We start from the raw sequence: 288,358 nt of genomic DNA on the forward strand, positions 1-288,358 counted from the left end.
TCAGTTACATTTCTCTTACTCTCACTGTAATTTATTCTATGATGCACATCGTTTCTCTCTATTTGGCCAAAAACAAATATCACAGCATTGAAATAATCAAATCCTGCTGCATTTCCACATTTGACTGCATAATTCAAATTTAATTCAGTCTGTTAGTCATTATTCTGTCACACCTTCTCGTTCTCAGTTATAAGTTTCATGGCATTACCTGATAGGCTATTTTGTTCCTGTTTAGAGGCCACAGGCTGTGGTTATTTGCATGCCTGCCGATTTCGAGCCGGTGCATAGATACCATATGGCTTCCATAGAAACTCCCTCAAAGGCGAAACAAACATGGACTAATTTTCATTTTCTTGGCTTGTTGTGCACCATTAATCAGCCCGAATGATTTTAAGCTGTGCGATTAAGGTTCTTTCAAACCATCTAAAAAACACAACATTTAGTAAGCCTCATAGCTGATGACAAGTGCAAACTGTGAATGTGAAGATGGTAAATCAGCTGAAGTGGGATCGGGAAGCTGTGAATAGCAGGTGATGGGTGCAGCGGCAGGTGTTTAGTTGCAATGCACATGTTCCCCCTAAAAGAAGCCCCTTACCTCACGTGCAAGCTGAGCAGTTTTATTTTCATTTTTTATTATTACAATTTTCCTTTTTTTGAGTCATTATAAAGAGTGTTCACATTGCTCAGAAGGATTTTATATAGGGAAAGGGATAGTTCACCCAAAAATGCTTTCATAATGTATTCACTATGTTGTTCCAAACCTGTATACATGTGTTTCTTCTGTTGAACACAAAATACTTAAAAAATGAAATAAAATTAAAAGTTGAACATTTAGAACATTAAAAGGTAACACTTTACTTGACTGACATGACTCCTTCATAACCATGACATGACATATGTCTTGAATATGCATGTTTATGGCAACTGATATTAAGTGTCTTTCGTTCAATAATGATATTTTGAATGCAAATATGGCATTGTTTAAGATATCTTTGTTATGACATCTTGACATAAACCATAAAATCATAACCTGTCAGTGTCTTTGTCACGACAGCTTGACAAAATTAAGTTAAACTGTCATGTGGTTGGCTTTGACATTAGCTGTTACGAGGCCATTATAACTGTGTCATGAATATTTTTCGTGACCTCAACTACAGTTGTACTAATTGAATTTGTCATTAAAAGTCATAATAACTTCATGACAGCCAATGTCAAAACCAACCACCTGACAGTTTAATGTAATGTTAACCCATAAAGCTAGGTGGTTTCTTAAGTTTGATAATTAATCTGCTCTGTCATGTTTATGACAGGTTGTGTTGCAGTTTAATGTCAAGCTGTCATGACAAAGACACTGATAGGTTATGATGTATTGGTTTATGTCAAGTTATCATAGCAAAGACATCTCAAACAATGTCATATTTGCATTAAAAATGTCATAACTGAGCGAATGACACTTAATGACAGTTGTCACAAACATGCATAAAACTTCCTTCATATTCAAGACATATGTCATGTCATGATCAAGGTGTCATGTTTGTCTTAAGCACACCCCTTCAAGTAAAGTGTTACCCATTAAAACATATGTTTTCATAACTCATTGATCATATATTTTACAGCAGCCATTGACTTCCATAGCATTTTTTCCTAAGTCAATGGCTGCCATCAACTCTTTGATTACCAACATATCTTCTTTTGTGTTCAACACAAGAAAGAAACTCATTCAGCTTTGGAATAACTAAAGTGTGAGTAAGAGAGTAAGATTTTTTGGGTGCACTAGGTTGCACAATAAACAGTATTTTTTTTTTTTTTTTTTGTGCAGGTTCATCTTGTACACTGTATTTAAGATATTTAAGATATTCCAACCCGATCTCACGGGAATTCGTACGAATTTTACGAGGTGGCTAATTCGTAACAATTCATACGACCTCAGTCGTACAAATTAGTACGATTTTTGCTAAATCGTACATATTTTACGAATTGGCCAATTCGTATGAATTCGTACGAATGACCTACCCCTGACCCCGCCCCTAAACATAACCGTCACGTGGGTTTAGACAAATCGTATGAATTCGCACGAGCGAGGTCGTACGAATTAGTACGAATTAGCCACTTTTTAATCACTCGTACGAATTCGTACGAATTGGTCGTGAGATAGGGTAGGATATTCGATTGTTCCTGGATTGTTGTCACTCCCAAAGGACCTGAAAGGCCTGCTGAGTGAACAGAAACCTCTTGCTCATTCAAGAAAGGGATTACAGGTGTAGTGGAAGAACTGGTTGAGTTTCAGTGTCACCAAATTTCCAGTTTTTCTTCAACACCATGATGCCTCCCATAAGGCGAAGCCTTTTCAACCACCTCCATGCACTTCCCCATGTTTCTGGGAGTAACAGCAAGCTGTTATGAGGAAGTGACAAGATTAAAATCCCCTGAAATGTGTGCGCGAGAACTCCTGCGGCAGGTAATGTGACTGCACGTCCCATGTGCCTTTACGGTAATATGTCCTAGAGGAGACCAGGGGCCTCATGCATAAAACTTTGCGTAGATTTCATCCTTAAAGTGTGCGTACGCACATAAGGCAGAATTTGCGTACGCACAAAAGTTTTCAGATTTATAAAACCGTACGCCAGAACCTGCGCAGAATTCACTTTATAAATCCCAGTCAGCGGGAGATTATGCGCACGTGCGTCTCCTCCCCGAAATAACCATATATGGAGATTACAACGCCTAGTTTTACTATGCATATCCTCATCTGCATATCATTTGCATATGATTATTCATCCACGTGATACCAAGTTTAACGGTACAAGACGTTAGGAAAATATGAAATGCGGATGTGCCGTCACATTATTACAAACATTTTTTTTTGTAGCCTATATCCTTGCCTTGTTTTTGAATGAATAAATCAAATAGTGTTAAATACATTTCAGAGAAAGTTTTTCTCAATCTTTTCCACTGGCCAAATAGTATTTTTAATTGATTTATATTTTAATGGATAATGGAAGAGATTTTAATGGAAGAGATAGACATGGTTGTGCATTATTTGCACGAAACAGTTTTCTCAGACAATCTCTAGTTAAAACATTAAAACACAGCATGCCAGAAGAAAAGTGTTCAAAAGCAATGTATCCACAACAAATAGGTCTATTTCTATTTATTGAATATATATATATATATATATATATATATATATATATATATATATATATATATATATATATATATATATATATATATATATATTGTAACTTCTCAGTAATGATTTCATGTAGTTTAAGAGTTTAACTCCATTAATGAGAATGGCATATTTAATCTAAATGTTTATATCAGAAGTAAAACATAGTACCATTCTTTTATTTATTTAAACTATTATTGTGAATATGGACTGTATTTATGATTTGGACTCATAATGAAGATTTACGGTTTTACTCCATCTGCCGTTAGATTATAGGCTATATGTGCGTCAGTTTCACCAAACGGCCCAACGCGCGTGCTGGCGCGGTCATTTAAGAAGGGATGGATGTTTGCTTCAAGTGATGATAGGTTTGTGAAATTATATTTGTATTATCTTTCTGTAGATGTATAATTTTCTTTAGATTCTCTGTCTAATAGTAAGCAAAAAGACATTTGACTCCAGCTCACCATCGGTGTCGCCAAAACCCATAATCTTCTAAAAGAGTGCGTACGCACGGTCAAGAGCATCCTTACGGTGCGCACTTATTTACGCCAAGTTTATTTTTTATAAATCCCGATGTGCACGTGGAAAAATGCGTACGCATATTTCTATGCCCATTTTGTGCGTACGCAACGTTTATACATGAGGCCCCTGCTGTTTTCTCACTAAACATTCCCCTCACTGTATTGTATCTTGTATCTTATCATTGTATCACTGTATCTTATCATTTGTTGAGCATGGACAAAATGAAACCCAATTCAACCAAGAATACTGCAAAAAGTCATATTGTCGTCTAATTTCAGTTAAAGTAACTAATAGTCTTTAAAACAAGATAGATTTACAGTACTTGAAAAGGAATAGGCATAAAAGATAAATGCATGTTTTTATAACAATATATATATATAAAGTGAAATATATATGTATTTTATGTATATATGTATTTTTCAAACACAATAAAGTGGCCCACTTTACCTGCATTCACCTTAGGTTTTGTTTTATGAGGATTCTCCATAGACTTATTAATGTACTGTGTTAATGTATTGTATTAATGCACAATGTGAACATTCTGTCCTCTAAACCTTACATTCTGTCTTTTTACATGTGTGTATGCACTAACAAAAGACAAAAAACAATGGAGCTGCTAAAAAATTTCAGTTACTTGGAGTAAAAACGATTCTATCAGTCAGAATGCAAAATAAAAATAACATGGATAAACTGTTTTAAACTGTCAGAGTTGATGCACTTGAGCTTTGGCCAAGTCACTATAGCACAGTCACTGAGTACAAAGACAGCTATTCCACCACTGCTGCTTTTACTGGCAGATGAACTCACAGACTTAAAAGAATGAGCTTGCCACCAAACCTCACAATAAATATACATATATATATACTATATAGGCTACACATAAGAATTGATGTATGCTTCAGCTTTCCAGATTTGAGAAGCAACCTATACTGTTACAAAAGTGAAAAATCTAAAGGCAGTTTCAAAGCGTTAGCCCCAAAATCTTCATGCATGAAGCAGCTGTCTCCTGTTCTCAGTGTTGTTAAAGGACAATGCTGCTGCCAGTGCTTTGGAAAACAAAGTCAAGGCTGAATGATTACTGTCTGACGTTGTGTTTATTTTGTAATCAAGTTCCAGGAAATACTCAGCAATAGGAAAGTCTGCTCTTGCTTTATGTAGGCTACATATGTAAAGCTGTAAGGCTTTTCTGCATGCTCATTGCCACATTCCTACAAAATTCAGTTTTTTGTACATTTTATATATGTCGATGAATACTTAAAGGACAACTCCGGCGCAAAATGAACCTTTGGTCTAATTACACATTGCTACCTAGTCAACCGTTATCTGAGATTTGTTTTCATGATTGCCGAATGTAAATAGTTTTATCTCTAAAAACAGTTTAGCCTATAACACTAGTATAATGCTAGTATATAGGGCATAGAGTAATGACAAATAAAAATCGCTTGTTATTACCACCGACAAGGCTCAAAATAGCCCCATACCAACACGACAGCATAACAAGGGTCCCTACATTCAAACCGAAGCATTGAGAACTTTGTCAGTGTCCATACAGTTTAATAAGAAGATATTTTATACACACAGTCAACTTCGCGAATACAGGAAGAAGCCATCTTTGAAAAATAGTCTCTACCAGTCGATCTACGAGCGCCGATCCAAGTGCGCTGAACTGTGCAGAATCTCATATGGTCCGTTGTTTCCAGAAGAAACACAAACACAAACCGTTTATTTGTCTTCAATATGTCGCGCTCACCTTATCACCTTATTCACATCTCACCAGCGCACTTGGATCGGCGTTCGTAGATCTACTGGTAGAGACTATTTTTATTGAATTTTGAAATAAATCTCATGCACATCTCTCAAGAAGACAAGAAAGCAGTTAGAACTGTATTTTTATTTTCATCCACAGTAGGCTAAAGTACTTTGTCCAATTTAAAAACTGTGTGTGTCCTCTATTTGCAGTTCATGTTTGGTATTAATAATTTTTAGCCCAGTTTTTAAAAGCCTGATAAAGGTTACTGTGGGTTTCTATTAAAATGCTAATCAATTGCGCAGGGGCAATTTATAATAAGCAGAGTTTGAATTAAACATAACAACCTAACTTGGCCAATCCTTAAATGTCCATAAGCCTTTTTTACGCCGTTATGATCTTGTCACACACATGAATAATCCCAGTCCATAGCCAATTAAGTTTGAACAAGACATCAAGCCAGTCTGTACTGTAAATCCGGAAGACACGCCCACAGCGAACTTGTGCAACAGCGACTCAACGCGATTGGCCGAGGCGCGCTGTCACTCATGGATCTCTGCCATCCCTTCCGTTCCGCCAACGAGACTTTACACAGATGTGTTTCAGGCGTGATCAGTTGAGGCGGTGGGACTCCTCTGCTCGCTCAGTGGGATCAACTTATTTCAGAGGATATACCGTGCCCTTTTCGAACACCTTGAGTTCAATGTAACAGGTATCGTAACCAGTGTAGGTCAAGGCTATTCGGGGAGTTACTTTGTGGCAGAATTTAGGCTATTTAGTCGTGTTTTTAAACGCTGAAGAAAATGCCTGTAGCTTCTCTCCTGCCTTTCACGGCCACTCCGAATAGGAAGTCCGCCAGCCCGACCTCCTTCAGGCTCACGGAGAAATTCATCTTGCTTTTAGTGTTCAGCGCCTTCATCACCCTGTGTTTCGGAGCTATCTTCTTCTTGCCGGATTCCTCTAAGCTTCTCAGCGGAGTTTTCTTCCGCTCGTCCTCGGTGGAGGCAGAGACGCGCACAGGTACGGTCAGTGACACGAGCACCGGGACGGGCAAGGATGAGAAGATCCTGGCCAAGATTCGAAAAGACCACGAAAAGGCGCTGATCGAGGCTAAGGACACCCTACAGAAACGGCCGGACGAGATCAAGCAAGACATCATGCGCGACAAGGAGATAGTTGCGCAGGTGAATGGAGCGGACGGTGACAGTTTGCCGTTCGTTCAGTACGTGCGGCCGCCCGGTGCAACAGGGCACGAACCCGCGGATCCTGAGGTTAAAGAGAAAAGAGCCAAGATAAAAGAGGTATTTTATGTTTTATTATTATTATTATATACTCCTGCCCTGTGCTTTCCTCAGACTCTCGAAGGAAATCATGTTGTGAAACTAAAATAACTTTCCCAGTGTAGAGAAACCAAGTGGTAACTTATTAATAAAATGTTATAGCCGGCTGGAGACTGTTTGACAACGCGTCAGTTTCAGTAGACATTTCCCAAAGAGCATTGATCAAAATACAGTGTTGCAGTATGGTAGATATGGTGACGTGCGTGAAGCCAGTATGGCCTGACTTCTGACAGGTCTATTTAATAGACACGTGAGTTCTGTCACTCACAGGATCGAGAGCGAGCGCGTGCTCCTTCGTTATGTCGGTCACTCGCCGAACTGTAGTTTGTTGAAAACTGACAGCCAGTATTTTCATTTTAGTCCTTTGTTTTGCTCCGTATTTCAGTTCGCCGTAACTGTCAACATTACTTGTTTCCAACTGTTTTCAAATATTTGTCAGTATAGGCTAATCTGTTATAGCCTATGTATTTCTGTCAGCACTTCCAGTAGGCTATGTCAGATAGCCTACAGATACTGAAGCTTTTAGTGAGTGGTCCTGTATCTCAGTAGCCAATGTATTTCCTGATTCGTTTAAAATATCTCTGTCAGTATTTTTGCCATGTGTTCCCCTTTTTTTCTATCCAGTTAAGCAAGTTTGCGGTCTGTATTGCATTTCTTTTTGTTTTTGTATTCCAGTCAGTAGCCTAGTCTGTTTTTTTTTAATATTTAATTCGGTAACTTACTGGTTCAGTCAAGCGTGCCTGTTAGCAGTGTTTTCTGATTTTTAGTGAGATTTGCCTCTATTTCAGTCAGTATTCAAGCCAGTATTTCCTGCTTTTTTCACAATGGTCTGTATTCACTTCAGCATTCACCATTCGTCAGTTTTTCAGTCACTGAAAATTCCCTATTTCACTCATGTTTTGTCTGGTATATTACCGTGTTTTTATCCAGTCAGTCATTATTTAAATATTTTACTTTCAGCATTTCCTGTTAATTTTTATTTATTTATTCATATGTGTTTTAGTGTTTCACATTGATTCTATTTCCTGAATTTCAGACTGGTCATAATTGAGCAATTGAGCTACATGTTTTTACATGATGAGGGCATTTTTTTTGTTTGTTTGTTTAAATTATCAAGTGAAAGTGCAATGTGAGTCATCACTCATCAGTATCACATTGCTTAGCCTATATGTTGCCAATAGAGTGCAACAGTTCAGTTCCGGAAGTAAAAACGGCATTCATTTTCTCTTTAATGAAATGGATTATGAGGTTGTTAATCCATGGTATTTGCTTTTACTGAAGCTGTCAGCCCACATTATTTCATCTTATTTTTTAAATAATTATGTTTAAACAGTAGAATTCCTGATGAAAAACTACATTACCCATGAGGCTGTACAGAAAATTACACCAATTAGAGAGTTAAAAAAAAACAACTTGCTCCCAAATACCTCCACCCACTCCCATGAAGCACTGCGTAATCAAGTTGACCTCCCTATAGGGGAACAGTATGCTCCCATATGCCCTCAAAATACTGAAATGTTTGTATAGTTTGCCATTAACTTAAAATATATTGATTTTATGCACACCTTGTGATACACCTCATAGCTGATTGGCTTGGTTCATGGCTTACAACACCTTAACAAAGACTATTTTTAAAATCCCTATGGAAAAAATTAATAATAATAATGAAAAAAAAAAAAACAGCCCTGCTTGAAAAGGAGGCGGACACTGTTACAATCAATAGTGACAATAGTAAGATAAAACCTATATTGTGCCGAGCTACTTATGACTATAAATTTACAGTTGGCACAGAAACGTATGCAGTTATACACTATTCAAGAGAGGGGGTTGAATCTTCAATGTTCAATCACTATCACTGTCCCTTTAAGTTATGATGCTGAATTACTAGTAATAATTTGAAATATTTATAATATAGCCTACAACCAATACAGTGGTTGATATTTTATTTTAGATGCAGATTGCCATCTCAAGCATGTTTTCCCTACATCATCATTTTTCGCTTATTAAACTTCTGTTAGAAGCAAAGTTGATTTGATTTTTTTTTAAACTCTGTTAAATTAGCAAATTTTGCTTGCCTTTGAAAAATACACATTGTTGTTGATCATATCCTAAAGTAATGCTGGTGTTTTTATAATTAGTTTAAAAAAAATGTTTTATTTGTGCTTGGTGGGATAGAAAACTCAATCAAGTTGAGTTGAGCTCTGCTCAACATCTTGGTTAAGGATGAACTTTTTTAAGAAGAAACAAGTCTGCCAATTCTTGTTTCTTTCCGGATGAATGCTTTTAGAGTATGTCAGGCCAGAGTCTAATATTCCCTCAGTTTGAGTCGAATGTAGACTTTGCATTGGCTTAATTAAATTAAATTTGCTATTGATTGAGACCCAGTTTTTTCCCATTTGAATCAGGCAAGTCCAAAGTAAAGATGCAGATGAAAACTGACAGCATGGTTAAAATCGCCTTTCAGTTTTATTGACCTTGTCTCCTTGGTTTTTTTTCGTCCTGGAATTCCACCTAGTTTATCCAGTTTGCATAGGAAAATGGTGCCTGTGTCCCTACTGTGTCCTCGACATTTAGATTGTTTCGCTTTGTAATGCCATCCTACATTTTGAGATTTTGTTCTACTTGTTTGCATACTAGATGACACTTTTCCTCTCCTAATACTGTCAGAAACTATAAAAATTACAGACTTCTACATGCTTTGTAAGTGGGAAAACATGCAAAACGCCCCACTGTACATCAACAGCTATAGGTTCAGGTTTAGAGATTGCTGCAAAGGGTTTGAGTTGATGTAAAACATTAAACCATCATGTGATCTGTAAAGTTAAGTGCATTCAAGCGTGTGACAAAGGCAGACAGTGCAAACCTGTTGATAAGACGGTGGCTCCTCAGAGTCAGGATATGTTTTAATGGCAGGATTAAACTGTTATGCACATTAATGCATGCGGAAGCCTCCGCGTTCCTCTCCAAGTGCATTGGTGTTCCTGGGGATCTCTCCTGCTTAATGCAGCGGCTCAGCATGAAAACAGTGATAATTCACCCCTGAATAGCTGGATTTCATCCATTGATCGCTGACATGAGGGAAACAAATAGTCACAGCTGGACCCTGTGGGGTCTCACTTGTCAGACTCGACTCTGGGCACTCTGTCTCGCCTCCGCCAGACACTCTGACCTTTGAGGAGCAGAATTGCCTTAGAAAATCGATTGATCTCAACAAGGTTATGTTATGGTGTAAAAAATGGTTGCGTGAGTTTTTTATTTATTTATTTTCCCTACTTTTATAAGCTAAAAACTCGGAATATGGATAGGGCACAATGAGATTTGCGTCTTTAAGTGCGTTTTAAGTTTTTTCATATGTAAAAAATGTCATTGATTGTTAGTTAATGAATGAAAATTTATTGGGTAGGCCTATATTACTGGTATAAAATTAGGCCAGAAACGGAAGTTGTGGTAGTCATTTCTTCCCTATTATAACGTACTGTATATCGGAGTGAAACCGCTTCTGGTCTGGAATGAGAAAACAGTACGGTGAGAGCCTGACCGATAAAGGATTTTGAAGGCCGATACCGATACAAATATTTGTTAGTTTTAAAATCCGATATTCCGATATATCGGACGATATTTTATTTATTTATTTGAAACTGGACATGATAGTCACAAATTTTGTCATGCTTATTTGAGTTAAGAGAACTGATGGGGGTGTTCTTTTAATTGTTATTCAAGCAATGTGTATCGTGACCAACTCAACGAGTGCTGCCAACAGGAACGGTGTAGAGGAACGGTGCCCTCTGGTGGACAAACTATACAACTCTAACTCTCATGACATGGTTCAAGCGTGTTTCGTCCGTTTTTATTTTAGTTTTGAAATTTTCATTTATCGGCCATTATAACTGCCGATACCGATAGTTTGGAAAATGCCTAATATAGGTCTGCCGATATATCGGTCTGGCTCTATTAAGAACCCTAATGCAGAAGCAAGGCTAGGCCATGCTAATTAAAAAGTTTTGACCAAACCGTACCTTAAGTTCCCCACCACATATTTGTTCATGGCACTTTAGCTATAGTTCAAAACAAACTGACTATGTGCGTTAAGAACTTCACAAAGGTGTCTTTGTATATGGCTTCTCACCTCCACCTGAAATGCTCTCCCGTGTGTGTTTGTCCGCCGCAGGAATTGCTCGCAGGCAACATCACACACCCATCTGGGCTCTCAGGTCCTCATTCATTATAGATGACAGTGCTCTCCGCATGCTCAAACCTCATTTCTCTCACCATCAATTATGCACAATTCAAGCTAATAAGAGAAATTAATTCTTATCGAGTTGTTCAGTGCAGGGGGGGGGCAACAGAAAAACTTAACTTTAAAAGGTATATGGTGGAATGGTGAGCCAAGTGTGATGGTTTCAACCTAGTTTTGAAAGAATGAAAAGCACAGGGATGGTGCAGAATGCAGATACGTGTAGTGCATAAAGTTAACTCTTTTCACTGTCTTTTGCTTGAGAAGTTGTGACTGCAGTGAGATGTTGGATAAAAGGCAAACTGTGACAGGAATTGTCTTATATCAGATTATGCAATATACATCTTCGGCAGAGCCTTCCACAACACTATGAACGCATTCATTTTCATTGACAATTTCTTTTGCCATATGCAACAGCGACCGTTGGCAACAGGATGTGGGTGTGTACATGCATTTAATCAGTTTAAACATTGCATGCAACATTAACCACTCCAAAACGGCTGATTTTGCCCTGTGACGTAAATCAAAATTGGTAAAAAATCTCACAGTGTGCACTTGACTTTAGGTATATCAGGATATCCGGTACATTTAAAGGCTCTGTATGTAATTGTTATTTTTGAACCTCTTATGCACCATGAGCAAGTAGAACATGCAAACACTTTCTCATTGCAGAACCTCTTTTGTATCTCTGATGTTTTCTCCTTTTGGTCATGGCTTTTATATCCTAGGTTTGTTTGTTTTCCCTCTATCATACAGTGGCTTTTTCCCCTGAAAGCTGAAGTGCTTGGATACTAAATAATTCAGATGGCTTTCTTTCATTTTACTACTTGTGAATAAGGCATGGTCTTACTCTTTGAGATAGAATCTGCTGGTGGAGAGGAGAGCGAGAGCTTTTGGTCTCGTACAGCGTACCTGCAACCTTTTACAACTATGGCTGTGATCAGCGTAGGCTGTCTGGAGACCCAAGACAGACCTCGGATTATTTGGGTCAATCTCCCTCGCTGTAGCCAGAAGCAGCCCGACTGACCTTAGGTGCTGAGAAATGTAATGAATGCCCCCAAGCAATAGCACATCTGCTGCAGGCAAAGTTTGTCCCCAGTCAGTCTCATCTTTTTTTTTACTCTAATTTTTGGTCTTGAAGTGGCTAGAATGTTCTCCAATGGCTAGAATGCTACATTCATTTACTTAAGGGTGATTTTTTTTTAAAGTGATTCTATGGATATAGTAAGGGGAGAAATGGGGAAGAAAGCAAAATTCAACCTAAATAAAAGCAGCTTTATCTCCAGTGGCTTTAAATGGCGTAACTGATGTTTTTCTTTTGTTGTATGAATCTTTTCTACACTAAAGCACAGATTAGATTTAGCAGATATAAATGCATGTGTGGAATGGATAACACAAGGGAGTTTTGGTTTGTGTTTTCAGAGAGCATTGGGACACTTGTTTTGCAGTAGTGATTGCTTGGTTTTTCCAGTAATTGAATACTCCAAAATCAGAGTCCAGCGCTGATTAGAAGAGCAATAAACATCTGCCCAGCACCAGAAGTGTGCATTGATCAGGAGATGCATGAGATGATGCAACTATGAATCAATAAGATCAATAATAATTGAACATGTTAGATAAACATGTTTATTTTTTAGATTAGTTGGGTCTTGACATTTGGTCTTTGTGTGAAGAATCTCTGTCAGTGATGGCACTTTAGTGCTTGCACATTATTGTTTGAAGGGAATCATTGGGCAAAATTTGGAAGATATGATTTATTGAACAGATGAATTAATAGTGGTTGGATAATAGATTTGTTTTATGGTTGATGCTGATATCTTAAAGAGAAGCTGATTAATGTATAGCTTGCTCTATCACACTCATTTAAATACACTCTCAGAAACAAAAAGGTAAAAATCTGTCACTGGGGCTGTAGCTTTTCAAAAGGTAAACTTTTGTCCATTTTAGGTGCTAATATGTACATTTTAGGACAGGTGCTAAATTCTAATATGTACATTTAGGTTCTAATATGTACATTTAGGTGCCAATAGACGAATCCGACGAGCGTTCTGCGTAGGCTGCCATCTTGTGGCGACGCCATTACTGAGCTGTTACACAGGCATATAGACATGTGCACCGGTATGTAAACAAACCTTGGTGACAACGCGAACTCACCCTCGATGACAGCTACAGCCAGGCAGAATGACTTTTTGGTTTGATCTGTGACTGCAGTGGCCTCCAGTCACAGATGAAGGTACAAACGATCTTACAGATTAACGTTATTTATGAAAATAGCTTGGCAAGCTAGCTAGGCTAACGTTTGCTAACGAGGAAACTATAAAAAGATCTGTCCATTTGGCAACAATAAATAAATAAATGAATGAAATCAAATAAACAAATTCATGTTTTTCATTTGTGTCCATTATTTATCTCATTTTCACATTGCAACAGGCAAGGGTAAGGTAACGTTACAGCTAGAAAGTATACATAATATCGACCAATTAGTGTTTTTAAACCATAGAAAGAGGTCAATATAACAGTGGGAGAACAATTATGTCACATAACGTTACATTTAGCTCAGGAAAGCCATTTAATGACCATAGCATGTTAATTTAATAGAAAAAATAGCAAGAGAGGAGATTTTGCTGATCACTATATCACATATTTATTATATTTTTTTTTACTTATGTCATTAAATAATTGTTATTATACGCGAATGTCCACGTCTTGTACTCGCCCAGGAAATCTGTAAACCGTACGGCACCAGACAGGGGCATACGACCCCGGGTATTCACAGTGTTTTCTCTTCAAAATTGAAATTTTACTGCCACCATTGAAACAATTTATAACGGAAACTGTTTACCCACTCGACATTATACAAGGGGTAACGTTGTAACGTTAGTGACAGTCGTAAATCGCGGGCTGTTTATTCCAGTGGACGCAAGTTGCAACTAAAACAATAGGAGGCAATGGCGCAACGCTACCCAGCAACAGCTCAGTAATGGCACCCCGCTTACTTCCGGTAGTTTCGCCGGATTCGTCTATATATACATTTAGGTGCTAATATGGACATTTATTTGCTAATATACATTTTAGGTGCTAATATGTACATTTTAGGTGCCAATATGTACATTGTAGGTGCTAATATGTACATTCAGGACAGGTGCCAATATGTACATTGTAGGTTCTATTATGTACATTTTAGGTGCCAATATGTAGGTTCTAATATGTACATTTTAGGTGTCAACATGTACATTTAGGTGCTAACATGGACATTTATTTGCTAATATGTACATTTTTAGGTGCTAATATGGACATTTAGGTGCTAATTTAGGTACCAATATGCACCCTTTAGATACAAAAGTGTACCTTTTGAAAAGGTACAGCCCCAGTGACCCAGGACCTTTGTTCCTGAGAGTAAAAGTGTGCATAACAAATGATGAAATGGAATATTTATTTTCTGTAATATTTACTTAATTGAATTGAAAAAAAAGATTTGATTTTGATTAGAAAATAAATCTGTAAAATAAACACTTAACACTTTAATTAAAACATTAATTAAATAAATATATAAAAATGCTGAATATATGAATAAAAATGAAGTAAACACTGTAACAAACAGGGCATTTGGTGATCTGGTAAGTTTTTCAGTTGGATTTATGTATCTTTTCAAATACAGATGTGGCAACATTAGTTACAAATAAAGAACACGGTGAAAGAAAAAAGAAAAGAAAAAAGGTGCGACCAAATCAAATACTGGTGCGACCTACTGAGAAAGTTGGTAGCACCAGTTCAACCAGTGGAAAAGTTAGAATATCAGCCTTGGTGATATATAGGCTGAACACCACTATTAATTATTGTCAGATGTTAGTTGCAGTCCTGCTGTACATCAAGTTCTTCTCTTCTGGTCATCTTCTGGTCATTCATCAGTGCAGCAGTTTCTCCATTATGTAGCTGGTCTTTTGAATGCATGCCAAGATGTTCTTGTTTTCTAGGGATGACGGGTCAATGCAAGACAATAGCCTTTTGGTGCACCGTACGACCCAACCTTCACTTCCCGTCAATGATTTATGTTTTCATCTTTAAAATTAAAGCGTCTTTGAAGCGTGTCAGCACTAATCCCATTTCCCGTCTTTGCTTCTTACAAATTTGAATGTGTTTTATGAGTACACAACCCACTCTCATCGAACCATAAAAATCAAACGGAGCAATAAAGTGCAAGTCTATTAAGAGTGTTATTTGAAGAAAATGACACCGCTTTGGTAAAAGTTCACTCTCTGATTTTACTACAGTGTTCCGAGACATTAATTTGATTTAAATATTTGGTCTCGGTTGTTTTATTGCGCTCGCTCAGCCCGTTAAACAAATAATGGATGTCACTGCCTCATATTCTGTATTGAAAAGGAGGGGAAAAATCGATTGTCCGTTCACAGAGTCTTCATTAATTTGCCGCATGTCTGCTGAAGAGGGTCAAATGTTGTTGCTTTGTTTTCAATCACTAATAAAAAGGTCATGTCAATAATGCGTGTCATGGTGGTTTTGTATTGCTGTTGTCCAAGAATACAAGGAGTGTCTCGTATCCATTACAGTGACTGTTGACACCGACGCTCTTATAGGAGACGGTTCTGTTTCATACAGGTGTGTGTTAGGGTAAAACCATTGGGCAAGTAGAATAAAAAATCCATCTGGCATATAAGCGTACACTTAGGGCACAGCCTGTCATGTATCTTGCCGGCTGCTGCTGTGAAAGCCTGTGGATTTTATGAAACTCTCTGTCTGTCTGCCCTTTTTTTTCCATCCCTGAAGCCAAAAGGATAAAGCAGAAAGATTGATTTTTCTTTCTTCCCCCTTTCACTGAATCGGAGAGCGTTTTCTTTTTGTGGGTCAGAGATTCTTAAGGTTGACTGCTACAGATCTACCTCCATTTTATGACAACACATCAGGTTGAACAGTGGTGTAAATTTCAGAGCAGAAATCGTAGCTTAGAGCCTCTGGCTTATTTTTTTAAAATTGCAAGCACATTTTTAATTATAGGTGGTAACAGCTTCTCTCATTGCATAGAGAATTGTGATCAAAACATAATATGCCTTTATGAATGTGGCTTAATGGTGCAGGGTAGGGCATGATCTCCGTTACATGCACAATACTAATACAGTCTCATATTTATTAAAGTAACGGTTTGTCTAAAAATGTACTCGCCCTTATGAAGTCGATTGACTGTCTTGCTTCAATGGGCACGAATGGTGAATATTTGATGAATATCCACTTTATTCAGAAAAGTGCATCATAAAAGTAGTCCATATGACATTTTGCTCTGTTTTTCCAAGTCTTTTTAAGCCATAGGATAGCTTTATCTGAGGAACAGACTGAAATTTAAGTTGTGAAATCTAGAAGTTGCAATGTCTGATTCATGAACAGGTATTTTTTTTGAGTAGGATATAACCTGTTGATCCAGTAGGATTCATCTGATCTGTTTTAGAAGTTTCCTTTTCCATTCACTGTGATTGCATGAAATTTTGCTTTTGCTGCTTTTGTGTTCCACATAAAAAAGTACAGAGTAAAACATAAATAACACCATTTTTTTTTATTTGACTGAACCAGTCTTTAAGTAAATATTGCTTGAAGTAATTATTCAAGACAAGTACACAGTCAGTAATAAAATGTGCAGTAAAAAACAACTTCTAATGAATAACAGTATAAAAAAGATGCAAATGAAGTAAACGGTGAACTTAGTATTCAAGTGAACATTGAGAGAATGAAAATATTGCAATTTAATCAAATGTTCAATAAAACTATTTAATTTAGCACTGCATCTTCACTGCATGATTATTAGTTCCAATACTGTCTCTTGCCTTTTCAGGACACTGCTGCACTGCCATTGACATCTTACATCCATTTATGGAGCTACATTAGAAATTTGACTGTTGAACGTTTTGTGGCCAGGCTGGTGAAAATGTTGGCAGTGTAAGAAAAATCTGTCCATCAGAGTAATATCCTTACTGTCAAGTTACGATTAACTGAACCTTTTTATTTATTTAGGCCCATATGTTATATTTGAGTGTAGAGGGCTTAATAAACCTACTACATTAATGCTGCCAAGAACAATAAAAGATCTTTTTTCATGTTTCTAATGCACATATTTAATAATAAAAAAAAAATACTTGACCGTGTTTGTCAACAACCATGATGGTTGACTTTCACACTGTGTAGATTTAGGAAATACCAGCCCGTTCTCATCCCAAGGCGTCATATACTGACGCTTTTGCCAATGAGTATACATCCAACGCACATGGCACCCTTTAGTGTCAATATGAGACGCAGATATATATATATATATATGGGCCAGAAGGCGCCTCCTAGTGGTCTAACCCTAACCTTACCCCAGACCTAAACCTACCCGTAACTGAAGCGTGTTAAAGCAGCTCTATGTGGGTTTTTTTTATCTTAACTGAATAGCTTCAGAGTTATTGCTAGGGCTGGGTAAAAATATCGATTCATCAATGCATTGCAATTTTTTGCTTCTCAATTCAATATCGATTCATCAAATCCTATGAATCGATTCAGCCATCCAGGCCAGTGGCGGCGCTGTGGGCTACACTCTAGTGAGAGCGCTCAGCATTGTACAAGTCGCGCTTTAGCCCTTAGCAAAACAGCACGATGACGGACAGCAGCTGCACTCCGTTCAAGCCTGATTCAAGACATTAAAAGCCGACGTTTGGGCTCATTTTGGATTCCACTGTAAGCCGGGAACTATGGAAGCTTGTTTCCGCCACAGAATGGAAAATAAAAAAGGTAATTGCGACTTTTTATCTCACAATTCTGACTTTTTTTTTTTTCTCACAATTGGGAGTTTACCTCTCGCAATTCTGACTTTATTTCTCAGAATTGCAAGATATAAAGTCAGAATTGCGAGATATAAAGTCACAATTGCGTGATATAAAGTCGCAATTGGGTGTTATAAAGTCAGAAATGCATGATATAAAGTCATAAATGCATGATATAAAGTCAGAATTGCGTGAAATAAAGTCAGAAATGCATGATATAAAGTCTATGAGATATAAACTTCTGAGAGGGAAAAAGGTTAGTATTTTCCCCCCCTTAGAATTGGCCTGATAAATCGCAATTGCTGTTAACTGTGATCAGCTATTAAGTGTTATTGTTTACAAAATTATAATTAGAATATAATATTGCACTTTTTTGAGTATGCACATTTTGTGCTTCTGTTTACATTTCTTTTATAACTTGAATGTATAGGAAGAAAAAAATATACTTTCTACTACTTAGTTACTTGCACTTTAGAGGTGTTGTTAAAGCACTGTACAGTGCTTGTCACAGTTGTGTTTGAATTCAACACATACAATATTGTACATTTTTATTCTGCTGAATAAACCATGACAGGAAGCAAACATGCTGGGATCAATTTGTTCTTAAACATTGGTAAAACTGCGCACATTACTTAATAACTTGTGTATTTACTTATTATTATTGAATCGATATCGAAGCTAATAAGTCAATATTGAATCGAATCGAAATCGAATCGAATCGAAGCCTCAAGAATTGAAATCGAATCGAATTGTGAAATACCTAACAATACCCAGCCCTAGTTATTGCAATGGTTATATGATTATTTTTGGGTTGAATGTTGTGCGTCTCGCCCCCCCTGTTGCCTGTGAACGGACAAAACACACTTGCGACTTTAAGCCGGCCGCAGCATCAGGAAGTGTTGCATGATATCAGGTCTTGCGATGTAACGAATTGCTTTACAGCAAGAAAGATCTGATAAAATAAACATCAAACAGAAATAACCCGGCGCTGTATGTATGTGGTGTTCAAGGCGCATACAACAGACTGCCAACAGTTCAACAGCGTGCAGCTCTTAAAGGGGCCACACCTTATTTCCACTCGTTACAGCTTCCATCAAAATTGAACAGGTACCGGTATACAGGGGGAGGGGATCAGGCCTTGAGTGCAGAGACATCTCTGCGTGAGTGCTATTTACGACAGTACAAGTACTCCACAGCGACTCTAGAGTCCCTTTCACACAGAGATTCTGGAAAATACACAGATAATGTGACCCGGCATTTGTCCCCGGGGTCGTTTGATTTTTGGTTCATTCACACTCCCAGTTATTTGCTGGGATCTGTGAGTGCGTTCACACACAACCCGTAAAGATCCCGGAAAGACACATGACATCAGGATGAGACATCAAAAACATGTACACGCGCATACCGTTCCGCAAAACTGGTGAATGATCTCAGCTTCAGGGCGGATAGTGAGGAGCTCCTGTTCTCTGCTTCGCTCCAGTTTAGTGTTGTCACGATACCAAAATTATTGTTTCGATACCGATACCAAGTCAAGTATTGCGATTTCGCTACTTTTTCGCTACTTTTCCTGAAAAGGAAAGTATTTCTTACGAGGCGTTTCATATGCACTTTCTTTGCATAGGTCTGTGCTCTTTAATGCTGTAATAACCTAATATAAATAAATCACTGACATGCGCATGCTCTGATTATAATCATATAGCTGTTAGATCATTTTGCTGATGTTTTGTATCCTTTATTTTAGCAGGTTGCAAAATATTTATGCTATCTATGAAAGTTGGGGGGAAAGTTGTACACCTAATACAAAGATAACTGTCAGACCGGCCATCGCGGCCTCAAAACACCACCGGCCCACCGGGAAAAGATCCGACTCTCCTGATTGCCACTGCACTAATGACAGGCGGCCACTGTATCACGTGTGCTCGCGCATGCAGAAGTCTCGCGGTAGTGTTTGTCTCATGACAGCTGCAGCTTCTTTGCTGCGTGCGTGAGGAGAAACACAGACGTTCATAGGGAGAGACTGGAAGCGTGCGTGGCACACACCAACATGAAATATGTCTCTTACAAACCTGGGTCGCGGTCATTCATAAAAGTATCGATACTAATAAATTTAGGTATCGTGAGGTTTTTAATTTCCGAGTATCGCGATACTTTTGAACTATCGGTGCACCGTGCAACACTACTCCAGTTTGCAGACATTTCTGTTCGTCCCTTCTTTGTTGATGACGAACACAAACTTTCTTCTAAGAGCAACAGAGTCGCGCGATGGCACGAGCGTCATCACTATGACACACCCCTTACGGTATTGGCTTTTGTTCACACAGCGCGCGTTCCGGGACTGATTCCGGCAATGTTACTAGGTCCTTAAGCCGGGATCAGTCCTGGTATCAATCACGGGTCGCGTTTGCGTTCACACAGAAGGCGTTCTGGCAATTTCCCGGGATCAACGCGCTGTGTGAAAGGGGCTTAGGGGTCACAGTTTGACAAAAATGGAAATCTTGCAAAGTGCTGCTTTAATTTTACACTAAAGGGTGCCATGTGCGTTGGATGTATACGCATTGGCAAAAGCATCAGTATGGCGCCTTGGGATGAGAATGCGTTGGAAATGCATAATCATGTTTTGCTTGTTTCCCTCAAAGTTGTGTTGAATTTTCTCCTTAGCGTAAAGGTTAAGAGGCCCACCTATCACTATTTTCCAAGTTCAGCTAGTTTCTGGTGTAAATAAAATGGCGGGTGCTGGTGTTTCGCTTGCGTTTGGCCAATCAGCATTCACTTACGACACTGGTAGTTCCAGTGCTGGTTTAGACTCTACTATTAATAAGCTATTGTTTAGATCCTCCAAAACGAGTTCCTAAAACTAAAATCGTTCCTAGTTTCTACTTCCGCCAATAGTTCTAGGAACAATGAAAAGGTTCCTCTGGTGCGAAAGGCTCTAAGCTTTTTTTTCACCCCTTTTTCCATTCGCCACACTTAGAGGGCATCTGACATCCCTAGACGCCACACTTCTTTTCAGACAAATTTGTCCATTCATCCCACAATTTGAGAAACTGTTTTATTGGAACCGTTTGAATAGGTTGGTACCGGAGGAGGACGCACATCGCGGCACGCCGCTGGCCGGCCGCCACGGTTCCACTCTCATTCGGAGAGCCAGGCAAATGGCTGTAACTTAACTCTGCCTCCCTGTTTTCAGCTGTGGGCCTGGGTTGTCTCTGGAGAGTGGATTTTGGCAGTGGATCAATTGCTCCGTCTGCTTGAGAGGGAGATAGAGGGCATGTGTGGTAGCGTGAGCCAGGCTAGCCATAGCTCCTGTGCCAGGGAAGCACGTCCACCCACTTGAGCCGCACCGGTTCTTTGGCATGCCTTCTGCAGGTGCTTCTTATGCGTCGGGGCGTGGGCTGTCATGGTTTCACCACTGAATTTGTTTTATTGTTGCTCACTCATGGTGTCTATTTGAGGTGTTTTGCTTATGCACACAAATGCATACAGCGGGTCATTAACCTGTGGAGCTTTACTTGGCAGTCAGTGATTGGCTTTCATTATGCTGATAATATCACATGGCAGTTTGTTTTTTTTTTCATATGCCACATAATGTTCACCCATAATTTCTCAATTTAACAGTTAAATATCCTGAGATCCAGCATGGACTGATCCATTAGCTGGGAAGCAATCCCTCCAACTCATCTTCTATTCTAGTGAAGAGTTTCTAGTGAGCCAATAGTTTCTATATGGTATGTTAAAAACACTATAGCTTACTGTCATCTAAGTTACTTATCTCATGCAAAAACAAAGTCATGTAATGTTACATTTTCTGGAAAACAAGTCAAATGTCAAAGTTAGTCAGCTAGAAAAGAAAATTATTTTAGTGAAGAATACTTTACTAAATATGAACAATATTACATGTTCGTTTTACTTTTACTTTACATGGTGTTTTCATTATTTATTTTATTACAGCCACCATTTAAATGTTTAAATTTCATTTTACAACAATTATAAATGTTGACATAAACTGTTTAAATGTTTGCACACAACTGTATTATGGTCTTCTTCGGATCAGATGATGGATATTTTTACTTGCATGTCTTGGATGCATGTTATGCGGCATGGCCTAAACTACTTCTGAGGTTTTGTTGTCAGACAGATGCATTATACATTACAGACCTATTCACTTCTGCTGTAGAATCTCCTAATATGACTTTGATATTGTTGGGACCTCAATAACTCTTCATGCCCCGAGCGTTTCTAGAGGTCTTGGCTTAAATTAAGTGAGACTGCTGTGTTGTTGGTAGGGAATGATATTCCCTTAGATGCTCTGCTTGCAGACTTAGAAGACAGACAATATTAATCTAAGAAATATCTGCAGATCCGTTGTTCTGGAGAGATAATATTCAACTGTTAACTAAAGGTTTCTTGGCTGTATTTGAACTCTTAGGCCTGGTTTCACAGACAGGCCTTAGTTCAATTAGGATATTTAAGTAGCTTTTATAAAGTCCCTTAAGAAACCATGTCACGGCAAGTTGCTTTTTGTTAAAACCATTCAAAATGCTTTTTGTTCTTTTTTCAAGTTGAAATCCAAGCAAATTAAAGTGCCTGCCTGAGGACAAACGCGTTTTGCAAATTGTTTTACTTCTGGAGCATAATGTCTAATATGTGGACTTCAGTCTTATCGTCCCAGCGGCTTCACCCTGTAGGCCAGTCAGAGAAGGCATTTCTTCGTCTGTTTCAGTACAGACTGACTGTTATTTCAGAAACAGCCGTTATGCGAGTGACATAATTTTCACCCCGACACCCGTAGCCTGCAATGTTAGAATAATTGCATTCTCACATGTTTGAGATTTGCTGTTGAAGTGGCATTACTATTGCTGTTTTCTGTACTATTCCTGGTGCCGTAAGGCGAAGTGAAATTACAGGCGTGACACAATCTAAACGGTTTCAGCTAATTACAGCATTGTGCCTGTGCTTCATTTTGGAGGATTCAACCTTTGTTCATTTTCTGGAATTTTCCAGAATGGAAAATATATTTATTTTGATTAATCATTTATATTACGTAATTTACATTTTTATTTTATTTAAAGTTTGTTTATAAAACTGAACCTGTTATTCAACATTTGCCTAATTTCCATTTGATCCTTTCACCAAGCTTCAGCTATAAAGGTCATCTGAGTTAGAGATAAAAAAGCAATTAAATCCTAACTAATTACTTACTAATTAATTTATCATTAACATATTTATGAAGAGGGATTTTCCTTCAGTGAAAATATTTTGGCGTCCACCAAAATAAATCGTTTTATCGCCAACATGTTTTTGCAGAGTCAAGCTTTGTAGCCAAAGACATATCTGTTGAGCATGTGAACGCATTGGCCAATCAGGTGTGTTTAAAGGATTAGTTCACTTTAAAAGAAACATTCTGTTATCATTTACTCAGCCTCAAGTTGTTTTAAGCCTGTATGACTTTCTTTATTCTGCTCAAAAGAAGATTTTGAAGAAAGTCGGTAAGCAAACACTACGCCATTAATTTTTTTTTAAAAATTTTTTTACTACTACTATGGGAGTCAATGAGTTCCATCAAATGTCTGGTTAATGACTTTCTTCAAAATATCTTCCTTTGTGTTCAGAAGAAGAAAGATGAAGAAATGATGACAGAATTTTGAACTCATTCATCAAAATGAACGAATCTTTTTCCGAGTCAATTTGTTCGTTTCGTTCGTTGAATGAACCAAATGACTCCGAAAAAGATTCGTTCATTTTGATGAATGAGTTCGAACAGGAGAGTCACGAACGTTCATCGCAGTACAGAGCAAGGCGACCATTTGAGCTTATAAAACTTAAACTTTGTTGTTGTTTTTTTTTTTTAAATGAGCAATTGTTTAGCTTGATAAGACCCGTATTCATCATCTGGAATCGTTTAAAGCCTTTTGAACAGTTTGCAGTTTGCACTGAAACTGTCTTTTGGACCTTGAACCGTTTGGTTACCAGTAAAATGCATTATATGGAGAAAAATGCTGGAATGTTTTCATCAAAAACCGTAATTTCTTTTCGACTGAAGAAAGAATGACAAACATCTTGGATGACATGGTGGTGAGTAAATTATCAGCAAAAGTTTTTTTCAAAAGTGAACTACTCCTTTAAATCGGGCTTAAAATCATGTAGTGTGAACTAGGCTTAACTACACATTGGATTGACAAGTAAATGCGCTATTGAATCCGATTGACGTGATTAACCATAGCAATGGAAGTAACGAAACGACTAAATCTGATATTGTAAGTCTTGGAGTGTAAATGCTAGATAATTGAGCTGCCACTGATCTGTAATGTGTGTGTTTGTGATGCCGTCTTTCACTTCAGATGCATGATTAAATGAATGCGTTGTGCGGACTAATCGATAATCTAAAACGATTAAATTAAAGACTATTACTTCAGCCTCCATAAACCCGAGCAGTCCGCACAAGCAATCTGACAAGGTGTCAGTCACTCCGTCGCTTGTTTTGTGACCTATCAAAGTCACTGAGATAATTAGCGTTGAGTATTCAATGATTATTCTGTGCACACACTCTCACTGCAGCCTGAGGTTGTAATTCTAATGACTTCTCTTTTGTATTGAATGTTTGACATGCAATTTATGAGACTGTGGAGTTGGCTGCTTATGAGCACTGTTTCCCTTCTCTTCCTTTAGGCTGTGTGCAAACATGCTAAGCTAACGTGTGGCTTCCTGTTGCAAACTGTCACGCACATAAAGGGGGGTTTGTGTGTGTCATCCCATTTGTTTGTGTAACTGAACCTTCAGTCAACATTTACCTAATTTTCATATAATCCTTTCACACAACTGTAGCCGTAAATGTCATCTGAGGAAGAGATTAAGTGATACATCCTTTGCCAATTCAATTATCATTAATATTAAGTAGAGGCTTATTTTCTTCTTTTTATTGAGGCTGTGGCTGGATCGTTTTATTTTACTATTATGTATACTATTTTAGCATTTATTTATAATTTGGTTAAATTTTTCTTTAAAGATTTAGTTATTGTAAAACATTTTCATGTCTTTACAGATAAATCTTAATTTAGTTTTCATTTATTTTTTCCATTTGTATTTTTAGTAATTCAAGTTAGCTACCAATGCAACATTTCTCAAGTTTTTCATCTAATATTTATATTTTATCTTATTTCAGCCATTTAAATTACTGAAAACATGCAAGATTAGGATGACTGTCCCTAATTATAGTACAGTAAAAATAGTATGCCAAAGGTGCCAAAAATGGTGATGTTTACTCTGGATTATTGAAATGTTTTGAGTTGTTATTACCCACAATCCCCCTGTAGCATACACGAGGCGTTCGTGCTGGTTTACTTTTGAGTTCATTTTTGTTAAAGGATGATGAAAGCAAAGCCAAATGTGCCACAGCAGTTTCTAAATATTTAAATGTAAGCTTGAATTTAGCTAGATGCTAACATTTACATGCAAACAGTTTAGCAGGCCTGCAGCTTTTCCCTGGAAGCCTGTCAAATCTTTTGCGAAAATGATTCAAAACAACAACTAGGCCTAAATATCATACGATTATCAGTCACCCAAGGATTTCGCACAGGCAGGAGACAGTTTACTAATGTTTAAATGCAACGCTGCATGTATTAAATGCATTTAAGACTAAAGACGCTTATCCTGGCCTTCCTGCTGTGTGAACTCTCTCCTGCTGACTAGGTAGTTATAAACTGTCTTATCAAATTTGCCTTGTCATCTACTTATGAGGGCTCCCTACTGAATACTAAATCTACGCAGCACTGCACAATCCCTCACCTTGTCTGCTTTTTTGGAAAATGGCATCAGTAAAAATGTCTGTTTCACTCTGATAATGTCCTCACTGTGAAGGTGGCTTGTTCTTAGATGCATGTAGAGATCCCTCCAGAGACGTCAGTCCGCCCGCCATCTTGGAAAAGTCAGCATGTCGTCACTCACATTAAGAATCAATGATGTTGTATCTGGTACGGACATGTTGGTTTGTGCTTTATATTAACTCAATAGTTTTTACTCTATGGTAAATGTTTAATGTTGTGTTAGCTGACGCCTCCGTCTTGTATAGACCATTTCAAAAGATGTAAACAACACTGGTCCAGAAGCACTTCCTGTTTCAGTTTGTAACGGTTTTCTTTATTTCACATGTAAAGAAAACATCTTATAGATGTTTGTTTAACTTTTTGATTCAGTTTTAAATGTTCTGTTGGTTGTATTTTATCCCAGCTTTTATGTAGTGTTAAAAAACTGAAACAGGAAGTGCTTCTGGGCCAGTGTTGTTTACATCTTGTGAAATGGTCTATAGAGAGCCTAAGTCCCGCCCCCCCCCCCCCCCCGCTTCCGGCTCATGGGACCTTCGGAAAAAATATGAATGGTAGTCAATGGCGAGAGACAACTTATATTTTTATTGTGCCCTGAATTGTGCCCTGAATTACACATATGATGTTTGTCAATTTAAAAGATAATTCTGAAAGTCAAAAACGTCACAGTTTGTCATAAAACAGAAGAGTAACATTTAGTTTTATGTGAAAATCGCTCTATGAACTACATCTCCCGGGAAGCGAAACAACGAGTGAGATCCGCTGCTCGTGTGTGTGCAGTCTGGTACAAAACACTCAGGTATGACGGCGTAACGTTACGATTATGACGTAAGACTGTAGAAACAATGACAGACATTAGCCTCAGTAAAGTTAGCTTCATTCATTGAGAGAAAATGTGCACCTTTGGGGTTTGTAGTCTTTGTAATGTCGTATTTTAACAGTCTTATACCTCAACGGTTTTACATCAAACTGCGACCTTCTTTACTTTAAAATGTATCTTTTAAAATGACAAACATCATATGTGTAATTCAAGGCACAATTCAAACGAGATCAAAATATTTGTTGTCTCTCGCCATTGACTACCATACAATATTTTTCCGAAATAAGGTCCCATGGTGGTTGACCGGAAGGGCAGGGACTTAGGTTCTCTATTGTGTTAGTTTAGCAAAAACATCTTCTGAAGGTTATAGCAGGTATAGATATTCGTACTTGCACATTGTTTTTTTTACTTCAGTGTCACGTGATCCATCAGAAATCATTCTAATATGTTGATTTGTTGCAACATCTCTTAGTATTATCAATGTTGTGGTGGTTAATATTTTTGTAGAAGCCTTGAAACATTTTTTTTTTACATCATTTGATACATCAAGGTAAAAAGATTTTTGTAACAATGTAAAAGTCTTTACGGTCACTTAGGGATGGGACGATAACCGGTTTCACGATAAACCGTGATAAAATGTACTGACGGTTAGTATTATCGTTTAAAATTTTATTATCATTAAAACCGTGTTTGATTATCGTGATTTTAATAACTAACTGAATCCTGTCGGCCAGTCTGACGCAGGCGCGCAGCACGCAATATTTTTTTAAATTACTATTCGAGAAGGAATGGTGGAAGGCAGTGACCGTGCTCATGAGATTTTTCAGCCTTTTATGAGGACCAAATCTGAGGTGTGGTCATTTTGGGTTTTACAAAAAACTATTAAAAATAACTTTTGGAAATAACAATCACAGTCCTAGACAGTGAGTGAGCTTACACATTAAGATAATATCGGATTTTCTCCAGTCATTGTTAAAAAACAAGCTAACAATCCTTGCTAACTAGCGTTAGTGAAGCGGCCAGACGGATCTTTCTGCCTCCACCTAAGCTCCGCCCACAAAAAAACGTCACTATGTTTACCAACTGTAAAAGGGTCTATAGAATCTTGCTTAAAAACTGCATAGAGAGGCTTGTTTTATTTGTTGTTTGTTGATTTTCAATTATAAAACTTGTTGAAATGTTTTCAGTTCTTTTTGAGCACTTTCATAAATTTTTAACAAAACCGTGATAATATTGATAATCACGATTATTTTGGACACTATAATCGTGATATGAAATTTTCATACCGTCCCATCCCTACGGTCACTTGAGGTTGATTTAATTTCCTTAAAAAAAGAATCTTGCTGACCTAGGTTTGCACAATTTGGACAAATGATATTCACAAATATTTTGATATTGTAATGTATACAAAATATAATGTATACAAAATGATAATCATGACTATTGCGATACTGCTAATGTACAACCATGTGCATAAAAATAAAATAGGTCCTCTTATTCACCAAAATTCAGTGCATCTCCTTTAAGAATAAATAAAAATAAAGAAAACGATAAATAAAATGTAGCAAAACTTCAACAGGGCACTATTTTACGTTGACATTGTGTAAATATATTTTAGTAAGCAAAATATAAACTTGCATTGCACCTGCATAATGGATGTGAATAAAACGCGCTAAATATACAATCAATAAATTATGTGACGGAATGACGCATTTTAAATATCGCTCGATCACGCTAATTTGATCGTGGGAAGCCAAAATCGTGATTAAAATTCGATTAATCGTGCAGCCCTATGCTGACCCCAAACTTTTGAATGGTACTGTCTCATTCTTATATTTCAATCAATACATATGTTCTTGTGTAACTGGGCCCCGCCCCGCTCCTAGCAGGATTCGAACCGGCGTGGGAGGCAGCTGCGCTAGCAAGGATGCTAAAAACCGTAGTCTCAAGCATCAGTCTCTAGCATGCCCCTTGAGGCCAGGGACCCCTAAACCTCCCTCCCATCCGGGTCACGGCACCAAATGTAACTGATGCTACTCGGCCCGCTCCAAGCGGTATTCGAACCCGAGTCTCCGGTGGGTGCGTTACGTTAAAGATTGCAGCCATTAGCGTCAGTTGCTAGTGCACCTCCTGAGGCCAGGGGAGTGAGATTTACACACACAGCTCTTACTAGCTTGTAGTGTTGTCACGGTACCAAAATTTCAGTATTCGGTACCAATACCAGTAAAAATTCACGGTTCTCGGTACCAATTTCGGTACCAAAGCTTAGTTTAAATTTACATATATTTAAGTGTTTATCACGGTTACAAGTATGGGAACTGTACATTTGCATTATAAACACTTTAGAAAAAGATTAGATAAAATGACCTAAAATAAACAATAGTATGCACTAACACATTTTTAAAGTTGTTTGTAAAGTTTTAATCCGTTAACATTTATTTAATGCACAATGAATGAAGTGAACAAACATGAACAATCAAGTGTTTCTATTAAATAACATTTACAAACATTAATTAATGTTGTAAAAATATATTGTTCACTCAATGTGTTGATGTGAATTAAGTAGCTAATGTTGATGAATGGTAGCTATCTTATTGTAGCATTACCAAACTATACAGGAGATAAAACATGTTTTATTTGACTTGACTTTTTTTTTTTAATTAATCTAAAACTGCATTCATATTTAATTTTAAAAAGGCTTTTTAAACCTGCTGAGTTATAAAGGCAAGAATACGCCTAGAACTGGCACTGACATTAAATGACATAAATAGGGATGCGTCGATACTAATACCAGTAGTACCCCGAAAGCACTTTAGAGGCCGTTCACATATCGCGCGTGGTTTTTTATTATATTTTTGCGCGTGCTTATTCTTTCCAAAGCGCTTGCTCTCACGCGGCGTCTGTCGTTGCTATGCAACGAGTTTTTATTGAGCGCGCTTGCCTCGCGCCTATATTTGAAATTGCGAATTTGCATGTAATCGGCCTCTTATGGCAACGTGACATTAGCCTAATCCAAAATATTTCCATATGTGGCTGTTTCGTCCTTTCGTGTCTACAAGTGGATTCAGAAAGAGAGAGCTATATCAGCGTTATGAAGAGGACGCAACTGTGCACCTTTCAGACAGCGCATCTAGAACTGGATTAACCTGGTACTCGGTACCTAGAAAAGCTGGTACCGTAACATTTTTTTTTTTTTGTACCGACTTGGTACCGAAGTACCGAGTTTTTTGACAACACTACTAGCTTGCTTTCGTTACATATGCATGAACATTTATAGCTGCTTTTATGTTTTATGAAGGGACTCCCTCAAAGCTAGATCAAAATGTTTTGAAGTCTGTGGCATTAATACATTTTCAAACTCCATTTATCTTCACAATCTAATTTCAGATAAAAAAATGAAAAATAAATGTTCCTGTTTCCAGTACACTGCAGGCAGGGTTTTATGTTGGTCAGTCTCACAGCAGTACGCCTGGACCTCCCAGGCCCTAAGGTCAAGTAAAGTCTCATTTTTACAGGAAGTACCTTCTCACTTCAGCAGGCGCACACCTTTCTGTTTCAGATCTGGCTTGACTGTTTACCTCACTCACACAATCATGTTTCATATTCTTTTCTTCTATTCTCATTTACCAAGGTCCTGTTTTTTTGTTTGTTTTTTTGAAAAACCCCATTGTTCTTCCCTCCTCGGCGACAGCTGCCAAGGCCACACGGGGTGTTGGCTGGGGAATGAGTAATATGCTTTCTTGTGAAGGATAGAGGTACTAGGTGTTCTTATGTGACATCAATATCTTTTCCATAAAGAGTGCATACAGATATTTCTGGCCTCTGAATGTTCCACCAGGCGATGAATGGAGACGCATCATGACGTTCATTGATTCTTGTCATCGAGCTGCCTCATCCATGTATGAGTTTCAAATACAGCACCACCAAGACAGTAAACAATGAGTTGTAAATGAGAGTAAAGCCACATGCCTGCTGGGAACAGATTGCGTGTGTTGAGAGAAGGGATGAAGATCTTACCAAGCGATAAGCTGCTGAAGAATCTGCGACTGTGAGAATGTACGACCGGGAAGAAGAGGAGACAGACTCCAGTTTGTAATCCTAATTCTCTCAGTAGTAGACATGCAATCCCTCTGATTCTCTCTTGTGACTCTGGTGGCATGTAATTAAGTTACCAAACCCTTTTCTGGGGTTTGAAAGCAGAGGATAACGCCTTAGCCCGTATCATTGACTTGGATTTGCCTGGATTCAGCTTGCAAACGCTTGAATGAATCAATTGTAGTAATTTGATATGGCTGGTTATTTCACTTGCAAGTCAAATGAGTTGCATTGAAATGTTACTTCTAAAGTATTGATGGTAAAAGCATAGGATCATTTTAAGATGAAACTGAGTTGATGATTTTGTGTTCAGCTTAGCTTGAATAGATTTCTCAAAGCCAGGCTTGATGCCCAGGTGGGTCTGATTAGATTTTTATGCTAAACGGGTTTACCTAATGCGCTCGGCAGTTTTGATTGTGCGGACGTTTGAGGAAGACAGATGCCTTGTTGTCAGATTCTGTAATGAGAGGACATCCATCTTAATGACATCCACATGGTACTTTCACAAACTCTGAGAAGAGTTTGGCTTTTTAGTAGGGCTGTCAGTCGATTAAAATTTTTTTAAATGAAATAATCACATTCTATTAATTGAATTAAAATGAATAGCATCTATCTGAATTTCATCCCATTTAAAGATAGGAGATAAATCATTGTCAAAAATATTTCAAAGTCCTTTTTGAAAATCTTGAAATATTTGTTATATAAATTTTCAGCTAAACCTTTTCAACTAGCATCCGACTGGATTTGATGTATTCAAATCTATTATGAGCTTGAGATTATATTATATTTAGGGCTTTCAGTTAAACGCTTTATTAACCCTGTTAATGTAGGTGTTTATCGTGTGATTAACGGTCTTTTTGTCCTAGCAAACTTTGTAGGTTTTTTTGTTCACATACATTTTGCAACAGTACGCGCATGTGTTATGAAACCATTAATTTCAATGGCTTGCGCCGCGCGTGGATGTTTTGTTACTCCGTTGACCAAAGCACAAGCGGATCTAGCTAGACCAGAAACTAAACAACAGGCACGCCGCTGCACACACTTGTTTGGGATTGCGAGCCGGCCAAATAGTTGGTTAACGTGACGTGGATGACGAGCGTGATACGCCGAAATGGATGCCAATAAGATTCTGAATGGAAAGTTTACTTTTAAAAAGTTGCCAAATTGTTCCATTGACAAGACCAAAGTGATCACAAGTGTGTTTCTGTATCTTTTCTTTGAAAACAAAACCAAAGGTTAGAAAAAGAACAACAAATGTGAAGCGAGCTATTCTATCCATTTTGATGCCTTTTCATTCATAGCAACATGATTACGCGCCAGTTGCAGCTTGATGATGCAAGGGTACCGCGGTTCGGATACAAAAATATAATGTGAACAGTCCATCGGGGGCAGGCGGGAGGGGGGAGCAATCGAACTTGGGTTCGCAACAGGCAATCGAACCAAGTGTGAAAGCCCCCTTAGTGTAAAATTGAACACTCTATGCAAATGTTCAATTAAAAACATTTGCACAAAGCAAGCTGATCCACTTTTCCATGTTGATAAGAGCATTAAAAAAAAAAATAAAAAAAATAATGGGACACAAATAAATTAAGAGACATTTTGAATAGATAAAAATGTGGGATTAATCGCGAGTTAACTGACATTAATGCGTTTAATGATCACAATTAAATATTTTAATCGTTTGACAGCACTAATTATATTGTATTATATTATATGTATACACAGCGCCACATATATTCTCCCTCATAATACCCTACTATACTCAATATAATAAGCTTCAACAAAACGGTCTTTCATTACTTGCTCTAAAGAAACGTTTTAGAATTAGTAACGGAGGCTTGGGCTCAACTGTTAAACGGTCAACTTGAGATTTAATCCATGGCAGAAGGAAGTAGTTCTGCACAAAAGAGGGTTTTTAAAGACACTAGGTCATTGTTTCTTATTTTCACACACTTGTACGAACTTGTATTAACGCAATATAACACTCGTAGTCTTTGATATGGCTCTTATATCAGCATGGCTGTGATTGCCTACAGCCGAATCACATTGAGTGATATTGCATGACTACTCGTGTGATGCTGCTTAAATATTACAAGCAATATCACATATATTGTATAATATAATATTATACTATGTGTTAAATTGAAAAATAATTCTGCAGAATTTCATACTATTTACACATTGTTTAAATGTTTGTATGATATTAATCAAATATTTGAGATTTAAATATATAGTGTGTATGTCAACATGCCCCAGAGCTAGGGATGGGCAATGATTAATTGCATCCAAAATAAAAGTTTGTGTTTACATAATATATGTGTGTGTATAATTAATTTGTATATATAAATACCCACACATGCATGCATATATTTAAGAAAAATGTGTTATTAATATATCAAATATTTATATATAATATTAATTGTGAATAAATATATATAAAATATATACATGTACATATTTCTTAAGTATATACATGCATGTGTGGGTATTTATATATACAAATTACTTATACACACTACACACACATATATTATGTAAACACAAACTTTTATTTTGGATGCGATTAATCGTTGCCCATCTCTACCCAGAGCCTTGTGGCAGCTGTTCGATCTGTTTGGCAGTCCATGGGGTGTGTTATCAGCAAGGCTGTGTAAAAGGTCTCTCAGAACTGAGAGGGGACGAGCAAGCCATTATACTAAATATCTAAAATTATATGGAATTTAAAAATGCTCAGCAGAAATGTATTATTATTCATTTTAATTTTACATATTAAATTGGCAGCCCTAGTTTTTGATCCAACTTATTGTCTTCTGTTGGGTTCCCTGTCTCTGCCTTGAGTCTTATGTCAATGAACATAAACCAGACTCAATACCTGCCATTGATCCGACTGGATGCTTTTAAACAAACACACTGTGCATCCAGAGAAACGGGACCGATCCATGACTGTGAACTTGTTGTTTTGAAGTCTTAAACGACTTGTTCTAAAGCAGGGCAAAAAGCACAGTCAGCATACACTGGTCCCTCGTGGTGTGAGGGAGAAAAAAGAGGTATATTAAGGGGTGTTACGATGAGGGATGAAGGGTTTAGGAATGGGCAGGCGGGTACGGAAGGAGGGGCTGGATGTTTGCAGTGTTTGAGGGCAGCTGTTGCAATCGAAAGTAACTGAGTGGGAGAGCTTCAAATGAACATGTAGAGGATAAAAGGAAAGGAAGTAGTGACTGTATATGGAGAGTGGGAGATGTGTTAAACATTTTACCAAGCGCTGACATCGTAAACGTTTCTGTTTGAGTGTTGGTGCATCTGCTAGCGTACAGATTGCATGGTTCGGTCTCTCTCTTTTTCTTCACCCGTCCATACAAAAGCACATTTTGCTGCCATTTCCTTCTGCCAAGATCACACAGTCCATTGTCCCTTTCTTTCTCTCTCTCTCTTTCTGTTTGACCTAAAACCTTATTGTTTTTCAGATCCCTTGATGGATCCTCTTTACCCATCTTTAGCCTCCTATGCCAACCCCACTTCCTCTCCGTTTCCCTTAAAACACAGGAAGCCGGAGTCATTTCCGCACTGCAAGTGGAACACAATATCCAGTCTACAAGATCAAAACATCAAAACAGTTGTTCAACAACCATCAGTTTGATTAGAAAGGTTAATCTATAATGAGTTGATCTTTATAAAACATTTTGGGTTTTTCCTTTTCACACACACACACACACACACACACACACACACACGTAGTGCTGGGCAACGATTAATCGCGATTAATCGCATCCAAAATAAAAGTTTGTGTTTACATAATACATGTGTGTGTACTGCATATAATTATTTTGTATGTATATAAATATACACACATGCATGTATATATTTAAGAAAAAATTGTTATTTATTTATAAAATATTAATATTTATATATAATATAAATTATTTATAAATATACACATAATATATGCACATATTTCTTAAATATATACATCTGTGTATTTAACTTTACAAAATGATTATATGCAGTAAACACACATGTATTATGTAAACACAAACTTTTATTTTGGATGCGATTAATCACGATTAATCGTTGCCCCAGCACTACACACACACACACACACACACACACAAACCCGCCTAAACGTTTGTGGTTAGTATGTTTTATTTATTTAATTTTTTTATGCTGCTCCTGCTCACCAAGGCTTTATTTATTTTATCACAGTAGAAAGATCGATTGTGTAAAAGATTATTACAATTTCAATATTATTATTATTTTATATTTTAAAGTATTATTCATCCCCTTGCTGAATTTTCAATAGCCATTATGCCAGTTTTCAGTCTCACGAACCTTCAGAAATCATTTCTCAAGAAACTGTGCAAAATTGCTGTGCAATACAGAAAAAAAGAATACCATCATGATTTTTTTTATCAATATTTCTATTTTAATCACAATTTTCTTAGATGCATACTGTTTGTCTTTTGCATATTCTCAGAAAGACATGGTCCTCTAGGAACGAGAACATGCCCCCAGTGCGAGTCAACCTTGTGGCAGCTGTTTGATCCGTTCGCCAGTCCGTGGGGTGTATTATCAGCCAGGCTGTGTAAAAGGCCTCTCAGAACTGTGTGAGAGGAAGAGCAAGGCAGAATGTAGCTGAACTCGTTTCAAGCATCCTCACCAGGTTCATATGACACCTGTCCTCTCCGCTCATCTGACTTAAGCCACTCGGCATCGGTCCCCGCACAGCCAGACCTTTCGCGCTTCAGCCTCTGAAAGTTGTCTGAGGTTCCGTGACCCGAACCTTTGAGCGCCACACCGCAGTAATCACATGTGGGCCATAACCTTGTTGCCCGTTGACGTCACTGGCGCCCGCTGCCGTCTGAGAGATGGTAATCGGTCAGCCAGAGCGCTGCAGACAGATGGCGGGCACATCCATGATAGGATTACTCTGGACATATTAGTATTTGCAGGTATTAAAATCTTCTCGAAAAAGCAATTTCGATAAAGCAGAATCTGTGTTTGGCTGCTTGAGTTTCTCACACAGTAAACACCATAACAGTTCAAGACTTGACCAATAGCAATGACTGAGGGAGTTAAACACTCTGATTCAGTGAATTTTCCCCATGTTTGATTTTATATAGGAGATTTAACATCTAAAGTAATAAATGGCATAAAACAGAAAATAAGATTCTCTTTTTTTTTTGGAGAATCTGACAACATTTTGTATTTCCATGTACACTGTTCAGTGTCTCCAGACAAACTATAGTTATCGTATTTGTACGATAATTTTGACCTCTGCCTCAGCCAATCCTCGTGGAGAATGACTCTCTCTCTCTCACGATGTTAGTTGTTTCCAAGCTGAGGTCGATTGTTTAGCGAAAAAAGATCTAGATAAATAGCTGTATTCTCTACATTTGACAATCTGGCAACCCTGGCGTCGTTCATTTCTGAATATTGTTTGAGGGCTTTTTTTTTGAAAATAAAATGCTTATTTTTAACTTTTGTTTAAAAAAAATCCATATTTTTTTTAAGTTTGCATACAGCATCATGCAACTAGAAAGGACAACGCATGCTGTAGATGCAATTTTATGGTCACTTCAATTCAGACTCAAAGCTCTTAATATAACAAACCAAAATATTTATTTTTGCTTTTATTTATTTTTTTGATATTTATTTATTATTTTTACAGCAATTCTTCTGAACGGTGTTGCAGGAAGCACTGGGGAGAATAAATACGGCCAGTTGGGAGGCCTGCGGGACAGCTTTGTCTATCTGCTTATCTCCAGCCTGGAGTCCCCAGCTAAAGACTTTAGTTTTCACTTCGTTTATCTTTTCTTTTTCAGTCGGTGTCTTTGGTGTTGAGTGGCTATCTTTGAAAGCAAAGAGAGTTATATGATTAGGACACGCTTAAAAGTTAGGTCAGCAGTTGATAAACTGATCTGATTTCATTCGAAGACTGCTAAAGACTTTATCCAGGCAGAAAGTGAGTGTGTGTGTGTGTGTGTGTCAAGAGCTTTTTTCCCATCTCTCTGGTGCTGTCTGACGCTCTCCGGGGAGAACAGCAGGTCTGTTTCTCTTGCCCTGCTAACTGGCACCCCTGGGGAGTGCGAAGACTGTGGTCTAAAAACACTCTCTTGTGAGTTTTAGAATGAATGAGCTGGAAGTAGATTATTTAATGGACAAAAAAATTACTGGGGACATTTCATCCTTCTCCAATCACTGTTTCTCTGGGATCATCAGCTCCATCCTGTCACAGTGAATAATGAGTTCTGCTTTTCTTTGTTTCCTCAACACGGCATACATTATTAGTTGGAAGAGGGGGAAAAGCAGCTGCAGTATTTAATAAAGAAATAATTGCTTTAAGTAAACAAAAATACAATAAAATGTTTATTTGACCAAACGGAATGAAAAGAACTTTGAAATGACATCTTGTAATGTTTTGCTGTTGAAATATTGATCTTTACACAATTTTTGTTTTCTCTTTTCCTTAGTGTCTTGTGCAGTTTTAGAAATCTAACAAAAGTAAATTTACAAGATTCAGAGGTTCTTACAAATGTTTTGGAAGCTTCAAACACGTGGCACAAATGCACAGTTTGGCCGCGTGTCCACCGAAGCGTTTTTTTTCCACATGCCTGGCATATGTTTTTGATTGTTTTCAATGGGAGCGCCGCGGTTTTTAAACGCCATGAGCGCAACAAGGTGCTGAGCGTTTTTTTTTTTTTCACACTGAAGCACCGAAAAACTGGTGGCCGAGAGTTTTTACTGGTCGCTAAGAGTTGAAAAATGTTCAACATTGGATAAAACGCAGTGCTCATCACTGTCACTTTTTACTCACTCGTCCAATCAGAGTGGAGAAGGGGCGGGACTAAACCACACTGACCAACTGTCACAACCTTCTTTTTGTACAACATCAACCAGCAGAGCTAACCGAACAAAATGGATGGAAAATACATTTTTAGTATGAAACAAATTATCCGCGAAATCAGTTACGATTAAACTGTGCTGCGGATATTATGTATCATAGCAACGAACTTCAGCGTCTGCTGAAGACACACGGCCTTTATATTACACAATTAATGGTGTGGAACAGTTTAGGGCTGAAACGATTAGTCGACAATAAAATATTTCGACAAATATCGTTGTTGTCGAATAGTCGTTTGATCTTGAACTGATATCATGGCAGTTACTTTTACTTATTCACTCTGTAAATTAACAGGTGTAATGAGAACGTCTCTGTCAGCTCAATTGTCATGTAAAAAAAAGATGGTAATTTTATATTTGAAGAGTTCAGATGCAAAAGCCTCTAAATGCCATTTGAAATTTTCTTCTTTAATGATGATTTTTATCAAACTTGTATATTTAAGTTCAGTAATTTCACTTAAATAACAATTAATAGGTAATTATCATTGCCATTTAAGGTGAATTTACTGAACTTAAATATACAAGTTTGATAAAAATCATCATTAAAGAAGAAAATTTCAAATGGCATTTAGAGGCTTTTGCATCTGAACTCTTCATTTATAGCAGTGGGCCTATTAAACAATGCTTAGAGAGCATTTTTGTTGGACCGAAATCTAAATACTTAAAGAGAATGACCTGTTTATTTGGCTCAAAGTTCATTAAAACAGCTATTAAATAAGCTGAACTGATTTTTTTTAATACTATAGTAAGAACTAAATGAAAAAGCTGAATAATCGTTCCAAACTTACTGACTAGCCGGCAAAATAATCGACAATTAGTAGATTAATCACTCTAATAATCGTTAGATTAATCGATTACCAAAATAATCGTTTGTTGCAACCCTAGAACAGTTAAAGGGTTAGTTTGGTATTTTACACTTAAAGCCCTGTTTTAAGATCATTTCTGATGAAATAGAACGGTTAAGATTGAAATAACACTGAAACCTAAAATTCTCGGGGCAGCAGCATTTGTCCAAATTTCAATCTTAACCGTCCTATTTCATCAGAAACGATCTTAAAACCGAACTAACCCTTTAACATCTTTATTTTGCATTGACAAATGTGAATATAAATAAATGTTGCATAATAGTGATTAAAAATGCAAAGTCCAAGTGGTTTGATCCGTTCACAGTCCACATCTCCATAAATATAAAAACTGCCATATTAAATGCCAAAGTAGTCAATCATAGATTGAAAACCTGTAGCTTTGTCAGCATCGACTGGGTAAGCTAGAGTGCTGGAGTGTGTAAAACGCTGGTATTAGGAAGATATCATGTATAATAATGAGCCAGGAGCTTCTCATAGATAGGATGTGGTCATGTTGCTCATGAATAATTATAAGACACTGCTGTAGTGCATGGAAAAACCCTGTGATGTTCAATTGAGGTTGGCTTCAAAATAATTCAAAAGTTAAAAGATTAAAAAATATAATCCATTTTTTACCACAATAATGTGTTTCATGACTCGAATGGGAAATGGCATTTTACTTGTGTTGTGTCTCGTTCAGTGACGTTGTATTGTTTCGAGCATGTGCAGATATATTCTGATTTGTTTATGTGGTCTAAGATAGTGATTTGTTGTAAAACTGGTATGTGTATGTTTTCAACTACAAGTGTGTTAAGCGGATTCAACTACAAGTACACCATTTTTAGTTTGACTAAAACTTGTTTTTGTTTAGTGTAATGAGTTCTATATTGCCATTTATGATATTGATATAGCTTTGAGATTTCCCTCCATTAATTAAGTGCTCCTGCACTGCTCACTTGTGCTGAAGTGGATTCATTAAGTATTTCATCTTTCGATTTAATCAAATGAATTAATGATGATATTGATCCTTGATTAGCCCAATGCCTAATTCATTTAACTGGCATATTCATTTAACTTTCCTGAACCGTGATTCAGTTGTTTGCAAAAATGATTTCCGTGATGTTTTACCTTTTGCAATAAGTAAATTAACCAAAAGCTAACCTCTTCATCCATCACTCTCCCCTCAGATGATGCAGTTCGCTTGGGACAATTACAAGCGCTACGCCTGGGGCTCCAACGAGCTGCGTCCCGTCTCCAAGCAAGGCCACTCCAGCAATTTGTTTGGTGAGTGTCTCTCTGACTCTGACCATCAAACTATGATTCGTTCATGTACAGCTTCACGTCTCCACAGTAAATTGGTAAGCAGTCAGAACTGTCAATCAAAGCTGCACAGGTGGTTAGGTGACCTCCATCAAAAAGGCTTTTGATTTTCTTTCTGGTCCGTCTCACTTCATGAGCTCCGTCTAAGTCCATTTCTGCTATCAAGACGACAAACAAAACCATTTCTGACTGCGTCGGGTGGGAATGGCATGGTCACACAACACAAATTTAGTTTCATGAAACCTTGATCCTCTACGTTTACGCATTGTGTTTTCCTTCCCTCTAAAGAAATTTTGTGCTGCTTTTGCCCATCACCGTCTTGACCTATTTCTATTTTGAAGCTGAAAAGCACAGGTTGTGAGTGGGCATACTAATTCTTGAATAATTCATGAAGGCCTGTCCATCTTTCTGAGGTTTGTAATCTACATCAATAACTCATAGCAACAACAACCCATTATATCACACTGTTGTACTACCTGCCAACGTATTGCAGTATGCGTTGTTTTGCTCCTCTCAAAAATGTTACCGCGCCTTCCAAAAGTATGGAATTGGAAACGTACTCAAGTTTGGAAACACTCTATAAAATATCAGCATTAATATATTTATTCCAATAAATACGTATTTATGTATCTTGCAATTATCATTCAAGACCAAATAATTGAACAAATAATAAAAACAGTGTATACTGCCGCAGTGGTGAGACATGCCCTCTGACTACTGGGTTAAATTTGGGCCAGATTTGTTGGTTGGCACACTTGTATTGCTTCACTGATTGATTTAACAATTAAGTTTAGCAAACCAATTAGGATAGCCTAGTTTATAAATCCTGCATAAATAACCTCCCTTTGAAACTTTGGGGATTTTAAATGTTTAGCAGGCCGTCATGCAATTTCTCCAATTTTTCAGGTTGAAAGCTTACCGTATCTTGTCAAAAGATGCACTAAAATTTCATCCCCTGGAAAATTATTGGCCAAAAATAACGTTGTTTTTGAATGAATCATGTTGTGATCAAAATGTAAACACAATTGCGAATTGAGTTTGTTGATTGGTTCCCAGTGCATACATCAGATTTCTTTTTTTCCACTATATGTTTTTGTTTATTAGATGTTAGATATTCATGTAGCAGTTACTTAGGAAAATATATAGCCTAATATAGACCATTTCACAAGATGTAAACAACACTGGTCCAGAAGCACTTCCTGTTTCAGTTTGTAACTGTTTTCTTTATTTCACATGTAAAGAAAACATCTTAAAGATGTTTGTTTAACTTTTTGATTCAGTTTTAAATGTTCTGTTGATTGTATTTTATCCCAGCTTTTATGTAGTGTTAAAAAACTGAAACAGGAAGTGCTTCTGGACCAGTGTTGTTTACATCTTGTGAAATGGTCTATATTTGATTCCGAACGGAGTCTAATTTAAAATCAATAATTTTCAGTTGCAGATACATTTTTTTGTGCATCACTATTAAACACAAATGTGGGGTTTGACTGCAAACTTTTGACCATACAAACAATTTCCAGCCACATATCCTCTCAATTAATTGCGTTCTCTGAATCTTGTTTCATGCACATCAGTGTTTTTCAGGATTGAGACTTGGAGTGTTATGAAACATTCATCAGACGTCCCGCTGCTGTGTTGTAAACTCCACACATAGTCGATTGGCACTCAGCTGGAGGGCAGGCCGGGGATTTACAACGCACATTTGATTAACCTCCATAATTTTGCTTTGGACTTGCCAGTTGAATATACAGTGTTAATTTATTTGGCTCACACACTATCAGAGTAACAATCTGGCAAGAAGCACGTCACACTCTTCACATCCCCTCGTGTCCTACAGCCTCAGTCGTGTGTGTGCGTTTTAAAAAACTCCCATGTCAGTCAAAGCCTGACATTATTATTACCTCCCAACCTTTTCTGTCGTGCCGTGCGTTTCCAGGCAGTTTTGAGTGCTTGTCAAATTCTCAAATTGTAAAGTTGGCCCCATGGGCCATACGGCCCATGAACACAGGAGACCACCGAACACATGCTCAACCATTGCTGCGTTTTGTCTGGCAGGGTTTTCCATTATAAATTTAGAGGTTGGGTTAATGGTACGTTGGCGCTGAATAAAAGATTATCTGGAATGTGCTGGTCGGGGTTTTTGTACCTGACCAGGCAGCTGGAAAGACTGTTTTGTGCTTTCCTAGTTGGCGTTTCTCAGTGAGATGTGAGCTGCTGATACCGGCCGATCGGATCACACACACCGACACAGAGTAAGACCTCACTGGGAATCATGGTCACTGGGGCGGTCACAAGAACAGACACTTTACAACCCACAGGGCTTTAGCTCGCAGAGAAAAACCAGGCTGAAGTCAAGCCATATGGAAGTGCTTAGTCAAAACATTATGCCTGCTTGTGTGTTCCGGATGTGAGGTTATTATCACATGTTTTTGTAAACATTGCATGCCGCATACACAAAGTCGAGGTATGGCTCTTTTTCTGATGCATTTGACGGTGCAGTATATGGCAATTTCTGATGAATTGCGTTTAACCAGCCATGAAAAAAATCATTAAGGCCTCAGAATGTGTGGATTAGAGTGAGTTTGAATAATTCACACACTCTGGGCTTGTTTAAGACCATTGAATCCACATAATAGTCTGGGATAGAAGCAAGGAGAATGCAGTAAAATAGAATGGGGTGTTAGTGATGAAATAACTGAATATAATTCAAATAATTGAGATTAATGACTGTATTAAAGTTTACACATTGTCCAAAAAGTTAATGAAAGAAAATAATTTTAGATTGAAGTTTATTGCATCGTTTACCGCCATCGCGTCACCCAACAAGTTTATTGCATGTCTTTTTTTTCCAAATTGTGCAGACCTAATTACTCCTAAGTGCCATTTTAACAATATTATTTTTAGGTATATTTGTTAAAATTGTTTGTTAAAAATGGTAGGGATAGACTATAGATCGGCCACATATCGGTATCGGCTGATTTTCATTTTTAATATTGTAATTTTATCTGCCCGATAAGAAAATATGGCTGATAATATTAAAGCCTATAAGCAATGAATTATATCCTTCAGCTGAGACACTTCCCTTCTTGCGTACTGTTCACCACGATGCTTTGCTTGATCATTGAGATCACTTCAAAAAGGAAAATACATGTACATAGAACTATAAACTGCATAAAATTGTTGTGTGTTGGGGTGGCTTTAAAATGTTAAAACTTTTGTTTTGTAATCAAGCTCTCAAAAATTATATTAAAAAAATTGGATTTATATTTATCGGCCAATATATCGGTTATTGGCTTTCAAATATAAAGAATTATCGGTTATTGGTCAATTTTTATATCGGTGCATCCCTAAAAAATGGGCTATGTTGGTAGAATAATTTAAATGGAAAATGGATTTAGAACATTATTTTCTTTCTAATGAAGAATTTTGTATTTATTTTGTACATTTCCCTGCATGATACAATCATATTTTGATGTACAGGAAAAATATCAGTAGCCGCGTTTCCACTGCCGGGCTAGGGCTGGGCCAGAGCTAACAGCGAGCCGAGCCGAGCTAGTGGCCTCGGGCCTCAAGCACCGGGCTTGCGTTTCCACAGCCGGGCCAGTAGCCCCACAGCGCTGCCCCAGACCCCACCCCTAACACGCATTTCTGGATCAAACGTCATAAAACCCAACCCATTTCAGCGGGTATTATTAATTAATTTATTTTTTAAATTAGGAAGATAGCATGTATATTACCTCACCTGCCGCAGTGGCTGTAATAGTGTCACGAGACCAGTACAGGCGATTCTCCATTTCAAGCAGCGATTTTTTTGCGCGATATAACAAGTAGCCTAGGGCTGCGGGCACGTTTTCAAGTTATTCATTAACCGTTAACCGGTGCATAGTGTGCGCGCCGCAACCTCAAAATACAGAGTTAATTTTTTAACACCTTTAATAACTGATTGGACCCCATTTGAAACGAAATTAATTTATAGAAATAAAACGCAGCAAGTACGGAGCAGTTAAAGCCGCATTTCCATCACCCTTCAAACTGAAATTACCAATTGAAAATAAGCAAAACGTCCATTTCACAAAATCTCCGTGTCTGCAAATAATAATAATAATAGTAATAATAATAACCATCATCATCATTATTGTAACATTTTATTAGGCTGCATATGTAGAAGACGCCTTTATCCAAAAAAGGAACAGAGCACAAATAAACACAATATTTTTGACGCATATCAGTGTGTGTGGAGCACGCACTGATGGCTGCGAGACGCCCATGTGAATTGCAGTTTCATTGCATTTCTTTCAGTGGAAACAACTTAAAATACTCTTTCATTTCTGGTCATACAGAAAATAATAATACATTATTCACAAATACATTTATTTGCGTAAACTCACAATAACAAGAAAACGTTGTGCTTTAACAATTAATCAAGGCGCGCTTCATGATCTCCGTGAACTGAAGCGCGAGACCTGAAACAGCCACCGCATTCGAATTTGTTCGTTTTAAATTGGACATTTAAAGCTTTAGTCAGATTAAAGCTTTAAATGTCCAATTTAAAACGAACAAATTCGAATCGAAAGCCAATATCTTCTGACTATGTAATTATGTAGCTAATTAATTTCTCTCTAAATGTGCATCCGGAGATAGAGATATGTTTTTAGCCGAAAATCGCCTAATATAATATCCACAAGTTTCCTACGCCCCATGAGGCCTTGCGTCAAAAGTGGGCGCGACTTCCGGTTGGAAGTAAACAAAGCGCGACTTGACATGCTTAACACTCGTTCATTCAACAGTTGACAGTCATTCAAGTTATAGCGATCCAAACTAGCTAACGATGTGGGAACACAACCTCAACGAAATTAAAAAGGGTGAAATAACACTACCTTTACCCTCCGCAGTCGTTGATTGGGAGTATTATAATAACATTATTAATTATCAATACTCATCAAGGCATGGTGACAGACAGATGTGCGAGCTGACAAACAATTCAAATAAAAAAATACACACTTAGTCATTGTGCTTTGGAGTTTATTCAAAATTATAAATGAATGTGCTGCTTGAATACATTACTGGCACATTTGGTATTCTGTCAACACAGGCTTTGATCCTGAGTTTAGGTGTAACATCAGTAGCGAACAGCCAATCACATGCTGATAGAGTTTATAAAATATAAAGAATTAAAAAAAAATGTACACAGGAAGATTCGTCGTCTTTTGGGAGGTGATGGAAACTAACGTTACAGTCGTTGGCAGGATCAGAGACGGGCTCTGGCATGATCACTCGTTTTCAGCTTATAATGTTCAAAACAATCACGTTTAAGCCACTGAATTAGTTTAGTCCGGTTATTCATACTACCGCGAACAGCACATGTTGTCCCTGAGCTCCGTAACGACATCTCTCATAAAGATTTGCGTCTTTAAATAGTAAAATAATTCTCCGAAAAACAGCTAGCCTCTTCGCTAACTAACACACAAAATACCATTGGAATGCTACTTCCGCCGCCTCACCGGAAGTTTCACCCACTTTATTTTTTACTGGAGCGCCCCTCGGAAACTTGTGGATAGCCTAATCCCCTTTCTGTAGGCTGTGGTTACGGCTCTTCTCGTTCAGCACTGCGGGGAAAATATCATTTCCAGGTTCTAATTTGGCCTCAGAAAACCAGTAAAATATATATTTTTTTCATATTAATTTGTCAAATATTTTAAATGTTTAAGGGGCAAAAAAATCAAACAAATATCTGAAAATTCGTCGATATGTAGCCTATATATTTTTGTGCAGCATTTGGCTTAGGCCTACAGTTCAAATTAAACTGTTATGCAATTTTAAACGGTTAATAGGTTAAACATGGACACCCCTATGTGCATCTTGCTTCAGATCATAACGTTCCATAACACCGATAAACTCCGCCTTTTACCTTGAGCACGCCTCTAGCCCGAGCTGGCCCCCTCTGGCCCAAGGTATTCGACGGGCCAGAAATCCTGGCCGTTGGCCCTGAGGAAGCCCCGATCAAGCCCCGGAAGTGACAGTGGAAACGCGACTGGCCCTGGCACGCACTAGCACGGCCCGGCCCTGGCCCGGCAGTGGAAACGCGGCTAGTGTTTAACACGTATAATAGATATTCTCTGATTTGATTGGCTGACCTCAAACAGTAGAGCTTTGTACTGGAAAAGCCAAGATCATGGGTTCGATCCCCAGGTAATGCTTGAACCTTAAATGCAATGCAAGTACAGGAAAAAGACCAATGTGTTAAATGCACAACAGTTGTTCAGCTGAACTCCGTTTGATTTTCAATAGAATCTACTGTTTGTATCAGACCAGAGTATGCGTATTCTTGGCTTTAAAATAGCACTTGTTTTGCTCATGCAATACTGCTTAGGAAGTTTGTTCCGAGAGAATGTTTGAAAGTTGACCTGCATAGAGATTTGACATAGCTGATTCCATCACACTAAATACTGGCTGTTCTGTTCCATGTGCCAATCATCTGAGCACAGGGCAGGAGCAGATTCTCCAGACTGGATCTCTCCGTGCGAAACCAGCAGGGACTGAGACAATGCCTTGGCTAATGAAGCCACTCAGGTACAGTATGAACTGTCTGCAGTTCCCGAATGTGCGTGCTTGTCACTCACGACCACTTCCTCTAATAAAACGCACAGGGAAAAGATTGAGATTCGGAAATAACAATTTCCCAACAGTGAATTAAACCGATCTGCGATGGTCTCTGACATGAACTTTGCAATAAAATAAAAAGCATTAAAAAACCATCACAATCTTAAAGATAAGTGGTCAGGAAGAGGAAGAACACGTCAGTCCGGCTCTAAGCCCTTGTGTGCTCATTTAACACAGTGGCTGCTGAACCATGATGTTCTGTCAGTATATAGCCACACTCATATTAATGACCCAACAACAGTTGTATGCTTAGCTGTGTGTTTGGGGCATAGACAGAAGAAGCGCTGGGTTTTTGTTCTGAATTTAAATGAGTAGTCTTTGTTAGGAATACAGTAGAACTTTTTCTTGACTTTACTTGTTCTTCTCTTGCTTCAGATTGCTTGTCAAGCATGCTTTTTGCTAAACTAGCTTTTGATTAGATTTAGCGGTATCATTTACAATTGTCTTATATATAAATTAGTGCTGTCGACGATTAATATATTAAATACGATTAAAATATTTAATCGCGATTAATCGCATTAATGCCATAGTTAACTCGAGATTAATCGCAATTAATCGAACATTTTTATCTATTCTAAATGTCACTATTTCTTTTTGTCGTATTATTTTTTTCTCTCATTTTAATGCGCTTATCAACATGGAAAAGTGGATCGGCTTGCTTTGTGCAAACGTTTTTTTATTGAAAACAACATTGCCATATACTGTGTTCAATTTCACACTAACATTCTCACTTGGAGCAAACAATCTCTCACATAATGTGACACTGTCCATCACTAAAAGGGTAAGAGATTGATATTGATATTGACGAGGGATCACTTTGGTCTTGACAATGGAATCATTTGGCAACTTTTTAAAAGTAAACTTTTCATTCAGAATCTTATTGGCATCCATTTCGGCGTATCGCGCTCGTCATCCACTCAAAACGTAACGTTAACCTACTATTTGGCCGGCTCGCAAGCTCAAACAAGTGTGTGTCGTCACTGTCGTGCCTGTTGTTTTTGTTTCCAGTCACCGCTTGCGCTTTGGTCGACGAAGCAACAAAACGTCCTCACGTGGCACAAGCCATTGAAATCAATGGGTTTCATAGCGCAGTGCCGCGCCACGCAGGTCGCGTCCTGTTGCAAAAGTATGTGAACAAACTACAGTGCAAAGTTTGCTAGGACAAAACAACCGTTAATCGTGCGATTAAAAAAAATTGACGCTGTTGAAATGGATTTGCGTTAACGCCGTCAATAACGCGTTTTACTGACAGCCCTAATATAAATATTAAAAAGTAACAATAAATATTAATATTTTAACTTTTTAAAATAACCAAAAACATTTGATAATTTTATTAGCTGTAAAATTGTGTGATGGTCATAATTTGTGTAAAAACTGTATTTATGAGTTATTTTCACATTCGTAATTTCTGTATATTTATCAAGATAACCATAGGTTTAAAAATGTTACATTTTCATGCTGGATTTTCAGGTAAGATTTTTTGCATATGTTAACGTGCTGCGCTCTTGTTTTTTGCAGTGGCCCCTAAAACCTCCGGACAGGTTTTTCCAGTTTAGCTTAAACTCTGTATTTTCCTTGCCCGCTCAGTTAATGTGTTCCCTCTTTTTAGAGTAAATAAACAGTGTCGCTATGAAAAAGACTATTTGATGTTTAAAATGTTAGTCAAGACTGCACCTGCCATATTGTGAGGAGCAATTTCTCCTATTCATTTTTCTCCTATTCATTTGTCTCAGATTTGAATGTGACCTTCAATAAACAAGAAAAAAAAGCTGCAATCTGTTAGTTTTCCTAGAAATCAACCTCTGAGACCTAAAATATCTCATAGTTGAAGAAACTCCCATCTGTTTTTAAGAGGATGATGATGATGTTTGCAGTGTTTTTCTGGCCGGCAAACACAAATTGGAGCATCTTTGGTACTAAACGGTTTGATGCAGCAGACAACTTTGCCGCTACGGTGTTTGCACTTCAGCCATGAATATCCTCCAGTCTGAATTTGATCACCATCATGGCATTGTTGAGATTGCCATTGGCTTGCTTCATCTGCGTTTCTGTTTGTCGCCTGAAGAAGCTCCTGGTCCAGTGTCACAGCAGGCTCTAGGAGTTCCTGCTGCTTGGAGATGTGCTCACAACCAGCTTCTTGCTGAGCAAGATGAGTCTTCTTGTTTCAACTGTAATCAGCAGTCTAATCTTATTTTTGAAGTGATGTATTTTGCTTTAGAAGCACTGACTAGAGATTGTGACGGTCCTCTGAGTTCACTGATAAAGTCTGTTTATATATTTTTCTCATTACAACAGTCACTAGAGGAGGGTAATGTTTTACTGTTTGTAGTCAGTAGTGACAGTGCCCTGATGGTGTATCTACAACCCAGCAGCAAAACTATTTATTATTATTTCAGTTTTTTTGTGAGCTTGCAGCCTTAATTGAATATTTTGACCACAGGACATAGAATAAATGATGTTGTTTTCACTGGTTGCATGCACAAACAAATGAACATCGAAATCAGTGATGTCTGATTTGTGAGTTAATTGCTGGTTCTTTTTTTAAATGATTTTTTTATCAAGTTTTTTTAATAATGCAAGTTTTTGGAATATACATGGAAGAAGCGAGTCAGATAATCTTTCGGATCAATTACGTAGTCAACTGACTCATTTTTTTTGTTTTTTTGTTTTTTTGGATGAAATATTTGAAGAATCAAAAGTATTATATGTGCTAAATGTTTAATAATTTTACATATTAACTTTCAATTTGTGTGACAGCAGGTAGGGTTTTGTCCTGAAACCAGTAGCACTTTTATTTTGTTATTTATTTACATTTCTCAATGCTAGTGTGCTCAATGCTAGTGTGATCGATTACGGAGTCAACTGACTCATTGGACTGCTTTTTTTTTATGAAATATGTGAAGAATCAAAACTATTATATGTGCTAAATGTTTAATAATTTTACATATTAACTTTCAAGTTGTATGACAGCAGGTAGGGTTTTGTCCTGAAATCAATGGCACTTTTATTTTGTCATTTATTTATAACAAAACCTGCTGTCATACAAATCAAAAGTATTATATGTGCTAAATGTTTAATAATTTTACATATGAACTTTCAACTTTCAATTTTATGTGCTAAATGTTCAATAATTTTACATATTAACTTTTCAAATGACAGCAGGTAGGGTTTTGTCCTGAAACCAGTAGCACTTTTATTTTGTTATTTATTTACATTTCTCAATGCTAGTTTTTAATATGTATTTAACCAATTTTTTTTAAGAAGTTTAATATTAATATAAATATGAGCAAATGAAGTAATCCGATGTAAATTGAAACCGCTTAAATCGACAAATTCTTGACTCGTGTTTATTCGATTTAAATTAGTTGTTACTATTTAAATTCTTATTCGGTGCTTTTAGAGTTTGACTGAGAAGTCGGTGTATTAATTAAATTAGCTTTTACACCGTGTCCTAACTACACGCGACGCCGCGACACGCGATGAAATGCATCTTTTCCATGTTGATCAGAGTTTTTGTCCTAACCAGACGCGACGGCAACACGCAAAGTTTCTAATTTAGAGACGGTTCCTATTTCTGCGACGTCACGGCTGACAGAATGAAGAAATTACACTGGTTATGAGTATATACATTATTTATTTTTAAAAATAGGTCACTGTGCCACAAGCGATAACGGATAATTTACCTCAGATTTTGAAAGCATATAATATAGCGTTCAAAATGAATTCTATGCAAACAGACAACTGTAGGCTACTTCATAACAAAATTAGTCAATGAGTAGGCTATATTTTGTTAATGTTTTGATTTTTAATAATGTTATTTCTTGATTTGATGATGTCCTTACCCATTTCCAATGCGAGTGCGGGCCAGCAGTGCGCTTTTTCACAGAGAGACTCCGCCCACACGCTGTTCTGATGTGTGGCGTCTCAAAGTCGCGTCTAGTGTGGACAGACACACTTGCTGCCGCTGGAATTTTATCGCGTCGCGTGTAGTTAGGACACGGTGTTAGGCTGTTTTATTATTTTCCGTTGTGTCAAATGTTCATTTCTTTTCAAAATGCCCTGCCAGATAATGATCTCTGAATTGCGGTCCAGTATCTGTCATCCCAGAATAAACAGGCAGGATTGTACCACCTTGCAGATGCTGCCAATGTCAATTCCCTGCCAAGTAGCTCTGGGGGTCAGCCTTCATTTCGATAATACCGTTTCCAGGACGTTCTCTTCTGGTAATGGCTTTCTTTCAGATCCCAAATGAGCGACCATCTGTTATACCGGCCTTGCTGAGATGAGCTCCAACACGTGATGCTACCGTCAAACATTAATGCTCGTATCTTGTTTGTTTATTCCCTGCTTTAAAATGGTGGTTGGTCTGATTGATTAAACCATTGCATGCACTGGGGTAGAAGATTGTTCAATAGTTGATTGTATTTTCGAAGTTGGATGGTTATCGTCTTCGATCCACAACCTTTTCAAGGGGTAGAGTGTTGATAAGATCAAGTCTTTGTATTGAAAGACAAGCAGGCTGGTATCCGATCACCTCTAACCTAAGGGTTACAACATGCTCTCATCAGGTTCAACAAGGATTCATGATGGTGGATGGCTTTATCAGGTCATTAAGTGCCTGTTGTGTAATTTACCAGTGTAATTGGAATTGATAAGGTTTGTGTATAGTGACTAAGAGTCTCTCTAAACCTGTGCCGTGGACTTCCCTGCGGATAAGATTGTATATTCCTGATTTGGGTCAGCATTCAGAGGGTGAAACCAGTCATGTAGGGGAAAAGCTATTGGGACGTGAATGTCTAACCGAGGGCTGTATTGGAAAGCTTGATAGTGAAGTGATTTATGACCTTCTCACACTTCCTCACTGGGATTTTCGTCCCCAAGGGCCGGTTTGCAGTGCACAAATATGCTGTCCTTTCACCTACAGTGCAGTTTCTTCCTTGAAGCAGATTTTGATTTGCGTCGTCTCTGCATAGAACCCCAATATTTGCTTACTCTTTGCATCTTATTTGAACTGTGTGCACAGAGTATTGTGTTTAAGGTATATGGAAATCGTTGGCTTAAGCTGAATGCGAGCTGTAAAAACTTGGCTACACTGGTTACATAGTGTAGTCATAGACATTGAAATACAATTTGCCACAGAAAGCTAGATGCTGTTGTAATTTTTCTTATTTACCAGGAAGAAATTGCACTGTGCATTGTAATACCGTGAACTGTATTTTCAAGATTTTTCATTGATTTTTTTTTCTCTGTATACAACATATAGATTTTTGTACTTTTACATTTGTGTATTAATATAAATGTGTCATTTGACACCAAAGGCAGGCCACTAGGAACTAATGAACGTCTACGACACCTACATGTCGACCATATTAATACACACATGCCTTCATTCTCAGACTTTTCACCTTTACTTGTGAATGTTTTTGTACTCCATCATGGTACGGTCTCATCCTTGTCTGTTTTCCTGACTTTTACAAAGTGTAGTCTACAGTAACCAGGGATTTTGATTTAGGGAGTAGGGTTGTAAGATCACAGAGTAGTCAAGAGTTGGGAAAAAGTCATGTTAGATCATAAAACTGGACATTTTATGACGGTGCAATTTAACAGCATGATGACTGTTCTGCTTAAAGAAGAGTGTTCCTGTAGGAAACAAGAGGGAGGGCACTTTGACCATTTTTATGTCGTTTTGTCTGGTATTTACCACCTCCCGTTTCCTCTTCCTGTTTCTTTTGACACCTCGTTGGGGTCCTCTTCTACTTGTGGTTGTGTAAACCCAATGGTTTCTCCTGACAGAATTTTGGAAGTGAGATTTGCCCATTTTTTTTTAAAGAAAAGTCAGAATTGCAAAAGTAAATACATCAGACATTATTATTTTTTTCCTGTTGGAAAAACTTCTCGCCGTCTAACTCGTGCAAAAACTTCATAGCGTACTCTCTTGGGAGATTATTCTTCATTTCATTGGCTCTAGCAACAGTAAATGTGGAAAAGATGTGTGAGTCCTCTGCAGGAGGCGTTTGAGATGTTGCATACATATATTGCACACAATAATTCTGTCATGTTGCGTCTTCAACTTCACTAGAAAGAGCCTGGGCTGTTAAATGAGGAACACAGCTGGTTGGCAGCTTTGAATTTGTTGAAGAGGGTTGCATGCAGTGCCAGACTAATAATTAAAGTACAAGAAACAGTGTCGCCCAAACTGCTGTGTTTGTAATCAGTACAAATGCAAAAACTACAACGAATGTCTTTTGTTGTTGTTGAGGAGTGTTCCAGTTACCATATGCTATTGTTTTCCTTCCCTTTTCGCACATACACTTGTGTTTGGTAACATCAGCACCCTAATTAGCTGCATTCTTCTTTCTTTTTATCATGTTGTCAGTGAATCTTGCCTTATGGTTGAGTGAAATGACCTAGAATAAGACCGATTTGTAGTTATGGATTATTATGGGAACAAAATGAAATCTGCTGCTTTAAATTAAAAACAGAAGTGTTGAAACCATGGCCAAGTGCACATGCTCTGAAACATCCAAGGTAAGTGGAGTCTGTGATGACTTTACCTGCCCTCTTCCTCACCAGGTGGGCAGGGGTGCACCAATAATCCTTTCAGCAGTCCGGACTGTCCGTTCTTTTATCTGATTTGCCGTTTAAGCCGATTAATCCATTTTTCATGCATTATCAGGTGTTTAAAGCATTTTCTACTGGTTGAGAGAGGAAAATTACTGCAGTAAATTGACTTAGGATGGTCTATTTTATTGTCATTAGTTAATATTGTAGAATAGAATATCGCCCAGTATAACCTAAAATTGTTATTTCTTAACGTTCTAATTACATTCTTATAACCAAGCAAGAACGTTAACGTCTAAAAAATAAACTGGACGATTTGAATGTTCCTAGAAAATTTTGAAATAAAGTTTTTATAATTTAATGGGAACGTTTTGAAAACGTTCTTATAACCTAAATTTGTTTGCTGGGAAAGATGAGAGATTTGCGATTGCACTGAACATAGTGATGCACGATATATCGGCCAACATATCGGTATATGCCGATATTTGTTCATTTTTATGTTATCGTTATCGGCCCGATCATAAAATTTGACTGATATTTTAAAGCTGAAAAATAATGAATTATTTCCTTCAATACTTGAGACAATTAAGATGCGCACTGTTCAACAAGATTGATCTTAATTGCTTGAAATATGATGAATCAAAAAGGAACATATAGTTAAGTGCAAAATGTGCTGTCATATCGGCTACATGAAATTATAATGAGAACATTATAATTGTGCGATTGGGAAATGGATTTTAATTGTGAGGCTTTTGTTTTTGCATTCAGGCTCTCAAAAATTATATTCCGATTCATCGGCCGATATATTGGTTATCGGCTTTCAAATATAAAGAATTATCGGTATCGGCCAAAATCTTCACATCGGTGCATCCCTAACTGAAAACGTTTTAATTGCAGGATTCTCTGAGTGAGCCCAGAGAAAATAGACCTTTTCTTACAAGAGCAGCGTGTATCTGAGAGCAGAGATTTGTGCTTGCTCATTATATTAATTTACTTTCGCGCTACAATAGTGCGCTCTTGCACTAAGAAGTGCAACATTGGGTCCGTCTGAAACCGTGCAGCGTAACATTCGTTCCGTACATTGTGTAATTAAATATTAAAAATGAACATCATAACAAAAATAAACACCGGTTTTCAGTATGAACTGGTATACCGCCCAGCACTAAATACAATGATGGTATTCTAAAATAATTATTGAATTAATAGTTTGAAATAAGCAATTAATCATTTATTTTACAAGAAATTAAGCTGATATTTGAGAAAGCATAAAAATTAAAAAGATAGAAATATTTTTATTATTACTGTGGTTGTTGTTGAAGCTGCTATGTTATAATTATTATTAATGATGATAATGAAAATATTGATAATGGTGGTAATAATAACAATACTAATATAGCATCACATTGTTTAAAATTTAACTACATTTTTTATTTTTATAACAACAGGGCTATTTTTATTATTATTTCATATCATATATTATTTAACAGCTACATTTTATTGCGCAAACATGTTGCGGGTATTGAAATCGTCAGTGTCCCAGTGTTTTTAGTGGATCCATATTAGTGTTATTGATAAACTGATTCACATCATTTGAAAGTAAGGAGCCCAAGTCCAAGTCTATGAAAGGCTAAATGTATTGTCTACACTATATTACAGCACCAGAGACTTATTGAGCGTTTCTTTTATCCAGGATGTTGTTTTCGTGTCATCTACTAAATAATCTGACATGGCCTGATCGGTTGATCTTAACCCCGTCTTCTCTTTGAGGGTGTAGACTTGACTCACAAGGTTTATATTTGTTGAGTTGTGGTTTGTTTGCTCTCTAGACAAGATTTCACCGTAGGCAGGGCATTAGTGACCACATCTCAGAGGCTCTGAGGTCTTTATCATAGAGCTATCGGTTTTATTTCAAGCTACAGCTAGGCTCTGATCCTAGAGGTAATCCCACAGGAATTCTTCTCAAATGGTTTGTTGTTTGTATTTATCCACAGGTAGTCTCAAAGGAGCCACCATTGTGGATGCACTGGACACGCTCTACATTATGGAGATGTATGACGAATTCGAGACTGCTACTGAGTGGGTGGACCGAAACCTAGACTTTAACATGGTAAGACCCAAGCCTTTTATACTTATTTCTGATGATCCAGTTGATTCTTACTTCCTTCCTATAAAAATTCCCCTGAATAATACAACGGAATAATGAGTTTTTGATACGGCTTTGAAAACCTTTCTGCGTGCTGAAAGGAATGTCTACTAGCATCACCGCTTGTTAATCTGCCAATAAGACTCTGACTCACGGCTCTGGTGTAATGTGTGAGGAGACGCTCCACATCCTCCAAGCTTCATAAACTATCTTCCACATCATAATTTCTGCTATTTTTCAGTCATTTTAATTCCAGACTCCGAGCCCCTGAACATTGACTGTTAACTCCATGATTTGCAGTTCAGTTTACATTTTTTTTGTTTTGTTGTTTTTTTACGGCTATGTCAGCATGATATGATGGTTTTACTGTTTGTATGGTGTGTTTCAGTCCATAACACAATGCAATAAATAGTTTATCAAGAGTGTCTGTTATTGAAGGATGGGGCAGGTAAAAACAAACCCTAAGCTAATGTGTGAGCAGACATGAAGAAGGCAAAGTTGTTTTTCATTTGACGTGCAATTTGTTGCAAAAAGGGGGTCAGAGAAGGTAAAATATCTTAAACTAAATTTTGAAGTTTTGTCGTCATGTTTGGCCTATATATATTCATACTTCTGTTCAAAAATATTCCGAACATGTTTTTTTTTTTTTTTGAAAGGTAGCATTAAATTGATCAAAAGAGGCAGTGAAGAGATTTTTTTTTTCTAAATATTTCCATTTTAAATAGGCGTAAATGTAAAAATATGTGTGTAATGAATAGGGATGGGTATCGTTAAGGTTTTATCGGTATTACTACTCTTACCGATACCGCTTATCGATCCGGTACTTTAACGGTATTCTTATCGGTTCTTTTTGGTGGTTTTTTTTTTTTTAAGAATTAAGAACATAATTAAACTTTATATTTTGAAATGTAAAATAGAAAAAGCAAAACAAAGAAAAATATATTTTTGTTATGCAGCAGTGTGCAGGCTTTTTTTGTTTATACAAAAAGGATGCATAAGAAAAAAAACAAGTACAAACACAAGAATACAATTAATCAAAGATACAAATTATACACAAAGTGCTTTAATTTCAGGAAGGTGTACTAACATCTTTTCAGGTAATTGTTTCTATCTGAAAAGAAACTCAAATATAAAATAGCACTGTATAGTTTATCATAGATAGAATAATGCTTATTAAATCTAAAGTTACTCATTCAAAAGCTGTGAGTGATTTTCTCTGGCTTTTGTTGTTTGATTTGCATTAATGTCTGAATCGTCAGCAGGTTTAGGCTATTAGACTGCTGCCCCTTTAAGACCGATTGCAGATCTAATGGGGACTGATGCACCATCATTTTCTCCCTATTATTTACGTCCATTTAAGACATAATTGTGTTTAAGTGAATAAACTGTGTTTAAGTTAATCTCAGAGCTGGTCATTTTGACATTTTTATGTATATTTGATAGTTAAGGACGCACGAGCCCAAGTATAGGCAGTCCCTTTCGGAGCGTGCACCGCCTTGTGAACAGCGTCTCTTGCGCAGGTTTTTGTGTTTTTAATAGCCATTTTTTGATCTTGCAACAGTAGAAGACAGCATTTTGCAACAATCGCTGATGTTGCTGATTCTGACGGTTACGTTTGGGTTTTAGGAAGAACTGACAGCGCTCCGCAGTGCTGTGAAGTAAAGGAAGTTAAGCCGGACAGATCGTCTTGTTTTTTTAACGGTTTAATCTCAAATATCTTCTTTTTATAATCTTTGGAAGCCAAAATACAAAATATATTAGAATAATATCCCAGATCTAAAGTGTAACCACGTTGAATGTTAGTTCTGTCCTCATTGTCACTCATCATTAAGCATTCACTGTCGTGTTGCGCGTGCTGTGGCTTTGCGTGAGAGATCGCTCTCTCTCTCTCTCTCTTCTGAACTGCGAATTGCAAATTTGCATCACAGACTATGGTTTAATTAAAATATAGCTTATATATAGAAATGGCTGGCGAAACATGTTCAAGATAACTTCTTTATAGGAATAATAAATAGTAGCCCAACTTACGTGTATTTACTTAATTTCTCCAGTACCGACAGCAGAACCGATAACGTCCGAGCTTATCGATACAGCGGTCTTTCAAAATTCAGTACCGGGGCCCGTTTAATACCGGGTTTCGGTACCCATCCCTATGAACAAAATCTATATGAAGAATAAACTATTTTCAACATTAAAAATAAAAAAAATATATTGACAACCAAATTTGTCAATACACTTTTTTTAAAGCATATTAGAAAGATTTTTGAAAGATCACGTGACTGCTGATAATTTAGCGTTGAATTATCACAAGAATTCTTTTTTTACATACTGTATATAAATATATTAATTAATAAAAAAACAGTTAAATTGCAATAAAATTTCAAAATAATACTGTTTTTACGATATTTTTCGTCAACTAAATGCCGCAAATTTTACTTTTAAAAATTGACATTTGTTAGTGTTAATACTTAAGATAAACAATTCTTCTGCCAAGTAGTGAATGGCATGGAGTTTACAATTTAAATGAAGAATTTACGTATAATTCAGATGATTAAGTGTGTTCACAGGTGTGAGCATATCTGCTATTTTCTCTTTTAAGTGTGATTCACCCATCTAGATATTAGAGCTGGAATTATCAGTCTTTTAATGAATGTCAATAATACCTCAGTAATATGAGAAATGCTGAACTATTTCATCTTCAGAGCTGCAGATCAGCACTGAAGGCATTAATCTGATTAATCATAAAGACAAATTGACAATGAATAAGTGAAGAGTAAAATGGAATCTGTACTTTATGCAGATCACTCCAGAAATTACTAAACAAAGCTGATCAACGAATTAAGACGCGCAGGATAAATTAGGCCAAAATGATGCTTTGTTTGATGTGGCTCTTTATTGAGGTGTTTCATTAGACATTCTGCAGGGGTTTACTTTTAGTTAAGCATCGGAATTTATTCCGTACATCCTACCGCCTCAATTTAAGGCAAGAGAGAAGACTGTATCTGGGTCCAATGCTTTAATGAAGAGTGTTAAACAACTTTTAATTGAAAGGCTTTTCTTTCTACCCTCAAGCAATTCCAACAATGAAAGAGACCACAAAAATCCCCTGTGAAACGGTTATTAATATTCAGCTTGTCTCTTGAATACTAAGCAACTCTTTTCTGATGCACGGAAGCCTTTTTTTTTTCTTTCAGTGGAATAATTGTAGCCATTGTAAGTTTAGTCATGCTGCTTTATTTGACCTCTGCTATCATCCGGTTTGAAGCTAAAATGTGTTTATCTAAGTGAAGGCTATCTGTTAATCGAGCTAACAATTACTTTATAATCTAGAGTATGGTTTCAGATCGGTGGTCCAATCTCTTTGGCAACTCATTGATTTATATTAGGAGACATGATTAATCTTGTTTATCCTTGCACATAATCTCAGCATTTTATTTGTCTAGCATTTGTATGTTTAATCGGGTCATTCCTGAATCCTCATTACCACATTCAGTTGTTTTACAAGTTGTGATCAGATTGCTTCACAGAGAAATCTGACCCTGGAACTGAACTGAGGAGGAGAGCCACTTCACTGTATCAACAGCCCTGATCTCTCATCTTTTATGCTGTGGGATACTTTTATTCCTGTAAAAGCCAGCATCATCGAAGGTCAGATTCACAGACTGCTGTGTTGCAATGACCACAAATCCCAACTGGACTCGAACCCAAGTGAGATAACCTTTCAGACTGAGACACTATACTGCTGGGGGATCAAAAGCATATAAATAGAAAATCCCTTCCCTTTTTATAAGGATTACCAATCAGAGACATAGCATTAGATTCAGCTCTCAAGCACAGTGTGGCTCATTGTGTCCATCCCTCTCTGTTCTCTCTAGGGCAGACTCATCTGAAGTATGCATTAGAGCAGGGGTTTCAAAGTCAAAGACAGTGGGCCTCCCTTGAAATACATGATTGCACTTTATGAACCATATATACTAGGGGTGTAATGGTACATGTATTCGTATTGAACCGTTTCGGTTCGAGGCTTCCGGTTCGGTACGCATACAAACCGAACGATTGCTTGGACCATTTTTCCTGCCGGCAAAATTCGTGCTGACGTGGCCAACACAACGTTGCGCAACATCAAATGGCAAGCGTAATGAAAGCAGAACGAAACTGCGCTACTCGTTATGTGCTTCACGGATCGTTTATCAGTTCGGACCAGCAACATCTGTGCAGCGCGAGCCGATCTCGATCAAGCAACACTGTTAACACACACCGCGCTAAGAGATCCGGTAAAGAAAACATTTGAATTCGCCACTGAGGTAATAACATCGCTGCGAGATCTAGTGAGAAGCAATCACATTTCTCCGTTATTAACCGTAGATCTCTATTAGATCAAACAGCGCTGTCATGGAAACCAGGAGAAACACTGTGCCGTGAATGAACTAGTAATACTTTCGATTCGTCCACAGACCAGCAACATTCACCATGGATTTAATATAGTAACACTAACTGTAACCAGTTTGTCTGGAATGGTGAAATGGTTTCAAGTACTTTACACATCTTTTTCCAGCACTTCAAAATTCAAATATTATAATAAATATATATTTAAATGTTATTTTTAACGTGATGACCAAAACATTATTTGTTCATCCTTCAAAGATGACCCCTATTTATAAACCTGAAAGTTTCAAGATCTAGGAAAACTCACACTTATTTAAAAATATTTTTTTCTTTAAACAAATAGGAAATTTCTCTGGCATTTCTTTCTTTTTGCTGTATCGAAAATGTACCGAACCGTGACTTTAAAACCGAGGTACGTACCGAACCGTGATTTTTGTGTACCGTTACACCCCTAATATATACACACACCGATTCTTTATAAATCTGTCAAAAATATTCAGGCAAAGATATCTGTCAAAGATATTCAGGAGTAGCTAATGATTTTTCTGGGGAGGCGCACACCCCACACTTTGAAAACCCTTGCATTAACACAAACTGTTTTGTTCGACATCTAGACTGCATCATAACTGTGCTTCTGTCTGTTGCAGATGGATTTTATTTTTTAAATACCCATATCATTTTCTCTAAGGGTTTTTCCACCCTTTCCTCATCAATATCAGCGATTCGGTTGGCTTTATATTTTTCTGAGCGAAGCAAAGTCTTAGGCAGCTCTTTAATAATTGCAGAGTCTGTGGAGGTTTTGCATCGCTGCTTTTGCCTCTTATAACTTCTACTGATTCCCTATTGACTTTGTTCATATTCATGTGAGCAGGGAGAAGTTTGCAGAAGTGAACTTCTGACATGTCCCACTTTTTAGTTCTACACATCAGTCTATGTCCCTTCTGCCATGCATTTCTCAGGCTTTGCCAATGGTTCAATAGTTACCATTGATTCACACAAAGTCCAGTCTATCCAGTTTTATCAAGATTTTTACAGTATTAACTCCCCCCACTCCCCTTTCTGTTTTTTCTTTTTCTTTTTTCTCCAATGTTGACATGTACAAGAAAGCCTTCGTCATGGTCTTTTTGTGCCAGTTCCTGACAGGTCCCTCTATGACCCACAAAAGGGTTGAGCCATCATCCGGAAACATCTGGAGCCCTGTTGCAACTGGAACAGTATAAGCATATGAGAGGAGGCTCTCCATAGGGGCTTTTGCACCAGAGGAACATTTTCATAGTTCTTATAACTATTGGCGGAAGTACCTGCTTTTTTGGCGTGTTTGCACCGCGGAAACTGGGAGCGAATTTAGTTACAGAATAATTTACTTTAGAGAAGGGTCTAACTTGGCACAATAAGTCAGTGTTGTAGTACTCGAGACTCGGACTCGTCTCTGACTCGGTCTCGAGACCATATTTTAATGGTCTTGGTCTTGTCATGGACTCGTGTCCATTTGGACTCGGAATTGACTCGTACTCGAACATTTTTTTTTTTTAGGATTCGGAATTATTCCCGAGTCCACTCGAGTTCAATTAAAACTATTTTTTCACGATTATGTATGTTAATAAAATATTTCTTTAAATTGATTGACACGCCCAGTGATTGGTGATTTTCTAGAGCGCAATTGCGCATGACAAATTGTAAAAAAAAATACTTTTAACACCACCTACTATGTGGCCTTTTTACCCTAAACTGATCATATTTTTTAAACTCTAAGTAAATTCAGTAAAAAAAAAAAAAAAAAAAAAAGGATTTCTCTAAGTAAATAAAAGTAAATTAGGTAATCAACCCTCACTGGTCTCGGTCTCGACTCGGACTCGACCGTCTCTGGTCTCGGACTCGACTCTCTATGGACTTGGTCTTGACTCGGACTCGACTCTCTCTGGTCTCGGTGTCGACTCGGACTCGAGTGAGGTGGTCTCGACTACAACACTGCAATAAGTACTTATAGAGATGTAAGTGTACATTGATTGGCAGAACGCACGCCGTATGAAACACTGACATCCACCATTCTTAAAAAGCCATGTAAAAAGCCGGTTTACTTCTACTTACTCCATGACCTAACTCCACAAACATGGAAAACCAGATAGATAGCATTTACATGCCATCTCAGCCTCTGATGTGTAGAATTGCAAGTTGTCATAGGAGATTTATCTCTTAGTCTTGTTTTTTGCTGTTTCAATCACACAACTTGTACGTCTACTTTCCGGGCACTATCATACACCCGGCACAATGCAGTGGCAGGCGCGACCCTAGAGTTTCTTGCTAGTTTCAGCCCAACGCATTTATCATTTTCGCGTCCTGCGCCACGTTGTTTAAATAGCAAATGCATAAATAGCAAATGCCCCCCCCCCCCCCTTATTAATTCATTAGTTTTTATAATTAAGTAGGCCTACTTTTTAAATAATTACAAATTTTCTACAAAATAATTAAAACAGTTGTTTGTTAGGAATTTTAAAATAATTTAACTTCAAAACATACAAGCAAGTAGCAAATAATAAAGAGGAGCAATAGGAACATATAACAAACAACAAACAAAAAGTGCTCTTATTAAAAAGAAACTCTTATTAACGAATTAGTAAGTAATACCTCACAGATGAAAGTGTTACTAGATATTTCTGTGGGAATTACTAATTATTTGGATCCGTATTATAAAGTGAAGATCATTGGAACTAACTAGTAATGACTCAAGTGTTACTACATGATAGTCATGATTTGTGCAAACATTTGAGATTTTTGGTGAACTTTAGTATACTTTTAGAAAATGTCTTTAGTAACACTTGAGTCATTACTAGTTAGTTCCCATGGTCTTCACTTTATAATATGGATCCAAATAATTAGTAATTCCCACAGAAGTATCTAGTAACACTGTTATCTGCGAGCTATTACTTACTAATTCGTTAATAAGAGTTTATTTTAGTTAATTGTAGTTACTAGATTGTTAATAAACTTTTTCAGTAGTTCTCTGGGAAGTATTAAAAATTACTTGCAGTTATTGATTACTTAATAGTGAACTACCACTTTCGTCTGTGCGCTATTACTTACTAGTTCGTTAATCAGAGTTTCTTGTTAGTTAATAATAGTTGCTAGATTGTTAATATTGTGTTACTCATTGGTTCTTGTGTAGTTATTCATTAACGAAGGAACCGTATTCTAAAGTGTTACCCTATTTTTTTCCCGATACTAATGACGCGTACGTTTGTTTTTGTCACAGCAACATAAACAAATTTTCCGCACACAAAGATGGATGTTTGGGTAATATTTTAATAAATTTAAATAAATATATTTTAATCACAAAAACAAACATTTGCATCCGGTTAAACATCATAATAAGCTGTTTTAAATTTAAAATGTTCAATGTCTTATTGCGCCGACGGGACCGAGCCTGACTCGAATGTCATTTCAAAATTTGTCTCTGAACCCGCCCCAGCCTGTCGGGTACTGTTGGGGTTGGTTCGGGTGTCCATTCTCCAGTTCCTATAGTGGAGTTCTTATAACTGTCTGGTGCAAAAGCCCCTCATAACGCCCATAACCACCCTTAGATATCAGCTATTTATCTGTCTCTGAACAGATATTTACCAATGTGATGCAAGATATGTCTCTGCTGCGCCACCTGTGAATCATTATGAAATTGTTTTGATAGCGTATGATAGCACTTTCCTATGCTTAGCAATAATGGGTCATTATTGTTTGGGTGCCCAGAGACACAAATAATTCACCTCATAAACCCTCAGACGAGACCACAGATGTCTTGCTGTGGTCAGACGGTTTAACATCAAATGACAAAGGCTAAATGAGAATTGCGGTTTGGTTTCATGCCACAGGTGCCAGATTGCACTGAAATAATCACAATCTGAAATATTAATGTAATATAATGCAAACTGTTCCAGCTAAAACTGCTGTTTGGTTGTTCAGTGTGTTTGGGATTTTTTTCTCCGCATTTTTCAAATGCTGTAAAACAGTTGTTCTCAAACTTTTGAGGCCTAGTAGTATAACCTTTTTTCAAGTTGGCACTCTGCACCAGCAAGAGAACATTACCTATAAACAATGTAAACATGGGCTATGCATGAGATTTAGATGCACAAAGATATATTGCAATTAGAATGAGAAATTAAAACAAAAAATGCTTTAAAGGTTAAGTAAAAGTGATTTTATATAAACTTTAATTAACTTAATATTATGCTGTTTTTAATATATGTGACCCGTGCTGGCAAATTGAGTCGGAATGCGCACAGGATAATTGCGTAAATTTTTGTCAAATTTGAGGTTTTCACAAAAAATTTGTTCAAGTCCTCATTTAGCGATCCCAGTTCTCCAAATAGCAATTAAACATCTAAAAGTATCTTTATTTGTATGTTTTCAGAGAGGAGTACCTTTCTTCTGTCCATGAAAAATGCTGTTTTCTCTTCTCGCTTCTTGACGACTGCCACTTTCCCTCAGCACAAGATTGGTATCGTTTTAAAGCGCGGCATTCCAACTTTAAGATTGGTATCGTTTTAAAGCGCGGCATTCCAACTTTTTGAATATTCATATCGAATTCTTGATGGCATGAATCTGAACCAATGAAATATGAACTTCATACCGATGTAAACAAAACAATCTTACTCGCACTGACTGAGACATCTGAAGCATGAACACAAAGACGCCTCAGACATCGCACAATCCATATATATTCACGCAAACATTATCTGTTATGTCTAAAGTGAACTTTGGTCAACTGTTGGGGACAAAAGATCTGATGTGTAACATTATATTAAATCCGTGCGGTACAATAGGTCAGAATATAGGCTGTCTGTTTCAGTGTTAAAGGAGTAGTTCACTTTTAAAAAAAACTTTTGCTGATAATTTACTCACCCCCATGTCATCCAAGATGTCCACGTCATTCTTTCTTCAGTTGAAAAGTTAATTAAGGTTTTTGATGAAAACATTCCAGGATTTTCTCCATATAATGGACTTCATTGGGAACCAAATGGTTCAAGGTCCAAAAGACAGTTTCAGTGCAGCTTCAAAAGGCTTTAAACGATTCCAGACGATGAATAAGGGTCTTATCTAGGACCCTTTGAGTCATGACTCGAAAAAAGATTTGTTCATTTTGATGAACGAGTTTGAACCGGAGAGTCACGAACGCTCATCACAGAATAGAGCAAGGCGAGCATTTGTGCTTATAAAACGTAAACTTTTTTTATCTATTTTTGAAATGACCGATGGTTTTGCTAGATAAGACACTTATTCATAGTCTGGTGTCGTTTAAACCCTTTGAAGCGGCACTGAAACTCTCATTTGGACCTTGAACTGTTTGGTTCCCATTGAAGTCCATTATATGGAGAAAATCCTGGAATGTTTTCATCAAAAACCTTAATTTCTTTTCGACTGAAGAAAGAATAACATGGACATCTTGGATGACATGGGGGTGAGTAAATTATCAACAAAATATTTTTATATATAATTTTTTTTTATATAAATATTTGGTTTTGACTTGGTGTGTGACAAATTTGGTGTTATTACCAGGGATTTTAAGGTATGATTTCAGGTGATTTTGCTTTGAAACCTTTTTTTCTCAAAATTGACAGGTGTAGGTCAGTCATCATTTTTTTTAAATGTGCTCATTTCTTCTACTCATTTTGCCATAAATAATATACTGTACAAGTGAAAACGGAAAATATATGCTTAAATACTGTAAATATCCAGGGTTGTGCTGTGTTCCACCTGTCTGAGAACTGAAATATTGTTAGAGATGTAATAGTAGGTTAAGTATTCTCTACTGCCGATAAATATGATGAAAGTATAACATCAAAGAGGTTTTCTATTGAAATATTAGATTTGATCTATTTCTTTAATTTGAAGATAGCATCTGGAGCATCCTCTCTTTACTGCTCTGTATCCTGTGATGTGTTTGTTCATGTAACGTGCATCAGGGTACCCCTTTACCCAGCAGTCACGGTTTCTCAGATCTGCAGAAAATATCTGCACTCAGATTTCACCCTCCTGTGGGAGCTTGTTTGTATCTTTACTCAATCCCAGCGGAGCTTTATCAGCTCTGTTGTGTTGTTTCATTTCTTTGTATTTGGTGTGTGAGGGTGAAGTGTGTTTGTAGTACACACACACACACACACACGTTTCTCCCCTTCCTATTTTCAAGTTGAGCCAGTCACATTGTTTTCATGAGCTTAAATATTCACCTCTTTTGTTTTTCTGTGCTTTATTTCCTCAGAACGCCGAAATATCTGTCTTTGAAGTGAACATCCGTTTTGTCGGAGGCCTGCTGTCCGCCTATTATCTCTCAGGCAAAGAGGTATGTAAACCTGGAGTGTACAGATGTTGTTTTTTTTCATGTTTTACCAGACTGAATGTGTGTTTTTGGCCAAAGGATTTGATAGCAAGCTGGCTATAATTGACACACTGCCTGTAGGAAGCTTGAAGCCTGTAGCTGGCATTTGTTCTCGACTCCTACGTGTTTAAAGACACAGATTTCCTAAATCTTTGTATGCAACTGTTGGAAATCAGTGACATTTATAGTTGGCAGGGCACAATAGACCACTCAGGAGAGCCACAGGGGCCTTAGGTCTGTCTTCTCCCGGTGGTCCGGCTGTTTGCCCGGTCGTTGAGCCAAGTCAAACAAACACACACACTCAGTCATCCCACTTAGAGCTCATTTGGAGATCCCAGTATATCCAGGAAGCTCTGTACCCACTCTGATAAATTGAAAGCCTTTTTGAAACCAAAAAGATGTTGGACTCTGAAGCGTGACCTGAAGTACACACACAAAGCCCATTTCCAAGCCTTCATTGAATCAGGATAATGCAGAACGTTGCTCATATTTCCGATCTCCTCTCCTGCAAATTAGATTTTCTTAGTAAAGTCTGGCAGAATGTGAAAGATCTGATTCAAATCAAAAGAGTGCCATTTTCGGCTGATACTCAGGGCTTTCTCAGTGCGTCCCACAGCAAATGTGCTCTCTGTGATAGTATAAGCTTTCATTTGTGCGGTGCAGAACAGAGCTTTGTCCGGAGGGGGGATGGATCATTGCGTGAGCTTCATCAGGCCTGTACTTGTGTGGTTTTGTTGATGTAAGGCAGACCCTTCAGCAGAACAGCCGTCTCTCGTCTACAATAGCTGTTGCTGAAGGAAGTTTTTTCTCTTCGTTTTTCTTCAGGGTGAATGACTTGACAGTTGTTTTTGTATTTAATGCTTCACTAATTTTTTAAAGAGCACAATACACTACCATTCAAAATTTAGAAATAAAGGAAATAGCAATGCTTTTATTTAGCAAGGATTCACTGAATTGATCAAAAGTTACTTTAAAAACATTAATAATGTTGCAAAAGATTTCAGTTTCAAATGCTTTTTTTTACTTTCTATTCATCAAAAGAACACTGGAAAAAATGCTAATTTCTGTAATTTTTGATTTTTTTTTCTCAGTATTTGTGTATAATAGTAAATTGTAGGGGGCTAGGGGCATAGCTATCGTTTCAAAAGTGAGGGGGGCAGAAATGTCAAGTGTAATGCCAGTTTTTTTTGTACCTTAGTCTAATTTACATATTTTATTTTTTCTAATTTCTTTTTTAATTGGTTAAATCAAATACAAACAATTTGTATTTTATATTTTTGGTGTATTCTTTGTGAAAATGGTATAATTGGTGTATGTACTACAAACACTTGTGCATTAAGTCTTTAATGCACAAGTCTTTTATAAGATTTTATACAATGTAAAATCGCAGAAAATAGTGATGTGAATTAATACTACATTATTCATAATAATATTCATCCTTTATTATAAAATACCCTGAGATAGCTTGAATAACACACATAAACCATATATTGTGATTGTCTTCACATTTCATTAAAATGTGTCTTAACCAGCTACAGCCAATAGAATGCCTTTGTCCAAATAAGGAAGTTCCTGGAACCACATGGTTCGTTTGGGACTTTCTGCGAGAGAGTGTCCTCCGGCTTCTAGTATCGCCTCATTTTGGATGAGAATAAAAGCATCAGGTCATGCATAGACTACCTTGTCTCTTTAAATTTAAATCTAGATTTATTCTCATTGGCCCATGAAAACCTCTAAGTGAACGCACTTGCCCCCTAAACAGTAAGGGGGACGGATTTACATCCCCTGTATATTGTACGTCCATGGTCAGTTATGTAAACATGCAGTAGTTCTTATTGTTCAATAATTAAGCAAATTTATTTCTGAAATGATTTCAAATTTAAGTCATTTTTATGTAATTAAATGAATTTAATTGTAATGAAGTTGTATTATTTACTGTTTTTTTTACTTTACCTAAGAGAAAATCATTTATAACAAATTAATAAGTATGGAATAATGCATTTCATCATAGTGCCGAAGTGATGACGTCACTTTGTAGGACAACTCGGAAGCTAGCGGCACATGGGTTCCCTCGATCGAAAAGCTATGCATTTTCCCCATAGACTTTTGGAAAATCGCAAAAAATAAAGAGTTGTGACCCTTACACGTTTTGTCCATCAAGATAATCTTTACAAGTTAATCCAAAATGTATACATTTTGAAGCCTATATAGAGTTTTTAAAAAACACAAGCAGACACAATAAAGTTTAAAAAAAACACAAGCTGGTTATAACGGTCATAGATTAAAACGTGAAGATATTTAGAGGGTTTGTTAACCATAGACCTTATTTCAGCAAAAACCCATTCAAAAAACCCATAGACTTTAGAGCGAGGGAACCAGGAGTGCTAAAATGCCAACTCACTTCCGCGTTTTGGCCTACAAAGTGACATGATAACTTTCGGGCCTCTATTGCTCTCAAATGTAAATCACATAAAACCCTATAGCACAGTCTCTACAGTTGAAACATTATACGGTTATACACCACCCAGCCCTACTGTGACCCTATTCATTTAATGAGGCATGACCTCTTGTCGTCCCGCGCTGAGATTCAGATGTCGGGTTACATAAGATGTGTGTGTCGAAATGTCTTTGTCAAACATTGTTTCAGATAACAGTGGATGTCTCCGCTATCTCTCTTGTTGTGAATAGTCGAACAGTGATATAAATCTTTGAACACTACGTTATTGTTCTCTCAGCAAGACGCAAGCTTGTTTCATCACTATTGACTAGGGAGGCACGGAATATGAAGCGGTTGAATACAAAGTGGCCAGACCTCAGTCCAGGATTGAAGCACAGCGCTGATGAAAGCCCTTCAGAGTCGTAATCTCAGACACTCAGGATAATGAGACGCCCTCCTGCCTACCTTCATAATAATGTGTGCCCTCAACTGAGAAATGTTGATTAGAGGAGAGAGCCTTCAGGTAGCCGCTCACATTGTTAAACCACAGCGAGAGATCTTAGTAAATGTGTCTGGCTTTAAATTCTTACTGGTCTTTGGAAAATGTAATCTTTTGGAGGCCAAACCCATTATAGGATTCTTCGAACACCGCATGGCTAAATCATCACTGGAGGAGGATGATTTCATCATCGCCGTTGCGAAGACGTTAGCTTTTCTTGGGAGGCATCAGATCGATATAGTGTCGGCGTTCTGCCAGGCAACATGGCCCGTTTCTCATCACCCTTTTGAATGGAGGCATGCATATAACATAAAGATTCTAAACGCGTTTGGGTGGTGGACGTGGTGCTAAAATTGAAAATCGGTGTGATTTCTTCTCAAGCTAGTGACGGCTCCAGCGCCTTGGCTTGCACTCAAATCGAGTCTCGGCTCTTTGATGAATCTTTCATCGTCTTGAGAGACAGCCTTCATGCAAATATCGCACATGCTCCCCAGAACGGGCGAAGCGAAGGGCCGCATTCATAGATGGCTTCACCAGCTAATGTTGTTTGCTGTGATTTAGTCCTGCTGTGGGTTTCCTCTCCTGAACGATGAGAGGATTAATCTCTGGCTGATTTATTCGTGCATTATTTACGCCCGGATGGTTTTCCGTCATTGACGTGAGCAGCCTGGGACAGAGCCACCTGTCAGAACACAGCACTTAACTCCTTAATGGATCACATATCGATTTTCGTCTTTTTTCCTTTTTTTTTTTTTTTGGTCTATAATTCATTTTACATAACCTCTGGCAAGTCCCTTCTGTGCTGTAGATTTTTCTATACCTTGACAGAGATCAATGGATGGACAAATACTTTTTTTCAGTCCAGCTATAGTGCAGCTCATGCATTTTGTATGAAAAAAAGAAACATGTATGTCCAGGCTGCTCTTTTCCATAGAGTGAAATACAGTGAAAAAAATTAACTAAAAAAAATGTATTAATATTGTCTAATTGAATACATACACTCACCTAAAGGATTATTATGAACACCTGTTAATTTTATCTAACCAACCAATCACATGGCAGTTGCTTCAAGGCATTTAGGGGTATTTGCATCTCCACTACAAATAGGAAAAAGAGGCTACAATTTGCAAGAGATCACCAAAATTGGACAGTTGAAGAGTGGAAAAATGTTGCCTGGTCTGATGAGTCTCGATTTCTGTTGAGACATTCAGATGGTAGAGTCAGAATTTGGCGTAAACAGAATGAGAACATGGATCCATCATGCCTTGTTACCACTGTGCAGGCTGGTGGTGGTGGTGTAATGGTGTGGGGGATGTTTTCTTGGCACACTTTAGGCCCCTTAGTGCCAATTGGGCATCGTTTAAATGCCACGCCCTACCTGAGTATTGTTTCTGACCATGTCCATCCCTTTATGGCCACCATGTACCCATCTTCTGATGGCTTCTTCCAGCAGGATAATGCACCATGTCACAAAGCTCGAATCATTTCAAATTGGTTTCTTGAACATGCCAATAAGTTCACTGTACTAAAATGGCCCCCACAGTCACCAGATCTCAACCCAATAGACCATCTTTGTGATGTTGTAGAACTGGAGCTTCTTGCCCTGGATGTGCATCCCACAAATCTCCATCAACTGCAAGATGCTATCCTATCAATATGGGCCAACATTTCTAAAGAATGCTTTCAGCACCTTGTTGAATCAATGCCACGTAGAATTAAGGCAGTTCTGGCATTCCTAATAATAATTTAGGTGAGTGTATATTACTCTATTGTGAATCTGCGGAAACGACAAAAAATTCTGTATTATGCAGGTCTGACAAGTAATTTGGCGGTCAATTTGTAAAGAAAAACTACGTTCCTGCGCACGTACATATTCAAACATGCATATCTATAGACTAAACACGTAATATACATGTACACTGTTTTCACAGATTCACATATTTGAAGTTTACACGTAGATAACATTTTTCTATTTTTTTCCAAAACTTGCACCTTGGAACCAGTTTCAAAGTTTGCGTTCTCAAGCCAGCAAACAACTTTGTCATGTAAACGAGGTTTTGTGTTTTCGGTTTGAACGGTACCATGTAAGCGGCCCCTGAGTTATTTATTTACTGATGATCTTTGCAATGGAAGTGAATCAATCAAAAACGTACTTTAGCTGGACAATAACTTTTATTCTAGGGCTGCTTTAAAGCCAAAACAATCTTTATTTTAATTTCCTATTTTCACTGTAAAGCTGATTTGAAACCATCTATATTGTGAAGGTGACTTGACTTGACTATAGGGGTGGTTAATCTTGTCTGATTTCCCGATTCGATTTGATTATGATTATTGAAGTCCCGATTCAATTACAGTTGATTTTCGATTATTAACGATTCTTGATTAGTGATTATTGATTTTCCATTTCACAACAGTAAACGAAAACACACTAGACCAACATATTGTATTAGACCAACATATTATATTAGACCGAAAATACACTAGACCTTCCAAATATTCCATCTGGAAGGATTTGGGGTGGGAAATCTCTGGTATTTCTATGTATTGTGTCTCGGAGACTCAAACATATTACAGCTCATTAGCAGTCCGTGGGCTGATGGCTTTTATTATTGCTGTTATTTTTCCTGAATGATTAAATGCATTTGACTTGTTTGTCTGCAGAGGAAATGAATCATCCTCACTAGGTCCACAGTCGTTTGTTTCTGTCAGGAGACATCTTTACTGTAAATACATGTGGCATTCTTCGGTAGTGCGTTAAATAATACTGAATCCGCCACATGCATCTTTAATGCCGGCATGCTGCGCTGAGTGACACGGCTATTGTGTACCGTTCACATAATGCAAACGCCATTCTCCCCGACAACAAAGAGCTTTCTATGAGTTGTTTAATGCGCCATTTTCAATTACACTAATTTGCCCATTTCTTGCTTTCAGATTGTTCTCGGCACAGTTTTTTTTTACCGTGATGGAAGTCATATGCCGATTAACACCATGCCTGTTGCCAGCTGTGCTGAGCCACGACAATTTGACTGCAACAAGCAGAGAAATGAAGCTTTAGAGAGCCTCACATAAAGCAACATTACTTAGGCGTAAATGCAAATTTTTCTCTTGCTCTGAGGTAAATGACTTGTTTTCGGCTCATTCCTGTGAATACCCCAGGCGCTTGGTGCACCTGTTATTAGCAAGAGATCTTCCCTCCATTGATAGAGCATGACAAGCAATTTTCTTCGTACAATATGGGGCCCTACAACACAGGGCCTCATGTTGGCTTACAAAACAAGTGAACTTCAGGACCAGTCAGTGTAAATTGCGAAAGTTATTCTGTGCATACTTAAGCCCAGAATAAACACAGGACCTCAGTGCAAAAAGTCTTTTTTTTTAAACTCTCAAGTTTTATGAAGTCTTGGCAGCCCTTGGCCTCAGCATATGCCTCTCACTTTAACCTCAGGAACGTAAGCACAGGTGGTAAGTGGTGATAAGTGCAGGATTAGATCTGTGATCGCGATCCATCTCTTGTTGGGCTTCTTTCACGGGGTACGTTAGATTTAAAAGTGCAAAAAGCTCAGGCTGTCAGTTATTTATCTCTAGGTTTCAGCACTTCCGTCTCAACCGTAGCTCCACTAGATCTCTCACCGTCCCGTCATGCACCTCTCTTCTGTTTTAGTACATCCAGGAAAATCCACTCGTCTCAAATGTTCTTTGTTCTTTCTTGAAGCCGTACACACACTCGGTTAGCACATAGGCCCCGTCCACACTACTGCGTTTTCGTTTAAAAACGGAGACCTTTTGCTACGTTTGCACCTCCCGTCCACACTAAAACGGGAAAAACGAAGACCTAAAACGGAGAAGTTTAGAAACGCTGCAGCTGCGTTTTGCGTTTTGAAACTCCGGAGGGCGTTTTAGTGTGGACGAGACAAAACGGAGGAGTTTACAAACGATGACGCAGAGGCTTACGCTCGGCTCTATGATTGGGTGTCATCAGTCATGACGTGTCCTTCCCTGATTCGCCAACCACTGTTTACACCGGCGCGCGCATGCCCAGTGTTGGTGAATGGTCACGTGATCTGCGTTTTCAGTCGTTTTAATGTGGACGGAGATCAATTCTAATACGCAGACAAAACGCTGGTGTGGACGGAGATCGTATTCGTTTTAATTCTCCGTTTTTAAACGAAAACGCAGTAGTGTGGACGGGGCCTTAGACTTGATTGACATGGTGAATAGAAGGTGTATTGTGTGGTTCACAAACCTGTTTTTCCAGTCATGTGTGTTTAGAGATGGCTCACCTTTTTGACCAGCATTATCTTTTTACTTTAAGTATTTTATTTTTATATATTGTAGTTTATCTTTTATTTGAATATCTGACAAGCATGTGTAGTAGTGCTTTTGCAAATGCAGTCCTCATTTCGCCATTTTCAAGAGGTGACATTACAGAAACTCTTCCAAATTAACATAGTTTATGAGTTTCAACAAATGTTGTAAAATGGCAACCGGAATGATTCGCCCATACATGTTCAACCCATGTTATTTAGCTATGCGTTGTGATGCGCGAGCTGGTGTACGGGGCTAAACCGGCCGTGTTGAAGTAGGCGTTGATCTTCTTCTGTGGGGGTGGTGTTTTATCCTTTTTGTCGTCATACTTCCCCACTTTGAAAAACGAGTCGTTCGCTGAGGCTGGTGTCAATAAAAGCTTTTATTGGACTAACAAGGACGTTTTCAGTTCTGAAACTTAGAGTTTTGAGTTAATCTTACTCAAAAAACATTATTTAAACTTTACCATGACAACAGGGTGAGTAAATGCTTAAGCATGCTGGGAAATACAAATCCAAGCCCAGTTTCAGTTACATTTAAGTTTGTCTAAATTAAAAGAAACAAGTTCATAAAACTCAAAACTATAAAACAATTCAGATGATTTAAAACGTGTCAGTTTTGTGATCTCAAAAGAAGTTCTAAGTACTCATAAAAGTTAATTTGACTAAACCAATTTGTTTAATTTAAGTTAAGAAAACGATTTCATCTAGACTTTAAACTGAGCCAGCCCTTTCTACGTAAGCAATAAGGTACGAGAGGCTGTGCTGTATCGTGAATAAGTAACGGCTGAAGGGCGTTGTTAGGCACGACGCGAAGCGGGGTTGCAGCCCCTTCAGCCGTTACTTATTCACGATACAGCACTTGCCTCGAGTACCTTATTGCTTTTAGAAAACGGTTGCCACACAAGAGTAAAATAAAAAACAATGTATTAGTGCAATTTTCTTACTAAAAAGCTAAAAGCCTTCACTAAAAGCCTTCTTTCCGCTAGAAAAAATAGTCCCTGAGCGTGGACAGCAACAACGTTCCAATGTGTAAAATGCTTGAAAGCTCAAATCGTGAATAAAGCACAGCTCTTGACCAATCAGAATCAAGGATTCGAACTAACCGTTTTATAAATTTTCATAATAGATCTTTATCATTCCTGTCCATCATCAGAGCTTCCTCTTGTGTGTCAGTCACTGCATCTCCATATCCCGTCACGTGTTTGTTTAATTTGTTTGTTGATTTGTGATTATGCAAGAAGAGTGTGAATTGTTATCCTTAGCAATTCACACTCTTCTGCCATAATCACAAATCACAGGCAGAGTGCCACTTGAGACTTGAGGTTTAATCAGGTAATGACCAGGTACGTGTGAGTTTTTCACCCACATAATGGCCTGTTTGTGTTGTTAATGTTGTGAGCTTGGTTGAGCAGTTAATCAGTGTTATAGGAGATGCTGATGTTCTTTAGCATACCCAGCCAATTAAATTAATTTTTTTGTACATTTGCACGGATGACTCACTGCTCCCCCTCTCTCATGGCCTTCTGGTTCCCATTGGACCAGCTTTTCCTACTATTAAAAGCAAGGCCAATTTATCTCTCGTCCCCAGAGTTACTTCCTTCAAATTCAGCTCGGTGTTTTCACATTTCAGAAATGTAAAACGGTGGTCATACTTAAAGAATATTACATTTCTTTCAACATACAGAGTGCTGGGAAAACCTCAGACCCATATTTATTTGACAAGAATGGTCTATTTTTATTTTATTTTTTATGAATTATGCTGTTCATAACAGGCCTGGTTGAGAGAGAAGGCAAGAGAAGAAAGAAAAGGCAGATGTCTCAGGAGGAAGCTGCACTCAGGCGTTGTGTTTCTATCCGTCTTTGGTACATTTGCAGGGCTATCGGCACTGAGGACGAGCTGCAGAACACGATGAAGAAAAGCCTTCACTGGCCTCCCTGGACTTTGTCAGATCGTAGTCTCATTGTGTTTCCATAGACGACAGTTGGGAATTCATAATTGGGTTTTCTGTCATTGTTAATTTGCAGTGAGATTTTTATTTTTTCAAAAATTTTACTACCTAGCCTAATATTGAAACAATTCACAACCATACAATTCAGGACTGATTAACCTGTTATTGTAATGTGTGCTAAATATAAGCTTGCCTCAGGGAAAGACTTCATATTACACAGTAATCACATGGAAACTTTATTGACTGATACTAGAGAAAGAAAAAAGCTGCAGCTCTCTAAATAACTTTGAGGAGCATCAGTGAGTATGTGCCTGAAAACCAAAAGTCCATTAACTTGACGAACGAGTTAGTTATGCTGAGGGGAAATGAATGCCCACTTCATTTGGATGCTCAAAATATTCCAAGCGTTTTATATGAAGTAACATTCCTTCGTTTACCCTTTCCACAATTGGCCTGTCCATCAAGCCACTTGACCTCTGAGTCTTCACGTTGATAAGGGTAAAATTTGCATTGCCAAATCTACTTTCACATCTGGCTCCTTCAGTTTTCGTACGAGAAATGGCCAGAGCTTAGACTAGTAAATATCTCATTCCTATTGAGTAAATATATTAAGTTCTAGTCATTTGGTCCTGTATTTCAAATTTTGTATTATCATGTTTTGCAGCATTGGGGTTTGTATTTTACAGTACATTTAAATCCCTGTTTTAAGATCATTTCTGATGAAATAGAATGGTTAAGATTGTTTTTTAGATATCCTTATAAAGGCTAGATGTCTCACGGCGGAGTCTTTATCGTATCACCGGCGGCCATCTTGCCTCAGGCAGGCTTTCTGGTGGGCTCTGTGGTATCTGATGTAAGAAATACTCTTATCTCGTTGAAATCTTGACGGATTTACAAACGGTTTGGTGGTTTCTTACAAACGCTATGAACGTGGCAGTAATTCTGGATGATTATTTATTTATACACTTATTATTCATAAGTATGCAGTATCATAACTACATCTCTGACGTTTATAACAAACCAGACCGTTTGAAAATCGGTAGAAAATTGAGCAAGTTATGGTGATTTAAAAAGTACATGCACCATTAAAACAATGTTACGAGTGAGCGAGCTGCCTGTGACAAGATGGCCGCCAGGTGCTGACGTCAACCTCCATTGGACAGCAGCGCGGACGAGATATCTAGCCTTTATATGGATATCTATGTTTGCACCCCCCCCACCCTCACAATGGTTGCATAGGTGCACAAAACAAAGACGTGAAACTCACCGAGTGGTCTGGGGGGTGTTCACACAAAAATCGCTGCAAAATATGCTTTCCAACAGGTTTTTTCATAGTTTTTGTCCAACTCCATTGACTTGTATTGTATGTTCTGTGATGTATGGTATTACTCCGCTGCCGGAAACGGAAATGGGGTTGTTTGTATTCTTTCTGTAGTCTCATGCTGTCGCAGTATCGTAGGCTACACTATACAAGTGGTTTGCTTGCAATTGGCAAAGGTGCATTATCGCCACCTACTGGGCTGGAGTGTCTATTATTTAAGCTCTCAATGGAAGAATGTACGGTTTTGAGGCGTTCGGAAAAAAAAAAAGGTCTACAGTTTTACAACGAATGGTAAAACACCTGTTGGAAAGCATCTTTTTTTGTGTGAGACCACCCCAGACCACTCTCGTTGTGATCTCAATAGAGAAAAGTAGTTTTACAAAGTAGTTTTACAAAAAGTAGTTTTACTTTAGTTTACAAAGACGACTTTTACATCTTTGTAAACTAAAGTTTTATGTGTTTTATGAAGGATTGTTCCTGTGCGCCTATGCTACCACAGAATCCGAAAAATCTCAGGACGGCAGCATCTGTCTAAAAAACAATCTTAACCATTCTATTTCACCAGAAACGATCTTAAAACAGGGCTTTAATTGTAAAATACAGAACTTGTCCTTTAAGGTCAGGCCCAAATGCTTAGACAGACCGTTGGAGGGATCAGACTCATTTCAGCCCTCACAGTTGAGCTGGACGGAGCTCAAACAAGCTTTACTAAGCTTCAATTTCACACCATATCACCAGCCACACAAACGCAATCAGGAATAAGTGGCCACTTGCTGGTTTTATTGAATTCTTTTCCATCGGTCGATGTTTTGGAGGTTCGTTTTTCTAGACATTTTGAACACTGCATAAATTCTGATTGCTTTTTAATATTCTCCGACTCTTCCAACCTGTTGCCATGCGAGATCGCTCGCAAATGCCCGGCTCCGCAGGTGGCCGTCTGGAGAGGTTGCAAGGTGAAGAGGTTTGCATTCAGAGTGTTTGGCCTGACTCTCCTCTCGCTCTGCAGGTGTCTGATTGGACATGAGCCGACGCTCATTGAAGCGGAGAAGTGAATCGTTCACAGTTGGCCAAAGCTCTAATTCGAACATGCCGAATTCGGACCTCCGGCTTTATTGTTTTTGTCTGCCTCTTATCGCATTTTATTCATGATTCACTGCTTAGATTTGCCCCCTCAGGCTTGGCACTGCTGTCAGGGTGTTTGTTTTGGCGAGAAAAAACGAGTTTCATCACAGCAACGCCGATCCTTCCCAGACATGTTCAACAAGGCAAGTCTTAACAGCCACCTGTGTCGGACCATTACTGTCATGCCTTGCAGTGTCAACTTTCCATCTCCAAGTAAACGACAAAACCTCTAATTTACGTCAAAAATACGACCTTAAAACACATTAAGGCACTAGACCGACACATCCAGCTCTACTTCCTGTCTCCATTCAGGCATTTTATGCTGCGTTAGCTCTGGTCATTTAGTCCTGAACTAACATAATTGGATTACCGAGCCCAGGCCATTTAAAAGCCACTTGCATAAGCTCCAGCGTTAATAGGCCGTAGTATTTTCAGATGCAGCATGCTATATTTAGGTTAAGCATGATTACTGTTGCAATCTGTTTGTTACAATCACTTGGAGCCAAACCTCAGTTTTGCTGTGAAATCTTGGGCATTACTTTTGTATTCCATCCTTTTGCCAAGAACGCAGCCCACCGTGTTTTTCTCACTCGACTTTTCGCACCACAGGATACACCACTGACAGGGCGAAAATTGGGTTATGTGAAAAGGGGTCACACATCGGTGGAAGTTTTGGAAGGATTATCACAGCTTGATCAGGTTTAAGAACCAGATCTTTATAGGTTTGACGTCTTTTATAGTTGAACGTCTGAACGCATTCACAGGCTACAGACTTCAGACATTGATTTTTGATCCCTTATGTAATTCTTCACTTTAATGTCAGCTTGTGTTTATTCCTCCCATAAGCTTTTGCATTATTTTCCTTGGCAAATGTTTTGTTAGAATAACCTAGCGAGGCTGTTTTGTTTGTTACAGTAGGCTGCTCTAGTTTTAAATGCATGTCACTTGAGCAAATAAATGGCACTTCATCCATTGAGCCAAAGCTAAGATTTCTTGTATTGACCAGTGTTTAGAAACTGTGTAAAAGAATGGTACATCTTTAAAAAAAAAAAAAAAAAAAAAAAAACTTTTATAAGTACATTGGATAGTTAGGATGTAGTTATACTGTACTAATCTACTGTGAGGTCAGTAAGATTTAAAAAAAAAAAAAAAATTATGGTTTTGTTTTCAAAACGGTCCCACTTTAAATTAAGTGGCTTCTTTAAGTACTATGTACTTGCATTGAAACGAATAATTTGATACAATGGACTTGTTGTGTACATACATGTTTTTACATTGTACTTACATTTTAAAAATACCAGCATCTAATTACAGCTGTAACTAATTTATGTAATTACATCTGTAATTACACAGCTGACCCATCCCTCGTACTTAAACCCAACCTTAAACCTACCCATACCACCACACCTGTCCCTAACCTTACCCGTATCACACCTCAATATCAACAAGTGTTTTACAATACAACATGAGCAAAATAAGTACATTGTACTTTTTTTCAATGTAAGTACATAGTACTTAAAGCCACTTAATATAAAGTGGGACCTAAAAATAAAGCCAACTTTTTGATTTGTCAGTTTGATGGTTTTTCTTTCATCTCTGAAGAAGTTTCATGCCAATTTTCAGAAGTCCTGCTCTATGGGACGAAACCTAACCATCCTCAGGAAAACCCCTTCACATTTTATTTTTATTGTTTGTCAGGCTCATGCAGAAATAAAAATGGATTATTCTCTAAAATAGTTAAATAAAAAAATTAGATTAACTTGTTCTAAAGTACATCCACTTGGACACACTGACACAACATAAGCTGGCGTGATATTTCATCGGCTGATGTTTGATGGAATCACTCTGCTCCAGTTCCCTCATTTCCTTTGGCTGTTGTGGGTTCGTTAAAGGTTAAAGTCTTCGCTGTAACACACTAGCGAGGGTTTCTGCTCGACAGCAGGTTTTATTTTGTCGCTCTCATTTAAAGCTGAATGCAATGGCAGCCTTTTTCTGTTCGTTGTCTGCCTCTCCAGAAAGGTCACCAACTTGCATCATCAGATTAACATGGCTCCCGTCTTCATTTTAAATGCAACAGTCTATTTTAAGACAATAAATCGGGGAGTATTGCAATTTGAGATATTGTGGGGGGTGGGGGGGAATAAGTTATTGTTCTTCTCCACAATATTTATTGATAGTCGACAGTTTTTCCATTTTCATCAGCCTGTTTTGAACACTGAAATTTTGTACAGACTATTCTGAATTACGGCAAAGCAAATCATATTTTGTGAGCATACAGTCTGACTTGCAGTATATTGCGCTAAATGGGCCATGTCCAACAGAAACATTGTGATTTCATTTTGAAAATAAAGGGAATAGTTAAACAGTGCAGATTTTACTCCTTTATTTTCAAAAGCTGAAGTCATTGTTGGATGATTCACAAACAGATTATTCTTTTGAGCCAAACCTTTTATGAATCAGTCACAAAGAGTTAAGAACTCCAGAGTCATCTGTTTGAATTGACCTTCTTTCACACATTTATCTTGTCCAGACAGAAGAAATAGAGAGAGGAAAATGAAAATGTGCTTTTCACAGAGTGTTTTGACAGGTGTGTGTAAAGCAACCCTTCCTTTCTTCCTCTCCCTGAGTGGCTCCCTCTATCTGATCTTGGTGGTTTCAGACCACTTTATTGTCTGGTAAGAATGATCCAAATGTGCCTTTAGTGGCATCCTTTGAGTAAAGGTCAGCACATGAAGGACTTGATGGTATCTTCCATTCTGTCGTGATTATGTGCTTTATCTCTTACAGGTAATACTTGATGCACGCAACCAAAAGTTTGCGGTCGCTTATGATTTTTATATATGAAGTATAGAATAAAGTCTTCTTATTCTCTCCAAGTCTGCATTTATTTGATTAAAATATAAATAAAAACAGTAATATTGTGAAATATGTAAAATAAATGTTTTCTATTTGAATATATTTTGAAATATCATTTGCATGTATGTGATGGCAAAGCTGAAATTTGACCAAGATTCATTTCATCCAGAAAATAAATATGCAAATGTTCAACAATGGTAATATTGCACTCAACTTACGCCAGGTTCACACATACTCAGTTTGCATGTTAACAGGTTGTGCCCATGTTAACAGGTTAGAGCATTCATATCCCACACGGAATTAAAGTGACAGCGCATTGTTTGTACAAAAATAAACATGGACTGACACGAAAATGTAATAATTTTACCATAAATGCTCGTATAAAAAAACTCTACCGTGTTTCACAGTCAACATAAAGGCCAATTTATACTTCTGCGTAGGGTGCGCGCAGTAGGTGCGGCGTAGCATACGCACAGACGCGTCCCATTGCACGTACCCTTCGGCGTCGCCTGACGCGCACCTCCTCAAAAATGTAACTACACGTCGCGACGATGCGGACCGCAAGATCGGTGATTGGTCGGCTTGGTAGCATCGCATTTCCTCCTACGCATTTCCGCACGTACCTTCTCACGCATTTCCACACGTACCATCTCCTCCGACGTCTTCTCTCATTTCTGCCTTTCAGTTTGAGTAATTTCACTAAAGTGAACTGTTTTTCCACCTCAATAAGCTCCAACTCCAACATGATCCACTCTCTTTCAATCGCTATTGCTTGTAGTACCCTAGCCGCGAGGAATCTAAACACAGTGGACCATTAAAACTCTCCGCCGCCAACTAGCGTTTCGGAGCAGTACTGCAGAGCAACAAGACCTGAACGCAGAAGTATAAATGCTCATACCGGCGTCGCCTACGTGCGTAGCCAACGGCGTACCCTCGACGCAGAAGTATAAATTGGCCTTAAGGCTTTTTGCTCAGGGTAAAGCAAGGAAAACTACACCTTACATCACATATACAGTAGATGACAAGGTGACATAATGAATGGTGATCCGTTTAGCGCTGCTCAATACCGTAGTACGTGTGTAGTGTAGATTTAGTGCATTTAAATGTGAACGTGTCTGTGAAAGATTGTTTAAATGCACTGTGAACATAGCAACTTTAGTATTTGAAATAAAAAGAATGAATAAATGTTTGTGGGATACAGCCACGGATCATTTGTGCACTGCAAACGTGTTATATGGGAAAACACTACTGCATACGCACTGGAACAGTATATGTGAACCTCACGTAAGTACTACCAATATTATTTTAGTATGGGCTTTGTGCCAAAGTACTGGAACTTGACAACCCTACTCTTGAGTTTGGCAGTAGCCTGTGAAATCACACCAGTGCTTCCTGTTCTTCCTTTGATATGGTGAGGAATGACTTTCAGGGTCATTATGGCTCCACGTTCTCACTAGTTCTGCTTTATCAGTGAGCACAGGTGTGTCCCTGTGGACTATTTCATCACAATGCTGAAAGCCTGTTCTCCATCTATCTTTCATTCCTGTCATCTCATGCCATCCATCTTGTCTTTTCAACCAGCCCCTCATTTTCATCTGAATGGCTACGGTATGACTACACTGGTTATCATTTCCAAGCATGCCCTTGACAACTAAATATTGGTGCCGACCATCACAGGGATGTTTTTAAGCTAATTTTAGCTTACTGGTATTGTTAAGCTTGTATTTTTTTTTGTTCCAAGTAGAAACTTCCCCATCCTCTTCTTTGATATGACATGTCACAATGTCAAGGTATGTCACCGACTCGGTGTGTCTGAACACAGAGACTTCAGTGTCCTAGTGAAAAGAGCTGCAACAGGATCCGCCGCTGATAAATTCTGCTTTCATTCTGCCTTGGTACCCATTCATCCTCTTTGTATTATAAGCACAATGGCCCCGTGTTACCGTATATCTGTCCTATTAAAAAGATGCCTGCTCAGCCTTAGAGGAATCAATTCTTCCTCAGCTGTCTGTCACACTGCTGTACACATCTGGCAGACAAACTCTGGCATTAATGCAGAATTAATTCATTACCGAGATAGGCACCAGTCCGCGGAAGCATGTGGGCGAATCTCTTGTGTTCTTTATCAGACTGAGTAAGGTTGGGAAAGGTGAGTTTTGAGCAGCGCTAAGTAAAGAAGCAGCACAAATCCAACTGCTTTCACACTGACAGTGTTTCTACTGCGTAAAAAGAACAGCAGACAAAGTCTCTTTGTAACTACTATAAGTTATAAAACTTGATCATCATAAAATCGACACTACCATTTAGAAGGTTTAATGTCGGTAAGATTGTTAGGGGAAAAGTTTAATAAATGTTAAACGTTTTATTCTGAAAAAATATACAGATTTCGTGACCTGGAAATAATGGTAAATTTATTGCATTTATATAGCACTTTCACCGACCCAATGGCCTCCAAAGCAGCTGGGGTTAAGGCGGGCGTACACGGTACGAATTCTGACGGTCGGAAGATCGTATGTCCAGGCACACTTTACGAGTGTGTTTATCCAAAAATCGTACGGAGGCAGTGATATACGACACGATTTCACGAAATCGCACGAAGTTCTGCGTTAAAAACTGTCAGAACTGCATATAAAACGTTGATACAAGCCGCGATTATTTTGCTATAGGCTCTTTTTCAGCACCGGGAAACGGGACGTCCGGTCACCCTTGTGTGTGTGAATGAGTTAAAAAAAAACGATTAGTTACGATAGGCTACACATTCAAAAATAAAATTTCAAGCTCTCTGAATGATTAATTAGCCGTTTAAACCACCTCATGTGAGTGTTTGCAACTCATTTTGCTGCGAGAAGCTATCGCCGCGAATGCTTGAGTGAGCTTGAGCGCGTTTTGAGTGAGTGCGCGGGTGCCAGATCCCGTGTTGTCAGATCCACATAATGGAAAGGTGACAGTATCTGAACTTGTTTTTTTTAAATTATTATTATTAAAGTCACACTTTAGGAAGCTATTAAAGTGGTTCGTAATATATTTATCTTATTTTCAAAACACAAGCTTTGAACTTATTTTGGATTTTTATATAATTTCTTTGTTTTTGTTAGTTTTTGCTTGTTTTTCGTAGCAAAATCTGGCAACATTGTTCTGTCGGCATTTATAAAAAAAAAGCTTAGGCTGTAGACAAACTGTAATTGCTTTTAGGAAGACACAAACGTAATGATCATCGTGATGTGTAAGAATCTGTAGGAAATGTATAACACTATGAAAAACAATAGCATAGCCAACAGTTGTGCGAAATACTCGCCAGATGCTGTTAAGTTAACCTTTCACAAAGTCATCATAAAAACATTAATTGAAGCAGTGTTTCTAGTAGTCCACACCATTTTCGTCTTTCTTCTGTGGATTTCCTCAGCTCCTGATTGGTCAAATTCAGATAGATCGACAAATCGGCTCATTCAACCGCATACACCTCACGAATGCAAGCCGACAGCTCCCGAACTTTTTCGACATGCTTAAAAATTATCGGGAGGTCGAGAGGTGCTCGGCTAGGCTCGTATCTTCCTCGCACACGATAAGAGCCGCGACATAGGAGCATAACCGATTTACGCGCGATTTGTCTTGCTCATGGACACTTGGTCCGGTGGAACCGGGGATTGAACCACCAATTTTGTAGATTGAACCACCAATTTTGCACTAACCAAGAGCAGAAAGAATGTACAGAAGTTTCTTACAAAGTTAGGTTAAAGATGCAAACAAAGATGGATTCAAACAAATAACGTATCCATAATAAGGTAAAATTTACAGACTGGGAATTGAGTAATTTTCAGAGAAAAAAAACGTGTTTTTAAGAGGTTTTTAAAGAAGAGTGGATGCTTGAAGGATGTCTCGAGGAAGAGCATTCCACAACGTGGGAACCTCACGTCACCAGACTAAATTTAGGGGTGACTAACAATCTTGAAGAGCGTAAGGAACGAACACAAGCATAAGTATGTAGAACTAAGGTTATGGGGAGCTTTGTGTGTCAGAATTAGTATCTCAAAGTTTATACAGTGCAGGATTAGGCTCATACATGGATGTTTGCTAGACATCAGTTTGTGAACTGTGCGCGACTACACAGACCAGATGTGAGCAGGATGCTCCGTTATTACAACACATTTTGTATTGCAGCCAAAGGAAAGCCGGCACGGAGCAGCCTCTGGCTGGAGCTCTGGGTGTAATTTACTGACTGCGTTCATATGAGCGATCGCTCTCGCACTCGGGTATCTGAATTCAACCTTGGGGAAATATCGCAGGTTTCATTATTCACTTAGTGCAGTCTTTGTCTCTCTGTACATATCTTGAATACATCACTTTTATGATGTTTTCCCTAAAGATAAAAAAGAGAGATTAGTTCATTTCTATTATGCTCATAAAGGAAGCTCTCTGACTACATTGTTTGATTAAATATACTTCACTGTTAGGTTTTGTTGTAACTGCCAAAAAAAAAAAAATCTGTATTGTGAAAAGCGCTATATAAATAAATGTGACTTGACTTGCCCCTGTTTAGAAATGCACTAGAATTGACTGAGGAAAGCCATTGGCAACATTTAAAGAACAAGGGGGCTGATAGCAGATGTATTGATGTATTGCACAGGTTAGTGTATGTCCATTTTATTTATTGGTAAAGCACATTTTGGTGGCTTCTGCCAAGTCCATTGGACTGTATACTTACTGGGCCAAAACAATAAGCCAAGTTCAAAATGTCTAGACGCTAAGCTTTTAATTGACTTAACCACAAATTAAGCAAATGCTTAGAAAGTCATTGTTTTCTTAGGAAATCATGGCAGAATATGGGAAGTTATGTGTGGATTGATGGATCACAATGAAACACAGTTGCATGGTGGTGCTCTAGAGCGGTGTTTTTGAAAATCTGCTGATAAATATAATAATAAGTGCTTCTCCAGTACAGTGAAGCATGGGGGAAGAGGTGACATTATGTGGGGGGCTTTTTAGCTGCTGGTGTTGGTGAGCGGCTTCCCTGTGAATAATCATTTAATGCTTTAGAGCAGTGGTTCCCAACTTTTTTTTTGTCTGAGACCCCCTTCTCAAGAAAATATTTGAGGGCCCCCCTTCACATTTAATGATATTATCGCTCATGTAAGCTTGCAGCAAGGATGACAATTTTTTTATTTCAAACAAACGGTATGTGTATGCACAAAAAATTGCCTATAATGTTGAAAATACAATAACAAAAACATCAGTAGGCCGTTTGTAATTTAAAAACGTAAGCCTAGGAGAAGCCTATAAATTGGTCCTATTTGAAATGCGAAAACAAAAAGATTCACACTGGTGTGTAGGTAAAAAAAAAAAAGAAAGAATATAGGCTATTACTAAATGACTGTTGTCTGGGGCCTTGATACTTGCATGTTATGTCATGTGTGACTAATATCAATGTGAGGCTTTATTTTTTACTCTTTTGGCGCTATAGCAAGCGATAATAATCTTGCATTTTATTGAAAGAATAATGCGTCTTTCGGAAGAACATTGTAGCCGGAACTACTTCTCTCTGTGTACGTCTATGACGACGAGTCACTCAGCTACTGGGCTACTTCGCAGCGGCAGCAATCCGAACCAGTGTAAAATAGTCCCAATGTAAACACTTCTTATAGGTGTACCATAGTAGTTCAGGATAAGACAAAAACACGAATTTGAAAATGGATTCATAATGAACTCGCTCATTTACATTTTGTCATTTTTGATCAGAAAAAGGTTAAGGACTCATTGCTCAAACCGTTCAAAATATGACGCAACCCCCATTTTGGGAACCGATGCTTTAGAGCACAGGAGGATATTTCAGAATGGCTTGATACCCACAATTGAAAAATTGTTATCTAAGGAGGAATGATCCGATGCTCTTTTTCAATAAGACAACACTCCTGCCCACATTGCAAAGTTAGTCAACCATGAAGTGGCTTGAGAAAAAAGTTCATCAGGACTCATGTTTTGACCTGGTTAGAGTCCAGATGTGAACCCTATAGTGAATATTTCAGTGAACGAACTGGGAGACATTTTTCAACTACTCATGAACTGCTTGAAACCGTTAATATTGCGTGAAACTTCCTGTTCTTCCTGTAAAAATCTGTCTGCAAGTTGGGGAAGGCTATTCTGTGCTAAGTTACTTTATCCACAGGTAGCAGCCATATCGCCCTCTAGCCCAAGACTGGTTGCCCACTGAAGCTAAGCAGGGTTGAGTACCTGGATGGGAGACCTCCTGAGAAAACCAGGTTGCTGCTGGAAGAGGTGTTACTGAGGCCAGCAGGGGGCGCTCACCCTGTGGTCTGTGTGGGACATAACGCCCCAGTATAGGGATGGGGACACTCTTCCACCCTTCGGATGAGACGTTAAACCAAGGTCCTGATTCTGTGGTCATTAAAATCCCATGACACTTCTTGTAAAGAGTAGGGGTGTAACCCTGGTGTCCTGGCCAGATTCCCTCTGATGTCCTTTGCCAATCATGGGCTCCTAATAATCCCCATCCATTGAATTGGCTCTATCACTCTCTCTACCTATATCTGGTGTGTGGTGAGCGCACTGACACCGTTACACTGTGGCTGCCTAGTGGTGGTGATTGAGGAGAGAGCCTGACATGATTGTAAAGTGCATTTCGGTGTACAGTAGTACATATGAAAGCGCTATATAAATGCCTTATTCATTCATTCATCAACAGTATTTCTGCAATTTTTGCTCGTTTCCAGACCAGTGATTTGCAGAAGCCATGATTTATCGCTTAAATTATGCATCTTTTACTTGTACCGGGATCAAACTGTCATGAGCTGACGGTCACTAATGTTCTGATAATGAGATGACCGTGGTGCAAGTTCCTGTGGGTTTAATGGTGTCCTTCACTTTGGCTCTATATACACCCTTTTTCTGTGGTCATATTTTCCCCTCATCTGTTGGAGCTAAAGGCTGAGCCTCGTGGGCTAGAGCTGCCTCACTCTGCTGACTTATATGTTGAGGTGTTCAGAGTAATTGCTTTCAGGTGTTACTTTCAGAAGTGTCTCCTGCTCGCTTGATGACATGATCTACTGTACCAGACCCTAAGTGATGTCAAATGAGGCTTTCTGCTGTCTGTGTCAATGGTGAAAGCCATTTAGCATTGTAGTGTCATGTCGAACAACTATTTTGCTTCTGCTTTTTAAGCTTCTTAGTCTTGTTTCAATTAACTAAGAGCTTTTAATTATTCATGTGTGATTGCTCTGTATCTACTTGCTGTTAGGCCTGAAAGATATCAAGTGTAGGTCTTCACTTCAGACCTTACTGAACATTTTTCATGCCATGTAGCACAAGTTTGCTTTGCAATTCACTTGTCATCAATTTTTCAACTTAGTTTTATGATTTGAAATGTATGAAATCTTGTTCTGTGTTTTTGTGTGTGTGTTTGTGTACTCCTGTGTGTGTACTACTATAGCTAAACTTACACAAACTTATTTTTTTCCTGAATCTATATATAGTGTGTCTATGTATGTGTGTGTGTATGTATATGTATATGTGTATATATATATATATATATATATATATATATATAAGAACATAGCTTATACTTGTTGTTCAATAATTAAATGCAACTTTGACAACGATCCCTTACTGAATCTATGCACTTTGTTTGTTATTCTTTCTGATGTTGTCAGGGGAATGTTGGTAACTACTACCAGTAATCAAAGAAATAGTATACCTTCTGTTCTCTTTTTCAATGAGCTTGAAACGTTCGGGACATTGTGGACAAAAGCTTATTTTATTTTAATTGATTTAATTAATTGTTTTTATTTATATATTTCGATTATTGCCAAGTTGCTGCAATGATACCGTTCAGAAAAAAAAAAGAAAAAAGTTGGCCACTGGTACATAGTAGCAATAGTATTAATGATTCTTAACAAACACTTTTAGAAAACCCCGCCATGGATGGTTAATAACCAGTAAACACGGTGTGTTTGAAAAATGAATGAAACACCTTTAATTTGGTAAATGGAGTTCAACTAGGCTACTGCTTCTGGCATTTTAATTTGGTAATGTTGACCTTGTTTTTTCAGCCCGGTTTACCTCGGATTGATCTGATAATAGATTTTCTTTCACAGCAATTAATCCTGTAGATCTAAATCTGGTTTCCAAAAATATCTATGTGGAAGATTTACTCAGTATAATGAAATTTATTTTTTGTTTTTTTGTTTACTGGAATAGTACATTCGTCTCAACATTTCTGTCCTTGTTTGTGCAAAGCTATGCTAAAGTTAATGATAGACTTAATTAGCATTTTTCATTCGTGTGACCTGATTTGAAGTTAAAATGAATTCCAAATTTGCATGCAGCACCTTTGCTGTTAGTTTAGCCGTATTTCTTTTCTCCAAAATGCACTTTGTGGTCTCCCTTTTGCGTGAGCTTTGGTCCTCACGGTGGCGTAAATGTCAGCTTTTGTCGAAGCTGTCTCGAGCTTTATAGGGCTTTGCTTTCATTGTTTTTTTTTTCTTGTACCTTTTTTCCCGCTTTTCTCCATACCTGGATCAACCTGATCCAGAGAGCTTTGAAAGGGTCAGATGGCTCTCTACAGCTGTGTGCTCCTGTCCCTGTAGTCCTAACAGTAATCTAGGTAAAGGCTCGTGAGGTTCTCCGGTCACAATCCTCTGTCAAGGCAATTTATCTTATTTACTGGACATCTAGCACTTGACCAACAGTTACTTTGTCTTATACGTGTTCATACGCACTCGCACTTACACAACCTTGAAGTGTCACAAGATGTTTTTAAGCGACCTTCAAGTTATGAGTCTACTTAACCTTGTATTATTTCTCCTCAGCATTACTTTTACATTATATAATCTACAATAATAATAATTAGTATTTTTATTATTACTATTATAAACAGTTGACGGTAGCCATTGACTTCTATAGTAGGAAAAATTACTATGGAAGTCAATGGCTACCATCAACTGTCTGGTTACCGACATTCTTCAAAATATCTTCTTTCGTGTTCAACTGAAGAAAGAAACTCACGAGGGTGAGGAAACGATGGCAAGATTTTCCAATCTTTTAAAAAAGTACTTTTTTATTACTAAGGCATCATGGTAAAAAGTTTTGCACAGACAAGTACCACTTAATCATGCTTAATTTTGTAATTTGTTAAATTCATGTAATCCGCAAACTCTGTACTCCACTGATGGATTGACCACATGAATATCAATAGCATGCTATGGCTATCAATTCTCAATTATATTATAGGCTGTCTGTTTTTGATATATTAAACTTTGTCATCAGTCTATTTGAAAATATTTTGCTTATTCTGAGTCGTGGCACAGCGATCAAAGTCCCATTGAATTGTTGAAAGTGAATGCAGTCACAGAGGTGATAATGCACACCTGCATATGTGCATTTATTTATGCATGTCATTTAAAAAACGATGAGCAAGGTCACACAAGCACTCAAGCCAGCCGCTAATATCCCGAAAGCAGTTTTGACGGAGTTTCTGTTAGCAGTGATTTGGCTGTACGTGGCAGTTCAAGGCTCACTTCCAAATGTTCTGTAAACATTCTCCTAAAAGCATCGGATGTGGTGGAGGTGGCGGGCCAGTTGGTGACATCCAACCAGACAACCTGTTAAGTGAATTCACACAGACAGGATAACAGCTGACGCTGACCTTGTGTTTGATGTAGCAAGGGCGAGCACACACACTTCATCTAGTCTGGGGAGGCGCTGGGGAAAACGCTTCGACCTGTTGACCTCATCCTTGATATGCATACGAAGAATTGGAGGTAAAGACGTCCTCGTTTAAAGCTGAGCTCGGTATAGTGGGATTATCAGATATAAAACTGACTCTAACATTCTTCAGCGTTACAGTTGATTTAATTTCAATTGTTGGATTACTATTGTTTTACTGGTAGACACTTTTGCAGTGATTTGATTCCCTAATAAATGTTGACAAGTCGTTGAATTGCAGTTTCATTTCTGTCTGCGCCGCCTCTCCTCTCTCGTGTTGTGAAAGGCTCTCACGCAGCGATCTGTCCTTGCTCATGGGACCTTTGCTTTGTGGGCTTTCTGACTCACAGGATGAATTACAAGAGGGAAGAGTACATCCGCCTCTCTGACATCCTTCGCCAAAGTAACCCTTCAAAAAAGCTAACCCCTGCAACAAATGCCTTACATATTTGCTTAAATAGGACATATCATGGAAAGCTGGCTCATTTAAATATAAAAGTTGTAAAGGTGCAGTTTAAAATGAATAGCAGGAGTCAGAAAGAAGCTCAAAACGGATGCATGACTAACTTTTTGATGCAAGAAACCTTGACTAATATTTATTAGGATGCGTAGTAAAAAATCTGTGAAAATTAAAGCAATGAGTGGACCATATTAGTTTATTTTATAAATACTTTTTAACTTTTTCTATTTTTTTTTTTTGGTTTTATACAAATTTAAATGGATATTATTCATGAAGAATTTTTTTTTTAATATTATTTATTTTATATATATTTTAAATAAATATTTATATTTATAAATAATTATATATATTTATAAATAATTATATTTAGGTTATAAATATATCATATAAATATATATTTATAAATAATTATGTTTAGGTTTTTTATATATATATATATATATATATATATATATATATATATAAAACCTAAACATAATTATTTATATATATATATATATATATATATATATATATATATATTTATTTATTTATTTTTATTTAAATATGTCCTCTACCATTGAAAAGTTTAAGGTGAAATATTATTATGATTTAAAAAAAAAAAAACTGTTTTCTATTTTAATATGGCAAAGTGATGTGATGGCAAAGCTGAATTTTCAGCATCATTACTCTTGTCTTCAGTGTCACATGATCCTTCAGAAATCATATATACGCTGATTTGCTGCTCAAGAAACATTTCTTTCTCTTATTCTTTTCATTGTTCGTTCAGCTGCGTAATCATTTTATGGGAAATGATCAAAATAATGCGTCTGTGCAGAATAAAAGTATTGGTTTCTTTAAAAGAAGAAAAAACGAACAATAGTTTAAACGCACAATTCTGATACATCAATTTACACATACAATTTGCTGGTGGAGGGATTGTAGCAGCCTCTGATGGTTTGAAATGTCAGAGGAGTAGAATGAAGGGCCAGATAGCAGACAGAAGATGACAGGCAGGCGGCAGGTTTACAGCGGGACGCGTGCCCTCATCTTATCTGCTGTTATCAGCCGTCTCCCCAATCCAGCCCTCAGCAGAATATCAATGGCTCTCTCTCTGTCAGCTGACTCTGTGTATCATGCAAATATGACTGATAAAATAAATATGGTGAGTTTATGGGAAGGCAGGGGCAGCCAGAGGTTACACGGCTCTGCTGTTGCTCTGTGTAGATGAGGTTAGACTCACCTCCGTGTGTCTGTCTGTCTTTCTTTCACTTCAGGTGTTCAGGAAAAAAGCTGTTGAACTAGGAGAGAAGCTGTTGCCGGCTTTTAAGACCCCGACTGGCATCCCCTGGGCTCTCCTCAACCTAAAGAGGTCAGTGACGCACAAACAAACACATTTCCACATGAACTCCTGAGGCTTTCTTCAGCCAAGCAGGTCAGATCTCTCCACTGCATGTCTTATTAACTCGCAAGCGCTGTACTTAAATCCTCAAACCCAGCAGCGGCTCTCTGTCACCTGTGCACCCGCTCCTTCAAGATATGATAATGAGTAAACATTCATTAGTCTGGAGGGATTATTTTCTTGCAGAAACCATTTTCCGACTAAATGCTGCTTTCTTTGCAGTCAGTCTTTTTATGCTGTTATTCCTGTTTTGTAATATTTTGGGCATATTTTAGCCTAGCTTGGTGTGAGAAATGTCAAATGAGATGCAGATACATTAATTAAGATCCATAAAATTAATGCTCTATTGCAGAATATATTTTGATTCGAAGTTTTGTTAGCAGTAAATCACTTCCAATTAAAGTCTATGAGGCTTTAAATAAAAAAAAAATATGCAGATTTTTTGCAAAATAACTTTTTTGCCGGTGAATTTCTGGTTACCATATTGTATTATTATGGTTATCAACCAGCAGTGTTATTTTAGTATTATTTGAAAACTTGTAAAGTATTTGTTAGTATTTTGATTTAGTTTTCATTTAGTGATCAAAGTAATTTTGTCATTTTTTTTGTTCTGTTTAGCCTTAATTCGTTTTTAGTTCAGTTATAGTCATTTTAGTACTTGAGTTGATTTTATTTCAGTCACATTGAAGTTTGTTTTTCATCTGATATTTATTGTATTTTAGCATTATTTCAATTAATGAAAATGTGAAAATTTGTGGATTACAACATTAGTCTAAGATAGACATGGTGATATATTCATATATGCGTATGTATTCATGCATGCAATTTCATAATCAAAGACTAATCAAAGGTTTTGATCATAAGTACATCTAAAGGCAGATGTGTTTCTACCATGTTTGTGTTGATGAACTATAGTTTTATTTTATACTAGTGCTGGGTGATTTGTTAAAATATTTACCATGCGGAAGTCGAAATGTCAATGAGTAAAGATTTTTATGTATTGTTTAAAGTGTACCTCTGTAGATCAATTTGCAAAGTCAACACGAGGAGTTTAGTCGTTTGCAGTACCCACAGTATTACATGTGCATCATATATTCAAGAAGGCGGTGTATTTTCATCAGCGTCAGACATAACTCATCCAATAAGAATTGAATTGATATAACAGTAAGCATTTACACTGATGCCAGAATTATTGTGCATCTTTTGATTTGCATTTATTACTTTCCATGCAAAATAATAACAATTAAATAGTTAATTTAAGTATTTGATTCCCTGTATATTGATAGTTTATTGATGTTTGGTAACAGACCATCACCGTAATATATAGACCATTTTACAAGATGTAAACACTGGTCCAGAAACACTTCCTGTTTCAGTTTTGTAACTGTTTTCTTTATTTCACATGTAAAGAAAAGGTTTAACTTTTTGATTCAGTTTTATATGTTCTGTTGGTTGTATTTTATCCCAGCTTTTATTTAGTGTTAAAAAACTGAAACAGGAAGTGCTTCTGGACCAGTGTTGTTTACATCTTGCAAAATGGTCTATAAAATGACATGATCCAACCCGCCCCTGTTTCACACACCTATAAGTATCATGGTCGAGCTCGCAGATGTCCTGGTTTGTGATGGATGTCTGTCCACCTGATCTCTGAAGACATTCTGAGAAAGACAACCTGTCAGAGAATCTGATTGGATGAGTTATCCCTCAACTGACATACTACCTAACAGTTGTCTTTATGCAGTCAGGCCCCGCTGGCAAGGACAATGCAAAAAGAGTGGGCGGCGCATGGCAGAGAACAGAAACGCAGACTTCAGTGTTTATCAAAGCTTTTCCTATTAGCTTGAGTGTCTAGGGTGTGTTTCCTTGTTTAAGCTGCTGTAGAACTGGAGTGAAGTGCTCTGACAAATGCTCTAAATGGAGCGGCCGAGCATTTACCGTTTTATAACAAGGAGCAGCTAATAACACAGCTACAGGACAAATGGTTTTCAGTTCCTGTCAGTAAATATAGCTTTCCACCATATCTGCACTTAGCACAAGTGCTCCTAACACCTCTAGCGAAGGCCCTTACCTTCTTCCATGTGGGTCACCTACATCGTTACTCCACATCGCTAATGCTGTTCGCTTCCCCGCTATTGTTCACTTTGGCTCGAGGCACCCGCGGTGCCAGTAATTCGTGTCGCAGACCCTTTTCAGACTGTATGTGCTAATGTAAGTGTATTCATTTAGCATCCTAATGCATCTTCAGTTGAAGGCTTTTCAAAGAAAGGCAATCTTTTATTTTGTAAAAGGATTTTCTGATTTTTAATGGGCTTTTAATGGACACGCCATTGTTTTTAGACCTGTCAGTAATCGAAACTTGAAATTGACAAAACTGCCCATCCCTAGTTTGTGTAGTTGTGAATAGGGCTGTCGCGGATATGGAATTTCCCTTGCGGTAATATTGAGTGGCTCAATAGCGCGATATGCGGTATTACCGCCATTTATTTATTTAATTTATATGTTTTTGTTGCTATATAAATAAAGTTTACGATGTGGACAAAAACGAGGACATTTTCAGTAACCATTGTAACCGAAACTAAACAGCGTCTACAGTATATGCGCCTTGAAAGACTTTCACTCAGCGCGCATATTGTTATGACAACGGACTTTGAGCGAGTCATTGAACCGTTCATTCAACGAACACGTTTAACCCTCTGGGCTTCTTCGGTCAAAAATGACCGAAAACTGTTACGTTTTGAAATGTTTAATTTTTTTGCTTGATCGGATCGGGCTGAAACTTGGTGACTTTTGTTGTATTACCTATATGAACACACAAAAAAATCAAGGAGATGATTCTGATTTGTTAAAGGGTCGTAAAAAAAAAAGTCACACTTAGCTTCCTCCCGGTCAAAAATGACCGACATAGGAAATGAATGGGAAATACGAAAAAATAGGAAAACTCAGAGAAACTTTTGGTGGTACAAGCTACAGATCAGCAACTGTGCAGAAAAAAAGTGTACAGCAATGAAGGGGTGACACTCTAGTCTAGAACATCAAGAGTGCAAATAAGACCCCCCCCCCACACACACACACACACACACGCACACAAACACATACACACACAAACTGGCAAGACTGCACCAGCAAATTTGTAGAATATGAAAAATAAAATCAGTAAATGAGAAAAAAATCTTGCTCAAATGTGCACTCACACACACACGCACACAGACATGAGAAATCATGTCTAAACCAACAAAAAGAATCAAAAAGCCTTTCAATGTATTTGAATAGGAAGCTGTAGGCAGCCTACAGGCTGTACAGGACATTGCACACATGTAACTATTTTTTAAAGCCACTAGGTGGCGCTCTTCTACTTTAATTATTATTTTTTTATTAGCTGACACTCTATTTTGATGAGAAATGTTGTATTTATTGAAAAAAAAAATATATATATATAAAATAAAAATATGTATATTAATTCTAATGGAAAAAATAGCTCATAAAAATTATATAATTAATGCAAAGTATCATAAAAAATTCTAAAAATTCTAAATAATAATCAAAAAATATTATAGAACAAAAATATATTTGAATGGTTATCCTGGGAAGAAGTAAAGTTAAATTTTAAGGCTTCGTCCGTTTTTGACCGGGAGGAGGCTAAGTGTAACCCATTTACGAAGAAGCCCAGAGGGTTAAAAAAGCTGATTCATTAAAACAGATGTAAAGAAACAATATGTTAATTATTTTTAACATTGATGTTCAACTTTTCAAGGCTCAGCTGAGCAGCAATGCGTCGCATGGGCAACGCTGAAGCTGATGCTTCAATTATTAGAGACCCATTGATTCAATGCGTGACTCACTGATTTTATTTCGGCTTCCTTGTGCTGTGGGATGCTGACCAGCGCTGCTTCTGACGTGCATTTATGGGAAAATACCCGTGAAGATAACGTTAAAATGATGATGCAACAAATATTTCGCTTCCCTTTGACACGACAAGCTTTTCACGACTTCAAAGACAGACGCAGGTAATTGTACGCGCTCTGCCGATCTAGCCTGTAGGCTACACATCACCATGATAAACAGTCTTGTTATCATTATGAACTCGTTTAACATTCAATACACATGCATTAGGTTCAAAACAAGAAGGGTATAGCCTATATATATATATATAAAAACGTGAATATCGCGGTTGCTGCGGTTACGTGCAATCCGCTGCGGTTGACTTGTCAGAAGCGCGGTACTACAATATTGCGGTTACCGCGACAGCCCTAGTTGTGAAGTAGTCATTTTCAGTTGCCAGTATAAAAAAAGAACCAGTTGCCATAAAAAATGTGAAAGATTGGGTAGCTGGGTCTGTTGAACAGTCGGTGAAGAGCTGTTGTTTGTTCTGAGGGGTCCTCGGCGGCGCCATCATCATCCTTGATTTAGCCTTGTGTTCTTCTGTGTTGAAAGCTCTGGAGAGGAGATCATAATCATATTCAGTGTCTAATGAGAGCATGAATCACAGCGATCGTCAGTTTCTGGGCTATGAATTCATATTCTCTTCTGAATCGGTTTAATTGAGCAAATATAGAGATATCATCGAAGAGAGCGAGTAGTTATGAAACCCACTTATTAGGAAGAGGTGATAAACAGCTCAAATCTAAATTAAAGCACAGTATGTTTGGACTGATGTCCGATAACTTTATGCACTCTCCGATGTGAGTATTGACCCACTTGCGGCAGCAACCAGCCTCAAGCCAACAGCAATTTGAATTTGTATGACTTATGTGGGTTTTATGATTATGCTGTCTGTCTGCTGTGAGTCCCCCCAGTGTTCCAGGCAGAGAATTAAAGGCGAGAAAAGAGCCCTCTTTTTACAGACAACCTTGACCCAGATTTGTCTGGATCAAGTCTCTATGGATGACTCTCCCTTCACACTGTCGGCTTCTGCTTGCACACCTTTGCTTTATAGCAATTGACTGCATGAGTGTAACGCCCTCTCAGTGGGAACAGTCATAATGTTTAATCTCTAATTGTCGTATAAAATCGAAATGTCAATGTTTAGTGCTGCTTAGAAACCCACTAAGCATTTGTTCAATTAACTGTTGGATGACGCGACTCCCAGCTTGTTTGAAATGAAACTAGCAGTAAAACTGCCATTATTTGCTGCTTAGTTCTTGACGCAGCTGTTTCCTTTGTTCCCTTTTTCCGCTTTGAAAGATTTTTTACAATGGTTTAATCCTTGGTTGCTACTTTATCTCTTAAACACGTTTCAATTCGCTCTTAGAAGACAAATTCTTAAACCAATCCATCCCACGGGATTTGAATGTGTAATTCAAAACATTGTTCTGTTTAAAGGAGAGCGAAAAATTAGTCGATTAGGTCTTTAGACTTGTTTTTTACCAAAGTTTTATTAATTGTCACGCTGATTTTATATGAAAAAAGACAAATATAACAGTAGTCAATCGGTTTATCCCTTAAAACTCGTCTCTGATCACCAAAATTATATATTTAAATGTTTCCCCCCCCCTCCACTAGCTCAGAGATTCACTCGGCCAACTTACTGGGGTAAACGCTGCACAATGGTATTGCTCTTTACAATGTCAGACACATAACTGTGATTAATATGATTAGCCTTTTGCTTGATTATTTTATCAAAAAGCTAATAATGCGTTTCTAATGTTACATGTTCCCGTTCGCATCTCAGAGTCGGACAGTTTCCGTCTAATAATCATCAGAAACGGTTTGAATTGCTCAGAACGTCATTGGAGAAAGGTGTATTGTTCATCATAACATAGTAATATACATTATACACCCGCATTGCTAAATCTGATGCTCCTTTGGTTATGAACAGCATGTGGTCCATGATTGGCACACCTCTGGTTGCAGTTTTGCTTGTCGCCAGAGGGGGCGTAGTTCTGCAAAAACTCAGAGACTTGCGCAATGCACCTTTAAGAAATGGCGGGACAATTTATCCATACAATTAATTGACTTTCATTTCATGGAAAAATCTTTTTCAAAAAACATTTATTTCAATAGTTGCATTAGATCATCCCTACAGTCTTCACTTAAATTAAAGGACATCCACCTCTTTAAGCTCTCGAAGTGTGTCAAACGCTCAAGCCTTCATCCAGTACCTTCCCTCATACTCTTCCTCCTGCAGACATCAATTCCTGCAAATTCCACATTTGCTCTTTGTTAACTATTCAAGAGGGGAAAGTTCCCCCTCATGCATAAACATTCGTCCTTCGTTACGTGTTTTTTTTTTTTTCTTCCTACCTTCCCCTTGGTAAAAGTCAAGCTGCCTGAAGCGTTTCTCTATTTTTACGTTTTCTTCCGTCTCTTCATACAGATGCTCTTTGGTATGAAGATAATTTTGTCTGCTTTCCTGCACATCCTCCTCTTTCACCCTGTCTGTCGTCAGCCCATCTAGTCGTGCTCGTGGCTGTTGACCCCTGTTACTGAGTTTTTCAACATCCGCTGCTCAGTAAAATATTTTTCATGGTCATTTTTTCCACAGCTTATCTCTCCTCTGCACTCCTTCCTGATGCCTTTTTATGAGAGCTTGAAAGGCAGATAAAGGATTCCAAAATCAAATTTACCGTGCCACCTGTCTGACATCACTTTAATTCTGTTTAACCTCATTCGCTTGAAATAGACTGAAGAGTCCTGCATGCTGCATGGTCACAAGGAGAGGGAAGTCATTGAATACAAGCTGGTTAAGGCCTAGCATCTAATTCTAGATATACCCTTTTTTGAATACTCTACTACATTGGGAATAGGTAAAGTTTTTTTACATTGAAGTTTTTCACCATAGAAACAAGGCTGTGACATCCATCCTAATTAGTGGAACTTGCAAACAAAACAACACTTGTGGTGATTGGATGACGTTCAGGGATTTCTGTTGATAATGTAACGAAGTTCAGCAAATTTGCAGTTCTATGCAGTTAAGAATGGGCAACTAGTCTGGCCGGATCTCTGCTTGCCCTGATAACATTTGCACTAGCCCCAAAAATGTAATATTATTGTTTTTTTTTTAATTGATGAATTAATTAATTTAGAATTTTGGCCTGGTTTCACAGGAAAGGCTTAGACTTAGCCAGGATTAAGCCTTCGTTTAATTAGGATATTTAAGTAGCTTTTATAAACGTGCCTTTGGAAAAAAAAAAAAACATTATTGGTGTGCATCATGAGACATATTTTAAGATATGTCAGTGCTTTCTTTAAGTTGCTTTCAGTTCAAACAGAAACTCGAAACTCAATTTAAAGAAAAAAATAACAGTTTAAGTTTTATAAGCTCAAATGGTCGTTAGGGTGTGATGTGCATTCGTGACTCTCCTATTCGAACTCGTTCATCAAAATGAACGAATCTTTTCTCGAGTCAACTTTATTTCGTTCGTTGAATGAACCAAATGACACGAAAAAAGATTTGTTCATTTTGATAAACGAGTTCGAACAGGAAAGTCACGAATGTGCATCACAGAACAGAGCAAGGCGACCATTTGAGCTTATAAAACGTAAACTTTTTGAGCGATCGTTTCGCTTGATAAGATCCCTATTCATCGTCTGAAATCGTTTAAAGCCCTTTGAACAGTTTGCACTGAAACTGTCTTTTGGACCTTGAACTGTTTGGTTCCCATTGAAGTCTATTATATGGAGAAAATCCTGTAATGTTTTCATCAAAAACCTTAATTTCTTTTCGACTGAAGAAAGAATGACATGGATATCTTTGATGACATGGGGGTCAGTAAATTATCAACAAAAGTTTTTTTTTTTTTTTTAAAGTGAACTACTCCTTTAAGGCAATCACTGTTTGACATCATATCACCTGTTGAGAGCAATTTTTACATTATTATGCAGAAACCAAAGGTTTATTTCAGAGACTATAAAGAGAGATCTATTTTTTGTTCCTTATAGAGTGGTACTCGCTTTAGGATATGCAATATTTCACCCAGCGCATGATGAAAAATCCCTTTAATAACATTTAAGGGCTCTTTGATTTGGACCAGAAACACTCCGAACACCCTAGCAACCACGTAGCAACGCACTAGAAACAAATCAAAACAACATCTTGGCAACCATTTTAGCATCATGACACGTTTTGCACAAACACCAGTCAATTTATTTCAAATAAATGTGAAAATCCATTCATCCCTGATGGTAATGATGTATTTGTATATGCAGCAGTGAGTCACACCAGTGGAACAAGCATACACGCTTGAATAAGAAACACTCAAGAAAGTTATAGAGTGTGAATCAACACTAATTTTCTATCGAGGAGGGTAAATGTGCCTTTCACGTAATGTATTCGTCTCATTGGCACGATTGCACCTCGCTGAGATGTTCACTGTAAGCGTCATAACGGCGCGTTGAATAGGCCACATGCTGGGTGCTTTTCTGCCGTCATTTTCCGCTCCAGATAATTGATGTCCTCTAAATGGTATTTTGCAATTGTTCACATTTATTTCAGTTACTCATCTTGTACGGGCATATGTAGGGGTTACATAACAGGCATATTTATGCCTGATGGATGCTTTTAAGAGGGATTGATGAGGCTATTTCTTCTGGTCTCGCCAAAAAAAAAAAATAGGAGAAAGCAAGAAGTCCGATAATAATGAGACCTTTCTCCCTCCTCCGAGAGAAGCCGCTCAGTTTGATCCATTTTTAGGACTCTCATCTCACCCCCAACGAAAAAAAATCGAACAAGATTATGGAAAATTGTTCTATGGTTTAATTAAGCTTTACATTAAACATATGTCAGGGAGTAAAGAATGGTATAAATGTTGTTGTTTTTTTACTAATCTCTGAGTCGCCACCGTGCCCCGGGTGCTTAAACTCTAGCTGGGTAATCGATTCAGAAGACTTGGGCTGTTAGGGATATATGCGTGATGTGATTAGCCTAATTTCAGAGGTATTTTGCTCATGCTCTGTGCTAGAGCAGTCAGCCCCGTTACATATAAGGCTGTGCTGTTTTATTGTCTGCAAAGTTAAACGTATTGCATCCTGTCAGATCAATATGGGGTACGGCAGCTTTATAGATCCCTGTAATGTACAGCATGCATATTGTGGCCTCTGGCCTACATGAATGAATTGTTAGGTTGTGAACAAGAGAGATTGAGAGAGTGACTGGTCTGATGTCAAACATAAAGGCTAACTCCTGTAGCAGCCTGAGGATACATGAGCTTTGGTTCATTTGCTGGAGATCTTATTTCACTCCAGCGCTAGTTAATTATTCAGGCTAATGGTATTTTCTCTGAGCTCTGGCAGATAATTTGTTATGTATCCCTTACTGCTCATTATTAAGTGTCCTACTGCTGGGACATAGGCCTACATAAAGAGACAGCTGGGAAAGAACTACCTTTTAGGACAGTGCCGTCTTTGGAGAGGTGTGCACACTGTCTAGCTAATTTCTAATTTAAACCAAAAATGAGTCAAGGACATTTTACAGTGTCCAATATGTGCAATGTGTGCAATATGTAGTATTGTAGTGAATCAATGAGTCATTCATTCAGTCAAACCTTTCAAAAATGCTGATTCATTTAGGAAAGAAACAAATGATTGTTTTTATGATTGAGTCATTGAATCATTTACTCATTTAGGAATGAAACCAATGTTTAACTTTGTCATAAACATGGATTGTTTATATGTGTTTTATCACATGTGTGTGATTAAGACTTGCAAAGTTTATAGCTGCTACAAACTGACATGAAACGGTAACAGAAATTTGCACGCGATTTGCGTATCAAAATTGTTTACGTCAAGCATGACATAAATTTCTGCCAGCCTCTGAGGAAAGTTTGCATACCTAAACAAAAGTGAAACACAAAATGTGATGTATCTGATGTAGACCAATGCTCAACATCTATTTTGGGTGATTGTTTGGTAATGACTCAAATTTACTTATTGAATAGTAGACAAAAATTACTTTGTTATTAGTATTCAAATGAAATACAAACCCCATAAAAGTGAATGTTGTTATAATATACTTAATTTTATTGTACAAAACGGTAATGAATAACACTTTGTGTTAAATAGGGATGATCATGACAATTCTATTTATGACCGGTGCATCTCTAGTGTTAAATACCATCTTGGGCCGTTTAACTTTGTATAAAGGAATCATCTATATCAGTGTTTTTCAACCCGTGGGTCGCTAGACCATTTTGACTGGGTCACGCAGTGTGTAGTCAACAAAAAAACAACAACTATTTAATAGCCTTACCTTATACTGTTTATTCATCACTGTTAGTGGTATTCTTACAATTTAGGTAGGGGTGCGCCGATACCGAGAACCGGTAATTTTTTATATTTGAAAGCCGATAACCGATATATCGGCCGATAAACTTAAATCCAAATTTTTATCTAATTTTGAGAGCCTGATTACAAAAACAAAAGTCTCACAATTAAATCCATGTCCCAAGCACACAATAATAATGATGTTCTCATTATAGTGTTGTATAGCCGATATGACAGATTTGCGTTGCACATGTTGTCCCGAACCATATTTTCATTTTTTGAAGAGGTTTCAATCATATTTCAAGAAATTCAAAAACATAAACAGTTCTCAACAAGTGTCTTCTCAAGTGGCCATCAGCTGAAGGGAATAATACATTATTTATCGGCTTTAATATATCGGCCAAATTTTCTTTCCAGGCCGATAACAATAACATTATAAATGAACATATATCGGCCGATACAGATATGCTGGCCGATATATCGTGCATCCCTAAATTTAGGTGTATGTGAAGTAAAGCAGAACAGTTCTTTTTTTGAGAAATGCTTGGTTTAAATTCCCCAAAAAATTGGGTCACAGCTTGATGATAATGGGAAAATGTGTGTCCCATAGCCAAACCAGTTGAGAACCACTGGTCTATATTCTGCCTCCATACATGTGGAATATCAAGAGAGGAGCAGCTATGTCTGTATTTGGAAATTTCATTAATGAGCCTGTATGTTCTTTTTGTTGTATGCCTTGCATCACTTTTCCCTTAATTTTCCTAAATTTCTGTTACATGCTTTAATCATCTGTGTAATGAAAAACAAATTGGTTTGGCACTGCTCAGGGCTCTACATTAACATTTGCTAGGAGCGCTCTTGGCCTTATGGGTACTGTCTGCGTTTGTTTTTAAGACTGCAAAACTAATGTGTGACACAACAACATAAGCACAATCGGGCACTGAAAAACGAAATATATGAAATGTGTAGTACTGCAATCCTTCTGAGGTAACACTTTACTTAACATTACATTAAACTGTCAGGTGGTTGGTTTTGACATTGGCTGCCATGAAGCCATTATAACTTTATAATGACAAGTTCAATTAGTACCACTGTAGTTGAGGTCACGAGAAATATTCATGACAGCCAATGTCAAAGCCAACCACATGACAGTTTAACTTAACTTTATGTCAAGTTGTCATGACAAAGACACTGACAGGTTATGATTTTATGGTTTATGTCAAGATGTCATAACAAATACATCTTAAACAATGTCATTTTTGCATTGAGCGAAAGACACTTAATGACAGTTGTCATAAACATGCATAATATTCAAGGCATATGTCATGTCATGGTTATGAAGGTGTCATGTCAGTCTTATGCACACCCCTTCAAGTAAAGTGTTACCGATATGTTTATAGTCCCCAGCACTGGTCTTAAAGTTACACTATGCAACTTTTGGCCCTCTAGCGGTTAAAAACAAAACTGCATGCGTTTTGCGCAACAGATGAATAATGACCCTTCACAATAGATAATGATTTACAATGAACTCTGTTAGAGCTACTTGTGGCTATTTATCTGTTCAGTAAAATACTTTACTCACCTATTGGGTGTTATTTTGTTGCTTTTATAATTTTTATTTTCCAACAGTTAGTTGATAGAAGCGAAGTTGGATATTGAGAGTGGGTTGGGATCGGGAAAGGTCCACGTGACTGAAACTCGAACACGGGACACAACCTGAATCACAACTTTGCATATTTTACAATATTTTTTACAATTTTATTTTCAAATATTTCACAATATTACAGTTTGTATTGTATTTTTTCAAATAAATGCAGCCTTGTAGAGCATAAGACACTTCTTTCAAAAATATTTTAAAAAATCCTACTGACCCCAGACTTTGAACGGTAGAGTATATGCTGTAATTTAAGTCCAGACACTGAAAAACATCCTTAAACGGTGTCAAACATGTGGGATTTCTTTCTTTTGTTGACTTTGAGAAGCAGCCGATCACATTGTAATTTGAGTGATGGTGATAGTATTATATGTTAACAAGTTTTGCTCAGGTGTCAGATGTCACTGAATGCATTTTCAGATTAGCACACAGCAATTTCCTCGCACAAATACCTGCACTGTAGAGCCTTGCAGCGTGTGTAACATGCAGAGGTCTATAGTGCCAGAGGCAGATCAGCGTTGTGTAAAAAATGATGACATTGGGAGCAACACTCCAGAGGTGTTTGCACGCATTTCCTGCTAGTCCCTGATACAGTGCTGGTCAGGATTATTTGCCTCCCTTGGTAAATATGATCAAAGATTTACATTGTTAATCGTTTTGATACTTTATTTATTTATTTATTTATTTATTTTTCATCTAATTTTAAAGTAAAAGAATTGAAAGTGGGGAAAATCAAATTATGAAAAATGTTTTTTCTCCAAAACACGTTGGGAATAATTATTTGCCTGCTTTTATTAAATACTTTTTGCAACCTTTTTTTTCCAAAATCACAGCTCTGAGTCTTCTCCTACAATACCTGATGAGCCATATATATATATATATATATGAAGAGTTCAGATGCAAAAGCCTCTAAGTGCCATTTTAAATTTTCTTCTAAAATGATCATTTTTATCAAGCTTGTATATTTAAGTTCAGTGATTTCACTTAAATGGCAATGAAGATTACCTATTAATTGTCATTTAAGTGAAATTACTGATCTTAAATATACAAGCTTGATAAAAATGGTCATTTTAGAAGAAAATTTCAAATGGCATTTAGAGGCTTTTGCATCTGAACTCTTCATATATATATATGTATGTATGTATGTATGTATGTATGTATGTATGCAATAGGCAATGCAGATTTATTTTTACAGCCATCTTTGATCATATTTACCAAGGGGGCAAATAATTCTGAGCAGCACTGTATTTGAGGCCATTACCTCATTTTTTGTTAAGAATTTGCTGTCACAGGCTATAAAATATCCTCTTTATTCAAAACGGTTGTTAATTGATTATACAGATGTGCCTATAAATTCCTTGCTATCAAATTACATCACACACTGAAAAACATTAGCATAAAACCATTGTCCAAATTAAACTGTTAAGAGTACTTTAGCAGTACTCAGTTCCTCCTGGCCTGAGCTATTGTGGGTAATTTATTGACTTAATGATATAAATATCTTACACGGTCTGTTTTGTTGAATTAGGTTTTAAAAATAAAGTGGAGAGTGTCGTCCTTTTAAAGCTGTGATTACAAGTCATTACTCAGCAGTCGTTTATCTTCATAATTGGTGTAGAGACAGAGTCCTGTGCAGAGCGGATAGTAAACGCGGGTCAGGAGACGTGGCGTACTGGTGGCTTCCTTTTCCAGGCCGGAGTTAAGTTGTCAGGGTTTAGATGGAACCGTGCCAGTGAAAATCAATAAAGATGGATCTAATCACTGGAGGAGAACGCGGCCCCTCTGCAAAATAAGGCTATGAAATCAACTTGGCAACTGTCAGATGTGGTGTGATTAATTATGTTTGAATAAACTCTAGTTGAAATTAATTATCAATTCAGTGACATGGTAAATAAAAAGCAGGAAGATAAAACTAGGTAAACTATGGATAAGCAAATCGTAATTGTCTTGAAATAATTATTTCATTATTTATAACTGTTGTATATTAAAAAATATAATTAATCCATACAGTATATACTGTGTGTGTGAAAAGTGCACAATATATATTCACATTTACATGTTTTTGAAAGTCTCTTTTGCTCACCAAGGCTGCATTTAATATGAAAGCAATCATATTAAGCAATATTATTATTATCTGTTTGTTTGTTTGTTTTTTACAACGTAATTTACTGTGATGGCAAAGCTTAATATTCCGCATCATTACTCCAGGGTGCAGTGTCAAATGATCCTTCACAAATAATTTAAATATACCAATTTGCTCCTCAAGAAACTTTTCTCATTATTATCAATATTTGAATTTGTTGTGCTGCTCAATATTTTTTTGCAAACATATTTGTTCAAGATTATTTGATGAATGGAAAATTCAAAAGAACAGTATGTATTTGAAAAAGAAATTGTTTATAACTTTAATTATCTTTACTATCGCGTTTTATTTAATTTAATGCATCTTTGCTAATTTAAAGTATTAATTTCTTTTTTTTCTTTTTTCTTTTTACATGTCGAAGGCTAAAAATAAATGCATGGATTTATGCTTCTGAATCAACAGAAATTCTGTTTTGATGGTTTGATGTGAGCACTTAACATAAAAACAATAAATAAATAATTTTCCTTTAAATCCTTGCTTATCTGGCTTTTGCTACTCCCAGAAATGTCTGAACTTTGTATTTTGAGCACTTCTTGTGTTGTTTTTGCCTCTTCACGATGACTCGCTTGGTTTAATCCTCAGTTGTAAGTAGGGCTGAACGATTTTGGAAAATAATCTAATTGCGATTTTTTTATCCAATATTGCGATTGCGATTTAATATGCGATTTAAAAAAAAAAGTTATTTACCTTCTGTATTAGTCGACAAAGACAAGCAATAAATCATTGTACAGTATGGATGGGAATCTTTAGATAGCTCATGATTCGATCTACTTTTTTTCTTATTAATTAATCTTAATAACTCTTAATTTAATTACATGTGTAAAAACACATACTTTAAAAAATAAATATAAAAAAAACAGAATTTTTAAGAATTTTAAATAGGCTATATAACATAATATAGCTTCAAAATATAAAAGCTAGTAAATAAAGAGAAACAAAAAAAAACATTACAAGCAATAAAGAAAGAGTGGTCACTGTATTTAAAAGTAGGCTGTCTGAATGTTTTTCATTCAAGAGCTGGAGTGATTTCCCCTCAGTTTAGATATGATAAGCTGCATTCACACTAATGCATATATCTCTTTTGAAATTGTAAATGTGGTTTGTCCTGTTGGTTTAAGATATAGACCATTTCACAAGATATAAACAACACTGGTCCAGAAGCACTTCCTATTTCAGTTTGTAACTGTTTTCTTTATTTCACATGTAAATAAAACATCTTAAAGATGTTTGTTTAACTTTTTGATTCAGTTTTATATGTTCTGTTGGTTGTATTTTATCCCGGCTTTTATGTAGTGTTAAAAAACTGAAACAAGTGCTTCTGGACCAGTGTTGTTTACATCTTGTGAAATGGTCTATAACTGACCGTGTTTACATTAATTTCGCGTCATAAAAGCATTTTGACATGCAAGTACATTTACCAATGAGTCACTCACAGCCGCATGCACGAGCGCTCTTCACAAGCACGCGTTATTATTTTAAAATGAAAGCAGCCTTCTCAGTGATTTTCATGGTTTTAATATATAAGCCAACTGCATTCCAAAAGACATAAATAATGCCTCTGTGAACTGAAGCATTTGTAAATAAAATTCCCGCGGGAGAGAACGCGCACTGCAAGTGTAATGTTATAACATCAAGCAAAGCGGCAAAACCTGTTCAATGAAGCCCGCGAATGTCCTTGTAATTCGGTTCAATCCCGAACTTTATGAAATAACGTTACTATGTTTTGGAAGGTTCGAGCGGTGTCGTGTGTGTGAGTGAGGAAGAGAGAGAGCGAGAAAATAGAAGCAAGCAGATTCAGAACGCGGTTCGTTTCTAAAGCACGCGCAGCGTCATCATCACGCATCTGTGTTTAAAAACTATAAGCTCATACTCGATTCTGAAATTCTCTGAATCGATCCAGGATTGTTGAGGAGAGGAGAGAATAAATAACACAATAAACTGTTCTTTTCTGAACGCCAGACCGCGTAGCGTGGCAAGTTGATGCTTTATCTTGCAGACTGCTTTTCTCTCGCGTGTCACGTGACCAGTATAATCGCAGCTTTTGCGATTACAAAATCGCGTTTCATCATATCGCGATTTTATCGCAAATGCAATTAATCGTTCAGCCCTAGTTGTAAGTCGCTTTGGATAAAAGCGTCTGCTAAATGACTATGTATGTAAATGTTAATATTAAGTCATGCTGTATTTCTCACTCATATACGTGTTTTTTTGTTTTGTTTTTGGTTACACTTTGTTTTAAGGTGTCTGTTACAGAGTAATATTAATTAACTACATGTACTTACTATAGGGTTAGGGTAGGATTAGGATTTGGTTGAGGGTTAGTTGCATGTAATTATGCATAATTTACTGATTACTATATGTACATGTAACATATGTAACAAGGACACTGTAAAATCAAGTGTTGCCTGTTTTGTTTTGTTATACTCAATGCTGCCTCATGTTTTTCGGTTCAAGAAAAGTGGCCAATTTTGACTGGTTGAAAGTTTTCAGAGCACAAAATGTGTACACACAGCTCAAGATTGCTCAGTCACACAAATAAGCCTAATCTCTCTTCATTCCTCTTTCTGCAGTGGGATCGGCAGAAACTGGCCATGGGCGTCAGGAGGAAGCAGCATTCTCGCAGAATACGGGACGCTGCATTTGGAGTTCATGCACCTCAGTGCACTCTCCGGGAGACCCGTTTTTGCAGAGAAGGTGAGCAGCAGATCAGGCTTTACACCTCTGCAGTGCATTAACTGCTATGCTGAAATAAATATAAACTTGTAGGGGTCATGAACTGTTCGAAGAACTGACCACAGTGACCCAGATTGACCTCTGCTGATAACCGTTTTATTGATGCTCGTTTCGCTGCAATTCTCAGATCTGATTTCTCACCAAATGAATCCGCTGACCTGACTTGCGATATAGACACAGACAAATGACACTATTACAAGCTCTGAATGAGGCTGTACAAACTGTGAAAGTGACCTACTCTGTAGATTTATGAGTCTGTCCCCTGGAAGACATCGGTTGCATCACAGAGGCTGTTTATGGTTTTCAGTGGCTTACTATGGTGGATGAGCTTAGCTATGACTTAATAATTGGATGTGGTGATATAAGCGATATGTGCTCTGGCATTGCAGGTAATGAACATCAGAAAGGTGCTGAATCGGCTGGACAAACCTCAAGGATTGTACCCGAATTACCTGAACCCTAACAGTGGACAGTGGGGCCAGCGTAAGTCCAAAAACGCACACACACACACACACATACTGGAGAACTTCAGAAGTATTAGCTGAAATGTAATACTGTATGTCCAAGAAGTTGCCAGGTTTCCCAGAAATGTCTTGATTTAAAATGAGCGGCAATTGGAAGTGTTTCTCTTTGAGATGGAGTGCTGATTTGTTCACTAAATACTCTCATGGTGACACTCAAAGGCAGATTCACGAAAATATTTGTAGTGGATTGACAGAGACTGAACTTTGAGATGTGATGTGTTTTGTCATCAGTTTTTAAAGGTGACATATGAAAATCTGACTTTTTTCCATGTTTAAGTGCTATAATTTGTTCCCCGATGCATCTACCGACCCTGAAAACATTAAATTTGACAACCCAGTACCTTTGTTTTGGTATGTCTTTCTCTGCAAGCATGTAAAAAAATAAGCTGATCAGATTTCGCTCCCATTCTGATTTAGAAAGGTGATCTTATTACAATATTGCCGCCAAATGGGGGCTCGTCCGGGATATGAACCCGGGACCTCTCGCAAAGTTTGACTGTACAGTGTGCTTTATCTTTTGACCAACAAAAAGAGTTATTGTTGCTACAAATGGAACATGAGAAGATCAAACAGAGGTCTAAGCAGGCTAGAATTAAAAGGGAAAAAGAGGTAAAACCCCGTTAAAGACAGGTCGTCACAAGGGGCATAATATGTCTCGTTTAAGCCTTGTGGTTTAAAAACAAGTGATTTTAAACCATTCAAGCACAATAAGCAGTGAAGGCGAACTAATTTTGGTGTATGTGCACCCTCTAAGCAAACACATCTGCAAAACGCACATAAAGCCGCTCCTCATAGAGCACATGAGTATGGAACGAAGTAATTTTTTAACACCTTATGGGCTTAAACGGTCAAACACACACTTTCAAAATGCCCTAGTGATAAACACAGTCATTTATGTCATAAGTGAGTGTAAACAGAAAGAAATTATGCGTATCTGTATATTAGATCAGTGCATTCATCATTAACAATCCTTTTGTTCTTGACTCAATAACATTTGACTTTGGTATTATAAAGACTTTGTTATTATAACTTTCATGAGAATAAGTGTTTAATTTACATTGACAGTGTTTTTGTACGTTTGATTACTTTATAGAATTTATGTAGTAGCCTATTACAATAGGCCTATCAAGTGCTTGCAGATTTCAGGTAGGTCTATTTCATTTGTATCTTTGTTCTATTGATCCTTGACATAAGTTTTTGGTCATATCGCCCACCCTTAGATAGATAGAGTTTTGAGTACATATAGCTGCACAATTCTGGATAAATTGAGAATCACAAAAAAAAAAAAAAATCAAATAGAGATCACAATTTTCCTACGATTCTGAACAGCCAACTAAACAAAATAACAATGTTAATTGCTGCAGTCTAATTAAAATGCTTAATCTGAATTATTTTTAAAAATCGGTTTCATATATATATATCTTATATACATATACTGTATACATTTATTTTTTAGATTATTTGGCTATTTTAGAATATGCAATTTTAGATCATTTAATGTATTATTTATATTTTTACATTTGTTTACATCATACAGCTAATTCCTGCTGTCTGCTTTTTGCCAGAATTTAGATTATCTGCATAAAGTCCATTCCAGATTGCAGGTTATTCTGGCCACAACTTCCTCTATGGACAAAAATGACCTCCAGTACACCACAGTTTGTGTTTGACATAGGTCGTGTAAATCTGGTGACAAAATCCCTGAAGGCAGAGCAGGATATTATTTTCTAGCTACTGAGTTTCTCAACTGGAACTCGTGAATTCCTTTTAAAACTTTGAAACCATGAACCGCTCAAACTTTGGCAAAACCAGTGACAAGTTGTTCTTGTAGCAGCCTGGGAACTTTTAAACATGACTTTGCTTGCCAGCAGACTGATTTGCATTAGTTTTTGGAACTGTCGATTTCAGGCCGCTTTTGACATTTTTGGGTGTAATCTGGATCAGACGTTTCAATGCCGTTTGAGGCTGAGGCTGGCAACCCTGAAACTGTGGAGAAGTGGCACGACTCTCACCACATCTCATCTTCATCGTGCTTTCAGGGTTAATTATGCAACACAGACATAAATATACACACTCTTCTCCTTGCGTTCATCTTCTAGATGACACATACATCAATAGTTTGGGCTGTTTTATGCTGGTCTCGAGGCGACCGGAACGACGGCTTCAGTGAGGCCTGCTCTGCGGAGTTAGGCGGCTTTCATGCCGTCCTCGCTCTGAGGGATTTATTGGCGGCTTAGTCTGGAGAGCAGTGCTGTCTCAACTTCATGGTCAGCGATGACGCAGGCGCTTGATGATGAAGAGTCGAAGGAGAACAAAGATACTGCAGTGTGTGTAGTCGGGATAACACAGGAGCACAAATTCTGATGGAGGAATGTCGCCACTGAGCGGGGCTTTTGAGCTGTCAGAATGTAGCAATCCGAAACAACATTTCTTTTTTGTGCATCAGAACAAGTCCTTCTTTTTTTTCGCTTTGACAAAAGTCATTTGTTAGATGATCGTAAACAAAAATGATCTGAGATGGCAGCAGGCCGCAGGGAAGATGGGATGATAACGTACAGCTACGTTTTAAAAATAGCTGTCAGTCTTTTTATTTCACACAAGTAGCCCAGAACAGTCCTGAAGGGCTTTCCATATGGGTCAGTTGTCATGGTTAGGTTTGAGCAGCTAGTAGCCCCGGGGTTGACCGTAATGAAACAACATGAAACAACCATTCATATAGTCCACCATCCATCATTTTTTTATTTTTTTTATTTATCAGGGACAATGGACAGGAAAGAACTGTCCCAGAATTAGCTATAGAGCTAAATTTGATCTTCAATCCCTTGGCAGGAAAGTACCAAATCACATTACATACAATAAAATCAACTCACAAATGGGAAACATGCTAAATATAATACTCCACTTAAAGGAACAGTTCACTTTTAAAAAAAACTTTTGCTGATAATTTACTCACCCCCATGTCATCCAAGATGTCCATGTTATTCTTTCTTCAGTCGAAAAGAAATGAAGGTTTTTGATGAAAACATTCCAGGATTTTTCTCCATATAATGGACTTCAATGGGAACCAAACGGTTCAAGGTCCAAAAGACAGTTTCAGTACAAACTGCAAACTGTTCAAAGGGCTTTAAACGATTCCAGACGATGAAAAAGGGTCTTATCAAGCGTAACGATCGATCATTTAATAAATAAATAACAAAGTTCAAGTTTTATAAGCTCAAATGCTCGCCTTGCTCTGTTCTGTGACGCACGTTTGTGACTCTCCTTTTTGAACTCGTTCATCAAAATGAACAAATCTTTTTCCAAGTCATTTGGTTCATTCAACGAACGAAACGAACGAACTACAACGTCCGTATGTGCGTGCGTATGTGTGAAATCCATACAATGAAAGTCAGTGGTATTCAGTGTTTTGAATCACATTGACGTCCTTCCATTTGTTTTGAGTTCCACAGAAGTAAAAGTCATTGCGGTTTGGAAGAAAATATTGGCCGAATTTTCATATTTTTGGTGAACTAAAAAAATTGTACAGGCTAATTACAATCGTTCATTCACCCTCATGTCATGCTTTGAAACACAAAATGCATTTTGTGATTTTGTCGATTCACATTTTGCTTTCAGTCAGGGTTGTGGCTAAGATCAAAACGTGTGTGTATTGTAAATGGTCTGTTTCAGGGCTGCTCTGTGTGCTCCAGTGCTGTATAGAGACACTTCACACATTCTCAGTGTCTATTGGGTAATAAGCTCAGCTGGTCTTCAGGTTTTGCTCAGGAAGCACGTCAAGAGCTGACATAAAAACCCCCGTTTCCAGCTGTCAAGCTTTTACCAACAGAAGACCTCACATCTCCTTTTCACAACCAAACCCTCTTACCAACAGCGCAGGAGAGTTTGGAGTTTCTGAGATCTGTGTGTGAACTAATATTACAACTGAGGGGAAAAGCCATCTTCTGTGACTAAGAAGTTAAATCAGGTAGCGCAGAGCTGTTCAAAATCGGGCCCGCGGGCAAATCCAGTCTGCCACGAGTATCAATGACCTCCTGCTAAAATCTTTTAAAGACTTTCTTTTGAGAATTCAATACCTGCTTCTGTGCCTGCACTGCAAGAGAAGGAAACAACCTCCCCCATTCAAATAAATGAAGCACTTCGAGAGACACGGCTCTTGTCTACACTCAGACAAATAATATAAATTTTTTATATTGTAATGAATACTTTTATTCTATGCATTAAATAAATAAAATTATAAAAGGGTTAGTTCCTATTCTTGATTCTGATTGGTCAATAGCTGTGCTGTATTCACGATAAAACAGGCTATGACCGCTTCACCCTTCAGTTATTTATCACTGCGCAACACTGCAGTTCCTGTGTTGTTTTTTAGTTGAGCTTTCATGCATATTACACATTGGAACGTTGTTGCTGTTCACGGTCAGGGATTATTTTGTTTCTAGCGGAAAGTTAGAAAGTTGCACTAATTCTTTTTTCTTTTTACTTTAATATTTTGATTGTGTGGTAACCATTTTATAAAAGCAATAAGGTACTCGAGGTAAGTGCTGTAGTCGAGTCGCTTCGAGTCGTGCCTAACAACGCCCTTCAGCCGTTACTTATTCACGATACAGCACAGCCTCTCGTACGTTATTGCTTACATATAACAATGATGCTGAAAATTCAGCTTTACCATCACAAAACGCCATACATTTAAAAATATATTGTAGGAGTAGTTCACTTTTAAAAAAAAACTTTTGCTGATAATTTACTCTCCCCCATGTCATTCAAGTTGCCCATGTCATTCTTGCTTCAGTCGAAAAGAAATGAAGGTTTTTGATGAAAACATTCCAGGATTTTCTCCATAGAATGGACTTCAATGGGAACCAAACGGTTCAAGGTCCAAAAGACAGTTTCAGTGCAAACTGTTCAAAGGGCTTTAAATCATTCCAGATGATGAATAAGGGTCTTATCAAACAAAAACGATCGCTCATTTAATAAAAAAAAACAAAGTTTGTTTTATAAGCTCAAATGGTCGACTTGCTCTGTTCTGTGATGCTCATTCGTGACTCTCCAGTTGGAACTCGTTTATCAAAATGAACGAATCTGTCATTCGGTTCATTCAACAAACGAAATGAACGAGTTGACTCGGAAAAAAATTCGTTCATTTTGATAAACGAGTTCGAACAGGAGAGTCATGAACGTGCATCGCAGAACAGAGCAAGTCGACCATTTGAGAAACCTTAATTTCTTTTCGACTGAAGAAAGAATGACATGGACATCTTGGATGACATGGGGGTGAGTAATTTATCAGCAAAAGTTTTTTTTAAAAGTGAACTACTCCTTTAAAAGTTATTTCAATTGTAATAATATTTCCAAATATTATGTTTTTTGCTGTTTTTTTGTTGTTGTTTTGTTATCTTTTCAGACTTCTTTCAGAAACATAAAAAAAACTTACTGACCCCACACTTTCCAAATCAGTCATTCACTTTCTCTGCTGAAGGTGTAAAAATGTTGTTTAGCAAATGCCTTGAAAGTGGGCACAAATGATTTCAATGAAATTTTAGTACCTTTTCAATTTATAATTGGCCCTACCAATTTTGAGTTTTAAGCCCAGATCTTTAACTAATAAGATTCTCTATAAGCATTCATTTATTCCGCAGTGTATGCTTTTCTATCAAGCGGAATCCTAGATAAGTCAGGTCTGTGTGCGTAAGGAGGAAATAAATGTGTGTGTGTGTGTGTGACCAGGTGGCAGGGTGAGTGAGGCAGTCTGTTCAGTGCTGTCCAGTCCACTGTGTGTGAGAGATGAGAGTCTGTGGTTCGAGGAGCAGCACTGTTGTGTGATTGTCTGATTGATGATCAAGCTCATGAATATTTATACCTCATTAAGCACTTATTTGTGTGATAGATACGTCAAGAGAAATGGAGCCACAGCGCAGACTGACGTAAAAAAAAAAAAAACTGCTGAGGAATGCACATGAAGGGAAAAACAAGCATTTTGCTTTAGTTTGAAGTCTTATTTCAGAAGGGGTTTTTATGGCACTTGCACTCAGCTAAATTTCTGAATTAGGTTTATGTGAATCTTCCTCAGGGATATTCAAATTATGCAGCTCATGGGCCAAAATGTGCACCAGGGGCCAGTGAATAAAAATGACCCTCTAATAGCCGATACTTATGGTTTTAAAATGTGCAATAACCAACAATTACAGCTACATGTGCTGCATCAGCCTCATATTTATATCCATTTTAATTTACATCAGAAGTGTTGGTCAGACCCTTTTCATTTTCCAAAAATAATGTAGATATGTTTCAGTTAGCCTATTATATATTCATTTTATTCAAATGAATCAATAATTCTAAAGATTATGCAATTCCATAAATGTATGCTAATGTCCCATTTCCAAATGTCTTAAACCTTCACAAATCAATATTTAATATTCAAGAAAATTTGACTACAAATCATCTGTAAAAGCATTAATAGCCCTATCTCCTGCTAATTGGATGCATCAGTCCGTTTTGCTTGAATGGTATGTTTTTATAAAAAATTTTGGCTACTAAATGGAATTCACACATTTGCGTATGCTGTAAATGGTCTGTCACTTTGGGCCACTCAGTGATGACAGTATTTGCATAGTGATGCATTGCTTCATAATAATTAAAAAGAAAACATGACTTGAAATGAATTGAGAAACTTTTGTGTGAATGAAGGGTGTTCTAAGTGGTTGCTAGGCTTTTATAAATGGTTGCTAAGGTGTTCTAAGTGGTTGCTTGGCTTTTCTAAATGGTTGCTAGGGTGTTCTAAGTGGTTGCTAAGCTTTTCTAAATGGTTGCTAGGCTTTTCTAAATGGTTGCTAGGGTGTTCTAGGTCAGGGGTCCTCAAATAGCAGACTGTGGTCCGATTCTGGACCCTGGCTTGGTTCCAACTGGACCACGAGACTTAATGATCTGGTATAGCACCATCAAAACAATTGAGCGGTTCACACTACCCTCAGGGTTGTTTATGATAATGATCTTTTTGGCGCTATATAGTCTCACAATGATATCTAGAGCAAAACGCTCTTCATTAAAGCCCTTTCCATTCCATGCAAGCTGCATCTGTCTCGTGCTAAAGCTCCACATGAAAAGCCGCAGATAATGTAGTTATTTTAACTACAGTAGCAAAAACACAGTGAGCAGAAAAATAAGTTAATACTTTTGCTAAACACTGCAGAAAACGAGAATAAAGCAAATAAAAAAAATATTTTATATATGTCATACATGACTCAATATTTGACGACAATATTTTCTGTCATACGTGGGTATCATACACGGGTATATAAATGTAAAAAAAAAAAAAAAACGTCAGATTTTACCTTTTAACTCTTTCCCCGCCAAACACGGAATTTTCCGTGTTTAATGAAAAAACGCATCTGCGCCAAACACGGAATTTTCCGGGTATCCGTGTTTTAGGTGGTATATGGTAAGGAAGACCCGCGCGCATGTCCTGAATGATTGCGCAACTCTTTGATCAGAGAAACAGATCGCAATCGTCTCAAACAGTGGAGTAGTGAGAATGTATCAGACAGACAATGCAGAGGTATATGGCTGAAGTACTGGAGGTTAATGGACTCGGGGTCCGATCACTCTTTATTTGATAATTCTGAATCTGATCGGGACGAAGTAGTCAGTGAGAGAGATGCACATGTTCATGCTAGCCATGGACGTGCCGCAGATAGATCGTATAATATTATGACACTATAGTATGTGTGTGTGCAGGCATTTATGTGTGGCTGTCTAAATATGAAGGTGTAATTGTCAAATTATTTCTCTCTTTGTGCACATTTACCACATTGTAATATGTATTTGTGTGTGTGTGTGTGTGTGTGTGTGTGTGTGTGTGTGTGTGTGTGTGTGTGTCTAGGCCTGTTTATTGTAATTCCAATTATTCATTATTCACAGGTAGAACACAGAGAGGCAGAGGCAGAAGTTTTATTGCAAAAGTTACATTTCCCTTACATCCTGGGAAATTTGATATATTTTACATTTATTTTATGTTTTTAATTTATTTTGGAAAGTTTTATATATGAAGGAAACAACATCTGAATGTATTCTGCTTTTAAATGCACTTGTTTGATAAAAATACCTTTTTCTCAGTTTTTTGTCCAAAATGTTGTGTTTTTGACAAAACCTACCTCTGTTCAAGAGGCAATAAAAAAAGAACAGATGAAGATAAAATAAAAACGTTTTTTTTGCCTAAAAGCAGAGGCTCAGATCTTTATTTTTATATATATCATCTTCATATATTCATGGAAGAAAATATTCAGCGGGGCATTCAAATTTAGCGAAAATCGTCAAAAACCCTGGCGGTGGCTGGCAACTTTTTTTTAAAACGCTGGCGGGGAAAGAGTTAATATAAAAAAATAAATAAATAATAATAATAATAAAAAAAAAAAATATATATATATATATATATATATATATATAATCCTAAACAAAGTACTGCTAAGTACTGGAAATGTATAACTATTCCAAATATCATAAATATAATCATACAGTATATTATAATTATCATAAATACCTTTTAGAAAGAATTTATCACAGTAGAAAAATATTAATTTTATTTTCTATATGAAGATCATTTGTTGTTTGTAACCTTTTATTCATTCTGGTTTGTTGTTTATGTATATGCATGTATTTGCCATGACTCTCTTTATCTTGATATTTAATTCCAGACATGGTTTACCATACAAACTTACTGAGATGAGAGCGCTTCTCTTGCTCTCTCATACTGTGTGAAAGTTTGTGTGTGTGTGCACATATTCATGCCTAATAATTTCGTACAATTCTATTTAATGCAGTCCCACAGCAGACTATTGATGAATGTAGGAAGGGATTTTTCACACACTCTCTGGCATTTTCACTGTATTGCAGATCACGTCTCAGTTGGAGGCTTGGGGGACAGTTTCTACGAGTACCTGCTGAAGGCCTGGCTCATGTCAGACAAAAGTGACGAGGAGGGAAAGAAGCTCTACTACGATGCCCTGCAGGTAAAGTCCATTTTTTACAGAGAGAAAAAGACAATTGTTACATTCATACTGCTGATTTATTAATTACATGGCCAGAGCGCTTCTGACTAGACATCCATGTTTCTTGGGGGATGCCTTCAAGGGATTTGTGTCAGCAAAATAGTGAGGAAACAAAATTGTTAGATTTTTGCTAAAATTAGTGAAGAATTGGTTTTAGTTGATGCCGGGGTTGAACAAAATTCACAGTTATTTGTTCCAATACAAGTATGCAATAAAACATAATTACTTAATTTATTTTAGCTAATTATGCCTGTTTATTTCTCGAAATGTTGAATACATTTGTTTAGGTTAAACAGTTTTTTTTTTTTAACATTTAAACATTTATTGTCATTTTTGTTATCAATGGTGAGGTTTTTTTTATATATATATATATATATATATACACATTTATTTATCAACTTTTTCAAAGCATTAACAGAAAGCAGTAACATAAAGCAGATACAATCAAAGTTAAAGTTTTTCCCCCACAATAACCCATTCCGCCAAAATAAAAAAAAAAAATATATATTACATACAAGTCAAAACAAAAATATCAATAATAATAATCCCCCCCCCCAATAAAAAAAATAAATAAAATAAAAATAAAAATAAAATAAGATAAATAAAAATAAATAATAAATAAATAAACATACATAGCCAATAATGCAATTCTGACATGTTCGTGGTCCGTAAATAACTCCATAAAATGAATGCTAATTTATTACATATAATGGAAATATTTCGAATATTTTAATATTTCTGTTTATATGAAATTCATACTCAAAAAAATGTAAAATTATTATTTAAAACTTCAGGGCTTTAATTTTATTTATACTGTATGTCCTTAAATTCAATTCTGCATTCGCTTGTTCAATTCCAATTCAATTCTCAAGTCTCGTTTTTTTTTTTCTTTTTTTTTGTAGAGCGATCCAGATACACTTCAATAAAAAAAAAAAACTAAAACTAAAATAAAACTGAATTTCTATTCTTAAGGCTCAATTGTCATTAACAAATTAAATTGAATATCTAGTCGGACAAAAGTTTATTTAGTGCTAGTTCTGTATTGTTGAACATTTCCCCTTAAGTTTCCATGTCGTTTTTCCAGGAAAGAATCTGCATTGCTAATGTTTGTGTTTTATTGCCTTTAGCTTGAACATCTAGAAATGTGTGCTCTGCAGGTTTTCAGGTGTTGGAATTCAGTGTGTGCGTGTGTGTAAGCTGCCACCAGCGTTCTGCTGAAGCTGTCCGTGAGAGCTTTGGAAAGCTGGTGCACACTGATTGTTACAGACCACAAACTCAATCCTCACTTTCATTAGAGAGAGAACCATCTCAACCTGCCTAAGATAATGTTGTCCCTCTGGCCGTCTGTCTGGGTGGCTCCCTGGAGTGACTCAAACACACACACACACACACACACTTTGGACTCCAGGCCAATCATCCAAGAAAAGAAAAGTGCACTATTTCGGTCACCTTCAGAGAGGGCTTTATAAAATTGCCATTGTGTCCACCATTTTACCCAGGCATTCATTACCACTATATAAAGCTCTTTTCCTGGTCTTTAACTCTCTCTATACAGCCTGATTTCAGCTAATTTATCTCACTAACCATGGATAGGGCACTCAATCATCTCCTTTCATCCACACCTCTCAGCTGTAGCATTCAGTTATTTGCACCATTGGGAAAAATAAGCACATTACGGCAATGACTGTTGATGTATCGCAGTAGATCGAGTTCCTGTTCAAGCAATGAAAATGCTGAAGTCTTCTAAGCTACGAATACGGTTGTAATCGAAATTATTCAACTCCAATTGCAAATCAGGTTTATTGGCAAAATTTACAGACTTTCAGCTGATTACAATGAACAAATCAAACAGAGTACTGAACAAATTGAAAAATCTCAACACAACAAATTTTGAAAAAGTGGTTTCCCCAAATTCAACTGAAAATGCAATTTTTAATGTCTTTTGCAGGATAATAAACTGCCATTCATTATCACAGTATATGTCCTTTAGGGTGATGCAAGATCCAAATGAACACTTGAATCCAGCATTCTCATGCTGCAGAAAATATGTTTGACTCATTACTCATCTTACTCTTTAATTCACTTAGACAAAAAAAAATACATTATACATTATTCAACATCAACATACTAAAAAAAGGTAAGCTAGTACTATTACTATCTTTCAGTTTCTCCGCAATACTGATGCCATATTTATGATGAAATAATATTCCAAAGGGTGTGATGTAAGAAAAAGAGAGAGTCAGATGCTTTACTTATTTCTTTGTGTGCCTTTGGTACCATGATGATGAAGTCTCCAGTTTTCCATTCAAATGCATCAGAGTCCTTTTCCAGATGGATAAGAATCTCATTTCCCATGTGTGTGACGTTTCTTTAAATACACATCGCTGGCACACAGCTGTGACCCTGATTTCTGCTATGATCTTCCTTACGCTGGGCCTTGAACTGTCCTTAGAGCGCTTTTGAGAGAAATCACACTGAAGCCCTGAATGCCCTTGTTTGCTTTTGTTTTGTTGGCCTAATACAAAAGAGGACAAAGTTCAGGTTGACCCATTGAGTGAAGAAATTGGCATTGAAAACAACTTTTCATTTTCTGTTCTGTATTCAGGCAATTGAAAAGAATTTGATCCGGAAGTCAAGCGGAGGGTTGACGTATATCGCAGAATGGAAAGGCGGACTCCTGGAGCATAAGATGGGTCACCTGACCTGCTTCGCCGGTGGTATGATTGCTTTAGGAGCAGACGGAGCCCCGGATGATAAGACGGGGCACCAGATGGAGCTCGCGGCTGAGATCGCCCGCACGTGTCATGAGTCTTACGCCCGAACAAGTGAGTGACGCAACTGCTTTGATAATGCTGAAAGAACACATATTAAACCTTTCCAGCAAAAAACACCCCAAAATATCCTTGATTATACAGACATTTTGATTTGAAAATTATGATTGCAAAAAAGAATTCTAATTCTCGTTATTGTATTGTGAATGAATTGTTGTATTTTTTGTTGTAGTTAGGTATTTTTGTTATATAATCTTAATTTTTTATTATTATTATTTATTCAAATTACTGTATAACAGTAAATAAATCAAAAGTACTATGGAAAATGGAAATTACGGTAATGAGCTTTTCCCAAGTCACGAAAGTGACCTCGACGTCCGAGTTACCGGTTGCACAAGCCATCAGGCAAGTGTTATATAAATAAACTCCCGATGTATTGTGAATATTTGTGTTAAATAATATTTTTATATTTTTGTTATATAATCTTTTTATTATTATGTATTCAAAATACTATATAACAGTAAATAAATCAAAAGTACTCAACGGTAAAATGGAAATTACGGTAATGAGCTTTTCCCAAATCACGGAAGTGACCTCGACGTCTGAGTCAGCGGTGGCACAAGCCATCAGGCAAGTGTTGTATAAATAAACTCCCGATGTATTGTGAATATATTGTTGCAGTTTTTGTTGTAGTAAGGTATTTTTGTTATATAATTTTTTATTATTATTATTATTATTATTATTTATTCAAAATACTGTATAACAGTAAATAAATCAAAAGTACTCAACGGTAAAATGGAAATTACGGTAATGAGCTTTTCCCAAATCACGGAAGTGACCCCGACGTCCGAGTCAGCGGTTGCACAAGCCATCAGGCAAGTGTTGTATAAATAAACTCCCGATGTATTGTGAATATTTGTGTTGTATAATATTTTTATATTTTTGTTATATAATCTTTTTATTATTATTATTATTATTATTATTATTATTATTATGTATTCAAAATACTGTATAACAGTAAATAAATCAAAAGTACTCAATGGTAAAATGGAAATTACGGTAATGAGCTTTTCCCAAATCACGGAAGTGACCTCGACGTCCGAGTTAGCGGTTGCACAAGCCATCAGGCATGTGTTATTTAAATAAACTCCCGATGTATTGTGAATATTTTGTTGCAGTTTTTGTTGTAGTAAGGTATTTTTGTTATATAATCTTTTATTATTATTATTATTATTTATTCAAAATACTGTATAACAGTAAATAAATCAAAAGTACTCAACGGTAAAATGGAAATTACGGTAATGAGCTTTTCCCAAATCACGGAAGTGACCCCGACGTCCGAGTCAGCGGTTGCACAAGCCATCAGGCAAGTGTTGTATAAATAAACTCCCGATGTATTGTGAATATTTGTGTTGTATAATATTTTTATATTTTTGTTATATAATCTTTTTATTATTATTATTATGTATTCAAAATACTGTATAACAGTAAATAAATCAAAAGTACTCAACGGTAAAATGGAAATTACGGTAATGAGCTTTTCCCAAATCACGGAAGTGACCTCGACGTCCGAGTTAGCGGTTGCACAAGCCATCAGGCATGTGTTATTTAAATAAACTCCCGATGTATTGTGAATATATTGTTGCAGTTTTTGTTGTAGTAAGGTATTTTTGTTATATAATCTTTTATTATTATTATTATTATTATTATTATTATTTATTCAAATTACTGTATAACAGTAAATAAATCAAAAGTACTCAACGGTAAAATGGAAATTACGGTAATGAGCTTTTCCCAAATCACGGAAGTGACCCCGACGTCCGAGTCAGCGGTTGCACAAGCCATCAGGCAAGTGTTATTTAAATAAAATCCCGATGTACTTACAAACTTTCCAATGCCTCGTTGTATGAGTACAGAACCTATTTGTACTACTGTAGAAGTTTTGTACCATTCCTGGCATTATTAGTGGAGTAATTTACGAGATACAAGCTCGAGATACAAGATTATATCTCCAAATAAGCTCTAACTTTAATAATGCTTGACCAAGGGGGAAAAAAGGCTTCTGGGTGGGTGTTTGGCTCGAGGTCATGGTGCAAAAGACCCTAGGTTGACCCTAGGTAAACGTAAACATACACAGTCACAGTCTTCACCTACGTGTTCATAATGCGTAGGTATTTTTATCTGACGCAGATTAACAAAGGTCCAGATTATGCCACAGCCCCTAATCCACATCCTGATAGTGTTTCTCTTCATCTCAGGAACAGTGTAATCCCATAATCCCTTGTCTACATGGACGTTTGAGCGATGAATTTGTCGGCATGCATGTTTCAGGTATGAAGCTGGGTCCCGAGGCGTTCCGTTTCGACGGCGGCGTGGAGGCCATCGCCACACGGCAAAATGAGAAGTACTTCATCCTGAGGCCGGAGGTCATCGAAACGTACATGTACATGTGGCGGTTCACCCACGACCCCAAGTACAGGCAGTGGGGCTGGGAGGCGGTACAGGTGAGAATTCTGTCATGTGGATTTGACACATCATCACTTATTATGTAACGTCACCAGTACGTGACTGGTTAAACTGGGATGTAGGCCAGACTGTGAGTCACAGTGAGGCTCTATCACTGCCCTCAGACGCTCCCTGCGCTCCTGCACTTAGAGACAATGGAGACCGCCAGGATCTCACAGCCTTGTAATTGTATCATAATGACTTCAGATTGCCATTGCGATTTGTCTGTCCCTTTAGGCGATACATCACATCTCTTCCCTCCCTCGCTCTCCCTCTGCCATCTATTCTCCTCACAGTAAAAATGTGCCGGCTCAACTCTTATGGAATGAAAGTCTTGATTCTTGCTTCCCTTCAAAAACTGCTTTGTAAAATCTTCATTAACTTATAACATTCTTTGATACAATCTTTACACCGCCACAAGTGACAACGCCAATAGTTTGATTGTTATTATGGCACTTTTCACAAAATAAAAATAGATTCTTCGGTCCCACTTTATATTAAGTGGCTTTACGTACTATGTACTTACATTGAACAATAAGTACAAAGTATTATTGTGTTCCTGTTGTATTGTAAAACACTTTTGCTGCTATTGAGGTGTGATACGGGTAAGGTTAGGGACGTGTGGTGGTATGGGTTGGTTTAAGAGTAGGTTAAGGTGTGAGGGGAGGGTCAACTGTGTAATTACAAATGTAATTACATAAAGTAATTATTGCTGTAATTACATGCTGGTATTTTTAAAATGTAAGTACAATGTAAAAACATTTATGTACACAATAAGTCCATTGTATCAAATTATTAATATCAATGTAATTATATAGTACTTAAAGCCACTTAATATAAAGTGGGACCGATTCTTTTAATTAGATTCAATGGTTTTAAACTTTATTCACAAATTTAAAAACATGGGGCACTTACCATAGACATGATGATTTGTGAAGTCTTTACTGTCACTTTTGATCAATTGAATGCATTAAACACCTAAATCCTGAGTATTAAACTTTACCACATAAATTGTTCCACACACTTTTTTTCTGTTGTAAATCATGTGGCTCCTTGAGGTAAACTAAGCTACACTATTACTTTTCTGAGTGATTGCAACTACTATTTATGCCTGACTGTCAATAAAACAGGCTGAATCTCCCATAAACTTACACTGAAGGAGCAGCTCCAGATATATATCTAGAGACCAGCATATTATAAAGCGGGGTGAATTTGAGGGTTCAGGGTCAGAGATAAACTCTACAGAAAAGTGGCCACAATTGCCAAGCCCTGTCATATAGACTTTGGAGTGTGGGTCTTTTGAACAGAGCCAGTCAGTAAAACCCTTTGCATTGGTGTACTGTCTCTGAAAATCAAAGGTACTTTACGTGCAGTTGCTTGGAATTACATTGATACTGACAGGTGCATTTATATCTCTGTGTCTCAGGCTCTGGAGAAGTACTGCAGGTTGGAAGGGGGTTACAGCGGAGTAAGAGACGTCTACGCCAGCACACCTAACCATGATGACGTGCAGCAGAGCTTCTACTTGGCTGAAACACTCAAGTGAGTACAGCTTGCTTAAAGGGTAATTCCACCGGTGGAGACATGAATATGTATTTAAAGTGAGTCATATTATGTAGTAGAATAGTATCATACATTTCTAATTTGGGTCTTTGGCCGATAAAAGGCAGAAAATGACTTTTTAGTGCTTGTGGATTATAGACAACAATCTCCATAGTGCATCGCAATGCTCAGCTCCGCTGGCCACTATTTGGTTTTCCCTATGAAAAAAGGTTGCATTTGTCTTTTTGATTTTTTTAGGAATGTACAATATGTTTGTAAACACATATTTGTATATTAGAGCACTGAGGTTGAGTCGTTGAAATCAGAACAGCCAGCCAATTAGCTTTCAGAAACCTCTTGCCACTTTGTTGTGCAGTAAATATCAAATGTTCTGCGAATTATCCATATAGGGCAATAGCCTAAGACTAACTTGTGTTTCTGCAATGATTGACTAAAGGAAAGATGTTCACCCAAAATGTAGTCAATGGAGCCATTTTTCTGTCAGAGCGAGAATTATCACTGTCAAGGTAAACGTTGGAACTCATTCACAGGGTTCCTTATTGCACAACGTTCATCTTTAAAGACACTGACAAATGAAAGGAATGAATAAAGAACAAGTATTTTACTCCATCAGGGCCCAGAATGAAGAGCTGATGAGGTTACAATGCACTTCTGTATCCTGTTTTTTGAGTAGCTTTTCCCAGTTCTCTTCCAGTTTGATTGCGGTTTAAGAGGAAATCACTGTTCGAGTCTCACCCTGCCGCTGAAGACAGTGGCTCTCCATTTCTCCTGCCTTTAATACTCTGGAGGAGTGCTTGCCCTTTGGCCAGGAGGAGCACAATTCACACAATTGAACACAGAAAAGACTTAGCAATTCTTTGAGAGAGAGAGAGTGAGCGCTTTCAGCTTTTCCTTCTCTCTTATTCTAGTTGTTTCTCGTTCTGTTGCTTTTGGCTGTTTCCCTCTTTTGCACAGTTAGTGCGTATTAAGTAATGAATCTTCTTCAGAGCCAGACTGTCTGGCGGGCTGAAAGATCAGAGTTTCCTGTTCATAGAAATGCTCTCAATGTGTTTGTGGGCATGACTGTGCTCTTTAACATGCTCACTTCGGGCCACTTCATCTGCTCCGCTTCACATGCTGAACCACTAAAGGGAGAGTTCACGCTAAAAAATGAAAATTCCTTCATTTACTCATCCTCATGTCAATCCAAACCTTTATGATTTAAGGATTCACACCAAGAACGATATAGCGATAGCCATATTGGCGTCCAAACCAACGCACAATAGCATTTACATCATCTTCCGCTTTAAATGCTCACATCCATTCAAGCAGGATGGATTCTAAATGGCTATCAATGTTTTTTATCATTTATCAGCTGGAAAGAAGATATTTTTAAGAAGTAATTTCAACAACTACATTCCTACCGTCGTTATCGTTCTCAAAGAATATGTAAACCTCCATTTAGCTTCATGATTTGGTTTGCCCAGGGTTTTTATTTTTGCTGCTTTACTAGTATTTTGAGGCTTTACTTAAAATCACTATAGTAAAACCAAGAGACGCCTGCACTCAACTAAAGTGTGCATGAAACGGAAGTTTTAGTTTAACAAGGCGAATGGCGTGACTTGAATTTGTACGTCAGGAATTGATTGGATGGTTGTGGTTTGCTATTGCTGTGATGTCATGTGACGCGTTGTCCCACTCTCAGTCCAGTAAATACTTCATCAGAGAAGAGAAGAGATGTCGCTGCAAGAGGGGAAGTTACTTTGATTAAAGATTATGAGGGCACATAAAAATGATATGCACAGATGAATAACAAATACTTCCATTTTGAAGAATTTATGGAAGCTTGTTTCCGCCACTGAATGAAAAAAAATAATACTAATTGCGACTTTATCTCACAATTGAGAGATATGAAGTCAGAATTGTGAGAAATAAGGTCACAATTGCGTGATATTAAGTCGAAATTCTGAGAAATAAAGTCACAATTGTGAGAAAAAAAAAGATCGAAATGAGACTTTTTATCTCACGATTCTGACTTTTTTTCTCACAATTGCGAGTTTACATCTTTATAACACATCTATTTCTCGAAATTCTGACATCTTTTCTCAGAATTGTGAGAGATAAACTCGCAATTGCGAGAAAGACTGAAAGACTTAACTTTTTTCCCCTCAGAATAGTTAATATCTCACAATTCTGACTTTATAACAAGCAATTGCGACTATATTAATCAATTCTGACTTTATATCTCGTAATTCTAACTTTATAACACGCAATTGCGATTTTATATCACGCAATTGACTTTACAACATGCAATTTCGACTATATCTCGCAATTCTGACTTTATATCTCGCAATTCTGACTTTATAACACGCAATTGTGACTTTATATCACGGAATTTTGACTTTATATCTCACAATTGTGACTTTATATCACAGAATTTTGACTTTATATCTCACAATTCTGACTTTATATCACGCAATTCTGACTTAATATCACGCAATTCTGACTTTATATCTCGCAATTCTGAGAAATAAAGTCAGAATCGTGAGATAAAAAGTTGCAATTACCTTTTTTATTTTTAATTCTGTGACGAAAGCGTCCACAGTTGTCACCTCTGTCATTAAATAAGTCCTCTTAGTCTCGTTTATATTGACTGTAACCTTCCAATTTTTTTTCTAGCCAGTAGCAGGGCAATGAAACTGAAGGTCTGAAGATCATGCTGGCTGCAAAAGGAGGTCAGGTTCAGTTTAAGCTGCCAGGCGTGGTTCATCCAGTGGACATGTGTGATTTAGCTTTAACTGTGGAGGCCTGAGGTCAACCGCTTATATTTTCAGAGGGGCAGTTGAGAAGAGAGCCTTTCATCGTCTAATCTCCAGCCAATGCCTGTTCAGAGAGGGAACCGAGAGGGAGGAAGGGTTAGAAACCGTATTATCAAGGTCACAACTTCATCAGGAAACAGCATCGTAGTCTCCAGCTAAAGTTTATAGACTGTAATTTAACAAGTGTCATCCAGCCCTCCAAATAAACCTGTGGATTTTTTTTTTTTTTTTCCCTTGGCTGCCGATTTTGAATTATAACCTTCATTTGTGAAACAATGTCCCTTACCCATGATTCTCAGCCAAAGGAAGTAAAATGTTCAGACATTTTGTAGTTTGTAATCTCCATCCCATATTACAGTGCTTCAGTCTTGGCAGTGTTTTACTTTAATTCATCAGCACTTAGTTGGGAGGTGTTCATGTTTTGTTTACGAAGGGAACATTCAGATTTTAAGAGGTAGATTTATTTATGCACGTTGACTTTAATGGAAAAAATTAGTGATGTTTTCATTTTTATTGCGCACAAGTATTAAACTTTACCATTTGGCCATTCCCACCCACCTTGTGCAATAGGCATGAATTATTTCTCTGTTTGTTGATCAGAAGATGTGCTATTACTTTTTTGCGTGGTCAGAAATAAAGTATTTATGAGTTTATGGCATTACATTAGATTTCCATCTTGTCACAAATTTTACATAATACTGAAAAAAAGAAAAACAGAAAACTGTGTCTTTATATATATATATATATATATATATATATAGAGAGAGAGAGAGAGAGAGAGAGAGAGAGAGAGAGAGAATATATATATGGCAATTATACCAATACATTATTTCCCTCTCATAACCTTGATGTTTATGCTTCTAATTGATGTACATAATATTTTTTTTCCGAATACCACAAATCTCTCACTGGCAATCTTATTGTGAATTACTATATCAACAACATAAAGTGCCGTTTAAAAGATTGTCTTTCTGTTTTTTTTTTTTTTTTTTTTTTTTCAGGTATTTGTATTTGCTGTTCTCAGACGATGACCATTTGCCCTTCGATCAGTGGGTGTTCAACACGGAGGCTCATCCTCTTCCCGTCATTAAGAAACCAAGCCCAGAGTTAGCCAACCATCTCAAGTAATCTTCATCCCACCCCAAAGAACCAATGAAACGTAACTTCCTGGACCTTCTTTAACAGTGGACAATAGTAATGGGTGTATAAGACTGGAGGGAACTTCAGAACTGTGAGAACTTCTGGAGAGAACTTCAAAACTTCTGTGTTTCTCCACAGTCCTCTCTCCTCTGCTGTCTTTTTCTTTCTCGGGATTCTGCATGCTGCCCCTGTCCTCTCTCTCTCTCCTCTCTCTCTCTGACACTCTGGACATGTCTCTGAGCCTCAGAGACCAAGAAGGACCATATTTCCTCTGTGAGGAGACCAGACCATTTTCCATTGTGTTTGCCCTCTTACACACTTTATAAAGCCATAGGTAACTTGGTGTATCGACATCCCTTTTTTTTTTTTTTTTTGGCATAATCTGTGTTTACAGAAGCGAAGATATGACATATCCACCAAACTTCGCTGTCTCTTGCTGTCTGTTTCTTTCGGGTGATGTTTGGTTCGGTATTTTGACGCTTTATACTACAGCAAGGTAGGGAAAGCAAGTCAACTAGTGCCTTTTAGTCTTACTGATCGATTTAGTCATGTTTTAATAGCAACGCTCTATTTATTTTCCCTCTGACCAAGAGCTTCAGCCTTCTTAAGCTTGTGATGGACAGTCGTTTATCATTCATTCCTCTACATTCGTGAGCTTACTTTGTTGCATAAAATGTGTTTTAAATGTTTACTTAATCAATGGAGGCAGAGACATTTTTTATCCTAGACATGTAAAATAGAGTACTTTGTGTTAATTTATTAATCAAGACTTAGGGTTTTTGTCTTTTTTTGTGAATTGTGAAGGACAGAAAACTATGGAGCCCCTGATGGGACACGGTGATGGAAAAATAAGTCAATGCCTTTGCGTTCTCTCGCAAAATGATTGCATTCCTCCAAGAAACTTTGCGTTTGCTTGCAAAATATTGCGTTTCCCAGAGAAACCTCCCCAAACCTCCCATTTTTCCTCCCATCCCATAATGAAAGTTTTGAAAATGAACAGTTTCTTGGCGGAACGAAAGGTTTTGTAAGCAAACACGTTTTTTAAGAAAGTGCAAATGCAAAAATTTTGCAGGAGATCTGAAGAATTAAATTGGAAATTTCATCCCATTTCCCTTTAGGGGCTCTGTAGTAAACCGTGATGAAGCTGCTTATATCCATTGGGAAAGTGTTTTATTAGGACATGGGCAGCGTCGGTCAAAAAGGGGAATGAATATTTGTTTGAATGTACCACCAAATGTGAATTGAACATACTTTGGCCTAGTTGTTGTGATTTTATCATTTTATCTGTTTGTGTCTTTTGATTTAACATGAAAGCACAACGTTGTGAATCAGTATGTTCGGGTTCTCCATGTAGAAAAGAATAGGAATATTACTGTACAATGTGACTGCGCATGAGTGAAGATTTTCGATGGTGAATGATGCAAAGCAGTCCGTGGCACTGGAGACAACACACACACATACACAGGAAATTAATAAGAAAAATATCTCGGACACATTGGCTTGCATATACATCACTACATCTATTACCCATTACACAGCCACATTCCAATTCTAGGAGGAACGACCCAATTCCCACCTTATTAATGTTTTTTTTTTTTTTTTTTTTGGAAATAAATCGACACCTCAAACTTGAGGTTTGAATCGCAGGAGGTGCTTGACATGTTTGTTCCTAGTGTCTACATTTAGGCAGTGTTTCCAAAAATAAGAAAAAAAAAACCCTGACCCACTCTGCTTAACTAGTATGGTGTGGTGCTTTATCCAATGTATTATACTGGCGGATCTACATGGGGAAAAAAGACCAGACCAGCGACTGCAACTCTTGGTGTTTCTCTGCTGGCGAGTAATATACGAAAGCAAGGGAGGCCCGTCATGAAACACTGTGACACTGTAGATAAGACATCGCGTTCACTGTATTCATGATGCCGCGAATCTAAACGATGTTTAGCACTGCCGCGGCTTAGCGCGGACTAGCGCTTCGTGCTGTCTCTTTAGTGAAGCTGTGACTGAGAATCCAGAGAATCTTAGGTGACAGTCTGGAACAGGAATAGGAGATGTGCTTTTCAGATAAAAAATTTGTCGTTTAAATATTGTGTTGATGATCTTGCATAGAAAATGCCTTTTTTTCGTTTGTGATTCTTGTCGTTTGTTATTTCTTCATGAGACAACCTCAGACATGTAACTGTACTATATTGCTGATAATCATTCCATTGCACATAATCTGATTGGTTTTTGTTATGTTTTTCTTTAATATGCAATTAATTTTGTGGGGAATTGTTTGGTTTTATTTCTTATTCGTTAATTTGTTGTTGTTGTTTTTTTTTTAAATGTACATATTGCATTCTGGCAAACTGCCAGCCATCATTTATATAAATCTTACGATCTTATCATGTAATAAATTATATGAAAGCAAAGGTTTTTGATAAACTATATTTGTTACACTTCAATTGTGAATAAAACAATCTTTTAATATGATGTTGAGTTGTTGTTTTTAATGGGGATTTCTTGATTTAAAGAAAAACTCGGGGGCGGATCTGACTCATACAAGGGTGAGACTGCAAAAGAATCAACAACTCATTTTATTTTTCATTTTTAATGTGCATCAGACAGGTCAGATGATTAGCGTACTCAAACTGTTGAATTAAAATGAACTCACTCTGAATTCCATCCATAAATTGTCTGTCTAACTGATAGATCTAGTGTATCTGAAAGATCTGTCAACCATCCATCCAATCAGGGCTCGACATTAACACATTAACAAATGTGGGTGAATTTGCGGGTGAAACGGTCAATCTGACTGCACGTGAGATCGACAATCGACTACTGTGAGCTTCGACCGAAAACAGGAAGTAAATACAAGTATGTGAGCTGGCTGAATTAACATCATTTTTATTCGTATCTTTTTACATCTACTGCCGTCAGATTGACCGTGGTCACTCTTAATGTCACCAATCACATGGCTGTGTACTTCTAATGACAAATCAAGGATGTTAAGAGGCTAAAAGCAGATTTAGAACTTGCCCCATTGAAGTCAACATGGTGCGACTTTTAAAAAGATGATAACACGGTGTAGGAAACACCGATTTTGTTCTTTTTTTTAGTCTTACTGACGGCACTCCAAATGTACAAAAAAATTAGCTCAATGTTAAAATTGACCCTAGTTCTCCTTTAAAGTGACAGTAGCCTAATATACCGGCTGCCAAATTATGAGATGCTATTAAAAATATCTATATGGTAGTTATTCACCTGTGGTATCAGTGTCCAAATTGTGGCCAGTGAAAATGCTGAGTGGCTAGTAATTTTGGAAAACCACTAGCCACAGTGACTGGTGAGCAAAAGTTTGTCAAGCCCCTGTCTCCAATACAAACATAATGATTTTGCTGGATTTTTTTACATCTGGAACATTCCGAGGATGTACATAAAGACATCGTAATGGTTTCATAAATAAGCCATGATAGCCAAAAAGGTATATAGACTATGAATAAATAAAACAACTGGACAACTACATGAAGACAGAAAATGTGTTTTATCAAGTTGATATCAACGACATGAGACAGTTGAAGTGGACTTAGCCACTGGATAAAGTAAAACTGGTCTAGACAAAAGTGATAAGGGATGGGAAATAGAGATTTGCTGTTCACCCATTTGAGGAAATGATGTCACAATGCATGATAAAGCTGTTCAGACATCAGTTTGAAGGCTGACACAAAAAGCTAATTTGCCATGGGTTCCCTCGGGAAATCCTAATTAGTTTCAGAATATCTTAGATGAGTAAAACTTTAATGACTATTTTGCATATGTCGCATATACCTTTACTGTATGTTTACAAATCGACCTTATTTTCCTGTCATGTGCAGGGTTTGAGCTTTTGTTTTTTGTTAACACCACATTACAATGTTCATGTTCCACAAATTGGACAATGAATCAAATAAATTACAAAAGCAATGTGTAATCGCAAGCTGCTCCACAAACTAATAGCATAATAAGTACATTATGTTCATTAGTATTTCTCATTAATCACATAATTACTTGCATGGTAACATGAACACTAATGTTAAGTATAATTGTATATTGGTTTTGCATTTTTTTTCTCTGTCATTGTGCAAAAACAACTCACTCTTCACACGGCCAAGTCCAATGATAATGACAGTTCATCTGAGCAGTGCGAGGCCTGAGGTATACGGGAGATCATGGCATAGATCAGGGGCGCAGCTGTGTGCCAGCGCCCAGTGTTTACAGGAGCACAGCAAACACAGGAAATGACAATCTAGTCTATCTTTCATTACGTCTCTCTCGCCTGGGGAGGAATCTGAATGGAAGGCATTGTTCTCTTCTGTGACACGGCAAAGGACAAATGATACAGCACTACAGACGCTTTCTCCCTTCGCTCTGCCTGTCTTATACAGTGTTCGAATTATATGTTGAAGCCCTTAGTGGGGACACCCAGCACCCCAAACCCCCCGACATTTACTCTGCTCTGCAATATTGATGGACAAAGACATTTCTCCACAGAATTCAATGTAATAAACTTAGCTCTCTTCTTTCCCTTTCCCGTGTCCAGATCTGAAAAAATTATTTTAGGTGTAATATAATATTTATGTCGTCGTTATGTCTGAGTACATTATTGTTATTCATTATTAATGTTATTATCTGGATAGGTTAATTAAAACTGTGCCCAGATGATCGTTTTTCATTTATGCACTTTAAAATAATTTATCATGCATGTGGTTTCAACTGCACAGTGGGCGCATTCAATTTGTCTGATAACTGTTTATTACACGGCTTTGTGGAATACTTGATTCTGATTGGTTCATCGTACCATCCAGCGCTATTGCCTAAATAACAACCGCTGAAAACTGATAGCACAGGCTCATCCATATCCCTCAAATATTTGTCTAGTTTGGACTTGCCGCGCTAGCAACTACTCTCTCAGGGTAGCTTTGCATAAAAGACCTAATACAATTTTTCAGTCAAAATTTTGTTTCTAATTATTTACTTAAGTAGCTTCCGCTTCGCGTCGGGGTCCTCATCACCTTGTCGGGGTTTATTCTGAGATAACAACCGCCTGATTGTACATTAACCCTTAGGCCGTATGTCAACCAAAGCGTTTTTCCACACGCCTGGTGTATGTTTTCAATTGTTTTCAATGGGAGCGCCACGTTTTTTAAACTCCATGAGTGTAATGAGGCACTGAGTGTTTTTTTTTTTTTTCATGCTGAAGCAGAAGCGCCAAGCACTCTGCGTTTTTTTATGGTCGCCGAGAGTTGAAAAATTTTAAACTTTGGATAAAACGCAGCGCTCATCACAAGAGTGACAGAATGTCCCGCCCTCGTGCCAGTAAACTTCATCAGAGATGTCTTGAAGTTATTTTGATTAAAGATTACAAGGGAACATGACATAAAAAAAAGCGCAATGCATGGATGAATCTTTTATAATAAACACTGAAATATTCCATTAAAAAAAATAAGATTCCTTCATTTTGATTTCATGGTGACTTTAAAAGCCTCTGTAGGCTCTGAATCTGAGATGGCCAGAACAGAGCATGCTCTTAAATCTTTTCCTCTCTGCGGTATGGTAATGTAATGTTTCTCTTGTCGATCCCCATTTAGTTTTCTTTATTAGTTTGGCCCTCTTTTGGGAGAATGTGTTTCTGTTACATTTGTTTCCTCCGACTGAAGTGTGTTTCTCCCTGTGAATTTGATCAAACGCCCTGGTTATTATCATACCAAATTCATCTTCAAAATACATGTTAGCTTCTCAACGAGGAATTTGTGTGTGGGCATATGGGATTGTAGACATGTGAATATCTCTGACTGTGTTTTGCGGGCGGTGAGTAACCCGTGTGTCATCGCACATTAAGTATGCACACTCTCCAGGGACTAAATGATGCAGGGGGTGAAGATGAAATGGGAAGATGAGAGGCTTGTCAGAGCGGCTGTGCTGGTAAACGGTTGTCAGCAGGAACACTGCTTCGGGAACCGATGCTCCTGCTGTCTGGCCTGCTGCGTGACACTCCGGACTTTGTTCATGAATGTTCTCGCTGCAAGAAAAAAACATCAATCCGCTTCTGATGTGAACCTACTGTACCAGACAGATCCAAGTTTCTGAAACCCCATTAAATCCTCTTGTTCGTTTCATCCAGATCAAAATGAGTCCAAATCTGATCAATTAAACAAAATTGAATCAATCTTTGATAATTTGAACTTTTATACAGTTGAGATGATAGTGATCAAACTACATTTAAAAAAAAAATCTTATATGCTAAATATTAGGCTACATCAGCATGAGAGTCATATTGGACTCAGTTAACAGTTCATCTAATTCATCTAAAATTATGAAAAAATATCAGTCAGGAATGGAAAATTGTTTAAAATATTTCAGTCAGGAATGTCATAATCATTATGTGAAGTTCGGCCATAAAAAGAAAATTCTGTCAAAACCGACACAAGTTGAATGATGTTTGCTATGTTTGTTTAGCATGCAGTATGAAGTATTTTACTCAGTTTCCTGATTTCGATTCAATTTCAGTAAGTGAAGAAGTTATTCATATTCTTATTAGGCTACACTACAGCACACAGGCACGCTGATTTCACACAGCTTCCATTTTGAAATCGAAAGCGAGGCGGTGGGAAGACCCAAGTACAGATAGATAACAATGCCTTAATTGGACAACCAGAAGCTGCTGCTACAATTTACACTATTGGATGTAATAGGATATGTAGCCTTTATAGTTTGTTCCTCTTCCTTTTTTATTCTGAATTATATATATATATATATATATATATATATAGGCCTGTAATAATTTTATTTATGAATGAATTTCACTGTATATAGTCCAAAGTATTGTGTACATTTTTAGAATAACTAATCTCTACATTAACACAACAATACGCCACCGCATTCGCGATGTCCTATGATTAAAAGCAACACTTCTGGTTTTCTTCCCGCCTCCGGCGATATTTTTTTTCCCGTAGGGGAAGACTCATCAATATTCATTAGGGAACTCATCCCTGATTGGTCTCCATTTCAAAATGGCGGCTGCGGAAATTAGCAGCGTTCAATCCTGATTGAATCCACCATGCAGGCCGCGATTTGTTTCTCTCTCTCATCTCGGAAAGCGTTGACGGAATGCATTCAAACATCAGGTAGGCTAACTTACTTGTAGTGTTTTCTAGAAAAAAAAAAAAAATGCGTGATATGCAATCGCTGGAGCTCTGCTTCCGATAAACACGTTACTGTGTGTGCACGTCATTTTTTGACAGACATCGATGTTTTGATATTCAAAGGATGTGGATTTGAAAACACATGGATCGGAAGTAATACGTATTTATTTCTTTGCCAGCAAGTATTTAAGTGATTGCCTCCGAGTTATGCTTGTTTATATTTCTAATATTTCAACTGACAGTTTTTGACAGATTTGATATACAGTGAGCAAGGGGTGGCTATTAAACGTGTTAGAGACGTTCAGAAGGCTTATTTCGTGGCTTGAATAAATGATGTTACTCAGAGACTAATTTGGTTTGTCAAAAATGTTACATTCAGCTGTAGCAAATTCGTTGACTTTAGAAAATCAAGAGATTTTTTTTTTATGCAGGAAGGTTGTTTTGATTCACAAAGTTGTTTTATGTCTCTAACAAAAAACATTTTTTTAAACCAGCATGAAAATGCAGATCTTGATGTAAATCAAAATCTCTTTTTAAAAACTGTTGTTCCATTATTAGCCTACCCCTTACCACATTTTGTTCACATTTAGTATTTTTCTTAAAGCATGAGTTTTCTATGACTTTATTGTTTTATTTATGAGTCATGTTTGCTAAGGCTTTGAAAAGAATTGTTCAGAGAACTGAATTAAATATTAAACTTTAGCTTGTACTGTAACTCATCCAAAGGCATTTGCGTTGACCTGTGATTTTCAACTGACAGGTGTTAGGCTATATGAAGCACAAAATCTCAGACTTACAAAACAAATCCCATATATGCATGTAATTTTATGCATCTTGAGATGTTGCACATAACAAATGTTATATAGAATAAAAAATATCAAGATTCAATTAAAATGTCAAAAATATTTATTAAAAAAATCTTATATATATTTTTTAATCTCGAGGTGGTTTTTGTAATTTAAGATGACATGCCCAATGTTTGCCAAATAAATTCTTAAATGTCAAAAAAGTAAACTAAAATTTTTCCCTCAGACAATTGGCTAAAATTTCCTCTTAGAAAATGATTTTTTTTTATCTCTTTTGTGTATTTCTTTTTATTTCTTCTCTCTTTTTTTTAAGCAATATTTTTGCATAAATTACGTTGCAGCTTGGAAGGAAATAAGGTGGGGGAGATTATTATTTAATCCACTGCTGATTATAAGTTCACCCACTTGCAAAGAAATGACAGGTCTATAATTTGTATGGTAGGTTTATTTTAACCGATAGAGACAGAATATCAAACAATAAATCTAGAAAAAAAAAACACGCATTATATAAAGATCATAAATTGATTTGCATTTCAGTAAGTGAAATATTTGATCCCCAAGCAAAGCATGCCTTAGTACTTGGTGGAGAAACCTTTGTTGGCAATCACAGAGGTAAGATGTTTCTTGTAGTTGGTCACCAGGTTTGCACTTCGATCGGGATTTCGGTCCACTCCTCTTTACAGATACTCACAAGAAAATCCTTACGGTTTCTTGCCTGTCATATGGTCATCTTGTAGCTCATTCTAGCCTTGCGCAAGTCTACAATCTGGTCCCTGACATTTGACAGTTCTTTGGTATTGCCCATGGTGGTGGAGAGGTTGGAATGGAAGATACCTATTCTGTGGACAGGGGTCCACTGACATTAGGAGTACTTTCTAAAAGAGACTGGACTGTGCTTCACATGGGCACATAACCAATCTGTGAGAGGCAGAATTCTTGCTGGTTGCTTAGGGCATCAAATACTTATTTCACTCAATCAAATGCTAATCAATTTACATAATCAACCTTTATATAATGTGTTTTTCTGGATTACATTCTGTCTATACATTTAAATAAACCTACCTACCATAAATAAGACCCTTAATTTCTTTGTAAGTGGCCGAACTTACAAAATCAACAGGGGATCAAATAATTATTTCCCCCACTGTTGGCCTAAAAATCAAAGCCAACATTTTAACCTTTCTTTTTTTTTCTTCTCCCCATCATACTCCTTTTGTTGAGCATTTATTCTCCACTTGCTGTGTTGGAAATAAACCTGAAGCTTGAGAACCGATAAAGAATGGCTTGAAGTGATGGAAAAACACGGGAAGCCACGCAAGCTGTGGACATTTAATTCTCATCCAGCTCGCTGCCCCTCATACTATGGTTACATGACTGTGACCTAACACAAGGACATCGCGTGTTATGCTTTAGGACACGCTTCTAATTTTAATGCAAAACCATATAATCAGACCCCCTGCCTACGGCCAAGCTGCCATCTCAAATCAAAGTCAGCTTTCATTCATTTCATGAAAAAATTCCATCTAGCCAACAATAATAACGGGAAACACCTCCAAAAAGATGTGATTTATTTATGTACTCTCATAATAGGTTAAAATTGCTAGTCTCAAAGCTCTGGGCTGTCAGAGAGCTCCAGCATTGTCAGTAAAATTGAAAAGAGGTGAGAGCATGTGATGAACTCTAGGGTTCATTGTGAATAAGAATTCATTTGTTCCCTCCGAACCGCCTGTTGGACACAAACCTCAGCTCTCTGATTGGTTGACTCCTTCTTTAGTTTGAATTAACCTTTAGCGAGTGATCTGTCCCCATCGCTGTTCTTCACAATGGCGGTTAATGTCATCGTCTTTGAGACGGCTCCGCTTGCAGAATAATGAACATGAAGTGTGGACTTTCTAAATCATGCATGCGTGCAATGTCACATCAGGGTCGCCCAGTGACCTTTCTGAAGAGTACAAAGCATCTTATTGAAAACCACCCTATTTTTACCTAATCAAGTTGATGAGTTTAATCTTTTATGCAGCCTTTCGACAGGTCACAAGCAGGAATGCCCTCATCTATCTAGAACGATTCAGGACTTCTTTTCTATATATATTAGTTCAGCAGATCACAAAACTCACAGTTCGGATCATATTATGTTTTTTGAGTCACGGATTGGATCATTTTTTCACATCGGCAAGAATAAAAGATATCGTGAGGGTACTTTAAGTACCCAGACACCACAATAAAAACTACTTGCCTAACTAATAAAGTTAATTAACATTATTTTTGAGAATGTTGAGGTAAAGTGGGTTTGAAACTTACAGCTTAGCTCTGTGGCTAAGATTAGGTAAACATTTGGGTTTAAAGGCCTTATTTTTCCAAGTGCATTTGGTAGGCTAATTACAAGTATTGCAGAAATTACACACTTGTTCTTTTGGTTAGGTTCCTTCTTACAGTACATGAATAGTGATGTCGTCGACATAATAGATCATCTGTTGTGCTTTGTAGGTTTGGATCACTTTCTATCTTTATGTCTGAGAGCATTCTGTCTTTTACAATGAGAAAGCTGACTGAAGAACTCTGACCTTAAAGGGTTAGTTCACCCAAAAATGAAAATTAAGTCATTAATTACTCACCCCCATGCTGCACCAACCCCGTAAGACCTTCGTTCGTCTTCGGAACACAAATGAAGATATTTTTGATTAAATTTGAGAGCTGTATAACTACCACATTGGCTCCTAAGGGACTGCCTCTTGACGGTCCAGAAAGTCAATGAAGAAAATGTTTAAATATCCCAAGTGACTACCGTGGCTCAACTATATGTTTATCAAGCGACGCGAATAGTTTTTGTGCGAAAAAACAAACAAAAATAACGAGTTTATTCGACTATTTTTTTCTTCCTTGTAGGCCAGAACGAGATTTCCTTATAGATTTCCACGAAGCATGCGCGAGAATTGCGATCTGAAGTGGTGTTAGCTGGTGTACGCAGATCGCAAATCTCGCGCATGCGTCGTGGAAATCTATAAGGAACTCTCGTTCTGGCCTACAAGGAAGAAAAAAATAGTCGAATAAACTCGTTATTTTTGTTTGTTTTTTCGCACAAAAAGTATTCGCGTCGCTTGATAAACATATAGTTGAGCCACGGTAGTCACTTGGGATATTTAAACATTTTCTTCATTGACTTTCTGGGCCGTCAAGAGGCAGTCCCTTAGGAGCCAATGTGGTAGTTATACAGCTCTCAAATTTAATCAAAAATATCTTCATTTGTGTTCCGAAGACGAACGAAGGTCTTACGGGGTTGGTACAGCATGGGGGTGAGTAATTAATGACTTAATTTTCATTTTTGGGTGAACTAACCCTTTAAAATGACGGCCATTGGGATGCCAAGCTTCCTGTCCGACTGTAATTACCGTGCCAACATCACCTAGTAAGCCGCCCTTATTGGGTCTTTGTGCCAGTGCCAATTATAAAGACAAATTACTGCTTGTCTGTGCGGTAATGGTACATAATCACAGACCTCCAATGACCAGCTAATATCACTTTGCTTTTTAAAGCTTTAGTCGGAAACAGTTGTGCACGTAGAGCGACATTTTTTCTAGCTATAAATCAAATGGAACTAAATTAAGGTTTGGAAAATTTAGAATAAATTACTAAATGGTCTTGAAGGGCGTTCATTCGTTTGATTCAAAAATATACTGGCTAGAATAATGCTGCTAACATTGTCGTTGTGTGTCACACCACCGTGATCTGCCCCTGGTTGCTACTCCTGTGTGTGTGTGTGTTTGTCATTCATGATGAACTGCAAAGTTCTTGATAAGAGAATGGAAAAGATGAAATTATAAAGAACAGCTGAGCTTGATAATGTCTCTATATTTACACAGACACTCATGCATGCTGTGCCAAAGCAATTTGTTTTCCATTTTAAGCTGATTAAATCATGTAATGTGAATTAAGGGAAATTAAGGGGAATAACACTGAAAATACGCCAAAACCTCCCTCTAATCTCAGGGTCAGCAGGATTTGCTGCTCGTTAAACTGAGTGCTCAGACTTACTGTAAATGTTTTGTGTAAAAACTGGAGAATTTGGGGGTGACCCAAGTTCCAACATCTGCTTATTAATAGGTAGTCAGGTAATTGTTTAGTTTAGGTGGTTAAAGGGATGTAGAATATGGTCATGCATAATGAAGCATTAATATGTGATTTATAAGTACTAATAAACAGCCAATGTCCTAGCGATATGTATGCTAATAAGCAACTTGTTAATAGTGAGAATTGGACCCTAACTAAAACCCATTTTTTTAAAGGGCTGAGATGATACCCTTTAAAGTCCCTGTGAAATCAAAATTGAACCTATTTACTTTGTTAGCGCATATTACTAGTCTTGTGGTGAACAATTAATCCGTGCAAGTAAATATATATTTAAAAAAAGTTTTACCTTGGTAATCTTTAATCAAAATCTGAAAAGTTACTTCCGGTCTGGAACGGTTTCTTTTTCTGATGACGTAGGTTTCACAGTTTGGGTGGGGAAACGCTTAACGTCTCCCCTCAAACCGTTAGTTTGCTATGAGCGAGAGACGGAGAGGAGGAGCGCTAGAGTAAAACCCTGCCCTCTGTTCAATATTCCGTTTCACTTGGAAGTACGTCACAGCACTGGAGAAAAATCGTTTGCAACTTCCGGTTCACGGGGACTTTAAAAAGGTTCTAATAGGTGATTATATGAGCTCTTTAGGTACAAATGTACCTTTTTTTTAAAGGAGAACTGCCACAGTGACAACTTTTGTACCTTTTTTTCTCTATAAGTCGACATGAAACAGAAGTTGAGATTGTCATTTTTTTTCCTTTTTGTGACGTATATTCGAGTGAAACGACTTCTGAAATTAGAATAAAAGAATTCGTTCTTTGGGAATTGATTGGATTGTTGGAGGTTGGGCATTACAAACAAAATGGTTGCACCGATAGCCGCAACCTCATTGGCTCCGGCCGCACGCTTTTGAGGGGAGGGGAAGGGTAATGTATTCGTTTAAAGATTATAAGGGTACATTAATTTAAAAAAAAAAATGAAGTGCACAGATAAATCATTTATAATAAACGCTACAATACATAAAACAGGAGATTTGTCAAATTTAATTTTATGCCAACTTTAAGAGTGTATGAAATCTCATTTATATGGTCTGCTTATGCCTGGTGGTCAGGAAGGCTTCTAATCAACTGAGAGATATATTTTTGGTCAAAAGGATTAATTCTCTCATAATCTAGTTCCCATGAGACCCCTGTGTTTTATTTATTTATACAATTTTTACCATGAAGCTGAAAAACACTTTGAGATAAAGAAGGTTAATGAAGTTTACTTTTAGGCTATTTAGGCTATATGTGTTAAATGATTTTTTGAAAACTTCATTATATCCAGGTCTCTCTATAGTCTACCAATGTTATAGGTCATGTCTAGTTCTATCACAGACATAAATGCATTTAGGTTTGTGGGGCCGTTTGACACTTCTGCTTCAAATACTGTCACAACAGCATCATTTGAACTAATTTAATATGGGTTCAATCTAGTTCTGCTTTAAGCAAGTTGTGTACCCCCACGGCATCAACAGTTAGCCAAAATGGGAAATGTGTTAAGTCATTTTATGCTAAATATCATTTAGCATTATTGTTAATAAAGCTAAAGGCTGTCAGTGAAAAATGTGAAAGTGACACTTCTCGCTCTGTCCCTCTCGGGAAGGATAGATGCGTGATTGTAACCGAGTTGTTTTCACAATAGCTAGTTGACTGAAAAGTGATTTTGTCATAGCTGACAAACTACATTTTCACTTCCAGACGGCGAGTGGCAGAGGATCATTGTTAATCGAAAACAATGTTCAGTTAACTGTTAAACATGATTGCACTCTAAAAAATGCTGGGTTGTTTTAACCCATGTTTGGGTTAAATATGGACAAACCCAACCATTGGGTTTAAAATTGAATTAAAAAATGTTAATCATCAATTTGGTTTGGCCACATTTGATCCAAACATGCATATGGGTAAAAATAACCCAGCAATTTTTTAGATTGTACTGGTATGTTTAAGATAGGAATTACACTTCCCTAAGCTTTTTAAGCCCTTCTGTTAAAGTTTTGTTGCAATGGGAAACTTGAATCTTCTATATTCAAGTGCGGTTGCTTCAAATCACACCCCAAAGCAAAACAGGCCGGATTATGTCTAGTACACCTAAATAATATTAAAATTGATGGCCATCTATGGCATATCTGCATTCATATCTGGTTCATGTAATTAGTCCCACTAGAATCATAAGCATATTCATCAAAGCTCATTCATTCCTGAGATCTTCGGAAAACCATCAGATAGCTGAAGCGTGGGCTCAAAGAGCGTGACGGCTCGCTTCCTTTTTGGAAATCGAAATGGGAATGTGTAGCGAGGTTTAAGCTCACTTTAGTGAAGGACATTCCTTTGAGAATTATCTTGGGTTTGAAATGAGAGATGCTAATTTTTGTATGGATTTAAGAAAGGACTCCTGAAGACATGTATCAAACTAAAGAAAGGAAATAGATCAGCGTGAGTAGGCCTAACGTGATTTGACCTTTCTTTCTTATTTGTGGCTTGCTCTCCTGGTTGCAGTTAATACAAGTTACTTGAATGGTAAAAGTATATTTAGAAAAATAGAATCTAGCCGAGTGGGATATTGCGAATGTTAAACTAAACAAAAAATGTGCCTGAACCTGGTTGAAGTGCTCTATTGCATTACTGCTGATCTTTAAGAGAGAATTAAACAAAGGTTGCTCTCGTTAGATATTCAGTGCGGAAATCAAGACGGGAGCAAATAACTGAATCCAAGGGCTTCGGAGAAAGAAAAACATTACTTTTGCCGCACTGCACTCTCCATAACCCTCTGTCACGAATGGATGAAGTTCACTCTCTCAGCACAAACTTTTGATTACTTTCTGTAAGGTGTTTAAAACTTTAATCAGTTCTGGAAAATAAGGAACTGACTACAGGGTTGAAATTCACCGAGGTGATTGTGGTTTATTTTGCCATCGGTCTTTATTTTACCAGAAGTTTGAATGTAGAATCTTCTGGTTGCTGGTGTTACATGGTTTACATGGATTTTAGCTGGTCTTAAACAGGATTGAGCGATATATATATATATATATATATATATATATATATATATATATATATATATATTCTGTTGCTACAAGCAATAGAATGGATGGAATTGGAATTTGAAGGATGGGAAGAGTAATTGCTGGAATTGCAATTCAAAGAAATATGTCATTCACAAAAGTTTTGCACATTATTTATTTTCACTGTTTACGCTTAGGCTATTTTATTTATTCCCTGCTACATAGATTTCATTTTTTCTAAACTTAGTTAAGTAAATTAGAGCTTTCTAAATGATAAATGTGTATTATTTTACCCTCATATTTTATTTTATTTTATATACACATTTCTACTGGTGGAATGTCAAATGTGCGTTACTAATATCATATAATATTTAGCCTGTATGTTTGTATGATGGGTATAGGGATGAATATATTATGAAAATTCCATAATACTGACTATTTCAACAGTTGAATATCTTTGATTTTCCTTTTTGATTTTAATAGCCTGCATATTATGTTCATGTTGTGTTGTTTCACATGTACCTTTTAAAAAAAGTTACTTAAATGTCCTTAATAAACTAAGTCCTAATCCTGGCTTAATCTAAGCCCTGTCTGTTAAACCAGGGCAAAATATATGTATTTTAATTTAAATAATTATATTTTTCTTCCTAAATATGTTCATTATAATAGACACTTGGCTTCCATTGATTGCAAACCAAACTTAATTTAACTTAATTTGTGGTGTGGGCTAATTTCGGTATACCGAAAATATAAGTTTCATTTGAACCATTTAAAGAAACAACAACAAATATGCTTATGTCATCTTATAATCATAATATTATAGTGTGTGTTACTCAACTAAAGTAAAAGGAAAGCAACAGTATAAAGAAATTGAACTCAATGTAGGACAAGGTCACGGTGATCGGCAACTGTTTAAAATTCTGCTTCTCGCTGTTTTGTCTCTTTCTCCTTGCGCTCAAGGGATCCTCTCAGAGACGCTGTATAATGAGGTATGAAGCTCAATATACATAGCTCGACCACTTCCACGTCTAATGCATTCAATGAAAACTCTCTGCGATTTTCAGCCGGCGAAAGTCTGATGATGACATTTCCGTGACATTCTGCCACTCGCTTCCTCCCGAGACCTCCCTGTACATGGGAAAGTGGGTTAATGTTAATATCAGAGAGTGATCTGATGAAACTAAGAAAGCTGACTGTGAAAGTGGGTTGTGAAGTTTTGATATTGATGATGCTCTCGTGGTTTTTAAGGTTAGGCATTTGGGTCTTTAAATCAGGAGAAGTTTTATGTACCAGATGCGCTTTGTAGGTTGGGACGCCAAGAGACCGAGCACGCACTTGAAGGGGTGACTTCAAATGCTATGCAAAAAATGACCAATATTCTGTGATCTTGACCCAATATTTTCTTCCCTGGACCAAAGTACAGGTCCTGGGACTTAATGATGACATCATAAACATCTAGATATTTGATGCCCGTGAAAGAAACACAACACCAATCAATGCAGCAAACTCATGAATTGTCCAACACTTCTTTTAGCAATTACCAAAAGATCGGAAATTACCCAAAAAAAAAAAAAAAAAAAAAAATATATATATATATATATATATATACACAGTATATATATATATTAACTAGGGCTGTCAAACGATTAATCGCTTCCAAAATAAAAGTTTGTGTTTACATAGTATATGTGGGTGTAGGGCTGCACGATTATGACAAAAATCGAGACGAATTTTGTAGTTCTTTTTGTGGTCTGGTTCCTACCCGAACCCCGAAGTTACATAGTGCCAGTAAAAGTGATACAGACCCCGTCAGGCGACGGCAGGAGTGCCTTTCACCCTGTTACGACTTGATAAACCACTGATAAGATTTTGGAAACTTTATTTTAAGTAAACAATGTTAGATAGTGTTGCTTTAATGCTAATTATAATTATAATGTTACACTAACTAAAATGAAAACAATGGGGAAAAAACCCTTAAGATAACCTGTAAAAAAACACATTTTAAGCACACAGAATAATGTAAGTGGACTTTTTATAATTGTGCCTTTGAACGATTACATAATTGTGGCATCCATAATTGTAATCGCGATTACAAATTCGATTAATTGTGCAGCCCTATGTGGGTGTATAATTATTTTATATATATATAAATACACACACATACTTGTATATATTTAAGAAATATTTGTGTGTATATATTGTATATAGATTTATATATAATTTATATTAAATTAAATTTAATTTAAATTTATTTTACATATAAATAATATTTTTTTTCTTAAATATACAAGCGTGTGTGTATTTTTATATATATATAAAATTTATAATTTATATATATATATATATATATATATATATATATATATATATATATATATATATATATATATATATAATTGTACACCGTGCACTCACATATTTTATGTAAATAGAAAATTTTATTTTGGATGCAATTTAATCGCGATTAATCGCTTAACAGCCCTAATATTAAGTCTTTCCCCGCCAGCATTTTTTTAATCATTTTCACAAAATTGTCATGGCCCCCAGAATATTTGGTTGTGTGAATATCTGAACATGTAGAGTGCTTTAAAAAAAAAAAAAAAAAAAAAATATATATATATATATATATATATATATATATATATATTGGTACAGCATGGGGGTGAGAAATTAATTACTTAATTTTAATTTTTGGGTGAACTATCCCTTTAATGGTTTTTAATGGTTTCCTCATGGGCATCGTTCATGTGGGTAATGGTTGTCATGGGATACAGCAACTTGAACAGTTTTCAATAACCGTATGATGATGGAGGCCTATTAAGTTGCCACCACTGAATAAAACGAATTTGTTACATAGCCTACTTATAATTTGTTACTCTCCAGCATGACTCTCTGCATGACAACCTGGGATTTAATTAATATCTGATGATGGCTCAACAGTGCAGAGGCAGATGAACAAACGCGCTCACTGTGATCGGCTTGCAGGTAGACAGCAAGGTCTAACTTCAAGGCACGTTCATGACATGTAACGCATTGAAAATAATTGGAATTGCAAGCATCGAAAATAATCTATTAATAAGAATAAAAGAATAATAAAAAAAGAATAAATCTAAACTCAGGTACAGGTCAGCAGGTGTGTAACTTTCTCACTGGAAGTCCTGTGTAAGATGGAAAGAAACAAACCTCATCAGTCATCCAGCAAGTATGACATTTATCTTAGTCTGGCAGTACCTCAACTTTCCCACCTCCCCATCGCTCACGAAGTGTCGCATCCATTTGAAATCACTCCAATTTCAGTTTATAGCTGACATTATTCTTCATTCTTGAACTATTATTATCCACTGCACCAGGCTCAGTTCCTGCCTTCAAACGTCTCCCTATCTGGTCAATAAAACCGTCTGGTTGCATAAATATAACGGCTTATCTTCAGGCATAATGCATCGAATAACTCAAGCCCAGGACGTGACAGGTAATTCATCATTATTAGTATGAATACGAGTTTGATTTTGTCAATGCACACCGTTACCGTTAAAGATCACGTTGGTGCCGTGACCCGAGTCCTCGACGTGACTCTCGTCCATCACAAGAGGCTCAGTTTCTTATTTCCTGTCAAACAAACTGATATTGACAAGAGCGGAGCGATAGAAGAAAGATTGCCATTGTTAGGGTGAGATTTAATCTTGTTCATCATCGTTCCAGAGCAAATGTGTCTGCTGGCGTGATGGAACTGTCACTCCATCTCTGAAGCGTCCTATGAACCAGCCTTGTCAGTGTTCAATCGCTTTAAAGCAGCGCCAATCGGGTTTGTCGGCAAAGATGCTACAAAAGCTGCATGCAAATTGGAGACTCTGTGAGCAGGATTTATTCAAGACCTCCTTATAATCCATCCAATGTGTCAGAAATGCAGTGCAGAAAAGTTAAAGTCCCTTGAGGATGACCAGTGAGGAATAGAAGTGTCTGGGGAACTCAAGGCTGTGAGAGAGGAAAAATGCTTGTCAAAATAAGGCAGAATGCAATAGACCGTTCATATGAAATGTATGTATCAGAGCAGCAAGGTTGTGATATGAAAATGATAAATGTACAGAAAGCTAAAGAGAGCAATATTTGTTCTTTTACATAACAGCATTATTATCTTGCATAGCAAAAGCATGAAGGGTCAACAGCAGTCTTAAAAATTGTTTGGAAACTTGCTCTACACTTGATGTATGAATGTCACTCACATTCATAACAAAAAATAAAAACAAATAACATTTAATTAAATAGAAGAGGCACCGTTTTGAATTATTATTATTTAAAAATAGGAGAAAACAATAGTAAGACTCTTGAGACAAGTATTTTGGCACTTCCTTCACAAACTTGGTGGATTGTGTCGATAATCTATAGATATATATGTTTTTTTTTAAATATTTTTTAACAGCATAACTCTCTCATATGCTCATCAAGACATTATTAAAAACAGAAATATTACTTGCTGTATTTTCAGCATCTTTACTCCAGTCTTCAGTGTCGCATGATCCTTCAGAAATCATTCTAATATGATCATTTGCTGCTCAAGAAACATTTCTTATCAATGTTAAAAATGATATGTGTATAAATAGCTTAGTATGTTTCATTTTTACGCAAACACTCATACACTCTGAGAAAAAAAGGTACAAAAGCTTTCACTGGGGCTGTACCTTTTCAAAAGGTAAACTTTTGTCCATTTTAGGTGCTAATATGTACATTTTATGTGCTGATATGTCCATTTCAGGAGCTAATATGTCTATTTTAGGTGCTAATATGTACATTTTAGGTACTAATATGTACATTTCAAGTTGTAATATGTACATTTTTAGCTGCTTACATGTACATTTTAGGTGCTAATATGTCCATTTCATGAGCTAATATGTACATTTTAGGTGGTAATATGTACATTTTAGGTACTACTGTACATTTTAAGTGTTAATATGTACATTTTAGGTGCTAATATGTACATTTTAGGTGTTAATATGTACATTTTAGGGACTAATATGTAAATTTCAGGTGCTAATATGTACCACTAAGGTGCCAATATGCAGACTTTGGAAAAGGTACAGCCCCAGTGACAGCTTTTTTACCTTTTTTTTTTCTGAGACTGTATGCATTTGAAAACTAACATTTTCTCCATACGGTTGATCGATCCTCTGTGATAACACTTATGTATTAAGTCAATCTGATATGTTTGATGTAACATGAGCTAGTTCAGATATGGTTTCGCCAATACGTTGACTGAGGAATGTATTGCCATTCTTGATCTCCAGGAAGTTTTTCAGTTTTATGCATGCATGCATAATCCCATGAGATGCATGTCATGTGATCGTTTATGCATTTTCTTTTATGCTGACTCCTCAGGGATGATGTTTTGAGCACTGGAAATCTCTGCGAGCACCACTGTGTGGTGTTTTTTCCCCCAGTACTGAGACTCGATACACAACGTCTGTGCTGTGTGCTTGTCCTTGGTGTTTCAACACAAGGTGAGCTGTTAACCTGTCCCAGTAAATTCACTCCTGTGTTCCCTCGCCTGCCACTTAGTCCTCACTCCAGAGCTCTGGGCCCGTCTGTTCTGTTTTTTCCTGCTGAAATCGGTGTCGCTGCCGCCTCTAGCCCAATACTTTCATTAAATTAGTCATTTATGGCAACTTGCAGAGGTGATGAGGGATGCAATATGGGTACCCCAGAGCTTGTAAGCCCCCATTACATATTATTACATCGACAGCACATGCACAGCTTGGGATTATGGGTGAGCCGATCACTCAAAGCGTGCCATCACTTTGATCAATGTCTGTAATAAAACCCCTGCGCCCAGAGTAAATAAACTTCTCTCAACGAAGTCATCAAATAAACTGTGTTCTGTAGAAATCTAATAAGCTTATATTTCAAGCTCATGCATCAACGTTAAACATCGACTCGTATACCGTGCTCAAGATGGATGTGTGAATATTTATGATGATGAATGGTAGAGAAACATAGGCGGAACAATGATTGACAGATAATCAGAACACAGCAGGATTGTAGTATTATGAATCCATTTTAATTGTCATTTTACACCCTTTCTTTCTTCCTTTCTTCCTTCCTTCCTTCCTTCCTTCCTTCCTTCCTTCCTTCCTTCCTTCCTTCCTTCCTTCCTTCCTTCCTTCCTTCCTTCCTTCCTTCCTTCTTTTTATTTTTGCAATTCCTTTAAGTGATGCTATAGTTGTACAGAAATTATGTACACCATACAAACATTTGGCGACAGTAGGATTTATTTATTTATTTATTTATTTATTTTTTAAAAGAATTAATCCTTTTATTCAGTTAGCATGCATTAAATTGATCAAAAAGTACTGATTTTTTTAATAACTTTACATTCATCAAAGAATGTGGTATCAGAATTACTACAAAAATATTCAGCTGCACAAAAAATAAGGAATAAGCTGCAAATCAGCATAATAGAATTATTTCTGTATTTTTTTTTCTTAAACAAATCTTGAAGGACTTCTTTCAAAGAAAATCTTACTGACTTCTAACTTTCGAACGGTAGTCTTTTTCTGACATAATAATATATTATTGAGCACAGACATCATAGAGTTTCAGTGCAAACCTCTGATGGTCTGTAGCATATAATATTGAGTATACAGGCTAAAGTGAAGATACAGGAAGTGTTGAATGTGCCACCAGGGTGAGCACAGTCAGACCTGAAATGACGACTACAGGCTTCTTAAATTAACAATAAAAGAGGTTTATTAAGCTTAATTGACCCTACAATAAGTGTTGTTATTAAACTGGCGTACCTAGCAAATGTGTTCTTAGGTTAGCCGTTAGCATAATTTACGGCTACTTAAGTGTGATGCTGATGCTCGGCACAGTAGATCACGCACCAGAAGTATCAGGAGACGCTTTTGAAAAGGCCATTTCACAGCAATTACCCTGCTCATTTTGTAAGGATTTATCTAAAGTCAGCAAACTGCAACTGCTGTAGGGAGGGAGCTCCGTCTTTGCTTTTTTCCTCAGAGTTTAACAAGAACACAGAGTTCAGACTACTTTTTTTTTTTTTCCAAATTCAGCTTTAAATCTGGTTGTTTATCTTAATAACTTTCAGATTTCTTGTTTTTCGCTTAATGTTCTGGGGATACGAGGCATAATTAAGAGGAAAATCTTTTTTTTTTTTTGTAAATCTTTTAAAGGTGCTCTATGTATTTTGTTAGCGGCCTCTATCGGTGATGTTTCAGATTGCAACCAATTTTTACAAGAGTGCTCGAACACAAGAGCGGGCACTCATGGTACCGGTGTTGTGCCAAATTTCGAATTTGAATTGCGTAATAATTTGGCAGGGGGGTCGAAATTTGGCCCAACACACAACATGCTGGAAATTCATGTAAACTCCCACTCCAACGTTACAATAATAGGCTACTTTTCTCACCAACGACACCAAACGATGAATAAGGGTCTTATCTAGGACCCTTCGAGTCATGACTCGGAAAAAGATTTGTTCATTTTGATGAATGAGTTTGAACAGGAGAGTCACGAACGCTCATCACAGAACAGAGCAAGGCGTTTTACAACAGTGCAGTTTTTACCAACGCTATCACACGGTCAATTCGTACGAATTTGTACGAGTGATTAAAAGGTGGCTTATTTGTAAGAATTCGTACGATCTCACTCGTATGAATTTGTATGATTTGTCTAAACCCATGTGATCCGTAGATTTAGGGGCGGGGTCAGGGCTAGGTCATTCGTACTAATTCATACGCATTGGCTAACTCGTAAAATATATACGATTTGGCAAAAATCGTACTAATTCGTACGAGATCGGGTTGGTTTTTACTGTATATTTGATCAAATACATGCAACCTTGATGAGCATAAGAGAATTGCTTACAGAATAATTTACCGAACATGCTATTTGAGTGGAATGGCTGGGAACATAATTTCTGTTTCATATTCCATCCAAGCACCTTTCTTCTTGGTGAGATGGCAGTAGCAAGACATGGGTTATTCCCATAGGAAATACCTCAAAATCTTATATTTCTCTAGCAAGCTATTGCCCGAAGCCTCGTCCAGCTCGACTGTGAGGCTAAAATGAGTCTGATTGTTCCATCAGTCCGTCTCACCAGTTGAGCCTGACCTTAAATCCCAACACTGCCGCCTGTAGAGCTGATACACGATAACAATACCCCATATCAAGCACAGGAAGAACCGTCACACAGACCCAATTTACCCGCTGTGTGGACTGGAGCGACGAGTTGCAACTTAAGTTGAGGAAAACACATTTCTTTTTTTTATATCAAGTCTTGAATGAATATAAATTTGCATATTTGTTGGCCTTTAGGGCTTGGCTCCATTGCAATGTTTTCCATCCCATTGGCAATTCGGGCCAGATGTGGGCATATGTGTGCCAATGTTAATTGTGCCCTTATTATAGAGCCCTAGGGTCAATGAGCACACTGGACAAAGGATTTCAGGGATATGGCTAAATATCCCAAAATTTCTTGAGCAATTAAAACCATTTAGAACTAAACAAAGCCTTTGGCAACACACTTTCCATTTCAGCACAGAACGGGGTCTTGTTTGTCACAGCAAGATTTCTTTTCAATACGAGGCCAACACAAAGCATCATATTTTTTTCATATCCTTCGATATTGTGACTGCTGCTGACTGATGGAAGGTAATGAAACTGTCTCCGGCTGTACCTCTTCCCGCTGTCACTTTCTGTTTGTTTCCATTCAAACGCTAGACAAGTCAAAGAAGACTGAAATGATAACACACTGCGTTTGATTTTATGCTTGTTTCCAGGAACGACAGTTTTAATTCCGTCTAGTCAAAAATGGGATGCGTCTTATCAGGTATAATAGCAAGCAATTTTTCCATAGATTATTATTTGTCTTGCTCTATAAGTGCATGGTGTAAAGTAAACATAAGATACCTGTTTTGATGACTGATAAGTATTCGATGCATGTTTATAATTTGTGAATGGAAAGCAATCTTAACGGTGTAAATTGACTTTTAATTGCACTTGTTGGCAAGTTGGCATCTGATTAGATTAGCTTCTACCAAGTGAAAGATGAACTACTGTAGTTAAATGTTTAATGTGCAAATCTTATGTGGAAAAAAATGGGACCACAGTTGCATAAATAATTACAAAATGTTAATGATTTGTTTCAAAAGCATTAGTCGTGCCACTGCGCGTCAACGTGCTAGTTATTGTGCAGCCTAATTGGAGGCACAGGGGGGCTCTTATGTTTACAGTAGAGATATCTCCTGACAGAAACAAACGACCGCGGGCCCAGGGTGAAGATGATTAATTTATTTTCCAACTCGCTGAAAATGAACAATATTTTTTTTTTCCTCCCATGGACGAAAACAGTAATAAACACAAGTTAACAAGCTCTTGGCCCAGTGTTTGCTAATGAGCTGCTAATGAAGGATCTGTGTTTTCGGTGATCAGAAGCCACCTGGTGAAAAGTCAGAGAGAGATAGTCAATGAACAGCACTCAAACACTTAAAGGAACAGTGCACATAAATGAGTCTTCTGTTATTGTTTATATATTTATGTTCATTACGTTGTTTTTGTGCATCATTCTGAATTTCGTCCATTTTTGTTCCGCAAGAATGTCACACAAAAGCATTTCACCGAATTTTGATTTTTAGGTGAACTATACCTTTTAGTTTTGTCAGAAGTAGCAGTTTGGTATGAAGTCGATACGATAATTTTACAAATGTAACAGTATCGGCCTTTTTGAAGTACCGGTACCTGATTATAGGCGGCTACTATCAAACACATGCATATTTGTGAGAGCGTCAAAGGTTTGTATTTACAACATGTTTTGTAACGTTGAGCATTGTAGCCAATCAGAGACATGTTTGTTGAACTCGTGAAGGCAATGGCCAATCAGAGGCATTTAAAATCCAAGATGTCCATGTCTTTCTTTCTTCAGTTGAAAAGAAATTAAGGTTTTTGATGAAAACATTCCAGGATTTTCTCCATATAATGGACTTGATTGGGAACCAAACTGTTCAAGGTCCAAATGAGAGTTTCCGTGCCGCTTCAAAGGGCTTTAAATGACACCAGACGATAAATCTAAAAAATTAAAGAGTGTTACTTTTAATTGTTTTCTTAGATGAAGTTTGAAGAATGATTAATTGGAATGTTCCCTCAACACGCTTTAAATGTTCAGAGAACATTCAGAAACAACATTTGAATAGACATTAACATAACTTAATAGAAACATTGGGAAAACGTTCTTAGTACATATTTTTGTTAGCTGGCTTGATCCAGTCAGACTGTATTTGCCATCACTTTTGCTCTAGTCTTTTGTAGTAGCAGACTCGCTGGTCTGGATGAAAAGAATCTGAAGTGTTAAAGATTGGCTGAATCAAAAGCACTGCCACTGGATGTTTATCTAATTCTGAAGCCAACAGAAAAAAAAAAACTGCATTGATTCATCCGTGTTTGGTAGGCTAATAAAAATCTCAACTCTCTGAACACGTCAAACCAGTGTTTGTTCTGGTCTCGATCCTTAAAAGGATATAAAAATATCTACGGAAGCGAGCCCACTCACTATCCACATATGTGCCTCGCCAGCAGTTATATAAAATGAATTATGGTACAGAAATCGATATGTGATCCATCTACGAGTTAAAGTGCTGGTTTGTGTAACACTGCTCCATCCCAGGCTGCCCACGTCAGTGACTGAAACCCAGTCTGCGTAAATAACATTAGACTAGATCTGTTCGAGATTCCTTCTGTCGTCGTTTAAAAGAAGAAAACAAGGCAGGGACTCAAACATTTACAATCTGATTGCTCAAGTGTGCTGTCGAGCTCAGTGGACTGAAAGATTATTAGCAAATGCAGTTTAAATTTCAATCTGTTACTCAATTAGATACAGTAGTTGTTACTTAATATCCCAGGAAACGTCCCGTGAAGAAGTGTGGCTGGCTGGGGAAGCAGAGGGAGTGAAGACACAATGGCTGGCACTGAGACTGTGGCACACGGGGCTCTTTCAGACCCACCTGAATGCTGGATGGGAAACAATACGTTGTGCTTATGCACTTGGGATTGCCAGACTCTGCCAAAATGGCACTCTTTCAGTGTAACCTGTTGAACAAGACCCACACGGCTTTTTGTTGTGAGGACAAAGACTGTATTTGCAGTGTTCTGGAGAATAGTTGAAGTAGACATTTGTTTCACTTCAATTTGATGGCCCCTTTAACACATTCTGTTGACTGAGTAAATTGCACCTACATGTCTACTAACTCTCATTGGAGTGTGAGTTGAGTATTAGTAGACTAATTAGGGTTAGATGTATTTTACATGCAATGTTATATAGTCAGTCGAATGTCTGTTGGAGGATCATCACAATAAAGGATTTAGCATTAAGCTTTGTATTAGTAGAAAACCTGTAGTATTTTCAAATTACCATGCTTACCACCCTCATATCCCCCTCAGGGACGAGAGATTTATGTATTTTATGTCCTCCGATGATGCAAAAATCGTCTTTTTTGTCTCTGGTATTTTCCATCCATGTGTATTTATTATGGAATTGGTTAGCATTGCCTTTAGCATCGCATATAGGCCTAAATATATATCTCACTTATACAGTAATCAGAATCTGATTGCAATCTGAAGTTCTTTCAGACACGCGCTGGTGTCTGAAAGTGAGTTTTCTGAAAATTGTTTAAATCTCTTAAATTTTTATGTTAGCTGGTAGCCTGATATGATAACCCTGGAAATGAACAGGGGTTTGACCCTATCCTAACTCATGACTGGCCCTGGCACACTTGCTGTGGAAATGCGTTTTTTTGCGTTTTTTATTTCTCCAATTGTATATTGAATGCATTATTTGTTACACCTCCCTTCCCTTGAATAATTTTAATAACGTTTTATAGATTTGTCTCTAAAACTGCATGATTATATCTAAATCTGTAGTTTTTCTCGGTGAACTCATCAGAGAGCACAACATAAGACTAGGTTTTTCGTAAAACAAATGTACTTTATAAAAACATTTTATAATAAACCTTTTTGTAGTCTATTTAGACAGTAAGATATTGACATATTTTTGATGTTTCTCACAACAAAAAATAAGTGTCCAAACTATCACTGTAAAATGGTTCAGTTATCAGCCCATCATATAATTAAGCACTAAGCTAAACCACAGTGTATACTGCAACATCCCACCCATCTGAGAAACCCATACAAATCCACCAACATCCACACCTCATCCCTGAATCTGACAGTGAAGCCCCAACAAGCTGGATTACCATTCAACAGGCAGGAGTGAGTGGGCAAAAGTGCGAGATTCATTATCCAGGGTCTCATGTCAGAGGGATGTCACAAAAATGTTATGTGTAGGTGATTTTTTTTATTTATTTTTCTCTCACTACTCGCTAGTATTGTCTATCTATCGTATCTGTCTGGCTGTTCCTTGTCCATGACTGTTGATGATCTGCCGTATTGGCAGTGAGCTGGAGAACATAGTCCGCCATGTTTAATTCCTTGCAATAGCAGCACCTATTGATATAATGTCTGCTTCACATAAACATGAAAAGTGTTCTGTTATTGGATGTACCAATGACCATACAGTAAGACTTTCCATAGACTCCCGGCATCTGAGCCCCTGAGAACACAGTGGATGAATTTCATTTACGAAGCAAGCCTTATGTTTGTGCAAATTTTATGGACTGCTTTGCAAACGAGGGTCGGTTCAACGCTAGACTTGCTTTAAAGTTGTTTCTGAAGATGTCAACTGTTCATGCTCAAACTTCACATCCAGAATAAGTATCGCACTTCATATTTTGTGAAGCGGCTATTGTGGTTTGAGATTAATTATATAAATTATCATCAAGGAACATGTTAATTAACTCCACAACAACTACATAAATTCATCAACTAACCATTCAGAAACTTCCTGTTGCATTCTTAAAGTTGTAACTTCTTCCTGGGTCTCTCCATCTGTGTCAACTCTGGTTCAAACATGCTGGAACACCTCTATGGACAATTTCTGACATGTACTTTTGTACCTTGTGAATTCTTAAAGCGACTATTTGGATGCATTTTTAGAGAGTTTTATGTCAGGTACATCTTTTGGAAGAGATTATCCAACTGGGTTTCCTGTTAATCCAAGGAATCAAGATCATTGTGGCTTACGTTGTAATTTTACGATAAAGCAATGCCTAATTCAACACATTTATCAATGTTACTTAGATCTGAAAGGGGCGGTTCACCAATTTCTTTAAGTAATTATGTCATCATTTAATCAGCCTCATTTTGTTTCAGGACTGTGTTGGTAGAACACAAAGGCAGGGTTTTTAAGAACTGCTTTGTCTACACAATGAAAGTCAATTTATTTTTTGGATGAAATAATTCCCTTTGGTGTACTAATTAGACAATTCTATGTGAACAATCATGCACTCTTAGAAGAAATGGTTCTATTTAGAACCAGAAATGGTTCCATCCCCTGCTTCATATATGGAACTCCAAAATGGTTCTATATAGAACCATTTTTTTTTTTGGTAAAAGGTTCTATTGGCCTAGTATGGAACCCCAGGGTTCTATATAGAATCCAGAGGAAACCTTTTTTAAGAGTCTATAGAACCTTTTAGGGGTTCCAAATACATAGCACTGATAGAACCTTTTAAGGTTCTATATAGAACCTTTTCTTCTAAGAGTGTGTAAAGTGCAGTAGAAATGAAGTATAACTTAACATACTTCGGTGAAGTCTTGACTGTGACTGAGCATGCATCTTTATGTCTTGCATTTCATATTCATATGCGATTACAATGGGTGTGCACATGGCTTTCCTCTCGATTCTGCCCGTAATTCCTTCTAACCTCTGCCACTCTCACAAACACAGATTTCTGCTCTTTAAGCCACTGATTTGATTGGAAGGTTCTTCATTTCCTGGAATCTCTGATCTGATTAGTTTTAGTGTTCTAGTTGTGAGCTGTTCTGAAGCATCGTTATATTTTTATCTCATAAGTACAATTCCAGGCTGCAACCGATTCATTTTCTGCTAACTTGAAGACAATGCAAATCCAAGAATGCATGTAATGCACTAAAGGACACAAAACATATGTAATATATACTACATGTTGGTAATTATAAGGCTGCCAACGTTATTGCATTCATTTGGACCATTAAATAGTTTTATTGATTGACAGGTCTAGTAATTGTATAATTGAATGAACGTCAATACAACATTTGATATTTACCCTATGCTGTCGTGTTTTATTAGATCATGTGCACAAAATAAATGAATGCATCAATCAGTAAATCGCAAATATATATACAGTAACAGAGATTAGGATAAACTCTAGTTGCTGTAGTGATCGTATCCCCTCCTTAGCGACACAGAAGGCTTGTGCTCATGATAGACTGTGCTTGCACATGCTGCATTGTGTTAATGTTCACTGCTATTACAAATGATGGAAATGAACCTCCCTATTAACAACCTCTCTGGATCATACCTCTTGCTGACTCTAGTCACTCTAGAGCTCCTTTTATGACCCCTTGTATGCAATTAGTTTGATCTCATGTTCAGATGCACAGTCGTTTGCTTGCATACGTGAAGTCTGTTCATTTATTACTCTAATACACACCATCAGTGATATATGCGCTTCATTAATTTTCTGCAAGGCTATTCGTTCTCTCAGAAAAAAAAGGTGCCTAAAGGTGCACATTGATACCTTAAAGGTACATATTAGTACCTCAAGTGTACATATTAGCACCTAAAAAGAATAAAAGTGTACCTTTTGAAAAGCTATCACCCCAGGGACAGTTTTTGTACTTTTTTTTTTTTTTTTTTTTTAAGAGCGAGGAGTAGAAGATAGCAGGATTGGGCTAATTCCTTTCAGTTCATGAGCATGCATTTGTATTGATCAACACATTCTGATGTGGCTTGGGAAAGGGATAAAAAATACACACCGTCGCTCAGCCTCTCGGGAACCTAGTGTCGTACCCCATGCACACCGTTTGACCATTTTAAACTTAAAATGACAAGAAAAACGTATGAAAACTGACTAACTGCAATGCATTTCAATTGACGTAGAAGCAGAGAATGTCTGAGTGTATTGGGTTAGCTGTGCACTGTGATTGGCTAATCGCGTTTGAGGGCGTGGGTCTATTGGTCAATTGGGGATTGGGAATTGTATTATGTTAGAAACAATGATGAGCACATAGATTAAAAACAAAACAAAAAAACATTAGAACCAGAAATAAATGCTTTATAAATAAATAAATCCTTTATTCATTACTGCAGGAAACTGAGGTGTGTCCCATTGCAAGGATCAGGGGAAAAAAAAGTTACATTTGATGAAAGATCGTTGTTCTTTTCAGCTAAAATTCAGCATTCTTTCGACCCTCTCATAATATTACCATCTTTGACATTCATTTCACAGATCACTTCAGGTAATGGTTTTTGGCTGTCTGCTATCCTGACTCATCACATTTCATTCGGCCACTTAAATTCTGCTGCACTTTCCTTCCAGGTCTCCCAGCTCGACCAATCACGGGGTTCAAAGTAGTTGAAATGGTCTGATGGTTCTAATATTCAGCCCGTACGGCCTTTTGACATTATGGAGGCGAACAAAAATGGACAGAGGGAAAGAAGCCAAAATTCGGCCTAAGAATTCTGCAGTAATATTCAATTTTAGTGATGGAAGCATATCCAATTAACGTGCATCTTTTGTGGCCTTAAGCTTAAACTATGTGTTCATAAAGTGAAGTAGAAGCTGTTTCAATGACGGGGCTTTTAATGTGAATGGAGAGAGCAGAGTTATGGAGAGTGGTATTGTTGGCTCTGATGTGAAAAGTCTGCTCATGCATTAACGGCAGACTCGTGAGTCACAGCCCTATTGGCTGATTAACAAGCGCCGACGCTGAGAGCTCCACTGCCCTCTCAGAAGAGTGAAGCTCGCCTTATTCTGTCGGCGCTAGCGAGGAGTGCGACTGAAGAGCCATTACTGAACATTAGCTTTTCCTGAACACAATGACAGCTAAAATGGATGTGTGAGAATCCTCTGGAAGTTGAGGTCAAGTGTGATCTCACTGTTTCACTATACATGCCTATAATGTGGAGAGTTTCGAGCGGTCAAATTGATAGTCTTTTCTCATCCACCTCAACAGAGTCAATGGATTAAAGAAAACTTCCCCAGACAGTTTGAGAATATATTATGTAACGGTTTGGGCTGAAATCCTTTATTCTCGAAGCCTGGTAGATGGGGTTCATGTAACCCAAAGTATCCAGCCAGATACAAGACTCCAATTACACTATTATGTGAAGTCTAAATGAATTGAAGTTGCACAGTCACGGAATAAATAAACAGCAGGGAGATGCAACTGTAATTTTACCCAAAGTTCTTGTTTGGGTAGTCTATGGGTTTAATCGACTATTTATTTGAGTATTAGCTCTATTAGTAGACCTACAGTACATGCACTGTAATATAATGTCAAATATTTATTATTCGTATGTTGCTCTGATATTTGTTCCGGAATATAAGGTTATGCTTAAATGGTTGTAAAAGAAGAAACAGGCTCCCCCCATAGTAATGTTAATAATATGTCTAATATTTCCTAATATCTTATTAACTTTGGAGGCCCAAACCTGCTGAAAATAAAAATATATAAATAAATACATTTAATAAAAGGAAAATAAAGGTATGTATTGATACAACAAAGGCAATTATTTTCTTAAGTTTAAGTTTAGTCCTGAATTTTTTTTGTATTATGTGTATTATTCCCCCTTTATTTATTATTTTCTGTATTTACTTTTTTACATTTTACTATTGTTAAATGTATTTTTAATTTGTTAAATTTGTATTAGTTTATATATATATATATACAGTGCCCTCCACAATTATTGGCACCCCTGTTTAAGATGTGGTCGAGGACTTTTAAAAATTCTCCCTTTTTTTTAAACAACATAGAACCCAAATGCAAAAAAAGAGAAAAATCCAACCTTTTATTTAAGTACATTACTTTGGTGGTAAAAAAAAAATTTAAATTTAAAAAAATAAAAACTTCAAATCATGTGTCCCACAATTATTGGCACCCCTGATGTTAATACTTTGTACAACCCCCTTTTGCCAACAAGACAGCACTTAATCTCCTCCTATAACATTTCACAAGATTGGAGAACACAGAGAGAGGGATCTTTGACCATTCTTCTTTGCAAAATCTTTTTAGATCATCCAGAATCCTGGGCCCTCTCTTGTGCACTCTCCTCTTTAGCTCACCCCACAGGTTTTCGATTGGATTGAGGTCTGGGGACTGAGATGGCCATGGGAGGACCTTGAGTTTGTGACTGGTGAACCATTTTTGTGTAGATTTTGCCACACGTTTTGGATCATTATCCTGCTGAAAGACCCAATGACGACCCATCTTCAGCTTTCTGGCAGAGGCCATCAGGTTTTTATTTAAAATGTCCTGGTATTTCAAAGCGTTCATAATGCCATGCACCCTACAAGGTTCCCAGGGCCTTTGGAAGAGAAACAGGCCCACAGCATCACAGATCCTCCACCATACTTCACGGTGGGCATGAGGTACTTTTCGGCATACACATCTTTTGTTTTACACCAGATCCACTTAGAGTGTTTGTTGCCAAAAAGCTCAATCTTAGTCTCATCCGACCAAAGCACACGATCCCAGATGAAGTCCCAGTGCCGCTTGGCAAACTCCAGACGTTTACGTTTGTCAGTGTTAGTGAGAAAAGGCTTTTTCCTAGCATGCCTCCCAAACATCTTGTTGGCATGTAGAGAGCGTCTGATGGTTGTTTTGGAGATTTTGTGACCCCAAGATGCCACTATTTGATGCAATTCTGTGACAGTGAGCTTAGGACTTTTTTTGCATTTAGGTTCTATGTTGTTTAAAAAAAGGGAGAATTTTTAAAAGTCCTCGACCACATCTTAAACAGGGGTGCCAATAATTGTGGAGGGCACTGTATATATGTGTGTGTATGTGTGTGTGTGTGTGTGTGTATATATATATATATATATATATATATATATACATATATACATTTTTTTATTAGTTTTTTTTTTATTAACATTTTATTAACCTAACTTTTTTATTAGTTTTTTTTAATTGCCATTTTTTTTATTAGTTACTAGTAGTTATATATACTATATATAGTTTGGTATTTTTTATTCATTTATATATATATATAGTTTGGTATTTTTTATTTATTTATTTATATATATATATATATATATATATATATATTGGCATTTTTTATTCATTTATTTATATATATATATATATATATATATATATATATATATATTGGCATTTTTTATTCGTTTTTTTATATATACTTTATATAGTTTGCCATTTTTTTATTAGTCATTCATTCCTTCCTTCCTTCCTTCAGCACTGCTAAATGCACATTGAGATGATCTGTTATAAGCGGTCAATGATAGATGCACCCTGAGCAAGTTCTTGAATACTGATATAGATTTAGCAGATCTAATAGATAGAGGCTGCTCATTTTATAATCTCAGTCCCATGACAGTGAAAGCACGATCACCTTTACGAAGGCGGTTAGTCCATGGTACGACAAGAAGTATTAGATTTCCTGAACGCAATGCTCTATATGGGGATTTTAAGGTACACTGTCTGGGGCCAAATTATTTTTAGATTTGTATACAAACATTTAAATCTTATATTTGACTCAAGATGCACAGGGAGCCAGTGGAAGCTCAAATCAGAGTAATAGATTCATATTTCTTGACCCTCTTTAACAGCCACGTCGCAGCATTTTGCACTGATTGTAAATGGGCCAGGGATGCGGCAGAGATGCCACAATAGGGAGTTACAAAAATCAAGACGCAAAAGAACAAAGGCATGAATAACTCATATGGTAAGGTTTTGTTCTTACTAGGGTATGTAGATTATAAAAACAAGCATGTACCACCGAATTAGTTTGCTTCTCCATTTTTAGGTTATTATCGATTTGGATGCCTAAATTTCATTCCAACGTTTTACAGTAAGACGCCAAAGGGCTTGAAACTAAAAGAAACTTGATAGTGTGATTTGGCTGCCCAAACACAATAACTTGTGTTTTGTCCTCATTTAACACTGTCCCTAAATTAACAAAATTTTGCTATCCAGTTTTTAACATCATTTAGGCAAGCTAAAAGACAATCCAAAGATTTCGTCGGGTGTCAGTGGTAAATACAGTTGAGTATCTTCGGCGAAAGTGGAATGATACTCCATGCTTTCTAAAAATGCTACCCAATGGGAGCAAGAAATGACAATCTCTCGATGATTAAACCACCATTTTTTTCTGTTTATTTTAATTCAGGAACTACTAGGGTTATGGCTGAATGAGATCATCATAATCATGAGTTATTAATTAGCATATCCTCATGTTAAAGGGTTTCCAGAGGCCAATAGAGCCACACTCAATCCCGTTCATTTCTCCAGGGGAGTTTTTAGTTATACTGTCGAGCACAGCTCCACTGTAAACTATGAGCTTCTGAACACCACAAATTCTCGGTGAAAAACTACATTACCCATAATTCTGCAGAGAATCTCCACCAATCACCCTGTGTTCAGTTCTCATTCTAAGGAGTGATGCTTTTGACATTTCGTCTACATCCAGAATGTGTTGAAATATAACAGAATACATAAAATAAATATGTGGGTCATATATGACCCATTTGCAGCTTTGTGTGATCACCTTAGCACTCGACCTTGAAATCGAGATTCATGGCAAACCCAGTGGGCAAGCTTCGACTTGCTCTGTATCTATCACAATTCTGTTATATGTGCATCGCAGTGCAAGTAAGTGGAACGGACTGCAAAAAGAACAGCTTAGAGAATGACAAATAAAAGCTAATGAACATAGCAGATGGCATCAAGGTTCAATTCAACAGATGGCAGCGAAGGAACCGTTTACCTAGTGCACTGAAATATGGATCAGAAATATGAAATGTATGGATTTGATTACAGGCAGCAGGAGGGCGCGATATTTTCTGAGCTGTAATTATCGAGGAGAGGGCTGAAACGCAGCCAGCTGTTCTCATGGAAGGACCTGATGATTGGACCTCCCTCTGAGAACAAACGCACAGGAGAGGAGAAAGAGGAGCTGCCACCTGGGAATAAATTAATGTTCGGCCTATGGAATGACTTTTATTCACCCGTCCAAAAATCAGGGATAATGTGACAATTGGAGTAAACCCTCTGCTTCAAAAATATCCACCACTCGAATTCACATGAAGGAGTGAATTCTGCATTTCAGCACAAATCTTATTCGCAAACGACCCATAATAGAGTTTAAGAAGCCACAAAAAGCAATGAAATCACACGGCGACATGCATATTTAAAGAAATGAAGCAATTGACATGTTTTCTATTGCAAACTCCTTTCTATGCAAATTAGTCTTATATAGACTAAAGGCCATTGCACACTGAGTACGAAATTTTCGTATGCGTATTTTCGTGTTCGTCAGCCTAAAAATTCGTCACGCAGAGAAACCTTCCACACTGAGTCCGATGCGTATTTATTAAACCTTTGCGGGGAAAAACGCAAAAATACAAAATGGATTCGTCAAGCAGTGAGGATGATTTTGTTGTCCTCTCTCTTATTGAAAAGAGAAGAGAAAATATTACGTCCATGCAATCCTGAAATTGCGCCGAGAGGAAGCATCTCCTTATCAATGGGTTGCGAATTTATCCCGAGCGATTCAAAATTAACCTCAGAATGTCAGTGGGACAGTTTGATGCTTTGCTTGCGATTCTAGAGCCACATTTTAAAAACAAGACCACCAATTTCCGTGAACCAATCGATCCTGAACAGAGACTGGCAGTGTGTGTTTTTTTTTTTGTTTTGTTTTTTGTTTTTTTTGATGTTTTTTTGATGTGATGTTTTGCTGTTTTTGTGAGGTTGAAGCTACTTAAATTGCCCTGTAAAGGGACAAATAAAGATTTTACTACTACTACTACTAAAGGTATGGACACACAGACACACAAGCGCGCGCGGCTCGGTGAAAGCGCTGGGCTGACAGAACAGCTGTATAGCTGTTATATATTGTGCCCAAATAATACATTATCGAATTGGCTGCTCAATCACACCTTATTCGATCCGAAATTTCAATCTGATTGAAAGGGGAGGTTTATTCCTTTTATAATCCAATCGAGAGAAGAGAACATACTTGATCGAATTGAAAACTGAAAGCACTGTGCATATGTGCAAAGATGTGAGGAACGAGCTCCATAGACAGTAAACGAGCTCCCCCCGGCCCTGAATTGTCAAAAAAACTCTAAAAATGCTGGCTGTGGATGCGAAAAACGCCGAAAATCGAACCGGATCCGAATTTTTTTATGACGGACGAAAATTTCGGAGGCGGTGTGCAAGCGTGATTGACATAACGTAAGGTCTTTTTTTTTTTTTTTTTTTTTTTTTTTTTACGTGCGAAAATTTCGGATGCGAATTTCGGACTCGGTGTGCAATGGCCTTAAGTCCTATGGAAAATAAATGAATGGAATTTTTGTTGCACTCTTAAAGGGATACGTCACCTCTGAAAAGATGAATGTGTATTTAAAATGGGTCATTTATGTAGAAGAAATGTGAAATTATTTTGAATTTGGAGCTTTCTAGACTGAGAAAAGCCGGAAAATGTATTTTTGGCTGATGTGGATGAAAGACAACAACTTCCAGAATGCACTTGCTTCGCTTCCCTAGGAGGCCACGCCTACCGAGCACAGAAGTTAAACAACAAGTCTAGGCTACTAGTGAGTCTCCTTGATGAGTCTGCCCGAAAATGTCCAGAATTCAGCTTTTTTTCGGCGTTCTTCAGTCGCCATTCATTATGTTTACTGTGGCGAGCAGGATCCATGCTTAAAATGATAAGCATGGAAAACATGTACTTTTTCACAGTTAATTCATCAAATAATAATCAAATTCAAGGCACTTTCATGTTTTAGGTAGGCGCTGTTAAAATCCGTCTAGTCTAATCAACTTTGTTTGATTGAAACCAGTTTATCCAATCTGACTGCAACAATTTTTTGCTTTTGCAATATGCATTAGATGTTTCCTCAACAGTTTGGTATGCATGTCGTCTAAGGTTGAGACTACATGGCTTAAGACTGGGACACAAGGCAGTCAGTTGGTACCATGTACCCCGTGTATATTCCCACAGGAAATAAGCAAATGAAACGGAGGAGTTGTTAGCTCATACTGTAAAACAGCCTGCTGCAAGCTAAAAATAAATGGACAGACATCTGGCATTGCAAAATGTTATATACACTGTGATGTAGTTTGGCATTGCAGAGATGTAAATGTAAATAAAATGTAAATGGATTATTTTGGAACAAGTTTGTATTTAGTGAATCAACTGATTTGTAAAGGGTTTGTGAATTTTTATTTTTTGTCATTTGAGTCATCATTAGGGGTGTGAATCGATTCAGCTGATTACTCATTTTCAGTTTGGTTTAAAATAATTGTCTTGCTTCAGTTTGATTCAATAGCAATGATTCAGTTGAGTATTTTTAATAGAATTATTTAGATATTCTTAGGCATAAAAAGAAATCTACACTCTTAGTCACTCTTAGAAGAAAAGGTTTTATATAGAACCTTAAAAGGTTCTAAAGCGCTACATATTTGGAACCCCTAAAATGCAATGCATGTGAATGATCACAAAATTCAAGATATGGTGGTTAAAAAATGTAATTAATCAATATCACACGAAGAGTGCCATTTCAGTTTTTATCCTCAAAATCTGCATGATTAAAATGGGATATTAAGTTACTACAACAGTTTAATAAACAATAATTTAATAACAACAAAATGTTGCAGAATAATGTAATATATGTACAAATAATAGCCTTTAAAGAACCTTTGTGCCAAAAGTGTTCTTTCTTGTCATTATTGAACCTTTTTTAGCATAAAATGTGCTTTGGAGTTGAGTAAAGAACCCTATGCTACATATATAGAACCCCTTTTTCTTAAGAGTGTACATACTGTTTATTGGATCAAAGTAACTTTATTTTTCATTTGATTCGACAAATCAAATGATTCATCATTTTGAATATTGCGAGTTCAAAACATATGAATCATCAGGACTTTTAATAAGTGCATTGAGAAAAAGTGAAAGGTTACCTCTAGAAATGGTTTTGCATTATAAAGAAATGTCTTGGTTGGAATTATATTAGCCATACATGTGAACACTTTTACATCACTTTTTCCCAGACTATACCTGCTTGGCTCTTTGATTCGAATGGCTGGGTTCCGAGAGAGCGTGGCTTTGTTCTGGTCGGCTGTTTTCAGATCTGTGGGACCTGAAGCCCAGGTGAGAAGCAGTGTGAAACTGCCCATAAATCATTCTATGTGAGTGGAGGAAGTTTTTAATGAAAGCAAGAGGACATGGGGCTCTGGCACAGTGCTTGACTAGCCAACCATATCCCCAAATCGCCTTTCATCATGCCATGGATTTAGACCTCTCTAATGCAGTCTAACCTGAGATCAGACCACATCAACCAGGAGAGTGAGAAGACCATTGGAGAAGTACGTGTCATGCATACCTATCACACAGGGCACAGGAAGTCACAGGAAGAGGAAGAATTTGGAGAAGAGGTGGCACGCGTTACTTTCTATAAACAGGGTAACATTTTTTTTTTCTTTTTCAACGTTTAGTCAAAGGAGGGACTGAAACTTAAAGGCACACTCTGCAGGAATTCTGTTTTTGTCAAACAGCGACCCCTAGAGTCGCTGTGGAGTACTCGTATTTAACGTTACTGTCGTAAATACCACACACGCAGAGCGTCTCTGCCGTAGACTGGTCTCTGCTGCGGAAGCCCTGAACCGCAATGTAAAAAAAAATCTAGCGTTTCGAGATTAAAGTCGAAGCGTTTCGAGATTAAAGTCGAAACGTTTCGAGATTAAAGTCGAAACGTTTCGAGATTAAAGTCGAAACGTTTCGAGATTAAAGTCGAAACGTTTCGAGATTAAAGTCGAAACGTTTCGAGATTAAAGTCGAAACGTTTCGAGATTAAAGTCGAAACGTTTCGAGATTAAAGTCGAAACGTTTCGAGATTAAAGTCCAAACATGTCGAGATTAAAGTCGAAACATTTCGAGATTAAAGTCGAAACATTTTCGAGATTAAAGTCGAAACATTTTCGAGATTAAAGTCGAAACATTTTCGAGATTAAAGTCAAAATATTTCGAGATTAAAGTCGAAATATTTCGAGATTAAAGTCCAAACATTTTCGAGATGAAAGTCGAAACATTTTCGAGATGAAAGTCGAAACAATTTCGAGATTAAAGTCGAAACATTTTCGAGATTAAATTCCAAACATTTCGAGATTAAAGTCGAAACATTTTCGAGATTAAAGTCGAAATATTTCGAGATTAAAGTCGAAACATTTTCGAGATTAAAGTCCAAACATTTTCGAGATTAAAGTCCAAACATTTCGAGATTAAAGTCCCAACATTTCGAGATTACAGTCCAAACATTTCGAGATTGAAGTCCAAACATTTCGAGATTTAAGTTGGAACTTTTCGAGAATAAAGTCGAAAAATTTCAAGATTAAAGTCGGAATGTTTTGAGAATAATTTCTGGTAATGAAAGATCAAAAGGTTAAACAATGCAGATTTATTTTTTACACACATTTTTTAATCATATTTACCAGGGGTGCCATTAATGCTGACCACAACTGTATAAAAAAGGAAGCCAGATTTGGGTAAAAAAAAAAAAAAAGGTTTCAAATTTACATGAAATTAAGATGTGACTCAGTAGCCACTTACTAATTTGGGACTAAGTGTTGGTCATTGAAATGATATTTAAATTATGTAACTAAAGATTTTTTTTTTTTTTGGATAATTTTTACCTACCTACCTTTTTTACCTACTTAGCAAGAGCATGAAGATTGTTGAATGTCTAATTTTTGTTCAGCATGGTGCGGTAGGAGCTTAGACAACGTGTGGGTGGGTAAATAATGGCAAAATGACAGGTGGGTGGTCATGCTGAATGCAGATGAATCAGTATCAAAAATAGAGCCTGACATAAAGCAATGAAATAGATTCTTGAATAGATAGAAATGCACACAAAGATAGAAACCATGATTAGGAGCTCCCTTTGATTAAGAGCTATACCTGCAGTAAAGATGAATTTCAGCTGTCAGATGTTTAGTCCCTCTCTTCAAGGCCAGTCTGACAGATTCCAGAATTCATCCTATCAACATACTGCATCTAACTCGAGCCATGGTTTATGCAACAAAATAACATCTACAGTAGTTCTTTCTCTGTTTTTGAAGTGTTGGCATCTGCCATGGCTTGCTGATAACATTTCTGAAAGTGTATTTCTAACGCAGCACCGAAGGTGTGAAGGAACACAATCCTCAGGGAAACGTTTCGACAGTACGGAGCTGCATTGGTTTATATTGCACTGGAATATGTGTTGGATCCCCAGAGGGAACATGGAAACCTTTAACTTTTTATTGCTGTGCTCAGTCCTGGGAAGTAACTGATTACATGTAATCTGGATTACTTAATCAGATTACTGTTTCAAAAGTTAAGAACTTGTAAAAAGATTTTATGACATATTATTACATGAGCTCTTTGCCAGACTAACTTTCAGAGCAAATCTAAATTTGCAGGAAGTTGTATGGGTTTTCCCAGGCTATATATATTACTCTATATATATTTATTTATTTTATTTTTTTCCTCTGGTTCTGAATAGATGATCTGTTCTGTGGGGCATAGATGCAGTTTCTTCAGAAAAGTCTGATGTTTGCAGTTCAAGGAGAAAGTTAATCTTGCTCAGCAAGAAAGTTGCAGGTAAACACGTCTCAAAGGAAAGCGAGTTGAAGCTCATGGGGCCTGAGAGGCAATATGCTGTAAGAGACGATGAAGAGAAGACATTCAATCAGAGTTTTCTCCTCATGTGTGTGGTCACCACTTCTGGGCATCATGTAGTGCAACTTGAGTTGTAATTACGTTTCCATGTCAGAGATGAAACTAGCTGAGAGAAGCCTTCTATCTAGGCCAGGGTTTGGCAAATTTAGTTTAGAAAAGTGAGAGAAATTACATGTGCTTATATTGCTATATATTTTTTTATATATATATTGTGAAATATTATTACAATTTAAAATTAGCTAAAATATGTAAGGTGAATCGTAAACCAAACATTCAAAAGTGTGACAATAAAAGCCAAGTGAAAAGTGCTGTGTGGTTAAATTTCCCCATTTAATTGTTTGTTTTGTTTTTGTTTTCTTTTACCCGTAAAATTAAGCAAAAAGAAACAAAGGGGTTTTCATTTTACCAGTTTGCTGCAGCAATGAAACTCTCATTTGGACCTTGAACTGTTTGGTTCCCATTGAAGTCCATTATATGGAGAAAAATCCTGAAATGTTTTCATCAAAAAAATCCTTAATTTCTTTTCGACTGAAGAAAGAAAGACATGGACATCTTGGATGACATGGGGGTGAGTAAATTATCAGCAAAAGTTTTTTTTTTTTTTTTAAAGTGAACTTTAATGCATTTTGAAAGTATACTTGCAATGCATTCTAATGATCATTTCCAGTACACAGCTAAAATATACCTAAAATATATTTTTAATAAAGTGCAAATAAATAACCTAGACTTATACAAAATAAAATGAATTTTCACTTAAATTCATGAATTATAGGCTATTTGTCTAAAATATATTTTTGGGAAATACACTAAAGTACACTTATTTTAAAATGTGTTGAAAGTTATCTTGTGAAAATATAGGTAAAAGCATAATGCTAATATACTTTTGATATATTTAAAGACAGGACAATTTTTGTTAGTAAATTTGCAATACTATGGAAAAAAAGGAATATTTTTCAAATACAATAAAGTATACTTTTTTCACTAGGGTTCTCTTATTATCAACAACAAAAAAAGTATGTCAACTTTTTTTTATTGATTTAAAAGTGGCCTACACGATTTAACCTTTTTTGACCAATTTATTTTTTCACAAAGGAAATTTTTTACAGAATTTTCATCTTATATTTGCATAAAGATTAATGGTGCTGTACTTTTTCAGGTCACATTTGAAAAGACTTCAGCCAAGGATGCACATGTGTATCCTCACTGTAAGCTCCTCTAGAAGCATCCTATCTCTCCGACCTCCTCGTTCCACACAGTGCATTTAGAGAATTGATATGTCCGTCATGATGGCGGACGACTTCGATCGATTCTGGTTCACTGGTTGGAGGTAGGAGCGGCGACACGTGCGTACTGTACTGTTGAAGCCCTTTTTGTGCTGTGCACTACACAGTGTGTATATTATTCAAAGAAACCATGCTTATGCTGTCTCTATGTATGGAATGTGAGATGGATGAATCATGAATGCTTTTAACATGAATGCTTTTAGAAACTGTTATGTCAGAAGAATCAGTGGAAAAATTATCTCAGAAGAAGCCTTTACCCTTCTCTTTCCTTTTCATTTCATTCATTTCAATGCTTTCTCTTTGTTTTTCTTTTCTGTTTCCTATTTCCTGTCTCACCAGGAGAATTGTGTTTGAAGTCACACTCCCGTTTGGAGCAGATCAATTCACATCAAAAGAACAGCATAACAGAATAACTTTAATATTTGTATCACATTAACATCATTGTCTTTTAAGACATTTTAGGAAATGGAAATAAAATCTAAGTAGCATAGAATGAGGAAAGACTAAAAAATATGTTTTAGGCACAGAAATATGTAATTGTAAATGTAAGTAGTAAAATCTGTTTTTATTTACAGATGCTGTTTGTAATGCGATGTCATACTGGACTTAAAATACACTGTCAGCTTGCCAGAAAACAAGGTGAAAAAAAAAACGTTTTTTTTTTTTCTGCTGCAATACAATATAATTCAGCACTAACAACACATCTCTGTGAGTGAAATTGAGCTCTTTCACCTTGAGAATGTCTATTTCCCATTTATTGAAAGTAATTAAACTTTGGAAAATATTGCAGTGCCGAGGAAATTGATTTTGCAAGTGGCAAAATGTGACCTAATATACGAGGTATAGAGCAGAACTGGGTTGAATGAAATTATTTCTGGCTCTGATGAGAGATTGATTTTGTAGTACATTTGCAGTAGTTTGATCATCCCTGTTGTAAAAATGATGATGGAGTGCAAATACACACAATGTGGAACCACCGATCACATCTCCCGTCGACGCCAATAAATATCGCTCTTCCAAAAATATTTTTGCTCCATTGGCACTGAGGGGCCAAAAAGTGCTGAGAAAATATCCCTCACACCATGACAACACCAGCAGCCTGAACCATTGATACAAGGCTGGATAGAATGGATCCATGCTTTTATGTTGTTACTAAATTCGGACCCTACAGTACCATCTGAATAGACTGGGAAAACCCAGACAACTTCCGGCAAATTTAGATTCGCACTGAAAGTTAGTCTGGCAAAGAGCTCATTTAAGCCCATTTCCAATCCGTCGAAATCGCGGCACCAATCAGAAACGTTGGGGCGGGCTTTACACGATGACGACAGCGCTAGGATTTTGAGGCACATTTTGTAGCCTACATTACAACACTGTACAAAATATTTACAAGATTTGTTATCACAACATATTTTCTTTTGTCAAATCAACTTCATAATAATTTATTTAGTTGAGTTAATGGTTAAATTAATCTACTTCATTGTATTAACTCACTTTTTCCAGTTCAATCAACTTAAAATTTTAAGGCAATCCAGGTTACTTACTTTTTTAAGTTAAACCAACAATATTTTATTACAGTGTAGTAATCACAACATTTTTTTCTATTGTCAAGTCAACTTAAATAATTTATTTAGTTCAGATAACATATCATTTTGAGTTTCTGATGGTTAAATTAATCTCCTTCATTGTATTAACTCACTTTTTCCAGTTCAATCAACTTAAAATTTTAAGGCAACCAGGTTCCTTACTTTTTTTAAGTTAAACCATCAATATTTTTTTACAGTGAAAGATGGATGTCGCCATCAAACATCACTCGTTCGAATCAGCTATCGAGGCTGTATTAAGCTATTTGAACGTTTCCTTTTTGTTAAAAAGCGAGCAAATGACAACACTCGGAGATGTTTCTCCGCCGGCCGCCGCTCTGCATACATCATCATCTTCATCGCTTTGGGGTGCATTTCCCGAAAGCATCGTTCGCCAAATATGGTCGCAAGTTCCGTCGTTACCAATGGAAATTGCGACCAACTTGCGAGTATAGTTGGCTAACGATGCTTTCGGGACACGCACCCCTGATTGGTTTTAGGTCTACCCACGATGTCCGTTAGTGACGCCCCTCTGGAAATAATTTGTCTATGACGCTTTGCCAGACCATAACTCGGTTACATCTGAGAATAGTCTGGATCCAGGCTACCATCTGAATGTCCCGGCAGATATCGAGAGCCATTAGACCAGGCAACTTTTATTCTAGTCTTCTATTGTCCAATTTTGGTGAGCCCGTGTGAATTATAGCCTCAGTTTCCTGTTCTCAGTTGACAAAAGTGCGCCGTCTGCTGCAGCTTCAAGATTGGACGTGTTGTGCATGTAGAGATTCTCTTCTACATTCAAAGATTCTCTTCTGCAGAACATGGTTGTAACAAGTGGTTATACGAGTTACTGTTGCGTTTCTATCAGCTTGAACCAGTCGGCCCATTCTACTCTGACCTCTGGCATCAACAAGGCATTTTCACCCACAGAAAAGTCCCTAATTTCCTAACTATTCTCTGTAAACCCTTTATGGTTGTGCTTGAAAATCGCAGTAGATCAACAGTTTCAGAAATCCTCAGACCAGCTCATCTGTAACCAACTGCATGCCACATTCAAAGTCACTTAAATCGCTCTTCTTCACCATTATGATGATCAGTTTGAACTTCAGCAGATCGTTTTGAACATACCTACAGCCCTATATGCATTGATTTGCAGCAATGTGATTGGCTGATTAGATTAAAAAGTAGGTCAGGTGGACCTAATAAAGTGGTCACTGAGTGTATATTCTATATTAAGATAGGCCAATACTGTATTAAACATGATATCTTAATGGGTAGCATAAGCTCCACTTCATCTGACACTAAATGTAATGTTGTTAGTAGCTCTGGCGCCGGGATGTTTCCAACCGCGGTCCGTCTTGATGCAGTGATTGACAGGACGGGGCTGGGACGTGATCGGCTCGGTATGCTTTTTCAGATTCACATTGAATGTCGCTGTATTGATTATGTAATATTTATTGAAAATGAAATCGCAAGTGTCTTAAAGTGATACTCCACTTTTTTTGGAAATACACTCATTTTACAACGCCCCCGGAGTTAAACAGTTGAGTTTCACCGTTTTCAAATCCATTCAGCCAATTTTCTGATATTTAGAAGAATATCAGTAACCAGACAGTTTCTGGTCTCATTCTCATTCTCATCTTCTAAATATCAGAAAATCAGCTGAATACATTCGAAAACGTAAAATTCAACTGTTTAACTCTGGGGGAGTGGTCAAATGAGCCCATTTCCAAAAAAAGTGGAGTATCCCTGAGTGTAAATGCAATGAAGAAAAATAACATTTAAATTATAATTTTACAACGTTTGCTTGAACACGTTAAACATATCTAATCATTTCTGTAATAGGCTACATTTTAATTTTAAAGCAAATTATAAAACATTTAAATATATGTTTCAATTATAAGTTAAACTTAGTGTAGGAAATGGCAAATGTAAATTATATTATTGCATTTGAATTATCATTTTGCTCCAAATGAACATTTCATGGAAAATGATCATTTAAATACAAAAATACATTGCCATTTTAGTTTTACATATTACATTTCAAATTGAATATTGCTAACCATATACTTCCATATCCTTACTTACTTAAACAAACAACACGATCACACTAAATGCGTCTTTATAGCACACATGCATTGTCGTGTAATTTATACGCTAAAGTGAGTTTTTTACGTGCATATGATCCGCATTGGTTGGTTAGGGTAGGTTTAGGTGTGGGGTGGGGTGTGTGTGTGTGTGTGTGTGTATTATACATTTGGGTAGAATTAGTGGTGTGGAGTGCGTGGGTATAAATTAACTGCGTATCAAATGTATACGAAAAACTGCATCTCATATGCATGTAAAAACTCATTTCCGCGTATTACACACCAAAGACGAATTTACTTGAGAAAAGGCGGAAACAATACCAAAATTCTGGTCAAGAATTTTTTATTTGATTTTTTGCAGGCAAGTTATGTAGCAGAGGATCATGCATTATGCAACACGGACCTAAAAAAAATGAAAAGGTGGTGGAGGCCAAATGGCCTTGCCCCTAAAATTACATAATTCCCACCCTGTATGTTAGTGAGGAGTGATTGACAACAAGTGCGCATGTGACCTGACAAGCCCCTCCCTCCAGCTTTGATTAGGAGAGTGTGACAGGAATAATTGTGATCAGGAGTGAATGTTCGGCTGGCTCTTCCCACGCTATATCATAAAGTTAATCAAATTTGAGCCGTAAATGGGCCGGATCAAACCTGCAGATAAAAATAAATGTGCAGAGCAGTGGGAGATTCCTCTCAGCTTTAACTATGCATACAGAACAAGAGAGGGCTGCTTAATCTTTCATGAAGTACAGTCTCAGACCTCACCTTTGACCTCAGCTTTACACACTTTCAAGGGCACGACTGAGGTGATGGGAAACGAGAGACATCCATCCAGACAGCGAGGGCTTTGTTCAGGGGTTACAGAGCGGCACAGGCCGGAGTTTCATATCAAAGTGCGTAAAGAGGAAGAGCAGCTAGAAAGACTTTCTAAAACCTGAAAATGGTTCCTGCACAGGCTGTGTATGAAGGGACAGCACCAATGCGTGTATGATGAATCCAGTGTTCAAGAACCTCCATGGACATTCAGATTAGTGGTCAATTAGGAGTTAAAAAAAAAATATGTCGGCTTGACAATGCCAACACACAGATCTACTAGGCCTATTTAAACGTATTATCATTACATAAAAGTGTGTGTGGGGAGAGTGTGTCAAAAACTTTGTACAATAAGACTTTACTACTAATTCGAGTTTTAATATCACTAACAAAGCTACGGGACTATCGTAGGTAAAACATGCTATCAATATGCTAATCATGCTAGCAACATGCTAAACGTGTTAGCAATGTGTATATTCATGTTAGTAGTAACATGTTAATCATAGAAATATGCTAGAAATGTGTTAATTTAATCTAAATGATGTTTACGAAATGCTGCTAACAACATGTTAAATCATGATTGCACCATGATAATGCATGATAGCAGTGTGTTAAAACATGCCAGCAAAATACTAATTAATTTTAGCAATATGTTATAACATGTTAGCTACATGTTAATGTATGTTAGAAAATTCATGATAACAATGTGCTGAACATGTTAACCCAGATAGCAAACTGACATTGAATCAACGTGGAAATATGACATAGAAACAACGTTGATCTGACATTGTTTTGCTCATCGAATTAACGTTGAACCAACGTCAGACGCGTCATTCTTTCAAAACTAACGGAAAATCAACTTGAAATCAACGCATTGTTTCAACGTTATGAAAGCAAACCAATTTTCGATTTTCATTTAGCTTTGAAGAATGCCGCGTTGATTCAATGTCAGTTTGCTGTCTGGGAATCCATTCATGCTATAGCTTCTTTCTTTCTTTCTTTCTTTCTTTCTTTCTTTCTTTCTTTCTTTCTTTCTTTCTTTCTTTCTTTCTTTCTTTCTTTCTTTCTTTCTTTCTTTCTTTCTTTTTTTCTTTCTTTCTTTCTTTCTTTCTTTCTTTCTTTCTTTCTTTCTTTCTTTCTTTCTTTCTTTCTTTCTTTCTTTCCACTTCACTAAATTTAAAGCTTATAAAACGTACAAATTTTAATATGGCTTTGTCAAGCCAACATCAGAGTTTGTCCTAATTAACTTTTCTTTCTAGTTCCATTTTGGATTACTGAGATGATCCTGGATTCTTCATTTCTTCAAAGCTCCTTATGGGCTTATCGTAGCATGATGTCCATAAACTCAAACCTGCTTTATATTACTACATGTGATATTTTTAATAAGCATGTGAACTCACTTTTTTTAATCCTGATATTCAAATTGAATTTGCATGAGTTTAAAGAACCAAATTAGTCATAGAGAAATTTGTACGACTATATAAGATCAAGCACAAGTCATATAATATCAAATGCATTAAGGAGATGATTGTGATAACCCACAATCCTGTGTTTGCAGTTTGACGATTAGTGGGAAAAAAAGGAAATGGAATTTTTTCCTATTTTTTCTGGCTTATACATTATGATGTCTTGCAAGTCTGTCTATAAAACAGACTGTGAATGACGTGCCTTCATAGAAAAACACAAACTGAAGTCATTGACTGACTGGGAAGTGAGGCAGCTGGCTTCAGTTTCACGGCCAGTGTCTGAATGTGTTCTCAATGATTTCATCTAAAGCATACTGAATGCCTCACTGCTCCAATACTTACACCAAGAAAGTGAACTGTTAAGCTATCCTGTCAAAACTGTGGAAATCTTTGCAAAAAAGACAGCTTAGAAAGTTTGTATAGCATTGTTATTTGTATGGGCTATATGCACGCATAAGTTCCGCATTTGACGTAAGGATGCTCGTCCATTTCCGGTTGTGTAGATTTAAGCGGAGGAGAACCGAGGAAAACGGGATTATGGCAGAGTCTTCAAAATTTACTGTCCTCCCGTCTTTGAAACGAAACGTACACACGTTTAGATGTAATTTTATATATAGTTATATTTATTTAATATAATTTCAAAAAGAAGCATAAACACAACGAGGGGTGTCTGTTTTATCTGTTTTTGTGACTAACGTTTCATTAGTATAACCATGGAGTATAAAATTCAATATAAATTCTCGGTATTGCATTGGACTCTATGATCGGCGGAAGTTATCGAGCATCCTTAATCCTTCACCGGAAATACCGCCGTGCATAGAGCCCATTGGATTTATATGAGGTAAGAAATTCTCTTTCAGAATTTTTTAAGATATTTTTTTCTTTTCAGATATTTTTTTCCTCAAATGTTGCCAAATATGCCAAAACTACACTTGCTTCAACCCAAATTTGGGTCAAATATGGACAAACCCAAATGTTGGGTTAAAAATGTAATTAAAAAAAATAGCAGTTGAAAGTGAAAGTTGAAGTTGGGTTAAAATTTGAAATGACATTTTTAACCCAACATTTGGGTTTGTCCATGTTTGACCCAAATTTGGGTTGAAACAACCCAGAATTTTTTAGAGTGTATTCACACAGATAAGCAGGTTTAAATTTTATGCAGCACCACAAAATATAAGAAATTCTCTTTCAGAATTTTTTAGATATTTTTTTTTTCTTTTCAGATATTTTTTTCCACAAATGTTGCCAAATATGCAAAAACTACACTCTAAAAAAATGCTGGGTTGCTTCAACCCAACATTTGGGTCATATATGGACAAACCCAAATGTTGGGTTAAAAATGTAATTAAAAAAATTGCAGTTGAAAGTGAAAGTTGAAGTTGGGTTAAAATTTCAAATGACATTTTTAACCCAACATTTGGGTTGGTCCATGTTTGACCCAAATTTGGGTTGAAACTACCCAGCATTTTTTAGAGTGTATTCACACAGATAAACTGATTGTTTATTGTGTCTTTAAAGCTTTAAAATGTTATATCCAGAAAGAATAGTTATATTCAGGCCTGACACTGTTCTCAGATGCAAACTCAGCGTCCTCATAACTTATGCACTGTACTGTCGCCTATAGCTGAGGCATCTTAGAACTGAACAAATAGTGTCATTGTTTGAGTTTAATTTAGTAACGGGACAAAGAAGATTGCAGAAAGCAGGAGATTGCCGCAGTCACGATTCGGTCGACACATTTCCTTTTTTAATTATGCACCTCCAGTCTCAACACACACACACACACACACACACACACACATACTTAAAGCATGAAAACGGATATTAAATGACATTTGAGTGCTTTTCATGTCAAAAATGGTAATCTAATATTAAGGGGAATATTTCACATGGGCTATTGTGTACAAAGCAGAATTGCCTCATTTAACTATTTTTTTTTTAATTCAAAGTGGAAATTATCAAAGAAAAGAATCAGTTAGTTCAATTAATAATAAAATGTTGGTAATAAATAATAAAACATTTATAATTAATTCCCTCAACTAAAAGGAAAACCACAAACAGAGCTGCTTAACTTAGGTTGTTTTCATCGAACTCTAATTAGAAATGCTTATTGATGTTGAGTTGTAAGAGAAACTAGATGTGTGTGTGTGTGTGTGTGTGTGTGGCATGCATTGCAGAGATATGGATGATGGAGAAAAGAAAATGTCTTAGAACAAAATACTATTGATTTGTTTTCTTCGGTACAGGATGTTTCTCAAAGAAAAGATATTTACTGTACATTGCCAAGCATTGATGATAATTAAGCTTCATGTAGTGAACAAAGGTACCTGATTGAAAATTTAGAAAACAAATCCAGGAGGAAACACCAAAGGATTACAGTCAGTATGAATCACTTTTTATCTGTTGAAAGCATGAAACGTTTGCTTTCTTACTGCAGGTTCCTGCTAAATATTATATTGCATTTAGTAAGTCCATTCAATGAAGTATATCACACACACACAATATTATATTATTTTAAAAAAAAAATTCCTTTGAAATAGCATGTTGACTTATTTCTTAAATTAGTTTGAACAAATTTCTTGCTTTGACAAACTTGTTGTAGATTATGTATTTATTTACTGCACTTATTTATAGTATTGTCATGAGTTATTCATTTTAAGTGTGAACTCAAATCCTTTCAAGATCTGCCCAACACATTCTTCTGTTGTGTTGATTGTAGTTATAGAGGAAAAGCAAAGATATTTATTGCCTTGTTGTTTTTCTTTTTTTTCCTGCAGTCTTGATAGAGTTGAAATCCCCTGAGAGACATAAAACACACTGGAACTACCAACTGCCATGGAATCATGTTGATTAACAGCTTTGACAGCTCACCAATCTGACTGCGTGCTGGATATCAGGACTCTCTGGACTGCTGCCGGTGTATGAATCACAGTTTCACGGTCAGAAACGACTCGGGCCAGATAAACTCACCTAACGGATTACTGGACCGGACCTGCCTGCAGAGACGCTGCGGGCGAATTACAGCCTTCCAGTGTAAACTGCATCATCTGCAGAGAAGGTGAAAACACAAATTGCTTAGGTATCAACCAAAATGTTAAATCTATTAAATAACCTTCCTCGATTTTATGAAATGCTGAGCCTCACACAAATATGCTTTCAGTGGCATTGCCTGTGAGAGAGTGATTAAGGTCACAGCACATTTAAAAAATACATATATAATAAAACCACTGGATGTTTCTGGAGTCTTGAATCTTTCAAGAAAAACAAGGCCAGAGACATATAGAGTATAATATATAATGTGGTTATGGGATTTGAGAAAAATAGTTGTTTTGTCTTGCAATTATATTTCACATCAATAAAAGTTTGCAACTGAAAACAAGAGAATGCAGCATATACACTAAAAAATGCTGGGTTGTTTCAACCCAAATTTGGGTAAAATATGGATGAACCCAAATATTGGGTTAAAAATTGCAATTTTGTACAGTTGAAAGTGAAAGGTGAAGGTAATTTGAAATGACATTTTTCAACCCAACGTTTGGGTTTGTCCATATTTTACCCAAAATTGAGTTGAAACAACCCAGCATTGTTTAGAGTTTACACTCTCAAATTTTGGTAAAATATGGACAAACCCAAATGTTGGGTTAGAAATTGCAATTAAAAAATGTACAGTTGAAAGTGAAAAGTGAAGTTAATTTGAAATTACATTATTAACCCAACGTTTGGGTTTGTCTGTTTTACCCAAAATTGAGTTAAAACAACCCAGCATTGTTTAGAGTTTAAACTCTCAAATTTGGGTCAAATATGGACAAACCCAAATGTTGGATTAAAAATTGCAATTAAAAATGTACAGTTGAAAGTGAAAGTTGTGTTAATTTGAAAGTAAATTTTTAACCCAACATTTGGGTTTGTCCATATTTTACCTAAAATTGGGTTAAAATAACCCAGCATTGTTTAGAGTTTACACTCTCAAATTTGAGTAAAATATGGACAAACCCAAATGTTGGGTTAAAAATTGCAATTAAAAAATGTACAGTTGAAAGTGAAAGTTGAATTTAATTTGAAATTACATTTTTAACCCAACATTTGGGTTTGTCCATAATTTACCCGAATTTGAGTTAAAACAACCCAGCATTGTTTAGAGTTTACACTCTCAAATCTGAGTAAAATATGGACAAACCCAAATGTTCGGTTAAAAATGTAGTTTAAAATGTTAACCCAATTACTGGGTCTGTCGATATTTTACCCAAATTTGGTTAACCCAACGTTTGGGTTTGTCCATATTTTACCCAAAATTGAGTTAAAACAACCCAGCATTTTTTAGAGTGTAGAAAAAGCATATTTCAATACGTGGTAAGCATCATTTGCATTCAAAAAGAGATCATTATGAAACTTCAGATTAAAGTTGGAGATCCCAAAAATTCACGTTTATGTCCTTGCGAACTCATTGGCTATTGCTTTTAATCCCGGGTCTCATAACCAAAGGTCATGTGCTGGACTGGTGAATATTATGAATTAAATTTCTCTGTTTATCACACACAAAAAACTATTGTATCAAGACCATGGTCACAAAACATCTAACTCAAAATATTCACAACTGGAAAAATTATTCAAAAGAATGAAACAAGCAGCAAAAGTATCAAAGCATGCGCTAACGCCATCCAGGGTAGAGCAGACAAAATAATGCCAGCGTTTCTTTTCCTTCAGTATTCACAATGACAGGAGGACGGCAATTATGCACTAGACAGAGAATGATTTAAGCAGTGGGGTGGATGTATTTAAACTCGACTGCTTGCTAAATGATCCATTTGAAGTTTGCAGTTCAGTCTATGGGTCTTAAAAGGAGTTTGACTTCCCAGAATCCCACCTGCTGGGCTGTAGTTCCTCTGTAGATCTGCTGCAAGTCTAGAGAAGGACACATCCTTGTCCTCAAAGCCTCTTGAAGTCTGCGTCAGTTTATGGCTCAGCGTGGACTTCAAATATGTGCTTGTTCTTTCTCCAGCACCTCTGGAGAAACTAGAGCAGTGTTCTCCAACACCTGGTGGGAGAAAGACACGTCTCCACTCTCAAACCCCCATCTCTAATCACAAAACTCTCTCAACAGGATTCAGCAAATGCGATAAAGACGAGAATCGAGAGGAAAATTGAGCCGTACCGTGAGTCTCCAGACAATTACTGGTGGAGGTGTATCGGGTCTGCAGTTGGACTTTGGATGAAAAGCTGGTGAGTCTGGGAGCACGGGCTGTATTGATTTTGGTTCAGGACCAGGTAATGTTTGTAATACAAAACAGGTTGCGCTGCTTTGTTATTCCCATAGAGGATGAAGGTTACCTTGGATACTTGTCACCTAGTTGATACACTTCATCCAAAGCAACCTACTGTAATAATCAGCCAGGATATCTCTATGGAGCAAGATATGATTATGTGTTGTGCTGAAGGGCAAGATGATGAAAGGGGAGAGGGTGTTCCTGGGATTCAGACCTCCTGAAGTTCTTAAAGTACATTTAATAATGCATGTTTAAAGTAAAATAAAAAAATGACAAGAAACAATATTCCACGTGCAGTGCAATGGACATAATGTTGTATCTCGTTTGGTTTTCCAGTGTTATTATTTTAAGAGTTATAAATATCTTGTACAACAAAGTATAGTCAAGGTTTAGTCCAGTTTTCCCAATGGTACTATGAAAAATTTATGTATTTAATGTATTACATTTATGTATATTATATTATGCAGTAGCTTGTTATTTCACACATATACAGTATATATACACTACCGGTCAAAAGTTTTAAATCGGTAAGATTTTTTATGTTATTAAATGAAGTCTCTTCTGCTCACCAAGGCTGCTTTATTTGATGAAAAAAAATAAAAAGACAAACAGTAATATTGTGAAATATTATGACAATTTAAAATGACTGTTTTCTATTTTAATATATTTTAAAATGTAATTTGAATGAAAACTGATGTGGAATCAGCAACAGTAATGATGTGGAAAATTTAGCAGTGTCACATGATCCTTCAGAAATCATTCTAATATGCTGATTTTATGCTCAAAAGCATTTTATTATTTTATAATCAAAATTATTATTTTCAATGTTGAAAACAGTCGTGTAACACCCCCCCCCCCAAAAAAAAAATTCTATGATGAATAGAAAGTTCAAAAGAACAGCATTTACAGTATTTAAAATATAATGTTTTCTAACATTATTAATGACTTTACTGTAACTTTTAACTCATGTTTGATGAATAAAAGTATTTGCTAATTTCTTTCCCCCAAAAATAAAAAAATAAATTCTTACTGACCCCAAACTTTTGAATGGTATGATTAATGTTACAAAAGCTGTCCATTTCAGATCAATTCTGTTCTTTTGAACTTTCTATTCATCAAAGAATCCTGAAATAAAAATGTAAAAAACTGTTTTCAACATGGATAATAATCAATGTTTCCTGAGCATCATATTATAATAATTTCCAGGATCATGTGACACTGAAGACTGGAGTAATGATGCTGTAAATTCAGCTTTGATCACAGAAATAAATTACACTTCACTATATATTCACATAGAAAACCGCTGTTTTAAATTGTAATAATATTTCACAATATTACTGTTTTTTTTTTTTATCAAATAATTGCAGTCTTGGTGAGCAGAAGAGACTTCTTTTAAAAACATAAAAAATCTTACCGATCTAAAACTTTTGACAGGTAGTGTTTATATACAATGTATATGAAATATAATTCCTCACATGTGCTAAATTGTATTTGTTTGCTTGTTTATTTATTTATATATATTTTTTTATTTATATATTTTTTTATATTTTTAATTATTGGGCACGGAATAAAAAAGGTAATTACGACTTACGCAAATCTTTTTTATTATTATTATTACTTTTATATAAACTTGCAATTGTGAGTTACGCTGATTGTAAGATATAAAAGCTCAATTGGGAGAAGAAGAAAAAAAATGTTGAGATAAAAGTCCAAATTGTGAGATATAAACTCGCAACTGTGAGGGGGAAAAAATGAGAATTGTGAGATAAAAAGTCACAATTATCTTTTATATATATATTTTTTTTATTCCATGGCGAAAACAAGCCTCCATACTTGCACCATCAGAGAGCCGCCACTGATAACGGATAGCTTTCCAGGTATTTACTCGCATCAAATCTAATCTCATGCAACTGTGCTGTTTTGTGGCTGTTCTGTTGAGTTTAATTTAGGGGCACAACTCTGAAAAGAGTATCAAAGGACATATCAAAGCCCTTTCCCCCCCTCCGCCTGGTTGTAGTTTTCTTTCTACAGCCATAGCATCTTAAGCAGCTTAAGGTTCTTTAAGCTCCTTCTGCAACATACGCAATCTGTTCCCAGCATGGTCTCCTTTCCATTTCAACTTACAGTTAACTGAGCTTAATGTTCAAGCTGAACTGGAAGCTCAGTGTTACTGCTGGAACTGACGTTGCTGTCTTGTGTTGCATTATGCATGCTGGGACAGATGCTTCTTTATCTGCTCAAAACTACAAATGGCAGTACTATGGCGTAGTGTGTAAAGCTTGTAGTTGCAAACCCTCCGATGAGCTATTTTAACCCAACACCCTTTTAAAAAACTCAGAAATAGAGGTTACAATCACGCACTTAGAATGTAAGTGATTAAGGACAATTTTAGGAGAATTTAAAAGCTGAAATTTGGAGGTATATCATTTTATTAAAAAGTAAAATAATTCTCCTGTTAACGTTTTTTTTTTTTTTTTTTTGTTACGTGAGCTGTAAAGTGGTTATCATCTGATGATGATTACTCAATTCTAATTTGTTCAATTTAATTAATAATATTGCTTGTAATCTGTTGCCACAATTTTATTGATTAGATAAAGCATATTCATTTTTACAGTGTGCTTTCCGGGCGTTACCCAAGTCCCTTACTGTAACCCAGATTTTTGCTTTTCTTTTTTTTTAAAAAAAGGGAGTTGTGTGGTAAGCACCATTATGCCAAATGCTGTTTTTTTTTTTTTTTTTTTTTTTAATGCTGTTGATTAGGCTTAATTTATACTGAAACTGGGATGTTCCTTTACTTAAAGGATTAGTTCACTTTTGAAAAAACTTTTGCTGATAATTTACTCACCCCCATGTCATCCAAGATGTCCATGTCTTTCTTTCCTCAGTCGAAAAGAAATTTAGGTTTTTGATGAAAACATTCCAGGATTTTTCTCCATATAATGGACTTCAATGGGAACCGGATGGTTCAAGGTCCAAAAGATAGTGTTAATAACAGTTTCAGATGCAGCTTCAAATGTCTTTAAACGACACCAGACGATGAATAAGGGTCTTATCATGCGAAACGATCGGTTATTTCAAAACTTATTCCAAAAATGTAACTTTTCTAAGGACAAATGCTAGCCTTTCTCCATTCTGTGAGGCGCGTTTGCAACGTCACGTAGTACGTAATTACGTTCAAAAGGTCACGGGCGACGTAGCCAGAAGTACAGAGTCAGAGTGTTTACAAGTTGAACGCATAGGTTGAACGTGAAAACTAACTCAAACACCGTTTACAAAAAAGGAATTAAAAGGTAAAACAACGATGTCGGACGATTTTGATTCTGTACTTCCGGCTACGTCGCCCGTGACCTTTTGAACGTAATTACGTATTACGTGACGTTTTTTTACGTATTACGTGACGCCTCACAGAATAGAGCTAGGCTAGCATTTGTCCTTAGAAAAGTTACATTTTTGGAATAAGCTTTGAAATAACCGATCGTTTCGCATGATAAGACCCTTATTCAACGTCTGATGTCGTTTAAAGACATTTGAAGCTGCATCTGAAACAGTTATTAACTGTCTTTAGGACCTTGAACCATCCGGTTCCCATTATATGGAGAAAAATCCTGGAATGTTTTCATCAAAAACCTAAATTTCTTTTCGACTGAGGAAAGAAAGACATGGACATCTTGGATGACATGGGGGTGAGTAAATTATCAGCAAAAGTTTTTTCAAAAGTGAACTAATCCTTTAAGGATATTAAGTCTCCCCCTGCTGGCAGAATAGTGAAACACATATGGCATCGGGCACAAGAAAGCATAAACAAAGGTGTGATACACCATATGACTACCATCTTTCATGCTGCTCTTGTCGTGCGGTACTCAGCGGTGGCTCGTTCTATCGCCTGCATCTACATGCAAATGAATAGCAGAGGCCCAGAGCAGGAGAGTGAAGGACAACTCATAAATTAATCATTTTTCTGACACCGGCTTAAACTGCAGAAGAGGGGCCAGAAATGCCATGTTACCTGTAGTGGACGTAAAAAAAAAAAAAAAGCATGCATTAACCGTGCATGGAGCAAAAGGTAAATGTTATGATGCTAATTTTCTTTCCCGGACTGAAATGCTCATTGCATGAGGAAGCTCTCTGGTTTTTTTATTTCCCTCTGGTTCAAGGCAGTGGCAAACAGCTCAAGTTCCATATTAAATTATGCAACACTGTTGTAAACTCACTCGTCAGCGCTGTGCATAAACAAGCAAACATTACCAAATAGCTGATCGTTGTAGCTCAAAGGCAGAATGGAAGAAAATGATGCTTTCACTGTTGCATGTTTACAAGGAGGATAATTAGCAGGGTTAGCGAACAAATAACACCTGTTTGATTCAGATCTCGAGAAAGTTCTTTGTGCGGAAAACAAAGGGACTGTGTGAGTGTCCGTGAAAAAAAAAAAAACAACAGAGTGCATGATAATGAGATTCAGGAGAACAAAGCACTTGAGGCGAAAACAAGGGGGCGAGGAGGGTGGATCGGAAAAACCTCTAAACAGAATCCTGATGTTGTTTGTGGCCTTATGAAAATGGATTTCAGAAAACTGTCATCTGTTCAGAAATAACTCCTTTTTCGAATGAATGACAAATGTATTCCGGTTATTTTCCATGCAGACAGCACGGCAAATGTCATTAATGAGCATCGGTAACTGGTTGGAATTAAATCACAAGCTTTATACGTATAGGTCTATGGATTTTCCGAGGAGAAGGATTTTCGCTCTGCTCGTTTTCCTGGATGGCCATGTGAGAATAATATGAATGTGAAGTTTGGAACCTGTGTCATTAGCTTCGGCAGTCCAATTATGCTTCTGTGCACACTTCCTGCATATGATTTGCATGATTGTAAATTCGTCCCATAAGGACAGCAGAATTTTGTGTGTTTAGCACCAATTAAGATTTGGTGGTTTCAATAATTTTATGTTAATATTCAGAATTACAGCGTGAAAAGAATGTGAAATAAGGGAGAACGGCGTTGGTTGTCCCTTTAATAACTTTCATCTAAAAAAGCTGGATTTATCTTTAAAAAATAAATTGACAACATGCCCCATTAACACTGTAAACAAAATATTGTTGGTTTAACTTAAAAAAAATAAGTAACCTGGTTGCCTTCATTTTAAGTTGATTGAACTGGAAAAAGTGAGTTAATACAATGAAGGAGATTGATTTAATCATCAGAAAAACTCAAAATAATAAGTTATCTCAACTAAATAAAATTATTTAAGTTGATTTGACAAAAGAAAAAATGTTGTGATAACTGTTTTTTTTACAGTGTATATTTGTGTGTTAAACACTATCTTTTTTCGTGGACAATTTCTGTTTGTTTCGTGTGTGTGATTGTCAAGATGTCAACGTATATGCAAATTAACTTTCAAAAATAGACAATGCATTTAACGGTATAGGACAATAATCCCTCAATAATCCTCACTACTATTTATGTTGCATGAAAACAGAGCTTGAAAATGGGAATTTAATTAGAGCATAAATATTTGAAATCATTTATTTTTCCGAGTGGATTGGACCACGTGGACTTCCAGAGAACCCCAGGCGGTGTGCTATAATTAATACACACAGCTCTGCAACCTCAAGACAAGCCTTTTCTGTCTCCATAAAGCTTTCGGTACATAATCAAAGTTTTTTTTTTGCACTGTGTGCTAAATTGCTGCATGTCTACCAAGCTTTTAAAATGTAATCTTTGGATAATTTGACCAAACTTTTATTTTCAATAATATACAATTTGCAGTGGTGTTGTCAAACGCACCGGTACCAGTCAGTACTAAAAAAAGAAGATTGTACCAGCATTTCTGTGTTACCGGTAGTACTATGGGTTGCCAACCAACCCTTTCGTATACAGTGGTGGAATGTAACGAAGTACAAATACTTCGTTACTTTACTTAAGTACATTTTTCACGTATCTTTACTTTACTTAAGTACAATAAACAGTGCCTACTTTTTACTTTTACTTCGTTACATTTTGCAGCAATTATTATACTTTCTACTCCACTACATTTCTACAACTTCTGTTACATTTTCGTTACATTTTCTGATCAGTTTCTCCCCTGCCAAAACGTAATTTGACCGTCCGTTCATTGCACGTTTGTCTCACCAGTGACGTTTGGTTGCCATAGATACATCAACCCGGTTACACTAAATGCGTCTCACACGCAGTGTGTTTATCGTGCAACTCATACGCGAAAATTTGTTTTTACGTGCATAGGAAACGCACCGTGTGTAATATACGTTTGGTTTGGTTAGGATTATGGCAAGCCAAGAGGTTCAGAATTACACCATAAGTTAATCTTGTTTACTGCCAAACATAGTTATTAACATAGCCTATAGTAAGGATAAGCATGATGTATATTGTCTAATTGCAAGCTTGTTTCAGAAATGGTGACATTTTTTTCCATCATTATTGAACATCATTATAGGAGTAGGCTATTACTGTAGGTTGAATGAGTTAGAATTAAATGTTTTATTAATCATTAGAAAATAGACATTAAGATAATAAATTGTTATGCAAGTACTTTTACTTTTAATACTTAAAGTACATTTAAAATAAAGTACTTTTTACTTTTTACTTAAGTATGGTTGTCATGCATTGTGTTATTTCTACTTTTACTAAAGTAAATATTTATCTGGGTATTTGTACTTTTACTTAAGTACTGAGATTCAGTACTTCCTCCACCACTGTTCGTATCACAATGCGTTCTCATCCTATAGGGCCTATGTATTTATTTGCTTTTTATTGTTGCAAAGTAGTTATTAGGGTTTATATATTTTAATTTTAAGTCTACTTCTTTAAATTCAAAACTTTAGTTCTAGTTCCTGTTTGATATCAAACCTGTTTCAAATTCAATATATTCCCTATTCTGAATGGTGCATGGCCTTGCTGCCCATTTATGTGTAAAAGCTTCATAAAAAGTGTTGCCAATAATTTTTTTTTCCAAACTAGAATCATAAAATGCTGTAAAAGTGTCATTTCCACCATTTCATCATAAATCAATTTCCTGAAACCCAGATATGGGCTCATTGGTTTAATGATTTCACGTCACATCAGAAAAGGGATCACCACATGACTAAAGAAGAGAGGTTGACTGACTGACTGACAAGCAGGATAAAGGACTTCTGCAGTCTCTCGTTCGGTAAATCTGGGTCAGGCGCTGCTGTGAGATTCTCTTTAAACTCAAAACCAGCCATAACCAGGTCTTAGTGCATTTTAGCTTTGATCAAATGCTGCTGTGTAACTGACAAGGCCATTTGTGGCTATATTTAATTCACTGACTACAAAATATGGGGCGGCCGGTGTTAAAATACATGAATAGAGAAGTCACTGAACTTTTTTTCCATCGGTAGATGTTCTGATGTCCCTGAAGACTATATTTAGATCTTTAAAGGAAAGAACTGAGCTGATTTGGTAAACCACAGTGGACCGAAGTAAATCGGGGGCGCTTTTTTCATAGAGCCACTTGCATTGCGCTAAATTATTTAGCGCCTCAGAGTGAACTGAACTGAGAAAGATGATGTGGGAAATCAAGTCCAGGTTGTTCAACCAGAATGTTCAAGCCAATTTAAAACCCCAAATCCAGAAAAGTTGGGACATTTTGTAAAATGTAATAGAATCTGTGATTTGTTCATTCTCTTTAACCTTTATTTATCTGACAAACGTATAAAGAAAAAAATCCAATGTTTACACTGACCTAATTAATAGTATTGAAAAAAAAATGTATTATGGGACAGAGGCAAAATAAAAGTGAAAAGACTATAATATCCAAATTAAACTGTTTTGAAATAGGTGAACTGGTAATAGGTGAGGGATAAAAGGAGTATCCACCAAAGGCTCTGTCTTTAGGCTCACCACTTTGTGCCAAATCTCATGAGAGAATTGTCAAACAATTCAAAAATCACATTTCTCAATGCAAGATTGCAAATTATTTAGTTATTTTGCCAACTACCATACATAATATTGTGAAAAGATTCAGGGAATCCAGAGAAATCTCAGTCTGTGTGGGCAAGGCAAACCTCTGAGCCCTCAGATGGCATTGCATGAGAAACCATCATGATGTTACTGTGTTAAATATAGCCACATGGACTTGGGAGAACTTTATACACAGTCTGCAACTTGAATCTCTGTTACTCAATGAGAAAGCTATACATCTGTTCAATGCAGAGATGCTGCTGAGTTCTCTGGGCCCGAGCTCATCTCATGGGCCAAAACAAAATGGAAATATGTGATGTGATCAGATGAATCCACATTTCAGCTTGTATTGGGAAAAAAAACACTGTATATTGGGATTTTATAGAGACATACTGCCAACAAGATGCCATCAAGATTGCCTGGGAAGCAAGACAATGCCTGGCCTCATTTTGCCCATGCTAAAACAGAGTATAATAATAATAACAATTCATTACAGCGCTTTTCTCAGCACTCAAAGTGCTTTACATAGAAGGAAGAATGTCCTCAACCAGTAGTGCGCCAGAACGCCCACCACACACCAGAGTCAGTATTTTGACAATCTACTCCACAGAAGTGACGTGTTTGACTGAGTGCCTGCTTCTCTCATTGAAAATATATGGCCTTTCATGAAAAGGAGAATTAGACATTGATGGCCACAGACTGTTGAGCAGCTGTCTTGTATCAGCTGAGATTGGGCAAAAATTCCACTTTCTAAACTTCAACAATTAATATCCTCAATTCCCAAACATTTAAAGGGGTCATGAACTGGCATTTTAAATTTTATTATATTCTTGTCTGAGGTCAACTTATGACGTTCGCTTGGTTTTTGCATTCAAAAACATCAAAATGAATGAGTAATAGGCTATTTTGTACCCTAGTTTTGAGCCTAGCTGAAAAACGTCTCGCACTGAAGTCTTGGAAGTAAACGCCCACTGCAGTGAGTGGATAACAGTTTTGCATATTATAATGAGTTTTTCAACTCATTACAAGAAATTGTTTCGAAAACATCCAATGTTGTAAAATGGCAACCGGAATGATTCGCCCATACATGTTCGACCCAGAGTCCGTGTGTTGCACCATTCTTGTCAGATCCCTTATAGAGGGCACAGCACCGTTCTTTACTCTTAATCATTCTGCAAATCCAGTCTTGTTTACAAAACATCAGAATCGGTGGGCGGGGCTAGACCAGCTGTGTTGCAGTAGGCGTTGATCTTCTTCTGCAGGGGTGGTATTTTATCCTCATGCAGGGGCGGAGTGGGACCAAAAAATCTACCGGGAAATTTCGTAGACCACCGGCCCTCGTCGCCGGCACGATTAGCCAATAGCATTTACAGTTTAACTGATTTAAAGGGAACTTTGTTGTAGTAGTATGCTGGAGTAAAGTTCATAAATGGTCGTTCTTTCCCATAGTACTTTCTAAAACTAGTTGGGTGGACTCTGTGCCTCTAGGGGGGTTCGGGGGCATGCTCCCCCGCAAGAAAATTTTGGACATTTTAAGGTTATAATGCATCAATCTCATGCTCTCTGAGAGATCGAAATTAAGACCCATGAACTGCTCGTTGAACAAAGAAAAAACATTTTTGTACCAGGACAATAAAGAGGTCAAATATTTTTTTAGTTATGAGAGTCTCAGTTTGCATTACATTATCAATGGTGTTTTAGGATGCCAAACAATTATTATAATAATGTAATAATGATTTATAATTATTCCTATGACGTACTGTAAAATCCATTTATAGCCTATAAATGTGTAAATGAAAATGAGTATTTCAAAAGTATATTTTAACCTACATTACACTATAATATAGGAAAATTAAAATACGTTTGTCCTAATTTCTGCACTTGCAAGAAATAAACCCTTGAGCTTTTATTTAGGAGAAAACACCAGATGATCGCGAGAGCAAAGTAATCACGCAGAACAAACTGGATGCTATTCTAATGTCAGTTATTATAATGGCGCAACGCCATATGGTTTCAATTTTAGTTCGTTGGCAAAATATAACGCTAGAGACCTTAATGTTAGGTTTTACATTTTACATCTTTACATATCTGTGTTGGGAAAAGGGAGAAGAGAGAGTTCGGCAAGGCGGATTCGAACTCGCGTTCAGCGCATCAAAAAGCTGCATTCAAACATTTCACGCCCTACGACCTACGCCACTGACGCTGTTCTATGACTGGTGTCGTTTTGCTGTAATGACAGGCATTTAGTGCAAATATATGCTCCGTTATAAAAAATGTAAAAAAAAAATTGTTTTCTTCCCTTAGCTTGGGCCATGGCGAACTTCCAATAAATACATTTTATCAGACCGGGCCGGCCCTCGCGGCCTCGTAACACTACCGGCCCACCGGGAAAACTCCCGACTCTCCCGATTGCCACTCCGCTACTGTCCTCATGGACGTCAATAAATACGGATAAAGTGAAAGTAAAGGGTTTGTTCACACAGCGCGCATTCCGGGACTGAACACGGCAATGTTACTAGGTCCCCAACCCGGCATCAATCCCGGGTCGTGTTTGTGTTCACACAGTGGACGTTCTGGCAATTTCCCTGTATCAACTCGCTGTGTGAAAGGGGCTACAGTGGTAAACAATGCCCAACTTAGCCATCAAAATCAAAATTTGTGTATATTTACAAAAAAGAGAATCAGCAAATAACTGATTCTTGATTTTATTGCATTTTCAAGATGTCCCAACTTGGGGTTGTATATTAAGCAGACATGCAGATTCACAGACTTGTAATTATTAAAATATATTTAAATGTCTTTACCTACAAAAGCTTTATGAACAAAAGATGACAGTTGTCCAACTGAAATGATTGCTGGTGTTTTTGATGCCAACAAGGTGGAAACTTCGGCTCAGGGGATGTCTGAACTTAAAATTAATAAGCACTCTTTTTAAACTCCTCTCAGTCCAATCAACAACAGACCACTTGTTATTGATTGCACAACATTGTGTGATGCAGGAGAAAATAACTTGTTTGCGAGAAGCTTTGAAAGCCCACTTTGGTGTACGTGTAAAGCTTTGCTGCTAGCAGGCAGATGATAATCTTTGCCGTATCTATCACATGTGGAAATAGTACATTCAGTATCAGTAAGTCTAGGAAGAGGCATATATGAGCTTTATTGTGGATTTAATGGCACATGCATCATTATTGAAGCAAAAAAAAAAAACCCTGCTCAGATCTGCAGTCCAATTTTGAATGCAAAGGAACATCCTTTTACTTTCCAGACGGTGCAATTAGTGACCCTCATCATTGTAAGCTTTAGTAATGAGCATTGCAGAGGCGCATAGTATGATCAAAGTTAAAGTATACTGCAGCTTCTATTATTTATGTATTGCTGAACAGGAAAAACATTCAGAGAACTTATTTCAGAGTTTCACTTGCAATATTTATTTGTATATTTTTAGATCTTCACTAGAGATCTTTCCTTTTGGTGCTTGCACTGAAAATAGAATAAAATTAGGCAGAGCTCAAGTATCATTATCTAGAAAATAAATCTGGGTTGTGAAATCTCGATAAAATCTTTCAGTTGTTGACAAGTTACAAAATTTCTGCCACTGCAATTGTTTAGTTTAGCTTAAAGTCCCGTACACTGCGGTTATTCGCCAGTGTTTTTCAACACGTTTTTTGTGTTAACACCCAAGCGATTTTTGCTGACGATGAGCCGAGTGAACATGCAAATTCATGCCCTAACATTAGATGGCGCCCATTTGATCTGCAATACCACTCCATACAGTTCTCTTTTATCAAGATGTTTGTAGTCGCTGTCGCGTTTGTCATATAGATCTTTATGTTCTAACACCAACGAGACCAGCAGCTCTACATTCATCTTGCCTCGCATTTTCCTCGTCTTATTTCTTCCTGGCAGTGTAAACGGCGACGTTACTTGTTGGCGTATATTTTCTTCTCCGTTCCGTATGTGTGCTCGGCAAGACCGTTTTGTGTTTGAGCGCCCCCAGGTTGTGTTTTACTGTAACTCCAGAAGCTCCAAACACATGAGCAAAAGCGCCAATCTCATTGGTCGGATAGTTTTTGACGAACCCGAGGCGTTTTTTTTTAAATGACGCTTTTACGCATGGCGTTACGTGTCGTAAAAAACGTTTGCGTAAAAAACTGAAAGAAGTTTTTGTTCACACCAAACAGGCCTTTAGGGTGGAGCAGTTTCTTTCAGTTTTTTACCTCCATTTGGCGTAAAACACTGTTCGTTTGTCATCCAGTTTGAAAAGTTGTAAACACTGAGGTTTTTTTTGGTCTTTTCTACATATTTACAATACTTGGCTGCCTATAGCCACTGCTTACAATGCACTGGATCCTTCACTAGAAATTGTTTACGTCCGCTAAACATTTAATCTTTGAATTCTTGCATCCGAGAACAATACAAGTCGTCATCGTTATGACGAAAAGTTTGCTAAGAAGAATTTCCTACTAAAGCAAGGTGCTATTTGAATCTGGGCAAGCATATCCAACACTGATAGGAGCCTTCAAAGGCTCTATTTGGCAAAAGGGATGACAACAGCCTTTATTCTCTGTTTTCTCTGTTATCTATTTGCCCTATTAACTCCCGAAAGCAGGTGGTAAATGTAATTTTAAGAAAGATATTTGTTTGCATGCATATTGTATTGATTTTTAAGACGGGGGACCGGAAGGTGTGTTCCAACTACAAGGGGATCACACTTCTCAGCCTCCCTGGGAAAGTCTATGGCGGGGTACTGGAGAGGAGAATACGGCCGATAGTGGAACCTTGGATTCATGAGGAACAGTGCGGTTTTCGTCCAGGCCGTGGAATACTGGACCAGCTCTACACCCTCTAAAGGGTGCTTTTCCCAACCAGTCCACTTGTGCTTAGTGGATTTACAGAAGGCATTCACCTGTGTCCCTCGCAGGAGGAGACCCCGGGGAAGACCTGGGATACGCTGGAGGGATTATGTCTTCCGGAACAGCTGGAGGAAGTGTCTAAAGAGAGGGAAGGCTGGGCATCTCTACTTAGACTGCTGCCCCCGCAATCCGGCCCCAGGTAAGCGGAAGAAGATGGATGATTGGATGGGTTGTATTGATTGTGGTATAGCAGTTATTTATCAAATAATGTAGAAGAATGTTATTATACACTTTGGGCATTTTTGAGAGATTCAGATGCCTGGATCACAGTGGTGGTCAGTCCCAGCATTGAGGTAGTTCACAGTAACCTACCTGAAATTAAATAAACGTCGATATCAGCGGGTGCAATTCCTATTGAATTCTTAGTGAATTTCCGCTTGAATGATAAGGAAGATAATCAAGCATTCTAAGTGGAGCAGGTTCACTAATTCTCTAGTTTCCCAAAGAAAATAATCAGAATTTGTTTCAGTCCACGAGGAGTATCAAAATTGACACATGAAACGCAATTGAAAATCCACTTTCTGAACTCATTAAGATCAATAGATGATTATTTCAACCACTGATGTATAACTCTTACTGATGCTAGTTTGATACAATTGATGTTATGGCTTTTTCACAGTAATCTGTTTTCCTAGGTATTGGATATATTTAATCAATTTTAGACTCAAGAGAGCATACAGAAATTTACAGACCACTAGCCCCATTCTCATGGGGATCCCTTCAATTCTGTTAGTGTCAATTTAGCTGCTACAACTGGGGCTGTCATTATTACACATATGGGATTACTGGCATGATTTTAGTCAGATATAAAAGATATGGTTATATAGTTAAGATGTAGAGATGTTTGTTCAGAGCGGAAAAGCTTTTTAGAATGAGAAAAAATGTCCTTCTTTGCTACAGCTCCTTCACTCTCAGAAAAAAAGGTACAAAAGCCTCAAGGTACCAATATGCACCCTTTAGGTACAAAAGTGTACCTTTTGAAAAGGTACCGTCCCAGTGACAGCTTTTGTACCTTTTTTTCTGAGAGTGTTGATTCCATACTTGTCTTATTTAGGAGATTGGAGAACTACAGCTGAATTACTGAGTCTGCACCCTTGTTCTCTCTTAGAATGAATAAATAGAGGCAAATCGCAATGGCCGCCATGTGTAGTCTGAGCTGAAGCATTAAAAAACACAACACACATTTCAATTAGTGGTACAGGGATTGAAGAAAAAATTGTGCGAAACACTCTAAGCAAAATGAAGAGGTTGTGTAGTATCTAGCAGAGCGATTTGAACTGCATCTCATGCATTAAATTATACGGCATTTCTTTAAGATACATTCACCAGATCACCTGGGTAATCAGTCATTTTGCTGTTTTGAAAGTGCTATAGACAGAATTGAATTGGGAATGTTTATGTTGAACAGATTGTTTCGTTCCAGTGTAAAATAAGTTATATAAATGCATTCCCATTTGTTTCCAACCATTTGAAGTGGACTCAGAAAGACAAGATAACGCTAGCCTGAGATCACCGTTGAACAAGATTATACTTCCCATCAGAATAGCCAAAAAAGTAGAGTGGCGTGGAAAACTTAAAAGGCACACTGTTTTAGGGTCAGTATTATTTTTTTAACAAAAGAAAGAAATTAATAATTGATAATAATGAAAATTGCCAATGTTACAAAAGATTTCTAGTTCAAATAAATCGTGTTCTTTTTTTAAGTTTATCAAAGAATCCTACATACAATTAAAATGCATCAGTTTCCACAAAAATATGAAGAAGCATTATTATCAACAGCCAATAATAATTCATTTTACTTCAAATAGACTATGTTGACCCCACACTGTAAAAAAAAAAAAATACATTTAACATTTTATCTTTTGTCAAATCAACGTAAATAATTTATGTGGTTCAGATAACATAATATTTTGAGTTTTTGATGATTAAATCAATCTTCAACTTTTCCATTTCAATGAACTTAAAAAATTTAAGGCAACCAGGTTACTTCAAAAAAAAAATTTTTTTTACAGTGCCCCAGACTTTTGAACAGTGATGTAGCCTTATTTATAATAAATGTGACTTTTGAATTATTTTTAATATAATTTCTCAGTATTTGACATAACCTCTCATCATTTTCTTCTCTTAATGTGACTTATTTTGTTTACTTTGATGACTAAACAGCCTGAACAATATTAATCAGGTGATATTCATGCTAAATGGAAACTATTTTACTCTGAATTTGTCCTGAGGTCAAACTGACCATAATCATAATTCATGACACACAGACTCATTTAATTTCTGTTTTCCCAGGCCATGGACATAATTTCAAGCTTCCTGTCTAGACATCACTCTAAGAAAAATCAGCTCTAAAGAACAGGGAAATCAAGGATGAGAGACCTGCGTCTTGTCATTGGTGCCAAGGGAGAGGTAAGTCCCACAGCAGCGGTTTGTTCCTGTCTTGCTTCTGATTAGTGGGATTAGATCCTGCCACCAATGTGTATTCAGGGATCTGGATGGAGTTTGGCAGTCACATAGTGCAGTTTATGGGCATTAACACAACGGCAGTGCCATCCATCCAACGGGTTGGGTAACTAGAAATTTTGTTTATGGATTGTTTGGTCATGTAGCATCTGGAATTGGGCCTGTTTCACACATCCTCTGTCTGCGGTGTGTGTTTATTTGAACAGATTGCAGCGTGCGCACTTCCCAAAAACACAACTGAGAGTAGAATATGTCCAATGAGCCTATTTTTTGCTGTGTACTATAAACCAACAGAATCTTGAATCTGAAAAAAAAAATATGTCTGTCAGCTAAATCACAACCAACACTATTTATTCAGTAAATCTCTCTAAATTTAAGCGGTTTAAAGCTATGCCATAGTGTTTGGGTTGCATTCTGTGTATATTCATTAGCATTTAGATGTAAATGTATAAAAACGCTAGGCCACAAATGCAGGATAATAATTAGCATACTATGCAAAAATAACAGTGAAGCAGAGCACTTGGGGATCTTATGTGGGTGAGTGGACCTATTGTTTGTCTTGTTCTGGAAAGTACTGAAAGGTGAGTTAAAGTGCTTTAGAAGTTTCTCCACATTCGTTTTGTTTCTGTAAAAAAAAAACGAAGGTAAATGTTAATGGACAAGAGCACTAAAGCCTGAGATGGATTTAATTGCCATGTTCAGAGGCCTCAGCATCTTTGTTTTGCCCCAGTGAGTGCAATCTGTGAACTTTCTTAAAATGAGTGCAATCTGTGAACTTTCTTAAAAGCCTCCCTCAAAAGAAACAACACTAGGACATTGTCAACAGGAAAGCAAACTAATAATTAGAAAGTTTCTGGCAGTATTTTTTTTTTATCTCAGTAAGCACGCAAACTTCAAAATCAATACAATCATTCCTTCAAAAAAATTTTTTTTTTCTTTTGGCAGGTTAGTCACAAAACGAGTGAGAAAGGTTGACATGGAAAACGCTAAATCTCCAACCAGCGAGGAATCACCCGTTTTAATCATCCCGATCTCACGGCAATTTGTAAATATTTTACGAGGTGGCTAATTCGTACAAACCTCGCTTGTACGAATTCATACGATATTTGCTAGTTCGTACATATTTTAAGAGCAACCAAATTTATATGAATTCGTACGAATGACCCCGCCCCTAAACCTACCCATCACGTGGGTTTAAACAAATCGTACATATCCTTACGAGTGAGGTCGTACGAATTAGCCATCTTTTAATCACGCGAACAGAGGAGAGTCTGCTGGCAAAAAGAAAAAGCGACGGAGCTCGTAATAAAACAAGAATCAACATTGGCTTGGCTTTTCAATGGCGAGATCTGAGGGATTTGAAATCTTGTAATAGCAAAGCGGAGATGTCACTTTTCTCACTCACTAGCTCTCTAACAGAGTTCAAAGTTAAGCATTATCGATTTAGAAAGGTCATTTTATCAAGGTTGTTCTAACACTTTGCAGGAATAATCGTGTATATTAATAGGTACAGCTACTAGTCAGTTTAAGATCATTTCCATCTAAACTGGATATATCTCTTAAGCCTAGTAGTGGATGTGTATGCAGTGAATGCAGTAGGATAACCATATTCATCCACACAGTCATGCAGAGCCGAAGCACAACCAATGTTTTTTTAATCACTAGATGGCCAAAAGTTATAGCCTGACTACGTCAGACTTCGTACTTCCGCTCAATTTCAGTTCGCTTCAGTACTCAGTCTGAGATAGCGACCTATCTCTCAGCTTTCCTCCGGCCTGAAAACAGCCGGCCAATCAACAAACAGAGGGCGGGCTGAGAGCCGTGACCTAGACGTTAAGCGCCAAAGTTTAAAGGGATACTCCACTTTTTTTGGAAATAGGCTAATTTGACCACTCCCCCAGAGTTAGAAAGTTGGGTTTTACCGTTTTCAAATGTATTCAGCCGATTTTCTGATATTTAGAAGAATATCAGTAACCAGACAGTCTCTGGTCTCATTGACTTCCATAGTAGGAAAAAAATATACTATGGAAGTCAATGAGACCAGAAACTGTCTGATTATTGATCGTCTTCTAAATATCAGAAAATCGTCTGAATGGATTCGAAAACGATAAAACTCAACTGTTTAACTCTGGGGGAGTGGTCAAATTAGCCTATTTCCCAAAAAAAGTGGAGTATCCCTTTAAGATTGCATTTTAGGTTCGGGAAATCGAAAAACGACTGCGGCTATGGAGAAACGGGATGCAATTCGCTCTGTTGTGGAGAATATTCCCAGCACTTGCAAACTGGCGCCCGAACAAGGAGAGTGTTTGTTAAACATTTTGAATGGAGGTGATTTTTAAGTTAGAGAGAGAGAGAGGTGATTGCGTTATGTGATTGGCTTACTGGTAACCAAAGATTTTATACTTCAGACAAGCCCCAGGGTAGCAGAGTTTGGTATTACCAAAGTTACAGCTTTAATTTTTCCACTCTTGTCAGGAGGTAAAAGCATTTTTAGACATTTTTAGACAACAGCAACCATACTTAAGATAGTAGATCTTTCCTGTCCGTCTTTTGATGTAGATTGAGAGGCTTCACGCTGATCTGTTTGTACCGTTTGCCAACGCTCAGTACCTATTGCAACCTTCCATCTGCTGTTTTCCTTGTACTTCTAGCAGTCAGATTTTTCGTCTCCAGAGCCCTTCGATCGCACTTTACACTGTTCACCTCATTGCTATTGCATTTATTTATTTATCTATTTAATTTGTTAATTAGTCTAGAAATGTTAATGGGATATCCAAACAAGCATCGATTCACAGTCCTCTTGCGATCGTGGAAATGTGCCAGTTCTGAAAAAGAATCTCTCCAGTAGCAGTGCAGCAGTATAATTTGTTTTACTTGTCATAGACTTGGGAGTCTTTAGTCTTTAAGGTTATTTGAGCACTTTAGGGTCCACATAGAGCCTTTCAAATGTTCCTGAAGCTAAACCTGAAGAGCACAACACAAGCAATGGCGTATAACAAATAATCATAGCAACAAACAAAAAGATAAATAATCATATAATCTTGTCGCATCAGCAGCCCTGGGCTGAATATGTGTTGTTCTGCACTAAACAGCAAATGTATTCTATGTGTATTAAATGGACATTGCATTCATGGTTGTCATGGGGCTGGAAATAGAGGAGTATTAATAGAAATGAATATGGTTGATATGAAAATATGAACAAAAGGCCAATGAAAAATACTCTGGTTAAAGATGTGTTTCAACAACAAAAATCTGTATTTTATTAACAAACCACCTGCAGTCCAGTTAAACCAGGAGTGTAAGCCATAGTTCTATGTCATAAATATTTCAATAAAGTCATTCACAAAGATGCAATAAATTGGTCAAAATTGACAGTAAAGACCGATACAGTTACAAAATCTGTTCTTTTAAACATTCTATTCATCAAAGAATCCTCAAAACATATTTCATGGTTTCCACAAAAATGTGAAGCAGCACCACTGTTTTAAACATTAATAATAATGAGCTGCAAATAATTTCTGAAGTATCATGTGACAGTAATGATGCTGAAAATTCAGATTTGCCGAATAAATTGCTATTTAAAATACATAAAAATTTAAAATAATTATTTAATAATATTTCACAATGTTATCATTTTTTTACTGTATTTTCAATCATTTAAATGCAGTTCTAGTGAGATTAAGCAGTCCGTTCCCATCCCAGGGCGTCATATACTGACGCTTTTGCCAATGCGTAGACAACCAACGCACCTTTAGCGTCAATATGAGATGCAGATATATATGGGGCAGAAGCGCCTCCTAGTGGTCTAACCGTAACCCTACCCCAGACCTAAACCTACCCATAACGGAAGCGTGGTATATTGACGCTAAAGGGTGCCATGTGCGTTGGATGTCTCGTTGGCCAAAGCGCCAACGAGACACCTTGATGACGCCTTGGGGTGCGTTGGAATAAGATATATTTCTTTCAAAAACTTTTAAGAAATTAGTAATAATAATAAAAACATAATAATTCATTTGCATTGTTTAGTATAGTGAGGCTTGGTTAAATGACTTGAAGATGAGAAGATGCCATCAAAACAGCAGTCTAGTTTTTTAGTTTTGAAAGTAAACACAAGAGGAGACTCCATATGCCAGCTGCATGCTCTTAATAGAAGAATAAAGCACACTCAGCGGGGTTCACTCAATAAACGTGTACGAAGAGAAACCGTCCAGGATCTTAGTCAGCAAAAAACGGCACAAGGTCCCCGTCAACATATTGACAAACAACAAACTTCTCCACTCTAGAAAAGACAATGTAGTAATTCATTTTATCGACACGCCATGTAAACACATCCACTTTTCTGATTAGCCAATCAAAATATAATTTCCCCTAATTCTATCTCTAATATTGTGCAAGCGATATGTAGTTAAGAAATCAATTAGCGTGTGCTGCTCACTCACTACACACAATGCTTTTATGTATAATTAATTAGGCATAATATAAATCAGCCACATTAGTATGTGCCATTCGTAGCAAAAACAATGAGGCGAACAAAATTTTACCCCAACAGTGCATTTATTAAAGACTTTACAGGGAAAAGCAATGGGGTGGAGTGACAGTGCTCTTGCGGGTGCGATGCAAATCTGTGCAGGAAGTAAAAGAGATGCTAACATGTTCCCAAAATTGGTGGGACAGCAGCGGGCCACCGAGGGACCCCGTCGAGTCTGCATCTGGAATTGTGGAGAGGAATGATTTATTAGTCCGTATGCTGTTGCTCTTTGTGACAATAACAATGACAGCTTGCTCTCGTGTACTACTGTGCTTGGATTAGCATGGATGATTTTTTTTTCTGGCTTTCTTTTTATTTTAGATTGAATTCATGCAGGATGGGAGCTGAAGCTAATAATTTAAATCACTCCTCGTGGCCTACTGGGCTATGAAGACAATCTATAAAACATGTTTTAAAAGAAATTGTTGTTGCTCAAGGTCCTTAATGAAGGTATTGGTTATGTTTCATTGAAGTATCAACATCTTCTGACATGTTGATAGTAAAGACATTATTGTGGCCAATGGGTAAATCATTGAATAGATATCATTTTAAAAGTGGCTTTAGATTACAATAAATGTTATATATATATATATATATATATATATATATATATATATATATATATATGAAGAGTTCAGATGCAAAAGCCTCTAAGTGCCATTTGAAATTTTCTTCTATAATGATAATTTTTATCAAGCTTGTATATTTAAGTTCAGTGATTTCACTTAAATGGCAATGATAATTACCTATTAATTGTTTGTTATTTAAGTGAAATTACTGAACTTAAATATACGAGCTTGATAAAAATTATCATTAAAGAAGAAAATTTCAAATGGCATTTAGAGGCTTTTGCATCTGAACTCTTCATATATATATATATATTCTTATATCATCTCTGGCCTGCAGTCCAAAGCAATCCATTTTGCAATCAGGTTTCTCAATCTGTCTAACTTTACAATATATTCTGATCCACAGAATATGAAGATGATTATAACATGAGTTAACATGATTGTTTGTGTTATGGTTTTTTTTTTTTTTTTTTTTTGGAATTGTGATGTAAATTCATTTTTAAGAAACTGTGTGAAGTCTGATTCTTTCAGTTTATCCTGTCTTTGAATGCAGTCCTGTGGATTCACAAAAACATGAAGGTGATATTTCAAGCTTTAATTGGTAGGAAAATTCCTTATTATGGGTTATTATGATCCTCATTATTCCTTTTGAATTTATGAACAGGTGAGATTATATATCCATTATACCATACACACACATACAGTCATGGTCAGATTTATTGTCACCCTTGGAAAACATGAAAAAAGAATAACGTGAAAACAATTATGTTATTGTTAATTCTTTTGATCATCGCTAACTACTGGCCTTGCAGCATAATACAGTGTTTTTAATCACTTTCACAGATCTGTGAATGGGGATCATTTGACAATGTTGTCGTCTGAACTCAAAAAATGCGAAGGAAAAAAATGTCAGTTTTAGTACATTTTTGTCGTCTAAATGTGCCCTAACTTTGCTCTCCATGTAATCAGCCTTTTCCCTCATGCCCTAATTTTTTTTTCCTATTAATTTATTCTTGCATTAATTGTGGCTGTCCATTGACATCAACTCTCCATCAACATGTGGAACACGAATGTAATCTCTTCCCTTTCCACTTGAGCACATGAGAGTGAGATTGGTGGAGGAAGAGGGGGGGAAGGGATGGGGGGTGGGAGGGAATTTTAGCATCAGCACACCTGTTAGTGTCTCATGTGGGAAACGAGCCTGAGGCAATTAGTCATAGTAATTAACATCACCTCAAACTAAAGCAGGCAAAAGCCAAGTTACATAAGAGTAGACTACAATTAGACCTGCTGTCAAAAGTCTGCAATTAAAGCCGAACCCTAAAGTGCCACAAAGCACTCCAATGTTTTGTTACTGAAGCTTTATTATTTGAGAGACAAATCCTCAGAGTTTCTATTATTTCCCCCCTTAAGTCACACAGATAATTAGCGCTGTATTTGCAATTATAATTGTTTTTCTTGTTCGTTGCAGATTCATTTTACCTTTTAACTTCTATGATGGGCTTAATATTACTGTCTTTATGTTATATTAGATTGATGTTCTTATGTGCTGTCCATAAATACATTGCTTGGACAGCAACCATCTAAAAATCTAAGGGTGTTTTTGATAGGTTATTAAAATTAGATTGCTAAGGCATCCTGGGTGGTTGCTAGAGTGTTGCTTTGTGGTTGCTAGGTTGCGTTTCAGCTGTCAAACATTTTCTAAAGAGTGATTTTGTGCCTCTCTGTGATGGTTCCACTAGCCGACCACTCATTTACTGATCGTAGGCTTCTGGTGGGGATGTAGACTCGTAAGAGCAAGTGGGAGTAGGAGGTGGAGGGCGCTGAGCCTGTGGTAGATCTGTGAGCAAGCTTCAATGCCTTGAAGTTGATGCGAGCAGCAATTGGTAGCCAGTGCAGAGAGATAAAGAGCGGTGTGACGTGGGCCCTTTTGGACTTGTTGAAGACAATATATGCTGCAGTGTTCTGTCGAGCTCTGATTGCACATGATGGAAGTCCAGCCAGGAGACCATTGTTTATAATCAAGCCTGGAAATGGCCAAGGCCTGGATGAGAAGCTGTGATGCATGCTCATAGGAAAGGTCTGATCTTCCTGATGTCATGTAGTGCAAACCTGCATGGCCAAGCTGTCTTTGCAATGTAGTCTTTTGAAGGTCAGCTGGTCCTCAAAGATTATCTGGAATTCCAATAGATGATTTCAAGATATCTGCCCAACCTTGATGGGGTAATTGATGATGAAGCTATAGCTGGATGGTGAAATCATGCTGTAGAGTTGGATTGGCTGGGAAGATGAGAAGCTCAGTCTTTGCTGGGTTGAGCTGCAGGGAATGTTCCTTCATCCATGCTGAGATCACCTCCAGACAGTTTGAGATTTGTGCAGCTACCGTGGGATCATCTGGTTGAAATGAAAGGTAGAGTTGTGTGTCATCAGCATAGCAATGGTAGGAGAAATCATGTGCCTGCAGGATGGGTCCCAGTCATAGTGTATTTAAAGAAGAGGAGAGGTCCAAGAACTGAACCCTGAGGAACCCCGGTGGTCACTTGCTGTGCTTTGAATACCTCCCTTCTCCATGCAACACTGGTTTGAATCCTGTCTCACAGGTAGGTCTTTCAGTCAAGTGGAGTCCCTTTGATGGCCAGTGATAAGAAGGTGGACAGAACCATCACAGTGCCGATTCACAGTGCCGAAGGCAGCAGATGGATCCAGAAGAATGTTGGCTGTAGATGTGGTTAGTCTGAGTTCCTGTGTGTGTGTGGAGCTGAGAACTGACTGCTGATGGTTATTGTTTTGTCAGTAAAGAAAAAGGTTGATAGAGTGTTGCTATGGGGTTTCTAGGGTGTTGTGGGTGGTTGCTATAGTTTCGCTATTTGGGTGCTAGGGTGTTCTAGGTGGTTGCTAGAGCATTCTGATGGTTTGATGTTTTGTGTGGTGTTTTATGATTGCTAGATTGTTGTGAGTGGTTGCTAGAGTGTTGCTATGGGGTTGCTAGGGTGTTGTGGGTGGTTGCTATAGTTTCGTTATTTGGGTGCTAGGGTGTTCTGGGTGGTTGCTAGAGCATTCTGATGGTTTGATGTTTTGTGTGGTGTTTTATGATTGCTAGATTGTTGTGAGTGGTTGCTAGAGTGTTGCTATGGGGTTGCTAGGGTGTTGTGGGTGGTTGCTATAGTTTCGTTATTTGGGTGCTAGGGTGTTCTGGGTGGTTGCTAGAGCATTCTGATGGTTTGATGTTTTGTGTGGTGTTTTATGATTGCTAGATTGTTGTGAGTGGTTGCTAGAGTGTTGCTATGGGGTTGCTAGGGTGTTGTGGGTGGTTGCTATAGTTTCGCTATTTGGGTGCTAGGGTGTTCTAGGTGGTTGCTAGAGCATTCTGATGGTTTGATGTTTTGTGTGGTGTTTTATGATTGCTAGATTGTTGTGAGTGGTTGCTAGAGTGTTGCTATGGGGTTGCTAGGGTGTTGTGGGTGGTTGCTATAGTTTCGTTATTTGGGTGCTAGGGTGTTCTGGGTGGTTGCTAGAGCATTCTGATGGTTTGATGTTTTGTGTGGTGTTTTATGATTGCTAGATTGTTGTGAGTGGTTGCTAGAGTGTTGCTATGGGGTTGCTAGGGTGTTGTGGGTGGTTGCTATAGTTTCGTTATTTGGGTGCTAGGGTGTTCTGGGTGGTTGCTAGAGCATTCTGATGGTTTGATGTTTTGTGTGGTGTTTTATGATTGCTAGATTGTTGTGAGTGGTTGCTAGAGTGTTGCTATGGGGTTGCTAGGGTGTTGTGGGTGGTTGCTATAGTTTCGCTATTTGGGTGCTAGGGTGTTCTAGGTGGTTGCTAGAGCATTCTGATGGTTTGATGTTTTGTGTGGTGTTTTATGATTGCTAGATTGTTGTGAGTGGTTGCTAGAGTGTTGCTATGGGGTTGCTAGGGTGTTGTGGGTGGTTGCTATAGTTTCGTTATTTGGGTGCTAGGGTGTTCTGGAGTGTTGCTAGAGCATTCTGATGGTTTGATGTTTTGTGTGGTGTTTTATGATTGCTAGATTGTTGTGAGTGGTTGCTAGAGTGTTGCTATGGGGTTGCTAGAGTGTTGTGGGTGGTTGCTATAGTTTCGTTATTTGGGTGCTAGGGTGTTCTGGGTGGTTGCTAGAGCATTCTGATGGTTTGATGTTTTGTGTGGTGTTTTATGATTGCTAGATTGTTGTGAGTGGTTGCTAGAGTGTTGCTATGGGGTTGCTAGGGTGTTGTGGGTGGTTGCTATAGTTTCGCTATTTGGGTGCTAGGGTGTTCTAGGTGGTTGCTAGAGCATTCTGATGGTTTGATGTTTTGTGTGGTGTTTTATGATTGCTAGATTGTTGTGAGTGGTTGCTAGAGTGTTGCTATGGGGTTGCTAGGGTGTTGTGGGTGGTTGCTATAGTTTCGTTATTTGGGTGCTAGGGTGTTCTGGGTGGTTGCTAGAGCATTCTGATGGTTTGATGTTTTGTGTGGTGTTTTATGATTGCTAGATTGTTGTGAGTGGTTGCTAGAGTGTTGCTATGGGGTTGCTAGGGTGTTGTGGGTGGTTGCTATAGTTTCGTTATTTGGGTGCTAGGGTGTTCTGGGTGGTTGCTAGAGCATTCTGATGGTTTGATGTTTTGTGTGGTGTTTTATGATTGCTAGATTGTTGTGAGTGGTTGCTAGAGTGTTGCTATGGGGTTGCTAGGGTGTTGTGGGTGGTTGCTATAGTTTCGTTATTTGGGTGCTAGGGTGTTCTGGGTGGTTGCTAGAGCATTCTGATGGTTTGATGTTTTGTGTGGTGTTTTATGATTGCTACAGTAGATTGTTGTGAGTGGTTGCTAGAGTGTTGCTATGGGGTTGCTAGGGTGTTGTGGGTGGTTGCTATAGTTTCGCTATTTGGGTGCTAGGGTGTTCTAGGTGGTTGCTAGAGCATTCTGATGGTTTGATGTTTTGTGTGGTGTTTTATGATTGCTAGATTGTTGTGAGTGGTTGCTAGAGTGTTGCTATGGGGTTGCTAGGGTGTTGTGGGTGGTTGCTATAGTTTCGTTATTTGTGTGCTAGGGTGCTAGAGCATTCTGATGGTTTGATGTTTTGTGTGGTGTTTTATGATTGCTACAGTAGATTGTTGTGAGTGGTTGCTAGAGTGTTGCTATGTGGTTGCTAGAGTGTTCTGGGTGGTTGCTAGGATGTCGCTCGCTATACATTTTATTGTTTGTCGGGTAAAAATCAAGTCGAATCTCATAGAAAAGCAGTGGCACATCTCTGCTAAAAAACACAAAATTGGAGTTATCATTCATAACTCTAGCAAAGGATGATTTGCAAGTTATTAAAATGTAATATTTAGCGTTAGAGGCTTTTCAGATCCCTAAGACTGTATATGACCAACAAAAATAATGATGCTTGTTTTAGCAACCACTGCCAAACATAAAATTGATAGTCTTTGTAATAAATAAATAAGGTTGAACAGCTTTGAATAGCGTAGATTTTGAATGATTTCTGCTGCTGTTGTATGTGACAAATATGAGAGTGAAAGTAATCAATTGCAAATGAAATTATTCAAATATAAAGCCTTCAACTTGTCAGCCATTGATTCTCACTTTTCCTACTGGCAGTAAGATGCATTTGGTACAACTCATCCTTTAAATCCACCACAAAGAAAGTGCAATCCTAAAAGACTGGTACATAAATACTGTTTTACGAGGGATATTGAGAGCCACTTCCAGCAGCATGCTCAATAACTCTGTGGTGATAAAGCTTACATAGGCCCTACAGCTAAACTGAATACAGCTCATCATGGATAAGCCACACACACACATACCGAGCTGGTAAAGTCCTTTTCACACACAATCTTTCATAATCGGAAGCAAATGGCTCTAGAATTTCTTCAACATGCTAATGTGAACCTCTGTTTTCATGCAGTTAGCTGCTGTAAGCTGCTCCCTGCACTATGACACAACCCCTATTTACATGCCATGAGGTTCACAGTCATCCAGACAGAGGTATTTGAGCAACGCAGATTCCAGGAGGTCGCAGGTACAGAGCTGTTATGGGTGACATGTTCTCACAAGTGAAGGCAAATGCTTATATTGGTGGAAAAACAGCTCCTGTAGGCATTGTAGAATAAGATAAGGCAATGGAACTGCCAACAATGTTTAGAAATAAAATGAGTAAAAGAGCTGAAACTGAATTCAAAATAGCTGCCTGAAATGGAAAAGATTAGACTGAATGCAACATGAAGATTACAGTTACATAAACCTGAACACTTTAAGCTGCATAAAAGGCATACAGTACAAGCTGTTAAAATGCCTAGTTTCCCGCTCAAGACTAATTGAAGTCTCCATGTCTTGTATGAAAAAAGTTTTAATTATGCAAATTTTAAAAATGTCAGAGCAGTAAGCGATTTCTGAGAAACACTGTTGATATTTGAAATCAACCCAAACAAACACACACCCTTCCCTTCATTGCTCCGCCCCCAAAACTCATGAACACGCAATGCAGGAGTGGATGTCTTTTTATCATAGCTTTAGTGAAGCAAAATGAAGCTTTCCGAAAAATAAAGCGACAATGACGATCAAGGAACATACAGTATACAAGAGTATATATTAGCAAGAGTTAGTATATCAGCATACAACAGCCTATTGGTTTTGTGAAACAGTAAAACTGGCTTTTTAAATTTTATTATATTGTTGTCAACTTATGACGTTCGCTTGGTTTTGCATTCAAAAACATCAACCCTGTCTTCTTCCACAACCAGGCACTGCACAATATTTTCTATTGCTCGGTAGCTCGCTCCGGTTTGTCATCACGAGGTAGGCCTATGTTATTTAGCTATGCGTGTAATGCGTGAATCGGTGGGTGGGGCTAAACCAGCCGTGTTGAAGTAGGCGTTGCTCTTCTTCTGCGGGGATGGTGGTTTAACCTCTTTGACGTCATAGTTCCCCACTTTAAAAAACGAGTCGTTTGCTGAGGCTGGTGTCAATAAAAGTTTTTTTATTTGACTAACAAGGACTTTTTCAGTTCTGAAACTTGCAGAATATTCTTATAATATGATGACCTCTTAGGGTGTATTCACACCTGCCTTGTTTGGTTCGATTGAATCGAACTCTAGTTCGTTTACCCCCTTGGTGCGGACCTTTTGGGCAGGTGTGGATACAGCAATCGAACTCGGGTGCGGACCAAACAACCGAACCGAGACCCAGCTGAAGAGGTGGTCTCGGTACGGTTCCAAACGAACTCTGGTACGGTTTGTTTACGGTGTGAACATGAACCGACCCAATTGCAAGAAAGCACTGCGTCGAAAGAGAATATTGCGCGTCTTTCTGCGCGTCGTGTGTGAATGTCTAATCGCGCAAAGATGCAAAAAAAAAAAATCATTTGCAGTTCATAAAGCATTTGCAGTTCACCACCTTTTGGTGGTGGTTGACGAGTTTCCCCCTTAAAGCGAGTGCCGAGAAAAATTCTATATATAAATGTAATGAATTATTATTATTATTAATGTAAGGATAGTTACAATACAAGGATGATGATGCGTTAATTTACGTTAAACTGGACAAACTTAATCGCAAGCGTTAACATTGACAGCACTTATTAGTACACAATAAGAATCTCATTATTTGAATGAGTGAACATAGCCCCTCTCTATAAATGAAATACCTTCTCCGTCTTCTGTGTAGTGCCACTTGTAACGCAAAGTTGAGATGTTGCCCAGAGATAAAAAAAAAATGTAGATGGTCGAATGAAAAGATGCACGAGAGACGAGAGTTGTCGTATTTCCCCGCGTTTATAGAGCCACTCAAACGTTACACTCGTCGTCTTCTCAAAATCCGAATTACAACTTCGTATAGATGACATTGTATCATATGATACTCATTAGTTTCTTCATATTGCGTTTGTACAGAATTAACACAAAATTAGTAAAAGAACAAATATTGCAGTATGAAATATATGGAAATATCTCCATGCTGAGCCTTTTTTGCACTTCCTGATTTCCCTTGAGAATCCTTCTCCAATGAATGGACGACCTTAGGACACGTGTGGTTTGGTTTACAAATTTTGGTTCACTTGCAAAAAGAGCAGTGTGAAAGCGAACCGTACCAAAAAAAAAACAAAACAAAAAATTATTTGGTCCGGACCAAAGCAAGTGAACTATCGGACTTTCCTGGTGTGAATGTCAAAAGATGTCAAAAGCTCAAGGACAATTTGATTTATCAGTTCATCACCCCTTTAAAAAAAGAACTTCTGACCACTTTGTAATGTTATCAAGTATAATATGCTGGGACATTCTTATTCTGGTAGTAAATTTTGATTGTGAAAATCTGCTGGGAGTGAATTTTGTTTAGAGCACACTAGCATAGATGGCTGCAAAGCTAACACACAAAACTTTATAGGATCTTTAAAGCTCTCTCAAAGACATTTCACCAAGAGAATCCTGCAACAGAAGCCTAGGCGTTAGCTGGGAAAAGAGCCAGTTTCTCTCTAGAGAGACGTTTCTCTGACCGCAAGGCCACCACCCACAACATAAAGATTATGTCCATTGCACACATATATTTTGAGGGAAGATTCGTGGCAAGTCAACCTTGGTTATTTAGACCTCTCAGGACTACTGATGGGAGTAATATCGGATGTTTGCCGAAACTGAATTGAGAACATAAACAACGTGGTTGGAAGGAGTTCTGTGTTCTCTATTGATCCGCTGGGCTTTTGGGGGCAACGGATGGAGAGATAAACACAGCCATTAATTGATAAATTGTTTTTTCTGACATCACTGTTTGAGACTGATGATTGGACAAAGACTGATGGGAATTTCTGCAGGGGGCACAAATTAAAGACAATCCATTTCTCTGATCTAGCCCAGATTCATTAGAGGCACATGTGATAATTGCAGGGGGTTGATGAGAGATTATATCACTGTCACCAGATTATAGGGAGCTTATCTGATACTCATGTAGTTTTTTGTTTGTTTGTTTGTTTTTTCTCTTTTGCTACAAAGAGTATCATGCGTGTGTGAGTCAGGCAGGTTCAACTTTTTTTTCTCTCCCAAAAAAGTATATTATTCTACATTATTATAATGAACTTTATTAAACTTGATTACATCATTTATAATACTTCATGACAGTTTGTTCTTTGCTGCTGATCTGCCACAGTCCTCTGATTGGTGGATGTTCTTCATCCTTGGTATTCATTGGTATTATAATTCTTCATATTTCATTTTGGTGAACAAAGCTTGTGTGTTAATGCTGATTGAATAACGACAGTACATTCACAACACAGACATGCACAATCTCAGGCTGAATCCGAAATCACTTTTGAATTGCTTCACGACCACTAAAGAAAGCATGTTCTATATAGTATGAATGTGTGTTTGATTGTAAGTGAAGTTCACAACATTTCGGGAGGAGTGAACCCATCTAATCTTTCAATTAACTGCCGAAGCATATAAGCAGCCGCTCACCTTGCTCTTGCATCAGCTGTTTTGGCATCCCTCCACCTCCCAAACTCAACCAGTATAATTTAGGCATCCTGCAACCATACTCATCATCCAAGCATTAGTAGTCCCACTGGCGGGTATATATAAGCTCGAGTTGAATCTGCTTCCTCGAGCCCCTCCACTGCGGACATCAAGTTTAAAGGGGTGATGAACTGAGAAATCAAATTTTCCTTGAGCTTTTGACATCTAAGAGGTCATCATATTATAAGAATATCCTGTAAGTTTCAGAACTGAAAACGTCCTTGTTAGTCCAATAAAAGCTTTTATTGACACCAGGTCAGCAAACAGCAAACAACGTTTTTCAAAGTAGGGAACTATGACGTCAAAGAGGATAAAACACCACCCCCGCAGAAGAAGATCAATGCCTTCTTCAACACGGCCGGTTTAGCCCCGCCCACCGATTCGCGCATTACACGCATAGATAAATAACATAAATGCCTACCTCGCGATGACAAACCGGACCGAGCTACCGAACAATACAAAATATTGTGCAGTGCCTGGTTGTGGAAGAAGACAGTCGCTGCATAAACTTCCTCCAATAGGATTCCAATAGGACTGCATTTAAACTTTATTTTTAATGACATTCCAGTAGATGAGGTAAAACATTGTACGTCTTTTTGTAAACAAGACTGGATTTGCACACCGATTAAGATCAAAGAACGGTGCTGTGTCATCTATATTGGATCTGACAGGAATGGTGCATCAATCATTCCGGTTGCCATTTTACAACATTGGACGTTTTCAGAACACCGACAGGTGAGTTGAAACTCATTATAATATGCAAAACTGTTATCCACTCACAGCAGTGGGCGTTTACTTCCAAGTAAACCAAACCAAACCTTTTGACTCCAAAAATATTGACCTCAACCCTGTAAAAGAATCATAATGCTAAGAGGTGGTTGGTTATGTGATTTAAAATATGGACTGGTAACCAAAGATAGTTGGTAACTTTAAAGTAACTTTAAAAGCTCCCGATCATATACATACCTGGGCATCATCTGGGCCAAACTTTGGGACATATGGCTCAGTTTTGACATTGGGTTTTAGAGTTGTGGTTTGCTGTGTGTGGCCCAGATGTGGATCATGTGACCTTCCAGTCAGAACTGAGCTATATGTGCCACAGTTGGCCCAGATGAGGCTTGAATCACTGTAAAAATAATATATTTTCATGATTTGTAATCACAACAATTTTTCTTTTGTCAAATCAACTTAGGTAGATAACATGATGTTTTGAGTTTCTGATGATTAAACCAATTTCAGAACACCGACAGGTGAGTTGAAACTCATTATAATATGCAAAACTGTTATCCACACACTGCAGTGGGCGTTTACTTCCAAGTCTTCAGTGCGAGATGCCCATAAAAACTGAGCATTTTTCAGCTAGGCTCAAAACTAGGGTAGAAAATAGCCTATTACTTATTCATTTTGATGTTTTTGAATGCAAAAACCAAGCGAACGTCATAAGTTGACCTCAGACAACAATGTAATACAATTTAAAAAGCCAGTTCAGGACCCCTTAAAGATTATATGGGCAAAGAAACTCATGAATCTGCCATGTTGTCACTGTCATGTCACAGTTAGCCGTGTTGCTTCACTGCCAAATCCTCTCCCGTGGCCTCATGGGATAGTAAAGTGTTCATTGAATGCGCACTTCCCAGACAGCAGCAGTGTCTTCCCAGATCCGGCCCACTCAGGTACTTTTTGCTGACTTTTTTTATGACTGTTATTCGGACATGTACTCTTGTCACATAGACTGTTATTTTTTATATGTAAGTACTACGTATATGTGATTATACACAATTATACTCTATATCTTGTTTTTGCCTACTATATAGTATGTGAGTATAGTCAGATACTGCCACAGCTTTGATGGAGAATGCAAATGAAGGAAACCAGACCTATTCAAATGATAAAATGGAGTGATGCATTTGATACGACAGTACTAACCCTCCAGGAGGCGACTTGACAGCAGGTTTGATATCGCAATCCATCTTGACTGATGAGGTGAAATCAGGGTAATTAAATTCAGGCATAAATCAGCATGATGTTTGAGTGAAGCTGCCATGATATGAGCTGGCTGAAACCCAACACACAGTTTCTCCAGCGTAAGTCGTGCAAGAGTTATGCTCTGCATGGATGAAACTGGGATCTTGGCAATTTTTTGATGTCTTGCATGCTGCATTCACTGTCATGTCCTCTTGACACGGGATTAAAGTGATCCATATACACCAGAGCAGATGGCTCAGGATTGGAGCTGTTGTTGTCCAGCTGTTCTGGTCTTGTGTTTTGCACCAGAGATGCACTGAAGGTCTAATCAGCAGACACTGATTTCCCTCATATTCATTTCTTCTTTTCCTTCTCAAGCTATGTAATCTCATGGTGCTCAGAAGATGCTGAAAGAAAATGATGCACTCTTTAAGGCGATCAAATCAACAACACAAGTGTAAAAGCATGAAAAGAATATCTTTCTTTCCTTTCATATATTTCATGTGCATGAAAAGGGAAACAATCTTGCAAACGTTTATTTTGCAGGTTTTTAGGAGTAAAAAATACTTCCTTTTGTGTTCTGCATTTATCTTTATTATGTTCATTTAAAGTCTGAATGCCCTTACAATAGAAGCTTGTGCATAGTGCAAGCATATTGGTGATGGAAAGTTTTATGCATGTAATGTGGAAATTATTATGCATTTATCTGTTTGTTTTTAATAAAAAAATGTGCGTATATGTAACTTCCATAACGAAGATGCATTATTGCCATCACAGTGATGCTGTTGATGAATTCCAGCTGCATGTTAATGTAAAACCTTATACGCTTGAAAGAAAAGTGTTGGCTGTCTTCATAATCTGATGGCAACAAGTATGTGGTTATTTTGTATGCTTATCAGGTTTAATACAAATATTTCTTTCTTTTTTTCTTGTGTCTGATTCAAATGAATGTATGTGTTTATTTTTGTAACTCGAGCGCCAGAGCATCTGACTGTAGGAAAGATGCAAAAAAAGAACATTATCTTGTCAAACACAAGGAAAACTTTGGTATGTGGCACTTCTGCTTTACATTTCAAATCAGAGTGTGATTATTCCAGACAACTCCAATGCCGTGATATGTAAAATGCATATATTTCCATCTCGCTGTTGTTCAACATTTTCAGCTACGCAGTATTGTTAACTAATGGCAACATCATTTCATCAATTATTAATTCAGAATAATCTTTTCGCATGTCTATAATTTCAGTATAGTGTGGAGATTTGCTTCTTAGTTTAATTTTCCTATGCGTAAACACAAACCAAACCTTTTGACTCCAAAAATATTGACCTCAACCCTATAAAAGAATCATAATGCTAAGAGGTGGTTGGTTATGTGATTTAAAATGATGGACTGGTAACCAAAGATGGTTGGTAACTTTAAAAGCCCCCGATCATATACATACCTGGCATCATCTGGGCCAAACTTTGGCACATATGGCTCAGTTTTGACATCGGGTTTTAGAGTTGTGGTTTGCTGTGTGTGGCCCAGATGTGGATCATGTGACCTTCCTGTCAGAGCTGAGCTATATGCGCTACAGTTGGCCCAGATGAGGCCTGCATCACTGTAAAAATAATATATTTTCATGATTTGTAATCACAACAATTTTTCTTTTGTCAAATCAACCTAGGTAGTTTAGATAACATGATGTTTTGAGTTTCTGATGATTAAACCAATCTCCTTCATTGTATTAACTCAATTTTTCCATCTCAATGAATTTAAAATTTTAAGGCAGCCAGTTTACAAAATGGTTTTAAGTTAAACCAACAATATTTTTTTTTACAGTGTATGCTATTGCCAGCCACACTCTGGCTGTGGAATGTGGGAGATGTGGGCCATAACTGGGACAGATGTCATTTGCTATCCGGGGCATTCATGAACGGCTGCAGTACAGTCTCCCCACCACCAGAGGCAATGTTCACAACAGCTCTCAACTCACCTGTTCACCAGTTCCTGTTGGTATGTTTACAGGTTTTGTTATTTGATTTTAAATACAGGCTTTATGTGGAACGTAACATAAACAAACAGGAAAACAGGTCGCATTGCATCCGCTTGTCAGAGACAGTGTTAAGGCAATACGAAGTGACTGCGATATCTATGATAGAAGTGGAGATATTAAGCCTCTTGAGCTACTTCTTTTTATTGTTGGTGTTTAATTATTTTTAAATATCTAAATGTTTGTGAGAAGAAGGGAAAAAAAGACACTTTTAGATAAATCTGCATATGCAGTGGACTTTAAGTAAAATGGCTCTATATTTATTGAAGCACACACGGAAGAGATGCAACCTGTTTTTCAGAATGCCAAAGTTTGTTGTGAGTTCCCTGAACCTCATTACATTGTTTTAATCTACCTTTAACTTTTGATTTAGATTTGTTTGTTGGTTTGTGTTGACTCTGGTTGATCTTTTAGTTTTGTCTGCTGGATTTTTATGATTTTCCCATTCGACGTGGCTCTATTATCTGCTACTTTCTCTGATCTTATACAGCTTGATTAGCAATTTGATAGAAAAATTGTTGGGAGTTTACCCCTAAATATATTATAGGAATGGGAACAGTGCTCAAGTTGGTCCAGATGTATATTTTCATCAATTGCAGACATTCCTTTATTTATTTCCTCCGTCGACAATTGCGTGATAGTTTAAAAGCATTTCATTATGAATTTCTATAGTACAGTACATTTTAGAGGAGCTCGTCTATTCAGTTCAATCTTGTAAGAACACATGACAAGATAAACATGAAACAAAGGCAAAAAAAAAAAAAATCAATTAACATCAGTTATGAATGCTAAATCAGCCCTAGAGAGCAATTAAGTTGAAGGGTAATTAACCCTCTCTCTGGATGGTCAAATCAATATGGGAATGATTCCTTGCACTAAAAGCTTACAGTGTAAGCTGGGTGATCGTATTGACTTCTGAAGCAGCTGGTTTGTGTCAGGGGTTTTTCAGCTCTAATTAACTGTGAAGACTCTATATCACTTCCTAAGAGAGTCTGCAGCATCTTTTACCTTATTTAAACTCATAATGGCATCTTTTTTTTTTTTAAAGGTGCATTTGTAACAGCAGCATTGTGGATGTATGATTTCAATATTACTAATTTTTCATGGGGTAGAACTTTTAATGAAAGTTAAAAACATTAAAAGCCTAAGTAATTACATTTATTTCCAGCCCAGGAATTTATGTCACGGTTACTTATTAAATAGACTGCTCTGATAATTATGAATATTAGCCCTTGCAATGTCAGTCGGCCTAAAAAGAGACAACTGACTGAATTGACTGATCTCCACACACATAAGAACTGTTCTGGAAGTGCAATTCTTCAATCCTCAATTTTTCAGGTGATGCATTAATTAAAGCGAAGTTGTGTGAACAAATTCTGTTCATGCATGAATATAAATGTCTAAACTTATATAAAGATATACTCTTGCTGGTTTGTTCAACTACATGGTATTGAATAAGAGACATGTGACATCCTCAGCTCTTGCTGAATGGGTAGAATTAATATGGATCAATTATTGGTTGGTGGATAGAAGCCAGCGAGTTCATGTGACACAAACACTGCGGGTGGGATTCCAGGAGGGCAGTCTGTGTTAAACCTCATATTGCTCTATAGGGACAGAAGCTGAACAAAAAGTTGCTTGGCAAATAGGTTGTTAAAGGGATACTCCACTTTTTTGGAAATAGGCTCATTTTTCCACTCCCCCAGATTTAAACAGTTAAGTTTTACCGTTTTCGAATCCATTCAGTCGATTTTCAGATATTTAGAAGAACATCAGTAACCAGACAGTTTTTGGTCTCATTGACTTCCATAGTAGGAAAAAAAATATACTATGGAAGTCAATGAGACCAGAAACTGTCTGGTTTATGATATTCTTCTAAATATCTGAAAATCGGCTGAATACATTCGAAAACGGTAAAACCCAACTGTTTAACTCTGGGGGTGTGGTAAAATTAGCCTATTTCCAAAAAAAGTGGAGTATCCCTTTAAAGCAAGCATACTTTCTTAAAGGGATAGTACACCCAAAAATGGAAACTGTGTTATCATTTACTCAACCTCAAGTTGGCATCTCATTTTGTGTTCCACTAAAGAAATCCCTTAAATGCATGTTCCTGGTCTTATTTAGGTATGATTCATTGGTGCAAGTTATTCCTAAGGGGAAAAACTAAATCTTTTTTTTTCCTTCAGAATGTAATGCATAGGATATTCTAGAAGTCCAAGGCTTTTTTGTTCTCAGCCAGTATAGGCTACATGCAGAATGTTTCAATCGGAAATGCGTTTGATCATGGAAGCAAAATGTGCTGTGAATGCTGTTGCAATCTGAATTTAAGACTATGTTCAATGTGCCATTAGCACCACTAATAATGTGGTAAATTTTGGTGTTTTAAAAGTTTGGTGTTTTTAAAGGAATAGTTCACTTCAAAATGAAAATGTTGTCATTTACGCAGCCTCAAGTTGTTTTAAACCTGCATGAATTTCTTTCTTCTTCTGAACTCAAAAGAAGATATTTCGAAGAATGTCAGTTACCAAACAGTTGATGGGCCCCATTGACTTTCATATAGGAAAAAAAAATACTATGGAAGTCAATGGGGTCCATCAACTGTTTCAGCAGAAAGAAAGAAATTCATAGGTTTGAAACAGTAAATGATGACAAAATGATCATTTTGAAGTGAACTAATCTATAACTAATCTGTTACTATGGTGGGCCACTCAACAACAACAAAAAAGGAAATAAATCCATGAGTTGTTGCTGCAGAATAAGATAACAGTAAAAATATAAAATAACAGTAAAAACATTTAACATTCAGTATTTGAAATGCTGTGGCATGCCAAGCTTACAGAACCTTATAGTGAATGGCAAAGCCCTGTGACCCATGTGAAAAAAGAACATCTGTCTTCAGAATTTCTGATATGCTTGATGGGAGCCATTTACATCCCCCTTTGGGTCTGTTTTCATTGTAGACTTGTGATTTTCATTAGAGCCCTGATGCCCTGTAGAATGTAGCCGAGCTCACGGTTGCAAATTATCACATTGCTGAGCTCCGTAGAGCACAACGGCCCGCTTCTCCACCAGATGTATGCCTCGGCAGACTCTGAGAGCAGTCAGCTAGAAAACTAGCAGCAGGTGTCTGCCTGAACCACTGTGTTTGTGTATGAATGTTTTAGAGAGACAGGGACCTGGGGAGAGTGAGAGAGAGAAGAAGCGAGTCCTGCGGGGAGGCTGCGTTTCTCCATAGTCCCTCGAGGCATCTGTCATCAGGCTGCTCATGGGATGTAACAGCTCATTGTTTACCTCTTTTGTTTTCATAACTCTCTCACCTGTTTTATGTAAAACCTGGGAACAGGCTTCATTGCACACCCTGAAAAACCATTAGAAACTTTAATGGAGTTCATCTGCGAAGCGCTATTACAGGCCATGGGCATCTTTGCATGAACGTTTCATCACAGTATCTGACAGCAGGGCTTTGTTTCCTGTTAATTGATTTACAGTCTGAGCCGAATGTGCGCTTATGTACAGTACGCTACCAGAATGCTACGAGACCTGAAAGATTCCCAACGGATTTTTTCCAAAGAGAGGCAAGACTACAGTAAAATGCATATGACATCTCACGTGTCTATTTTAGCAGCAATTCAGAATGATTTCTAAAGGATCATGTGACACTGAAGACTGCAGTAATGATGCTGAAAAATTCAGCTTTGCCATCACAGGAAAAAATTAATATATTCAAATTTATTTTATATTTTGATACTATTTACTATTTCACAATATTGCTTTTTTACGGCAGGCTTTGTAATTTCTTCCAAAAACTTTATACAATTTTATTGACCCCACACTGTAAAAAATGAATACGCTTTATCTAATCAAAACAATTGTGGCAACAGATAATAAGCAATATTATTAATTAAATTTAACAAATTAGAATTGAGTAATAATTAATCAAATTAATTCCTTAAAAGTTAACCATATAAAATTCCATTATAAAATCAACAACCAAAAAAAAACAAACAAAAAAAAAACTTAAATTTAAGTCACCATTATGGTGATCGGTTTGTTTTAAAATTACGATTCTAAGATTCTTTGACGTCTGTTTAGTTAGTGAGATATTTTTGTTAAATGTTTCGGTGTAAACTTTACTTATTGGAATAATGTGATTAATTATTACTCAATTCTAATTTGCTAAATTTAATGAATAATATTGCTTGTAATCTGTTGCCACAATTTTATTGATTTGATAAAGCGTATTCATTTTTACAGTGCAAACTTTGATTATAATATAATATCAGATATGCTTAAAATTGTTTTTACTTATCCAAAAAAATGAATGAAAATATTGATAAATATTGATTTTACAATTATTGTTATTATTAAAATAGTATTTCAGTATTTGTACACACATTTTTTTTTTGTCCAAATGCTGTCAAATGTTATTTTCCTTTAAAAAGAGAATAACATTTTAATATAATAAAACTTTTTTTTTTATTAAATGGAAATTTGCAAAAGTAGCCTGAAGTTACACAGCGGGCCAGCTGCATATATTTAAGCCGTATTCAGCTTTTGAAAAGGAAATACCTCCTCTTTCCAATGACCATCGGTCTAGTTCTGCATATCAGAACATTTGTGTGTGATGAGCTCACCTTCTGCCTACCAAGAAGGTCTAATAGAAATCTGTCAACACTCCTATCCATCTCAATGGCAGTTTCTCGTATTGCGCAAACAGCCCGGAAACACAAAAAGTCAGATTTATTAGAAGACACCATGGCTCTTTTTCTTTGTACGCCGCAGATTTAATCACCCCAGGGCACGCAACTTTATACTTCGTATTTCTGTTTGAAATAAAAGCATGTCATCACTAATCCCACTGTGTCTAACTCCTCTCCCTCCACATCATGTTACAAAAAAATTACATTATTCTGCTCTTTTGAAATGCACCAGTGTAGCCTGTGGAGTTCGGCGTCATGCAGAACACAATTACTCTTTGAGAGTCTTCAATCTCTTTGTTAATATAGATGCAATTGGTTTCTCGAGTGGCCAAATGGAAACCGGTTTTAAAATAAATCCTTAAAATAAATTTCCAAAATCCACTCACAAAGAATAAGCATATCATATTTTCCCATGAGAAGCCTTCCAACCTTAGAAACATAAGGAAGATCTTAATATAATATCTTTGAGCCTGTTATCATCCATTCGCAAGTGGACAGCTGGGACAGATCGCTGTGTACATTTGTATAGTAACTTACATCACAGTTTTGTCTCTTGTGACCACTTGTGATGAGGGTCTTTGATTTTATGACTCCGTACATCGTTTAATGTGCTGCATGATGTAAGCATTTAGCTACACTAAAAATACAAAGTTGTCACGTGCATTTTTGATTACTTTTCAATTTGGCTTGAATGAGCAAGTCATTCAGAATGCTATTTAGCCCTATAATATCCTGAGTGAGAAAATGAGCTAAATGATTTGGTGTTGGAGTGAGCCATCCGACTGTATTGCAGTTTTACTAACCAAAAGAAACCATTGGAAGAAACCATTGGAAGCAATTGTTTCTCCCAAAAGCATTGTAAGACTAAGTAGATTGTAAACGCAGCTGTTGATTCTTTGAATAGAACCGACTCCAAACGTTCATTCAGCAGACACTGTTATTTCTGATTAACAGTTGACAAAAACTACAGGGCATGATTGCTGAAATATTGAAAAGCTGTTCATGATTCAACAAAAGAAACGCTAACACTTTGCCACTGAGAAATATAGTTAAACATAGCTTTGTAATGATTGCGTCACTTGAGTCGGTTGTCAATAACAGATCTAAATGGGGCCTTAGTAAACGCACATGAAAGTGGAGGGTGACGCCAGTTTTCTCGCAGCACACAGACGGTTCAGTGCCTTCAGGACTTCCAGCTGTCCAAAAACCCAAACAAGACAATCAATTAAACAAGCACGCAGAGAACCCCAGCAGCATCATATTCAATAACGACACTTTTACCAGGCACAGCAGAGGAATACATATTATACACAAAGGTCTCATTAATCTCGATTTTGTTTGTATTGTAGCGCGAGGAGGCAATGACCTTTAATAAACACCAGCAGTGATAGCGAAGTAATTAAGCTGAGAATATGTGTTGATAACCCTGTTGTGTGGGTTTGATGATATATGTAGTGATGTTTTCACATGTAGACTGAATCCTCTTTATGCAGAAGAAATGGACACGAGAGCCATATCATATGACGAGCTGCTGAATTGAAGCAGGAGGTTTTGATAAATGTTTCATGGCCTTATTGTATTACAAATGAAACCCTGTGATAATAATATCTGTCTTATAGAGGTCCTGTCCTCACCCCATTTATTATACATAACCGTCTTCAATCGTGTCAAGTCACAGAGTTGACTTGAAAATATGCAGTGATGTCATGCTAGTGGTCGATTGGCCTCTGCTTACTGTACAAGTTTATTTATGCTGGATGACAATTACAATTTGACCAACCCGATCACACTAAATGCGTCTTTATAGCACGCATATGTGTTATCATGTAATGCGTCATATAAGTGACATTTCGGCACCCTTTAGCATCAATATAACAGGCGTCATAAAGGTGACTGGCATCCTTTAGCGTCAATATGAGACGCAGACCCTTACCCTTACCCCAGACCTAAACCTACCCATAACAGTGCATGTTATATTGATGCTAAAGGGTGACATGTACATAGTATTTCGACGAAATGTCATATGGCATCACCTATGTGACGCCAAAGGATGAGAATGTGTTGGGTGTATTACACGCAAATGAACTGCTTATCAAATGCACGCGAAAAATTGCATCTCATATGCATGTAAAAACTCATTTTCTTGTATAAATTACACGACAATACACAATGCGTGTTATAGAGACGCTTTTACGTGAGACCCGGCTGATAAACAAGACCAGGAACTAAACAAGTGACTATTTTATAGACCATTTCACAAGATGTAAACAACACTGGTCCAGAAGCACTTCCTGTTTCAGTTTTTTAACACTACATAAAAGCTGGGATAAAATACAACCAACAGAACATATAAAACTGAATCAAAAAGTTAAACAAACATCTTTAAGACGTTTTCTGTACATGTGAAATAAAGAAAACAGTTACAAACTGAAACAGGAAGTGCTTCTGGACCAGTGTTGTTTACATCTTGTGAAATGGTCTATAAAGGGAGTTTTTGAATCATTATTTCAGGCATTTAATAGAAGCAAACATTGGTTTTAGTGAAAAAGCTTTGCTTTTTGTTGGTTTAAGGGTCCTTAAAGGACAACTCCGGTGCAAAATGAACCTTTGGTCTAATAAAACTTTGGTACCTAGTTAACCGTTCTCTGATATTTGTTTTAATGACCGATCAAATGTAAAGAGTTAAATCTGTAAAAACTGTTTAGCATATAACGCTAGTAATGGGGGCATTTAATAATTACCACCACTAACAAGGCTCAAAATAGCCACACACTAACACAGTAACATAATGATCCCTACATGCAAAACAAAGCATTGAGATCTTTTTAAGTGTACGGACCGTTTAATAAGAGTCCATTTCGTGTAGACAGAGCAAGAGCCATCTTTTGAAAATAGTCTCGACAAGTCGAACCACGAACGACGTCCCAAGTGAGCTGAACTGTACACTCTAAAAAATGCTGGGTTGTTTTAACCCAACTTTGGGTCAAATATGGACTAACCCAGCCGTTGGGTTAAATTTTTACATTACATTTTTAACCCAGCATTTTGGGTTTGTCCATATTTGACCCAAACTTGGGTTAAAACAACCCAGCATTTTTTAGAGTGTATGAACAGCGTTCGTGGTTCGACTTGTCGAGACTATTTTCAAAAGATGGCTCCTGCTCTGTATACACGAAATGGACTCTTATTAAACGGTCCGTACACTTAAAAAGATCTCAATGCTTTGTTTTGCATGTAGGGACCCTCGTTATGTTACTGTGTTAGTGTGGGGCTATTTTGAGCCTTGTTAGTGGTATTAACTAGCGATTTCTTTTTACTTATTATATGCCCCCATATACTAGCATTATACCCTAAACAGTTTTAGAGATAAAACTCTTTACATTCGATTATCATGAAAACAAATCTCAGAGAATGGTCGACAAGGTACCAATGTTTTATTAGACCAAAGGTTCATTTTGCGCCGGAGTTCCCCTTTAACATACACAACTTCTCGAGAATAACACATTTTCAGTCAAGTTTCTGTGTCTGTCATAAACCATTCGATGGTGAAGGTCTGATTATGGTAGAGCTGCAAATTGAAATCAGAAAGTGTGTCTCTGGATCTTCTTTCTGATAACGGGAAATACTCAACGGAGATCTCGCCGTTTAAAAAGATGTGATTGTGCAAGTGAGAAATGATTTCCACCTGCTATTTTTGTGTCTTTTCTCACCTGTGTTGAAGTCTACAGGCAGACGATGACAGGCAATCAGATGTTGTTTATGCTGAAATCCCCAAACTTCCTCTAGCTATATATATTTACAGGAAATGTAAAGCATTTTTTTCAGGATAAAGCCTTTGTTTTTGAGTCAGTTTGTTTTCAGATGTGACACCAAGCCAATAATACTTTGATCCAAGTAAACGTAAAACTATACTCTTCCCTTATGGACATAAACATTAATGGTGCTGTGGATTACAGTATTGGTTTCCGAGAATAAGGCAAACTGAGCTCACGGCACAAGAGGGACGTTACGCTGCCGTAATGATAGCTATCTACAAAGACTTGTTCTTCACAGCAGGTTGAAGGCAGACGCCACGTGAGGAGTCTCTGGTGTCAGTAGAAGTACCACCGACTGGAGTTCACCTGTCACTCCGTTCACACCTCTGTTCTTTTATTGGCATTACAGTGTCTGGCTGATAAGTGGAAATAATGGAGCTTTCTCCTCCCACCTAAGCAATTATAGCAGACAGAGAGCTACTGTGCATGTCACAGCTGTCTAACACATACTTTATTTTACATCCAGACAGCCAAAGTCATCAAAAAAGTTTCGATTTCTTTATGTACAGTAGCACACAAACGCTTCTGCATAAATACAGTAATATACAGAACAGTGGCCCATAAAAAGTATTTGGACACTTAATTAATTAAAAATTAATTTTTGATATGTTTTAGCTTACCTCAAGGGCATCCAAGATGTAGGTGTCTTTGTTTCCGCAGTATTTTCAATTTTGATATTTTTAGGTCAAACCGTTCTTGTCTGTCAGTCATATAATGGAGGTCTATGGTCACCACCTCAAAGAGCATGCACAGAGAAGTCCAAATTAAACATGATTTAATGACTCGTAAATGTAAGTACACATTGATGGCCTAAGACAGGAAACGAGCGGTTTGTCGATTGAAAAAAAACATCGTTGCTGTTGATATATCGAAATCGTCTTCCATTGCAATTTCCTGTATATCTAAATATGTTTAGATCTTCATAGTGAAAGGCAACACTTCTGAAATCTCTGTGTAAACAATGAGTGACGTACACGCGCGAGAGATCACTTCCGGGGCTTGAAATGTTTAAATGTTGCATCACTAAGAACATAAAATCTAAAATAAATGCTAAGTTTTACAATGTTGCCAGTACAGTAAAAAAAAAAAAAAAAAAAAAAAACACTGATATACCACCACAGCCTGAGCGGGCGACCCTGACCTGCTCTCTCAGCGTAATATAAAGACCTGCAGTTTCACCTCCGTAACGACTGATCAGAAAATAAGACTCGCATCCATCACAGGAAGTGCAGCCTTCACCATTGGACCATCTAATTCTACTGACAGGCATGACTGCACACACACACACCAGCGTTGTGGTTAGTCGGAAGGGAGGTGATTTGTCTGTGAAAACAAACCAGGGCCGGGCAGGAGGCATATTACCACTCAGGGCTGAGAATGATTGCAGGTGATGATAAGGTCATTGTAAGTCAGATCGATTTGAGAGTGTGAAGGTAAACACTTCCAAAGCTTTCCTGCTTCATAAGGCACAAACATTGAGTCATTGTACAATGCTCCAGACAGTGATGATGTCTTCATGAACAGGCCAGCTTGTTTAATTGAGCTCTGGCCGCTGCGGTTAATACAGAGTGAAGTGGAGTCTTCGGTTCAGTAAGCATGTTCTCATGGATAAATCATGGATCGTTGGTGTGGATGGACTGTGGATTAAAGATGAGAGAGATGGATTTTGCCATGGTGTTTTGGTTTGAACATGCCCGTCTGCTGTATGAATACAAACAACAAACACCCTAAGATGGCCTTAGCTGGTTTAAGCATGGTTAAATTCATCACCCAGTTGGGACAAACTGTTATTACTACTATTATTATTTTCCGTTATTTAATTTTTTTTAACTTTATTTTATTTTTTATGTCAAAAAGTACCTATAAAACGTTTTTATATATATTGACTGAGTATTTGAAGAGTTCAGATGCAAAAGCCTCTAAATGCCATTTGAAAATTTCTTCTTTAATAATGATTTTTATCAAACTTGTATATTTAAGTTCAGTAATTTCACTTAAATGGCAATGATAATTACCTATTAATTGTTATTTAAGTGAAATTACTGAACTTAAATATACAAGTTTGATAAAAATCATCATTAAAGAAGAAAATTTCAAATAACATTTAGGCTTTTGCATCTGAACTCTTCATTTATAAAATCATTTATTTAAATTGGAAAAATGATTCATTTAAAGTAAAATAGTTAATTAGGCATAAATGCTTTGTATTGCAAATGTATAATGCTACTGTACTTCACAAAAAATAGAAATATCCACATTTTAGTGCCTTGCCATGTTTCATTAATCTTTATTTTCTCTATTCTTGACTCATTAATCTTGATATTTGGTATGGGTATTAAGTATTGTTGCCAGTGAATATTCAGTTTACGTTAATGCACAAGCCATTGCCAGCATCGGACCTTAATAAAAGTTCAACATGTCCTTTATGCCTGGAAAAGTCTGGTTCAGATTTCTATTTTTCAAATGAGATTGGTTTCTAATATGATTCTACAAAAATTAAATTGACTTTTTTTTTACCCATGGTTGGTGATGGATAATAATAAGACAGAATGTGAGATGGCATCCAGGCATCCACAGTCACATTTATTCTTTTAATTTTAAAGAATCATACAATATTAAGAAGCACAAGGCAGTGGAATAAAAAACCCTGAAGTTTTTTGCAAGGCCTTTAAGCTACAAATTCAAATTTGATGGTTCATAATATTTGACTTATGGTGCAATAAAGCAGTGTGTAATGAATATTCACAAAGACATTTCATGAAACTGTTGAGACATCTTTTTAAAGGAATAGTTCACCTAAAAAAAAGAATATTTTGACTTTCTTTATTGTGTGAAGCATAAAATTCGCTGTTCTTTTCACCTCACCTAAGGCCTCAAGATCCAACATTAAAGTTTTATATCAGTTTAACGGCCTTGTTTGTCTTGGATTGCCATGTATGGTTTCCAACATCAGATCTGTCCTCGTGTTATTCTGTTAAGGCTTGTCACCATCAATCTCGTCCCTGAGAAGGACTCGCATCTAGAGGCGCTCAGCCATGACTAAGAGGGGGCCTGTCCTCTTCAGCGTATATGCAATGTGACATTGTGATTAAAGTTTAACACTTGTGCCTTGGTGAGATTATCACAGGGTCCCAGAGTTTGAGTTCTGATGCATGCAGGGCTCTGAGCGTGAACCGGTTTTGCCTGGCAGTATGGCACTGAACAAGTCTCTAGTGTCCTCTTCAAACAGGAAGCCAGTGGAGTGTCTGTTTTTGCATTTTTACCTTCCAGTCAGAAGTCTAGCAATTTCACATGTTAGTTCTTTCACATTATTATTGTTGTTGTTGTTGTTGTTGTTGTTTATTCCCATTAGTCTTATTTAAATGTTCTTTATGGTCTTTTGTCATAATAAGTATATGTTTGACGATCTAAAATGTATGTATATATATATATATATATATATATATATATATAATTTAAGTAGCATTTTGAATTTGGAGTTCAGTTTGTACACTGTAAAAATATTGTTGGTTTAACTTAAAAAAATTAAGTAACCTGGTTGCCTTAATTTTAAATTCATTGACATGGAAAAATTCAGTTAATGAAGGAGATTGATTTAATAATCAGAAACTCAAAATATTATGTTATCTGAACTACATAAATTATTTAAATATTTTATAAATTATTTAAATACATGAAAATATTTTTCTTACAGTGCACTAACAAGTATGAAACCTAAATAAATGCAAATTATGTATTAATTATTAATTATTTTTAAAATAACTATTTATTTTTAAAATATATATATTTTAAAATACAGTAAAACTGACATTGACCCTTCAGAAAATCTAATGTGCTGATTTGGAGCTCAAGAAACATTTATTATTATTATTATTATTATTATTATTATTATTATTATTATTATTATTATTATCAATGTTGTGCTGCTTAATATTTGTGTGGAAACTGTGATATGTTTTTTCAGGTTTGATGAATGGAAAGCATTTAAAAATACATTTACTGTCACTTTTGATTAATTTAATGCATCCTTGCTTGCTGCATGTATAGTATATGATGGTTATGGTATTTGGTATACAGTTGTTTCTGCATGTAGCAGTTGTAACTGGCTTAATTCAAGAGCACTGTTTTGGCAGGTTTAAATGGTAAATAGTAACCATGAGGAGTTTGCATTTGTGTGTAAGAAAGAGTAAGGTAGTGTTATGTGAGAGGAGAGACAGAACTAAAATACGCACACGTACAAACTTTTTATAGGGGGTGCAATTGGAAACAAGACCCATGGCTATTAATGTGGTATCGATCCAGTCTGCTTCACTCCAGCAAAAGCACAGGGTCAGAGTCAGTGTCACACATCACTGCAGAACATAGAAAACATACTCACCTCACTGATCTGCCCTGCACCTCATTCACACTGCTGGGATTATTTCACATGAGCAGTGACCTGATGAAATGAAAAAGAGCCTTCATGCATTGCATTACTTACCTTCAAAATCATCCCAAAAATAAATAAATAAATAAATAAATAAATCAAGTGCTTGGATTATGTTAATAAATTCACAAGTGACAGTAAAGACATGTATAATGTAAAAAAAAAACTTTTCCACCAAAAAAATAAATAAAACAGAAATGATACAGAAGACTGGAGTAATGATGCTAAAAATGCAGCTTTACCTTTACAGAAATAAATAACATTTCAAAACATATAATGGAAAACTACGGAGGCGTATTGCATTCACTTGAAGAAAAAAAATCTACTCTGTTTTTCTGAATTAATGAGTTAATTTTTCATGAGAAAAAAAATTTGCTCTGTTTTTCTGAATTAATGAGTTAATTTTTCATGAGAAAAAAAAAATTTCTCTGTTTTTCTGAATTAATGAGTTAATTTTTCATGAGAAATTTTTTTTTTTTGCTCTGTTTTTCTGAATTAACGAGTTAATTTTTCATGAGAAATTTTTTTTGCTCTGTTTTTCTGAATTAATGAGTTAATTTTGCATGAGAAAAAAAGTTTTTCTCTGTTTTTCTGAATTAATGAGTTAATTTTTCATGGAATTTTTTTTTTTGCTCTGTTTTTTCTGAATTAATGAGTTAATTCAGAAAAAACAGAGCAAAAACTTTTTTTCTCACGAGAAATTAACTCATTAATTCAGAAAAACAGAGAAAAAAATATTTTCTCATGAAAAATTAACTCATTAATTCAGAAAAACAGAGAAAAACTTTTTTTCTCATGAAAAATTAACTCATTAATTCAGAAAAACAGAGCAAAAAAAATTCTCATGAAAAAGTAACTCGTTAATTCAGAAAAACAGAGCAAAAAAAAATTTTCTCATGAAAAATTAACTCATTAATTCAGAAAAACAGAGAAAAAAAAAATTTTCTCATGAAAAATTAAGTCATTAATTCAGAAAAACAGAGCAATTTTTTTTCTCATGAAAAATTAACTCATTAATTCAGAAAAACAGAGAAAAACTTTTTTTCTCATGAAAAATTAACTCATTCATTCAGAAAAACAGAGCAAAAAAAAATTCTCATGAAAAATTAACTCGTTAATTCAGAAAAACAGAGCAAAAAAAATTTTTCTCATGAAAAATTAACTCATTAATTCAGAAAAACAGCGCAATTTTTTTTTTCTCATGAAAAATTAACTCATTAATTCAGAGTAGATTTTTTTTCTTCAAGTGAATGCAATACGCCTCCGTAGTAAACAGATATTCTCAATTGTAATTATATTTCACAATGTTACAGTTTTTCTTCATTCAAAAACATAAAAAAACACCCCAAACTTTTGTCTACAAACCTGGATTTAAGTATGAAGCATTATGCTTTAGATAAGAAGATTTTGAAGAACCTTGAGAAATATGTTTATCAGGAGCAATAATCGATTCCTTCCAGCTCATCCGACTGCAGGAGAAACGGACAGTCTGGCTTTTGTTGATGCTATTGGGTTTTCAGTTAGTGGACAGAGTTAGTGTCTTGCATTCTAATCGCAGTCTATAATCAGTCCCGATTAGAATGGATACAGCGTGTGGACAACATCTTCTCTGAAGATGACGGTAACAGCTGGTCGTCTCTGACTTTGAAAGGCAACAGATGTAGAGACATGGTGAGAGACCACAACAACAGTCAGGACTGAATCACAAAGCAACATAATGAGAAGTCAAAAAGCATTCGAGAAGTTTACTTTTTTACTACTATTTAAAGGGATAGTTCACTTTGAAGTTCATTTTTGATATGTTTTAGCTTACCTCAAGGGCATCCAAGATGTAGGTGTCTTTGTTTCAACAGTATTTTCAATTTTGATATTTTTAGGTCAAACCGTTCTTGTCTGTCAGTCATATAATGGAGGTCTATGGTCACCACCTCAAAGAGCATGCACAGAGAAGTCCAAATTAAACATGATTTAATGACTCGTAAATGTAAGTACACATTGATGGCCTAAGACACGAAACGAGCGGTTTGTGTGAGAAAATGAACAGTATTTATATTGTTTTTACCTCATGTAACCACAGCAACGTATAATAATAATAAGCTCCTTATTATGTAGCCGAATCTGTGCTGGTTTGTATTGGTCGCCTCCAATTTTCCCTTTGTTTTGGCTCCAGTTAGCGCCTGGACCATTGACCATTGACTTCAGGACGATGGAAGCAGAAGTGCTAACATGCTAACTCTTTCCCGGGCTTCGGCCTACAAAAATACATCATCCCTGCAGCAGTCTGTATCTGTGATGTCACTGTTTATGAGCAGGGCTTGTCTAATGGTTCACATGGGGAGAGATTTGCTCTAAGTCAGTAGCTTATTGGTTCCAATTCAGAACATATGGAACCTAGTCAAGAGAAGATCAGAGGCACTGACATATTAAAATAGTTCAGTGTGTAAGAGCAGCTCTCCATGTGTAAGAACACACCTCCAAACATGCCTCAAGCACCTCTTCTGAATGCTACTGATGTGTCTTTGATCAAAGTGAGAATCCTATTCATTTCGAATGCTATTTCAAAAAGCTCAGACTTTTGAAGAAAGTATATGGCACTAATTAAAGTGTAATGGGTGCTCTGTCGCGGGTTTTCAAACTTGTTGATTCCAGGAACCCTCAAAATATTCTTTAAAAATCATTTTCTTTTTTTTTAAAATCAAATCAACCTCGAAATTTTGAAAAGTAATGCACTTTCGTGTAAAAAGACACATTTACTGTCTATGTAAAATAAGTGTGTTTCGTTATTAAAGACCAGATAACTTTGAGCAAACGTTCTATTAATGTTACTTGAATAATGTTTGGTCATAAATCTCAGCCACAGTTCTGAGAAATGTCCCTGTTAGCTGGGTGTGTGTTCAGCACATTTCAACTCACTATTAGATGTATGCACATAGCTAAACAAAATGGCAATCTTTTAGAAACAAAGGCCAGTGTGGAGCATTAGCATTTCCCTCACATACTCTTAATGGATTTATGTTAACTTAACTGTGTTTACCATTTTCTCAGTGCTCTAAATAAGAAAGTTGCCATGACAATCAATCATTAGCCTCTCTACGCACTGACATTGATTGCTTCAAATGTACATGAAATGCATAAGAAATATCTATGACTGTATAACTATAAATGTAAATTGTATAATATTGCCTTGCCAACAGCCTTGCCATTATTTTAACAAAATAGAAACAAAGACACCTGTCAAATATTCCATAAATATGTTTACCTATTAACACTTCTCTGTGTCATCAGTCATCTCCGTGTGAATGGAAGGGATGAGAGAGAGGGATGAAGATGCAGATCCGAGCAGATCATGATTTATTTGTCAGGTGTCTGGGATGGGTTTGTTTTGTGTCTTCCTATTCAGTTATGCCTGTTACGACATGGATCTGATAAACTTCGATACAACATGTGTAGACTGTACGACCGAATTGTAGGCTATGGCGCAAATTATTGTAGAAAAATAAAACTAGAATGCACTAGTGGTAAACAAATAGAGAAGGATGAATCACACTTTTTTGTGGCAATTGTGTTAAGTGCACTGAAAAAAAGGAGGAAACAAAAGGGACGCTGTCATTTCAAGAGAAAAGAGGCCAGCTTGACGTGCCAATTTTGCAAATTAAGCTTGAGATAAGTAGTTTTAAAGGGACACTATGCAGGAATTACGTTTTTGTCAAACAGCGACCCCTAGAGTCGCTGTGGAGTACTTGTATTTAAGTTACTGTTGTAAATACCACTCACGCAGAGTGACATGGCGTGATGTTTCACACAGTATACAATAGTACATTGTGTTTAATTTGTTGTTTAATGAGGTCTAATGTTGTTAGTAGTGAGAATTTTCAAGTGATTAAATACATCCTACTATTATATCCATGAACTTTAAAGGGATACTCCACTTTTTTTTGGAAATAGGCTCATTTTACAACTCCCCCAGAGTTAAACAGTTGAGTTTTACTGTTTTCGAATCCATTCAGCTGATTTTCTGATATTTCGAAGAATTTCAGTAACCAGACAGTTTCTGGTCTCATTGACTTCCTTAGTATATTTTGTTTTTCCTTCTATGGAAGTCAATGAGACCAGAAACTGTCTGGTTACTGATATTCTTCAAAATATCAGAAAATCGGCTGAATGGATTCGAAAACGGTAAAACTCAACTTTTTAACTCTGGGGGAGTTGTAAAATGAGCCTATTTCCAAAAAAAGTGGAGTATCCCTGGTCCAGTGGCAGAACCTTTGCCAAGTGTGCCAGAGGTTCTGGGTTCTAATCCGCACTAGTAGTATAGTTTTTTTTTTCCTCATCAAAATCGATTATTTATTAGTGCTTGTATATCAAACAGGAACACATTTTTGTGTTAAACATTAGGTTTTGTGATTTCATCGTAACAATAGAGAGTTTCTCCGTAACGCATTGAAGCGCCTGTCCGTGTGAAGACAGAACACTATCTGCGCCACTGATTGCAGTGGCAATGTGGCACCATTCAACCCGCAAGAAGTCATTTTTATTTCAATAACTTCAGAGCTTTTCAGTTAAGCTAAAAAACTGCATAATGTCCCTTTAAGTTTTGTCGCATTGATCATTATGCCATTTTCATGTTGCATTTTTATTGGCTAGTCTGGCAACGTAGGTCTTAGCAGCACATCGGAGGCTATCTTTGGTCATAAGACGTGGCAACGGCCATCTTTGAACCTCTCTCAGTGTATGATGTAAGACTATGCGTTTAGAAGCCATGACCACAGAAATCACCACCAAAATGTATACTCTGTGTTTGAGTTGAGTGTTTATCAGATCGTCTTGCTCTGTGGATTGTATGTTCCTGCAGCTCAATTGTGTTTCTAGTAGGATTTGCACTTTTTTTTTTTTTTGATTTTTTTTCTGCTCAAAATGATCTGAAGCATATTTTACAGACCTTCTCATTGCGATAGTGGGGACTTCCATTTAGCTTTATTTTGCCTGGTCTGTGCCAGTGATGTAGTCAGATTCATCTTCGCAAACTGGTTCTTTCAGACAGTTTGTTTTAATGAATCGGTTAAAAAAACAAAACGATTCATCGGTACCTTATATCATCACGCAATGATGTCATAATGACGACAAACTTCGACGGTTGGTTGAACCGGCTCATTCTGTTGTTTTTGAAATGGACGTGCTACTCCCGCTGTGCATCTTGAGTCACTAAAGTTCGATTTAGTTTGATTAGTGAACCGGCTTGACTTGTTACTACTCGAGAACCGTCTCAAAAGAATAATTCATTTAAGAATTGGACATCATCCCTGTTTTGCTTCTGTTGTGATTAAATTCCATTAAACATCATTGTATTCTCACCTGCTCTTGGTTCTTCGTGTTGATCCTGACGTGGCAGTATTAGTATGCAGAGGAGCTGTATGGTTTCAGCGTGTCCTGAACCACGCATGAGAGAAGAGGCTAGAGACACGTAACTAAAGGTCAGACTGACCTCTGAACTGCCAGTGATTCTCTGTAGATTGCTCTGTTTACATGACTGACAGGATTTTAAGTGAAGAACCTTTGCACCAACCTTGTTAGAAAGTACAGAGTAATTTTAAAGTATTGTGTTTGAATGATTTTATTTTGAAAGTACTGCAAGACAATTTAGTTTTTAGACGTACTGTAAGACAGCAGCTGCGTCCCAATTCGGAGGCTGCATCCTTTGAAGGCTGATTGTGTCACAGCTGTGTGGCGAAGGCTGTCCCAATTCAAAGGCTTCTTCAAATGCGTCCTTCGTTTCCCGTGCAATGAAAGATACAACAGATGGATCCTTCGCGTCCTTGCCTACCCCAGAATTCCTTGCGTGCCAGTGATTCAGCTAACTCAATTTTCTAATGATACAAATGTAAAATAATAATAATAATAATAATAATAATAATTAATTCAAGCCATTTAAATGTTGACACATCTTACTAAAATGTAATATATTTATAGTGGATACTTTTTATACAGAATTATATATAGAAATTAACATATAACATATTTTGTGAACCCTGTTTTGTTTTCATGCAGTTTAATATAACTTTCAAAAAAGTCCAGTACAAACGTTACTTCTACTTATCAACGGAAGCTGTTACAGTTGCTAGGCTACAAGAACAGTCCTCCGTAGGCATAGACATATACACTAGACCTCACCTGGGGGTTCTAAGCATGCGTCAAAACCGCCGCCATCTTGGAACAGGGGTCTTGTCAGGAAGTAGCTCGGTAACGCTGCTATCTCTGCCTTTACTTCGAATTCATTGATGGTGGCGGACTTTTGTGCAGCGTATGAAGTTCACGGATGAAATCTGAACTAGGAAGAATGTTTTACAAAAAAAAAAAAAAAAAAATTCTTTCTGGAATCAATGATAAATACATGTCTGACCGTTGGAACAAACCAAAAAAACAAGAAAAATCGCATTCATGATGATTTGTGGTGATTTTATTTGCGCTAGACCTGTGTCTACTACATTGACGCTGATGCATTAAAGTGGAGAGGCTCCCCTGTTTCAAGATGGCGGCTCTATTGACGCATTCGTTCCAATGAACTGCCGTATCCAAGGTGAGGTCTAGTGTATATGTCTATGCTCCGTAGGCTAGACCGTCCCATTTAACGACGCTCAGTCTGATATTCACGGTGTTCGAAGGATGCAGCCTCTGAAGTCCAACTCCCTCTAAGGATGCAGCCTCTGAATTGGCTTTATGCACAGCTGCACTACTTCCTGAACTTTAGCCAGCTCCTTGTTTCCTGTCTTCCACTATTGGACAAATTGATTAATCCAGGTGTGCCTGACCTCACAATATCAGACACACCTGAATTAATCAAGTTCGGCCAATAATGGCAGACAGGAAACAAGGAGCTGGCTTAAGTTCAGGAAGTGCAGCTGTGCATAAAGCCAATTGGGACACAGGTAGCATCCCCAAATTAGTCTTATTTTTTGAAGGCAGCAAACAAAGAGGATATTTGCGGCTATTTCAATTTACTTAATTGAAACGATTTGATGTAACACAATTATAAAAGTTTTTCCCACAACTTGATTTAACTGTGCAATCCACTTGGTAAAATCTGTAAAATAGAGTTTTACTTACGGTAATTGCATTGGCAGTACATGAATAGTTTTTGTTGGCAGTAACAGAAGCTGGGTAGGGGATTTCTAAAGCTTCCAGGATGCTTTGCATTGGACTGGATGGGAAGGGTAAATGGTAAAATTAGGCTCTATTTTACACTACCTGCGAAAAGTTTGAAATCATTGCAATTTTTAAATGTTTTTGAAGGTTTTAATCAAAATACAGTACAACAGTAATATTGTGAAATAATATTACAATATAAAATAACCGTTTTCTATTTGAATATATTATAAAATGTATGTAATTTATTAACAGCATCATTACTCCAGTCTTAATGTGTCATGTGACCAAGAAATATTTTTTCTTATCAGTAAAGTTTTTGCTGATTTATATACAGTATATATATAATATATATATATATATATATATATATATATATATATATATATGAAGAGTTCAGATGCAAAAGCCTTGTGCCATTTGAAATTTTCTTCTAAAATGACCATTTTTATCAAACTTATATATTTAAGTTCAGTAATTTCACTTAAATGACAATGAAGATTACCTATGAATTGCCATTTAAGTGAAATTACTGAACTTAAATATACAAGCTTGATAAAAATGATCATTCTAGAAGAAAATTTCAAATGGCACTTCGAGGCTTTTGCATCTGAACTCTTCATATATATATATATATATATATATATATCACATAAATTTGAGTGTGTGTGCATAGGTATACTGCATATATACATAGCCTACATTATTACTGATATACTTCTGGAAATCGCAGGCTAAAGTTGACGTCGACCACAAGCGCACAAGAGTGCATCTCCTGATTGAACTCTTACAGGGAGGAGAAAGCAATTAATTGGGTTCATCATGGTCATGGGTTCATCCATTCTCTTCAAGTGCCAAAGAAAGTCAGCTGATCACAGTCATGCACACTCTCTGAAAACTAACTCTTGTCTTCAGCACAGACTGACAAACACGAAGTGCAGCAATCTTGTGAGATATTGCTAATGTAAAAGAGAAAGTGCTGATGGATTTTAGGGAATCTATATTACACAGGGTAAGCTGTGAGCTTATTCAGCTTTGTTCATGTTCTCAACACAATCAGACCTGACCTGTAAATGCCATGATTACAATAAAATGATATCATGACTTTGCTGATTGTCAGATCACCTGCCTAAGCAAGCATTTCTCTTAACCCGTTTTGTTATCACCCTGATTATTTTTAATCACTTGCAGGTGTTTTCGCTTCTTCAACGCTTGCATTCGTGATTTGCTAAATGTCATTGCTCTTGGCAACGGTATACAGGTGCGCATGTGCAACATGTAATTCGACACTGTACTGGGGAATGACATCTTGACATCACTCCACAACATTTATATCCCATAAAATAAAAAATATCGCTTGTACCACTTCCCAAGGTCTTCAATATTCAGGAGTTGTTGTTTTTTTCCCCACCTTTGGTCCATTAAAAAATACTTTTACTGCACAGCAAATATTTTAGTTTCATTATAGCGAAGGGAAACTCCATTCCTTTCACTATTAATCCATTTTTAAGGTTCAATCAAGCATATCTAAGAAACTAATTGCTACCTTTCCCCTCACTAAAACCTATTTGATGTCAAAAAACCTTCTTACACTCTTTCTAAACTTTCCCACAGCTCAAACAGCCCTTGTTCAAAATCATTTGATACCATATAATTTGACTAAAATGAAAAGTGCTTTTTTTTTTCATAAAATACGTAATAGCTGGAAGAGGGATGGATTTGTTCAGTGGAGATATAGACTATATATACTACATAAGAGACGAGTTAAAAGCAATGTCAAACGTGGATGAGGAGGAGGAATGAACAATTATAGAAGGAATGCAACTTTAAACAGATTGAGACAGATTCAGCTCTCATTTGCTCTTTCTCTGTTGCTCAGATATCCACAAACCTCCTCTGAGATCTCTCTCTCTCTCTCTCAATCAGTTTTCAATTTCAAAGTACTTAAGTATTTTATTGGAAGAATTATTTTGATTATAATATTTCAAAGGAACACGTACTCATATATGCTCACATAAAACTCCACAATGTAAGTCAGTTGTCACAGTTCTTTTTCTCGCTTGAAGATGTTTGTGAGGAGACAAAGTTATGTCAGGTTTGCAAAGGTGTATTTATAAAATGTATATGAAGAGTTCAGATGCAAAACCCTCTAAGTGCCATTTGAAATTTTCATTTTTATCAAGCTTATATATTCAAGTTCAGTAATTTCACTTAAATGACAATTAATAGGTAATCCTCATTGCAATTTAAGTGAAATTACTGAACTTAAATATACAAGCTTGATAAAAATCATCATTGAAGAAGAAAATTTCAAATGGCACTTAGAGGCTTTTGCATCTGAACTCTTCATATGTACATAAAAAGGTGCTTAGAAACCATCCTACATTTGATATAAGATCATTTCTCAAATGTGCGTACACATAATTCTCTTCCAGATGAGAAATCTATCATTTGCAAATGATCCTGAAATTGTGTGGAAGAAAAAAAAAATCCTAAAGAAAGTTCAGAATTTCTTTTAAAAAGCATCTAAGATAGGACCATCGGTGCATCCGATCGGTACACTTTGAAAAAGAGTCTTCACATGTCCTCCTCCAGCTGTGATTTGCTTCTCTGAAGTGAGTCCCAGCAGTGTTGATGAATAAATGAACAGAACTCTGAAATCTAGATGCTTTGAAAACTGCAGCTTTTGCACTGTCACATCTGCATGGCAGCATAAAATGAGAAAAGATGATAGAAAATCAGTGTAGAGATGATGACGATGATGATGATGCATTACTGACTTCTAGATGCATGTTATAATGTTCATAAAAACAAACTAAAATTATTGCATTTAAATAATGTTTATTGGTACATTAGATAATGTTCATTCAAACAGATAAAAAATTCATGAAAGTTTAAGACAATTTCTGTTGTATATACCTCCACAGAGCCTTGTTTGAAAACCCTGCATGTGGGCTATAAGTTTTTGTGGGACTTGTTATGTTAATTTGTCACGAACTGAATGGATTTCAGTCACAAAACCATTTATTTAACGTGATATTTCGTGAATGAGGCTCATTCAATCTTACTCTTCCCTTGATCAACTGTCTTTCTGTTGAGGTAAATGTCTAATTGTTTGTGTAAAGGTTGTTATAGATACATTATGCATTCAAATATAGTTTATTTTGGACCTGAAAGAAATTTCACTCAGAAATGAAAAAAGATACCATTAAAAATGTGTGGCTTTAAGGCTGCATTTTGTTGCTGATTGCATAGATCATTGGAATGTGTTCCTCCTGAAGTTTGTTAATTAAACATAATTTCTGATCATATTATCAGCATTACAATTTGAGTGAAAATTTGTTTTGGAAAATTAAACAAATTTCAAAATGTTTTAGTGTTTTACTTAATAACAACAGCACTTCAGCTTCATAAACAAAAGAATGATCATATGCATGATCTGAGAATGTCCCAAAGAGAATCTTCTGCTTCAGTGGAAGCAAGAACGTCACACTTTAACTTATTTTAAGGCCACATTCACACAGCAACAGAATACTGTTGTCAGTCCTTGATTTAATCCTTAATAGGATTACCTTCACACGCAATTCTGTTATTTACAGGAGTGACAACCACATTTTATAGCAATTTTCGGGTCTTACAACTGCATTCTTGAAAAACTTTTGTGCTGTGTGGAGAACTAGTTGTCTGTCACTTCACACAATGTGAGAGAGTCACAAACACATCTACCATGTGCTGTGTGTTTTTATGTTTTTATGTGAACACTATCTCACGACCAATTCGTACAAATTTGACGCATGATTAAAAAGTGTCTAATTCGTACGACCTCACTCGTACTAATTCGTACGATTTGTCTAAACCCACGTGATGGTTAGGTTTAGGGGCGGGGTCAGGGGTAGGTCATTCGTACGAATTCATACGAATTGGCCAATTCGTAAAATATGTACGATTTAGCAAAATCGTATTAATTCGTACGAGTGAGGTCGTATGAATTGTTACGAATTAGCCACTTTTTAATCATTCGTCGAATTCGTACGACTTGGTCGTGAGATCGGGTTGGATATGCTGTCGTTAATGAAGGTTTGACAGATGGACTCTTGTTAAAGGAGTAGTTCACTTTTGCTGATAATTTTGCTGATAATTTACTCACCCCCAGTCGAAAAGAAATTAAGGTTTTTGATGAAAACATTCCAGGATTTTCTCCATATAATGGACTTCAATGGGAACCAAACGGTTCAAGGTCCAAAAGACAGTTTCAGTGCAAACTGCAAACTGTTCAAAGGGCTTTAAACGATTTCAGACGATGAATAAGGGTCTTATCAAGTGAAACGGAAAAACGCTCATTTAAAAAAAAAATCAATATAAAAAAGTTTTATAAGCTCAAATGGTCGCCTTGCTCTGTTCTGTGATGCACGTTCGTGACTCTCCTGTTCGAACTCGTTTATCAAAATGAAAAAATCAGTCAACTCGTTCATTTCATTTGTTGACACGAAATGGATTTCGTTCATTTTGATAAACGAGTTCGAACAGGAGAGTCACGAACAAGGGACCTTGAACAGAGCTTTTGGACCTTGAACCGTTTGGTTCCCAATGAAGTCCATTATATGGAGAAAAATCCTGGAATGTTTTCATCAAAAACCTTCATTTCTTTTTGACTGAAGAAAGAATGACATTGACATCTTGGATGACGTGGGGGGGAGTAAATTATCAGCAAAAGTTTTTTTTTAAAGTGAACAACTCCTTTAAGTCGCCCTTGAATAGACCATTTCACAAGATGTAAACAACACTGGTCCAGAAGCACTTCCTGTTTCAGTTTTTTAACACTATACATAAAAGCTGGGATAAAATACAACCAACAGAACATTTAAAACTGAATCAAAAAGTTAAACAAACATCTTTAAGATGTTTTCTTTACATGTGAAAGAAAGAAAACAGTTACAAACTGAAACAGGAAGTGCTTCTGGACCAGTGTTGTTTACATCTTGTGAAATGGTCTATAGAATAAAAGAATGCGGGCTTGACTCCTGTACAGACTATAAGTTGCTGTGTTCTGAGACTCACACCTTTGCAAGTAAATGCGGTTGTCAATCCCAAAAACTGAGAGTGTAAATGTAACTTAGAGACCATGCAATACTGCAGAATCTAACATATTTCTTAATAATTTTATTTTATGTTCTTTGCTTAAATTGTGTAAAAACATTTGTGTGTGAAGTTTTAAAATTGGTTTTGCATCCCAGATTTCCGATGTGGTCTCAGACATTTAGATTTATAATGTAGATTAGAAAAGTATTTCTTTCATCAGATTCATTCAAAATTTCTCTTTTATTCCTGCAGTCAAAGTCTGGCTTATCATCATAAAACACAGAGGACCAGAGCTGCTACAAGGGATGTGTATGGAAGAAGAATATGAAGAGCTTCAGTGGCCAAGCACCATGGGAAATTAGCATTGAAGCTGTGAGAGTAATAAATCAAGAAATCCTGCATTCGACTGAAGAGAGGAGGATATTCTGTGGAGAACACTATCAGTTCTGGAGAAGCCAAAGGGACTGAACTACTGAAATGGTGAGGTGACACAGATTTTCCTCTCTAATGGTTTCTAATGATGTGATTCAAAGCAGCGGAATGGAGGGGATGGGAAAGAGACACTGCTCTGCACAGCTGCAATCTCAAAGGGGACTATGTCTAAATAGTACACATAAGTTTTCAGAGTCTGTGATGTATTCAGTGAAGTACACTTGGAGGTGTTTCAATGAAATTTTCAAACTCTAATGTCACACGTAGGATGCAGCACAATCCTACCAACCTGCCTTTCCGGTGTCTTCTAGTACTTTTTTTCTCTTTTCCCATCGGCCTCTGGAATTGCCAGTCCGCTGTAAAGCTGATTTTCTGTAAAGAAATCTTTGAGCTAGCAGCTTTTGATGACATTATTTGGTACCCATGTGGAAAAAAATTCTGAAAGTTTTCTGTGACAGGAAGGGTTACGGGATAGAAATCATTGTCTATAAAGCCCATAAAACATGAAAACCCAACATAATTAATTTGGAGCAAGAGTATCTGAGGGAGTGACTTTATTGCATCAGAGATGTGTCATTTTACTCACAGCTGATTGGTTCAATTTGGATTTGAGATCTCTTACACAGAACATAACCTACCCAGACGGCAAACTGACATTGAATCAACGTGGAAACGACGTCTCTCATGACATTGAAACAACGTTGATTTTGCTCATCGAATTAACGTTGAACCAACGTCAGACGCGGCATTCTTCGAAGCTAAATGAAAATCGAAAATTGGTTTGCTTTCATAACGTTGAAACAACGCGTTGATTTCAAGTTGATTTTCCGTTCGTTTTGAAAGAATGCCGCGTCTGACGTTGGTTCAACGTTAATTCGATGAGCAAAACAATGTCAGATCAACGTTGTTTCAATGTCATATTTCCACGTTGATTCAATGTCAGTTTGCTATCTGGGTACCGATGAACACTGCTAAAAGTTAAAGAGCACCTATCATGGATTTTTAAAAAAAAATGTTCATGTAGTGTGGACTATAGCTCTAAGGGAATGAAAACATCCTGCAAAGATTTATATCTGAAAGTGCACCGTATATAAAGTTATTGTCTTTCAAAAGTGAGAGTCGACTCTGAGTCTATGAAAAGAAACGAGTCATTAGCTGTTTTGTCGTGACGTAGATACAAAACATTAGCTCATTGGCCGCTCCCAACAACTGCGCGCGCAGACGGGAGTGTAAACTTGAAGTCTAGAACACATTCAAAAACTTCAGCTGAATCGCATCATGTCGAGAAGATGCTTCTACATTGCAAAAACAGTTCAGCCACTTGTTTTCATTGCCCAGGAAGAATCAATGGTTAGAGTTCATATTTGCAACGATACCACAACAGTATAGCCCGAACCTTGTGTTCTCATCATTTTAATGACGAATCATTCAAAAACAATTCAAATGTGGATTCGCAAGCCGGTTGTTCCCGAAGGAGGGCTCAGTATCCAGTGTATATGGATCAGGTTCGTCCTCCTCCGAATCACAATCTTTAAGTATTATTAATAATGTTTGCTGTTATGTTTCCTGTAGCATGCATAATATCATAATATCATATATAGTGAGTTTCGCCGGGAAAGCTCGCTCTTGACGGAGACGCGAGTAAGGGACCGTGTGGAAAGTGCACTTTTTCTGACGCGTTTGTTCAAACACTATATACAATTTTCAACACTTGACAAGCTATAACCCTGGTTATGGGCGTTCCGTTGCCGACAGTCTCTGCCTACGGTTTACCAATAACAACTGACTGGGTCATTTGGCCAATCGCCGCAGATTCGCGTCACTCAAAGGAGGTGTTTGGGAAAATGAATCGTCGAACGAATCATTTGGGAGTCGTTCAGCAAATCGGGTAAAAATAAATGCGTATTATAAGACAAATAAAGTGTTTTTTATCCTTGCATGCACGTTAAACTGTTTTTAAACTCCCAAAACAAAAATAGGAACATTTCAAATGCTATGATAGGGGCTCTTTAAGCCGTTTTCCTGGTACATAAAAACCAGGGTTGGCGCAAACTGAACATGACACATACAGTAGCTGTCATCCACCTACACTGGCTTCATGGTACTGTATAGGCCCTAAGAGAAAAAGAAGATGCAGTTTGGCCATATGTGACACAACAGCACATTTTATCGCCAAAAGCAGCCAGTGCAGTATGTGAAGTGACCTTCGCACTATTGGTGAGCTATATCAGCTCAGCGATGAGTAATGGGGCTTGAGTGCATCCAATCAAAATATTGCATTATTAATATTGAATCTCTCCACTTGCAAAATAGCCTTGGATTCTCATCCTCCCTCTAACCATGCCAACACAGACACTCCTCCACTCGCTCAATGTCTATCCTTTTCACTTTTTTGACTCACTCACATTTGTGTTTAATAACTTATATAAATAAATCCAACATTTATAATCTACATTCTAATCAACAGTGGTAATCTACCAGTATCACCATAGTATCATCATTTCATTTGGTAGTGAGTAATTGGTATGCTTGGTAAGGTTAGTGATTGTGATTTCGACTTCAGTGAAGGTCAGCTGCGTTATTACACCATTAGATCATGGCAGTAAAGACTATATGAGTGAGTAAGTAACAAAGACTTTTATACTGAAAGGGAATGAAACAAGGGGGACTTGTAAACAACAAGTTTGCAATTTAAAAAAATTCATTGAAAAGCGCCGTTAACTGTTAAAAGGACAAAGACAAAGATATTCCTTTCCTTAGCAGACATATAAACTGATTTTTTGATTATGAACATGTCTACTCCAGGCTCCAGCACATCCCTAAGACGTTCAATGAGTTTAAGGTCTGGTGACATGTGTGAAAATTATTCTTCATGCTCCCTCCCAACCATTCTTTCACAATTTGAGCCTGATGAATCTTGACATTATCATCTTGGAATATGAGCATAATATTACATGTTTGTTTAAGAAATGAAAAGCAAAAGGGTTAGAAGAACTGTTGCCGAACATGATAGAAACATCATAATCACTGCAACAATAATCCAATCATAGACTCTTAAGCATTTAAAACCCTTTACAACCCTTTTGTCGTCTAAACAGTCTTGTATTCTATGGTTTGAAATAACTTTTGGTCTTATTATTATTATTATGCAATTTTACCATAGTATCATGTTTTGCTGCTTTTTGCAAGTGAATAAACTGTAAGAAGAAGTTTTGTAGAAGCAAAAGTTTTGAAATCTGGATCCTATCAGTATTCCAGGGAGTTGAGTGGGCTATCGTTCTTGATCATGGCTTATATGCAGGCTGGAGGTGATCCATCAGATTCCCAGTGAGGCAGAAGCATGTAGGGCCCACTGCATCTCAGATTTACTGCTACCGAAGGCCTGAACTGAACTGAGACCTGAAGCGAAATGGTTAGAGGCTCTTATAATTGTCTTTCACAATGTGTAGACCGTGTCAACGTGTAGGCCTAAATAGCAAGTTATATTAATATAATTGATTTTATCAATGTAAAGGGAACACATTGCATTAAGGTTCCATTTGTTACCTTATTAGTAAACTACAGATGAACTCTCAATGAACAATATGGCTATAATATTTATTAATCACAATTCAATTTAATTTCTACATTTATACATACAATAGTGGTGTATATGGAGCTTTTGGTCTCGCGGTCTGCAGTAAACTGAATGCAATCTAGGCCTACTGTCTGATCATGTGTAGGCTTACCAGGCTATGCAAAGTAAATGGAAAGTTCTAAACAATAGAAAGAAGCTGCAATGCTGAGATTAGGGTAAAAGAAACGGTCCATTTTCAATCCCCGAACTGTCTGAAGTCTTTTATATCCTGGTATTAACCTGTCTGGCTCAAATTCCAGATAATTGTAACACGAAGAGCACAAAAAGCTCAATCAATTTCCCATTGATCGGTAAAGCAGCGAATAAATGGAGCTAAAGGCTAATCAGATGGTAAGCCGCTGAAAGAAGCCTCTGTCGCTTTTTTCGGGCTCCTCTTTTGCATTTACTGGGAGAGCAGAGAGAGTGAGACTGAAACGACAAACGTTTAGGTCTGCCTGGTGTGTGTCATTTTGCGTTAAAGACAGAAAAAAATGAACTAACCAAACTTTACACAGCTTTTCCGCTGGAGCATTTGGATCGTGGTGAGTGTCTGTCCCCTGGTGGTCATTGTCGGAACTGCATATAGAATTCACATGTACATACTGTAGCTTATATCTTTTTCTTCTGGTAAAATACACTGCTTGAACAAACAAACAAACAAAAAATTAAATATGAAAATGCTTAAGTCATTGATTGGGTCATTATTTTGTTATCATGTTGTTTGGCAAACAGTTCTTCTAACCCTAATTGAAGGAGTGTGTAGCTTTTCATTTCTTAAAAAAAAAACATCTATAGCAAGACACATCATGGCCATATTCTAGATTGACAATGCTCAAATTGTGAAAGAATAGTTGGGAGGGAGCATGAAGAATCATTTTCGCACATGGATTGGCACCTCTGAGTTCATTGAAAGTCTTTGGGATGTGCCGGTGACTTTACAATACAGTCCTTGACTCTCAATACAAGATCTTGATCAAAAATTGATGCATCTATTGATGTAAATAACATCGTAACATTTATTCCCATCAAAAGGCACCAGGAAATCCAAAAACTGTGATGTGTCCACAACTCCCTCCTTAAAGAAAATATCTAACCATATTTGCTCTTCCTAATGACTTGAGAACGTCACTGAAACTAACCTCAGGCATTTTTCTCACAAACCACCTGGGTGTGTTGCACTTTTAAAAGCTTTTTTAATTACTTAGGAATCATTTATGGCAAATTAGATCATTGTTGAGGCCCTTGGGCAAGTCAAGAACTATACATTAATATTTGATGAACAGCATTATCTGCTTATTTTTGCAAAACTAGGTCATTCTAATGCAGATTTTATACTTTGAATTCTTATGCTCTATAGAAACTGCATATATTACATTGTTAGTTACTTAAGACGAGATCATCTCTTTTGGCAGTCAGAATAATTTTAGTGTTAATAAGTGTTAATGACTAATAGAACAGTGCTGGTCAGAATTATTTTTCCCCTTGGTAAATATGATCAAAGATGGCTGTAAAAAAATAAATCTGCATTGTTAATCCTTTTTATATTTTATTTAAAAAAAAAAGCAAAAATCTAACGTTTCATTGAAGTAAAATAATTAAAAGTGGGGGAAATCACATTATGAAATAAATGTTTTTCTCCAAACCACGTTGGGAACAATTATTTGCCCCCTTTTAAATACTTTTTGCAACCTCCTTTTTCCAAGATAGCAGTTCTGAGTCTTCTCCTATAATGCCTGATGAGTTTGGAGAACACCTGACAAGAGATCAGAGACCATTCCTCCATACAGTATCTCTCCAGATCCTTCAGATTCCCAGATCCATGTTGGTGTTTCTTCTCTTCAGTTTAGCACTCATTTTGGTTCAGCTCAGGGACTGGGATGGCCATTGCAGATGCTTGGTTTTGTGCTCAGTGACCCATTTTTGTTTTGATTTTGATGTTTGTTTTTGGAGCACTGTCCTATTAGTAGATCCAAACATGGCCAAGATTTCTAGCCCAGGCTGTCAAGTTTTGATTCAAAGCTATTTGATCGAATCCATGATGCCATGTAAAAAAGTTAAAGGCCACAGCATTAAAGATACAGCAGAGTATATCATTTTACACATGGGGTACTTTTTATCCCTGTATAAATCAAACCCATTTTAAATGTTTACTTCCAAAACAGAGAGAGAGAAAAAAAATGTTTCATCTGTCCATGAAAAACTTGAAAATCACAATAAGTGTATGGTTGTCGAAATATTTGGTATAGCCAAACTGCACATCATTTTATCAAGTTTAGTGACAGCATGGTGCAACAGTTGATACAGGCTACTGCTTTTATTATTGGTTTTGATACAAATTTTACAATTTCAATTTAATTCTTGTGGTTTTATTTCTTGATTCAATTTGGATACATATTTACTATAGCCTACAGTAGATTTCAAAATCTCACCTAATGCTGTGAACATAGACTACACTCTAAAAAATGCTGGGTTGTTTTAACCCAACTTTGGGTCAAATATGGACTAACCCAGCCGTTGGGTTAAATTTTTACATTACGTTTTTAACCCAACATTTCAGGTTTGTCCATATTTGACCCAAAATTGGGTTAAAACAACCCAGCATTTTTTAGAGTGTACAGAGAGCCCTGTCTGCAGGTATAATTAAAGGTTAAAAATAACAACTCAAATGAAATATAGGCCTAATGCAGTTTTTATTACAGCTTTATTTTTATTCCCCCATGCTTCCATAAATCTCATTTCAAGCTAAACTCAAAATTTGGCAGCTCTGTTACTTAGAAAAAGTAACTCGGGTATTGTTTAAATATAAAAGCAATACATTACTTTACTTTTTTAAAGTAATCTGATTACATGAGTCTCATTACTTGTTAGGTGTTAGACCCAACACTGATCGGGAGTGGACTCTTTTGAGTTTGGCCATTTCAGGCCCAAATATAAGGAATTTATAGTTAGTTAGTTCACTAGATGGCAGCAAATTCCCACAAAATGCCAAAGTAGTGCTTGGCATACGTCATAATTTCAGTTTTGAAATTATAATGGAGCAATGCATTATGAGAGTGACCTTCTGTTTCGACATTTGGGGAGTCCAGAGGGTTTCTGGGAATTGAAAATATTTCAATTTTTTCAAAATAATTGAAAATACTTTTTAATCTTAGTTGATGGTAATTTCAACATTTACTAATACATCATTAAAATCAAAAGTTGTCTTCGTATTATTTAGTTGACCTGAGCTAACAATAAACACTGTATTGCTCATTAATGTCATAATGCATTAATGGGTCATTATTGTTCAGTGTCCATTTAATCTTTTCTCACAATATGATTGTGATTTATTTGTTGGTTTAATTTATGTAAAACCGTATGTTCTCTTGTTTTTTTTGTTTTTTGTTTATTATTGTATTATTGTGTCTAACATCTATCTATGATTACCCATTGTGTTGTTATCCTCTTTTGAAACAAATTACTTGGTGAGCAAATTAATATTCTTGAGTTGTAATTTAAGGGAGTATTTATATCAGACTTTTAGAAATATGCTTTCACAGTCTCCGCTCTGTATATTTGAACAGTGAATCATTGCTTAGATTATCAGTGATTAATGCAGAACTTCAGTCAGAAAACACGCAAACAGCTGCTGCAATGGTTACATAGATTGCTTGGGGAATTAAAATGGATTTACCGTGATGATTTGGGATTGTGGTAGAGCCGTCATCATCTGGGTAATCAGCTGACTTGAGAGTAATTTTATAGTGGTTTTGAGTCTGTGAGACCAGATGTGAGTCGGGGCTGGAGGGGGGTGCAAACATAATATACCTACTCAGGCTTAATCCAAAGCTCATCTTTGAATTAAACCATCTCGTGCTTCATTTGCAATTTGTACTTCACATTTGCAGTAGGCTACAACAGCACGGGGTTGTTATAAAAGGAAAACTGCTGGTGCAATCGAGTCATGGTTGTCTTTGCATGGGTGTTTGTTGGTATTTGCCATTTCAGTCCTCTTAAAAGGCCTTTAGACTGGGTTTGCCTGATAATATTTTTGACAATAGCAATTTATTCCTGGCTTTGTTCTCATGAAGGCTTTGTTCATTGTGTGGATAATTTGAAACCTGTGAAAGCTTTTCATATGTCTGTGTTAATATTCAGTGTTTGATTAGCTCAGCTATTTAGAGAAACAGTAATTCTTTGTCCATTATAAAGAGAGAAATTAATGTTTTTGAATCATTAATGGAGTTTGCCAAGGCAATCATTGTTATTGTGATGTTTTATTGAGTGCATGATTTAAACAAATCACTAACCATGAATATTACAATTCAGTGCATAACTGGGCATAATTGTGCTATTATTTTTCTAGGCGATCAGCTTCATTTAAATATCAAAATCAATCATTTTAATAGTTTAGTTAACAATAACAACACTGAGACTTACATTGAAGGAAGAGATCCAACCCATAATCTTTTTTGACCTGTAGAAGTCACCTAGCAACCATCCAGAACACCTTAGCAACCACATAGAAATGCACTCAAACCACTCATCACCGAATGCACTTAAACAAGTGTCTTAATTTACAGACATTACAAAGTGAGAGTGCCCTTAACACAATCCACAGCTTGCTAAATTTGTTTTGTGCCTCATAATAAAACATTCCTCTAACCACATTAATCACTTCCTGGTCCCAGAATCCCAATTATGATTGGTCTGTGCCTCACATTAACCTCTCTGTTATTACTCAGCACCGAACAGCTTCATCCTGCAAAGCATGTAAAAAAATATTGATGGTTTAACTTAAAAAAGTAAGTAACCTGATTGCCTTAAAATTTTAAGTTGATTGAACTGGAAAAAGTGAGTTAATACAATGAAGGAGATTAATTTAACCATCAGAAACTGAAAATAATAAGTTATCTGAACTAAATAAATTATTTAAGTTGATCTGACAAAAGGAAAAATGTTGTGATTACTACACTGTAAAAAAAATTATTGTTGGTTTAACTTAAAAAAGTAAGTAACCTGGGTTGCCTTAAAATTTTAAGTTGATTGAACTGGAAAAAGTGAGTTAATACAATGAAGGAGATTCATTTAACCATCAGAAACTCAAAATAATAAGTTATCTGAACTAAATAAATTATTTAAGTTGATCTGACAAAAGGAAAAATGTTGTGATTACTACACTGTAAAAAAAATATTGTTGGTTTAACTTAAAAAAGTAAGTAACCTGGGTTGCCTTAATATTTTAAGTTGATTGAACTGGAAAAAGTGAGTTAATACAATGAAGGAGATTCATTTAACCATCAGAAACTCAAAATAATAAGTTATCTCAACTAAATAAATTATTTAAGTTGATCTGACAAAAGGAAAAATGTTGTGATTACTACACTGTAAAAAAAAATATTGTTGGTTTAACTTAAAAAAGTAAGTAACCTGGGTTGCCTTAATATTTTAAGTTGATTGAACTGGAAAAAGTGAGTTAATACAATGAAGGAGATTCATTTAACCATCAGAAACTCAAAATAATAAGTTATCTGAACTAAATAAATTATTTAAGTTGATCTGACAAAAGGAAAAATGTTGTGATTACTACACTGTAAAAAAATTATTGTTGGTTTAACTTAAAAAAGTAAGTAACCTGGGTTGCCTTAACATTTTAAGTTGATTGAACTGGAAAAAGTGAGTTAATACAATGAAGGAGATTCATTTAACCATCAGAAACTCAAAATAATAAGTTATCTGAACTAAATAAATTATTTAAGTTGATCTGACAAAAGGAAAAATGTTGTGATTACTACACTGTAAAAAAATATTGTTGGTTTAACTTAAAAAAGTAAGTAACCTGGGTTGCCTTAATATTTTAAGTTGATTGAACTGGAAAAAGTGAGTTAATACAATGAAGGAGATTCATTTAACCATCAGAAACTCAAAATAATAAGTTATCTGAACTAAATAAATTATTTAAGTTGATCTGACAAAAGGAAAAATGTTGTGATTACTACACTGTAAAAAAAATTATTGTTGGTTTAACTTAAAAAAGTAAGTAACCTGGGTTGCCTTAAAATTTTAAGTTGATTGAACTGGAAAAAGTGAGTTAATACAATGAAGGAGATTTATTTAACCATCAGAAACTCAAAATAATAAGTTATCTCAACTAAATAAATTATTATAAAGTTGATTTGACAAAAGAAAATATGTTGTTATAACAAATCTTGAAAATATTTTTTTACAGTGTGGGGTAGAGCAAAACTAAAGATTTTCATTCATGACTCTTTGAGGGGCTTAAAACCTGCAAGTTCACCCTGAGGTCTTGTTTTATTCCAATAAGGTGTTTCTGTAATCAGTATCTCAAATGTTCACGACCATTTTGAGGGATGTTCAGTTTAAATCAGTTATGAAAGTGGCATTTTAACTGCTGGGCTTATAGAGCAGTTTACAAGGACCTTACACAGCACTTTGCCGCTGACACTGTTTACACATTGTATAAAGATATCGGGTTCCCTTTCAGTTGTTTAAATTCGCCGTAGTCGATGTCGACTGAATGGGACCGCGCTTAGGGAGCCTGTCATTTTCGAGTACTGTTAAAATGAGCCAATGCACATTGGCATGCAAGAATTGTATCTATCACTCCACCCCGCGGCGATATGAAGGTCGGGTTCTTGCCCATACTTCATTGTACCCAATATAATAATAATATAATATAATCATTTCTAATGTTTAATCAGTAATGTGTGTTCAGATCACAATTCATTCATTATAACAGCCCACTTTTCTCTTACACTATGACTGGTGGTGATTACTCATTCAGTCTTCTACCGCAAATGTCCTACAGCAGTCAGGCACGAGCACGTGTCCAAAGAAGTCGAACGCTTCTGTACACAGTCCTGTCAAGAAGTGCACCTCCTCAGGGCCAATGTGACTGATTTTTATTTATTTGATTTTTTTCTGATCTTTTCAGGTCATGCTCAGCCAGTCATAGCCTTAAACCTTCAGAGGGAATACATTAATGTTTCTGCAATTTCAAGAGGAATAAAAGCCCATTTATGGTTCTTATTAAAGGTGAGTGACATATCATAAAAAATCGGACTTTTCCGTGTTTAAGTGCTATAATTTGGTCCCCGGTGCATCTATCAACCCAGAAAACATGAAAAGTGACAACCCAGTAACTTTGTTTTGGTATGGCTTTGTCTGCAAGCATGTAAAAATATATATTTATTTCTGAATATATATATATATATTCTAAATGTAGTTATTTCTGAGATTTTGGCTATGTGAAATTATTAGTTTTGTTATTGTATCGGAAGCTCATGTAAATGATCGACTCTCTCTAAATGGAGGCGGGGAGAAGCAACTCATTTGCATTTAAAGGGACACAAACAAAAACAGTGTTTTTGCTCGCTCCTAAAATTTGGCAAGCTATATGAAATTATCTCGAGGGTATTTTGAGCTGAAATTTCAAGCTGACACATTCTGGAGTACATAATTAAATTAAAAAGTTTTTACTCAAACTATTTATAAATGTAGACAAATGCAAGACATAGGGTGGGATTTTGTCCTTAAATTTTTCTTGTGTGTATAGAACTAATTTCGGATGCATGTCATCCTATTTTTAGAGCTAGTAATGGAGGCTTGAGCCATTTATAGCCATTTATTATTATTCACAGTCTAATGCAGTTATCAATGCAGTTATTAGAAAGAGAGATTAAGCATGTGTGAATTAGCCTATACCTAAATCTTTGCGTCTCAGAAAAAAAAGGTCCAAAAGCTGTCACTGGGGCTGTACCTTTTCAAAAGGTAGACTTTTGTACCTAAAGGGTGCATATTGGTACCTTAATGGTACATATTAGCACCTAAAATGTACATATAGGCACCTAAAATGGGCAAAAGTTTACCTTTTGAAAAGGTACAGCCCAAGTGACAGCTTTTGCACCTTTTTTCTGAGAGTGTACTTATAGAGAAACTTAAGTTTCTGCTTCAAGAACAGCGCCATTATTACCTCACTAGTGAGAAATGTCATAGCTTTTAAGTAGCTAAAATATTTGATAAAATAGAGCAGCGCTGACAACACGTTTCTGAACAAGTGTGTGTCTGCACTGTATGTGCGTTTGAAAGAGAGAGAGAGAGAGTGGGAGAAACAGTGCTTTCTGTAAAATACAACCTAATTTTGTAGCAAAAAAACAACAACATGGAAATAATTTGCATTTGATTGTTTTTATCCTATTGTTTAGGCTACTATATTTATTTGCTTGGCCAGACAGTCTCATTTGGGTTTTGGTTGTTTTGCTTTTGTAAGGAAATAACTGAAATCACTTGTCGTAGTGATATGGACATGTAATGCGGTCAAGACCTGCCTGGAACTAGCTGTGCGTTTCCCTGAAAATAATTGCACAGTGCACGCCTTAGAGCGTTCGTCAACCAATCAGATTCAAGCATTCAACAGCCAATTCAATTAACTAAAATTTTGCATCCACATTATTTGTTAATGCCCACATTCAGCTGTTAAAACAGTGCATTTGAAATTGCAGACTTCTGCCAGAGGGTGGTCATGAGGACAGGACAGGACTAATTGAATGAACTAATGTCAGAGCTAATGTGAGATCTCAGCAGAGACTGAAATGAATAGTGCAGTTTCTCTTGTGCCTTAGGGAGAGAGGTGCTCAATGATGGTCCTTCTCGGCCGTTCTCCTGATGACGGTTCAAATCATTGTTATTGCTGAAGGGCCAAGATCAGCTCTTTGGATCATTTTACCACTTTTAACAAAACAGAAGAACATCCAGTGAATTAATTTCAATGCAATGAACCCCTGGGTGCATTTCAGGATATTCTATTACTTTGCAATGTAGAAAAAGAAAAGAAATTAAAAAGAAATAGTATATGCTTGTAATATAAAGGAGGCATTTAATAACAAGGGTATATTGGTCTTTCAACAATATGTTCTGTTCAATATTATACACTTTTTATATGAATTATAATATATTTTCATTTTCTATTAATTATTAACACTGTCTCTACACACACAGACACAAAAATGGGATGGAAATAACTCTGAAGCACTTTTAAACGTTTAAAAGTTTTCACAGAAGAACCATTTTGGGTTCCCCAAAGAACCTTTTGAGTTCTTTTTTTATGAGAGAAAAAAATCCTTCAGTTCCTCAAAGAAACATTTGTTCTTAGTGTGACTGTAAAGATATTTCAATAATTGTAAGAACCCATTTCAGAACGTTAGTTTTTTTCTTTTTCTTTTTTTTCTTTGTTTTTTTGCAATGAAAAGGGTCCATAATTTCATATTTTTGATTGTAAATGTTATATTTGATCTAATACATACATTAAGTTTAATATAATGTGTTTAATATTTATCCAACACATATTATGGGAATAAGACCATACTGCATGGAAACGTCTCTTTAGTATGCCATTCTTGGCCAACATAAACAGATTTCAAATCTCCCTTTGAACTTAAAATACTGGCAAAACTCTTTCTTTGAAAAAGAAACTTTGCATTTTTCAAATTTGTTTCTTGTTTTGTAGATGCTTACTTAATGCTTTTTTTTTTATCTCTGGAGACTCGTCAGAGTTACATTGGGATGCAGAGCGAAGCTCCAACACTTGCCTTTAAGCAAAAGAGAGCCTGTCACCTCATTCCCCCACTGTTTGATGCTGTGCCAAGAGGAATCACGTGGACAGAACGGCAAGCGCAAATGAAACATAAATATGTATGACTTAATCCAACCACTGCATGTCTGTGCCTCTGTGTGAAGGAATAGAAAGTTCTTTACCCTTGTAGCCAATCACCTCATGCTTACTGTAATATGAAATTTGCATAATTGTTATATTTATATACTGGACACTTTATTAGGTACCGGGTTGGACCCACGGCACTTTTGCGTTCAGAGCTGTCTTAATTCTTCATGGCACAGATTCAAAAAGGTGCTGGAAACATTCCTCTGAGATTTTGGTCCATATTGTCATGATAGCATCATTCAGTTGCTGCAGATTTTATATGAATCTCCAGGACCAGCACATCCCAAAGGTGCTCTACTGGATTGAGATCTGGTGACTGTGGAGGCCATTTGAGTATAGTGAACTCACTGTCATGTGACAGTGTTAGCCTGTGCGAATTGTAGCCTCAGTTTCCTGTTCTTATCTGACATTTGGCACCGGTGTGTCTTCTGCTTCTCATTTTCTGACCATTTTTTTGTAAACCCTAGAGATGGTTGTGCGTGAAAATCGCAGTAGATCAGCAGTTTCTGATATACTCAGACCAGCCCGTCTGTCAACAACCACCATGACACGTTCAAAGTCACTTAAATCACTCTTCTTCACCATTATGATGTTCAGTTTGATTTTAAGCGGATCATCTTGACCATCTCTATACTGCTACTATGTGATTGGCTGATTCGATTTTTATGTTCATACTTGTAAATGGCAAGATTCTAACTGAAATTGGACTTCATATTGGATTTGTTTTACCACATTACTTATAGTATAAGCATAAAGAGAGAAATGTTGAACCTCATGAGACTAGCCCCTCCTGCTGTTTCACTTTTGTAAATCCTAAAGCCCAACAAAACACATCATATAATTTCTAAAAGTATTGTATTTAAAAGCCACTAGAATAAACACTAAAACTTCCTATTGCAAATAAACTCTTTTTCTGGTTTAGTTGTGCAGAAATTGAAATGTTGAAAGAAATGGAAAAATAATCATTGCAAGTCATCAGGGAGTGTTTTCAAGCAAGCAGAGAGTTAACAAGCAGATGCAACTTTACCCTGTACAGCCTGACAATAATAGTCAGAAAAAAAAATCAGATTTTTGGAAATAGAATGGTTTATTGAATCTTATACAATATATGTTATAATGTTTGTTTTTAGTATCATATTTCATACACCAGGATTTAATGGCTCATAAAACACATCAGTTAGGGGCACACACTGAGCAAAAATATGAAATTGTGTGCAGCTACTACTGATATTGAAATGGCCAAGAAGTTTTCAAATATTAAGTAAATCAATGTGTACAGCAGAATTCTAAAATAAAATTCATATAAATATCACGTCTTAATATTGATTCTCACTTCTCCCAATAATGTCTAAGATGATTTAAATGCTTAGTTTTTATTGTGGGGAGCAAAACATAGAATGCAATGCAATAATGGTGATTGATTAACCTTCAAATAAACGTCCCACACTGCTTCAGTCAAGTGTTTATCTTGAAATATAACTCAAATATAAACGTTATTCTTACAAATCTGTAAAGATTGTACAACACCATGACCTGAAGGGAGACATTTTTTAGAATTATACTTAGGCTTAAACTATCAATATAGCGACAGAAGCCATGTTACAGATTTTTAAACAAAGATTTGATCATGTTTGATCATGAAATTTGACGATGTAGGTTTTGTGTCTTGTTCCTTGTTCTTGTCTGTCATGTGATTCCCTTTGTCATGTAGTCCTGCCATGTGCCTTGTCATTTGTTAATTGTCAGGTCATTGTTCAGGTGTTCCTTGTCTTGTAATTAGTCAGTGTATTTAAGCCCTCTTATTTGCCCTGCGTCTTTGTCTAGTGTTGTATGTAACCAGTGAATGTTTCCTGTTGGTTTCCACATTTCAAGCCTTTTTTATGTTTGATCTTATGTTTATTATTAAAGTTGCATTTGGGTTTGCTACGTCTTGACAGATACAGTATAGGCTTTAGGATTAAAGTAAACTTCTGAAATTGACAATGCATCTCCATTAGGCTACAACAAAAGTGGAATGATGTTCACTGGGAATTAGGGCATCACCCCCTTTATGGAGCCTTTATTTTTAACTACTTTTGGCTAAGTGCATTTAATATAGCCTAAGACCGCTAGAATTTACACAACAATGTTTTCGGTGTTGATACGTTCAGTCCTTCAAACTAAACCTTGATGAGTATTGGGATTAGCATGCATCTGCATCATTAGACATCCACTTCACAGACCACCTGAGTGAGAATGCCACAACTGAAGGGTAACCTGCCCTGACAGGACTCCAGGAATCCTGCTTATCTGGTACTTGTATCTATAATTTTCTTCTCATGAAGCTTTGTAGATGACAGGGAAATAGCCACTCTGCGTGATCACAGGAGTGTGGAGGGTCTGATAGGGTGCTCAGTATTAAAACATGAGAAGCATTTTTTTTTCATAGTTTTCACAGCATTATTAATGTAAAATGAACAATTGCTTACTGTAGAAGCTACACTCTAAAAATCTGGGTCGAATGTGGACAAACCCAGCCATTGGGTTGCATTTTTTAATATTAAATTTTAACCCAAAGTTTGAGTTTGTCCATATTTGATGCACAATTGGGTTAAATAAACAACCCAGCATTTTTTAGAGTTGCTGTAGATGCAAGTATCATGGTCAAATGTCAATGGTGGGTGAACTCAGCAATTATATTTTGTACTGTGAATTAGCCAACTACAATATGTACACTCTAAAAATGCTGGGTTGTTTTAACCCAACTTTGGGTCAAATATGGACAAACCCAAACGTTGGGTTAAAAAATGTAATTAAAACATTTAACCCAATGGCTGGGTTTGTCCATATTTGACCCAAAGTTGGGTTAAAACAACCCAGCATTTTAAGAGTGTATGAGCAAGATTTTTTTTCAGCAGTAGAAACCGACGAGATTCCACGTTTTATCCAATGTTACATTATTTACCCCATTTTCCTCTTGTAAAGTTACCTGTGTGCACTGGAAGAGAGCCGCACCTTCTTAATTAGTAGGCTAAGCTGTGCATATTACTACAAAAATAAACTATTTATTCATTAAACCCATATTCAAAGCACAAATGAACATGGTAGCATTAATTAATTAACTAACTAACCAGAAGCAAATCATTTGATACTGTATTAGTTCATATTTGTTAACGTTAGTTAATAAAAAGTACAGCTCATGTTAGTTCACAGTGCATTAACTAATGTTAACATATAAACTTTGGTTTTAACAATGTAGGCTATTAGTAAATGTTGAGATTAATAAATGCTGCTCAATTCATATGGATACATTTGGAAAAAAGAGACAAAGTAGGCTCTCCAAAGCATGGCTCTCCGATCGCTCAGACACTTCTAAATTAATGCAGCCTGTTACCAGTAGTCTATTGTATTCTGTGATAAAAAATACAGCATCCTACACTCTAAACAATGCTGGGTTGTTTTAACCCAAATTTGGGCCAAATATGGACAAAACCAAATGTTGGGTTAAAAATTACATTAAAAAAACTTCAACTTTTCACGTTTTTTTGATTACATTTTAACCCAACATTTGGGTTTGTCCATATTTGACCCAAATTTGGGTTGAAACAACCCAGCATTTTAGAATATGAAATTCTGATGACAATTCTAGTAGACTATACGATTTTTTACTATTCCAATGCTCTTTAATTTGACAGTAAGCACACTGTGAAATGTACTAGCAACTAACTTGCTAATTGCTGCGAGCAAGTTACTTTACATTTCACAGTGTTCTTTTTACAGTGTTCAAAAGGACAAAGTACTTTTCCAGAAACCTATGAAATACGCTCCAGGAAAATTGTTATTGGTTTCTCACTTTCTTTCTTTTCACTCTCTTTCTGCTTACATTTCAGTCGTTCATGGACAGGCTAAGAGCTTTAGCAAGTCATTGCCTAGCAACTCAACTCAGCTGAATGCAATGTCCTCTGTACCAAGGACTGTGCTTTTAAAACTCATTTGTATTATAAAGTAGACTCACTTTATATATGTAATTGTTTGTGAACTAATCAGTTTTTAGTCACACTATTTTCTACTAAGAAAGGCGCCAACATACCAAGGTCAGGGTTATTATACGACCGTATAGCACTGTTCAGTTTTCCTATGGTGTTTTCCTATGGTGTTGGTGTTTTAATTTACAGAAGTTGAAGTGTATACTGTAATACATTGTTAAAAACACCGTAATAAGAAGTCAAATGCGTGGGCTTATAACTGAAACAGGCAGCGCATATATTTATAGGCTGCAATTAAGTTGCTGCCTTTACGATTAAAAAATGACATAAAGGCTATAAGCAATATCGCGATTTCTGTTTAATGACGTATATTGTGCAGGTGCAGCCCTTGACTAAACTGTGTGTGTGTGTGTGTGGGTCATTCACTGAAAACAGCCTTTTCCCACTCTGCGGCCCACAGTTTGAAAACCCATGATTTAGAGGGTTGTGACTTGTTATTGTAAATTGGTAGTTCCAGAATAGTTTGTCCTCTGAACTATGAACATATGAACTATGTTCATGGTAAATATCATTTTGTTAGATGTTAACATTTGCATAAATCCAGCATGCCTTTTTTCTTTTGAAATCTCTGACTGAATTTGGCTGGTTTTATAGTGAACGGGAATCAAAAGAAAACAAGTTTGAAATTTTGTAACCAAAAAACTGTAGGCCTGCCTGTGTAATAGTGATTTATGTGAACCCTTTAATGATTGATTATTCATATTTGCATCCAGCACCCTGCAGTCAAATACGCTCTGTGTTTCATGAACTGAAAAAAAAATATATATATATTTGTGAACTTGTTCTAATTTTCAGTTTGCATTTCTCATTTTCTTTTAGATTATGCTTTGCTCAGTGTGGTTCCTATCTCAATGCAAAAAAGAAACTAAAGTGAGGCTGGGCAACGTTTTTGCCAGTGATGTGCAGTCACATTTAATCAAGCCCTGGAGGAAGTTGGACTGTATATTAACAGCATTTCCATTTGCTTTTTTTGTTAAAAAGTTAAATATATATATATATATATAAAATGTATTTTTTTGTAAATCAGTTATTTCTAGAGAAATAGTTTACTATCAAATGCAACACTTGTGGTGAGGTAAAGGTTAATTTACCAATCTAAATGATAATCTTGGCTTCCTATGACTTGCTAACTCCAATAGATGCCAAATCAACACCAGCAACCCAACCAAAACAATGCATTGGTATTATGTGTGCTGAAATGCAGCTCTCTCCATGGGCTGTGCCATATTTGGAGAATAACAATAGCAGTCCATTTATCACTGGTCTTTCATGACAGCACCTGCTCTCCCATGGTGATTCATTCATTGGACCATATTTTTCAGCCATCGGAACCATAACCAGAGGAGAAAGTGGCAGAGGATGATAAAATAGATCGTGTTTCCTTCATATTTCTACAAAGTTGACATCCATGTGCAATTTTGTTTGTACAGGATATGGACTATCTTAAAATGGCACTCATGCCACTGTTTGCATGTTGGAAAATGCTTGCAATATTTGTTTTTTGTGTGCTGCAAATATCCTTATAGAAAATCAAGTTCTTAGCCACGGCTTCAGCATACGCACCAGCATACGTGCACATACACGGTACTAAAGGCCCACATGTATTTTAAATTTCAAAGCGTAGGCTAATCATTGGCTCATGCATTTCAAATGCCTCAAGGATGCATGCAGACATTTTTAATACCCAGCACAGTATATTAAGAGAGATTTTTTTAATAAGTGTAATTGGTGGATTGTAAAGGAATGCATGAGCAGATTTTCACATTTCTGGGGGTCTCAGAAACATAAGTCGTCATAGTGGGGTAAACTAAACTTTTATAGTGGTGATCGGGAGACGACAACAAATATATTTTTGGTATTTCCATTTGCACTAATAGCAAAAGAAAAACCTATTATATAGTTTTGATGACTTTACAAAAAAAGAAAAATATATAATTTTGAATTTGCCCTCGCCGTAGTATTAGAAACACCCTCGCTGCTACTTTAAGTCATATACTGTATGCTACTCAAGTCAAGTCACATTTATTTAAATAGTAGGCTACTTTTTACAATAAAGATTGATAAATGGAAAAAATATATTTTGCTGTTGTTCAGCTGAAGTCAGTTCAGTGTTGATTCAGATCCATTGCAAATATAATCAATTATTAAATTTGTTAATTTCAGAAAACAGTCAGATCAATAGCTAATATTGTTGAATATTAAGTGTGTCCCCATAAGCAAGGCAGAGGCCAAACTCCATCAGATGACAGAATAGAAGGGGGAAAAAAACGTTTCATCACAGTCTGAAAAGGGTCATTATTTCAAAAGAGATGTTGATGTTGTTGAACTGTCATTTTTCATAATTTCTTGTTTGCGTTATTGCATATAGCCTACAGTTTGACAGATTCAAACTGCATTCGGGGCATCATGTTGTCACACCGTGTGTCAGAACTTAAAAATAAACCTTTTGAAATATTAACTAGCCCGTGTTAGTATAAAAATAATAATAAAAAAATGAAAGATAATTAAACGTAGGACCCTAATTATATTTTCATACATTGTAATTGATCCTCAGCAAACCAAGATGTGCCTAAAGCAAACCTTTTTTTCCCACACACGTTCTGAAACAAAAATAGAATAGCCTATTGTTTTATTTTTAGCTCCTTTCCACCTCCCCGGACGTTTTCAAAATCACTTTTTCCCCCACAACGATTTTTGCGTTACATCACATCTAAAAGTGAAAAGAGCAGAGTGAAGGAGAGACGGGAGGAGGAGATCAGAGAGAACCGTGACCAACGGAACTGACGTCACTGGCATAATGTAAACTGTTGAGATGATCCATGGTAACAGACTCAGTGCAGCAACCGCTCGCACAGAACCCGACAGAAATGCCTCGAACCTGGATCGCACCTGCACCGGCTCTTACATCCTACAGACGAGCGGCGTTTGGACTCGTTTCAGACGCGCCGTCGGCCTTTTAAACGCGACGCACCTGCCAGGAATCCAAAACATTTAATGTATTCCTCCTATACATCTACTGTCAATTCACAAGAAGCGAGGAAACCAACGCAATGTGTGGTTAAACTCTCTCATCCAACAGACTACATAGAAGCAGATGATTTTAATCCGGATGAAATAATGACTCTTGTGGATTAACGCCTTCACTGTCACTCTATTATTTTGCTCTATCTGGACCGAAGGATCATCTGCCTTTACCATTTGCCATTACAGTCTTTATATTACAGCCATAGTAATATAATATCGTGAAGATGGCGACTGGAGCGGGCTGGCAGCATTACTACAACCCCGCTGGCAGCGCTTCGACGGGGAAATATAACAGCACCTCCACTTCAACATCCACCAGCACGTCCTTCCCGTCCGGTTTAACCCTCGAATACACGCAGGATCTCCACCTGAAGATGAGCAAGAAGATCGCACAGCTGACCAAGGTAATTTTGTGCGCCTTTTGGGAATGCGTAATGCCATGTGTGTTGCTTGGAGGTTGAGCGATGCGCATTGGAAATGCCGGAGACCCCCATCCAAATGACACCAGGCTGGCCTTCAGTCCGAATTAACCATAGAATGCGTAAATGGGACAAAAATGACCAGATGAGATGGAATATTTTATTAATGAAACATTTAATTTCTTCATTATATTCCTCAAAACTGTTGAATGGGAGTCTCACCAAAATCATCATATTTTTTAAGTTATGTTTTTAAAGGTTCAGAAACTATATAAAAACTATTTTGTCGATAATATCAATAATCATGTTTAATTACAAAAAAATACTCATAAATGGTGTTTGTAACTGTCAAATTAATATTTTATGTTATAATACCAGGCTACTAGAATGAAAAACTACTTGAAATGGTTTAAAAGAAAAGAAAAGAAAAGATTCAAACACTTGATAGGCCTTTAATATGTAAAGTACAGTACCAATCGAAAATTTTGACACATCTGAGCATTTCACATCATCCAAGAAACCTTACATTTTAATGCTTTTTTAAAATTAGTTTTAAAGGCAAACATATATTTGCCGGAGCGTGTCGCATCCAACAAGTGTGTGGCATCCCTGAGATTGGAAAAAGAGTTTGCAGAGTGACTTGAAAAGATATTTTGATTTGTTAATATTTTTAGATAATTCCCATAGGTTGACTTTGTGGAATGGGATTGGAAGTATTAATAATACTAATATTAATAATGAATGTGTGGGTGTGTCCAAATTTCCAGCTTTAGTCTTATTCCCTCAAAAGGAAGCAGAACAACATCTTGTGAGATGTTGTAAGGATCATCATGATCTGCAAAGCCTGCTAGGCACATTTGTATTTCTGACATAAGCACACATTAGTTATGGCTGAATATTATGTTTTACTGTAATGCTGATTCCAGTACGGCTCATTTTGACCCCCTTTATGCATTCATAGGGTTTTGGGAACATGCATTGGGTTTAAAGCGATAGCTTACATCTGATTTTTGTATACGCTTAATGCCATAGCATGCCATTCAGTGCTTATAAATTGTCATCTAAAACACTGATCATCCTCAGGTTGGTCGAAGTTGAGATATTGAGTAAACTGAAGCATACTCAGTAGCTACATTTTGTGCTGGTGAAGTGAGAAATGAATCCATATACAGAATAGTATGATACCGTATTTGTTTTTTTTGTTGGGTTGGTGGGAGATCATCCCGATACGTTCACTTACATTATATATGTGGTTTAATCTGTGAATGAATATTATCAACACCTGCTGTTTTGTATGATCCTCTTAGCCCTATGGGATATGGGAATGGCATGTTTCCCAAGCCAGCTTTTCAGGTAATTTTCAGGTATTAGAGCCAGAGTTTTCACAGTCAAGGACAATCAGATGGTTGAGATTTGCATCCCAGGAGAAGGTATTGCAATCATATAGTGAATATGCATTTTTCTCTAAATATCTCATCAGCTAGATATTGATGATGTGTGAGTTAAACTTGCTTGAGAGTCCTACTGTAGGCTGTATGTTCGATTTGTGAGCCAGTTCTTTTTTTTTTTTTCTTTTTTTTTTGAATTGGTAGTGGTTTAAATATTGCTGTGATTCATTAGGGAATCTGTCTTTAATCATTTTTATTTATTTATAATGCCTAGATCTAAGTGTCTGCTTTAAAGAATAGCATTTTTGATAAATCTAATCAAATATCTTGAAAAGTTCATGATTTTTAATCATGAGCCAATTGCTTTTTTGAGTTGGTTTCTTTGAAATGAACGGTCAAACAGAATGATCACGATTCCTTAGTGAATCAATGTTGAATTATTTGTTAGTAATGACTGGTGTTTGTTTGGAAGATTGACGATTGAAGAGAAATGTAATGTCTTCATGTACCCAAAGCCTCTGTTTTGTAAAAGGTTGGCAATTTTATTTTGCTTTGTAATATACTTGTAAAAAAGAAGATTCTGGCCGTCCTTGATCTGTGCTTGTTGTTGTCTAACCGTTTGTAAAGAAACTGGATCAGGGATACTGTAAAGTGAGCAACGAAACGCGTATTTTATTGAACCTGAGCCTTAACATTAATGTGTGTGATTTAACTCAGCCACGGCCTCCAGCCGATCTGTTGGTTTATGATTGCTGTTTTTGCGCATGCACAGTGAAGTTCATTCGTCCTTAGGGAGCGCGGGCAGCGCCTCATAGATGGGATTACATTGCTTTGGCTGAATATTGATGTACCTGTCAGACTATCATTAAACATGGACACCTGGGCCATTGCTTTTAAAGGATATCCCAAGCACAAGAGTTGATGTGTCATCAAAAAAGTGTGCAAAGGATTTTGTAATTTATATTTGCATCACATTACTATTCTTTTTGCCTTGTACTGAAAATTTAGCACATTTAAACCTGATTATGGATTTTCAATTTAAATCAAACATAATTGTGGATAAAAAGAGATTGTATAGGAAATATGTTATGCTTTTACGTTTTGTTTGTGTTCCCCCAAGAAATTCTTTCTTTCTTTCTTTCTTTCTTTCTTTCTTTCTTTCTTTCTTTCTTTCTTTCTTTCTTTCTTTCTTTCTTTCTTTCTTTCTTTCTTTCTTTCTTTCTTTCTTTCTTTCTTTCTTTCTTTCTTTCTTTCTTTCTTTCTTTCTTTCTTTCTTTCTGTTTGTTTGTTTGTTTGTTTGTTATTGTTTGTTTGTTTGTTATTGTTTGTTTGTTTGTTTCTTTCTTTCTTTCTTTCTTTGTTTATTTATTTATTTCTTTATTTATTTATTTCTTTATTTATTTAAATAGTTTTTGTTGTTTGGACCCCTTAAAGTCAAATCAATGTTATTTTAGTATCACTGGGGTACTAGTATTATCATTTTTAATAGGACTGTGAAACGATTAATCATTCAACGATTAATAATCACGATTAATCACATCCAAAATAAAAGTTTGTGTTTACATAATACATGTGTGTGAACTGTGTATAATTATTTTGTATATATAAATAAACATACACACACGCATGTATATATTTAAGAAATATTTGCTTATATATACTGTGTGTGTGTGTGTGTATATATATATATATATATATATATATATATATATATATACATAAATATTTTATATATAAATAACACATTTTTCTTAACTATAATTTATACAAAATAATTATACACAGTTCACACACATATATTATGTAAACACAAACTTTTATTTTGAATGTGATTAATCACGATTAATTGTTTCACAGCCCTAGTTTTTAATAACATTCCGAATTAGATTTTATTGAATTTTTTTTTTATTTTAGTTGAAGTTTTAGTAATTTTGTTGTGTTTGTCTATATATTTTTGTCTAGTTATTATTCATTTTTATTTCAGTTTTAGTCATTTATTTTTTAAATTTTCCTACTTTTTTTTTTTAAACTATTCCTTTACTGTTTGGTATTGCACAGTTTACACTATTATTTTACTGGATATTCCACTGGATGCATATGTGTGTGTTTTTTGGCATAACAGCAAATGTCTTGCTGAAGTTTTATGCCGTTGGTTTGAGCAGAGCTGTAATGAGATCCGAAAATCCTGACTGCACAGTGTGTGGGTTTTTTTGCCTTTCACAGTTGAATGTATTGTTAGTTTATTAGTACTTTGTCAGTCCCTTCCTCATGTAGCGCTGATGTTGAACATTTCAATCAATTTGATACCGGTCTGGACTCTATTGCCTCTGTCTCTCCGCTTGCGGCTTAACTTGGCATCCACATCTCCCAGTCTCCAGATGGGCCCAGTCTGGGTCTCTCACAGCCTCCTGATGGGTATCAATAAACTCCAGAAACTTCACATTGCAATTCAATTACCTCACGTAGGTCATTTGTGCAAAAACATTTGATGCTTCTCACAGAAACGCTTGTTCAGTAGCTGGCCTCCTGAGCTTTTAATATCTAATTATCATCTTTACTGAGCTGTTGAAGCAATCTATGTCAGTCTTTACTGTCTTTCTTACTGGCTCTTCAATCTCTTCGTTCTACACTTTAGGAGATTGTAAATTACCTGCTGGTCTTTTTTACACTTTGTCATACTTTAATGGCCCATATACAGAATACACTTGCCCCTGGATCCCCCTAGAGAGGTGTTGAGCTCCACCCACAAATATACCGTGGGAAATACAGTATTATGGTCTACGACAAATATATATTTAATTATCTTTTTATTAAAATACAATATCAGGATTTTTCCGCCTCGTTTTGAGCCAGGAAAAACCCTGCTGTATGTATGTATGTGTATGTATTGAATTTTAACGGCCCATATTTATATAGATGGGCTATATTAAAAGAACTGCTACCACCACTGCTACCATCAAATGTGACTATAATAGTACTTGGAAGATATTTTCCCCAAACTACTGTTATAATTCCATAGCAACTACACATCTGTCAAACCAGTACCATTTTCTAATGAAACTAGCTGTGAAAATGTTGCCGTGAGTGAGGATTTTTAATCAAGCTATGCAGGCTTTTAGAGAATTTTCTTTATTATTACAGCATAATGCAGCCATTGGAATTCAATAAATCTTATAAGAAATACATAAAACAGCTATTTTTGCCAGTTGAGACGGAAGTAGTACAAGCTAGGCTTTCTCCTCTGCATATATATTGCGTCAAACCCATTACGGAGATGCATTCTTGTATGTTATGTAACATAATTACGTTATATTCACTTTCACTCTGAAGCTTATGCAAGATTGAAGGCCACGTTGTAGTCTGAAGTATGACCGAGTTGCCATAGGGGTGCATAAATGCGTCATTCTCTGTTAATTTACCGAGTGTTTCTGTTTTGATTTCCTATAATGATGGATTTCACCATGTCTTGAGATAATTTTCTTCTTAAACTTCAATCTCTTCAGTTGACAGCATTAGAATTAGATCGTTGGGGGGTCATAGCGGCAGGTGCTTCCGTTCCATGCGGCCTGACATGTGAAGTCAGTTGTAACCTCTGTGTTTGAATCATGGCGTGCGAGGAGGATGTGTGTGTGTGTCATAATCCAGGGGTTAATATGATTCTTGCGCAGGCCGCCTGCCGCACAGCAGATGGTGGAAGCCCAGGGCACAGGGGCTTATAGGTGCAATAGTGAATGTAAGGACTGTAACAATTTTACCTAAAGGGAACAGCTTGCTTACTCTGAAAACACCGAGAAATGGCATTACACACTTACAGTAGCTTATAAAAGCACTAAGCAGCCGTGTTGCGAAATTGTAACTTAATTACTCTGTTAGGGGCTGTTCACACAGAATGCATTTTTCCATTCCACTGCACTACTTTTCCATTGTTTTTCAATGTAAACATGCTCTAGTCTAGATGGATGTCTTTAATCATTGCGCTCGCGAAAATGTGGCGCTCAAGTTAAAATAGTTTAACAATAAGTAAAAAAAAAAACCTGTGTCTTTTTTTTTAACAGCAAAAATGTGTTCTATGTGAATCAGCCCTTACTTATGTCACAATATGGTGGAAAATCACTAAGCATAGAAGCATGAAGCATAGAATTTTGACACAAATGTATAATAACTACATCTAAATAAGTCTATGTGCTCTTTAAACTTTTGAGGAAGGTATTTGTACATGGAATGACTATTTAACACGCAAATTTGCCCTAAAAAGATATATTCTGAATCCCATTTCCTGAAAGTATTATTCTTCTACTAGATTGTAATATCCAATTTGAGGAGGAAATGAAGTGAAATGAGCCAACAATAATTCAACAAATGTTATTAACACTCACTGCAGTACAATTTTTGGACACTTTTTTTCCACAATGTCTGGTCTTACTTTACCATGCCGAATGGACACATTCAGCCTCTGAAATTCAGAAAAATATTTAAACTGATATAGATAATAATTTGTTGTTATTAAGACCCGTGCTTTAGTTTGATATGTTTAGTAATATGCAAAGCATTGATTGTGTCATCAGAATAACTAGAGATGATTTGTGAGAATTAGACACATTCAAATACATCTGTACAGTTTGAAAATGTGTTTTGCACTCTTCTTTGATGAGAACTCAAACTCATCATGTGGTCACAGTGCAGGTCAGAACACAGAACATCAAAGCCATGTTCACTCACGTGTGATAACACAATTCCCTCCCTCACACACTTCCATTCATGTCAGGCGATATAATCATTGGAGATAATCCTCTAAAAGCATGGATCTTTTAACCTGCATCTGCATAATTTAGCTACCTCATTGCAATATTAAAATTTCACTTTTTTTATCTGAGTGGTTGATTGTGTTCATGTGGTCATATAGTCTACATGGGAGCTGTTATTCGCTTGAAAAGGCCATGAAATTAGTGTTTTTTCCTTTTCTTTATATATATATATATATAGACACTCACCTAAAGGATTATTAGGAACATCATACTAATACTGTGTTTGACCCCCTTAATTCTGCGTGGCATTGATTCAACAAGGTGCTGAAAGCATTCTTTAGAAATGTTGGCCCATATTGATAGGAAAGCATCTTGCAGTTGATGGAGATTTGTGGGATGCACATCCAGGGCACGAAGCTCCCGTTCCACAACATCCCAAAGATGCTCAATTGGGTTGAGATCTGGTGACTGTGGGGGCCATTTTAGTACAGTCAACTCATTGACATGTTCAAGAAACCAATTTGAAATGATTCGAGCTTTGTTACATGCTGCATTATCCTGCTGGAAGTAGCCATCAGAAGATGGGTACATGGCCATAAAGGAATGGACATGGTCAGAAACAATGCTCAGGTAGGGCGTGGCATTTAAACGATGCCCAATTGGCACTAAGAGGCCTAAAGTGTGCCAAGAAAACATCCCCCACACCATTAACACCACCACCACCAGCCTGCACAGTGGTAACAAGGCATGATGGATCCATGATCTCATTCTGTTTACGCCAAATTCTGACTCTACCATCTGAATGTCTCACCAGAAATCAAGACTCATCAGACCAGGCAACATTTTTCCAGTCTTCAACTGTCCAATTTTGGTGATCTCTTGCAAATTGTAGCCTCTTTTTCCTATTTGTAGTGGAGATGAGTGGTACCCGGTGGGGTCTTCTGCTGTTGTAGCCCATCCGCCTCAAGGTTGTGCGTGTTGTGGCTTCAGAAATACTTTGCTGCATACCTCAGTTGTAACGGGTGGTTATTTAAAAGTTGCTCTTCTATCAGCTTAAATCAGTCGGCCCATTCGCCTCTGACCTCTCGCATCAACAAGGCATTTTGCCAGAATGCCAGAATTCACCAGAATTCACTATAACAAAACAGTGACAATGTTTCTAGTTTTACAGAATGCCTGTAATTTACAACATATGTGATATAATGTTAATATACATACTTTAACTACCAAAATCTGCCATTTTCCTTTAAAATGTATTGATAAATACCACAACAATAGTGGTGGCACAAGGAAAACCACATGATGAAAGCCAATGCATGCACATACACACAGATACACCACTCACTTTGTATTAAAATAAGTAATCAGCAGCACATACATACAGTATGTGACATTGTCCCACTTGTACAACATAAAAAAGTCATTAGTGTGGGCAGCAAGATGATATCAAAAAAGTCTATTTTTCCACCAGAGCAATAGACTCTCTGGGTTTTATTTCTGTGCTGGAAAAGGTCTGGGGAATAAAGATGCAGTGTATGCATTATTGTAGCAGGTCAGTGCTGACAGGAGAGGAAGGCTATGTTCCCTTAAGCCCTGGCTCTTGGCGCCTTGCAGTCTTCTCTGCCTTGCCCCTTCTGTCATCCCCCTCATTGGGAAAAACAGTCCCCCAAAACAGTCGAGGAGGGTGGGGAAACTGGAGATAAAAGAATGTTTTTATCTTTTCACTCCTGGCAGCAATTTTGTTTTGAGTTCTTTATACCATAGAAATAAAGAAATTGCATGTTGTTGTGCCGAGTTTTGTTGAGAGTTCTTTCACCTCAGTCAGGCCACCAACTGATCGGCAAGACTCGGTGGACTGTAAAGCTGTCTGACTGATTTCCTCTCTTTTCATTTAACACATAGACTTCTTTTCTTCTGTGCGCAAGTGTTGGCAGTGGTAGAAATTTCCCAGTTATGGGATGTGGGGGACCCAATATGTCTTTTTCTTTCACATCAGAAGGTGCTAATAATTGTTGACTTCAGGACCTCACACTTTCAGATTATTAACCGCCTCCCATCTTTCTCTCTCTCTTGGTGCTGTCTTTTTATCAATAGCCACATACAGTACCGTTCAGGGATGCGTTTCCCCGTACAACGACGTAACTCGCTGCTTCACTACCATAGTATGATGCATCGTTGAAGAAATCAAATACTGTAGCTAGTTACGACTGTTTCCCAAAACCTTACTGTCGCAAATTGGTTGTCAACCACGTTGGCTAATGATGTCACACAGGTGGTAGACTAATAACAGAGAATGTCTAATTGAAGAGAATTGGCACTGGCTGGTTACTTCCAGGTTCTGGACTGGCTGCAGTAACGCAACTCTGTCCATGCGGGAGCTCTCGCGGTCGAGTGCAGAATGAATGGGAGTCAATGGGGTTTCACCCCCAGAAATCCACTATTCTCAGGATGTAATTTTTTATCAAGTAATTTGAAAGTTGCATTCAAAAGGGAGGGCTAAGAAAATACACTCAGCTAAAAATTGCATTTTTAAGTTCACTTATCTGTTCTAAAAATCCGTTAAAAAATGTGATGACGTCACACAATAGCAGAATGCTAGCGTGTTCCGGCCAACAACAGCCTAACTTGTAAGAAATCAAAAGGACATAAGTACTCGTTCATTCGACTTTTGGCCTATAATCTATTGAACTTGCGGAATCAACAATAAAATCTATTTTGATTTAACGACAAGCAGGTGAAAGAGACACATTTATCCGTTTAGCCCCATAGACTCCCATTCATTCTGCTCTCGCCCGCGATCACCTCCAGTGGAATTCTAATGGAACTGCAACTAAGGTGATAGGAAGTGCCAAGGCTCTCCGTTAGACGGGCTCTGGTAATAACTACTTTTAATTAATCTGTTTGACATCGAATTAATGCTAGATGTTCTGGCATCTGAAGTCTATTTCTCATTTTTTCCCAGTTATTTTTTTCCAGATTCAATCTTAGGCTCGTACTTACGCTCTAGAGCTCAAACGCACATGCACACTCTTCAAAAACGGTGCTTTAAATCTCTTGACAAACGTAAAAATTACATTTGACTGTAGTCTAAATGAAATAAATAGAGCTTTTCGATGCTGTTTGGAACGATGGTTTTGGGAAACACCGACTTGTTGAACTATGCTGATAACGACGGAACTTGCGACCATAGTTGGCTTTCGATGCTTTTGGGAAACGCACCCCAGTTTAGGTTTTTTTTTTTAATTTTGTCTTCCCCCAAACACCCTCCTCCCTCCCCCCACCAATAGCCAAAAGCCAAGGGCCCCAAGAATCACCACCTTTTTACCCTCTAGTGATGGCTATGTATACAAGAGTATGATTAGAGTGTCCCAAATCAGCAGTACAATGATTTTGTGCATAGTGTAAGTTGCAAATTGAGATTCAGCCCACGGTTTTCTGCAGAGTTCATATCCTGAGCTCATTATTTAATGTGAGTTTCAGCCGTTTTGACCTAGGGCAAGTTTTTAAGTCTACCTCCGCACTGCTGCTGTAGAAGACACACAGTTGCACCCGTTCATGCATATCAGCCGAGTGCAGGTTTGACCTGGACCTTGTCTCCTGTCACTTTCTCCCGTGGCCAGCTGACCAAAGTTCATACCCATGTTAACCGAAGCAAAGAATATGAGCAAACTCTGGCTCTGGTCCATAGGTAAAGCTCTTCCACTCGCTATTATTTCATTTGGCCTCTGATATGACTTCTTCGCTTTCTCTCGAATCAGCTTCTAGCAGGCAATCAACGTTCTAGTGCTATCGTGATTCTGAATCGGCTGAGCCTTCAAGGTAAACGCGCAATCAGTGATAAGGAGCTTATTCAGCTTTCTCCAGTGAAGCCCCCTCACACATTTTTATCTGATAGGCTCTGATGAATTGAGGCTAGGATAATAGCTATTTTTAGCCAGTTGTCTAGTTGAAGTCTGGTAAGTGGCATTGTGTTGTCATTTAGGGAATTGCATAAATGTAACTATTCCAGATCTGTTACCTGTTAAAGGTACAATATGTAGGATTTTTGCAGTGAAATATCCCAAAACCACTAGGCCAATGTTATATATTTTGTTTAGTTTATTACTTACAATATCCCCAACGTTTCCAACTATTTGTAAAGCGTGAGAAAATTGCTTTTTTAACCAAGAAAACGGGACGTGAGGAGTCGCCAGTCAATGGCGTCATATCCACGTTACCCTCGGTTTCCGCTCGTACTGCCATAGTAACCATGGCGACAGACAACTGGGTTATGCTTAGCAGGACGCTCATGTTCTTTAGGGAAAAAAAAGTGCTAGAACGAAGATCAACATCTTTCGAGATGCCGAGAGCTCAACTTCGACGCAAGCGTTACATGTACTTTATTAGACAGGTGAGCAAATGTACGTAAAATTAATCATTGCTATTTAGTTCAATATGATAAAAATGTTAGAATGTGATCTGTATGCTATTCTAATGTTGATCTAGCTCACTGCTAGACTCATACAGCCAACAAACAACCTAACTAACAACATTCAACACACTCAAATGCCGTTTAGTGTAACTGTTAGAGCAAGTGAAACAGCGCTGAGTTACCTGAAGTTTAATTCGTCTGATAAACTGACCTGTGTGAGTAGTAATAAAGCACTTGCGAGTAGTTCGGTTGAATAAAATGTCCTTATTTCTTTCCATCAGTGGGACTTGCGTTGCATGTGGCGCGGGGATCTGTCTCTCATTAGCAAACCCAGCTTCACTCCACAGTCATGATACAAACGATGTATTCACTCGTCCATAACAGATCCATCAGCTTGACGACAAGATCCATAATTCAGCTTGATGCTTTGCATCATCGATATACGCCTTTGTTATTGTAAGATATTAGCGACCTCTGGTGGCAAAAAGTTACATACTGTACGTTTAACGATTCTGTTTCCTAATGGTTCCCTTACTGAGTAATAAAACAAACATGCACAGAAAGAAATGATCGCAGCCTTTGCGATTTCATAATTGCAATAAGCCAAATCGTTTAAGCGAGATTTCATGTTAATTGTGATTTAATCGAGATACCTTCATAGATGTATCCTTCGTTGTCTTTAATATCCCATAATCCTGTGCGTTCCATTCTGTGACAGTTTAAGGCCCTCTGAATTGCCTTGAAACACACAGCATTTAATGTGTTGACATAATTTCCACTGAAACAGGAAGATAGGGTGAAACATATTGACCAGCTCCTCTCCTTTTTTAAAATAGCCAATATCGTTTAGTTTATATCCCAGATCAGCCAGAGCCGCTGAGCTCTGTAAAGCTGCAGTTTCCTCCTAATCTCCTCTATATCGCTTTAAAATATAGCATTCTGTGCAGAATTCAAATGGGTCCCATACGTTTTGTGGTTTGCACCGACTCGCACATATGATCCGCTCTGCGCTTCTGTGTCTCTGGACCAGAGCAGATGTGTGCTCTACCACGGTTCGTGTGACACTAATGTAAAGCCAGATTTCATTAGCCCCAATAGAAAGCAATTGATATCTGAATCGTTCCCCATCACCTATATGTGTCATTCACCATGTAGAGAATAGTAATTGTGTGAATAAGTGACCGATTTCAGCCGCAGCTGAAAGGGTTAGTTCACCCAAAAATGAAAATTAAGTCATTAATTACTCACCCCCATGCTGTTCCAACCCCGTAAGACCTTCGTTCATCTTCGGAAAACAAATAAAGATATTTTTGATTGAATCTGAGAGCTGGATCAGTCCTACATAGACTGCCTAAGGGACTGGCTCTTGACGGCCCATAAAGTCATTAAAGAAAAGGTTTAAATATTCCATGTGCCTACAGCGGCTCAATTATAAGTTTATTAAGCGACGAGAATACTTTTTGTGCGAAAAAAACATAAATAATGACTTTATTCCACTATTCCATTACTTCCTTATGGGCGCATGCGCGAGAACTGAGACGAGGACGTTCTCATTCGTCTACTTCTTGTTACCGGCTGCTCACCGCTTAGGAGTTTTACCGCCCCCTACCGTATAAGATGATGTGCTGATATAGCTGGAAGCGCAAAACTTTCTGTTTACAAGCAGAGGAAGATGCGCGCTGTACATACGCTTTTCAATTTGCGTATTTTCCGCACTATAAGGTGCACTTAAAAGCCTTTAATCTTCTCAAAAAACGACAGTGTTCCTTATAATCCGGAGCGCCTTATATATGGATCATCATTTTATACGGTAGGTGGCGGTAAAACTCCTGAGCGGTGAGCAGCCGGTAACAAGAAGTAGACGAATGAGAATGTCCTCGTCTCAGTTCTCGCGCATGCGCCCATAAGGAAGTAATGGAATAGTGGAATAAAGTCGTTATTTATGTTTTTTTTCGCACAAAAAGTATTCTCGTCGCTTGATAAACGTATAATTGAGCCGCTGTAGGCACATGTAATATTTAAACCTTTTCTTTAATGACTTTATGGGCCGTCAAGAACCAGTCCCTATGTAGGACTGATCTAGCTCTCAGATTCAATCAAAAATATCTTTATTTGTGTTTCCGAAGATGAACGAAGGTCTTACGGGGGTTGGAACAGCATGGGGGTGAGTAATTAATGACTTAATTTTCATTTTTGGGTGAACTAACCCTTGAAGGGGGCGGGATGCTTTAGATTCTAGAGAGCATTTAATTGGACAGAAAATCTGATGAGAAGCTGAAGTGCAGAGTGGTGTCATCAAAATCATTGATCCATATTGGTGGAAGTGAGAGACTGTAAGTTTTGAATATCTTGGCAAAAAAAAAAAAAAAGCCAAAAAACTTTCAATTTTGACTTTAGGCTAAACAAATAAATATGGTGTCTGAAAGTTGTGGTTGGTGGTCATTCATATTGTGTAAATGTATGTTTTTAGGGCTGTCAAACGATTATTCGAGATTAATCGCATCCAAAATATATGTGGGTGCACTGTGTATAATTATTATTATATATATATATATATATATATTTATGAAGAGTTCAGATGCAAAAGCCTCTAAGTGCCATTTGAAATTTTCTTCAAGAATGATCATTTTTATCAACCTTGTATATTTAAGTTCAGTAATTTCACTTAAATGGCAATGATAATTACCTATTAATTGTTATTTAAGTGAAATTACTGAACTTAAATATACAAGGTTGATAAAAATGATCATTAAAGAAGAAATTTTCAAATGGCATTTAGAGGCTTTTGCATCTGAACTCTTCATATATATATAAATAAACACACATATATATATCCAATTATACACAACTTTTATTTTGGATGCGATTAATCGCGATTAATCGTTTGACAGCCCTAATGTTTTTGTCCAAGATTTTCCATTTTTATGTAATTTCTAGCAAGACATTTTCAATTGTAGTTATTAAATATTTACTTAAAGCTCCAGCTATTATTGATCATTTAACTGTTATGCTGCCTCAGAAGTCTGTCCGAAATCAGTTTCGCGAGTCACGAAACGCTGCCTGCAAAATCATTGCCTGATAGGGCAAGCAACAAGTCAGCAGCCTAAGCTTTCGGACGCGTCCTATGTTTATACATCGTGCCGTAGAGAGAAAGAACATGTGCCAGAACCATTAACTAATGGTAAATGGGTTCAGGTGTTTTTAGAGCTGGTTCTGAATAAGTTCTCCATTCCCAACCAAAGGTGTTACTGACGAAAACCTTTCTCACTGCTGTCAGATGCATCTAATGAGTGTACTTGCCATTTGTGTGCACACCTCCAGTGCCTTGGAGTTCTCAAAGACCTTACCTTGTCTGACTGACCTTCAGCTTGAACTCATTTTGTTTGCTAATGGTCTGAGCTAAAAAACGGTAAATAAACTCTTTAAGTAGCCAGCTAGAGTTACATGAGACATGGTTAGGAATGCTAATGAGGTGATTAGCCCTGATTGGAAGAGGCGTCCAGCAGTTCCTCTCTATAGGAGACCACACTAATTTGATTAGTCTGCATATTTTAGATTTTTTTATATAAAAAAACACCTTTGTTGATTTAATCCCAAGCTAATCGCTTCAGTCTAATCATGAAACATTTGTATACCAGGGAATTTTGGCAAATAATGAAGAAGGGCGTTGACATAATATTAATATTAACTTCAGCTTAAAGTTACTTCTATTGCTTATGACCATTCACATTTAGCTGAGCTCAAGTCCATGATGTGCTGGAGATATTGTTATCCTTTCTGCAGGACTAAGTCCCTTTTTTATATAAATTGCATCTTATCAGTGGAGCTTTAAAGATTATTTTTGCTTTCCTCAGGTGTTTTGAGGCAGAGCGTAATGAGGCTGACCAGAGAGGAGGAGCAGGTGAAAGTTTCAGCGCTGTGTAGGCTCCGCTTAAATGAAGATCCATTGCTTCCACAAGTGAATATGAGGTTAAAGAAATGTGCCCCTGTGAGCAATTCTCAATGTCGCTGTGATCCGTCTCCACTCTCGTACGGGTGTGTCTGTGCGCGTCCCTCGAGGTGTCGAGTCATATTATCAACTCTTTATTTCTTTAACCTGTTAACTGTCACCCCCCCTTTTTTGAATAGACATGAAAATGCACATTTCGAACTTAAATGGTTGTAATTCAAGAATGCTTTGGAATATAGACATATGATTGGTCTTGTTTTAAAGAAGACATTTGGCAGATTTTTGTAGAAGTGAAATAAATTAAGAAAGTGAAACAGAAAAAAAAGTTATAGAAGTTTGAGTTTATGGAAATGTACAATGTAAAAATATTAATTATTCATATTTTACATAAAATATATATTTTCAAAACCTGGGCTACTCTAAAATGGCAGAAAGATCAAAGCCAAAAATCTGAACAAGTTGTGTTTCAAATTTTAGGTTGATATCTCAAAAAATGAGCTTTCAGTAAGATTTTGTTTGAGCGCAGTACCAAACTTTTTCACTAGGGCACAATCAGACTCCATTACTGCCCATATAAGGGCGCCTGCATTTCCATTCGTGTTTGGAGTGATATGAACCATTATTTTCACAATTTTCATACAATTTCTGAAGTAGAGATCCTATTCAGAAGTAGTATGGGAAGTTTGGCAGATTTTGATATGAATTGAACCTCTAAGAAACACATACAAAGAACACGCATGTAAGTCATAGCTAGCTGCCACGTCACAAATGGTGAATTTATTATTTTTTTCTTGATATTTCAAACTTTTCAGACCTTTTTTTTCCAAAATAATTGAATGGATTCTATCTTTTGAACTTTTGCCATGAAAAAAAACTGAGGTTTCTACCATTTTTTCATGATTTTTCATGTTTACTGCTATTTTAAAATAAAGGTCTGAACACGCCTTATGAGTATTAAAATATTCTTGTTTTATATTGATAAATTATGGCTCCTCTGTAATATATTTTGAAAATCAGTCACCAAATATAGAAACTAGAGATTGTAAGCTTTCAAATGATATATAGTTTGTCAATATTATTTAAGGTATTTACTAAGATATTATTGTTTTAAAAATATAGTGGCAAACGTCCCACCTGTGGGACGGTGACAGTTAAGTGGTTAATGAATTTTCACCCCTCTTCTCAGCATCCAGCCAGCCACAATAGAAGAGCATCACCCCGTGTCTGAGGTGCCCGGGATTCCATTTGCAGGTGACACCCAATTCAGCTGTTGGCATATAGGTGTTTTTTTTTTTTTCTGGGAAAGGTCTGTAAGATTCTGTATCCACTGACAGTGCAGTGGAAAGCAAGGTAATTTGTTTTTGTATCACCTGTGTGGAGGCGATTCTCTGTTTGAGAAGAGATTCTGGAAAGGGTTGCACAGTTATCAGGGCTGGTAATCAAAAGGTTGGTGGGTCAAACTAGGTACACAGGAAATATTCTATAAATTGATCAAAGTTGACAGTAAAGACTAGCCTGACTTCGTCATACTCATATTCTGGTCAGAATATGAGTCTGAGACCACTCCGTAGGGCTTTGATTATGAGGCGCGTCTTAACCGAACCAGGATAAAAAAAACCTCTGCACTCAATTGGATAGTCGGACAGACCTACAACCAATCAGAGCAACGCAGTAAGTCAAATACTTTGCATAGCATAGTTGTCAACAACAGAACTTACTTATTTTAGAAGTTAAATAACGAGTGTTGCTTCTTTTATTTGATCCTCCATGAGTGCAACCAAAGCAGAAACCACAACGACCACATGCTTTTCATTACGTCCCATCCTCTTAACTTAGCGACCGTCAGAGCCAGCTGATAAGTTACACTTTTGCCGAATATCTTTCCGATCGACAAATGCCTTCATTGCAGTTTTCTGTTTGTCTATTAAAATTAATGCGCTCTTTGATAACGTGATGATTACGTCCTTGCAGATCACCGGTCCATCATCGTATAAATCCCGCCCTGGCAGTCTGATTGGCCCGATCATGATCATAATTACTCCTCAATGGATCGAGTCCAGACCGAACTTCCCGAACAAAAAACATTGTGGGCGGAGTTCGGGCTGGCATCCAGGCTAAGTAAAGACATTTATATTTTTAAAAGAGATTTCGAATACGTGCAAATACTGTAAATGCAGTTCTTTCTGTTCATCAAATAATCTTGAATAATAAAAGCATCCGCAGAAATATTACAAGGTACAACTGTTTGCAACATCGATAATAATAATAAATGTTTCTTGAGCGGCAAATCAGCATATTAGAATGAGTTCAGGATTATGTGACACTGAAAATTCAGCTTTGCCATGACAGGAATAAATTACATTTTAAAATATATTCAAATATAAAATAGTTATTTTAAATTGTAATGATAGCTTATTTCATTATATAACAGTTTATACTGTATTTTTAATCCAATAAATGTGGCCCTAGTGAGCATAAGAAACTTCCTTACCCAAACTTTTGAATTAAATAGGTATTAGCACACTATTTAAACTAATATCAATCTAAAAATAAACGAAGTCTAAATAGATGAGTTAACCTTGCTAATTGACTAGTTGGCTGTGATCCCATTGTGTCCTTTAAACTAAGCGCATACTAAAAAGACTTTTTCTGTTTTTGGTTGTGTTGGTATGCAGAAGGGATCTTACAATATCCTTCTCCTGCCCGACTGTAGTTACACGGGATGGTTTAATCTTGACAACATGTCAACACATGTTGGGCTTAACATAATGACGTCAGTATCATGGAGGAATGGCCTAGGGCTGTTTTTACAATGATTTGAGCAAAACAAGAGCAAAAATAAATAGAGACATATGGATGAGACAATGTTTTGTTAGATGTGGGGAGACGCTTGATGTATGCAACAAGCTTATAGTCTTATTTAACAGTTAGAATTTCTAAAAAAATTTAAATAGATATAAAAACTTGTTTTCATTGAATGTATCTTTAATACAAGTGTCTTATTGGACTTCAAATAGTCAAGTGCCTGAGCTAGTCAGCTTTAATTCTGCATGGTAATTTTTGGAAATCTCAGACCAGTACCAGTGTTGAGAAGAGCAGTCTACGCTATTCCCAATGAAAAATCCAGTCATTTAGCACACTTTTAGCACAGAGACAGTGTAGCAATCTGGGATTAAGTTTCACATAGTATGAATTTCATGTAATTTAGCCAAGCTAGATTGCTGTGCCGCCATGAACAATGATGCTGATCCAGGAAAGTGTCCTACTTCGCTAAATCATGTTAAACGGTTGGACAATTTTGCTTGGTCATGGTGATTTTGCTGAGCAGGTCTGTGCTAGCCTAGAAATCGAGAAAAACCCTAAAAATGTTTTGCAGCGAGTGTGGTCTAGCAACTCTCCATGGACGTTTTAGCTGGAAAAAACTCTGGTCAGGCCAATCACATCGTGTAGAGAGTCGGCGGGCGGGCTTAACATAATGACGACAGTAACAGAGTTATGACGGTTCACTGCTACTTGAAAACAAAGAATGGCTGCTGCTGGCGAACAGCTGTCTTTCGATTCGGCTTTGACCGCTACTCTGGATGATTTGAACTTAAGCTTTCCTTTGAAACCAGAACAAATAACGGCACTTGAGTTTTTTTGTTTTTTTTTAAGATGTGTTCAAAATTTTGCCGATATGGTAAAAGTTTAATATATCAACTTGCTCCGCTGGTGGGAAAACGCATGGGACTCAGCCTCCACCTTCTTCGTTGCTCTGATTGGCTGTAGAGCTATCCAATTGCGTGCAGAGACACAATTGTTTATCCCGCCCCTCCAATTGAGCCCTGCCAATGCCAGGCTAGGTTTGTGCGGGCATTCAGATTTAATTTAGATTACCTTTTAAATCTGGGGTAGTCAATTTCGGATAGGCTAGCAAAAGCAAGTTAGCTTTAAAAGCATAGACTAGTTTACTGGAACATATTTTTACGATGGTATCGGCTGTTCTTTGTACTTGCGTCTGGGCACTTCTCTCTAGTTCTCCTGGATCTTTTTTGCTTTGTGCTGAATTTAGGAACTAGTTAGAAACAGGATTCATTGAATAAAGGTCTTTGCATTTGATGGAGGATTCACTTTGAGATGCTGAATAATGCGTCTGTCTGACGGAGCCCGAAGTGAGAGGGTGTAGAGTTGAAGAAATATTGAGAACACTCCGCTGTGGCCTACATAAATCTCAAGAGGGGATTTGAGGTCTTCCCCTCTGTTCAGTCTTTTTTAAGGCTGTATATTACTTGTTTGCCTGATTTGTCTTTTTGTTGCCGTATGAATGTTGGATTTATGCGAATCCTCGTTGCAACGAAATCCTCTCCACCGTCTCTAGCATGCCTCTATCCTTCAGATTATTCGTACTAGAGATTATATAGTGCTGATTAATGCTATCCGAACAGCTGCCCCTCGTGCCTGGAGCGGGATCTTGTCTTGCGCACAATTTCACAAGCTGTCGGCCAGCGACGAGTGATGAAAGGGGCCATCCATCACATGTTCTCATTGCGACTGCGTGTATGATAGTGTTGCAGACGCAACCCCTGAGCGTCAGCCAGTCGTATTATGCCTTGTGATGAATGAGTGACATCACAAACCTACCAGACAGAAATGAAAGTGTCATATCACATCAGATAATGATGTTTACATCTCGGATAGCACAACAGATGGAAAGATGTGGCCATATTGCATCAGTTAATTAGAAAACTGTGTTCGGATTAATTTTAAAGGAATGTTCTGGGTTCATAATTACCTGTATAAATGTATAAGAAATGTGTGTATATATATATATATATATATATATATATATATACCACTCTTAAAAATCTGTTCCAAAAAGGTTCCTAAAGGAGGTTTTCACACAGCAGTGCTATAGAAGAACCAATTCGAGTGAACATTTCTTAAAATAACTACGTTTTCTTAGTGCAAAGAACATTTGAATAATCAAAAAAATATGTTCCTGTAAACTACACTGTAAAAATTAATATGCTTTATCTAATCAATAGAATTGTGGCAACAGAGATTAGAGGCAATGTTATTAATTAAATGTAACAAATTAGAATTGAATAATAAGTAATCAAATTATTCCTTAAAAGTTAACCATTCAAAATGAGTGAAGTTTACATCAACATTTTTTTTTTTTTTACAATTTTTAATATTAATATAACTCCAATTGCATTCGTCTGAAAGAATAAAGTCATACACCTATGATAGCTTGAGGATGAGTAAATAAAGTATAAAGTATACTATAAAGATAGTATAAAGAATAAAGTAGTATAAATATAGTATAAAGAATTTTCATTTTTGAAGTGAACTATCCCCAAGGCTGAATGTTCTTTTCACGTTATATTACCTAGATGAAAAGAGATACATTTTTGGATGAAGATGAAGAGATAAACCTTTGAATAAATGTGATATTTATTAAATCTTTGTCCATTAGAGGAAGCACGGCCCACAGATGTTTTAACCCCCCATTTCTAAACAAAGAGGTCCTTCACTTCAAAGACAAATGCCATTAGCTCTTGGCCTTATAAATAACTGGCCTAAGTAAACCACCAGGAGACGATGTCTCTTGTGATGTCAGCCCAGTCAAAACGTCCCCAGCAGCAACCCAGATAGTCTCGACATTTGCTTTAAAACCATTTTCTCAATTGCACCCTCTATAAGAAAAGCCAATCTGACCTGCTTGCAGCAACCCTCTATATCTTGAATCTTTTGAAAGACTGTGATCATGTACTGTAGTTGCCATGGTGATGAAGGACGGTCACAGTGCTTCTACATGTGATGGTGCCGTTCACTGACTCCTGAAGGGATAGATATCTGCTAGACTCATTTGGGTAGGGAGAAGTTTCAGTTTTGAGTGGGCTGGTTCTGATAATTACTGATGGTCAGGGAACGGATCAGTTGATATGTATTCAGTATATGATATGATAGTTTTTTTTCAGATGATTTAACTGCAGGGTGGTGCATTGCTACTGTAGATGAAAGTATGAACAGCAGTTTCTAGGCAAAAAATATGTAAATATAATTCGTATTTTTGAAAAACTCAAATAAGCTCAATTTGTTCATCCTGTTTTAGTGTATGAGTTATAAAAATGGCTTTCAGTGGGGTCAGCATCAGCAACAACATTTTACACCGTGTCCTAAACAGATGGGACGTTTAAAGTGTCTCAGCTTGACTGTCGTTTTGCGTGCCCTTTATATCCATAAATAAGCGAGAATACATAATTCACTTCAGATCTTGAAAATGGGAAAAAAAACAAAAAAAACAAGCACATACAAACTGTCAACTCAATGCGAGTTACTGAAACAGATTGTTTCATTAACTCGGTGTGCATTTTTACTTCGGTTAAAATGGTGTAGTATATATGAATTTGATTATGCACTTTTCCATTTTGTTGCAAATGGCGAGTGCCCACACGCTCTTCTGATTTGCTGTGAAAATGAAATTTCATTAAAATGAAAATTACCCCATGATTTACTCACCCTCAAGCCTCAATCCTAGGTGTATATGACTTTCTTCGTTCAGACGAATACAATCAGAGTTATATTAATAAACATTACGTTAATCCATATGAAGCCATGTGAACAAACAGTTATATACTTACTCCACGAACATGGAAAACAGCGATAGATTGACCGATGCTGAAGTCCAGTCTCTTCTCAACCTTTACTTTATGGAGTTTTTGACATTGTGGGGTGCCGCACTTATTGTAAATGATGTTGATGTTGGTCAGTTTACGTCACTTCAGAGTTCTTAATGCAACTAGGAATGGCCCTATGGAGCATTTAGTTCTCAGGGGATCACCCTGGTGGCTAGCTCCTAACTGAGTTAAAATAACTACCCTGTCAGAAACATTGGTGATGTGCAACTCTAAGGTTTTTTCCTCTGAATGCCCAGCAGCACATTTGAATCTTTTCAGAAACACTGAGACTGTGTCCTCTAATGTAGCCCATAAACCATGAAAGATTGAATCTATTTTTAACATCAATGTTCCAATCAAACGCCCAAAGATGTTATGAAATAACCATATAACTTTGTGACTGGTTCATGAAATTTATAGTCCAGTTTAATTGCTAAAATGATTCTGTGTCTCTTCCATTCACCGTGTTTGCAGGATTTTGTAATGAGATTCAGTCATTTGCGAGTCCTGGGGGTTTAGAGAGAGTCATGGCTGGCAAACAGATGGACAGGCATGGAGATGCACCTGTTGCTGTACTTTGGGACGTGGCCTTCATATCTCCTGCGTTTCAGATTGTTCTGGGCTTTAGGAGGCACCAGAGCAAATATGTGTTTGTCAGGCTGCCGTTGCCACATCTTTTGATACAATTTTTTTCTCCTCTTCAGAGCAAAAAGAGCAAGGATTCCAGCAGTGACGAGACCGATACCAATAATCAAATCGTTTTTGGTAAATCTGATGGGACTGGGGTTCAATTCACATTTCCCAATTAATTGATTCTGATTCATTTGGGTACCTATTATAAAAGACATTCTCTATTATAATTCATCCATCCACTGGAAGTGGTGATAAATTGATATTGATTCAGTAAATGCTCTGAATGAGTCAAATGAAATGAACTCTTGAGTTTGCGAGTCTTTTTAAATGATTAATTGAAAGGACCAAATCAAAGGAATAATTTGTCTGTGAATTGGGCTACATTGGTTGCGCTGTAAGATTAATAAAATATGTTAATTGTCACACTTTAATATACAGGATAAAAGTTACAGTAAAATACAAACCCGGTAAGCTACTTAGATTGTCCATTAAATAAAAATGAATAGTATGTATATTTTAAAGGAACCGGTTCATAAGAGTCATTTGCATAAACTTGCATAAATCAGACCACACTGTTTTTAGCCTACACATTGATTTCCCCAAAAAAGACTTGGTTCATAAGCTTAATTTCTTCATGAGTCAGACCACTGATAGCCAATGTAGACCTGACTACTGTTCATGACTCATGTCATTGCTTGCGTCCCACAAGGACAGCGTAATAGAGTTATTAAGTAATGATTTTGCAGTACATGTCCTTTTTATCTCATCACATTCAATTGCTCCTGCAAGTTCAGGTAAAATATGATTTGATTCAGCACGAAACATTGGCATAGAGCACAAGATGGAACATGGGGTTTTAAGAATTGATACAGACATCATTCAAATAAAAATTACCCCAGCCCGATCTGTAGATAGATTGGTAGACATATTTGTTCTTGAACAGTGCCACCAGCCAACGTAATACAATAATTGCTAAGCAAAAAAATATAAAATCGTTATTGGGCCAGTGAATTGAAGTAACCTCGTCCAATGTCAATCCTCCTCGTTGCCAGTGGGACCGTGCAGGTGTACAGATGGCCCTATACAGCATGTTGGCACTAGGCAAGAATAATCCCCAGTAGCGCTTCTTAGAGCACCAGGCTGGAATAAACCAAAGGTCCCCTAAGATGTCACACTGTTCATTATGGACTCCAATTTGGCCACCGTCTTGTTCCCTGCTTTGTCTCCAGTGAGTTCAAAGTGGGTACCAAAGGTGGCCTTCCTGATTGGTTTGTTTGGGCCTTTGGAATCGTCTGAACTGCTATTGTTCCCTTAACAGATGACAGCATTGAAAAAGAAGCCATTACACTTGCACGTCGCTAACAGCTTTCTGCACTGAGAGATCTGAGCCACGTCAGACTGTTCAGTCTGTTCTGGCCTTTCTTTCACAGCACGGCTGTGTTGTGAACTGGGCCCTTGGGTACCTCAGGGCTACTCTGTGTGCTGTAGTGTTAACCAACTGCTATGTAGGCAGGCACACTTGTTGGGGTAGAACCAAAATGTTGACGTTTTTGCTGGTGTCCGCATGCATTGCCTCAAAGACAGATTGGAGGGATGGTTTTTTAGTCAGTGGAGAAGTCAAATAACATCTGATCCATCAAGCCAGTCTTATCCAGGTTTTACCAATCTTTATGGAACATATAGAAAATCCTATCAAAAAGTTAAAGGAATGAAGTTGAATCGCCACAGACAGGCTAAGATTCTTGGGATTGATTCATTTATTTCTGTCTGTCTGTCACGACGCGTCATCAATCCGGAAGTCGGCCATTTTGAAGGCTTTGAACATAAACAATGCCACTGAACTGAAAAGACTTGCAAATTTGGCTGATGATTTCTGCTGAAAAATGGTCTAGTTTTGGTCTGTACTGCTTAAAGTTAAAGAGAAAAGTGCAAAAAATTGATGAAAGAAGGCATTTGTGGTTGAGAGAGGCACAGCATCAGCTCATCAGCCACATATGTAAATGAAATGTTGACTATGGCTAAAATGTTGAAGTATTAACTATGGCTACATTCACACCGTCAGTCCAAATATGATTATCTTTGTATACGATTGCAATCTGATGTAAATGATGTCCACACTATGTATCGCAACTGGTCGGATCCGATTTGTGAATCCATGCAGCTCTTGGGCAATTGATGGAGGGGTTTGCATTTGCAATAGAGATGTTGTCTTATTTTAATTTTACAACATGGAAATGTGTGGCCGCCACGCTGGAATATGATGCGTATGATATGTGAATAGGATTTAAAACTACATTTGGATGTAGCTTGAAATGGATTTCATGTGCTTTTTTGGACTGAACGTAGCCTTTGTCGGCATAAGAAATAGAAAGAAGAATTGCAGTATGGGCTTGAGAAGCTAGCTCGTTTGGACCTTTACCACATATTAACTTTAGTTTGTCAATTTTGCGCTCGCTTCTGCTCACTAAGTCCTTCTCTATATGATTTAGCACCTACCACATATTTTTTCTATGTTTTTTTTAGTGTAACAATGTTCAGTAGTACATAAACAGTGTAGTCCATGCCGTTGTTTACATCCGAGTGCCTCCATAATGGCCGCTCATCTGGGTTACCGCCCAGAACGGGACGTTGGTGAAAACCCTCTATATGCCGCTCTGTCTGTTGTTCTTTTGTTTTATCATTGTATATTTTTGTCTATCTGTCTGTCTAGCCAACATTCAAAACAAATAGTTGAATTTGTTTGAATTTTCAGTTGGACATTTTACATTTCAAATATAAATCATACACATTCAAACTGCAATTTTGCATCCTGTTTGCTATACCTTATTTTAATTCAATATTAATTTAATTCTACTTGATGTACAACCCCTGCTATAGGGAGCCATACATTGAACAGTGAAGATTTTTCTCATTTTTTAGAACCCATATCCGAGTTTCTAGTTCAAGCTCACACACAGTTATGTGATGCGAGCTGCAATGGCTCAATAGTTCTCAGAAAGCGTTTTTGAGATGGAGATGTGGATTTTTAAGTGCTCTGAAGTCTGATTTAAAACATCTCCTGCAGGTTTAAATTCCACCGGGTGTAAATCTCAGCCTACAAATAGTTCTTTTCGCCTTGGTTTTTATTTTTTTCTGCCGTAACTGCCCATCAAAGCTCTTACCCCACTTGCTCAGCTGTCAGACTTGGCTTGCTTGAACTTCTCTTAAGCCCTCATTTAGTATTTTGCTTTTTCTTAGAAGGAAACTTTCGATGGCACCTTTTCCTCACGCTGTACTTGCTTTTTCTTATTCACTAGGTGGTTTTTTTTTTTTTTGCTCAGATTTTGGAACTTAAACTAATTAGTTGCTGTAATCTTCACTCTCTAGAGGAATGGTGTCAGTAGTATTGCATAATACCCTCTGGTATCTGTGGTTTGATTGCTGGTGAAGGAGTGGAAAAGATATATAATAACTATGAAAAAACTAAGGACAATGACAGCTCAGGTAGGAGAAATCTCAGCCTATGGTTTTCCAGCCTCAGACTCTACATGAATGCTTCGCCTGAAGTAAAAAAGTCATACTGGGAGTTACTAAGGCACTAGTCAAGGTAATAAAAGTCAAATATCAAGATACACACAAACAGTCACTTTGCAATATATAAAATTACATTGTGAGATAAAATTAATTAAGAATTTGTGAGATTTTAAAGGATTAGTTCACTTTTCAAAACACTTTTGCTGATAATTTACTCACCCCCATGTCATCCAAGATGTCCATGTCTTTCTTTCCTCAGTCGAAAAGAAATTAAGGTTTTTGATGAAAACATTCCAGGATTTTTCTCCATATAATGGACTTCAATGGGAACTGGATGGTTCAGGTCCAAAAGACAGTTAATAACTGTTTCAGATGCAGCTTCAAATGTCTTTAAACGATATCAGACGATGAATAAGGGTCTTATCATGCGAAACGATCGGTTATTTCAAAGCTTATTCCAAAAATGTAACTTTTATAAGGACAAATGCTAGCCTAGCTCTATACTGTGAGGCG

General features: G+C 37.0%; 2 protein-coding genes across 6 annotated transcripts in view; both read left to right on the top strand.

The window, feature by feature from the left end:
• The first annotated feature begins 6,028 nt into the window (after positions 1–6,028).
• On the top strand, positions 6,029–131,319 carry man1a1 (mannosidase, alpha, class 1A, member 1). The gene is made up of 12 exons (XM_039692126.2): positions 6,029–6,745; positions 39,483–39,579; positions 54,828–54,943; positions 65,613–65,693; positions 91,654–91,748; positions 108,343–108,466; positions 108,895–108,988; positions 117,916–118,031; positions 120,676–120,895; positions 123,173–123,345; positions 124,773–124,888; positions 128,709–131,319. Exons 1-12 carry the CDS (start codon positions 6,248–6,250, stop codon positions 128,833–128,835), a joined length of 1,857 nt encoding a protein of 618 aa, XP_039548060.1. The 5' UTR covers positions 6,029–6,247; the 3' UTR covers positions 128,836–131,319.
• An 84,649-nt stretch (positions 131,320–215,968) lies between these two features.
• Positions 215,969–288,358, top strand: part of fam184ab (family with sequence similarity 184 member Ab) — a 164,909-nt gene continuing 92,519 nt past the window's right edge. Inside the window, exons 1-3 of one of the 5 annotated variants that reach the window (XM_089118852.1) lie at positions 215,969–216,113; positions 241,563–241,790; positions 252,293–252,393. Coding sequence is in view for 4 of the 5 variants with exons in the window: in XM_039692940.2 (XP_039548874.2) it covers positions 262,350–262,529 (180 nt within the window). In the remaining variant the exon portion in view is untranslated. Of the gene's footprint in view, positions 216,114–241,562; positions 241,791–252,292; positions 252,394–261,868; positions 262,530–288,358 lie in introns of those variants that run through there. The other 4 variants (XM_039692940.2, XM_039692941.2, XM_039692942.2 and 1 more) reach the window with 4 other exon arrangements.

The sequence above is a fragment of the Pimephales promelas genome, chromosome 13 (assembly GCF_988280905.1).
Source record: "Pimephales promelas chromosome 13, fPimPro1.hap1.1, whole genome shotgun sequence".
NCBI classification, from domain to species: Eukaryota; Metazoa; Chordata; class Actinopteri; order Cypriniformes; family Leuciscidae; genus Pimephales; species Pimephales promelas.

Coding starts and splice junctions, on each gene's coding strand:
- man1a1 (XM_039692126.2), top strand. CDS start 6,248: ATGCCTGTAGCTTCTCTCCTGCCTTTCACGGCCACTCCGAATAGGAAG. Junction 39,580..54,827: donor CCACTCCAGCAATTTGTTTG/GTGAGTGTCTCT, acceptor ATTTATCCACAG/GTAGTCTCAAAGGAGCCACC. Junction 91,749..108,342: donor GCTCTCCTCAACCTAAAGAG/GTCAGTGACGCA, acceptor CTCTTTCTGCAG/TGGGATCGGCAGAAACTGGC.